The following is a 288,358-nucleotide window of genomic DNA, read 5'->3' as shown; positions in this document are numbered from 1 at the left end:
TATTAATTGTTAGCACTGCACAATATCCCCGGGTGTTTATTGTTAGTGTGCAATCCTGATGGGTATTTAGAGGTAGCATCATGCAGTTTTAATGGGTATTTATTCTCGAACATCGCACGCTGTCAATGGGGCTTCGTTGTTAGCATTGTACCAAATCCCCCAGTGTTTATTGTTAGCGCGTAGATTTAGCAGGTATTTATTGTAGGCGTTGTGCGGCATTGAAGGATGCTTAATTGCGCCGATACTTAATAATTCAGCGCTGCGCCGCGTTCCTGGGCGTTTATTGTCGGAATCCCTTCTCTGAATACATCAGGTGCCTTTGAGGTGGTCCTCGTTCGCTGGAGATCGTTAACTCGGTGTCAGCTGCTTTGACCGCCGGTGCTGAAGTGCTATTGAAATGTTAATCGATGCAGGAGTAATGACCGCGTTGTTGAACCTGGCGGCGCCCGTTGACGGACTAGCGCCACGATCTTCCGCGAGGGACGGCGGCTCACGTCAGAATTATGAGAACGCTTCCCAGGAGCTCCGTTGAAAAACGCTGGAGAAAAGATAATAAGCGAACGCGATCGCGGCGGAAGCGATCGCGGCGGAAAACGTTGGCGATATGAAACCTGGCAGCTCTCTGGTTATAGGTGCCCCCGCATTTCGTAATTGATACGGCCGCATCCGCACACGGAACTGCTGTCTCCCGCGGATCCGTCACAACTCTTTAAGCCGAGCCTTCATCCCCACGCTAATTTCCAATAAATCATATTTCACACTTCTCTGCTGCAATCATGGCTGCGCTCACACAGTCCTGCTGAAGACCGGCTGAACCCAATCTGAGTTAAACCTTTTTTCTTTCCCATCAAAATAGATTCTTTTTTTCTCGCCCTTGCTTGAGTACCTGAGATAAGTCTATATTGTCAGAGGCAGAAGGGGGGGGTGAAAAAAAAAGCGATATCTCGTTCGGGAAATGTCACGTTTGAAACCGAAGTGGGCAGACGGGGGGGGGGGGGGGGGGGGGGGCGGTCGCGGGTTAACCTCGCGTTCGGGGACGGGTCCCCTCCTTCTCGCCTCCTGTCTCCGTGTCACACGGGGGCTCGGTCTCCCCTCTCTCTCTCTCCCCGCGGTATTTCGCTTGTCATACGCCGCTCCCTTTTTCTTTTTCTTTTTTTTTTTGTCGATCTCATTACGGAATTAAATGGAGCGGTAACTTTATTTTTCCGCCGCGGCGTAGACGCATTCAATTCTCTTAACGAATGGCGGGGCCCCGCGCTGTCCGATTGATCACCGAAAGACAGCTGATTCGCCGATGTAGAACCGCCGCGCGCGTTATTGCTGTTTCATGTCGTTGGCCGTATCCAGAGGAGCACTAAAACGCGTATTTCAGGTTTATTTTCTATCGTCCCTGTCCATTGTGTTGTAATTATATCATCGGGGTGTATTTTTCTATTATTGAAATCGCGCGTAATGGCTAGCAGACAATGGTGGCATTCTTCGCTCTTTATTAGTTCTGTAGCCGTATTGAGCTCCGCCGACAGTAAAATAAAAGCCCTTTATCACTGCGGAGATGTGTTTCAAATTACAACCAGGAAATGAAAAAAATGACCATTAATAAGAGAGCGCTGCGGCGTGATCGAGTATCATCTGGGAAGTGTAAACTGCAAAATAAAATTACGAGCCTCGATGGGCCGAATGGCCTGTTCACATCAATAAACCCCCGTGTTCTTTTGTCCCTAAATGAGAAAACACAACCCCGGGCGATGTGTTTGGTGAAACCGCGCTTTGGCAAATGGCCGTTCTGTGGGCTTTTCGGTTGAGTACAGTTTGCCCGCTCCGGAAGCCTTTAGAAAGTCTTAGAGTTATGGGAAGTGACATCGGTGTAGTAAACTGTGGAAAACAGTTGTAGATTTTTTTTCCGGAAACAGGCCTGGGGGGGATGCTGGTATCTAATTGGGTCAGTGTTTCCGGAGTGTAACCTCACAGGTGTCTGGTCACTCGGAGGGGTGGATGGGGGAGGGGGGAGGGGGCGTGGGTGGAAGGGGAGAGGGTTAGTTGTCAGTTGTCAGGTGTCAGTAGACTCAAAATGAGGTCCCCTGGTGAGTGATGGACCCTGTGGATCCAGCAGCCGGTAATGACCCAGTGTAGACCCCAGAGCATTCTGGGAATTGGGAGGGGGGTGGGGGCGGTGGATGCTGAAGCCGCACCAGCAGGTGTCCCTGTGTAACGGATAACTGCTCTTTCCGACAGAGAGCAAGGACGTTGTTATTTTTCACTCAGCCACTGCAGCTACAGTGCAGCCATACGTGAAGCCAGGGTGGCCATACGCTTAGGATCTGCTGCTTCAAATGGGACCGCTATTAGCCACCAATAAATGCACATTGTGAATGGATGGGAAAGAGTTATAAATGAGATTTGGCTGCTGCCAGTGACACTGAAAGGACATAGAGCCTCACAGACAGGGGGCAGTGTGTTATTTTTCAAGGGTGATCTGGTTAAGAAACCGCAGGTAGTAGCCCATACAACTAAAATTACAGAAGTAAGCATATGTATGTGCATTAACATAAGCATGCTCCCAGATATTCATACTGGTGTTAAGAGATGTTTTTTTTTTCTTTTTTTTTTGTTGTTATACCATAAGTTGCATTTATTATGTTGAATTTTTTTTGTAGATGTTTATGCTATATTTATGATTGTGTCTTTATTACTGTTGTATTATTATTTACAGATGGTGCAGCTCACTTGAAAAGCACTCCGTGGTTATTGTGTTGTGGGCTGTGCGTTTGCGATCTCCAAGGATTCTAACAGGTCAGTGCTTCTTTTTTTCGGCGCAGGTGAACGGGAAGGATATCTCCAAGGCAACGCACGAGGAGGCGGTGGAGGCCTTTCGGAGCGCCAAGGACCCCATCGTGGTGCAGGTCCTGCGGCGGAACCCCGTCTCCAGGAGCCATGGCAACACTCAGGAAGCGCGGCTGGTGGACGTCTGCACGCAGACGGATATCACCTTCGAGCACATCATGGCCCTGGCCAAGCTGCGGCCGACCACCCCTCCTGTGCCAGACATCTGTCCCTTTCTGCTCTCCGACAGGTAACCCCCCCCCCCCCCCACCGTCCGTCTATCCCTGCTCCCCCCTCTAACAACCGCCACCCCCCCCCCACATCCCTCTGTCCCTGCTACCCCCTCCAACAACCGCCACCCCCCCTCCCTTCCCCCTTCTTTCCATACATGTCACCCAGCTGCAAACCTCTGTTCCATGCAGTGCAATCTCAGTGCGAGCTGGTCTGGAAAATTCCACTTTTTGTTGGTGAGAAAATTTGCAAGCAGGTCATTTCCGCAGTTATAGTACTGAAGGCACACTTGGACTTGACAAAACCAGACAACCAAAACTGTAGCAAGGTAGCATGGACCAGATGAAGCTTAGCGTTGCGAAGTATCTACGTTTCTATCTAGGGGACAAGACAATATGAACAGAGGATATATATATCTCTGTCACTCAAAGTTAATACGAGTGACAGAGAGTTTATAAAGGTTTATTAATGTGAGTGATGCGCCTCCAGTGGGTAATTGTTAGGTTTAAAATTCAGCGCTCACTGCAATTTACATTTTATTCCTGGACATGCGGGTTGAGTTCAGCATTTTCGTTTAACGACTCAATTTTTTTTTCTGTCAGCTCGCCCATTAAATGATAATGCCAACTTTTATTTCCAAACCCGCTTTGTTTTAATACAGCAAATTGCTGTATTTCAGTTCTCAGCTTCAGTTGTCTAACTATGGCACTGAATTATATGAACATTTGCCCTTGCAACCCTTTGCATTTATTTGTCAAAGTTAAGAACAAGTGTTGATTGAATCCTGGGAAATGTTGTCCATTAACGAGCTCGAAACCCCTGCTGACGTGGAGATGCCCTTCAGCAAACCACCCACTCTTTGTCATTAACATTTTACTTAACATAATAAGTTCCCATAACCCCCTCATGCAGACGCTCCGTGTAATAATTGGTAAAGCTTGGTGCATTCATTTAATTTAATGGTGACTTTACAAGGTGATTAAGAGCAAATGGACTAATAAAAACAAGTGGCATAGCGCAACATTTCTTCCCATCTTTTTTTATGACTAGCCGGCGAGTCCAACTGCAGTCACCTTATAAAACGCAAATGGTCCGTGCCTTTCTTTGGGATGAGCGTGCAGCCGGTTTTATAGACAACAAATGGCTCCGCACATGTTGTTTCTCCCCCGCTTTCTGCAAAGAACCGTAAAATGATACATTTGTGTCTCAATGCGTGCGCAAACTTGGACAAGGTGCAACACAAGATATTACGCTGGCAAAGGTAAAATGCTGTGACATTCACCACCATGGATTTGTCCTTGTAATGGGCTGTCTTTCTGGCAAACCAATGGTTGTGAAATGGCCAAGCTTTGTTTATTGGTCTACGGAGAAGCATTCGCTGAACCTTAAACACAGGAACCACTGATGCCGTCTTTATTTCTCCTTTTTAATTACCTGTGGCACTTTTTGACAGTGTTACTGTGTGCGTGCTGTAGTTGTTTAATGTGCTCTGTTTGCTGTTGCCTGGCCATATTGTGCTTTTTTATTGACGTGCTGAAATTCAGTCTGACAAATCATCTCAATTTTTATGACAAAGCTTTTGTTTATGACAAACTTGCTCTGGGAGCAAGGCCCTCGTTTGATAATGTATGACTCTTATTTAGAGATTTTTTTTTTACAGCTTGTAAGCTAATTTTCCCGCTGGTTTTCAAAGGCGTGTTGGGAGATGTGTAATTACCAGGCTGGCCCAGTAATGTTTAATGGGAAGAATCGCTATCGGCGGATGAGTGTGGTGTGATGCAGGCTCTCCCACACCAGGGTCTGCCGGGAGGGGCATTTCTACTCTCTCTCTCTCTTTCACTCTTTCTCTATCTCTCTCGCTCCCTCTCACTGTATCTCACTCTCCCTCTCTATCTCTCTTACCCTAACTTTCACTCTCTATCGCTTTCTCTCTCTATCTCTCTTACTCTCTCTCGCTATCTCTCAGTCTCTCTATATGTATATCCCTCGTACTCTATCTCTCTGAGTGCTTAATGTAAGGTCAAAGTTTTATTGTCTTTTGTCTTTTTTCAATGTGATTGTACAGGGTAAGGTGTCTTCTGTTTAATAAATTCATTTTACAATCAATCACTCTCCATTTCCTGCACTATCCCTGCCTCCTCTCCTCTCTCCCCCTCTCTCCTTTCATCGCTCTCTATCCCTTCCCCACTCCATTTCACTCTCTCCCTCCTCACTTTTTCTCCCCAACCCCTAACCTCTCTCTCTCTCTCTCTCCCCCCGCTCTGACAGCTGTCACTCACTCCAGACGATGGACCACGAGTTCTACGAGGGCACGGACTACCTCTCCCCCATCCCGGCCGACATCGAGCGCACGGACGAGTTCGAGTACGAGGTGGGGCCCGTCCCTGCTTCCTGTCGCCTTTATTAATAAACTTTCGACGTCCCCTTATTGAGTCCCTCCCCCTCGCGCGTAGCAGTCTGCACTAATGAATGGAAAGGCCCCCACGTGTTTGTAACTGACTCCAGCGAGCCGTCCCCAGGGGGCGCTGTGTGTGCGTGTGTGTGTGTGTGTGAGACAGATGACATTTCGCAAAGCCGGACTCTCTGCGCTTGTGAAATTAGCGAGGCGAGGCGAAGGCTCGGATCGGAGGCTCTGATGGCACCACTATCGCGTGCTGCTCATATGAAGAGCCGTTCGTCCGCTGCAGCTCCCTGTCTGTCTGTCATCTTTATTGATGGAGTGAATATTAACGCCGGAGAGGAGAGGAGAAGCCGCGGCTTTATTTATGGAGCGCTCGTTCGCGGCGTCTGCGCTGGCCACTTTATTTGGCGTTTTAGTCGTTTTTGACGCCCCCGATTACAAGCTTTTTATTTTGCTTCTAACAAATAATTCACACACATTTAATCCACACAAGGACACGCTATTGCACTTTATTATATATAAATCTGTTCTTCTTGTCTGGGTTCTTGTTCAGTTAACCAGCTTTCAAAGTCAAAAGTAACTCTCTGAAGTTTATTAACTTATTATTAACTTTATTAACAGGATTAACACCCTGAAGTGGTTCTTCCTGCTTGTATATTTGGTTATAGTTTGTTATATAGATTTCATGCCTTGCAACCTCACTAAAGACATTTTACTTTGGTCTGCTATAGTAGCAAACCATCACTGGAGTGTACAGATGTTTAGAAGAAGTTGCATAGACCAGGGCACTCATTAGTTTAACAGATATCATTGGCTTTCTGAGGATCCAGTTCCCAGATTCTGCCTTTTGATTGGACGGATAATAAAGTGGCCCTCACCAGCTGAGTCGTGGGACGCTAGCCTATGCTAATGTGCTTCTGTTTCCAAGCCACTGAGGAGCAGGCAAACTGTAGCATTGCAAGTGATTATATTCACCCCGGACCCCCCCCCCCCCCCAAAACCCCACCCCACCTCCACCGATGCACATTTTCCCAAACGTCAACCACACGTCAGCTTCTAATTCATGTCCTTCAGTAGAAGAAAAAAGTTTGCACGTTCACCACGCGCTGCATAAAATCAGTGAGAATATATTATATAAGAGCAATCTCTTTTACCTTCATTTCTATTAACAAATCCTATTAAGTCAGCTTGTGCGCTTGCCATCACTCTGCATCTTATTTCATGCCCAGAGGGTTGTTTTCCACGCTAACTAACTTCCGCTTGCTTCGTAGAATATTCTCCTGAGCGTTCGCGTTCGTACAGCTGAATGTCACAATTGAATATATTCTGTCGCTCCCCTGGGCGATCATTGATAGATAATTATGTGCCCAGATCAGGCATTAAGAGATAATGCTTCCCGCAGCATCGTCGCTGAAACAGCGCGGCGGCGCTACGTGTTAGCCTGGGAGACCGCTCGTTTATTCTCAAGATACGATCATATTTCAGGCTTTTTTATAAACAGGAAGCAGGCTAATTAGGAGCAGCTTAAGCAGGATATGTGGGGTTTTTTTTTAAACCTACAATCCATTCATGCAGCTGAGTATTTTTGCATGAGTCCTGTCAGGATGATGAATAACAAGCATGCTGCATCATGGGTAAACACCTTTAGTCCAGCGAGCAGAGGGGGTGTGTCATTAGCTCCCTAGGTTTCAGACAGGATGAACCACAAAGTTAGTACAGTGAGAATCTATCCCAGTTTTGCAATGTTCCTCTCCTTCCTTCTCTGAAATGCGGTCCATCTCAGGGACTCATAGAGTCTGGTCCTGGTGTAGCCCACTTTGGCCCAGTCTGACCTGGTACACTGAGAGCTTACCCTCAGATAGCCTGGTCTGGCCCTGATCTGGCCCATTTTATCCCAATCTGACCTGGTACACTAAGAACTTGCCCTCAGATAGCCTGTCCTTGTCCTGGTCTGGCCCACTTTAGCCCTGTCTGACCCGGTACACTGAGAACTTGCCCTCAGATAGCCTGGTCTGGCCCACTTTGGCCCGTTTTTGCCCACTTTAGGATCTAGTGTCTGAAGGGCAGGCTACTGGTGTTTATCTTGAGAGCATCAGCTTACAGCTTACAGAGTCTGAAGTGAAAATTTTGACAAGATGCAAATTATCTTTGGAATGTTATTAAATGGAGCTGGAGCAGAGAATTATGGGTAATAACTTAGACACAAAAGAATGAATTGTGTTATAATTAATGAAGCAGTTTATCATACCTCACTCCCACCATCCCGCTTTCCTGATGCGATATGGAAATGAAGCGCGAGTGGGAGGTTTCTCAGGTGGACAATTTCCGCTTTTATTATGCTTTATTTGCTCGGGGTGTTTCCGGTGTTTTATCGCACTTTCATCCGGAGTCAGAGACAGGGTTCTCTGCCCGGTGTGTGACCATCTCGCGCACTTTTGACCCCAGCAACCAAAAGGCACAAGTATAACGACAGCATCTCAACACGCGCTGACAGCACGTGGTAATTTCTTAACCGCGGTCATTAATTTACTGCCAATCCCGCGAACCCTCGAGCTGCGGCAGTCTTCTCTCTGAAACTCGGAGAGCTGGTGAGGAAGATGAAATGGCGGAGGGCAGCTAAGGTCACTGGAGTTTCTGAGACGTTTTCTTAAGTATTCACATCTTCTCATACTGTGTAGCTCACCTCATACTGAGTTCTTCAGCAGAATCTCCTGGTTGCCAGATTTAAAAAAAAAAAAAAGAAGAAAGAAAACGTCCACACAAGCCAAACCTTTTTCACATACTATTTACTGTATAAAACAGTATATGAGCAACACGTATGGTGCATGTGTGTAAGCCACATAAAGTCGATGGCTTCTAAAAATATGCACACTGTATGTAATGACTTATTTTTCTGTCGGTAGTGAGAGATGCTGTATGCTGTGTGCCACTGTACAGGGGCATTCTGTATCTTTTAAGGCATCTGAGTAACACCTCTTCTTTCTTCTTGGCTGTCAAAGGGCCCGGAGTGTTGTCTGTGGCATTCCGCATCTGGCAGCCGAGCTGCCAATTGAATAGGCTTCATGCAGGGACTTCATGTGAATTGTGTCATTGTGTTCAGCGCAATGGCCTATTTTTGGAAGCCTTTTTATTTTATTTATTTATTTATTTATTTACCTTGTCTACTCTCATCACTTCTACTGTATCTGTGTGTGTGTGTGCGTGTGTGTGCGTATATATATACTGTATGCGTGTGTGTGTGTGTATATATATACATATATATATTTATGTATATATATAATGTATATGTATGTGTGTGTGTGTGTGTGTGTGTGTGTGACTGTGTGTGTGTGTGTTCTTGCATCCTTTATTTATCAGCTCAACTGCAGGTGTCCTCTTCCACAGCATGCAGGAATAATTTCAGCTGAATCTCTGTAAAAATGAAAGGTGATACACAGACTCAGGAGCTGAAAAAATGAGACATGTTTTCTTTTTTTTCTCCTCATAGTGGAACACTTCAGTTGATCTTTTTGATTTGTTCTGTATTCTCTCTGAATCTAATACCTCTCTTACTTATGCCTGGACACTTTGCATTTATTTGACTATACCGTACGTCCTCGTTACTGCAGATAATTATTAAAATGAGGTGTTGTTTTACCGTGGCAGGCTTTGAGGCTCATGAGTCCTGATGGCTGTTCATGTCCAATTAGCAAACTGACAAAAATGCATAATCGTGTCGGAGGTGCACTTGCCAGCCCCATAGCAACACAGAAAATTGACTTTTAAGGTTGTGCCCTAAACTCGTAATGTCTGGGAGTTACGATTCACACTTAACTATATCAGACTAGTGGCTGGTGATACTCAGCTGAGAACTGTGATGAATACGGGCTCACCTTCCACTGTGGGACTTCGGCTGGCGCAAGCAACGACGGTCTCCTATGGCGACCAGCCGTCGTTGTTGACGACTGTCAGTTCACGCAGGTTTACAGGGAGAAAATTAAGCAAATAAAGCAAAAATAACAAATGAAGCCAAAAATAATTCGGAAGTCCGCATCTTTCTATATCCAGTTCGTCAGACGTCAACAGATGCTGCCTTAACAATTGTTTGTCCAAACTGCCGAACCGCAAAAGGGAAAAATTTCACTATGGTAAAGGACATTTCAATATATTTTTTGAACTGATACCATTCTGACGCCATTTTGTGAACTATGCAACATTCATCCACGGTCATTTTCACAATTGAAGATTGGGCTGTATCAGTGATGGTGTAAATGATGGATACATTTGTTAACATTGGACTAGGATCCAGTCAACATTTGTTCACAGTCTCGTGTCAGTAATTTTTCCCAACTGTGTTTGTTCAGGGGGGAAAATAGTACTTTCATACCCAGAACGCAAAGCATGCTGGAGTTTCCTGGATCGACTTGGAAACATGCAATTAGAGATCTTAGGAGGCACCAGAACTGCTGTGTTTGGAGAAAGAGTGGAGGGGGTGTTGAGAGAGACAGAGAAAGAGAAAGGGGTAGAGAGACACAGTGAGAGGGAGGGAGGGAGTGATTGGAGAGGAAGTGAGGTGGAGAAGGGGAGTGAGAGGGAGAAAGGGGGAAAGAGATGGTGAAAGAGACAGTGATTAAAGCTACTGAGCGGGAGGGAAGGAGAAAAAGAGAGATAAAGGAATGCGACAGACTTCCTTTCCTGCCTGTGCCGTTTGGGTACAGTAGAGACTGGGTGTAATTAGTGGCACAGGAATCGGTCCGACGACCCCCTGACGATCTGTCACCGTGGCGATGGGGAGGAGGAACGGGGGTCCCGACGGGGGGGAGGAGGAGGAGGAGGGGGGGCAAGGGGCTCAGCAGGAGGGGAGACATCAGGTGTCTCACTGCTACCACCCCACCCCCACCCCACCCCCACTACTACCCCCATCTGCGATTCTTTCATCCAAAGTGCTGACAAGCTTGGCACTTGTAGCCGGCAAACCTCCAGCTGTCAGGGGAAATGAATTTCTCAACGTGCCAAACCCCATTTTTCCCCCCACATTGTCCCGCCCCACCCCACCACACCTTACACACTATGTAAACCCTCACCTGCTCTTCCCCTGAGCTGAACTTTCCGATTCCTTCACTTGAGGCCTGCTGGCTTCAGTCAGGACTGGAAGGTTGGACTGCATTGTGTTATTCTCCAAAGCTACAAACCATAATGGGCAGGGCTTAAGATCGGTGTGGTGAAATATCAATTTTCCAACTCTTCTATTATCATCCCACCCCCATACTGTCTGCCATTTTGTTTCTGAAACAAAGATTTTTATTTTTCTGGGATGTTAATATGGTACAATGTGCACTGTTTAATCTAGTGCAAATGACTGCTCGGTGGTAATGAATGAGACGCGTACAGCATCAATCCAGCCTGTATTCTTTAAGTTAATCACTAGTACAGTTCTGGTGATCTTCTTTGCACAGGAAAATCATGACAAATATGTCACTTGAAGGCAGTCACATTATCTCTGTGAATGCAGACTTTATTAGACCCAAATATGGCCGTGAATTAATCTGTTAGAATGGGCAGCCTAGATTAAAAAACAACAAAAAAAAGCATTACCACAGTAATGGTGGCTCATTTTCTGGCGTAATGATATTCCGATTTTGCTTGTGTTTTTTGGAGCTCATGAAATTAGTCCACGGAGCGATTTAGAAGCAGAATTATCAAGCTATTCCTCCGGGTGTTTTGTGTTGGAAGGGGGCTCGGAAAGTTGGAGGACAACCGAGCGATAAAAAATTTGAATTCCTACCAAAGCTCGGAGGGACTCGAGCCCTCTGAGGAGAGAGCGATGAATATTTCATTTCCGTAGCAACTTTTCTTTGTGCCGGCAAGTACAACAAGCGTATACCATAGAGCAGAATAAATGAGAGAAGATTAGCATAAATAAGGGCTTATTTTGAAAATAAACATTGATGCTGAGGCAGTTGCTCTGGTGTGCTAAATAACAATCATCGGGTTCTGCACTGGAGAACCTGTAATGGGTTTCTAAGCGGGACCTCAGGTGTGTGATTGCTGCCCAAATGCTTCTGGTCCAAAAATGCTCACCTATTTTGGGCTCCCAACTGGCTCAAATGGGCTCAAAGAGAATAATACTCAAAGTGGTTTGTATCCACAATTAAGAAGCAATTTACAGTGAAGCAGGGCCGGGAGAAGGGGTGTGGGATTTCTGCTTAGCCAGCACCAATATGTAGCCCCCACCTGGGTGGTGCACGGCAGCCATTTTGCGCCAGAGGTCTCAGTGCATATCAGCTGAGGTGGAGTGGGAGGGGTTTTTAACTGTTGGCGGTGTTGGCTATGCAGCTGACTGTGACCAGGAGTCCAGAGATACACAATGCAGTTGCAGTTTTACCGTCAGGGATAAGGTGGGTTTATGCTAGCCACGTTTCCTCAGGTTAATACTATGTGAGTTCCTTCTAGTGACACATTCGGTGGTCATGGCAACCCACTAATATCAGCGAGAGATTCACCTCTTCATTGACTCACTCAAACACTCTTCTTGTAGTTGTGTGTGTGGCCTCTAGGGTGTAGAATAGTCACTGGCTCTCCTGTAGTACTGCATAGCGAAATGTTCAGTGTTAAATCAACTCTTACAGACTACATTTGGTCCCTATTGGGTATAAATTGACACTGGACATTTTAACGTGTATGCGTGGCCTGCAGGGTATAAAATAGTCCCTGTTCTTCTAAAGTACTGTGTGTGGCCCGTTGGGTGTGAAATAGTGGCTCTCCAGTAGTGCTTTGTGGCCTAAAATAGTCACTGGCTTTCCTGTACTACTGTGTGGCCATTTGAAAAAATGGAAGGAAAGAAAACATTGTATTGAAAAGGTAAACCTCTCCTACAAAGAAAATTAAAATCAAATGGTATTTTCAGTTTCATTCAGAACAATTCGCTGTTATCAGCACCGGCCAATAGCATGTGTCTGATTCCCAGCCAGTATCAGATTTCAGCTTCGGTTGAGTCCAGCGTGGCATTAAACGCATCCCTGTGGTTTTGCAGGAAGTGGAACTATGCCGACTCAGCAGCCAGGAGAAGCTGGGCCTGACTCTCTGCTATCGGACCGACGATGAGGAGGACATCGCCATCTACGTCAGCAAGGTGAGAACCGCTCAGGGAATGGGGAACATTCCGGAAATCTGAAATCCGTCTAGTTTGCATCAGGAATACAAAAATTCTGCCCACTGTCCTGTCTAACTGTCAATCAGCAATTATATTTATATTTTTAAAAATATACTAAATAATATATTAGCCTTCAGGCATTCTTCCTCAACTTTGGCCTGTATTCATCTACGCTATTGTCCTTCAACCTGAATTTGATCAACATTTTTCCTAATTAATGCGTTTGTTAGTTTTCCTTTTTATTCAGCAACAGAAAGAAACTTGCTTTTGTATTTAACTGTGAGTCCGAGTTTAATTATGGCGATTAAGTCCAGGCCAAAGCGTTGAAATATGCTACAGACGCGGCATAATATTTAATACACAACGCATTACGTGATCATACATAATGAACACTGTGTAAAGCTTTAGTATCGGCAAACCTTTCACTAGCCAAGCAAGCAAATAAAAATCAATGCCAAAATCAATCTAAAAGCCGGTAACGAATTTCCACAGCGCCGTAATAACATCGCTCTTGAAAATTAACATTTATTGTTCCCGTTGTCCTTTGTAATGAATGCCTTTTCATAGGAGAGGCTTAGCCATCCACAGCGGCACAATCTCAGGCTGGAAGGGATTTGGGCCTTTCCGTGTAAACAGCTTTTTGGAACGAGCCAAACTCAGAGAGGGGGAAGCGGAGACTGTAAATCCGTCCCTCCCCTTTTTACATTTTAATTGTCCTTTTTTAATTAGGTCAGACTGACACCCTCCTCGCCTCCTACGGAGTGTAAAATGGCACGTTTTCCCATTTCCTCAGCCGTACGCCAAAGACTATCAAAGTTTCGCAAGAGTGGGTTTCTCATGGAAACCCTGTCATGCCAAAGTTTTAACTCCATGACATACCCAGTGTGACAGACCAGTATCAGCCAGACAGTGTGTTAGTTTCTCAAAGTGCTCATTCATATTGGTTTTTTTTTGTGCATATTACACTTGACAGGTACTGTGTAAAATTTAGTTTGCAATATGAACATGCATAGAACTTGGAAACTAAAATGGCTTAAACTAATATCAAATTTCCCCAAATTTCACTCTTATGTATTACCTTTGTGGCAACTCCAATTATTGGCGGATTAAGTGATTTAAGGTCGGGACATCTGTTCATACCAGTGTCAAATGTAACACATGTAAGGAAGTGTGTACATTTCAGACAAGAAAACAAAAAACAATGTAAAAGCAAGACTTCTCAGACTCTATCCTGGGGTCCTCCTTATGTGGGGTTCTCAGACTCTATCCTGGGGTCTCCATTATGTGAGTTTCTCAGACGCTGTGCTGGGGTCCACTCTACTGGTTTTTTTGTTGCAACCAGTCTCTTGATGAATAATGGTTGTTGAAAATGTTAAAAGTTTCATCATTTCTTCCTTAATCTTATTAGCACAGCGGGTGTCTGACTCTTTGCCACGAACACTTGATTTTCCACACATGGCTTAGTTTCAGTGACTAGGTGTCCAGACTTTAAGCAATTATACTCCCAATGATTTCATCTGTCAGTCTATAATTTAATTAACTAAGAACGTAACCCTTTTCTAAGGGAAACATTCAGCGTATTGGAAGTTATAAGTTTTAGTTTGATATGACTTCTTAAAAAAGGATGTCAGCATGGGCTCGTTATTCTTCGTGGCATGTGAAGCTATTTCTGACATAATGGCCTTAAGAGGGTAACTCCTTCATTTGACAGTATCTAATTAATTAAGAACAATTAACAGCTCATTATAATTCAGAGGTCGCAAATGTGGTTGGAAAACCAGCGTGCACTGCCTTTACCCGAGACCACATTTGAAAACCCCTCACTGAAGAGAGCCATCGAGACAAATGATTTCCAACTACATCCTAACAACAATTCTCCGATTCATATCAAGCTTCTGAAACAAACAATGCACTGGGTGCTACTTGGTTGATGAAACAAAATTGCTGATAAAAACAAATGCAAATTTTTCTCATTAAAAATGTATGTGTGTTTACAATTTAATTTTATTTATTTTCTTTTTTTATACCAGCTTGGAATTTATATTTGTATTGTTGCTTTTTGAGGTTGTTTTGAAAATGAATTTTTCTCTTGATCCTGAGCTTGAAGTAGAACAAGCAATCATTCCTTATGAGTGGAATAATATTGGATCCGACAGAGAATTACTGAAGCTTATTGTATATACACACCACACTGGGGATTCCAGAAAAATGAAATGTTTATCTTTTTATATACATTATTAATGGGGAACACATTTCTCTTATCACTTGTGACATTTAATGCATTTCCATTGTGTTTTCTGTTGCGCTGTTGCGGCTTATATCTGTATGAGGAGATATCTGTCTGATTTTTATGAGGAAAACATTTTGCAACGGCAAAAGTGGAATACACGGGATAAGAATGATATGTTTACGAATCCATAAATACAGAAATGAACACAATAAATACGTTGTGCGTGAGACTGTGTAGCGATCATTTTCTCCCGCGGCAACATAATGAAAAAATCTGTAGTTCCTTTTACGGCAGATTGGAATTTGCGAACGCGCCTCAGTTTTTTCTTTTTCTTTTTCAGAACAAAGCTTCTGTCGTTTTCAGCACGCTGGACCATCTAGTTTAGGCCTTAGAGAATGCCGTCTGGCCACTTGTTGTCCACGTGCTGAAATTCTCGTTAGCAATTCCGCCCAACTTTGAAGTGCATTTTATGTTAATTAAAACCCACAAGCTATTCCCCACAGAATGCGAAAGGAATACCAATGATGTAAACGCACTAGATATTATGTGTTTTGTATGGAATTCACTTTTTGACATGCAGCACAACAAGCCCACACATACTTTTGCATCCCAGGGTTCTTTGCAACAATAACAAAATTCAAATTAAAATCAAATTCTGCTAAAAGGCCAAACTAAGACGAACAGGAACATGGAAACCGGTACTTCTTAAAGACCTGGTTTACAGTGGCCATTTACGGCTGTATCTCTGACAAAGCTTGGAATTACATTCTAAAGAAGAGGCGCAGAACAGTGCTATGTCATTTGTCGTAAGCTGCAATATGCTGTCATGAACGGTTATAAAATAAGTTATGTCAGGTTTATTACAGTGTTATGGCATGCTTATAATAGTGATATGGCTTACTACAGTGTAATAGCATGCTTATGACAGTGTTATTGAATGCTTATAACAATGTTATATAGCCATTATATAAAGTGTAGTGCTCTAAGAATAGGAATAAGAGGGCTATGTGCAGTACCGGGGAGGCTTCTGCATTAAATGGGCATACACCAGCATTTCAGCACGTTTTTTGGACAAGGTTGCAAATTATTTCATGCCTGGCTTTTTAGATCTCGTTCATGAATATCAATGAGAGCGGATACATTTTCACAGAATTTAAAGGGAAAAGATGCATCAGCGAGCACGCTCAAACGCCAATCCCCATAATCAATCGCCGGCCCCACAGATAGAACGTCCAAACGCCCGATTCCCAAAGCCTTCAGCCTCGCCTGCAGCGCGTGTCCCGTCGCTGCGTTCAGCGCCGTCAGTTAACGGGCGATAAAGTTCCCTTCAGAGAGCGCTGACTGTGGGTGAGGGAGTGACGGCGTTCACAGGCAGCTCCTGTGATCTGATCCGGCACGCTGGCAGTGTATCACGTTTTAATGAGAGCGGGGGAGACGCGCTAACCGCGCTGAGCAGAGGAGGAAGAAGCGCAGAGCTGCGGGAAAATCTCCTGAGGTGCCGGCAACTCGGGGGCAGTCTGAGAGAGGGAAACCGATGGCCGGGGACAACGATCGAACGCCGGCCGCAGGGCGGGACCGCCCCTTCGTTCCGTCTTGTTAAGCCGGAGAGAGGGGCTACGGCGGCCATTTTTATATGTCGAGCCGGTCCGGAGATGTGTAATCATCTCAGAGAGCGTCCGGTCCCCTCGCCGCTTAAAGTCATTAACTGGCTGAGTGGAAGTAAACGTCTCAATCGTGCCATTATTTTCATGTGATACACTGCGAGCGCTTTTGAAGATCATTTTTAAAAAATCAGTTCATCTGATTGGGCCCCTAGTCATTATGTAGGTTGGCAGTATCTAAATTACCCCCCTGCTGAGGCAAAAACTTGTGGAAGCTGACATGAGTTATGTGCCATTACTGTTTGGAGGATTGTTTGCGAAAAACATCGCAGAAGCTTGGAGAAAATTCTTTGTGCAGGAAAACAGAAATTAACAAAAGCCAGTGTGACTTCTGGATGTGTGTACTACAGGCCTCAATCAGACAATCTGTCAAGAAGAGCTTGAATCTGCCATGGGCTGTGTGAAATCACATCACAGTCAGGATGATTATTTATGAATGATGTTGTACTAGAAAGAAGCTCAGCAGACCTATGACTCATGAAACTTTTCAAAAGTTAACACAAGCACTGGTCAAAATATTGGTTCTTGTGGTACCAGTGATTTTACCGTGGGAGCATTAAGCTGCATGAGGAATATGAGCTTATTTTGTGTGGAACTAAATTGTTACCCAGAAAGCACCAGTGCTGACTTTTGGACGTGTGCGTCCATATGTGTCCGGTGTGCTGTCATTTTTCCCAGCGGCAGTCAGACATTTTTCCCTCTCGCTCCCCAGGTTGGGCCGAACAGCATCGCGGCCAGAGATGGGCGGATCCGAGAAGGGGACCGTATACTACAGGTACCCTTTCCACACCGGGTGTTCAGGGCCGCACAGGAAGCCTGAAACCCACAGGCGTTCATCCGCATTGCCCCCCAGCTGCTGAACGGCATACATTTTTAATGGCCACTTACTGAATAAGGAGAAAGAAGAAGAAAAAAAACCTTGGTTTGAGAGCTGGCAGAGAAAAAAAGAAAAAACACCCCTCTTCCCAGTCTTCCTCCCCCTTTCGCTCTTTCTCTATCCCCCTCCCCATCTCTCTCCTTTTCTTTCTCCTCTCTTTCTTTACTTCTCTCCTCATTCTCTCTCTCCCTCCTAAGCTCACTCTCTCTCATTCTCTATCTCTCTCTCTCTCACCTTCTCTCTCTCCCTACCTTTTTTCTCAATCCCTCTCACCCTCCCCACTCTCCTTCATTTTCTTTTTTCTTATCTCTCTCTTTCTCTCTCTCCCTCTCTCTATCTTTCCCTCCATCTCTCTCCCCTTTCTCTCTCTCCCTCCCCCTCCCAAGCTCACTCTACTCTCATTTTCTCTCTCTCTGTTTTCCTCTCTACCTCTCTCTCTCCCTCCTGCCCCGCACCCCCCCCTCCAGGTATTTTACTCACAGCATCAGCATTATGCTGCTCTTGGGAAGTGAGGAGGGGGGGGACAGTTGGGGCGGTCTGCTCTTACCGGTGTATTTTTGGTATCATTGTGCATGGAGCTCCCCTTGGGGCAAAGGATATGTCTCCAAGCACTGTAACCTGTGCACAGCTCCTTATGGCAGACACCTCCCCCGCCAGCCCACCCCCCAAGGGGATCAGAATGCCATTTTTCTGTGTAAAAGATTCAGGGTTGTGGTTGGGGGGTGGCGAGGGAGGGGAGGTAACCCCCGAAATTAGCCTGAGGTAGCTGAAAGGAAAGGGGGCGTGGGGCTCTGGCCTGTAAGCTCTTCTTGATGAGAGATAATCCAGGGTCTTTGCTCTAATTGTCTGGTGGGGGGGTGATGGTGGGGTGATGGGTGTAAGGGGGCGGGGGGGGGGGGGGGGGGCGCGGCGTCTCGCTGAGTCCGGAGCTAGAAGGTTCCCCAGCGCCGGCTCTCCAGCAGAAGCTATTATCTGCTCCTGACAGTTCCATTACTCTCCACACGGAAAGATGAACGCCAGCTGTCAGCGGCCAGTTAATTGTGTCGCCAGATGTATGTTGCGAGGATGCTTTTATGAACACGGACCCTGCCCGCCCGCCCGCCGGCGCCGCAGTCCGCGGGTCCCCCTCAGCCAATCAGCTTCCCCCGCCACCCCCCACCCCTTCCCCCCCCAGCCAACCAACCAACCCCCCCGTTCCCATGAGAACGGCCCGTTCGGCCCGTCTACGCTTGTCTGTTTACCTGCCAGCCCTGGTCCTGGAGAACTGCGGGATTTGCTGAAACCCGCTGTTAATTAGCTCTTAATTGATCAATTAAAGGTGTTAATTATACAGTTAACTCACCTGGTTTCCTGGGTCTAAATTAGTTGCCGATTTACAGGGTAATGCAAAAACGAGCAGACGTCCGATACCATAGTTCGCCTTCAGAATGTTGAAGGCTGCTCCTGACATTCAGAGCGCTCTGTGTAAAACATACACTTCCTGTTATCAGTGTGTAATTCACATAGGAGCTGAAAGTGTGATCGAGCATCGTGCCGGTCTATGAAGGAGGTTCATATCACACCACACATCTCTCTGTTTGGCTGCTGACTCGTGAAAAAAAGATTCATTCATTTATTTGAGCGGGAATTCTCAATGAGATGGAAATCTTGCCTAGTGAGGCTGTCCTTGCTGGTGGTTGTGTTCAGAGAGGGGAGAAGCGATGGTCCACAGAAGACCTAACCCCCCTCCTCTCCTCCTCTCTCCTCCTCTCCCCTCCTCTCTCCTCCATTTCACACCCGTCCTCCTGTGTTTGTGTGTCAGATTAACGGGCAGGACGTGCAGGATCGAGAGGAGGCCGTGACCATGCTGTCGAGCGAAGTCTGCGGGAACGTGGTGCTCCTGGTCGCCAGGCCCGAGATGCAGGTGAGGAGGCTGGCCGGAGCAACATTGTGTACCCAGCATCCATGACTAGCTTACCCAACACTTCTCACCAACTTACTCAACACCCTCACCGGCTTCCTTTACTCAACACCCCTCACCAGCTTCCTTTACTCAACACCCCTCACCAGCTTACCCAGCACTCCTCACCCCACACCTCCTTACCCAACACCCTACACCAGTTTACCCAACACTCCTCACTATCTTATCCGCCATTACTCACCAGCTTACACAGATTCCTGTACATTCTTTTACTTTAACCCCGTGGCTGCCACACCAAGAAAAGTTATTTTCACTGTTGTCTTGTTTCAATAGTAACAACGAATGATGTCTGTGTTTTTGACTGACTACGCATGTAAAAGTTTGTGAAGCATAAGTATGGTCTGCCACTCAGCTGAAATAGTTCATTTGCTTCTTTGTACTTGGGTCAATAATGACCTCAAATGATGTTTTGTTTTGTTTGCCTGACCACAAATTCATAAAATGTCTGAAATTAGTGTAGATCTGACAGAATCAGACAGATCTAAGTTTAGTGCCATAAAGTTTTTCAGCAAGAAGTTTTTAGTAAAAATGTGGTCTGACGCTTGGGTGAGAAGATGGTGGAAAGGTTCAGAGTCCTTAGCTGTAAAAAGAAAAACCTGTGATTATGTCACTGGCACACAATGTGCTCTCCTGCCCGGGCCTGTATTTGGGGTTGAGACCACCGTGGTATATCTGGCCCAGGCCTGACACCGTGTTGGGCCTGGATTTGTCTCAGAGCAGGAGTGCTGATCAAGCAGCTGGTGTTCTTCCTTAAAATCCTAACCTGAGACGGTTGACAAATACAAGCCCTGAATACTATCTATGTAAATCTTAAGCCTAGATGGGCTAAATGGCCTATTCTCCTCATGAAGTATTCTTATGTTCTTATGTTCCGCATGAGCTGAATGGCCTGTTCTCATCATTATGTATTCTTATGTTCTTATGTTCTAGATGGGCTAATGGCATGTTCTCCTCATTATGTATTCTTATGTTCTTATGTTCTTATGTTCTAGATGCTCTAATGGCATGTTCTCCTCATTATGTATTCTTATGTTCTTATGTTCCAGGTGGGCCGAATGGCCTGCTTCGTCATTATGCATTCTTATGTTCTTACGCTCGCTCTCCTCTCTGTTTTTTTAAGACATCACAGCACTAATAATCCATTTCATGTCTGAAAATTGAAAAGGCTCACTGTACGCAATAAGCGAGAGGGGATTTTCTCCTAAGAGTAAATGTTGCTCGGCTAAACGCGCGCTCTCCACAGCGGTAATGAGGGCCAGCGCATTAGCTCTGCTTCATGTTTTTTTATTATTTTTTTATGTAGCACAAGTGTAATTGGCTTCTGATAGTAAACTATAAAAGCTAATGGCACAGTAATGCAGAATGAGCCCGAGGCTCGGGGGAGACTAGCTGCGGAGTCCAGATATATACGGAGAGCAATAACTGATCCTCCGCCACCCCTCTTCTAATTATAACACATCTGCGTGTTAATAAAACTTAAATATGGAGGTATTGATTGCCTCTGGTCAAGGGATTCGGGATGTGCAATAATTGAAAGGAGTTCAAAAGGTCAGCCGAGGAGGGGGGAGATAAGTTCCTTTTGTCGGTTTTACTTGCGAGGATTGGAACAGCCACCCCTTATTTAAGTTTAGTCAACATTTGGGTTTTTAATTTGTTTAAGTTTAAAGTCTTATGTTTTTTTTTTTTTTTTAAACAAAATCTAATTAACAGGAACTGTTGAACTGAACTGATTTCTCTGGAGGAAGGAAAGCAACACTGTGTTTTTAAGTTAAGGGCAAGCGTCCTGATCTCGACAATATGGATATCCTTATGTAAATACTGAAGGTGTGTGTGTGTGTGCATGTGTGTGTGACAGCAGTGTGAGCACAGTCTGTCCTGTCTGGGCAGACAGGTCTGCCTGTGTATGCCTTTGTCTGTAAATTGCCAAGGTTTTTCTCTGTTTGCTATCAGTCACCATGCTCAGGTAATTATACACGGTGTACCGTCTGTTTATGGCCAAATAGCAGTAACGTTTGCTTTAGGTTTTCATTTCTTTCCAATAGGTCAAATATTTTTCTTTTTGTTTCATTATAATTGTGTTTGGTAAAATTCTCTGAACTATAACTATGCCACTGTCCTGTGGCTGGCTATTATTAGCTGTGTTAGTATTTACTTCTTTGAGTGCCAGGGCCAGTTGACTGAGGGGATCCGAATGCCAATTGGACTTTCTGTTTGAATTAACCTCTTAATGCCATAGAGAGCCCTTTTTGCTTGCTCTTTCAATTCATGGTTTTGGTTTTTCTCTTGGAAGATTTCAGGTCGGACATTGATGCCAAATTATCAAAGATATTATTTTGATTATTCACTCCCAGGTTTACACCTGCTGGGTAGTTTCTGCCCTTTTGAGATATGCAGCAATTTGGCAGTGATCTGAGAGCAGCGTCAGACTGTTAATGCTCTGGAAGTTGATCGGCTCTCTCTCTCTCCGGCAGCTGGACGAGGGCTGGCTGGACGATGAGCAGAACGAGCTGCTGGAGGAGCTGAAGATGGAGATTTTGGAGGAGCAGCGGAAGGAGGAGGCGCAGCTGGTCGCCAGCACGTCCAAGCAGGTGAGAGAGGCAGGAGAGGCGACATCTTCACCCGACTTACGTCGCTCGATGATTACACCATCATCTGGTTACGGCCCAGAGAGATGACATCATGACGTAATCTTGTTGCCACCCAAAGACATGACCTCATTATCTAGGTACCGTCCCTTGGTGATGATGTCATCACCTTGTTACAATCCAGAGAGATGATTTCATCACCCGTTACAGCGTTTAGTGATGACGCCATTGCGTTATTGCCATCGAGGATGACATCATCACCTGTTACAACCCTCAGAGATGATGTCGTATAGTCACAAGAGATGACATCATTGCCTGTTACAGCCTTCTCTTATGGGAGGAGCAGGGCAGTAACTCTGTCCCACAGAGCAGAGGAATGCCTAATGGTGATAAACGGGCATCTCTTTTTATCTGGAGTTGGAAAGACAAACAAACGCTGCAAGACACAATGAGGAAAGCCACAATGGTCTTATTTATTGGAAAAGATTTTTTGTGTATTGTTTTGTACTTTGGATTTTAATTAGATGCCTAGGTGCATTTCATTTGAATAAAAACAATGCACATCACCCTGAAAGGAAGCCAAAGGAGCAATATGCATAAAAATCAAATGAAACCAGCTTTATTGGATGAGCATTTCTCATTGAAGAAAGTTGGCTCTCTATATTCAGCCTGTCATCAGGAACCTGTCTGCTCCCATCGTGTCTCTGTCTGGTGCAGTTTCTTTTTTGCCAGCCGTCTCTGATGTATTCAAATGTCTTCATCCTTCCAGCCCAGGCGGCCGGAGGAGGATGACATCACAACCGACACGGCCACCTGCTCCTCCAACAACCAGGACAAGGACAGCGGCGTTTGCCGGACCGATGACAGCGGTCGCCACGACGACACCTCGGAGCAGGAGGTCCTGGCGCGGGTCCAGAGGCGGCTGTCGCAGTGCCTGCGGGAACGGAGGGGGAGGGGAAGGGGGGTGGGGACGCCCGCGAACTCCCGCGAGGGGCGGGGCAACCGGCCTCCCTTAAAGGAGGAAGATGAGGAGGAGGAGGCGGAGGAGGAGGGGGAGAGGGAAGGCGGGGAGGGGGAGGAGGGACGTTTCCGGCAGCTGCTGGAGCTGAAGTGCCAGATTCGGAACAGCGGGGAGTACGACCTGTTCTACAGTCGGCGGAGCACCATCGAGTGCAGCCTGGCCCAGCAGGAGGAGGGCGTGCAGGAGGGGGTCCAGCGGGAGCTGCGCCTCCTCAACGAGGAGCTGAGGAGCATCGAGCAGGAGTGCCAGAACATCATGCAGGCCCACCAGCTGCGCCTGGCCCAGGACCAGAGCCCCGACCGCCGGCCCGGCGGCGGCAAGGACCGGCGCGCCGCCGGGCCCAAGCTGGCCGACATCACGGAGCACCCGGAGCGGTCAGACAAGGACAGCTCCAGCGCCTACAACACGGCGGAGAGCAGCCGGAGCACGCCGCTCGCCATCGAGCGCTCGCCCGACCACTCCCTGCAGAGGATCGTCCGCCTCACCAACCAGAAGAACCTGCGAAGCTCCGCCCTGGCCAAGACCGCCACCGCCACCGCCCCCCAGGACGAGAGGGACCCCGCCGGCTCGGACCCCCCGTCCACCCCGCCGACGGGCGAGGACGATCGCCTCCACTGCTCCAAGCTGGCCCCGTACCCGTCGCCCTACCACGGCGCCCCGTACCGCCACCCCAGCATCCCCGCCCACGCCCGCCACTACCAGAGCTACATGCAGCTGATCCAGCAGAGCTCGGCCGTGGAGTACGGCCAGAGCCAGCTGAGCCTGCTGAGCGTGTGCAAGGACCTGCAGCCGCACCGGCCCGCCGAGCCCAAGGCCGAGTGGAAGGTGAAGGTCCGCAGCGACGGCACCCGCTACATCACCAAGCGGCCCGTGCGGGACCGGCTCCTGCGCGAGCGCGCCCTCAAGATCCGCGAGGAGCGCAGCGGCGGCACCACCACGGACGACGATGCCGCCAGCGAGCTGAAGATGGGCCGCTACTGGAGCAAGGAGGAGCGCAAGCAGCACCTCCTGCGGGCCAAGGAGCAGCGGCGGAGGAGGGAGTTCATGATGCGGAGCCGGCTGGAGAGCCTGAGGGAGAGCCCGCAGAGCGGGGGCGAGGGCGGGAGCGGGGGCCGCAAGGAGGTCTCCATCCTGGAGCTCAGCCACAGGAAGATGATGAAGAAGCGCAACCGGAAGATTCTGGATAACTGGATGACCATCCAGGAGCTGATGACCCACGGGGCCCGGGCTCCGGAGGACCCGCAGGTGCACAACGCTTTTCTCTCCGTCACCACCGTGTAAAAAAAAAAAAAAAAAAAAAGGAGAAGAAGAGCGACGCGAACTCAGACACACGGACTCACTCTGCTACCCCGCGTGGTACGATTTTAATTGCCTCGTTCAATGTGGCATTTTTACGAGAAAAAAAAAAAAAAGACGAAGAAGTAGACGAAAGAGGAAAAAAAATGATATTTTTCACACTTTATAAACCTGAGCTACATTTTGTAAACTATTTTCTTCAACGGTTTGTTTTTTTTCATTGAGATTTCTTCAGTAGCTTCTTCGTTGTTTAATTTATTGAAATTTTTATTGTTTGTTTTTTTGTTTTTTTTTGGTTATACGGTAAAAACTCAAGTACTTCTTTTGAGTTGCCTTGCTATTGAAATGCCTAATGGGAGAGTTCCTGGGCTGTTCGTTTTGAGCCTAAAGCACACGGTTTATGGCTTTTACGCTGCACGATCTGGCTCCTCCTGTGTCCTTTGCCTTGATGCTATGTATGCCGGTATCTTTTCTGCTCCCTCCTTCCGTGTCCATAAAAAATCTCTCTGGTTTTTTGTAGATCCACAGCAAACAGCTTGCTCGCAGCTGCGAGGGCATTACTTTGCCGAACGGTCGTTTTCATTGGCTACCGACCGCACTTCTCGTTAAGGTTGGCCAGCGGAAAACCCCAACACCTGGCGCGGCGCGGCTCTGCCAGCGAGTGTTTTCCATTTCCCTTCTTTCCATGTGGCTACGAGAGCAATTACTGCAGCTCTCGCGCTCCCGACAACCCTCCAAGATCTGCTTTGGGTCGAGCCAGTGTCCGTTTTGGCTTCCGGACTCTCCAACGGCAGTTCTGCTCTCGCGGCCAACTCTCGACGGTTATTTTCCGAGGCCAGATTGGCGCTAACGGTGTAGCGTGTGCTCCAGGCTTCAATCGGGCATCTCGGTCTCGGCCTCCGCTCTAGTCTCAGAGCCGTTTAGCCGCTGACGCAGGGATGGTGGGTTGTGCTAGCCCAGCAGAGGAGGCCGCACTCAAAATGTGGTCACCTTCCTCCCCTCTCAGTGTCTCGCGTCCATTCAAGGAATCAATCCGGGATCATTCTGGACCCAGCAACAGACCGCGAGCAGTATTCTCATTGATCTCCATATTCAGTATTCAAAAATGGTCATTTATATAATTATGCATTCTCAGTTATGTCTGCCCTTATCATATTCAAAGTTTTCAAATCTCAGTGTTCCATGTGTGGTTCATCAAATTTACCTGTCAAAACCCCTCAAAACCCAACTGGAACATTTTGCTTTCAAAAGTTGCGTCCCACGTTCCAAGCTCTTGTTGTTTTTCTACCGAAAGGAAATGGCTCATTTATTTTGCATGCACACTTGCATACCAAGAACATAATGAATCATTTACGGAATAATTAAAATAATTTCATTCTCACATAAATGTGGATCAAAGAATGTTGCGATAACAATGGCACTGACCCAGTTACAAATGAATAAGTCAAACTTATCCAAACATTTCTGTGGAACCTTGTCTCCATGGCTACAATATCCCTGTCTCTCAGTATGAGAATGATTTACCATAAGGTGATATAATTTTTCAGAGCATTTTAAAGCTTGTCTACAATATTGCAAATTCTTCTGTATACATTCGTTATTTACATTTTACTCTATAGCCAGCCTTAAGTTTTTTTTTTCTTTTTTTACTTTTATAAAATGGCCAAAATGATATTGTACAACATTGCCTATATTTCAATCGAGCAATGAAATGCTACTGGAAATAACCATCTGCTCTGTTATGGAGCACAAACACTTTCATACACTATTCACAATTGTTTTTTGTTTTTTGTTTTTTTATGCTACATATTGTAAATTCTACCTGTAAATTAATCCTGTATTTGTTCCAAGTCAATGTTGATGGTCTTATTTTTAGGTGACATGTAGTAGACATAGATGTTGACAGGTCATTGTGTGGTAATTGTGATAACTGGAAAAATGATAATGATAATAAATTATTGTTTATCTTTATGAAAACCATTGAAACTGTTTCATTGCCCATTTTCTAGTAATCAGATTTGACCTGCACTGTATATGGATTTGGAGAGCATGAGCATGAGCGTTCTGTTTTGCTTGTACAACTCATTTATACCAGTGTGTGAATACGTAAGAATTTATTCACAGACTGTCATGCATGAGTTGTAACCCCTTTTCCACAGTAAAAGAAATATGAATGTAAAAACGCATGACATGAATCATTTCAGGACTACGTTCTATTACTGAAGCCAGACAATGAAGTGGTCTGATCATTGTAAATTCAATCCCTGTTGGACTCATATGAAGTCTGTTAGAGTTGAATTAATAACGAACATTGTACTATACAGTTCCCTTATGAGTGAAATAGTTGTCCACAAAGATATATAATCGATGAGGTCCATCTGATAGCACACAATGGTGTTAGTAATACTAACGTGTTTACATTCATTGTGTGGGACTGAAAGCTAAACCAGAGACTCCAGTTAATAGGTATATAAAGGTAAAGCATCTGGAAAACAGGTCATTTTATTTTATTTTTTTTTCTTCTTTTTTATTTTGCAAGATATCTTAGTTTTATTGGTAAGATCTGGGCTGGTTGATTGGGACTCAATCAGCAGCAACTGTTTGTTAGAAGGCATATGCAATTAGAACAGCATGTCATTCTGTGCTTTTAATTTACCACTCTTAATTCTTACAGGGAAATGCATCCCTTTTCTTCATTTCAAATTGACTTGCTAAATGAGTATTAATCATGCAGAGGCAGAAGGAGATTTAAATTAAAACCGCCTTACACTCGAGTGGATTTGCTTCATTAAAGCAAATCTCTCTAAATCATTTTAGTAGCTTTACTGTCTCACGTGTGGAAAGGAAGTGGATAAATGTTCCACACTGTTTCCATTAGATATTCAAATGCATGTTTAAATCATAAATTCGTTTAAACCATAAAGTCCTGGGAAAGAAATGGGCTAGGTGTACTGCAGGTATTACGCTCATTAAAACGACTCCTCTATTTGAAAATGTCAGGACCGTTCCTCGCTCTGGCAGAAATGATTTCTCGAAGATTAATGCCTGAGTGTCTTGTAAATGTTACAGTGAAGAAGGGTTTTTAATCCGCCTCTCAAAGTGGATTCCTGCCCTAAAATCAATGGTTCAGTCTGGTCTTCTACAGTCGCAGATTGTGTGGGTATTTCCGGCAGTTGGGTAAATAGATAAGCAAACACGTATATGGAGAATATGAGCCAAGGAAATGGGATATTGATTGCCAATCCTTGACTAGATGAATAAAGACTTGTGTGAATTGATTGTGGACGATACATAAAAAAGAGGTGTCTAGACTCAAGAATACTGATCCTACGATTCCTTAACACATAAACTTTAAGCCGGTCCATAAAAATATCTTTCAATTCTGTTTTGCTACAAAGCATTTATAAATCACTGGTGCGCTGTGCGTGTTTTTGCTATGTATTGATTCTGGTGAAGTGTGCAGTGAGTTGCCTTCTGAAGTGTCAGGACAGGAACTCCTTTCATCTTAGTTTCCTGTTGTATTTACCACAGGAAATCAAGACTGAAGTACTGGAAACTGTTTCATAGGCCTGCATTCAATCAATTTGTCAGAAACTTTGGCTCACAAAGTGAATGAACAAATGATACTTTTTTCCTTCAGAGAGAAGGTCTGGCAAGTTCAAATTGTGTTTGCGGAACTTGCCAAACTGGGAAAACAATTCAGAACCATGGATTCAGCATTTGATTCATAATTAAATGTTGTTCTTTAAATTTCAATGAAGGTTTCTTCACACAGTTGGCAAGGTGATTTTTGTACATGCCACTGCCAAACTAATTGTGAAGAAGATAATCGAACGCTGCCATTTGATTGTGAGTCAAATTTAAGAACAAATGTGGGTTGAATACAGAACACTGTTTTCATTTGAGTCCAGAAAAAAAGTTGACTACAGTCCATAGTGTTCCACAGAATTTCAGGAAGTGAAGATTATTCTGAAGTGACGCTAGGCTAAGGATGGAGGCATTGCAACAAGATGTAGGGGGAGCATTCAAAGCAAATGTCAGCCCGGCATACATACATACCACACCGTGTTCTCTAGCGCTGGTATACGTCACTGAACCGATTCGTCTGTTTCGGGGAAGGGAGGGCGCGGGTCTTCTAGGCAAACACAAAAGCACGACATCGCCTGATCTGCCGCGACGGCCAGACGATCCGTTTTCAGATGTCTCCCGAGTTGTTTTGCGGAGTCGAAGCCGCCGCCTGACGAACGAACGAACGAACGAACGGACGAATTCCTTCCGTCTGCGTACCGCGGGCCAGGCGCGCGCTGATTTCCATCAGCACAATAGCTTCGCATTAAGAGCCACGCGCGGGAAAAACGGCGGGGGGACGGGGTCCGCCTCGCTGTCAGCCCGGGCGAGCGCATTCCCCCCCGACTCATTTGTTAATTCTCATTGTCTATGCCGAGACCATTAAAATACCATCAGAACACCGCGGAGCCTTCCGCGGCCGTTCCAACCGGCGACGCCCATGAGTGGCAGTCTTTCTGCGCGAGCTAATTAAGTTCGGCTCGCAGGCCCTGAAAGACCCAGTCAGGTATAATTAAAACCGCACCAATGACAGCGCTGGCATTTGTCAGATTCATCCATTGGTTCAAATAGCGGTCGTGACAGAAATGTCAAGCTGATAGCGTTCCCATTCCTCCCCTGTTCTGTTTTCGCGGGCTCCGACGCGGTCCGGGCGCCCGCGGACGTTATAAATGTTTGCCGATAACCTTTAAGGATTCCCTAAACAGCCGAAACGACAAATTCCTTTTCATTAGCCCGGAAAAAGAAAAGGGATGAAATTTACGGATGCGCGGATGCCGTAAATGCATGGAGGAGAGTTCTGCGTCTCCATAGCATCGTAATTCTGTTTTCACCGTGGTATCGATCGAAAAGGAGGGGATGACAAACCCGTAATTACCGACGACAATGCTGCCTTTAGACGAACTGAATATTTTTCACAGCTCTGGTCTTCCATAGCATTTCACAGATTTAATCTAAATCTGCCCTAATATACTGGAAGGAGTGCATTCTATATATACCGAGAGTGGATTGTTGATCATCCATATCCGCTATGGTATCCGCCCATAACATTCATCTTAACCAAGCGAAACAGAAAATGTACTGTTCAGCAATTCATCTCTGAAGGGTTTTAAGTGCGTACAAGGCCTTGCATTTTTACACAAATGTAATCAGCCAACATTGATTTGCTTGACATTAAGTAATATTTGCTCCTGGTATCAATACAAGTGGTTAGCTGGTGTTTTTTTCTTGACTGCGGTTGTATAGATCTGTTCGCTAAGCCAAGATGTGGGACCACAGATTCTGTAGGCAAACAAGATCACCTTTTGCATTCTTTCCTTCCTCTATTTTTTAACCACAAGAGGTTCTGGTTGATTACATAAGTTTCCTGGAGTGTATTGCATTACATAACATCTATTACCACAATGTTGTCCTTGGTCATGCCTTTGATGAATACTCAAGAGGCATCTGATTGGACAGATTATTTGGCCCCAATGGGAGTGAGCAGTATTGAAAAATAGAAGCTGTGGTATCTGGTGCATCTGAAAAATCTATGGTGGTGCTACAGTATATCACCTATTCACCTGTAACATAGCAACAATCACAACACCCATGGATGTGGGGTCAAAGGTCACGGAACTTTGGTCCTACACTGTGGAGGTCTGCAGTCCAACAAAGGCGGTTTCACTGCTATCTTTGAAAAAGGATACTATGATCTTAATTTTTCAATATATTTTGCCTCGTGATTTTGCTACTAAGCCACCGGTGTGGCACTAGCCAATCACGGGACCTGAACAGTCTTTACGGTCATGATTCATTTCCGTTTACTGCAGTCGTTATCAATTCGGTCCTGTTTCAGAGGCTTGTTTCCCGCTGACCTTCTGCTTGTTTGTTGTCTCTGTTTAATCCCAGCCAAGTGCATTGGAGCCCAATTAACCACACAAAGCTGTGAATATTTGCAACAATCAAACGGCTAATTACAATTCATTTTTCATCAAATAACTGGTTCTCATCTTTTTTTCATTGAAAGAGCAGTAAAGAGGGGCCAATTTGCCGTATGTTACATAAAGGGTTGTAATGAAAGGGCTTTTTTCTTTTTTTATGAGAAAGGCCAAAGCAAAGTTTTATTAAAATGTACCAACATGGCTTCACTTATGTGAATTTGAATGGCAGAAACCGAAGATTTTAATATTTGTCATTAAAAGAAAGGTCAAATGCATGTCTCTTTACATCTCCTGAATGAGGTTTCCACGTTGGTTGCTAGTGTATCGTGTTTCATCAGGAAGTGAATCCATTTTATTGGACTATTATGGCGGCATCAAAAGTTGGTGAATCAACTCAAATCAAGACGCTCAAGAGTACGCAAGAAAACAGCGTTTTTCATGTAATTTCACACTCTACGACAGCAAGACTAATTACCCATTTACTGTAGTACCTGCTTATTTCTGGATTGCTGTCTGTGTTAGATGCTTAATTAAGTCACACTTAATGAACAGGTAGCTATTCATTTATCGGCTGTGTTCTCGGAGCATTAACAGACCCATCCAATAACGTGTGACCCAGTTGTGTCTTGGCAGCGACCCAGAACAGCAGATGAAATTCCCTTTTTCCGTGGAGTGGGATTAAGATTCGCGGCGCTGAAGACCGATTCTAATCAAGCGCGGGGAGTTCGCTGCCAAGCTCTCTCTCTCTCCGCCGCTGCCCGAAATCGGCAGCCGCCCGGCGCCCGAGGATTTCCCGCCGAAGAACAAAGCGAGTTGTGAAAAAGGGAGGACTAGCCTTCCCCCTTGGCTCGGCGGTCGCGTTCGTAGCGACCGCGGCGGTTAACCTGGTCGGAAAAAAAGTGGCGGTCATGTCGCCTTGCTTGCCTCGTTCGGGAGGTGACGGTGAGACCGTGTCTCGTAATCGCAAATGAGAATAATCCCCTATGTGCTCTCATAATACCAGTGCACACCTCACTGAGCACTGAAATGAATAACCACCGGGTGACCTCAATTTTACATTTACTATGCAAGGTAAACACCAGACAATGCTCTCGCATATTCCTCTCGTTACATCCTGCAGACACACTACAGCAATGGCGGCACTGTTGGGCTGGATATAACCCAATGAATCTTAGCATGCCAAAAAGATAATTGATTTTTTAAATAAATTCTACTGTACCCCTATCACAGTGCAATTTCACACTAGACTAGGATTAGCTCGGTGCCAGTTGCCAACCCCTCATTATTTTGCTAATTTAGTATTTGCTGTCAGTGAGGACGTTTTCTGTAATGAATCTCTGGGCATTTCTGGTTCATTTCTGGTTGCACACGGGCATTGTGTATTGAAGATTGCGTACTCTTTGTTTTATCTGTTTTTTGCCGTCCATAACCTGGCAGCCTACAGTACCTGCCTGAATTCTGTATGGACTGTTATACTCATAATCAGCTAGATGTAAAAAAAGCAAGGGTAACATACATGTACCAAACAAATATCAGGGTATAGAGAGTCAGAGACACACTAACAGTGAAAAGCTTCCATCATTCCAATTGATCAGCTGATGGACTAAAGGAACCTACACTATTTAACCAGAGTATTTATCCTGTATCTGCCTTACCTTCTCATTGTATCTACTAATCCAATGTATTTACCATATATTTACTCACGCCTAGTATCCAAATATACTTACTCTGTATCTACTCTATCCTATCCCAATGTATTTACTGTAACCTATATCTACTCTAGCCTAATGCATTTACTTTATTCTATATCTGCTCAGGCCTGATGTATTTCTACAATAGCCTGCGATCCCAATGTATTTACCCTATATCTACTCTAGTATATTTAATCCAATATATTTTCCCTATATCTACTCTAGTATACTATCCCAATGTATTTGTCCTACATCTATTTTTTAGTCCGGCCTGCTTACCCAGAGCATTTATCCTACACCATTCGGATATTTTAATTTGAAGACATCGAGCGAACCTGAAATCCTTCCGGCCTCCCTGTAAATAACAGCTATGCTGTTGGGGGAGACCGGGCGAACCGGCGCAAGGAAGGACCATTCCGAAACGTTCCCCCCTGGTTCCCCCGGAGCGCTGCTTGCACGATTCGAGGCGGGGAGCGGGACGGGAGCCGGCGCTTGATTAACAACCGGGCCGCGCAGCTGACCTTGGGACTTTATGAAGGCGTGTCATCGCTAGGAGCCGCGAGGCGGTTTGGAGATTCACGACCTCCCCGTTTTACAGACCACTGCAGTCCATTTGAAGTGACAGGCTGCGAAACAGGGGTCCATTACAGCAAAGTGCTTACATTGGTCGGCCATAAAAATAATGTTAGGTGTAATGTGGGGCCTGATTAGCATAGTGCAGGGAGTGCGTTTCGCATTTATGTCACCGGAAGATGAAAAAAAAAAAGATGAATATGAATCAATGCGGTTCCACCCATGTGATGATATTGTTTTCGGTGGAAAAGAAATCTGTCATATACATTTATATGTACTATATACTCACGACACAAGCATATAGTACATATAAATGTATGTGACAGATTTAGTTTTCGCAGCAAATAATATTGTCACAGGACAGTGAAAAAAAAAAAAATTATGTGAATCAATGCAGATTCACCCATGTGACAATATTGTTTTCAGTGGAAAAGAAATCTGTCATGTACATTTATATGTACTATATGCTGATAACATTTTTAAAATATAGCATTGAGCCACCACTGTTATCCAGATGAACCCATAAAGCTTACTTTATTTATATACAGTACAATTCATTTACGCGGCACAATATATTGCTGATGCTATTCAGGTGAAGTACCTTGTTTATGGGTACATCAACCATACTTCGCCTTGGAGTTGAACCCACAACCTCAGAGTTAAAAGCTCATTTTCCTACACTTTAAGCCATACTGCTGTCTCCGATATTCCTCTGCGAAAGTTTGTTTGTAAGAAAGTTCAGTTCGTAAAGTTTATACTGCAGTTGAGTGCAGGTCTTGCCTCATATGGACAATGTGCTCAAGCAGAATAGTACTGATGCCTGTAAACAGGTAATATCTGCACATACTGATATCTGCATACAGATATTACTTGTACACAGCTAGCATATATATTTATTTTATTTCTTCTTTATCTAATCAGGGTGATGTTGACATCTCTTTTTGCAAGTAAGCCCTGGAGAACATGCGACAGGGAATGTTCCGGAAGGTGTTCCAGCCGGAACTTAAACCCAGGACCACCTTTTCGTGAGGCAATAGTGCTAACCACTTCACCACCGTGCCGTCAGAATACATCTAATACCTGTACAGAACTGATACCTGACCTGTGCACCGCTAATATTTAAATGCCTAATACCTGGACACAGGTAATGTATTTACATACCAAATACCTTTGCGCAGTTAATATTGTCAGTCATTTTCATTATACTTGCTTCTGTGTGAGCATCCGTCTTGCATGTTAATGCAGCTCGAGGGGAAATAGGATTTATCTCCAGTGGACTGTGCACTGTGAATATTGGCAGGGGGTTTTCCATCAGCACAACCAGGAAGACGTGACTTTGACTTTTCCGTGTCTCTGAGTTTTTTTCTGTATTTATTTCTTTATTATTCAAAGTAGGTTATGGACATGAAAGTCATCCTGTTAACTTCCACCATTGATTTTTGTGCGTTCCGTAGAGGATGGTCTCTCTCTAGGTTTAAAATGGTAAAGCACTACAGCGGTAATATTCTTCAACAACAGCTGTGCAGTCAGCAGAGTGATATTTCATTGATTGTGTTGACTGGAGCTTGTGACTTAATAATCATTTGTTCCTGCTCATTTCCTTATTGCAGAGTGCTTACAAATAAACATTCAAACTACAAAGGGCTGTTTAATATGTGGGAGAACACTGTTTGGATGTAATGTTTTCATAATGAGTGATTGATTCCAAGGAGCTCCAGAAAGAACATCCATAGTTTGTAAAATATAGGTTTCACTTAAGCCCAGATAAAATGTAGAATAATATTCAGAATCTACAAACAAAAAAAATATATATATTTTCAAACCCAGAATGCTGATCTGTTGGATTTGTCTGTTGATTTTAAGCAAAAATGCTAGCCTCGTTGTTTGATGAGTGTTGTATTCTCACATTGTGGAGTGTACAGGCAGAAAGGGGTTGATAAGATCTTTTATTACTGAAAACCACTAGCATAAACAGTATTCCCTAAATAAAATAAAATATAAATATATAATTACGTTACTCTGTTGTCCTAACAGCAAGGCCAAGAGGACACTGATGTTATTTTCCCACTGTTTCTTCCATTATGAATGGAGACAATTAACACACGAGTTTCGGTTCGGTCAATCGTTTTGTTTTAAACGACTTACAACCTTGTGTGGAGAACTGAGGCTGGGTTTTATTGCAGGGGCAAAGGTGTGGAGCAGCGGTATTAATTCATCCCTTTGGAAATGATCTGCCAGCTGTCCACACCAAACTCCAGCAGAGAGCTTTGGCTGAACTGACACAAATAAAGTCCATGGGATTGATTAAATATGACCCCGGGCAAGGGCAGACTTTCCTCATTAGCCATGTAAATTAGCCAGAGTTTAAGGTCATGTTTAAACGAGGAAACGCGCGGCTGTCTTTGGATTCTGAAGTTAACTAACTCAACTCACCCCTGTGCTTTTGAAATGTAAGCAAAAGCAGATGCTGTATTTGATGTTTTGTTGTTGTTGTTGTTATGGTCAGTATGAGTGGAGTGATAAAATCTCCTTACAAATGATAGTTGTGTGAAGCCAAACACAAGGTTCCTGACCACAAAACACAGCTAATTTCTGTCATGTTTTATATATTTTTTGTCAAGATGGCAAATCATTCCTCACTTTTTCTGATAACGTATCAAGATAGTTGGCGCATTCAGATCCATTCAACAATCCATATTCCATATTATTACATGATAATAAGCAAGTAGAGACACCTGCAGTTCAGCACTTACTGTAGATGACTCCAAACTGGGATCTGGGGACCCCCTTGGAAAAAAAAACAATACTTTGTTGATATTTCCATATGATATATGACTTGTTTATATTATAAATGGGTACTACAAATAGTATTTGTAAACACTAGTTTAAAAGTTAAGAGATTTCTCTGACTTTCTGGATTGATTTTGACAAGTACCTGAACATGTATATATGATTGATTTGTAAGTGCAAAGATAATGCCCACCAGTAAAGTCACCAATGATATGACCGGCACTGTACATTCACTTTTCATTTTGAACAGGATGGAATGAGTTCTAACCTACTATGCCATCTGGAGTCATTTGTCTAACTTTTAGGAGCACTATCTTATATTACACACATGCTCTGGTTGATTGTATTGTATTGTTTGTGGATAGTAATAATAAAATTGTGAATTGTGATTTTTTTCCCTTAAAGTGCAGTTTCAGTTAGAGACTGCCTAGGGCACATTAAAAGGCTCATCATTTATTCCTTGTAAAACCTATAAACTGAAAAATGAAAAAAATATATTTTCAAATTATGGAACCTGGGAGCTAAAGCTGAGGCATCTGTTTGAATAACTTATTCATGTTGTATCAATTTTTAAAATTATGAACATATTCACACCCACATTATTTGAATACTGCGCATTTATTGGGCATCGTTTGACATGCCAAGCAAATATTAAAATTAAAATCCCTCTTTGGCTTCGCAGAGAGCGGCAGCATGAAGTATTCACAATGCAGTTCACAATGCCCTACTTTTTAAATTTCATTTATTATATAATTTACAATGCCAGGCTGATAGCAGTATCAAGATAAGAGGTAATACAAAGGAAATTAAAATGTATAATACTGAAATATTGCATATGCAATACCTGATAAAGGTTATTGCTCTTTTTTATCTCCAAAACAGGTTGTATTTTATAATGCATACAGCTTTGTGTTTGCTGGCATTTATTATCATGTAAAATGCTTCTGAACCTTTTGAAAGACCCTGCGCAATCAAGGTCATCATTTTTTAAATAGCTAAATGACACAAGATATTAAGTCTATTTCTTATTGAGATTTTGGATACATTTTTGGTTATTTATGTTTATATTGTAGCTTAATGGACACTTTCAAGCCACGAAAAAAGTTAGAACAGGGTGTTATTGTGTGCAAGTGCACATGACCCAACCATATCACTCTGGACCCTTATGTTAAACAGCTGAAGCTAAGCTGGTGTGAGGTTGGTTAGTACTTGGATGGGAAAGCTGTTGATTGGCTGGTAGGGGACACGCTTCCCTCTGGTCATCACCTGTTTTTGTAGAACACATACTTGTGTGCTCTCCCCAAAATTGATATTGGATGTTGTGGCATTGAAGGCGACCAGTGAATGCGACTGAGCATTCAAAGCTGTGGGAGAAAGGGGGGAGAAGGTACTGAAAATATCCCATTATTTCCTCTCATAATAACTCATGATCCAAACTGAGATACATTGAGTGGCAACGATGCCCTCATTAGTCAGTAAAGATAACAGATCAAATCACATTAACGTTGACGCACAATCACTGACTTATTAATGAGTTTCTAAGGAGTCGCTCGGGATCTGTTAGTAAAATAATTTCTGCTAAATGTGTTCCACCTTCATATTGATAAGACATCAATTGTATTAGTATTGCATATTGTCCCTTCATGTGATTATGTTCTAAGATGGGACTGAATTCCTGCCACTCCAGTTTATCACTCAGTTTCTGGAGGACGGCTGACAGGTGTGGACTGATGCCATAGCCCTTACTCTATAGTGTCTCATAGTGCAGAGACAGAGATTAGCAGTGAGTAGCGTGGCATAAGTCCCATGTTTGTCCAGCTTGCTGGAAATATACTTTAGGTCACAGGGTTTTTTTTTTTTTGGTGTTTGATTAACCTTCGTAATATCCTCTGCTGGGAAGAGATCCTGACTGAATTTCTCTTCTGACCAGTTGCCCCCAATGTATCAAGACTAATATGGAATGAGCATCAGATTCCCACTGCTCTCCCGTGGATGCAACTTCAAGGGTCTGTGTGTGTGTGTGTGTGTGTGAGAGAGAGAGAGAGAGAGAGAGAGAGAGAAAGAGAGTGTGTGTGTGCACATGTGTGTGTGATGATTTTGCCACTTACTCAATACAGTACAGTTATACACTTTACAGAAGGAGCTTATCTGTTATCTATAATTACAGCATGCCATTTAAATTAAAATGTGGAAATCCCCAGTGATATTTACACCATATTGTTAACCTCAGCGAACTCATTCTGTATTAACTTGATGTCTCAATAATTATTAATGATGTCTTTATACTGGGCGCCAAATTCAAAGCATGAAATCGAAAAAGAAAATGATAACGAAAAAAACCTGCCTATCCACAAAATAAATAAGAATAATGATGTATATTCAATGCGCTGAGGAGAAAAAAAAGTTATTTTTCTATGCGAAGGATGCAAGGTAATGTGATAGCTTTCAGTGCATATCACTCACATTATTCTGTTTAACAAAACAAAACTGCGGAAGTCATCGTCAGTAGGCTACCTACAGGGCACAAATAATAATGTTTTTGTCTATGTTTTTTTTTTTTTTTTTTTTTGAGGCCAGATTAAATCATTCTGCACCAGAAATAGAGGTCGGGTAAAGCAGCCAACAAAAATTGGTTAAACATTTGTCCTCAACTTTACATATAACCTACAGTTAAATTATAGTGCTATGTTTTCCTTCACGTGCACAGTTGGGCAAGTTCGTTGATCCATAATGAACTCTTCAAATTGTGTTCACAAAGGAACAAAGGTCGAACTCACAAAGGTCAGGCGTGAAAATACGTTCAGTACTGTTCCACTAATTTCTTCGTCGTGAGAAACGGCTTGATCTCGCAGATTGCGCGCCGAACGCCAGGCAAGGCAAAGACCTGAAAATAGAGCGTCCTAATGTAACAGAATCGCCCGTCTGCCTAGCTCATTTTGTAGGTAAAACCAGATGCGACACTCGCTCATAAGGAAAAAAAATCTTATTTTATTATTAAAAGACCATCGTGTTTTTCCCGCATGTCTATCACCTCTTTATGGTATTGGTCAACCCTCGTGAAAGCGGAAAGAATGCACTCCCGCGTGGGACTGATGAAAGGCCGGATGTTGCGACACAGCCACACGTTGCTCCGCTGCTCTCCCTAAGCAGCTCTCCATTATCTGAGAAAATAAGTGCCGGGCTCTCAGCGCCGAAACCTCGAACCTCTTCAGCATTTCGCTCACACTCACATGAAAAGAGTCTGGCGCCCGGGAGGTAAATTAGATTCCATTCAATAATGGAACCAGAAGGGCCAGCATAATATTTCATCTTTTAATAAGAAATGTTTGGTAATCAGATATTCATCGCTTTTGTGGAGCGACGAACCTTGCAATGGAAAATATTTTGAAGGAGACCTACATGCAGTCCCCTCTACACAGAGATATTACTGTATAAAGACCTCACTGAGTACAGATCTAATTAAACGCAGTATATATTATATGTGTATTATACAAAAGAATGTATAGTTTGAATGGAAATGTGTGTGTGTACGTGTGTGCTGTGACTTATTCTTGTTCTTCCAACATTATTGTTTCATTTAACAACAGATTTAAGGACAAATGTTAGTTTGAATACATTTGCCTCGATTTACTAACAAGCTATTATAATTTCATGCTCGGAATGCGGCTTTGGCCTCCTCCAGTCTTTTTACAGCTGGAAGTGCTTCAGCACCGTGGACAGCGCACAATTCACCAGCACCACGGACAGCATCAGCAATCACGCAGTAGAAGTACCTCTGCCCGAGCATCGCATTCATTTTACTTATCCAGAGCGACTCACACGACTTACATTTATATATACAATCCATTTATACAGCTGAATTTTTAATGAAGCAATTCAGGTTATACGCCCCGCTCAAGGGTACAGCGGATGACACTGTAGGATAATGGGTAGGGAACTTAACTTAAGACTCAGAGGCAACGGCATTGCACCCTTGAGCAAAGGTAATTAACCAGAATTGCTTCAATAAATATCCAGCCGTATAATTGGATTGTATGTAAAAAGAAAATAAGCTGTGTAAGTTGCTCTAGATAAGATTGTCTGCTAAATGCCTAAAAAAATAAATATAAAACATATGTACAATGGCCCCATTCCACCAGGGAATCAAGCCAGGAGCTTCTAAGCTACAAGCCCAGTCCCTGACCCATTATTCTATTCTAGCACCCACCTGCAGGTTTTGAGGCAACAGGAGCGGGTGATAAATAATCTGTTTGAAACACTTGCCCTTCAGATTCTTTTTCCTATGGCTGTTTGTTTTGGTTGGTACCACGTTTTGTTAAACATTCTCAGGGCTTTTTAGAAATGTTTTCACATTTTTACCGTCATCCTAAAGGTTAAAATATTTCCAACACATTTTTGACCCAGGTCGGACAGGGATGCTGTTTACCATCAGTTGTCTGTTTATCTACTCACAGAACCTAGAGCTGTTTACTCTTTGATACCCTCCTGTTGAGAGCTGGGTCCTTATCAGTCTGTTGGCACTGGTAACTAGGTGGTTATTTTTGTTGACCTGCTATAAATTTGAAACATTGTTATCTGGTCACACAGGCTAAACGGGGCTGGCTACAAGATGGCGTATTCGGATTTTTGTTTATGGGGGAGGAGGAGTCCTTGGTATTTTAGGAGAGAAAATAATTTTTCAGGGAGTGTGTGGCTGCCAGGGATCTAGAAGGTACATGCGCATAACATCTGCATATCTGACTTTGTCAACATGTTTGGTGTAATAAATTGTTCGTAAAAAAAAAAAAAAAAAAAACTATCAACCAATCAATCAATTGATCTAATCAATCAAAATATTTTAAAATCCATTTAAAAACAGGTTACCATATACAGTTTCCCAATAGGAATTTTCTCTAGGGAATATAAAACTGGAATAACCCCCATTGGGCCAATTTGTAAGAAGAATGGAAAATTATTCCACTACCCCTTTAAAGTCATTCAAGCTGGACTCCAGGAAAATGTTGGGATGCATGAAACAACTCAATAAAACCAAAAATTTCTTATAAGAAATAGGTCATCACTTCCACTTAAAGCAATAATTCAAGATGTGGCGCATAACATTTCCACCCTACCAATACCTAATCCTTACAGATCTGCACCAGGGAAGCTAATAGCTGCTCGTGAGAGCAATTGCATTCACATGCAGCTTTAAACTGAGAGATGTATAATGCGACCAAAAATTCCTACCTTTATTTTTACCAGAATAACTGAGCTGTTACTTTAACTAAATGTGGCAACTGGCTGAATCCCTTTCATAAAACACAGTTGGGAGCCAGTCTAAAAAGAATTCATAAAATTAAAATGTTAACATGATATTTGACCCATTTTAGAATTTCAATTATATTTTTTGATTCCTTAAATTCATATCTAGTCATCGTTATATCGTATCTCCTCCTGGGATTTATATTGTTTTGTAAAAGAAAGAATTAAGCGAGTGAGTGAGTGAGTGAGTAGGATTGATCCATAGCGAGCTAATTGCCAACACCTGGTTTGCGTTCAAAGGCTCGATTGAAGGTCCCTGCCATTTGACAATATTGGACTTGATTTTTGGAGAGACAGGGAGATGAACAAATCATAATTTGATTTGGGGCAGTTTTATTTATTCTTTTGATATTTTTAACATTTAATTTAATTATTCCGATGAAGATTGGAGGCCTACCGATTAAATTCTTGGCAAACGTCATTGTTGGATTACCTAATTTGGAATTGTCTTCGTATGTTTTCCACGATCTGGCTGTGACAATGGCGCATATTATCGCATTTTCAAGGCTACAGTTTTGACGATTCGATATTTGTGCAGAGGGAACTGCCAGCAGCGGAATTGTGGCAACATTGCAAGAGTTTTGGCATTTACGAGAAAGCTGTTTTGAATGGTATCCATGGGGCAGGGTACTAAGAGACTGGGACTGTCTGCTCTTCAACAGCGTGGTAAGTAATTTGCACGACAAAGCGGTATTTTAACCAGAACTTGTTTTTAACGTAAACAATTTTGGATCATCACTTAAATTAACCATGAACTGATATGCTAAAGATACGACGGCAGGCTGACGTTACAAGCCAACTTTAGTCGCAGCTCGATGATTACGTGAACAAGGTGTTGTTTCTGGCACTCTGGATTTCACTCCATTAGTTCTGAACTTGGATAAAAGTAGTAAAAATGGAAACTACTGAATGATGGCGGGCCACCTAACAAGCGTTAGCTGTAACTTTTAATAGCTATCTAAGGTGCATTCGCGTAATTCTTTACTCTGTAAACTAGTGTAGTGTAGTTTACTTTGTAAATGGGCTTGAAGCTTGGCTTGTAATAGTACCGCTGTACCCTTGAGCAGGTACTAAACAGCATTTGGCTCCAGCTGTATGGAGACTATGTACAATGCTAAAGCTCTTCGGGATAAGAATGACCGCTAAAATGCCTTTAATGCGAATGAACTGGCTTTACACGTGCGTTTTACTATTTCTGGCATTGGTAAGAGCATCAATCATCTCCCCATTTGTAGATTTTTCAGTATGAAGTAATGGTGCAAAATTTAGCACTATGGCATTGAGGTGGGAGCCTATGTTTTGGAGAGTTTAGTTTTAATTTGAGTAGTCTGTCAAGTATTCTGTAATGAGGTGGCTTGTTCAACTTAACTAGACTACATTTGTGGCCGGCATCAGATCAAAGAATCCCCGTTCGCCGTAAAGCTGACAATGTTTAGCTTTTTCATCAGATTTTTTTTTACGTGATCACATTGAAAAGGAGAAGCATGCAACTTGAAACCAGCTTGTCAATCGCTGTTGCTGTGGGTGGATGTAAATGCCACATGCGCATGTTGTATATATTGTGGATAAGATAATGCCTGCCACGTCAATTCTCTCATCTGATTATGCACTGATTCTATTACAGTACATACCTGCTCAGGTCCTGAAGATTTTTGGGCCCAACTGTAGGCCTATAACCAATATAGTTTCCCACTGAAAACACATACATTGGTACTTTCACATTAACTAAAGACTCAGTAGGTAATATGAACAGGATGGAACACCCCGTGTCTTAAACACATCTTGGTACAACCATTCATAAGACTAATCTATTTGGATAATACTTGAATACTTGTGAAGAGGACCTACGTGTGCAGGTTGAACTGGATCAAAATTCTATCAACGCTGTGCAAATGCACCATTAATATCTACTTGACCTTTGGGCATGATAAGCTTTCAGATGGGGAATCTATGCCAACATATGAAGGGTTTACCAGCCACACAGGCACATACAGACATGCGCATATACACATGCAAACCACGCACGTGCATATGCACACACACACAAATGCACGCACACACACACACTGAACCACATGCATGCACACACATACACACACGCGCACACAAATGCCTGCAGACACACCAAAGCATGCACACATACACACACACTCTCACACACACTGAACCACACGTATGCACATACGCACACAGACCAAAGCATGCACACACACACACACACACACACACAGAACCACACACATGCACACACACACACAAACACACGCACACAGACCAAAGCACACACACACACTGAACCACAAGCATGCACACACACACAAACGCACGCACACAGACCAAACCATGCACACACACACAGAGCATTTTATTGTGATTTCCAGTGTGCTGCTGATGATCAGTGCAGATGAAAGCTCTCCAGTCTCTCCAGGGGCATTGCAATCATCCTCCGTGAGTCTGTGTGAATGTGCTGCATCTCCTGTTTTCCCTCTCTCTCTCTTCCTTTTTCTATGTCTTTCTTGCTGTCTGTCTCTCTTTCTCTTTCTCTCATTCTCTCTTGATGCCCATCAATCTGTTCCATTTCTTTATCTCTCCTTTACCCACCTCCCCCTTCCTTCAAACAGACCTCGGGCAAATCATCTGATACTGTGTACACGCATAATGGCCACTCCTATTGACTCTGATATTTATTTTGAGATCAAAGCACCATGCTTCTTTTCTAATCTGAAGAACAGGATGTTTGAACTCAAGTAAAATATACCAAGGTAATTTTTTTGTGTTTGTGTTGAGTACCTCTGCTAATAAGCTTGAGAATGATATTGCAAGCCTTCTTCACTAGCAGCAAGATCTGTCCGTTAGAGTGAATGGAGAAATGCAAAACTAAGTCAAAAACCAACAAATTTCCTCAGCACAGCTTTGTAATGATTTAAAGTACGCTGAGATTCCTGTATAAAATCAGTGTCTGTGTTTGTTTTATGTGTGGTGAGGTATTCATTTATGAGCGAAAAGCAAGGCTTGCCCTTATTGCAAGTTATCATTCATTGGATGGAGAGAGTCATATCTTGTGTTTTTGTTTCAATTTTATTGCAGTCGCCTGGAAATATATGCAAAGCTTTACTATGCAGAGCAAGAAGAAAAATATTTGAATATTGTGTTTAAGCCACTTATAAGACCGGCGCTTATGAAAACCAGATTTAATCACAGAAGTGTCAGAACGTGTTAGATTTGCTACCCCTCAGTTACAGGTGTCAAGATTCATTTAGTATGCCTGAGTATGGGCCACATTTCTCAGGCTGAGTGACAGAAATGGCAGAAAAAGCATTCGAATGACAAACATCTGTTTTGCCACAGCCATATTTTAGAATAACATTAACTCCAGATAAGATATGTGATCTGTCAAATATATCACAAAATTGGAATGGCGGACTGAATATATTCATGTATGATTAACCCAAGTAAATAATCATAGGGTTGGAAGAATGCACAGACTGGATCCTGTCAATAACTCAGTGTGTGTATATATATATATATATATATATATATATATATATATATATATATATATAATACACACACACACACACACACACACACACAGACGAGTGACAAATTGAAGGAAAATACCAACATAAGGCCAGGACTGCTTCAGTGCACCTTGGCATATATTATACAAGTCTCTGGAACTCTACTGGAGGAATGGAACACCATTCCTCCAAAAGATATTCCCCTATTTGGTGTTTTTAGGATGGTGATGTCTAACACATAGGTCCAAATAGGTCTCCCATAGGTGTTCAATTGAGTTGAGATCTGGTGTCTGCAAAGGCCACAGCATATTACTCGCGTCATTTTAACTCATCAAACCATTCAGTGACCCTTCGTTCCCTGTGGATTGGGGCATTGTCATCCTGGATCTCCCATCAGGATAGAAATAGTTAATCATAGGATAAAGGTGATCGCTCAGAATAACTTTGTTATTGATTTGTGGCCGTTCCCTCTGAGGGGACAAGTGGACCCAAACCATGCCAGGAAAATGGCCCTCACAGCATAACAGCCACCGGACCCCCTTAATTTGTCACTGATCTGTTTATATATTAAAGATTAGAAACCACAGTGATGCCCGTTAGTCTTGTTTCTTCAACGTATTTAAAGGTCATGCTAGTATGTGTAAAGGAAACCTTACAATCATGTGCGTTCTTAAAAATTCCACGTTCAGCAATATACATAGAATATTTCACTGAAGGTGTTTATTTGTGCATGGCAATATTTTGATGAGATGTGTAAAACACTGTGAATGTAGGCTGGCAAGATTGTCAGTTTGAGAATACTGGGGGTGAGGAAAGGAAAACAAACAAACAAAGGAAAAACATACAGTAGCTGTATCTTCAGTATCCACACTGGATTCTTTTATTGAAGATTTTGTTGTTTTTTTTCTCATGAACTACCCTGTTTTAGGACGGACGACACAGACAGAAAAAAACTAATTAGCATTTATAAAATTGCAATAATGAGGGAAATGTTAAGTATCTTTTTTGTTAGATATTTTTGCACATCATGCGCAACCCTTTCAAACTGATCACGATGGTATTTTTCTTTCACATTTTCCTGTGTGGTCTGTGCATTCAGTTCTAAGAATGGTCTTTCTCCCCCTTTGCACGAGAAGCCAATTATTAAGCGGTGAATTCAGTGAGACTGATACTGTGCTGTTGGGGAAACAATAGGGCTGTTAAATGCATTTAATCTAAGGCAAGAGGAGGAGAAAGGCTTTCACCGGAACCAGATTCCCTTTGAGCAGGATCCTGCTGCCTTTTAGAACAATGTATAATTCAGAAACCACGGAGGCTAGCTCAGTAAGGCATACCTCCAATTTTTTTTTCTTCACAAATTCCGAGTCAGTTGGAGTTCAACGGAAGCTTTAAGAGAATCGTTAATGTGAAGAGTTAAACAGATGCTTAATACGCCACATTAAACATTAACAGTCGCCGTGCGGCTCAGTGAAGCTCCGTACAGTCAGGAGAGGGAATGATTGAATGTTTTGCGATTTCACGCTGGTCGCCGAATTAGAATGGCAGCCACAGCTAGCTTGGCGATAACCGGACCAAAAAAAAAAAAAATGCAATTTTTAAAAACATTTTTACCCCAACGCGGGCCTCACAGAGGGCCTACAGTACCCCATGGTCAGAGCAGATCTGTATTTTATTTTAAACAACGCCTGGTACAAATCCAGTTTTTCTCAGTGGGAATGGCGTTGGAAAAGGCTTTTTCTTTTGGAAAGTGAAGATGGCGTGACAGAAACATTAGCTCTGATGGAGCCGCGCCGATGGGGTGGATCTGCAGCCTGCGCGCACCTGCCGCTTCCCGTTTGACCTTCTGTCGCGCGGAGACGCGGGTCGGGTCCATGCATCATCTGGATACGCCCGATCCATTTCGCATGCAGATCTCGGGGGTGGAGGGGAGGGGAGGGGAGGAGCGACGCGGGGGCGGCACAGTCCGTACGCACTGACCCGCCTTCCGTTTTCATCCCGCTATCGCGGGGGTCTGCCTCCCCTTCACCAAAACTTATTTCCCAGCAGCCTCTGGGGCGGTGGGGGTTTATCGTGTGTAAGTCACACGTAGTGTAGAGACGCGAGGGAGAATACACACAGCAGACGGATTCAGCAGGTGTTCCTCGCCGAAGACGCTTCTTCTGGAATTCTTAAAAGCGAGCAGTAAAGCCGGTAAATTACGTATCGGAGATTTAAAGGGCAGCGTGACAGACCGGAAAGCGGTGTTTTACAGCTCCCTGGTTAGTCTAAAGAGCCGGGGTGATGTTTTTTAATATCGGAGAGGAGCTCACTTTGTGCTTTGAAGATAAGCTGTATGTTCACTGTGTGCTTTTTAATCCTTTGCCTGTTGTTCCATTTAACGGACCTTGCTACAGATTTTTAGCAGCAATTCAGCAACTGAACTTTTCTGTTTTCGATTTATTTTAGTTATCCTGTCTCCAAAGTTTTTACACTTGTATTTTACACCATACATGCCAGACAGTGCTACAGGAGAAAGCCCCCACCCACCCCCACCCCCGCCAAAGCAAAGCTTCCGGAAACTAGTGCAGAGATCTTGTGTTCATTATGGATATGTTGTATGAATCAAACGGTTCTGAGTGAATTCAGTAAAGCTCCAGAGTGCCTGTTCTCTACTCGTGCAGTCTCAGTTAGCCAGGTAAACACTCACAGCCTCAATTTAATCTTCTAATGATCTCCTCTGTTTACGTTATAGCACATGTTACTTTCCTGTCTGGCAAATGGAACCCAAAAAAAATGAAGTGTCTTTTCAGGTAAACTTGGAAGAAATGGAAGCTTGGCTCAGGCATAACCTGTCAAAAGGGGCTGTTTGGGGGGGTGGGGGGGTGGGGGGGGGGGGTGGGTAGAGAATGTAGATCAGGTAAAATAGGTCACGAGATCTTGCGTCTGTAGTCTTTCTTCCAGTGCTTCTCTTACGACGGTTGTCATAACATCGCTCGTTAAAACGTCTTGTGGATTGCGGAGCGTGTCCTGACGCCCATGTTTTAGCATTGTCTACATAAACTCAAACATGTACCGAAAAGATCATGCATACCGCTCGCCTGTTTTTTTTTTTTTTTTGGGGGGGGGGGGGGGGTTGAGGATTCTTTTGATGGAGGCCATGAAATATTAATTTTGCCGCAGCTGCCTGAGGTTCGGCATTGGTTGACACCTGCCACCTTTCTTTTAATAACCTTCCCCGACTTGTCTCATTTGTGTGTCCCTTTTGAGATTCTCATAATCCCCTTTATTATTGATCTAGCGGAGTAGAAATGTCACGTCTGTGCTCTTCAGAGTAACCCAGCTTAATTTATTTCTTGTTTACCACTGCTCCCCCCCCCCCCCCCCCCCCCCCCCCCCCCCACCATCCCACCCTTTCCCCCCTCAGTTAACACACCTCAGGTTCCCCAAAGATTTATGTTTTCATTTTTCCTGTCACGGAAATTCGCAACAGGATCCCGAGTCTTTCCGCTGCTTGATACGGTACCCACCCAACCCCCCCACCCTCGACCCCCCACCCCGTTCATCCGTTCAGATCAAAGACGCTGTTGTTGTTCTGCGTGTGGCATCGTTTGAGTGGTGGTGGAGGAGGAGGAAGGGGGGGAGGAGGAGGAGGAGGAGGAGGAGGAGGAGGCGGCCTTCGTCGGGAGTCCTGCCGCGATGTCTGTGGGCCTCTCGCACAGCCTTGATATTTTCGGCAGGCCGCCGTGGCGTTCATCTGCCTGTCTGTGGGGGGGCATTTCAGAGAGGAACAGCACAGCGTAACTCCTCTCAGCGCAAATTTGAAAAGCGAGCGAGAGAATTTTCCCACCAATTTGCCGTCTCCCTGTCAATCATTCACATCTGGCTTTGTCTTTTTTTTTTCTGCGCATTGACGTTGTGACAAACCTTTGCCAGGGCAATCAATGCATTCATAACTTTACTGGAGGTCCTTAGCATGCCATGCGCAAAGCAATCTGGGAAAGGTCAGAGGTCAGCAGTAAAGTTGTGCATGAGGTAGCATTGTGATGGACCTGGTCACTGATCTGAGATCAGGGGAACATAAATCCATTGCCTGGATCACTGAGCAGCCCCACTGATGGTTAAGATTCAGTCAACATTGATCCTTAGTTTTGATTAGGAACTTTCTATGCACAATGACAAGCTGATTTTCCCCTGTACTTTTTAAAACTGAAATGCTTTAGACAATGTAAATAACATTAAAAAAAATATTTTGCATTTCTTTCATTAAATTAATATTACAGCTGTTTTTCATAAATCGAAAAATCTAGTATTTTTAGAGAACTACTAGGTTTTAGGGTTCAAATTAGGGTTCAGATATGGTTAGGGTTAGGACAAGAAAATCGAGAATAGGTAAAGCAGCAGGGTGTGGGAAAACTTTCGAGTTAGCGGTCACTCGAAAAGAACTTTCGAGTGACCACAAGCTAACGGGCTAACAAGCCTGTGTCCTTAGCACACATTTCTGTGCCAGTGAAACCTGGATGACATACACCAAAAGCTCAACACTTCCCACCTGCATTGACTCTGATGCATCTTGGGCCTCTCCAGGCAAGGAAAGGTCTCAGACACCAAAGTCCAAAAAGATCAGACCTTCTCAGTGTGAATGACACTCTCAGCCAAAGGCGTCTTCGCTGGATTGGCCATGTTGGAAGAACGTATGGATGACTCTTGCATCCCAACATCACTGCTATTAGGGGGAATTTGACGTCTCATTGGCCATCCTCATCCTCAGTTCAGAGACGAAAGCAAAAGTGATCTCATTTCCACGGAGATTCCAATTACGTCTTGGGAGTCCCTTTCGCAAACGGCTGGCCGTGTTCGCGACACGGCGCTCAAAGGTGTTCTTTGTGCTGAAAATAAAAGAGCAATCCTCCGCGCGGAGAAAAGATGGAGAAGAAAGGGCAGCCATCGACGGCAGCATCGTCAAACCAGCTCGGTCTGTGGCCAAGTGTCACAAAGACTGCCACTCAGGAGCTGGTCTATTCAGTCGCCACAGACGCTGCTCTGCCTCAGTCTGCACATTGATCCCCAGAACACCATCAGTGAGCGCGCCGGCCATTGTTGTCCCTGACAGGCGGAGGCCATGCAATGATCTGTAATGAAAAAAGAGCTCACTGCTGGGCCAGTGAAAATGTTCGAGGGGCAATCAGAGCACTAATTGACTGGACCAGTCGGACTAGGAGGAAAAATCCTTGATGTAGGTGTGTGAGGTGCGTGTGTGTGTGTGTGTGTGTGTATGTGTAAAAGCTCTATGTGCATGTAAGTGGTGTGTGTGCATGTGTGTAAATGGTGTGTGTGTGCATGTAAGAGGTGTGTGTGTAAGAGGTGTGGGTGCATGTGCATGTAAGAGGTGTGTGTGTGTGTGTAAGAGCTGTGTGTGGGATGGCCCTTCCTCTTATCCCTTCTCTTTACTGTAGCTGTTGGTTGTTCTCCTTGCCAGCCTTCAGCCCTGAGCTGTTCTGTAGTAAAATATAGATTCACTCATGACAGGATTCAGCTGCATTGTACCAGATCTCTCCAACTGACACACCACACTCATGTGTCCGGATTTCAAAAAATCAAAACCCACAGGTAGCCAATTTCTGTATTCTCTGGCTGCCCAACTTCCTGCTCTCTTATGGTAGCATTCTACAGATGAAAACTGTACAATTTTGCCCTGTGAATCTTAAATAGTTCACAATCTTAACATGCTCCTCTCCTTGAATTTGAATGTAGGGTAATAATTATCTGTAAGGAGTCATATTGACTATGTAAAGATAATAATAGAACTCACATTAATTCCTTGGGTGATTATGCAAATGTGGAGAGGAGGATTGTGGGTAAAATGAGCATCTGAAGTATGGCTCTAAATGTGTGCGTTAGTCTCCTGAGAGATGCACAGAAAACAGCAGGTTATAGCTGTAGTGGAAAGTCCTAATTAGCATTAGCATGCAGTATATACATTAACATCAGCTCGTGAATGATTTGATATGTTCACAGCTTGTCTCTCCATAAAACGGAAAAAGAACCAGTGCTGCATGCAGTCCTGCTACCCTTTTAAAATCTGACTGAACTGGGAAGCCTCATGCATTTGCACTGTTTTGTTTGTAGTGAGCGCTTGTGGATGTTAGCATGCTTGCATGTGTGTGTGAGCCTCCCTTGAAGATAAGAGGCTTAGCCTCCTTCAAAAATGTGTTTTTTAAGTTATTTTTCTTCTTGTTAATTTCATCAACAAAGTCTAGATGCTGGCTCATAGCTGGATATTGAGTGGGGCTTGACTGTTAGTGAGTGGTACATGATGCATATGTATGCATCTGAGGGTGTGTGTGTCTGTGTGTGTGTGTGTGTGTGTGTGTTGCATGTGGCAACACCTGATAAACAAAATCTGTGCAATATATAATTCCGACAATTTACGGTTATTCCATCAATAACCATTCTTATCATCTTTTGGGCTTCCCAGTTACGTAAGGAAATATTTGTGCAATGACGGATGCACGCCGTTCCTTAAACTGACAGCTTGACATCCGGAAAAAAAGGAGCCTTTTAATGTAAAATAAGAGCGGGAGAGAGACGGAACGCGATGGAGAATGAAGGCATTGAAGTTCCCAACAATGGGAAAATGACGGCTTATTGAGCGTCTTCGGGGTTTTCCTCGGCGAAGAAACGCCGCGCGCAGATACCATCAGCTCCGTTTGTGTTCCTCCCGCACGTTTCGGGGGGGGGGGGGGGGTGGGGGGGGGGGGGTGGCGCTCGAGTTCACATCTTCCCCGGTTTCACCCCTCAACTCTAATTTCCCCGCCTTGAAAAAAATCAAATTAAGCTTGTATCTCTGGTGAATGCGGTGAATCTCGGCCCGCGCGCGAGCCCGCAGATCTGATTCACGATGCCGCCGGGGGCCCTGGTCTGCGGGCGCGCGCCGCGCATCTTCAGAGCGCGCTTAACGGCCGTTTGGCAAATTAAAGCCGAGATGTTGATACGCCAAACTTATATTGGATCACTTCAAAGGACCGTAGAATTTGATAACGGAAATCAAATCTTATGAGTTGCAATCTTGTTTTTCTTTTATATTCTGGGTGTTGTACAGCAGTGAAGAATCCGTATTTTTTGTGAAGATGGTGAGCAATGGCAGGGTTATTATAATAATATTATTATTATTATTAACAACAATAATAATCATCATCACCACCATCATCATCAGTATTTAAAGGCTGAAGGCCTGTGTGCTGTGTGGCTGTTCAGATTTATATGCGTTTTATCATAAAGAATAATGAACCATAAAATAAACGTTTACGCCTAAAAGGTGGCTTTATCTGTGCGTAGGTGTTTATTTTGGGCGCGAAACGCATTAATGTGCGCAGTAGATCTAAGTAAGCAGTATTTCTGTTTGTCTTAAGTGCCGCGCTCTGCCGTAAAGCTCGCTCGCAGGAGCAGATGGTGAATGCGGCCATCTGCTGCTGTAAACTTCAGGAGGCTTTATACCAAGTTTCAGCGATGCCCATATTTCCACTCACTTACCCAGTGCTGTTCGTACAATGGGGCCTTTGAAAGCAACATTTCACACATCTCTCGTTGTCTAATCATTAATATGTAACTGGTGAGGCATTTGTGTGTGTGTGTGTTTAAACCCATGAGTGTGTGCATCTGTGTGTGTGTGTGTGCAGACGTGTGTGCGTGCACATGCATGCATGTGCATGTGTCTTTGCATGTGTGTGCATGTATGCATCTTTGCATTTTGTGCATGCGCGCATGTGCATGAGTGTGTGTGTGTCTGTGTCTGTGTGCATGTGCATGAAATTGAGCTGAATCTCAGCGCTGCTCAGCCTGGTAGCTGCACGAATGCAGCATCCTCTTCTGAATCCTGGGAGCCGAAGAAGCGGAGCGGTAAAACAAACAGTCGGACCACTTGTCCTGATCGATCTCTCTTTTTTCTCATCGATGGCTGTAATAGAGGAGTCGACTGATGGAATGACCACATTAGACCGTTGGGATTTAATATCTGAACGGATCCTCGAGTCCTCCAGAGGTGTCTGAACGCATTTGCGCAGTGCCACTCTTAGGCCATCTGCAGAGCTCTGCGGAGTAATTTTTACTGTCAGGCCTTCCAGATAACTTTACTTCAGGGGACTAAGCTAACGTTAACCCTGTAGCCTCTTTCCGTGATATCAACACGAGCATTGATCCCTTGCAACAGAAACATTGCACGCCTTAGTATCTTTTAAAGGGTCCAAACTCCTTGTGTATGTGTGATTTAATCCACTGGTAATGACGTTCTACACTGGTCCCTGATGACAGGGACCACCACCCCCCCCACGTTCGTAATTGCTATCTCCCGTTCCGGTCTTCCCCCAAATTTCTTTGGTACCCTCATGATTAAAACTCTGGCACCAGAACTAATTAAATCTGCAGTGAAATACATCAATTGTGTGTTTGAATGGATAATAAAGAAATTGTAGAATCACGTAATGCCTGTTGAAGATAGCTTCTTTCTCTTTGCGAGTAGCTTCCCTGTCTTTTCTCTCTGATCCTGCCGAGATTTTCTTTAAAAAAAAAAAAAAAAACTGCTCGGACTGACGTTCCAGCTAAACACACAAACCATGATCCAGTCGCTGATGAAACAGTGAGTCATTTACTTCAAAACATCAAGCCGATCGATAAGAGATTTATCGGGTGTTAGTACACGAGTCAGAGGGCTGAGTACAAGTTGAAAAGTCTCTTCTGAGCACGGGCAGAGCATCCGCAATGCAGACGCAGAGCTCTACAACCGAGGCACGTGGGTCCGTCCACGACTCGAGAATCTGCTGAGATATCCAGGGTTTGCGTTTGCGGAAGAAAACTCGGTGTTCATTTTTTTTTTTTGGTTGACCCGTTGAATAATTCGGCTGGCAAGTGTGCTAGTACGGGGGAGTTGAATCGCGCCCGTGGTGCACAAGCTAAAGACTAGCGGTCCCCAGCTAGGGGAACTACTCAAATTCATATTGTTTCTCCTGGGGTGACATCACATTCCACGGAGGATGTTCACGTGCTAACTAGCGTGAGTTACGCTTCACCAAATTCCGTGCTAAGTGCTGCAGCCTGTCGGACGGCGCAACCGTAGACCAAGTTCGGGCTATGTCATTAGCTGACTCTTCAGTACGATATCGCTTTAACCATGTCCCTAAGGGGCAGACGTCCACAACAGCCAGCCGCCTTTGGTTCTGTCCCGCCAGGGCGTAGAGAGGACTTAACTCAACCAGGGTTCCCCGCCTGTGTGATTAATGATATTTTTCCAAAGATAAACAGCGCGTTGGATAACAAACGATTTCTAATTTTGAAGGTGGACTGTGTGGAGTGATTAATGGCCGAACTTCTGTTGTGTCGTCAGGTAATCGACTCCCCTTCCCTCAGGGATCAATCATTCAATTGCATCGGTGCAGTTGTGGATTCACAGTACAAAGATGATATATTTGTATGGACAGAGCGCTATGCTGTCATGACCTTACAAAGGTGCATGCTTGATTGTTATAGGGACATGGTTCGAAAGGAACTCTGATTCATTCTTGTTTTCTGTATGCAAGTATCATAACAAAGCCTTCACCTCTAACAGTTATGCAGAAAACAGTCACAAAACAGACAACGGACAGATGGCACATGTGAGACCGTGTAAGTCCACCATCTAAGTACCTTCGTTTTTAAACAAGGCAGAGAGAGTGAGGTGCACCTTCCTCGTTGAGTGGCGTCTCTCTCAAGCTCACAGCCAATCAGAAACTCACTAACCAGGTTCCTTTCCCTAATGGAACTCGTTGCCGTGACAGCATTCCGCTTTCATTCCGGCTGTAAGCGTTCAGTCGGTGGCTGCCAGGGGTGCACTGTGCGAGCACTTGGTCGTTTGGAGAGCGCAAAACACATCTCATTCCTAGACTCGGGTTGTAGGTACGCCATTGTTTCAAGAACATCAGGACTTGTGTGGACGTGAGGAACCACGAACGCGATCGGTTTTACTGATTGTAAGTTTGAAACGCTCAATTTCAATCCAGTCAAAAATAGAGGCGGGACTCCGTGTGACCCATGCTGACTGAAGGGTAAGCTGAAAAGGGCAGTGAGGTCAGAGATCAGGCCTGGGTTTATCGAAAGGGTTTATCTAAAAGTACAACACAATACGATAAAGTGTGTAAGTGACAGATCAATGGTCTGTGTGCATTTGCTGTAGATTTGTTGTTGTAAGGCACACAGTAACTGTTGAAAGAGTACGTTCATTTATACTAATGTACCTGACAGGTGTGGAAATGATGCGCGATCCGCCTTCCCGAATGTGCGTTAATAAACTCATTTGTCATTTATTACACCGGCGCTATCTGTGCCTCGTTCATTCTCACTTCCTGTCTGGTCCTTTGAGGCTTTATATTACATTAAAAAAACAAAAACACATTTGGATCGTTTGCCTTTTGGCTCTAAAATGTGTTGCTCTGGACCTCCCCTTACTGTCAGGGTGACAAACAGGCGTCGAGCCAATAACGGCAGATACTCATCGGCGAGAACGCGCCAAACGCGCGGCTGCCCGCGTCCCCCGCCCGCGTCCGCCCGGGGAAGATTGCGGCGGGATTAAAACGAATGGGCGAGTTCCGGGGAAATTCAAGATGCTGTCTGTCAGCCGGAGCGGGGAAGAGCGATGGACGCGCGCCGCCCCGCAGAAAAGGCCCGCCACAAATCACAGACCCGCGCTAAATTGGCCCGGCTACTGTGCTATAAATAACCGGGGGAGAGGAGGAAAAAATATTACGTCATATCAATTTCAGCTCGGAATGTTGTACACACCCCCCCCACCCCCCACCTCCTTTGTGACATCACGGCGCCCAGGCAACGGATGGTTCCGGCACGCTGTTCCGTTGTCCGTTTACGCTGTGGCTTTGCGGCAGTTCTGCGAAACGTCGCGGTCCTGCGCGTAGACATTCAAAAGAAAAATCGATCGCGTGGGGAGGAGAGAAAGAAAAAAAACCTCAGACAATGTAAAGCACTTAGAAAAACATTAGCTGTGTTGCTACAATGGAAGACCAATTTCAGAGGGACTTTAATTACAGACTTCATGGAAACCAAAATTACAAATAAAGAGTGACACCAGAGAAAGGAGAGGGAAGCGTTAGGATGGCAAGGATCACCTGGGGAGTGTGAGAGAAAAGAGAAGCGCTGTCTGCACTTCGCTCAGCTTTTTCTGTGGTCTGAACCTGACGAGGGCCCCGGATTCAGAAACACACCTGAGCCGGATGGCTGTGTACACTGGAGCATTATCTCCCCAGGTCAGCACCATCCTGGGGGGTAAGGGGGGGGGGGGGGGGGGTGGAGGACCACTGCAGATAAGCAGCAGTGGAAATGAGGAATGGTGACCGAGAGAAGAGGCGTGGGGAGAGATAAGGCGCAGAGTGCGGCACGGTACGGGACGGGAGCGGGGCTTTTTGTGGCCGGGTCAAGCTGGGACAGGGAGGTGTGCAGGAGGAAAGCTGTGGACTCAGCAGACAGGACCAGGGTAGCGAACGGGGGACACATATATCCTGGAAATAAACACTTGAGTTTGAGCACGGTGACGTCACCCCAGCCTGGCACCAAATCCTGGCCATGTAAACAACAAAATAACACGGGGTGTTGAAGAACAGAATCGTGATTTACGGTACCTTTTAACATGAAAGAGCTCTTTGAAATAAATCCATAAATAAGAGGAGGAGAGGCAGGGGTTTCCGACTGACCGAGATCACATTTTCATAGCAGCATTTGCATATCGTCAGGGAGCTCGTTGAGTAAAGCATCTTTTAATTGATTTTTTTTTTTTTTGTTCCTGTTTTTATTTTATTACTGGCAAATCCTGATTATTCATAGGACATTAACCACGAGGATGAGAGCCTTTTATTGATTTTTTTATTTTTTATTTGCTGCACGGGCAAGACCACTTGAAAAGGCATCAAATCCTATTACACATCTTAAGTGCCTGTGAATAATGTTTAATTTGCGTATCCTAGAAGATTTTCTTTGAAGCAACTTTTGATTTCGGCACCACTTCTTTTTTAAGACACTTGAGTATTCCTGGGTTTGAAGTCTTTAAATCTGTGACTCTAATCACTTTGTTTTTGATATTTTGCGGGGGCAATATTTTTTCAACCAAGTTTAAGTGCTTGCTTTTCTTTTGTGAATCTTTGATGGATAGGTTCTGGTGCCAATGTAGACCTTCCCACAAGGGTATGTAGCTTGTACAACACTGCGATACAGGTACACAGGAATTATTGGGATGCTCCTCTTAGTTGAAAAGATAAGATGGTTTGGTTTTACTAGGTGGTCACAAGAAGACTTGGCTCAAGGGATTATATTAATACTCTAACCCTTTAAACACCAGCAAAATTCCTCCAAGTTCCTGACTGTTTTAAAAGAAATGTCTGTTTTTACCAACATTTATGAGCAGAACAAAATGTTCCTTTCAAATGACATTCTGTACGTTTTGGTTAGTATCACGTTTTCTTAAAAAGGATTTGGAATCTGGTCTCAAGAATGACACATTTCCTATAGATTAGAAGAGGACAACAGTGGAAGGTAGGAATCAATTAGTTTATTGACTACAGATATTCCCCTTTACCTATTTAGTTTGATGTTTCCATATATCGCAGAATGGCGCTTTCACGCAGGTTACTTTCCAATAACTGCTCTTTTGACTCCTTTTACACATTGCTTGAGTTTTTCAGCTTCCTGAGCAAAACGCTCAAAGACCCGAGCTGTCAGTCGAGCTCGGTGTTTTAGATTCCCGCTCGGTCCGTGCCGTCGAATTAAAGGCTTTGAAGTGGCGACTTCATTCCTCTCCTTGAGTGCGAGGCTTTGCCCTGAAAGACTCTTTAAGAGTTGGCTGCCACCGCAGCCTTCAGCCCACGCACACCTGTCTGTGGCAGCTCGGTACAACAGTGACGTGATTTCTGACTATTTTTTCGTTTTTAATGGGGCCAGTTACAGCTATTTCTGTAAAAGTTCAAAGAAACAAACTGTCAGTGCTTTTTATATACCTTGTTTTGTTACTTTTGCTTGTGGTGTGTGATAAAACTGTCATTCTGAATGGCACCGCAGGGTTAGACGTACTTACTGTATGGTTTCAATACAGCATCGTATAGGAGCTGGTCTGCAGAACATGTCAGTGCAGTTGTCCACATAATCAATTTTGAATCGAGACAGCTGAAAAGCGTCAGACATTTTTACCTTGTAAGACAGGTAAGACAGTTTTTGGGTATGATTTGAGATCTGCTTCCTTTTTTTTTTTTTTTTTTTTTTTTTTTTTTACAGAGTAAAATGTTCAGAGCTAATTCGACTCTAAACCTTGATTATCATATGAGTCCAACAGGAGATCAACTGTACTCTTATCAGAGTTGATCTTAGGCTCAATGTTTCACTGGGAATTGTGTCTTCAGGTTGAAGCATTGTAGATGTATGTGGAAGACCAAAAAGCCCTTGCGGATTCATATTGATTGTTAGCAGCCCTGTATGCTATAATTAAGCTAAAGCTGAATTAAAGTGATTTGCAGCCACGTGTGTCGCTGTTAATCAGCCTCATTGAGAGAAATCGATGTGTTTGTTTGGGGGTCTGGGAAGAAGCCCCGCGGGGGCTCAGGATGTGGAACCCCCAGTCGATACCGGACGGGACAAATTTGATCAGAACCAGCCGGATAAAGAGACCAGCCGTTTATTTTTGTTCGCGGGGGAGTGTAATCCGTGCCGGGGCGTCTGTCAGAGCCGTTAAGCGCTCTGCGGTGATCGCAGCTAGGCGCGCCGCTGCGCGGCAGCCGGGACGTCTCATCGACAGCGACAGCCTGCCGCCTCCTCCGCGCTGGGAAGCGGGCCTGCTGCTCGCCCGCGACTTTGGACGCCAGCTCCCCCTGCACCCCCCAGCCCCCCCCCCGTCCCCTCCCACCCACCCCATCCCGACGGAAGAGAGAATTCATTTATTAAACGGCGAATGCGCGCCCTGTCGAGCGGCTGCTCTCTAGGAGGGGGGAGGGACGCCGTCGCTAACGCCGCTCCACGGGGAGGGGAGGGGGAGGGGACGGGAGGGAGGGGGCGGGGTCTAGCCGATGAGGCGTGAAGCGGAGGGGCTCTGCGTTTCCGCGGCTTCGAAGATCCCGAACAGCGGGGCTCCCCGCTTCCCGGCGCTGCCGGATTAATGCCGGAGAAATCCTGATCCCCCCCCCGCCTGCTGACGCCGCTCCTGCGGCTGTCTGCTCGCCGGCCGCGCCCGGTCCTCAGCGCCACACCGCTCCGAGCGTCTCCTGACCGGGGGGCGGGGCTCCACGTCAGGCGAGCATCACTGTGAAATACGGAAGGGCCTTCTGCTTCCAAACTGCAAGACAAACACCGAATAGATTGCAGAATGGGGTCCTGATTACATGGCATTTTTTTGATCCTCAGCAAAATCACGGGGAAGATCTGGATTTAAGTGTAAATGGTGTCTGATCTGGTTCACTGGCATCGTTTATAAAACGGGCTGACCCCCCCTAGTGACCCCCCCAAGAGCTTTGCTGTGCATTTTTTGGCATTAAAGGAGTGGGTTTAAGAACTTCATCTCCTGAGGGAATGAAGTGTTTGTGTCCTTTTCAATCAAACTTCAGTTATTTCTTTTTTGGGATCAATTAAACTGAATTCAGAGTGAAATGGGACTACCGTTTCCAGTATATATTTTTTTAAACTAAAGATGAGGAAGGGAATCCTTTCATGTTGAGTGTAGAAGAAAGCAAGCAAAAAAAAAAAGCTTTTCAGTTGTGTAAAGGAAAAAAAATACAATTCTCTTGACCTACTTAATTGTATATTCATGAGCAAGAGAAAGGACTTTCAACTGCTGTGTGTTTTCATGGTTATTCTAGACTCAAGAGTCTCTGAACTGAAATATTCTGCCTAAAATCTCAAAGATAAAACTGTAAACGCCTTGAGTGTTGTTTTATAGATTTTTACCACAGGGCACGGGAATCACACGGTTTGCTTTATTGCACTCGCCTGTCTCCTGTGCTGTAACCTGCTGCTTCCTGTTCTTGTCCTTCTCTCCGCTGTTTGGTAACATACGAGAGAGGCCAGATTTCCCCCCCAGCGCAGTTCCCCAGAGAAAGCAAAAATTTTCCAACAGTTGAAGATTTCATGCTCCCGGGCTTTTTTTTATGAATAACTTGTTCCTCTTACTTTTGTCATTATATCTTTAAAAAAAATCTGTTTCTGAGGTTTGTGGGAAATCTTCTTGAGGATAATGTCTAAAGCATATGGTTGTTGCCTTTAGTGCCATGATGCTTCAGGCTATAGATAGCTACGGATAAAAAAAGCAACCAGATCCCACAGATGGGAACTTGGACGTTCTTAAGTTCAAACTGACGTGCTTATAAATAGTGTGTCTGTTCACAGGAGCCCCAGCATAAATGGTTGGAAATGCTTTCTTTACGATGCTACTCCATTTCACTGTAAACATATTATGAATGTCGGTATTCAGCACTAATCATGAGTGCGGTCGGTCTGCAGTTTTAGGACATTTTCACATCACGTCTGACGGGGAGGTTTTATGAAGCCAAATGAGAATGAGTGACGGAAGCAGTGAGTCAATGTAGACCACTATAGACCGTACTGACCGGGACACTGATGGAGCTGTTTAGAGAGGTGAGACTGAAGAAGTGGAGTCACTGGTTCCCACGGTGATGCGGCATGGTGGGTTTGATTAAGAGATGGGGTTAGCTGACCCCAGGGAGGTGCGTCCAGGTGAGATTGATGAAGAGGTGGGGTTAGTGGTTCTCAGGGAGATGTTGCCAGGTGATAATGATAAAGAGATGGGGTTAGTGGTTTCCAGGGAGATGTTGCGAGGTGATGATCATAAAGAGGTGGGGTTAGTGGTACCCAGGGAGTTGTTTCCAGGTGATAATGATAAACAGGTGGAGTTAATGGTCCTCGGGGAGATGTTGCCAGGTGAGATTGATAAAGAGATCGGGTTAGTGGTTTCCAGGGAGATGATGTCAGGTGATATTGAGAAAGAAGTGGGGTCAGCGAGATTGAAGAGTCTTGCTTGTGGTTTCCGTGAATGGGAATGATGGAGGAGGGCTGTCAGTGGTTACATTTACATTAGGTTTGGTCATATGGCAGGCTCCAAATGTGCAATAATCTGTGTCACAGCTGAAAGTCATTTCATCAACCCACAACATAATGTTAAATACTATATTAGTATAGGTTTAAAGATACAGTTTAAGGAGATGGTGAATTTGAGGATATGGTTAAAGGTAGCATAAGTAAGGGGTATTCAACCCAGAATAAATGGTCACAGTTCAGGGTTTGTTGAACCAAGATGCAGTTTTGGTTCCCATGGTGACAGAGCTGGATGGGAGTGATGGAGAGGTGCTGTCAGTGGTTCCCATGGTGATGGATCATAAGGCTCACTGCAGACGGGTGGGTGGGTGGGTGTGGGGGGGGGCACTGCCTCAGATTCTACCGCTCACCCTGCACTCACAATCTAAGGCCTTCTCCTGATCCTGTCCTCATCATTGACTAATCTCTGGCCCACACACTGAAAAGGACACAGCACTACCCAAGGATCTTAACTCCAGTCCTGGAGAGCTGCAAATTCTGCAGGTATTTGTGGTTTTTGTTCAATAAGCAGTTGGGGGAAAAAGATATGTGAGTTCTTCACCCAATCAAAAGACTTGAATGAAATACTGTGCACTGACATAAAGATTTTAATTAAATACTTAATTGCTAAAACGCAAAAATCAGCAACCACTCGAAGACATAAGTTTGAAATCTTATTTGTAGACTATTGCTTTTTCACAAAAGTGAACCAACAACTATATCACATTTTATAATATAGGAAATGTGAAGAGTTTATGGAGGGAAATAGCTTCACAGAGTGTTTGAACCACATTTTCCATGTATGAAATGCCTAATATCAGTTTACATTGCATTATTTCAGTTTATTTTCAGTGTGGAAATGGTCACAGTCTCTATTTAGATTATTCTTCAGTTATCCCAGCTGCACTTGGTTGAAAACAATGCAAAAACCGGCACACTGATCAGGCTGGCTCCAATGAGCAAGGGGGATGGATTTCATGGTGTGTGTGTGTGTGTGTGTGTGTGTGTGTGTGAATGCGTGAGTTTGCGTGTGAGTGTGCACGTGTGAGCTAATGTGTGTGCGTGTGAGTTTGTGTGTACGTGAGTGTGTGTGTGTATGTGTGAATGAGTGGGTGTGTGCATAAGTGTGTGTGTGTGTGTGTGTGTGTTGGGGCTCTGAACCCCACACGGTAGAAGGACAAAGTACCGTTATTCCCTGGGACGAGATGATTCCGTCTTATTTGAGCAGACAGCCAATGAGGTGGTAAAACCCCTTTGCCCGCTCATCTTGACCTTTTTGTCCCAACGCGCCCATCGGAGAGCGCTCACCCCCGTCACTCCCGGGGCCCCTGACCCCGCCCACGCCACTCTCCCCGCCGCCGTGGAACTTCATTTCTTATTTACTCCGATAAAGTCTCCCCCAGGGGGAGCCCATCACATCCGCCCCAAAACCCGCCGCACTTGTAAACCGCCGGGGATGAGGGCTGGTATTCCTGCGTTGGGCTTTAATGGGGGGGGGGGGCTGGGACCGGAGCGCCAAGCCGAGTGGGAATTCTCAGGGGGGGAGGAATCGGCGGGAGAATGTTTGCGAATGCGGGACGTGTGCGTAATGGGAGTCGTGCAGTGAGAATGCATTCGGAACGCTGAAACGGAACCTGGCTTCAGCGGTGGGGGCTGGCTGGGGGGGGGGGGAGGGGGCAGGCTGAGTGTAATGTCACGGCAAAAAAAAAGAAAAAACACAATATGGAGTGTAGTGGAGAGGAACACTGGGAGATTTCTCCAGGGAGGCCTCTGAGAGGGTTTGTGTGCACGTGCGTGCGTGTGTGTGTGTGTGTGTGTGTGTGTGTGTGTGAGATTCTGCGTGTTTGTGTATGTCGGCGTGTGTTTGTGTGCATGTGTGAAGTACGTTTGCGTGTTGCATATGTTTGGTGTGCATGTTCATATGCGGGTGCATGCACATCCGTGTGTGCGTGTGTGTTTATGTGAAGTGAATAATTGTGTGTGCATGTGTATGTGTGTGATGGAATGTGTTTGTTTGTATGTGTACAGTACATGTTTGTGTGCGCATATGTGTGTGTGTGTGAGAGAGAGAGAGTGTTTGTGTGTGTAAAGTACATGTTTGTGTGCGCATGTGTATGTATGCGTGTGTGTGTGTGTGTGTGTGTCGGGTGGTGGTGGGGATCTGTGGATTGAGATGCACGTTCCGGTAGAAGATTCTGGAATCGTTTCATGTACATTCTCCACACTGCCTTTTCATCCCTCCCAGTATTCAGAGGTCTGAAGACAGAGCTCACGCCTTGAGGCTGGTTTCTGTGCCAGTTTTCATTCCACCCTTTCATACAGGAGAAAAATATTACGCTCCCCAAGGCAGCTGCTACATCTCTAATTCTGGCTACACATCTTAACATTATCCATTTAGTGGAGATAACACAATAATCACACTGGGTTTTACACCAATGGAGGAGAATTGCACTCTCTATCTTTCTGTCTCTGTCTCAGATGGTGTCTCAAACCTCTATACCCATCCTTGTCTTGGAGAATAGAGGGGAGAGATAATTTTTGATCTTTTTTTTTTTTTACCATTTCTGATCAGAGTTGTCAAAGAATGAACGATGGGTTTTTGAATTGTCAAACATAATTATTGAACTACCATTATGTTTTGTTCCAGACAGAAAAGTGAAAATGCTTTGGAACCAGTCGACAGTCTTTGAATTGTGAACACAAGTCAGTGTGTAAGTAGTGTTTGACGTTTTGCAGTAAAAAAAAAAAAAGGGAAGGGAAGCCAAGAACCAGTCACAAATACATGGTGGAAAAGCAAGGAAATTGCCGGAACCGAGGCTTTAGATCACTGAAATGAGGGATGCAAATTGAGGTGAGCTCAGAAGCTGTAAACGTGGTGAACAGTTCCTTATTATGCTGTACTCCTGTACACATCACATATCATAGATATTTAAAGAGCAGCGCTGTCAAATCTGTATTCCCAAATGCTGCTGGGCAGTCACTCAAGGACAAACGCATTAGCCGCGTATTCCAAAACAGATGCTTTTGAAGGACAGCCCCAGGTGACAGGCGTCAAACTGAACAAACAGTCGTCACCGCGAATCATAAATATTTAATTTGTACGTGGTTGTACGCTCGTTGGGAATAAACCCCCCATCCCGACGGTGGAGCCAGTTCGTGGATATCAGCGGGTTGGGGAAACCGTTGCCGTTTTAGCCGGTTTGCGTTGCGCACCCTCGCGCTCTGTGACCCAAATCTGCATGGCTATTTTTAACGACATTATTGATTAGCGCTGCTAGTTGTATTAGCGCGCGCAGAACTAGCGCTCTGTCATCAGTGCTGTTGCGCACCCGCATGCTAACACGTTAGACCGGTCTGCAACCCTGCTCCTGGAGAGCTGCAAGGTCTGCTTGGTCGTCTCTGCCACTTGGCACTTAACTGACCGATTACAATGTTTTATTCCCCCCACTTAACCTGCGTCCAACTGGTTGCTGGTGGAGACTGCAGCTCTCCAGGACCCGAATGCTAAAGAGAAATCTGGTACACTGTGGTTGCATGCAAGACATTGTAAAGCCATGCAGCGTGTGCTTTTATGAGTTTTAATACTACATAGATGATTAATTAGGATTCATTAAAGACTAATCTCACATTTCACAACTAACAGGTACATTCCCAAGCTAACGGGAAACCACATACCTACCGTGGTCCCTCCAAACTCTTGTTACTAGGGAAAAGACGATTTTCCCGGCCAGTGTTTACATTTAACGGGAGTGCTCAGTGTCATTTTCTTAAATTCCCTAAATTTTGTCAGTTCTAAATGACCATGGATAAAATGTAGATGAATATTTAACCAAACAGATGTTTAAATTATTTATTATTTATTTCTCTTATTTTTCCTTGATACTCATCACAACCACCCACATCATGCTGTGTTTCCTCACAACCAAATGGTTATGAGATAAAAACATGTTTTGGGCTCGTGCCTCATTAAGGAGAAAGAACGCTCTAGAGGAGAGGAATTTGAGGCTTTTGATTAGAAGGCCCTCCACAGAATGTACTGCTTAGCTGAACTGGGAAAGTAGTAGTCACGGCAACAACTGCAGGGGAAAACAGATTCTCTTGCCTGCAGTTTTACTTTGATACAGCTTTCCAACAAATTGGCTCTGTGAACAATATCTTCATAAACATCAAACTTTCTCTTTTTCTCTGACCTTCAACTTATCGTCTATCTGTTCTCTGGGGTTATTACTTTATATTTTTTTGTCTCAATCTTGGCTACGACTAGTTGGCCGAATGGCTGATTTAGCTGTTATCAGCTGTAGGAGAAAGCGGTTCCAGACTTCAGTTCCTTTCATACGAGAGGTGTCTAAAATATTACCGTAAACAGTGCATGGCTTAACAACCTGAAGCAAATCCCTGAAAAAAACTGTTAACATAAAATTCAGTTACATATTTTACCTATACTCGATAACTTTCTATTGTTACACATTTCAAAATGTAATTTCCCACATTTATCCCCAATAGTAATAAATCTCATCTCCCACAGTTGTAATCCGTCTTTGGGTGTGATGTTGCACTGTCTCCACTGGGAACAAAGTTTGTGCAATTATTATGAGTTATTGTGAGGCACAATTAGGAGACATAATTAGTCTCAGCGTAATAAATCAGGAATAATCCATTTCTGTCGACCGCAAAGCCGCAGACAAGGTGAAGGAGAATGTGCTCGAACAGAGAAGAGGGGTCGACAACAGGTCGCATCGATGCACCGACTCCTGATGTGAGCTTGAAGCGCACTTACTTGACTAATATTTGTTTGGTCCCGCGATTCACAGTTAGGTCACTGTTAGCTCGATTAAATTAATACACTGTGCAGTAAAGCCGTTCGGATAGAACTGATGATGAAAAATATCTTCTTTTGGCGTAGGAATGTTGTGACTATTGTGCAGTCCGTCATTTTAAAGTGAAAGCTTAATTACCGCGGGCGATATTACGATTTCAGCGAAAGTGTAGCGACCAGCACACGGGGGCTATACGTACAGTAGTAACCCGTTTTCTATTACAGCGATAAATCAAAAATAAATTAACTACTTTGCACACACAGCAGTCCTTCAGCGATCTCACAATAAATATGAATAGTCATTATTTAATAAACCCCATTTCATTTAAACTTTATCGCACTCTCGTGACCTTGAAAGTGCAACGTTTTGTGAGTGGGGGGTGGGGGGTGGGGGGCGGGGACATTCTTGCAGTCACAGGTCTTCCTTTTTCCATCAATTACATCAGCTTTCCCTCTGGAAATGAATGTTTTTTTTTCCCCTATTGTTTCTCTTTTATGGTACTTCACTCAGTGCCATATCTATCCATATTTCATACCAGATGTGGTATTTAAGATACAAGTGGGGCTTTTTCCCTTCAATGCTAATTAACTTACACAGTTAATTGATGAAGTCTTGAATAGCCCAGGCCATTTCTGAGATTGGTATTCCTAAACCCCAATGGGTACAACAAGGAGGCTTCATTTTGAGCTGGTTTCCCCAGAACATTAAGGAAATATCTCTGGTGAGTTGTTTAAATCCTCTACAATACATTTTTACAGCACAATTCCACTTCAGTCACCAGCTGGATGAGCACTATGGCAATAATATTTTAAAACTAGAATATAATATCGTAAAATCTTAAATGGCTGTTCCCAAATCTGATCTCTCCTTCAGTTTCATTTTTATTTTGTGTTTTCAACTGCCCAACTCCCACAACCCCACCCCCATGGTTGTCATGTGACCTTGGAAGACTTTCCAGAAACACTTGCCTGTTGTTCCTAGGCTTTGGCCTGGTTCAATCAACGGTTGTCCTTAACTTTGACTGACAGTCAAACACGCCTTTTAGCTCGCTTCTTCACAGCAGTCACCACATTGTGTTTGCCAAGCTTGCGTGTGAGGGGAAACATAAAAACATGTATTTAGTCCAAAGACAAAGACCATTGTTGGTGGACTCCAGGCCTTTGAATGGCTTGTGGTACGTATCTTCCCTGTGATCAGTTGTGTGCATTTTTATTGATGAAATTAGTGAAGTACGGAGCCTGGGTTTTCTACAGGGGGTCTACAAACCCCTGGGGGTCCTTGAAGATACTGACCTTAAGTGACTTTGAAGGCACTGTAGGGGGTCCCATGGCCAGACAGTGATATGCAGTGACTATATGCAAGCTTCTTTTTTAATCCCCTTTTGTAACTTATGATGGGGGTCACCCTGGATGTCCGGGTTGGGTCCCTGGATCAGAAAATATGTAAAATCCCTGTTATGGAGCGTTCTATCTGCAGCACTGATGAATGCTATTTGTCGATGCATGTTATTTGTATGCAGGTACTAGTCGGGGTGAGCAGAACCATCTGTTTTACAGAGATTTTGTCTCTCTGGTAACACCGGTGTAATTTCTCTCTCAGTGCTGGCTCACCCTCCTGCCTTGAGATATTGAAATGAAAATCAAAATCAATTTGACACCTCTGAAGATTCAAAATAAATTTTAAAAACCCCTTGGGTGTCCTCATCTAATCTAGAAGATTCAGACTCCCTTTTGAATGCATTAATTGCCACTCCTGCTGGGAAATTGCCACTCCTCCAAGGCCAAATCAGAGGGCAGTAAGGCCAAAGTCAAATTCAACATTTTGACATGCGATGTATGAAAAGCAATAGAGCAGGAGTGGCCAACCGTAGGGTCTGCTGGCTTTTGTTCTTACCTTAAATACGGCGACCACTTTACACCCAGTAAACCAAGTGAGGTGAGTTGACTCTGTAATTGACTGCCTTACTTGATCAAGTATGTGCCAGGTAACAACAAAAACCAGCAGGCCTTGTGAGGTCGAGTGACAGTGAGTGTGGGAGAGAGCGGTGTTCGGTGGGCGGGGGTTGAGTGAAAAGTGAGAGCGGGAGAGAGGGGCGTTGGGTATGTATATGGAGGTTGAGTGGGAGAGAAGGGTGTTGGGTATATGGGGGTTGAGTGGGAGAGAGGGGTGTTGGGTATATGGGGGTTTAGTGGGAGAGAGGGGTGTTGGGTATATGGGGGTTGAGTGGGAGAGAGGAGTGTTGGGAATATGGGAGTTGAGTGGGAGAGAGGGGTGTTGGGTATATGAGGGTTGAGTGGGAGAGAGGGGTGTTGGGTATATGGGGGTTGAGTGAGAGAGAGGGGTGCTGGGTATGTGGGGGTTGAGTGGGAGAGAGGGGTGTTGGGTATGTGGGGGCTGAGAGGGAGAGAGGCATGATGTGCATGAATTTGGTTTTTTCCTGCTTGCGAGTCGAGTAGATTTTTGAGACTTTGGGGGCGGGAATGGCTTAGAGAGTGGCTGATGTCTCCACTCCTTTGATTGGTCACATTTTCCACCTTAAAGCCCCTAACTGTCTTTGTGTCAGTTGTACAGTACACCTGCTGTTAAATGAGCACAGGTTAAAAGCAGGTGTGTGAGGGGACGGGGGCCATTTTGTAAGATGCAGGGATGGGTTCCAGTTGGACTGAAGCTGGGTTTGCTCTAAAGTGCTTTTTTTGAATAGACTCCAATTCTCCCCCCCAAAATGGCAGAGCCACAGGAAGCTTTCTCTTAGTGTTCAAGTTGTTTGAGTTAGAAAGCTTCAAATCGTAAGTGGACTGAGAATGCAGGACCTGGAGGATGAGCTGTAAAATGGTAAAATAACCCGTTTTTAAAAAACCCTGAATACCGTTGGGAAACTTTATTTACTGGCAAATTCATATTCATCTAAAAAGCCAGTAAATACACTGGGAACACCAGGAAGTCTATTTCCATATTAATGCTGTTTTGGAATCACTACGGCATACAGATAGGAATATGTATTGTATTTGTACACTTTTGACGAAACTCCTTGTCCTCCTTACAATGTAGTTAGCGTGCCACAGAGTCCTCAGTCTGACACTGATAAATGGTTTCCTCAGACACTGGACCCACCCCCCCTTCCCCCACACCCCCCTCCCCAAATAAAAAAAAGGTTTGCTGTGTGACAGCCTTGATTTCATGTATAATTCAGCAATGTGGAAATTAGCCGCTTTGTATACACACACCAGCCGGGTCAACACGAAGGTCTGGTTCGTGGGCGCCTTCAGTTTGGCGGCTGCGCTAACGAGCGTAGCGTGCGGTGCGGCGAGTGACGGAGCCCTCGTGCTGCAAGCTGGCGTACTCGCTAACGCGGACGGCGAGTTCGTCTGGCTGCCGCTCCTTTTCTAGACGACGCACCAGACCGTAGAAGGAAATGAGCTAAATCTCTTCATCTGAGTGACTGAGAAGAAGGGAAGCTCCCTTATTTTTGTCTGTGTCTGTTAATTGGTTTGGGGGGTCTTCCACCCTGGTCCTGGGGAGCCACAGGGACTGCAGGGGTGCCCAACCCTGGCCCCAGAGAGACACAGGATTCCATGGGTTCCCCAACCTTGCTACTGGGGAGCCACAGGGGCCACTGGGGTCCCAAACCCTGGTCCTGGGGAGGGTGTACAGAATTATTGATATTATTCCGGGGTGCTTAGATGTGGGTGGGGTTTTATGGCTAGGGGTGGGTGCACAAGAATTTTTGCCACTGATTTATTATTTAATTATTATTAAAATATGCAGTTTTGTCATTCTCTGCTGTCTGCTGCCAGTCGTTACTTTTTAAAAAAGATATTCAATAACCAATAATAATAAACTCTGCTGTAGTGAGCAATCATATAAATACAAAGCACGCCTAATTAATGAGCTATGGCTGAAAAAAATCTGCGGGTTAGGAACTGCCCATCATGGTCAAAGAGCGACCAGGTTTTCAATTAACGGAGAGGAGATTCATCAGCAGGGGGAGGATAACACGGCTGCTGGTTCTCCCTGCCGGAGGCCCGCTCTGTGCATTATATTTCAATCAAGTTCCTTTAACACGCCTTGATTTTTGCCCCAGGTGCCCCCCTCGGCCATTTGCATTCGATTCGATCAATTCCATACCCTTACTAGAGTGTTTGAGGGAGGGGGGGAGAAAATCAATATGGCACAATAAAGTAGATGCGAGCGTAAATTGACACACCGGGGGAGCGCGATGTTTGCCCTGGTTTCTCTAAGTTCTGCAAATGGATTGCTTCCTTCGGGCTAACGCAGATTCAATGGCTTAATCTGCAGAGTCCAGGAGGCTGCAGCTGGTGTGAAATTTAAAATAAATAAATAAAAATGTGTGGTTTGTTCGTTTTTTTGTTTTTTTTTAAACTGCAGCTGGTTCTACATTGTTACAACTGATTTATTTTTTGTCATTTCCATTTTCTCGCCGTGAATCCAATGTGCATCTTCCACAAATTTGTGCAAATGTATTTTTGCGAATTTTTATAGTCGTTTGCTCATGTGGAGATGAGGGAGATTTTTAAAACCGCAGTTGGTAGCTGCATTGTTATACATTAGCAACCAATTTCTTCATTCATTTCAGTTCTGTCTCCGCGTCCAGCATGCACTTGCGTAAATGTGCTGTTGTGCCTGTAAATAGACAGGCTGAATAGAAGGAAAATAGCCCTAAATGGCATTGCATATATCTGAATGGGGCCCACTGTCAATAAAGAGAAGGGATGCAATCAGTATAAACTGAGACCTTATGAATAGTTTTTACACAAAATGAGAAAAATAAATGTTTACATGCACAGCAATAAATTCAGCACAAATATAATATACGGCGCATGGATTATGATGAACATTGCATCCATATTTCATTTGCACACAGCTGTCAGATATTTTATATTATAACGGCGGCATTTTGTCCCTGTTTTTAGGAGTCATCGGCGAGGCTGTGCAAGGACCACTGTGGCTTACTTGGACCTCCTGGACCGCAGGTAACGGTCCTGTTCAGAGGACAGGTTCTGGACGGGATTTCCGACCGCGCTCCTGGACCGCAGGTAATGGTTCTGTTCAGGGGACTGGTTCTGGACGGGATTTCCGACCACGCTCCTGGACCGCAGGTAATGGTTCTGTTCAGGGGACTGGTTCTGGACGCCATTCCCGACCGAGCGTCTGGACCGCAGTTAATGGTTTTGTTAAGAGGACAGGTTCTGGAGGTTGTTGCCTAATTGAAAGGGCCCCCGGGGAGGGGTAGCCTGAGGGTGTTCCTCTGTCCTTACAAACCCTCCGTTTAATCAGGCCAGGGGCTGATACTGCTCATCCTACTGGGGAATGGGCAATGGAGGGGAAGAGCAAAATATATGGTGAAGTGCTAAAGACCAAAACCAATGCTAGGACAATGCAAAGCCTATGACCAAAATGAATGTTAGAACAATGCATATAATATAAAACCAATGGTAAAATAACACAGAACTGGGGAGTCTATAGGGAAATGATGCAACACCTATGAACAACAAATCTACTGTAATACAATAGAAAACATGGACCAAAACCTCTGGTAAAAGATGTAAAATAGGGCTGAAGGAGAGGGGGATGATGGTAAAGGACTATCATGATAGATAGAATAACACGCTAAAGGGATAAAGATCAGGCAATCACTGATGCCTCAGCTTTCCGCTGCTCTCTGATGTGTGATGCTGGCAAACTCCGAAAGCAGAAATATCTTTCAGCGTAACTCCAGGGTCTAGCGCACAGTAGATATTTACTCCGTGTAATTACGCTCCTGAAATGCTCCTCGTAATGTAAACTGCATAGCTTTCAAATTATTTTGTTCAAATGGGCGCATTTATGCGAGGCGTTCATTAAAATAAAGAGATATATGTTGAAGTTATCAAGTGCATCTTGGTAACTTGATTGCGGCATTTTGGTTACCCATTGGCGAGATGTCTGTTAATTCAGTCTATTGTCATAAATGTATGATTTAAGCTCTTAAGGAGCCGCATTTAAAAGTGCAGTTCATCAAATATTTAAATTGTGCATGCAGTTTGTAGTCTGCCTGATATAGCAATAATATTATTGGCATCAGGCCAGCACGGTGGTGGGTAGTGAGTAGCACTGTGACCTCACAGCAAGAAAGTCTGGGGTTTGAATCCGGCCTGAGCCTTTCTGTGTGGAGCTTGCATGTTCTCCCCGGGTCCGCGTGGGTTTCCTCCCACAGTTAGGCTAATCAGAGACTCTAAATGGCCCATAGGTATGAGTGTGTGAGTGAATGGTGTGTGTGCCCTGCGATTGGCGGCCTGTCCAGGGTGTATTCCTGCCTCTCGGCCAACGCATGCTGGGATAGGCTCCGGCACCCCCTGTGACCCAGCCCAGGGTAAGCGGGGTAGATGGATCGATTATTGGCGTCAATTCTTTTGTGGAAATATCTATGTTACATTTAAGAAAGGCCATAGATCTTCTTGCATGGATGTATGGTACTGATTCACTCACCAGGCAGTGAGCTGCTACCCTTAAGGAGCTGCACCCTTAAGGAGGCATGCTACGCTGCACCGCAGGTAAAGTTACCCAAGTTTTACAGTGTCCTTGGATGACATTAAGTTCCGATTCAGGTGAAGTTTAGAAGTCCTGTCGGCTCTCCATTACAGATGCTGGATAGTGGATGGGAGGCTCGCAATGTTGTAGAGAAAAGGCTGAAATCTCTCCTCCGGCGAGCATTGATAATGGAATAAGCAAGAGGCTTCTTTTTAAAGTCTGAGCCAAGAACTGTTTTTTTTTTTTTCTTTCTTAACATTTTCACACACATTTGAAAAGTCTTCAGAAGTCTGCCTGGGTTTTCATCTGAAAGGCTCAGGTCTGGCATCCTCTTTAACGCCAAAAAAAAGGAAAAGCCTGGCGCTTCATGAACACAGAATTGTTTTATGAAGTCATGCACAACAAGGGAGTCTGATGTAGTAGTACTAGAGTCATGAAATGGGAAATGGGGGCAGGTTAAAAAATTATTTTCCATTAATGGAGTTGATTTGTAAACCGTTTCCTCAATAGTCGACACATCACATGCTACGAATGCGAAACATATTGACTTTTTTTCGAAGCTTCAAGCTTCAAAGGATGTTTGGTTGCATTTTGACTAGAAAATGGGAGGCTGAATATTTTGAGTCTCTGTCACGTAATTATGAATCTCAGTCTGGATGAGGAGAACATCGCACTCCCTAATGTTCCATCATCATCGTTGCTCTAACTGCCTCTTCATGTGTGTTAAATCAAAGCCAAGACAGGAGTGTTTTCGGTCTGTAACCCGGGAAACATGGATACTGCTGGACTCAATGGCTCGGCCCATGCCAAATTGGCCAGAATGTTTGTGGAACTGGATTGGGCAGAGTCAGCCCTGTAGCTAATGTGATTGGCCGGGATGGTTGAAGAGCTGATAGGATTGGCTGGGGTCATAGGGAGTTTAGGGAGTTTTGTTTTGCTCTGGGTGAGAGCTGTGTATTGCTGAGAAGGTACTGACAAACAAACATTCTACTGTGTATTGAGTACTATTCTGCTGCACCTGCTATACCTGTATTCTACTGCACCTGTTATAATTGTATTATGTATACTCTATGCCATACAATCTTCCAAAAAAGTTAAATGTATAGCACAGTTTGTACTCTGAAAGTATGTGCCATTCATTACTGTAGCTTATAATATAAAATAATGTGGCATTCATTGTCACATATAGCACAGTTCATACTCTAAAAGTGTGCGCTGTTCATTATCACATATACCAGTATACCAGTTACTCTAAAAGAGTGCATCATTCAGCATATTATTACATATGCCAGGTTATACTCTAAAAGAGTATGCTATTCAGTATCACATATAGCACAGTTTATACCCTGAAAGTTCACCTGTCCCTGTACTTTATACCCGTGTCCAAAGGTGCCTGTTATACCAACGTTGTACTGAGCCCATTATATCTATATTCTACCCTGGAAATTATTCCAGTATTTGAGATAATGTGGAGAGGGGTCAGCAGCAGAGAGCAGTGAGGCCATTTTCAACGAAACCATGATGATACCTCTTTGCCTCGGCCATAAAAATAGCAACAGGACTGTCTTTGGAGAGGCATTCGAAATAATGACGAGTTTCCATCCCTTTGAAACCCAAGAAGACACAGCGTGGCTATACATACCATCCCCAGACAAAGATTGTTCAATTTGTCGTCCGTCTGAACCAGCGAGCGTCGAGAGCGCATGCATCGTTTGGAAATGCCGGTGTAGTGCTTCCTGTAATCCGCACCATCTCGCAAACGAGGATGCATTCCCCGCCCCTGCAGGCATGCATAGACGATGAGGCATGCATAAACGATGATCATGATGAGGATGCAAACAGAGGGGCCTAGTTAAGCCTGCTATTTTCCTGGCGCTCTAATTGGGTCTGTCTCCGTAATGTATGAGTGTTTAAGCTATCGCACTCTTTAAAAAAAATAAAAATAAATAAATAAATAAAAATAGGCTCGATTCAAACCAAGACAGTGATGTGCTCTACTGCTTTAGGTTTTAATTAGTATGGATCGCATTTTTGGTCCACGCCTCCTGAACTCACACCGGAGAATAAGATTCAGCGACTCCGAGGATTACAAATAATGCATATTTACGTTTCCTTTCAAACGCGAGTGCAGTTTTGCGTAGCGGCAGCCGAAAGTCGTGATTTGACCGTGAATATTCGTCAAGGTGTTTGGACGCCGTCCTCCGCGTGTGTCAGACTCCCCTTCAGAACCATTCATCATGAGCGGGACAGCTGTCAGATTTCGCCGAAAAACAATTAAAGGTTGCGTGCGCAGGTCAAGCAAAACTGACAGTTAGTCGTCCGGCCCTGCCGTGTGAAATCCTGAGAGGCCGTTTTTTTAATTAGACGTGTGGGTCCAGAGGCCTCCTGTGTATTTGTTTGCCTGCAGTGATATTTACTGTTGTGTTGACATGGATTGGGGAAAAAAAGTCTTGTATCCAAGGAAAGCCCTGGTATTGAATTGGGGGGGGGGGACATCAGTTTAATATCCAAGACGATGTGGACTACACACTTCTTTTATGACAAGGGTTTTTTTGTTCTTTTTAAAAATTTGTTTTATGCGCCTGAGAGACTTGGCATATAGTTTATTATTAGCCGGACTTGTGTGGTTCTCTAGTGAGTCGGTGCTGGTTTTTACCTGTGAGCTCTCTTCATTGTTCACATGCCTCATAAATCTCATGACGCATTAGTGTCTGTAGTGTCCTCATAGGTCACACCATTATTATGATATGAAGTGCTTTAATACGATCCAGTTAATGTGCCAAACAAGAGCCAGTATGCTAGTATTTTGGGAGGACAATGTGTGACACTATAGCTGGTTTCAGAGCTCAGTTTTCACCGGCACTTAAAATAAGAGAGATTGCGGTCTGAATAATGTTGACTGATAAAGATAAGAATGTGATCCCAAGCTGTTCACACACCTTTTCAGCGATGCAACTTAGACCTGAGCTATCAATGGCCTGTGAACCAGAAGGAGGCAACAGCGCCATCTAGTGAAAGGCCAGTCCTCAGTGGAGCGCACGCTCAACCGGGAACCTGAAGTACTCTGAAGTACATGCTGTACACTAAAATATATTTCCGGAAGATTCTTCCCAGATGGATCACACGAGATGGCACACCACAGATTCTGCACACGCACCAGATGCCCAGCTCTATTTTAAACACCGAAGGCTCCGTCTTGAAGGCAGAACAAGCCAATTCAATGCATCTTCTCAAAAGTTATGAAGGGACGTAATCGGGTAGAACACTGTGGGGACGGACATTCCGTACCGGACCAGAAGGTCCGGATACCAACCGGTACCTGTGCGTGAAACGCAGAGAGGAAGGAAGGAACGCAGGAGGTGAGTATCTGGAGAGACTCTAGAGTCTGTGGCCACACTAAAGCCGTTCGGGCGAACGAAAACGGCTCTGCGTTGCTCTTAATGACAACCTGCCTGACACGATCGGCTGACAAGAGACGGGCAGTCTCTCCCCGGGGCTTAATTTCCGTGCGACCGAACGCGTGCGAGCGCTCGGAACCCGGAGTCAGTCCATAATTATTAGCGTGTTATTACCTGGAGTGATTAAAAGCCGCTCTTGTACTGGTGACATAATGAGCCTTGGGGTGCTGATGGATTAGAAGTGTCATAAAACGCGGTGGATCTCTGATGAGTAAGCAGATTATAATGACACGTTTGGCGCTCGTAGTCGCCGGCGCTGGGTCTCGCCCCGTCCCCGGCGGTGTCCGCTGGGGACCCATAGCGGTGACACAGTTTGGTTATATCGGGACCCCCGGTGGCCGACGCAGAGCAAAGGTACGATTGGTCATTAGCACCTTCGCCATAATTCCACTTTATCACCTGCCCCCTTTTTTTTTTCCAACAGTTGCTCTTCTAAAGGACATTTTAATTTGTGTAATGACTCTGCAGACAATGAACAGGGGAAAAGAGGCTGAAGGAAAAGGAAGATGGAGAAACTTGCACCCTGTGGTTAAATTCTGGGGATAAATAAAAATCGGCAGAAACGGTAGCATGGGGACCCCGTGGTCCTGACAGCGTGTGGCCAGCTGACGGGAAGCTCTTGCAGGCTGGGTGGTACCTGGAAGCAAGGATGTCATTGTCCTGTCAGGCCTAGGTGCTGTGTGGTTTAAAGGGACATCGTAGGCCCCTGTCGTCAGGAGATAAACCAAAGTCACCAGCTGTGGAGTATAGCTGTAAAGCCAGGCTCAGATAAACAGCTCACACTCTCACACAGATGCACAGAGGCAGATACACGCTCGCACACACACATGCACTCGCAATCTGTGCACACATGTCACTGGCATGCGTATACACACACATGTACACACACACACACATTTTAATACTTTTATTCATGTCCACATACCAAAGTAACATCAAAGGACATAAACAGTAGATCCACACGGTACATAATAATGATATGGAAACTTGCAGGCTCATTAAAGGTGTAGGTACCAGTGCTCCCTCCAGATATGGTGACTCCCTATTATTGCTGACATGGAACACACACACACACACACACACACGCACGCAAGCACAGAAGCATGCACTGATGCATCTTGGCAAGACATTTCTCCTCCCTTTGGCTGAAGGCTTTGGGTGTTGGTTATTTCTGAGGAATCCTATTATGGACCACATTCGTAAAGCGCAATAAATCACCGGTGTTATTTATCGGTATATTAACGGTGTTTGGGTGAAATACAATTAAGATGGGAGCCAATATTGAATTTCAGATTGCATTGTGCTCTATCGCCACTTGGGCAAGCCATTGATTCAAGCCAATAGCCCTTTAGCCCCTGGGTGTTTTGGTGGTGCATCGGGGTGGTATTTAATAAGTGGTGGGGGAAAAAAAAAAGGTCAATTGAAATGATTGATAACATCTTTTATGTACGGTAATAGACAGTGTGTTACTTGCACATTTTGTATGATGAATCAGGCTGACATTTGGAACAATTGAGCCATAAAACTCAATGTGAGACTTGTCTGAGTAATGTTCCCTTCCACTTATTTTTTTTCGTTTGAATTTTTTCACGTGCGTAAAGTATCCGGCCCGTCCACTGTCATCCGTGAAATGGCAGGGAAGGCGTAAAACCCCGCGGGGCGATGTTAGCTCTCTCCCTCAGCTGCGGTTTACGACCGGTCAGGCTCAGTGAAGAGATACCAGCACCCTCGGGTTGTCCATTTATGGATTATTTGCTGTAACATCGATCCTCAGAAAGCCGGCTTGGACCCGTGTCATAAATCCGTCTCTCCTCGGGTCTTCGTGGAATAAATTAAAGGAACTTTCGTACCGGGATGACGCTTGTGGAAAAAAATTAACTGTCGCGTAAAAGACAAATGGACTCTCATTTTCAGAAATCGATGTGTGAACGTTGAGCAGGTTCAAAAACCAAAAATGCCCTGATCCTCTCGAGCAAACTGGAAGGAGGAACTGAGATGTTGGATGTCAGCATACTTTTGGCCATGTAGTGTACTTAACCTGAATTTACCCAGTATATATCCAGTTGTATTCTGTGTAAAAATGCAAAAAGTAGTGTAAATTGCTCTAGATTGAAGCATCTGTTATAAATGCCTGTAACGTAATGTATGTACAATACACCATACACAGCTAATGTTTTCAAGAGGAAATGTATCCGCTGTGCAAAACGAGCATGAGCCGGTGTTGTCCTCCATCTTTGATTCAATTTGATTTAATTATTTGCCGCAGCAGGCTCCTGTTACTGCTGTGGGTTCAGTGCTCAATGTGCCGCTGAGTGAGTTCACAGGAAGCTGGCGCTACACTGTATGAATTACTTTAATTGTTCAGTCTAGACATTTCAGCACACCTACACCTGTTTCAGTGCGAGGAACAAATGTATTATTGATCACAGCACTCCTGTGAAGCTCTCTTCAAACACAACTCCTTTAGCCAATGTTGGGTGGGGGTGGGGGGGGGCAGACTGTCGCAGGGTGCGTACTCCCACATGCAGTCTCTCCATGGCACCCTTCCTCTTCTCCCTTGTTTTTTGGGGTTATTCCCCTCAACCGATGATAAATGAGTGTGGCACATGCCAAAGAAGAGCCATTATGTGTATGTGTATATTTGTGTGATCATCATAACATCAATTTATTTACTATCACTTCATCTTAAAAATTATTATATATACGCTTTGAATAAGGCTAATAGAGCTTACTTTGCATTTGGGTGATCTTTTTCCCCCGTTCACATCACTTTTAAATGTATTATTTTCAATTACCACCTCTTTGTTACGGCCAAAGGCCATGGTGAGCCAAGTATGGGTTTCTCTGGTCTCTGTGGACGTTAGGCCCATAAGTACGAGCAGCAGTCTAGTTTGTGGTAATCCACAACAGCATTAAGAGCCTGTCTGGACTGGTGGCGCTGTGGCTAGGATCTGCTGTTGATTGGCTGGGTGATCAGACCACAGTTCTCTTTTCACTTACTGTGAACTCAAACCCTAACTGCGTGTCATTGAGCGAAACAAAAAGCAAATCCGTAGGGCTTCTGGAGGTCTGTTTGATCCCCTTCGTGTGATCTGTGATGTGTCATCATGACTGCACAACTGGCCCTGGAGTAAAGTATCTGTCTGAAAATGTCCAGCTCTTTGAAGACATACATCCTACATCCAACATCCAAGCCACTGCCCCGTGTGTAAGCCCACAGCCCAGTTGGGATGTACATGACTCGGGTGGCGTAAGGCCAATCGGCCGGTTCATGGCTGGTTCAGGTCAGAAAGGCATCAACCCAGCAGAAAGAAATTTTGGTCAGTGTTAGCAACTAATTTGTACAATGTCTGTCGACAGCTGCTGCAGTTGAATGTGTGAATCTAGAGAATGCCGGATCTTGAGTCAAAGACGAGATGGTTCTACTCAGTTTGTATTGTGACCTGTTACAGAAAGAGTCCTTTAATTTGACGAGCATTATTTTAATTTGGATGGTGTTGAGCATTCCAAGATGCTTAGTGTGAAAACTTTCCATTCTTATTTTGTCTGCTGTGGCAGGTTTGTTCTGAGCTTGGTTAATTGCTATTAACAACATCAGTCACTTCTGAGAAGGCTTCGCCCTGCTCCATGGTGTCACTTTGCTGTAGACTTATCTACATGCTCTTCCTGATTTCCAAGAATTCCGAAGTTCCAGCATCCTCCTGGAAGAACATCCAAGAAGCTGCACTGGAAACGTTCTGGAAGCCTTTGTTTTCCATTCCAGTGGTTCTCTCAGCCGAACTCTGTGTTACCTCTGCTTGCAGGCATGTAGAAGCCATCATCCAGAGTCTCTTTCCATTTAGATATTTCCCCCCGTTTCATGGTTTACTACAAGTTGCCACCTGAAGGCCCTCTTTAGTGTGACGCACCTATCCATTACTTAATAACCTCCACGGCTGTCAGCCCTGCACCATTTACCACCCATTGCCTTAATTCATGTCTCCTCTTTCCAATGATACTGAACACGGATGGAAGCGAGCAATAACATTAATAACCCATGGGCAGTTCTGCACGGAGCGGAGGAGAGATTCGCCAACCCCCTCCCCCCCACCCCCCCTTCAGCCCCCCACCACAACCCTGAACCCCAACGCTGAAGGGAAGACTACCAGCCAAAACATTATTTCTCCGCGAAATTAAATAGGTTTTATGCACAAACCGGGTGGGGGGGGGGGAATGGCATCTATCTTGCTAAGTCTTTTTTATTTCTTCAAGGTATTCGGATGACTCTAATTTAGCCCTCCTCTGCCGGGGTGTAATCGCCACGGAAACGGAGACGGATGGAACCTGCGGCCCGGCCCTCGTCCGTAATGGAGCCCGCGATTCGCTCCCGCCCGTTTCCCCCCCGCCCCCCTCCCCCCCTCAGAGGCTTTTAGGATTGCACCGCGAGAAAAAGGAAAAAAAAAAAAAAAAACAGTAATTACACTGTGGCTTCGCTATAATGGAGGTTCTCTAATAAAACTGGGCAACGCGTGCAATTTATAAGCCCATATGTATTACAGCTTCTCCCAGACAGAACCGAGGAGTGCAGTTTCATCTATTTATTTATTATTTTTTTAAACAGCTGTGGAAGCTCGGCACCCACCGGCTGAAGGAAATAGACCACTTTGGCTGGATGGAATGCTTTTACCCCTACATGTCCCTACAACCTTTTAAGATTATTTTTTACTTATTGATAGAAGATATGGGCCAGGGCGGCACGGTGGTGCAGTGGGTAGCACTGTCGCCTCACAGCAAGAAGGTCGTGGCTTCGAATCTCGGCTTGGGGCCTTTGTGGAGTTTGCATGTTCTTCCCGTGTCCGTGTGGGTTTCCTCCGGGTACTCCGGTTTCCTCCCACAGTCCAAACACATGCAGGTAGGCCGATTGGAGACTCCAAATTGCCCATAGGTATGAGTGTGTGAGTGAATGGTGTGTGTGCCCTGCGATAGGTTGGCGGCCTGTCCAGGGTGTATTCCTGCCTCTCGCCCAATGCACGCTGGGATAGGCTCCAGCACCCCCCGCGACCCTGCTCAGGATAAGCAGGTATAGATAATGGATGGATGGATGGATGGATATGGGCCAGGACATACCCTGATGGCACTGCACTGAGCATTGAGGTGTATCGCTCAAAGGTGTATTTAGCGCTGCACAGGTAACTTCTGCAGTTTGTATTTGACAGAGGGAAGAGCCAATGGGATGTGATGACCCCCAGACTAACAACCAATCAACCAACACATGCACATGTATGCACACACATTCATGCACACACACGCAATGCTCACAAATGCACTCACACATGGATATACACACACGCAGCATGCACAAACACACTCATACACACATGCATGCACACACACACACACCTCTGGGCTTTTAAAACTCATCGTACTGATGGGACTTTCCTTTTGACAACCAACATCTCATATGCTGCCTCCATTTCATGTACCTGTCACATTTTGCTTGAGTGTTTTACTGGCTTTGCTCTTTGTTGGGGGGACAGGGAGGGGGATGGGGGTGGGGGGGGGTGTATTATTCAAATGCATTGTAAATCATTCCTATGTCCTATGCCTGCAGTGTCCCACTAGTGATAGAATAATAAGCAAAGTCTTGTTTTTATGAGCAATTTTTTCTTGCCGTTTATCACGCGGCCAAAAAAGCAATTCTCGTTTCAGATAGAAAGCCTTCATCTGAGCATTTTTCCTTGACTCCTTAATCTGAGCATTAACTCTGTTGCTAGGAAAATAAATGCAACATTCTACAACAAAACAAAACAAAAACCAGGACAACTTTATGGGAGAAAAACAACAAGTCTTGTGTGAACAAGTGTTTCAGGTTCAAGGGATTGTGATGTATTGGTACAAAAGTTCAACAGGATGCTGGGATATATTGAGTATAAATCCAAGGAAGTTATCTTATACCTTTGTCAAACCACACTTAATGTATCGTGTGCAGTTCTGGGGACCGTACTACACGAAAGATATTGAGGCTCTGGAAAACGTTCAATGAAGGGCAACTAAATTGGGTACTGGTATGAAAGATAAAAGCTATGACTGAAGACTTAAGATACTTAATCTCTTCAAGCTTAGTAAAAGGAGACTTAGGGGTGATGTGATTGTTAATCCCTTTTATGAATTTAAAAGCCTCAAAGTTAACTACAAGAGATTCTTCTAGTTCGGTTCTGTGAGTAGAACGAGGGGGCATAAATGGAAATTAGCAAAAGGTAAATTCTGCACAGGCATCAGGAAGTATCTCTTCACATAGCGTAGTCAGTGTGGAATAGCCTGCCAGGTCATTTAGTAGAGGCAGAAACTGGGGGTTTTCAAGAACAGGCTAGATATAGTGCTGGATACCATCTACTTGTAGGTAAACGGTGAGCAATATGTACCCTTTAGCAGTACGAAATGGTGAGCATTGCCGGGCTAAATAGCCATTACGTTACGTTATGTTAATTAACAGGAAGCACCCAGCTCATTCACAAGAAGCCCATCTGGAAATTGTTGGCCTGTTTGCACGATTATTTCTATATTTTTTAAAAATGGCCTGCACCATTATAAGTCATTATAGACCTTTCCCCCAGGAAGCTGTAGCTGCAGAAACCATGCATCACAGGATTGATGAGCACGACACTCCTTTTAATCGGCTTTACAGACTTCAGTGAATCCGTAAGTCATTTTTATTCATTTCATATATTTCGAGACCCTCAAGCATACAATCCACAAAAGTCTCAAAGTATAAACATGAAAAAATTCTCTCTAAAATGTGACTTTACACTTCATTATAAAAATATTTTTTTTCATAAGACATTTCCAACTTAAATTTTTTATGTAACTAACGTAAATAATTATAGAACATCTGTACATCGAGGTATAACAATCGCAACACTACAGATTAGTTATCCGTTGCTGGTAATGAGATGGTTAGTTAACAGTGATTGGATTTTTTTTTTTTTTCCAAGGCCACCGTGGTCATTGGCCCTGTGTGTACAACTGACAGTGCAAAACACGTTTTTTGGCTTTAGCTATTCAAACACATCATCCCACAAAGACAAAAGAAAATTACATTTTCCTTTCCTGACCGCATATAAATTTCCATAAACACAATGCACATATGGACACTCCAGCTGTACAAAACACCAGAGTGACATCATTCACATTTCTGTAGACGAAAAGGTTAATTGCATTCACTCGACATAGTGGAGTTCCCCCCCTTCCAATCAAAAACTCCAAATCTGAAATGTTATCAAACGATATTTCAAACAATACACCGAACAATTTCTAATCAGTACGGTTATCGTATATAAACTTATTTTCATTTTTTTGTTTAGTGCAAAACAGACCAATGTCCTACTGTTAGTGTTAACATCCATCACCCTGTAGGTAAACATTTTAAATAAACTAACTTGACTAACTGAAATCTGACATGGCTCAAATGGTGCCAGTATATAGCCGAGAAGATTAAAAATTAGATCAACCCATCCCAAAAGAGGAGCTGAACGCTTTTCTCTCATTGTTAAAATTAACTGAATGTCATTTTTTATAAATACAATCATGGTTTAGGTTCAGGTGATTAATTCTAAAAAAATCACATATGAAGGTATATAAATACGGATATTTAATTCTCTCATTCAAACATTATGGATCACCTAAAACCTATCAATACTCATCAAGTCACTGGAAGTGGTGATATTTATGAGACTTATGAAATGATTTAATTCACACTTCTCTCTCTAACACGAATAACCCACGTTCTCTATTCAGGGCTGATACTTACGAGATTGACAAACAACAAAAAGGCCTTCACAGGCTGGTAAGACACACACACGTACACTCATTATGAATATTCAATTTCTCAATTGCTAAATACTGTATTTGTTTATTGCCTTTATTTTTATCTGTTAGGTCGACTAAGATTCAGTGATCTTCTGAAGTGATGACCTGGTGAAATCAAAGTGGTCATCACTGCAGAGGGATTACGTAGCCAATCGGAGGCTTGCACTGACCCACGTGCACATACCAAGCTCTTTAGCTGGAACACACACACGCACACACACAAAGGAGGGATTACAAATCCGTAGGAGTCCAGTTTTTTCCGGATTTTCTGTTTTTACTTCCCTGTAGTGTAACCCGACGATTGTCTGGCATTTTAGTCCAAGGTTTAAGGCATGGAACGGATGATTGTCACATCTCCACACAGAAACCACAGACCAGGTCCGTGAGCTGCACAGTGATTTCCGTACATCTGCCTGCTGAACTTAGCCCGTCAGTGCCTGTAGCTGTAAGGAGCGGTTCTATTCATTGGTCTCTGGAAAGTCTCTGTAGGTCTGACTCAGTGTCTGTAACTCTGAGGCTGAGTCAGTCAATGTCTGTAGTGATAAGGCTCAGCCAGGCAGTGTCTGTAGCTCTAAGGCTCAGTCAGTGTCTGTAGTTCTATGACTCAGTCAGTCTGTCTGTAGCTCTAAGCTTTAGTCAGCGTCTAAGTCTGTCAGACAGTCTATCAGTGCCTGTTCCAAGTCTTCTGTCCGTAACTGTCAGACTGTCAGTCCGTTTGTGGAGCTGAGTCAGTTTGTGTCTGTAGCTGTGAGATTTATACCCAGCGTAGGATTGACTCAGAGTCTGTAGATCTCGCTGGGTGTCTGTAGCTTGGAGGTTGAGACTTGGTGTCTGTAGCCCCGAGGCTGAGACTTGGTGTCTGTAGCTCTGGCTGGGTGTCTGTAGCTTGGAGCCTCAGACTCAGCGTCTGTAGCTCTGGCTGGCTGTCTGCAGCTCGGGGACACTGGGCGGACGGAAGCAGAGATCAGCTCCCTCTGGCCGTGCCGGTGCTGACGCTGCTCATGCTGGAGACGCTGAGCCGCAGTCTCTTGGTGAAGAGGTGTCTGACTCTCCCGCAGTACGTGTGGGTGGTGCTCAGGAGCTGCTGCTCCAGGGGCAACAGCAGGGTGTGCAGGGGGTCCGCTCCAAACGAGTACTGAGAACACACACACATACACACGGGTCAGTCATTACACACACACACACACACACAGAGGTCAGCTATTACACACACACACACGGGTCAGTCATTACACACACACACACACACACACGGGTCAGTCATTACACACACAGGTCAGCTATTACCACACACACACACACACACTGGTCAGTCATTACACACACACACACACACACACACACACACACACAGACAGGTCAGCCATTACACACACACACACACACACACACGGGTCAGCCATTACACACACACACACACACACACAGGTCAGCTATTACCACACACACACACACACGGGTCAGCCTTTACACACACACACACACACATACACACGGGTCAGTCATTACACATGCTCACACACAGGTCAGCTATTACCACACACACACACTGGTCAGTCATTACACACACACACACACACACACACACACACATACAGACAGGTCAGCCATTACACACACACACACACACACACACAGAGGTCAGCTATTACACACACACACACAGGTCAGCCATTACACACACACACAGGTCAGCCTTTACACACACACACACACACACAGACAAACACACTGGTCAACAGTCACATGCACACACACACAGGACAGCCATTACACATGCTCACACACATACACACATTCACATACATACACACACAAAGACACGGAAGACGCACAGGTATATGCCTGCGTGCCCAACTGCACGCACACGCCCGTATTAACCGGTATACGGTTTTAAAAAACCCTTCTAAGCCCTGCTTATTAACAGAGCTGACTTTCATCTGCAGCACGCATTGATTTCGTTAGAAGCGCAATTTAAAATTTTATTTTCCACATTTCATCATGCATTTTTCATTAAATCGCACGAACGCAGCGACTCATCAGGGAGCGCAGGATCCTTCTTCGGGGCGACGGGAAGCTTCGCGGACGCTTTTCCGTAACGGCGCGGGGAAAACGTTTTCTGAGAAGCGTTTGCCGGACGAAACCCTGACGGAGCGACGTGATTTGTTTTTTTACGCTGCACCAACCACTTCCGGCTCTCCTCTGGGAGGAGCTCTCTCTCCCGACTGCCAAAAAGCCATCGGGGCGCGGGCGCGGGCCCGGAGCGAACGCCGAGCGGCCGGCGGCATTAAATCACCGCCAAAAGAGCCGGCCCTCCGCGCTCGCGCTCATGAATAAAGGATCAGCGGCGGCGCTGCTCCCCTCCGCCCGCAGTGGAAGTCCTTTTACGGCGCTCACAGGAAATGCCCAGAAATTACGTTTTTACGAGCGCTCGTTCGCTGCGCTTTCTGTTGTCTGGCGTTGGGCGGCCGAGAGAACCGGCGGGTTTTAATTTTTTTTTTTTGCGCGGTGGCGAGGACGCGGGCATGTCCCCCCTCCCCCCCCCCCCCCCCCACGTTTATCGGACGGTATCGATTTTGGGCGTCCTTCCCGTAGCATCCGCCCGGCTAAATGCACCGGCGGCCGTAAAGTTTTTACGGCCTCCCCGCGACGCTCGGCGCGGCGTAATGGCCAAGGGCTTTACTGCGGCGAGGCCGGTCCGGGCCAGCCCGGGCCCCCCGGCGCCTGGGGAGGGACACCCCCCCCGGTCCCGTCCTTCCGGGGGCCGCAAATTAGGAGGTTCCCGGCAGCCTCGCTGCGGGCTGCCCCCCCCCCGCCCCAGAGGATGGGGCGATGGAGGGATGAGGGAAGACTGGAAGAGGAGAGGCCATTAGCCTGCAGACAGCGGGGTTCGCGGTGGAGGGCGTCGGCCCGTTTTTGCGATTCCGCGCCGACTTCTGCGCTCGATTAGCTCATTAGCTCGTTAGCTCAGCCGTTTTAAACATCGCCACGGAAACCAAAAAATAAATCATTCATTTGATCACTCTCATCATTTAAAAAGGAGGGAAAAAAGAAGAAATGAGTGGTCGTATAGTTACAGGAAGCGGTAGTGAAAATATTTTCTGCGGTAGGACAGAAGACAGGACAGGCCCAGTAGTGCACACCCCTCTGTAGGAAAAAACAGCTCAAATAATTGGCTGGAACTCCAACCAGCATAGAGGAATGGAGCCGTGTGCCCCTGTGTTAGAGACCAAGCTACACCGTCCGGCACGAAAGCAAGTGCTCATGTGAGCACATGCGAGCACACACACACACTCACTCAACCGATACACTTGCCGAGCATGAACGCTTCGATAAGTATGCTGTGGAATTAGAGTCCGTAGCCAGGGTGATGTGTGTTATAGCGCATGCCGGTAAACAGTGCAGCTGCATTGTGTAATGGCTAAAGAGCTGGTCTTGTAACTCTGAGGCTGCAGGTTCAAATCCCAAGAGAGGCACTGCCAGCCGACACTTAACCTTAAATTACTTCTGCTGAACAGAGTTCGCTGAGCCAGAACACTTACTGTTGAAATTTTTGTTGAGGTTTGTAGCCGTGGCACACAAACTCAGGGTTGTTGAGGTGTCGATGCTTTTATCTGTCTGTCTGTCTGTCGGTCAGACAGACAGGGGTGCCTGTCCTTGTGTAATTTAGCCAGCCTGTTTGCTTAATGGCAGAGAGCTCAGGCCAGGCTGATGCTAATTGGCCTGGAGTGGCTGTAATGGACGACGGGCCATTAATGAAACATCCACACCTGATAAAATCAGCAGGAGAAGAGGCTGTCTGCACAGACACAAGCAGGGCAAGGCATTATGAGAGATGAGGCTGTCCGCACAGACACAAGCAGGGCAGGGCATTATGGGAGATGAGGCTGTCCGCACAGACGCAAGCAGGGAAAAGCATTCTGGGAGATGAGGCTGTCTGCACAGACACATGCAGGGCAAGGCATTCTGGGAGATGAGGCTGTCTGCACAGACACATGCAGGGCAAGGCATTCTTGGAGATGAGGCTGTCTGCACAGACACAAGTAGGGCAGAGAATTCTGGGAGATGAGGCCGTCTACAGAAACCCAACCACAGGCAGGGCAGGGTAACGGGGCCGTTTACACAAAAGTAAATGTGAGATGGGCGGCGACGGCGGCTGATTGGTGCGCTGCTTTGTGCTGGGAGGGGATTAGGCCGGCTTCAGCCACACTGATGGAGGGCTGGCAGCGAGCTTAAAGCAGCTATTGATTTAGCCTTTCCTCCCGGATAGATGGACTGGTTTAATAGAAAAGCAACGATCCAGCACAGATGCGCGGAGGACGCGATTACACAAATGTTCCTCCTACAGGTGGTTTCATTAAAACAGCGGCAATTAGAAAACAAACAAGCCAATATGCGGAAGTCTCCAGAGAGCGGGGAGTTTGTGAAGGTCAGGCAAATTAGTCTGCTGAATTCACAAAGCTCTACCCCCTCCATGTTTTTCCACCGGTGAAACGGTGTTACACAACCGATAACAAATCTTTTTACCCCGGCCTTAAATGTCAGGCTCGTAACCTTAACGATACTATGAGGCCGTCAGACAAATATATTCTTGCATCAGACGAATGACGAATCACGATTTAGCTTCAGGCTGGGGTCCAATTGGAGGAGACAATCCAAACCGACTCAGCCAATCATCGCCAATAACACAACGCTGGCTAAAAAGTGGCCAGTCGGATTGCAGAAAACACAAGTATGGCAAGGCAGGCTAGTACAGAGTAAACTATGCTACATTTACCTTTAGCAGATTGACTTGTCCAGCATAACTGACATACAGTCCATTTACACGGCTGGATATATACTGAAGCAGTGCAGGTTAAGCACCTTTAAGTACCTTTCAAGGGAACAATGGCGGTGCCCCACCAGGGAGTCAAACCTGCAAACCCTGGGTATGAAGCCCGGTTCCCTAACCACTGCACCACACAGGCGGTAAAGGGAGTGGTAGAGGAGTTAGGCGTACCTTGTTGATGGCGTCGTACATGGCCCTGAACGCCGGCTGCTTCTCGTCGTGGTAGACGCCGCGGTTTCCGTGGAGAACGAAGACGCCCTCCTCCTCGGCCGGGACGCAGTTGCTCCCGTAGATGCAGTGGTCCGGCCGGAAGTTCCACTGGCAGGGGAACACGAACAGGCTCTCTGCCGAGAGGAGAGAGGGAGAGGGGTGCCCCCTGACTGAGCGTCCCCCTACAACCGCCCTATTCCACACTGGGACACCCACACATATCCACAGCCCTCAAACGACAGCTCCTTCGGATTTCTACTGCGCCCTCCACCAAAAGAACGTTCGGTATTCTGAACAACCTTCAGTGGTGACCGACATTAATCGGCCGTTTGTTGTTTGTTGTTGTCGCTGTTCTTAATACCATTTTATCTCCGAACAGGCGATATAAATCCGCGTTGTTACCGAGGTAATTACACAAATTGGAGCAGATGCGGAAACGTAGCGGGCAGACAGGTGACCTTGCGGGAACTTCTGTTCTTTTCTCTGTGACAGACTGTACAACAGAAAAAAAACACACACAGGTGGCGGGTTTCACGCAGTAACGTTCGGCTCCGCGTTTCAGTAGCGGGTTCCTACGCTTAGCTATGTTTAGAAGTTTAGCTTCGCGTTGCAGTAGCGGGTTCCTGCTGTGAAGTTTAGCGTTGTGCTACAGTAGCGGGATTGTGCAGCAAAGTTTGTGCAGCGAAGTGGTATTGTGTCTGAGTTGGCTCTCCTGTGTTTGCATGGGAGCCGACTGGCTGAGGCTCTAAAGAAGGGTGTACATTACGGGGAGGCGTACCCGTGCAGTGCATATGGGTGGAGCTGTACCTGGGTTGTGGATATGGGTGGAGGCGTATCTGTGCTGTGGATAAGGGTGGAGCTGTACCTGGGTTGTGGATATGGGTGGAGGCATACCCGTGCAGTGCATACGGGTGGAGCTGTACCTGGGTTGTGGATATGGGTGGAGGCGTATCTGTGTTGCGGATAGGGGTGGAGAGGTATCTGTGCAGTGCATACGGGTGGAGCTGTACCTGGGTTGTGGTGGAAGATGATGTTCAGCAGATCCTGGTCCCCCCAGGTAATATTCAGCTTATACTTCTGGAGAAGGGGCATCAGCAAATCTTCCCATGACAACTCCACAGAGGTCATATCATTCTGCGCACACACACACACACACAACGCACAATAACACACACAACAACACACACAAAATACAGCACCGTCAATCACAGCACTGCCTTCTGTGGTCTACACTAATAGTGGGGACCCTCTATCAGTGTAAAGCTGCTACTAAACAATGTCACTGATATTCTGAACAATCTGTTACTGACGTTCTTCTCAACCAGAGACCATTTGCATCCCATTATTTTTGATGGTTTTTATAGCCATCTGGAATAAACTTTGGGTTTTTAATTCAAGAGACCAACCAGTGACCCAAGCACGCTCTTCACGAATCAGAACAGGAAACGTGCATCTGCCATAGAACAGAATGACATATGTGCCCTCTACTGGCCGATGAGGATATTGCAACAGGCTTGCTGAAAACAGCCTTTAGCATCACTGCAAGCTATATAACTTTGTATTCTACTGTAACCCTAAAATGCACAGATAATTGCATTCTTGAGATACATTAAAGCGAGGTTATTCAACTGTTGGCCTGGGGGCCAAATGTGCCCATAATCTTGGCCCTTTGATCGTTGAGAAGGAAAAAATTATTATTCAGATGAAGCAAAAAATTATGAGGTCGTCATCTGCTGTGTCGGCATACCTCCCACAAGCAAAGAATAATAAGTAATAGCTATGCATATTTTAACAGGGTTTCTACTTGTGTACACAGCTTACATCCATCGTCTAAGAACACATCTTATTCCTACACGGTTTCGTAGAAAGTATATGTTAAACGCTTGCCCCACGTAACCAGATGTTAGGGTGGCAGTGCAGCATAACATTTGGGGAAATAGGCTTGTAATCAAGAGGTTGCAGGTTCAATTCCCAAGCAGATACCCTGTTAAAATATGGTTTGTAACCATTGGTATAAATGGATCGTACGGGGGATGAAACCCAGACGTCTCGTCTCCTGAGGGAGGAGGAGGAGGGCGTACCTTGAAGAGCTTGCCCCTGATGCGGGTCATGTTCATGAGCATGACGCCCGAGTTGATGCCCGTCTTGCCGTGGTAGGGGTGGCGGGCGAAGCGGCTGTACCAGGCGATGCGCGGGTCCTCGTGCTCGGGCGCCATGGCGGCCGCCTGGGTGGAGTTGAAGCGCGCCAGGAAGGCCCACACGTCCTCCACCGGCCGCAGGAACAGGATGTCCGTGTCCACGTACAGCAGGGAGTCCACTTCCTTCAGGATGATCTGGAAGACGGCAGCGCACCGAAATCGGAACGTGATTCTCCAGGTTCGATCTAAAAACGACGCTAGTCTTCTGCCTCCTTCAGAATGATCTGGAGGGCAGGAGCCTGCTGGATCTGAATGCGATTCTCACACTCGTCTAAGCTGTACAGCAGACTCCACCTGCTTCAGAATGATCTGGCAACGATGAACACACTGTGAAAAATGACATTCTCACTCTGTGGAATCATCCGGAGGACTCCAAACACAGTCCGCTTCATTCAGAATATTCCGGAAGGCATGAAACCACCAGGCTCTGAGTGTGCCTGCATGTCTGTTTGTGTGTGTGTTTCTGTATGTGTGCCTGCATGTCTGTGTGTGTACGTGTGTATACAGGGTAGTCACGGGATCTCACCGGTAGAAAGAGTCTCTGGGAGGCGCAGGGCTTGAACAGCCTCTTCCACTCTGCGGCGTTCTCCGGGGGGAAGGTGATTGGGTAGATCGTGTAGTTGAACCTGGAGCGGAACGGCTCGGGCCACACCTCCAGCTGCAAAACCACGCCCCCATACAGGGCCATGCATTTAGCACTGCGTTCACATTACAGTTATGCAAAACCCTGGAACATGCATTACAATAACCAAATCTAAGCTGGAGCCACTTTTCTCACTATACCATCACTCGGCTCACTTAAAGTCCTGGTGCAGCCGGTTTAGAGAGAGCGGCGAGCCACACCCTACGGCCGGGTCAGAACGTATGGTACGCGACTCACGGCCTCTTTGAAGCCCCGGTGCAGCTGGTCTTCGGCGAAGACGTGGAAGTGGAGGGGGCGTCGGCCGAAGAGGACGGCGGACTTCAGCATGGTGAGCGTCTCGTCCAGCCTCTGTCCGCACGAGACCACGGCCAGGTGCATGCGCTCCTCCCGCGCCGCGGCCACAGCCCCGCCCTCCGGCGGGTCCCGCCTCCTCATGATGTACCTGAAAGCGCCAGGGGGACGCGCAAGGTGAGGAACGCCACCCCCTGGCCCAGTCCGCCGAATTTCAGCACCTTCCGCGATACGCTACAGACCGAGAAGGCGTGGAACACTATAGGAAGTCGATTCCAGTGATGTCACTTCTCCCGATTAATCAGGACATTTTGACTTTCAGACCTCCGTTCTGTCAACCGTAGGCAGAGAGCTTTTACACTCCGATTGTGCAGGAGAGAATTTTCCAGAACAAAGCCAATTATTCAGGCCCAGGGTGGGAAATTCACTGCATGAGGGCAAAAATGTCTGTCTCACTGGGCGATTATTAATTTACACGGTTCTTACTCAGTTCTTAGTGTGTCTGGGCCAAGCTCTAAAATCTGAGGGGACTCAGAGAGTTTGTAGCTCGCAGGCAGAAAGAGAAAGACATTCAGATCAGACAAGTTATTGGAAAAAGTATTTGAAACAAACTTCAAGTGGACATGGAGTGTTTGAGGCAAGCACATACAAATAATGAAAAGACAGACATACAAGCAAGATGGCACTTCCAGACAAGCTCCCTGGGTTGTGTTTTGGTATGGTATAAACACTCAGTACTTTTGAAATATCCCTGTAATACATGTCATATTTATTTACGCCCAAAACCTTCTGTGTGAAAGGGGCTTGTCAAATTAGGTATGTGATTCAGAAGCGAGCTAAAGCAAGTCCCCAGGTTTCCCTAGCAACATGGCATTATGGGAAATCGCTAAATAAGCCGTAACTATAGTGAGTATTCCTTCTCTTGAATGCAGTCCTTGCCCTCCAACCTATTCCACTTTCCTGAAAAAAGAACAACTACAACAAAAACTTATTTGAAAAGGTTTTAACATAACAAAGGGTTTTTTTCCTTGCGAATTCTGCTCGACTGTACTGTCAGCCTATTGAAATTTATCTTTTCTGCTTTTGAGGCCAAGTTCTCGCAAATCACTTCGGTGCTAACTACCCTACAGTTCCACCCTGCTCCCATTGTGTGTATCAGTTCAGCCAAGCCTACCTAAAAGCCGAATCCATAAAGCAGTTCAATCCACAAACACCAGGGGGCAGTCTCCAATAGGGATTCCAGTAAGTCACTGACAAATTCTTACACCTGACAGAACGAGAAAAACATGCTCTAAGAAAAAAAAGGCACTTCATTTAAAAAAAATCTGCCTCAGCTAATGAAACCAACTCATTTTTGTTCACAATATAAAAATGTCTGGCAAGTGTGTGCTCATCTTTGAAAGTCTTTTAAATTTACCATGCAAAAACTGTGTACACACCTGAATAGTTGCTTCAGCAATCCAGTAAATTACCTTGAGGACAAAACGGCACTGGCAAGCATGGAAGTAGTATATTTGGCCTTTCAGTCGAAAATTCCTTAGCAAATGGCGGTGGGCTTGGCACTCCGCAGATCTCTTCTAGGAAGATTTTATTCGGAGGTGCCAAACCAGCAAATACATTAATACTCAAGACGAATCAAAAATGATCGGGCCCGCCGGTTAAACTCGAATAACAGGGAGGGTGCAAATAGTGATTATTCTCCCTGTAGTGCCAAAAGGGAGAATGCGTTTAAATTTAAGGTTCATTTTACTGCAGTCAGAACAGACAAGTAAAATAACAAGGACAGTTGTGATCCGCAGATAAAATTTCAATGAGAAAAAGATTCAGCTTTTAAAGCACACAAGTTACGCATTTGTTACGCATATGTTGACATTCCTAGGCAAAATATATTAATTTCAGCAATACAGCGCTATACTTCCTTTTCCATGAAGACGATAGGCCAGGATTTAAGATTTTTAACTGTGATTGGTGCATAGTAGCCTAATCGGCTTTATGATTTAGAACGGGTTGAGGATTTCTTAGCCGAGTGAACTGGCCCACATGCTGTTACCAAATGCGCTCTGAGCCAGTGATCTGCAAATACATCACCTGTTCCACAACAAACCTACAAATCCCCCGGAGCCACACAGCAGGGATTTCCTGCTAGATTTCCGTTTAGACTGTTTGGTTTTCTCTGGTCTCCAATAAACGGAAATTTTAATTTAAAACACGGAATCAGGTACGCATTTGTTTCATTTAAATTACAAAAAAATGTATTTTTAAATGGTAAGCTAAAACCACCCAGAGGAGAAAGACGATTTTTAACATTTCCAATGAAATTACGTTTAAATGTCAAAACTGACAACTATGTAACACTATTGAGTGGGAGTAATCTAATTAGCTGTCTGGCGAGTTGATTAACTGCGCAGTCGAAGCGAATGTGAAAGCAACCTAGATAGCATTAGGTTAGGCTAATAAATATCACAAGCCTGACTGAATTTAGCCAACGCAGCCCAACTAGTAAAATGTTTATAGATATAGCCATCCCTTGTTCATCTCCACAATTTAAAGTAGCGTTATAGGCTAGCTGTTTCACTTTTAGGAAACTTTATACCAATAACTACAATTTGTAGGATCCAAGCAAACTACACCGTTCTGAAGAATTAGTTGATCATATAGTTGTAGATTACGCAGAAAACTGATAAAACCTAGATTAGTCTAAACAGGCAACAAAATTGAAAGCAGGTGACGTCATTCAAATTCCACTTGTAGTACAATCCCTCAGTCATGGGCCGTGCAGATAACTAGCTGGCTAACGCTAGCTAGTAGCTACAAAATAAAATGAATTGCATTTCAAGATCTACATCCGTATCATGCACGCAGACTCGTTATATTGCGAGCCATGATGGAAAAACTGCACTTCATTTAAAGATGAAGTGCGGGGGCATGTTCCGCTATAGCAGATATAACGTTAGCTAGCTGGTAAACTATACCTTACATAGCGAGCAAACGAAAGCTAATATATTATTAGCCTGCTGCATCAACCCTGCTTTACAATGGGGCCCTTCTGCGTCACAGTCGCTTCAACTTTATCCATTTGCTTTTAGGTGTGAGTGTGGCCAACAGACTAGTCGACTCGTATGCACGTCTTACCTGTTGTACCAATGTTGATTCTCCGGGCCTTCATTTCCCGGCTCTTTCCTGGCTCTGTGTCCCAGGTCCCTCGGCTGAAAGACGGCTTTCGGCCGAGCGGCACTCCCAGCCCCTATGCTTGACGTTTCCAGGGACGAGGCAAGTTGGCTGAACACGTACAATACCGAAAAGAACGCAAAAATCATACACACGAGAAGTACGCGAAGGTAGCGCCTCATTTTAAATATATATATAAAAAAATAAAACTAGCCAAACTAGTTGGCTATCTAATACACTATTTTGTGGGAATAAAATTTAAGTCATGACTAGCTAAGTCGCTCGTTTCCCCACATACGCCGATCTCGTAGGAGGACGTGCGACAGACATCGCAACTATTTGCTAATACCGAGTGCTAACCCCCCTCCTCCACCGCTGCCAAGACGGTCAAAGGCTTATGGGAGGAAATAAACCACAGTATTCTCACCTAGCTAACGTCGCAATTTACATGCAGCGTATAAACACCCAAACCGTCCGAGTCTGTTTCATCAGAATTTGTTTTTTCACCCCCAGGGATCTCGTATTACAGCGAAGACTGACAAGGGCCATTTAAGATCACTGCGTTAAAATGAAAAAGCATGCTCATACAATAAATTAAAATGCAGGCTTATGCAGAATAACCTTTTAAAGCTTTATCTTTAATTGATAAATGGGGAGGCAAAATATTTATCAATCAACACCACTACTACTATATCATAATGTTCAGCAGAAACATAAAGGATAAGTAGAGCTAAGACTAGATATTTTTTGGAGGGTGTGGGTGGAGGGGTTAACAGGCTACTGTTATGTTATTAATAAGATGCATGGAAGTTATTTTAGATAAAGCCTACAAGTACATTCCACTGACCAATTTGGTAAAAGTAATTAGCACTAAGTCAACAGAACTGGATTTGATTCTGTTTTTTTTTATTATTATTTTTTTGAACAGGACACCAGCACTTAGCCTACATACTGAACCACCAGCGCCATTACTCTTACATTATGCTCTATGATGCTGCAATGTATTTCTGAAGATAAAGTGGATAAATAGCTAGGGAAACTTAAATCGGCTTACTCTGTGGTAAATTCCAGTGAAATCCCCTTTGCGTTCTGGTCCTTTGCTGCAGCCTCAGGAGGAGCCAAGCTCTGCAATTCCACAATGCTGCATTTATTGGGCCTGATTCGCAAAATTTTTTTCTTGATGTTCTTAAAAATATTCCTCCCAAAAACCAATATGTGATTTATGAAACATGTGCACGTTTGTTTTTGTGCATATCCCAGGTGTATCTGATTATGAATGCTGACTAAATTTTCAGCACTCCTACTCAGACACTTCATGAGAACGGACCCAGAGGTCAAGGTAATGCCAAATATTGGTTAGGGAACAGGACTCGTAACTTGAAGGTTGCAGGTTCCTTACCAGGCAGTACAATGTCATTGTACTGTTGTTGAGAAAGGTATACCAGAAATTCTTCAGGCTGTATCCATGTGTATAAATGGGGTACCATGTAAAATTGTGCATTTCACTCTGGGTAAGTGCGTAGCCTACACACGCAAGCATTTGGTAATATGTACTGCAGTGACTTGTATAATGGGGAGTACATACAACCAAGTATGCAAATTAACTAAAAAAAACTACTTCTTACATTTGGAACATGCCTGCATGTTGCCTGGTTACGAGCCTTGGCCTATATGTTACGGGAGTACATTTTGACGCTTTTCAAGATGCTCTTGCTCTCGGTACCTCTCGTTTGTTTTTCTTGTCAAGAATGTGGAGGAAGCAGAATACTTGACTTGTAACATAACAAAAAAACACCTCCATTGCAGCTTTTCTATTCTATGGAATTTTCATAAGTAGTACCGCATTGCTATGACTTTAGAGAATTACAAGTATGAAGGAGGCAACCATGTACACTACGATCTTGTTTCCTTCCAAGTGTGCAGGAATACTGCCTGAGTTATATACATACTCAGGATTGCATTATTCAATTTTGGAGTAGCAATTTATTCCTCAGCGATAGTTTCAATGCGTTCTAGGTAGTATGATGCATGTTGGAACACAGCCCTGATATTTTGTGTAGAAGGTAGATCAGGCAGAACGGAATGCCTTGCCTCTCCAAGTTTTAAAGAATGTCGTTTCCGTCCTATGTACCATGGCTGAATTTAAAATAAACAATTGCACTTTTGTGCGATCTGTGTAAATCTACTACCGAAAATGTAATGTTAATAACTTCACATAAGATGCATTTTATGAAGGAGTCTATAACTTTAATTTTATTTTGTGATCATTTTCTATATTATAAACCACTGTTAATGATAAGCTAGCATCTATAAAATGAATGAAGAGCAGGTCTGACCTCTTAACAACAATTTCATAATTTCATTCTTTTACTAATAAACTTTTTCTGACAGTAAAACAATGTAATTAACGTAGATGCTCATACACATATAACAGCACTGCTTGGTATATCCAGAAACATAACAGTGATATGATCTATAATAACGTGCTGTAAACCGTTGGCAAAAAAAAGAAAAAAAAAACATAATACAAACTTTTTTCCATTAAAGAATATTTTCTCATGAAACCACACCAAGTACCAGCAGGTGCAATAAGTCATCGAGAAAAGCTCTGTTGCTATCACAGTTAGATTCATCAATGCCAATGTACACATAAGAGAGATAGCCGCTTCACATGTTCTCCTGCAATGCATATTTCAACTTAAACACTTGTTTAAAACTCTGGTCCATTTCATGCCACAATATAGTTCATATTTGAAAGGGATAGAAATGCATGGAGTTGTGTTTATTGACAATATAACACTGATTTAATGTCAAATACTACCACATTCAAATGGTGCTATAAAGTACAGTCGGTACCATTTGGGGGAATAAAGTACAATATGTTTTTTCTCTTTTTTGTGTATGGTATCAAGGATGGAGAAAAGGGAAAAAAAACATTTTACAATATTGACTTTAAAAAATGATTTTCATGGCTAACAATTCTCACTGGGAGGGGGGGGTGGGGGGAAACAACTGACCAGGTACAGAGAACATTCTGGAAGACCTCCAAAATGCCAACCACAAGGCCTGTGTGTGATGAGAATAAATGTGATGGTAACCTCACCCCCCAAAACGGGACCTGTGGTATAACTTGGCATAAGTTTCTACGACTTGTGCATGTTCAGCAATGACAAATTTTGACCAGGGGTGCGGAAGGGGGAGGGGCTTGGGGAAGGGAAGGGGCGGGGTCTTTTAGTGGGATTCTCCGTTGACCGACGAGCCCTCCCCTCGGGGAGAGGACGACCGGGAGATCCCCCGCTCGGTGTTGTCGGAGCTGGATCCGCTTTGGCTGTGCTGGTCCGCGGAGGCGGCGCTGGATGTGGGCGTGGCCTTCGCCTTCTCTTTAAAGTCCGTGATAATAACGGTCAGGTCTCCGACCGTCACCTCCAGGTGCTGCGCGCTGCTCCTGTCCACGTTTTTTAACCGCGGCCTGCGGGGGGCGAGAGAGAGCGGGCAAGGAATCGATTAGACTCTCACCAGCACTTATGCTCTGTAGGATAGCCCGGTCCTGGAGGGCCGGTCTACGTGCTGGTTTTTGTTCCAACCGATTACCTTCGTTTCAGTTTTCTGAAAACTCTAGAAACTACACTAGTTCCTGTACTTGAGCACAGTAAAGTCTATAGGGTGCGCTTTTAGGCCTGCATTGGTAGCTGGTGCTTATACAAATGTCAAATCAGGATATGATTGAGCTAATTAAATAAGAAGAGCAGAAGTTGGCACAAAATCCTGAAACAGATTGACCCTTGTTCTACAACCCTGTTGTAGAACAACCAGAAAGGGAAGATACAGGATTCTGAGGAAAAATAGCCAGAGGAAATTTCCAGGAGCCAGTTTGCCCACGTAGCAGGATTTAGGTCTGCTGTGGGATTTCAAACTGCAGCCCACGCTGTTTATTCATGGACACGGTTAGCCTGCTGAGCTAAAAACTGAATGTCCCCAGCCGAAGGAGCCAATCACACTCCAGGGGGCGATGTTCCATTCTGCTGCAGACTTTCAAAGGGCTCACTGCCGCCTCAGAACTCCGCACTCTCAGTGCTCTGAGAACACAGAGCTCTCGCAAACACAAGTGAGGCATGACGCACAGCCATTGGTTTACTGCCACCTTGTATTCTTTTACCGAAACACGGAAAGCGTACGCGAACTAGACAAGACACAGGCACAGAACAGCAAAAGTCTCATCTGGTGTAAAAGATAACACGTGGTTTCTGTATGGCTTGTACTCCCTGAGCTCACCTCATCTTTTTGTGGCTGTTCTTTTTGATTGCGGGCTCCTTTTCGTTCTTGTCTTTATCCGTTTTGTCTTTTTTTTCTTTCTTTGGTTGTGTGGGGGAGGCAAACTGCTGGGTTACTTGCTGTGCGACCAACTGGGAAACTGGACGCGGTTTCCTGTAAGAGAGAAGCAAAGACATGAGAACAAAGCCTGCAAAAAAAAGATCACTGTGCCCACAGCTAATTAGGCCAGGGTAGCAGAGACCGGCATTCGATCGAAACCCAAGCTAACATTTAAAGACCATTTGAAGTGTTCATTAAGCTACAAGATAATTATGTGCACTTTCCTTTTTTGAAACTTACAAAACAGGAAAATATTACCATTTCCTTTTGACGTACAGTGCTTTATTTCTGAATTCAAGCTTCGGAGGTTTGACGTGGGTGTCTGCATCTGTTCGGATATTCACTTCATGTTCAGTTCCAATTGGCTGCACACTAAACGGTCACGCCACCGATTGGTTAAAATGTAGCTATATGCTATAGTAAACAAGCAATAAACGTGGTGGGCAGTATCCTGCTGCTTTCTAGAAAAAAGGCTTAATATCACACTTAATATCATTATTTCCACTGGGAAACACTGAGAAGAGCAACATTTCCTACTTCAACGCTGGTATGCGTTTTGAAGACCCTCACAGTCAGAAAGGTTGTGGGTCAGAGGTTATTTTTTCTTCGCCTCAGGCCCTAATGGCGTGGACAAAGGATGCGGTTTTAGGTGCAGCCATTCATCACTCACTCAACTCATCTACACAGACAGGAAGGAGGAAACCGAGGGCAGGAAGTGTGACCTCCGAGTCCACAGACCGCAGCTGCCCTGAAGTGTGTAAAACGGATGACACGTGCTCCAACGTGCATTCGCTGGAGGTTCCTGCATGAGTCCATTCAGTACATTTGAAACTTTCCTTCAAAATGTACCCTAATCGTCCAGGAGGAAAGACTTTAACTGTAGTCATGCCAAATTGTAAGGACCAAATTTCCTCCGGGTGGACTTTTTTTTTTCATGTGGGTTATTGGCGTTTTTGTTCCACCATACAGAGTTTGTGGATGAATGACCAAACACGGGCAGAGCGTGCCTGCACAAAACAGTACAAAAAGACAGATGTATCCTTGTAGGCCACGTGTAGGCCTATGTACAATGATACTGACATCACACAGCCATTGATGAAGTACACTGATGGAATACTCCCACTGTAAAACAGCTTAAGCAGCACATAGCTATTTTCTAAACACGTAAAAGTTTCTGCATGCTTAACAAGCACCGGAAACCAATCGGGGACGATCTGTGAACGAGGGACGCAGACGCCGCTCCGAAGCGCGTCCGGGAGCCTCCCGAAAGCCGCCAGACGAAGCGGCTCGCCGGCCCGCTAATCCGCGTCGCGGTAGTCTGCGCACGGCGGCTCCGTTCCTCTCCTTCGACGCAGCCGCCCGCGCTTTCGCGCCGCAGCTTCTTTATCTCCGGCGTTCATGCGGAACCGCAGGCGCGCGGCCGCGCTCACGACTACCGCAATTACTGCGTCGCTACAAAAACCCTGCTCCTTTTCGAAATCCCCGTCCTCCTCCTCTCCAGACCGCAATCGACGACGGCACAATATTTTTATGCCGCTGCCATGATACCTGCAGGTTAAGAGGAGCTGGGAGGATAAGCCCCCCTCCAGTACACTCGCCCGCAGGCAGCTGCCCATTTTAACACTGCAGGCAAGGCCGAATACTGAGTAAGAACCGATCGGGTGGCAACTGGATGCCTGTAGGCTGGGGTGGCAACCGAGAGACAGAGGTTACACACGGAGGTTACCCGTAGACACCTCCGGTGTAGCAAAGAGGTGTTCATGCAGTGGTTGTATGAGAAGCCCTCATGGACCGTTGGGGGGGGGGGGGGGGGGGGGGGGGGGGGGGGGGGGGGGGGGGTCATCTGAATTTCATTTTCAGTCAAACAGTCTGCATGTACAACTGTACATTTGGGCTATGCTTGTTCCACTTTCTTATGCTTTGCAAGCATGGCATACTGTTTTACGATCCAATTGTTCTAGAGGCTGCGTCTGTAAGCTTCAAACACAATTCCCTGCGTTTTGTGGTAAAAATTCATAAGGGTGCGACAGATTGTTGGGGGGGAGGGGGTGTTGTTAGATCCATCTGTTCTGCAGTAACAGCAGAGGCTTCCTGAGAGTAATCTTTCGATCACTTGCAGACAGACACACACACTGCCCCGTCATCAACCTGACAGGGAGGTGAGCGCTACGTGCCCTCAACCCACGGCGAGCTGCGAATGAATTTCACCGTCAGAAAACCCAGGAACGGAATCTTTATTATCTCCCAACGAACAGGAGACCCGGCACGGGGCAGGCCCCATTTCTAACCTTTTCGTACAAGCAGCGTGTAAGAAACATTTTCCAAGAAGCGTTAACTAGAACGACTTGGGCTACGTTTGCTAGCTTTCCGCTACACCGTGCTATGCGCAGTGCGCTTGAGAGACACGGTTTCAATTTCAGGAAAAAGTTCCGCTCGACTTCCCTGGGAACCTTCTGGCGGCTCATTTATGGATCAAGGCCACAACATAAAAATACATGGCCTACATACGAGGCAGAAAGGAGCACTTCGGAGGCGTCTGCCTAACAGCACAGAAACTGACGACAGCTTCGGCTCGCACAAATGTGCATCAACCGATGTTTTCTCATTCTTAGGAAACAAAAAAAAAAAGAAACCCATAATACATTATGCAGATTGCATGTTCCACGAGGGACCACTGAGGCGAGAATCAAAAAAACTGGAGGGAAGGGGGTTTGTTTAGATTTTCACGTGGAAAACCCGAAAATGTGATACTGCCAGTAAACACAATCGAGAGGGCATTACAGGTACCCAATTACTGCATGAGGACGGCCTCCATTTGCACTCGCCGACAACATAAAAGCATCGATTTCGGCGAGGATCTCTCAGGGTTCGATGCAGCCGACATTAATATTCCGCGTTGAAAATACTTGGCCTGCCGATCAATAGGCCCGCTCGCGCGATCTATTTTGGAAAGCACATTTTCCCCCTCTAATGGAGTCGGTCACAATGAAATTAGGATATTAAAAGGCCCTGAGTAAATGAACAGAAAACAGCTGTCGTATAATTCCTCGTACTCAGCACAACAATAATTACATTAACTCCTCGTCTCATCTTGCTCTTAAGGCTCTTTACTCCATCTAGCCCTTCCTGGCCAGCTCTCTGTCTCGCTGCTACAAAGCAGCACAGCTAATTGCCTTTTTTCCGTCCCCGGTTTCACTCGTCCCATTAGCGTTCCCTGCGCTTCACACTTCTGCCTCCCCTTGTTTTGACAACAGTCGAGCTCCCCCCCCCCCCGTGCAGGAACTCTCCGGAAACTGCTCAAGACTTTTTCCTCCAGCCTCGTTCACCAGGTCCCCTGGCTTCATCATGTCCCCTTACAGTTCCCCAGGGCTTAGTCCTCGGACCTCCTCCACTCCAATCCTCACGCACCCATTTTCCTATCATCTCCTGTTGCCGAGGCGCCACCATTTTGAGATGCGCCTTTCCGACATTTTCCCTTCCAGATACTCGGAAGTTCACAGTCATGCTTTGCTCCACGGAATACTGCATGTTCTCCTGGATGCATTCCAGCTATCCTTTACAAAAACCAAAACCTTTATCCTCCTCTTTCTGGCTTCCTCTTCCTCCCACCTTGAACAGGAAATATACAGGATGCTCTGCTTAAGAGGACAAAAGGATGTCACACATGAATGCAGTAATTATAGCTCTGTTTTTTTTTTTCCAAATGGGTTGCCAGCCTCTTCTCTGTCACAATAATTATATCATATATAAGCACTGTAGAGAGATTTCTGCAACCATTGCCCCAGGCAGCGTTTCTTTCTGACAAATATTCTTAAAGGGCATATCCATATAAAAATTCTAATCCTTAAAAACAAGAAAATCTGTCAAAGACCAGAAGATATTTCATAATCTCTCTTTTCCATCTTAAGCACTTGGATTATTCATTAAATATTTTAAAGAGTATCATCTAAATTGGCCTTTTTAGAATCCATCCATCTGATCAGCTATGCTATGGGTCTGCTATGCTATCAGCGGAGCTATGTCCAGGCTTTTTTTTGTACAATTTCTCTTGAAAATATTTCTGACCCACAGAAATTTTACCTACTAGTGCTTCACTCGTTTTTTCAACCCAAATATTCCCTCTCGGGATCCTGTATGGCCAGATCTTTGGCAAAGCTCTCGGGAATTGCCTGATAATTTCACTTGTCCAGTCACCCCTCATTACACATTTAAGTGTTTTTATTGGTTTCTGTTTCTTCTGAGGACATGACGGACATTTCTAAAAATACAGCCATACGCCAGCATGACCCGCAGTACTGAAACTGTGGCGTTACTCTGGCAGGAAGGAAAACAAAGCGTCTACAAAACAACATAGCTCGCATTTAATCTACCGAGGGTCGTTTTTAACCCGGCTATGAAGGAACGGTAATGTTTTTTTATACGACAGGCAACGAGCTGCTGGTGCATTTTCATCTCAATTCCGAGGCCCCTAAATAGGTTCCCAGGCAGGGAAAGCACAACGTTAGCGAAGGGAATCCATCTGCTCGGTGCTGCTCAAGCACAGTGTGAGTGCGCAACATTAGGGACTTAATCTTTAGAGAAACGCACGCAAACATTTGCAACCCCTTTTAACGACCGCAAAGCAACAGCCTTTTTAGGCGGCGGCGGCCTTGTTTCGATGCCTCAATTACGGGTCGGTCGCCGTGGTGAAAGAGACGAGAGCGAAGACGCAGAGCATAATTAGCGTCCGCAGCCGCCCACGCAGACAAAACACGCCGCACACGCCCTCCCTCTCTCTCTCACTCTCTTTTTTTCCTTCCCCCCCTCTCATGCCTAGTCTCCCTCATTCCCTCCATTTCTCTCTCCCTCTCAGACCATCTCTCTCTCTGCCTTCCTCCCCCATCTCTCTTACTCCCTCCCTCTCTCAGACCGTCTCTCTGCCATCCTCCCCCATCTCTCACACCCTCTGCTCTCCATCTCTCTCCCCCTCACTCCCCTCTGCTCTCCATCTCTCCCTCCCTCACCCCCCCCGCCTCTGCTCTCCCTCTCTCCCTCCCTCACCCCCCCCGCCTCTGCTCTCCATCTCTCCCTCCCTCACCCCCCCCCCGCCTCTGCTCTCCATCTCTCCGTACTTAACAGATGGCTCCCAGCCTCCCACAGTCTGAAACGGTTCCGCGGCCTCGCCCCCTGCTCCTGCGAGACTTCGTTTACAAAATGTACACATAATCCCTTTCCTGTTTGCCGAAAAATAAAATCAACAACCAATTAGTCTCCCCTCATACGCAGGCCCAGGTTTTTCCCTCTTTTGTTCAGCGGGTCATCCTTTTTTTTTGTTATTCGACGACAAGAAAAATGAGACGTGCGCTCACGCTCCTGGGGAACCTTGGCGTGTTATCTGAAGACGCCGGAATAATCACGCCTGTAATTTTAAGTGGCCCACATTCGCGGCTGGCCCTTTAATTTACATAACATTAGTTTCACTGCAGTACGCTTGGCGCACGGGGGCGAAATTAAAAACGCATCCATGCATTAAATGCAAACTCATTAAATCATGACATCTCAGTCGGTAGCAGGCAGTGCAGACTGCCGCCGATGATCATAGAAAACATTTCTTTTGTAGTATAATGATTACAAAAGGGCACTACATCAACACGCTGGATACACAGAGCTACCAGCAATGGAGTTTTGCACCTAAGTGGCATACAAGACAAACATAGAGAGCCATGCTCAAGTTGTTGGGGGTTTTGGGCAGGAAAATTCAAAAACAACAACGGACCTTGAGCTGTGAATACTACTGAAAAAGAAAACAACTAGATTTATATTGATTTTAATTTTTCAACAGCCATTTGATCAAATAATGGATTGGTGATCCCGCGACCATTAAAATGACCGAATTTGGCCTCATCCCTTCTGGCTGTACAATGGCGTCTGGTAATTTGATTTTCCCTGCTGACCGGCCAAACGCTGAGCCTCGCAAATGCCTTCAGCAGCCGTGCAGACATCTTTAACCTCGGCAGGGCTCTGTGCCGATCGGCAAACATCCAAATGTCATTTCTGCCCAACTCACCGACTGCTTCACAGGACAAAGGAAGCGGGATTGTGAGTACACGGCACAAAGAAAGCAAAAACATCCCGTTTCAGAACTTTCAGTTCCTCATTCGGCTGAACGCAGTCTGCAGCTGCAACCGCTGGCGTGACTTCAGATACCGGTGAAATTAGGAGTGAAAGAGCATTGAGCAGAGAAACCACATTCTCTCGCTAAGAAAGAAGCCACACACTCTTATCAGGGATTCCTGAAAATAAGCAAGTGAACTGCAGATGAACCCAAAACACACACACAGTAGATACACAAGGGCTCAACCGGCTGACCTGGAGCAGAAATGTTACGGCCCTCTAGAACCCACAAGTGTGTCAACCTGTCAAGACCTACACATGTGCTACAGGTGACTCATATTATCAGCACAGGACTGCAGAACCGGGGGAGCAATGATTCTTTCATTCGTACGCCATCACCTAACCAGTCGTTCAAGCTGCACTAGGAGGTCATAAAGAATTTACCATCGATTCTAAGATCAAACGTCACGCAGTTCTGTCTCTCAAGCTGCCTGGTAATCTTTTACTTGAACTGTCCTTCCATTGTTTAAATTCCCAGCTGTTTGCAGATGGACCAAATAAACCCCGATGCTCTTAAAACAGCTTAGTAAATTTCTTCATCTTGTACATCTGCCTAGCGTGTGTGTGTTGCAGTTGGCGCTTGCTTTCATTAGCACCGTGCCCTTTGTATCGCATGTCTTGTCCTGCTTTTCATTGTGGCTCTACAGGACACGCTAGCAGCCCGTGGAAAACATCTACTTTGTGTTGCCACGTCACGTTAGCATTTGCTTGTTCGTGAGACCCCATTGCACAAGAACGGGTAAATGGCTAAAAGCTGGTTTGCATCCATTTAAAGCTCGTTCTGAGGACCTGACACATTACACAAATTGAGATATTTTGAGCAGAGGTGGGATTTCAGCACACATACACTGGGATTTACCAAGAATCCAGGTGCTGAAGGTGCGAAACGAGGCTTGAGGAATTCATCTGTATTCATATTGGCTAAATGCTCATTCATACGCTTCCAAATTGACTCAATGCTAATTAATCTTCTTTCATATATTGGCTAATTGCTATTTCTTTGCTCCTCTTGTGACTCCATTACATCAAGCTAATTTACAGACACTTGATGGACTGGCATTTTATCAATTTTCAATTAGCACTTTTGCTACATCTAGCACAGACCAGTTGCACGGTCAGTACTGTCTTAATGACTGCTTCCACTTTTTCCAGTTTTTGTGAGAGGAATGACCACGGCTATAAGGTTTGTTTTTAATGAGTTTGCGGTTCCTTACTTTCATTTTTGAATAGGCAAATGAACATTATTTGCCACTAATGAGACATTCTTCAATTTCTGCCAATGCTTTGAACATTAAGCCATTTTCTTTAGTTTGCTGTTACTGTGTATGACAAATGGTTTTCAATCAGGTCCACAAGCTTCTCCTTTACTATCTGTCCAAATGTTTGTTCATTAAGGATGCAGTAACGAAAAATTCTGTACAGCAGTGTTCTATATGCTTTTACTTCCTGATATGGAACATGAACACCACACCACCCCAAAACATGCATACGGCAATTGGAACTCAACTTTTCCCTTCTGACTGATTGGCTCATGCACTCTTGACAACTGATGAGGACCAATGGGTTTAAAAGGGCCAAAGATGCAGGCGCAACTGAAGCACGAGCAAAGGTGGGTGACTGTGTAAATGCGTGAAGCTCTGACACGCAGTAGCTTGCACACCATTACCGCAGTGCAATATCGAAACTGAGAACTCACTGTGAAACATCTCCAGCCCACAACTGCATCAATGTGCTTTCAATAACATAGTTTCACTCTGTTCGTCATCTCATAACACAGAGATATGCACAGAACGTGCTTCATAAAACATGAATCTTCGTTATAAAATCCCTGCACCGCACGCAACGTTCTCCCAAGTGCACAGAGTATCAGTGTGCATTTGCCCATCCTCAAGTTAGGCCTACTTGATTAAAAATCCTTTCGATTCGAAAGTGATTCTGCTGCAAGAATCTAAAACAATGCAGATAAGGCACAACAACGTCTAATATTTACACACTTGAAACAGAAAACTGCCACATGCTTCCATTATTCGGGACCGATTTCTGGTTAGACGGAATAGATGCAATTTCCCACTGATCCATGAATATCTTCAGGTCTGTGGTCATGTGGACAAACTCTCCAGAAACACAGACTGGTGGAGCACACTATGAGTTTAGACGACATGAACAGTGCAATCCGACCTGTGAGCATGTCACCAATTACCCGGCTGTTTTATTTTTCCCTGTCACCATTTCACCAAATTTAGGTTGCATTAACAATCCTAGAACTGTGTCGTTTAGCCTATTATGTCACCTTCTTCATTAAGTCCACCTCATGTTCACCAGCAAGCATTAGTGTACTCCATACTGTGACCATGTCACAACGCAGCCGAACCCAAGTCTAGCTCGCATTAGCCATACCACAGTTCTGTGATCTGACCTGCAACCATGTCACCTTCATCACAGTAAGAATCCAGCTGCTCAGAGCATAAAGCAGATTGGAGGAGACATTACCCCCTCTCTCTCATCCGATTGGTGCAACCCCAGTTATGATGAAACGTCCCTGTGAAACCAGGCGATGCCCGATGATGGCACAATGATTAAGCCTTGGAATACTAATGAACACGGGAGCATATCGTGCCTGACAGCTGCTGTTGAAGGCCGCTACTTTTAGCAGGTCTGTCAGCTCCAGGAGGATGACCCCCACCCCCCACACACAAGCCCAATGTCGCGGTTTCCTTTAGGAAATACAGACATTTCGGTAGTGTGCATACTGTGACATCGCCACTTAATGAAATCAAAGAAAGAAAGAAAAAAGTATATATAAATAACGCACACATCACGACTGAAACATTAGACTGCAAGCTACATTCGGACAACTCTGGTCTGCATTAGAAGATGGGGTCGTTTGCGACAACCATTGGGTTTCTTTTAGGTGGCTTTTAAATAACACTTTTTACCCTGAAAATGACGAATGTCGGTAAACTGTAACTGGGGGTTGGTAATGTCAGCTGGCGTCGCTGTAGCCTCTCCCAGAACCAAAGATTCTGGCGTGATTGATGGCGTGTGAGCTGCAGTGATCGAATGTCTCCCCGCCCCTCCCTCCGGGTCATCATCCCCTGCAGCCCTGTCACCGCGCGAAGACTAATGCAAACTAGATCATCTGTAATTTAGATTGCGTCTCAGGATTATTTGAAGCCGAGTACTAAACCGTTCCTTTTATTTCCAATGGAGGTAACTCACAGCCTGTTCGTGATGGGATATCTAAGAGGGTTTTCCGTTTCCCATTTCCCATTTGTCACGTACAAAATCGGATAGGGTCTGCTCAGATTAAACGAACAATTAATGACACTGTGTCACGGAAAAAGAAACATCTTCAAGTGCATTGAACTATGTCAGCCGTACCAAAGAGAAACTAGAGGCTCTCTTATTAACCTTGAAAGTTAATTCTTCAACCAGGGTTAATTTCCCGTCAAACAAATTCCACACTCAATCGGTTTCTCAACGAATATTTACTTAACTTGGGTGTTGTCTTGGCTGTGAAAAATTACTTATGGACTGATGAACTGCTGGAGTAAAGCCGTGCATGTGGTCATCTGCCAAATCTTTATTCAACTTGATATGACGTACAATCTCATTTAAACGCCCTCTTCCTCCTCCGAGGCGATTTGCAGGGTAGTTATTAAAAGCTCTGTTTGGACCACTGCCCTTTCCGAAGAGTTTTGGTTCACGGAAGTGTTTTACAACCACAGCGTGACTTATAAACGGTAATTGGTTAAGTTGGCTGTGTGACGGACTTAATTTGACCAACGCTGAAACATTCCGCATTTAATCGAAAACCGTGAATGAGGTCACATATTTGATGATAGATTATAATGAAAAATGTTTTGCGGTTATCCATAGCTCGCTAACCAGTGAGCCAGAATGGAGCACACGATTTATGATTTAATTCGCGCCAGTTGCAAGATGTTCATATGAAAACGAAGTTTCAGGCAGTATTTCACTGCGAGGTTGTCTTCCCTTGAAAAGGCTAGCTAGCTTACTACGTTAGTTTTTTTGGGGGGAAATGCATACCTAAACATCAACGCATATCCTTAAAAGAGGATAAAACAAGATATGCTGTTGAAACATCATGTAGGTTTTTATTACTACCCCACAACATTGACAGCTAACAAAATTGCTAACGTTACCTAGTTAGGTAATATCTTACGATGTAAGTTAGCCTAGCCAGCTAAGAGCTAGCAAACGTTAGCATTAAGATTTCCGAACTAGCTATTCGTTGATTAAATGCATTGTTTATTAGTTGGTGTACAAACATATGACCCACATTGCGGCATTAACGCTTGGATGTACACCGCCAGTTACAATGGAAGGAAAATGGCAGTTATGTTATCGAGGATCACTAATTCACTTACCGTGTTGACGTTCCCTTTCTGACATCGCACATCATGCACTTGAATGCCTCGGCGCTGTTCCTAAATGTGCAAACGCTACAGTCCCAGTATCCTTCGTCAGAAGAGGGCTTGGGTTGCCGCTTCGGCCTTCAAACAAAACCAGACAAAAACACACCTTTAAAACTCGCGATCTCGGGTGCTCGGTATGCTGGCGTGCTCAGTTGTTTGTAAACATCTGATGAAAACCCCCTTTGAACCGAAACTGGTGCGTTTTACGGGGTACATGATCTGACATTGTAATAAAACAGCCAGTCCGCCATGGTTGCTGCGCTGAAGCAGCTGCCTTATTCACACACTCACACACACACACAGCACTCGCTCAACGTTTCGATTCCTTCACCGCATCTTCATCACGTCCATGTCTCGGTGTCACGAATGGAAATTATGCATTACCTTGTCGGACTCTTTTTGTCTCCCATCCTTCCGAAACTCTGTTTCAATTGAAATATGAACACAATTTTGATTTTTTTAAAACGAGCGAAGCGCCGAGATCTCACAGCTTCCAGCTGTCGTGGAAACTCCAGTCGGTTGGTCACATGGTGCAATCCATCCAATCAATCTGGAGACCAATTTTATGAAAGAAAAACAGTCGGGCTGCGGATTTGTGTTAAACGGAGAAATTGCATAAAATGACGAATTCTTCATTTACTTAGCAGCTCACCAAAGCACATCCCAGGCGCAGAAGCCACGGTGCTTGTTCAGTTCACGGTTGTTGAAAGAGCTGCATCACGTAACATCTCGTGGTCCCTTTAAGCGGACCAGGCAGTTTTGTTTTCTGTTTCCTACAAGCAATGGGAATACAGATTTACACAAGGTAACGGGGAAGAACATCACAACACTTTTCTCAAGTCTCAACTTTTCTCACTTTTCTTGATATTTCTGTGGTGGGGAAGTGAAGGTTCTCGGCCGATATATTTTAAATTGTGTCAGCTGGCGTCTTATGATTTTTGAATTTTGCTTTAAATTTTTTCAGGACACTTTCAGGTCTATGTCATTTATTAAGCTTACTTGAATTACCCCCCCCCCCCCCCCCCCTTTGAATTCAGTTATAAAATTTCAAACAAAATTCAAACATTAAATATTGGTAATGTCAGTAGTAACCCAAAAAATCCCCTACAGGGCGTTTCAGTAACTATCGTAAAATAAATGCGAAACCACCATTATGTGGCTTGCTTGCGGTTGCAAGCTTATACAGTCTATGGTTGCGAGTAGCAGTATCCTGTGTAGCAGGACGTCACTCATATAAAATCTCGGGAAATTAATTCCTCAGCCGTTGTCAGTGTAATTCACGTCAATGAATGAGCACTGGGGTCCTGGGGAACATTACTCACGGGCCCTGTGGTCTAATGGTCGTATATATTCGAGTCGATGTGCTCTCGAGCCTGTGTTAGCGACACGGCTTCTCCATCACTGAGTAAAAGTATGTAAGTATGCATGACTGAGGAAAACCTGCTGTGTACCCCGTTTCCTACGCGTGCAGGAATCAATACGGCGCTCACTGGCTCAGATCCACGTGCTTCCCAGCTCATTTCTCTGAGGTGAGCTCTTTGAAGACTTTCTACTTAGCCGTAAGTCTGGCTTTGCGTTATAAATCAGGGCCTGGCTGCCGGGCCCTGCTCCAGCATTGCATCTGGCTTTCTGTCAGGGTAGTCTATCATCTTAAGCTCTTTTCTCTGATAGAAGGCAGGCGATGCAAGTGCTGGGCATGCTGGATCTGGTGTTTCGGCACAATGCTCAGCATGCATCTCTGCTCTACAGCTTCCTGCAGGAATGACAGGACAGCGCCTGGGATCCACATAATGTGGCAAAGAGATCAGAGATTGCAAACAAAATGTTCAGTAACTCAGTTGCCAAAGGTGGCACAGAGCAAGGCTGATTTATTCAAAGCGTTTTTTCTTGTTTTGTTTTTAGGTGGAGTTCACGTTTGAGGTACTGTGCAAATGTGTGTGTGCGTGCTCGTGTGTGAGTCTGTGTGTGTGTGAGAGAGATGTCCTAATGAAGAAAATAAACATACAACTATATTGTTAATACATTGGTGTGACAAAAAATCCCTTAGACACACTTTTCATACATAAATGTGCCTGTCTCAGTCACCAAGCTAGTCCTCATTACTGAAGAAAGTGTTCTTAAATGTGTGGCTTCCTTGAGTCCTGTAATTTAGAAGTATAACTTCCTTCTGCTGTTGGCGTTTTTTGCCTGTTTCTTTGTTTTGTGTCTGCTAGATGGCCATTGACCATTACATTGACGAAGGAGGGAGGGTTTTAGTAAACCGGTATTGGTAACCTCTGGTGAATATAGCCTGCCTGCACCAACAATTTGAAAGAATTATGAAAAAATAATTGAAAATATTTAAATTCTTTACTATGAAAAATAGTAAAGAATTCAAAGACCTTAGTATTGTTTTACAACATTTTATCAGTCCTTTACTTTCAGGAAAAGTCAGGAAAGTAAAGACTGCCTTTACAGTGAAGGCAATTTCTGTACTCAATTTTAAAAAATCTACTAATCCCTTTACTACTATGTTTTTAGCCATGTGAATTTTTAATGCATGCTACCCTTTGTTTTTTTCCCGATTTTTTTTATTGTCTTGTTTTATCAATGTTGTGGAAATGTATCACATTGTTGTTTTTGAAGGGTACAAGCGGATGCTTTTCAAGAGGAGCTTGTAGCATACATCAGGCTTCGAATAGTCCTGAATGAATTTCCTCTAGATCGCAATGTGCACAGCTACAGTAACTTCATGAAAATATCTACATGGCACCGAGACGGGAAAAACGAAATTGCAGCACATTTGAGCGATGGACGTACTGATCCATACTCCATAATCCAAAATCGACCAACACAGAAACCAGCCTCAGTGGACACCACACAAGAAAAGATTAATAACTAATGTGAATTCCACTAGTGTCCTTCAATGAGTTAAACGGATATCACACAGCGGAAATGACGACCCAAAAGGGAAACCATCGAAAGTAGAGGATATCACGTGTGTGCTAAAGATGGATGAATAGCTATAACCAGCTAGCTGGAAAACGTCAAATGTATATTTGAATCGAAGACTTTTCCCTTACTATTTATGTGAATAATATAAATGTTGTAGACTGGATAGGTCTAACGGTCTATTGCAGTTAACGACTCTGGTATGTTTGTTTCGTGCACAGAATTGTTGCTAGCCTGTTTGCTTGAGCATGTAATGTTATCTAGCTACGGAATCTTGGTGCAGTTTTTTTTACAGGCCCTTCCACTATCTCCGGTAATGCTAATGCAGTTTACACGTTTGTTGTGGAACAGTGGCCTACAACCTGTCTGCACTTTATAAATCGCAAAACAGTAGCTTTTGGCAGAATAGCTGGTACAAATAATCTTTGTAGCAGGATTAGTTAACATTAGCTAGCAAAGCTAAATTGTCCGTACAGTATTTGTGAAACTTTCTGATTTTTAAGTGCGTTTTCCGACTACGCTACGTATGTCTACGCTACATAAGTAGTACTATGTAAGTCTGCGCGTACTGGAATCAAACAGGTGGCGACAAGGAAACTGATCTAGCCCATTGAAGTGAATGTCCTGTGAATTTGCAACATTCCATTTGCGCAGGTTTGAGATTTCCAGCCACCAGTACTTCCTGAAGACATTAAAGGAGTAAGTTGTAATAATTTACTGTTATTTTGTAAATAAATTGTAAAAATATTTTGGTTCCAGCGCGTGTTTGACGAAAACAACGTTATGTCCTTTTGAAATAGCTGTCAACCTTATTCCCCAACGTTCCTTGTGCGCGAATAGCATGACCCGTAGGAAGTTCCGTTGTTTTTAACGTACGTCTAAAACGTACACAAGGGACGTTACTATTTGGAACAGGTGAACGTATTTGATGGCGCATTCAGAATCTTTTCCTGGGGGACAAATAGTCACCACTTTTAATTCAAATTATTGCCACATTTTGTTGGAAACATGTAAGTTACTTATTGGGAAAAAAACATGCACACTTGTTACCCGTAAATCTTGTCGGAGCATACAACAGTTCAGAAGACACTGTTTGTGCAATCTGCGTTGCTCAAACCGGTCTGGCAGTGTGCATGTGAGCCTACGGATGTAGACCGTCAAAACTGCACTGCTGGCTCCGCATCTTGTACCAAACACTGGGGACTGGTTTTTCTTGGAGCCTGTGGTAGCTATAAGTGTTTTGTGGTTTGATTCCCTTGAGGGGACTACGCACGCCTCTAGTGACCCTCCGGGGAGTGAACAGTGTGTTAGACAGCCCCCTGTGGGCGTCATTAACAACGTAGCCACATTTTAGCCAGGTAAAAAGTACCAATTTATCACTTTGGGGAAAAAAAACCACTGGGGCCTATTCAGAGAGTAATTGTAGGGTATAGTGAGCTTTCCTTGCTGCTGTTATTAAAAGCGGTAATTTGATATCTGTAATCATCGTTTAGCTGCGAACTAACACACAGTGTTCCACTAAAGCGTAATTGGCAGAAGGCACAGGTTTCTGTCCAGTGGGTTCTGTGTTTGGAGCGTTAATGAATATCCGTCTCTAAGTTTCACGTTCCCTTTGATCTTTTTTTAGTGGCGTACAGAAGAGACAGGAGCACTATCCGAGCAGCTTACGATGAGCATTTCCATCCAGAAAGGGAGGTGAGCGTCAGACGTACAAAATCATTTTATTTTGCGTCAGAAGAACTCGCACGTATCAGTAGCGTAGATTTAGGAAATGCTTTTAAATTTCTGTAAGTGTATGATTTGGGGCCTAATTTCGAAGGCCCCCTGCGTATGGGTTTTTTGTGATGAATGGAAAGTATTCACAGCAAGTGTTGTCTCAGTGAAGCGATGAGTCTGCGCTAATTACCTGAAATGATAAATGATTTCTGTCATGCTTTTAATTCCTCATCTTTTCCATTAATGCGTTCTTAAGTTATGTTTACACTTAATGTAAAAAGTCCCATAAGCACGTTTTGTACTGTCAGTCCCTAATTGGTAACGGAGCTGCAAAATGTGTATTGAAAAGGCATTGGCAGTTTTCTACGAAGGATTCCTTGAAAATTTTCTCATTTTCACTTACTCTCTCAAGATGAGCTGTCTGTCACTGTGAAAGCCACTCCCTTCAGTGCAAGCTCCACCCATATATATGAGAGTTAAACGATGGTTAATTAAAACAGTTCAGTGTCATGAAAGCAGACATTCCATTTCTTGCTCCTGGTGTAAAATTGTGTGACTCACCCCTGTGATCTTTTTTTAAAATGGTGAACCAGCGAGTGGATATATTAGGAGAGCAGGGTTTTGAGATGGTTTTTGCATTAAGTTTGGGGATGACTCTCTTTGCGTGTCTTTTTTTTCTCCAGATGCCCTACAACAGAGTGGTGAATATGGCTGAGAGGAGGGGAGACTTCAACAGACCCGAGGAAGCCTACCACAGAGATTTTGACTACGACGGCCCGCGGTACTACCCAAACGGAGGCCCCCGCAATTACCACGGAGACGACCACAGAGGGTACCACGAGAACGCTCACTTTGGGAACGTGCGCAGGAACGCCCCCCCCTCCCGAAGGGTGAGCCGTACCCCTCGCGCACCGAAGCAACAACTTGGATAAAACCTGTGTTCACCGACTGTGTGAATGGGTTAACCCGCATTGTACACAGGGTTTCGGTCATTTTAAAAGAATTAAAAACTCCGTTGAACATTATTCTCAGTTTTGAGTAAATTTTCTGAACAGGAAATGTGGGGTTATGCTTAAATGCAGCACTTTTTGGAAGACTTTTTTTTGTTGTTGCCATTTTCATGATTTATAATTCTACCTCTCTACTTGGCCTGAATAGAAACAAGCCAAGCTTGTTTCTGTTATGATGTGTAATATTACAGTCTGTCTTGTGGATCTGAAATATGAACCCGGCTTCATCCATATAATTATCTGCCCTGCCAGGTAGGCAGGGAGTCAGGTTACGCTTATTAAACGTGTGCACGTTTGAGGGAGTGGGTATCATATCACTACTGACAGCTTACAGTCGCCCCCTTGTGGAATACTGAGTTTTACAAGCTGCTTATCCTCGCTCTAATGCCACCTGGTGCTTGTACACAAGACATGCGGGCATAGCTCCAAATCACCATCTTCGAATGAACTGTACAGCCAGAATTTTGTAATGGTTCAGTGTACATTGCATCTAGTTCAAAGAAAAAGTTTGTTTTGTGTGGGGCTTTTAATCCAGTCAGTCATGCTAAGTTCCTCCGAGGACTAGAGGAGATATGTATGCGAAACACTTATTATATAGGCAAGTTGTCGATCACAAGCAGGCTTTTGCATTGTTGTGGTCAGATGCTTATCGCCCATGTCCAGTGAGTGCTGCGGAGATCTGCTGACATGAATATTAAACCCAGAAATGTCCGTTATGAAGAGCTGTGCTACAACATATTTAGAAATGGCTGTATAGAAAAATGGTCTGTCTTTCTGACTGACTGACTGACTGATTGGTTTGTTGGTCAAACTGCCTGTTTTTTGATTGGTTAATTGATCGAGTGGTTGTGGTTTTCTCACAGGAGGAGGGGTACCACTATTACAGGGGATCCAGGGACGATTCCCAGGGGGGGCGACAGATGGAGTTCAGGTAAGGCCGAACTCCTGCCTCTCAAATGGGGGGGAGGGGTGCGCTTGTCTGTCTCATGTCTGTTTGAAGCATCGGAACCCGTTGCCGTAACTCCCAGTCCTTCTCATCAGAGCTTTGGGCTCGTATTCATAAAGCATCTGAGCAGCATCTTGCCCTGGATCAGTCTTCCCCTGTTCATCTCTTAACCATTATGAGCGGGCATGGCAGAACTGATCCTGGATCAGCACTCTTACTCAGAGATGCTTTGTGAATACTGGGCCTGGCTTCACCTCCTCGGTTCGCTGTGATGGGTGGAATATAACCCAGTGTCTGTGTACAGCCCATTCGTGTCTGTGAACAGTTCACATCAATGATTTTCCCTCCTGAAATCATTAGTTAAAATGTAGGGTCAGTAAAGAGGTGACATCACTTTTACAGTCATCAGCACAAGTACAATACGATGACTTCCTTATGTGCTGTGAGCGTGTCTAGGACAGAATCTATGGCCCAGTCTAAAACGTGTTAGTGTGCTTGCTGTAATTCTGTAGACTTATCATAAATTGTTCTGCTAGGTTTGCCATGAGGTGTTGCACAATCAAAGGACAGAAAAGCAGTATTTAAAAAAGAAAAAAAAAGATAGCGAGTTTTGAAATGGTCGTCGTTGGCGCATTGAGCGACCTCGGGATTCGGTCACAGGGTTTGTGGGAAAGGGAGCTGGAGTCTCGGGCTCTCCGGGGGTCTCTCTTCCGGAGCAGGTTTTGGGAGAGCGCTCGGGTCCCGCGCTCGGCCGCGGATCTTGGCAGGTCGCGGCGCGAGCCGAAACCACGGCCTCTTTCAAAGGCGCGCGAGGAACCGGGCCGGAACCCAAGGCAAACAAAGCCCCGGCTGTCGGGGAGGGCGTTTTCCGCGACACGGAAAGTTTGTTCCGCCGCATTTGTGCAATTACAGGAAAAAACCCCTCGGAAACGCGAGCCAGGGCCTCCGAACGGAGAGCTCTGAGCGGCGAGGGGGAAGGCTAACCTGCGCAGAATTTACGCTCAAATTGGGCTACATCTGCTGGCAGGAAGACTGGAAACCAAATACAGGAGAGTGTGTCCGTGAAATTAAGAGAAACGTCTGCGTGCTTATTACTTTCATAAAAACTTCCATGTGGTTAAACCCAAAACATTGAGTTTTGTTGTGCGTGTGAATGTCATAACTGTATTCAGATTGTTAAACTCCTGATTAAGCTTCACTGAAATTAATGCGTATATTGTTATTATTTGGTGTTTATTGTAAAAGCTTAACTTGATGTAGTTGATGAATTGTCCATAGAATCCCATTAATGAACTCGTCTACAGATGCAGCAAAAATGATATGTATATTTTAGGGCTTTATATGACAGTGTGTGCATGGTGAACCAATGGGAGGCCAAAAAAAAAAAAAAACCACTTGATTCCAGTTATGGGCTGCAGGGGGAGATAGTACTCTTTTTTTCAGTCTGAAAGAATGGGCCACTGTCTTAGTGAGGCAGGAATATTTACTCAGTTCTGTGGGTTTCTGGGTTATGAGTTTCCCCCACAGAGCTGCATCTGAGATGGTCATAAGTGTCTTTTTATGTGTAGTTCTCACAAACGCAGCTGTTGAGTGCAGTGTGCGGTTAATGCACAGTAACTGGATTTCATTTGGCTGGAGTGTCCTCCAAAGTTTTTTTTATTTTTATTACATATCTTGATATCTTTCAAATGGATAAGATTCAAGTTGCTTGAAGCTTTCCTGCCTGCTTGCATTCCTCTTTAGGAGCTTCATCGTGTTAGGCTAACTGTAAAAACCTTTACTTCAATTCCCGGTTAGCACACTTCAGTTTTCAGGAGTTAAAAGCTCCTAAAATGGCAGTGCCGTAGAGCCGCGCTGGGCCCAGTTTTGGGCCGTTTGTGTGGTCTGGAGGTTGATGGTCTGTCCCCAGTGGGCTGTTGGGCTGTGTCCAGCTCACGTGGGGGAGTGGGGATTTGTGGGGGTGGGGGGGGGGGATAGTGTCCAGACTCCAGACTCCAGATGAACTTCCCAGACTCCTGGGCGACGCTGAGGGGCCTGGGGGTCCACAGCAGGGGCCCCTGAGGGCCACAGCGACCCTCGCGGTCAGAGCGGACAGGCGACGGGATTACCCAGGGCACACTGCTCTTTTGTGTGGCCTCTGACCTCCCCCGACGGGTTTGGGATAACGAGCTAAACGAGGACTGGTTGATTGCCAGGGAGCCCGTCCCCTCCCCCCTTCCCTTGAACCCTCAAAGTCACCTCTTTAACCTTTCCCCTTGGCTTTAATGGCCCCCAAAGCTGTTTCACAGAGTCCTAATTATTAAACCGTAATTATTTAGGTGTGTGTAATTTATTTTTGCAGGTTTGAGTTTAATTTTTGTCATTTTTTTTTTTTTTAGGACGCGATTGAAGATAAAACTAGAGACATGGTTGTTCAGACAAAGGCACAGGAACCAATGTATATCTTGAATTGTTTAAAAAAAATTTTTTTTTAAAAGATATTTATACCCATGGAAAATGTAATGTACTCTTGAAAACAATCATATTTCTTTAGAAAAGGGAAGGTTCCTCCCCCTGTGGTGATAAAAATGTCCTCGCTGTGCGTTGATATCCAGGTGTCTGGGTGCCTACTTTCCCTCTGGTGTTGTGTCAGCAGGCTTTTATCCTCTCCTGGAAAGGGGTGGAGAGTTTGAGAACTACATCTCCCCTGCTCAGGTCTGGGAGGGTTTTGGATTAATCACCTTTATCTTACTTTATTTAACCGGGTAGGTCACCCGAGTCCACCTCTCTAGTGATTGGCGGGGCATGCACACGTTGGTTAGCCAATCAGATTTTGGTGTAGTATCATTAGGTCTGTAGATGGACAGTAGCCAGGGCCAAAGTGGTTAACCACGCCCACTCTTTGGTGGCCACAGTGAGTCGGGACTTACATGGCTCAGCCAACGGACAGAGTGCGTGTCACGGTGTCCCCCAGCCTTACCTGCGTGTGGTCACCTGTCTGCGGCATTGAGGCCCCCACCTGTGTTGTCTGGGTCCAATGCAACGGAAGTTGTGAGATTGTTGAGGTTTAATGTAGGAGGGTTTCTGATTGTTGGTTTAATTTAGGCTTATTGGTTTCATTCTTTGGTCCTGATGTAAGTACTCTTCCATGCATGCCGGAGAACAGAGGTCAGTTTGATCCTGTACCGTTTTCCGTAACTGAGCCAACGCTCCTTTGAATGGAGTTAATAATGTTGAACTATTGAATTAATTCACTGTGGCTTAGATCTTTTCTGACTGCAGGCAACGGAGGAAGAAAACATCTGCTGGGGAGTAGCTGTTCCGTTAGCCGTTTTAGTTGCGTTAGAGTGGCATTTGTCCTCCTGTCACCCCCTCCGCTAGTGAAACGGCACTGGTTAGTAGCAGTACGTCATACGGGCGCCTGCTCTCTCATGTAACTCCGAGTGTCACGTTTCACCCTTTTACAACGGAGAAAGAATTCGGAGAGATCTGAGGGTAAAAAGAGGCTAAACAAATGTACATTTGCTCCTTGTGACCGACAGAGTTAGCGTACCCTTGATGACTTGATGACAATTTTGAAAGGTGAGCCTCTTTTTTTTTCAGATGTCTTTTTTTCTTTTTCTTTTTTTTTTAAACGTGAAATGGTTTTATAGGATTAGGAAAGGGGGGGGGGGGGCGTAAGGCTAAGGTGGGGGGAGTGGGAGGTGCGGCGGTTTTGGCGGAAAGGCCCCCGCGGTAATTCACTCCCGGAGCAAATGGCCGACCAGGTTTCGGGAGGCACTTCAAACGGGGCCCCGGGGCCGTAAAAAAAAAAAATCCGGCGGGGGGGGGGGGGGGGGCCGTTTGAGCGTCTGCCCTTTGTTAGGGGAGCAGCCCGGGGGGGTTCGGCGTAAGGTCAGGGAGAGAACCAGGTGCCCCCCGATTCGGGCCCCGCCCCCCCGGCTCGACGCTACGGCCCGTCGTATAGCGCCGCGTCGCGCGGTCGCGGAAAGCCGGCGACGGACGGATCGGGAGTCTGAAACAAAGGGGGGGGGGGGGGTGGAGGGGGGAGCAAACGTTTGGACTTTTACTGCAGTTTGTACAGATGTGCGTTTAAAAAATAAAAAAAGAGAGAGAGAGAAGACAACGGGAGGAAGAAAACGACTTCCTCACTAGCGGCCGATGCCGGAGGTGCTTCAGAGTGCGCGTCGCGTTTAAGGCTAATTTAGCGTCCCCGTAGCATATCTGGCGCACACTGATTTATGGGGCATTGTGAGCGAATGTAAACTTACTGGGCCTATCTGATGGTGCGCAGGCTGTGCTGGAATGCGGGCCAAGGAGAGTGTGGATGTAGGGAACTGGATACCTGGAGCGTTTTTATAGGGACGGGCGGGTTTTATGGGCTGTGGGTGGTATCGCGTTGCGGCTGGAAATAAGTTAATCAACTCTGCCTTCTTCCCTCCTTTTTTCACCCTTTCCTTCAGCCTGCCGTTGAGTCCTTTCACCAGAAACAGACGTCTGTGTCGTTCGGTCTTCAGGAACGGGGACAGATTGACCCGGTGTTTAAGTGCTTTGTTTGTTTGTGCTGTCACTTTGTTGCAGTTTTATTAGGTTTGTGTGCTGTTGAGCCGTATTCTCTACCCTGTTGAGGGGTAATCCTGGTATCTGTACGAGGCGGAAGGTGTGTACAAGTAATGACTCAGCGCAGGTAGCCACACCTGTACCCCTCCGTGTGTATTTAAATACTCAGGGGAGAGGACCCCAAAAGCGTGTCGAACAGGTGTGGACATCGGGTCAGATCGCCCCGGCAACAGACCGGAGGCTGCACATCTGCATCCTATCGGCCACGCCGGGGGGAGGTCGGTCCGTCCGGGGGCGTCGTCCGCACCCCGACAGTCACCGGGTCGCCGGGGTCGTTCCCAGACTCCTCCGGTTTCGGGCTTCCACGGCAACGGCTCAGCCGTGAACTTAAAAGGAAGAGTCGGGTTAGGAAAATAAACGGCAAAGTCGCAGTGAACGGGTAGATGGGCTTCTCTCCCGTCCTTTTTACCGCCCCTTTAAAAGCCGGCGGTGTCTGCGGACCACCAGCGGACACGGCTCGCACCGGCCGCCGTGCTCCCCCTCTTCCTCTTCAGTTCACGGCCTCGTAAAAATACCCCAGAGTTTGCCCTGGAGTTTTTCGGGCCTAGCTAGCCGATGTGTTTTAGCCGCGCGCCCAAGCAAAGGGGTTTCCTGCCCCGGTTAGCAGGAGCATGAGTTTGAGGGGAGTATGTGGGTTTGTTACTGGGAGTGTGAGATTGAGGGGAGTATGTGGGTTTGTTACTGGGAGTGTGAGATTGAGGGGAGTATGTGGGTTTGTTACTGGGAGTGTGAGTTTGAGGGGAGTATGTGGGTTTGTTACTGGGAGTGTGAGATTGAGGGGAGTATGTGGGTTTGTTACTGGGAGTGTGAGTTTGAGGGCAGTATGTGGGTTTGTTACTGGGAGTGTGAGTTTGAGGGCAGTATGTGGGTTTGTTACTGGGAGTGTGAGTTTGAGGGGAGTATGTGGGTTTGTTACTGGGAGTGTGAGTTTGAGGGGAGTATGTGGGTTTGTTACTGGGAGTGTGAGTTTGAGGGGAGTATGTGGGTTTGTTACTGGGAGTGTGAGTTTGAGGGGAGTATGTGGGTTTGTTACTAGGAGTGTGAGTTTGAGGGGAGTATGTGGGTTTGTTACTGGGAGTGTGAGTTTGAGGGGAGTATGTGGGTTTGTTACTGGGAGTGTGAGTTTGAGGGGAGTATGTGGGTTTGTTCCTGGGAGTGTGAGTTTGAGGGGAGTATGTGGGTTTGTTACTGGGAGTGTGAGTTTGAGGGGAGTATGTGGGTTTGTTACTGGGAGTGTGAGTTTGAGGGGAGTATGTGGGTTTGTTACTGGGAGTCTGAGTTTGAGGGGAGTATGTGGGTTTGTTACTGGGAGTGTGAGTTTGAGGGGAGTATGTGGGTTTGTTACTGGGAGTCTGAGTTTGAGGGGAGTATGTGGGTTTGTTACTGGGAGTGTGAGTTTGAGGGGAGTACACAGGTTTGTTAGCGAGAGTGAATTTGAGGGGAGTATGTGGGTTTGTTACTGGGAGTGTGAGTTTGAGGGGAGTATGTGGGTTTGTTACTGGGAGTGTGAGTTTGAGGGGAGTATGTGGGTTTGTTACTGGGAGTGTGAGTTTGAGGGGAGTATGTGGGTTTGTTACTGGGAGTGTGAGTTTGAGGGGAGTATGTGGGTTTGTTACTGGGAGTGTGAGTTTGAGGGGAGTACACAGGTTTGTTAGCGAGAGTGTGAATTTGAGGACAGTATGCAGGTGTGTAAGTGTGCCGTTGCCTAAGGCAGCGGCATCTTGGTTCCGGAATCCTCCGTGCTGCGCTCATCTTTACCTGACTCTGTGCTGTCACAGCACAAGAGGGGCTCTCCAGAGGAAACAAATGGGCTGCTTTCCCTACTGAAGGAAAAAAATGTGGAGCATTGTCACTTCCTCCTTAAACCTTTCGAGCTTACATTTAAAGTTACGGGACCTTCACATGCATTATGAAACCGCATATATGCCTTGTCTGGTTGTTGCAGTAGTGTAGCGTCTGACATTGCAATTCTGCTTTGATATTTCGATGTCTTATTTGTCTTTTTCTTTTTTTTTTCTTTTTCTTTTTTTTTTTTTTAGAGAGAGCCGTTTGAAAGCTGAAACTTTCGCAGGAGAGCCCCGATCATAACTGAGAGATATGCTAGACCCAGATCAGTGTGAACAGTCCCCGTAACGGCAGTCTTTATGGCCGTGCGCCTGTAACTGTACCTGTGATACCACGAAAAGCCTGATCAACGGAGCTTAGGGCTCCACTCGATACGGCTGGATTGGTGGAGAATTACACTGTATCCAGGCGGATTAGCAGTTTCCCTTTACAGTCCAGGCACTTTCTGTCAGATTAACTTAAAAAGCTTTGCGCATAACTGCCACCATATCCTGGCTTGAAGATAAGTTAGAATTTTTTTTTATTTATTTTTTTGTTAAGTGTTGAATTTGAGCTGTGCTAGCTGATAGCACTCCCTGCTCCGGTGCTGCTAATCGGTGTGTTGAGTGCAGAAGAAGGGCAGTTCCTTCCAATTTCCTAATATTTTCAGAGTTTCTAACTTCTTTTTTCTTTTCTTTCCTTTTTCCTTTCTTTCTTTGTTGGTTTTTCTTTTCTTTTCAAATAAAACATCAAAATCAAATATCCGTCACCTGTGGGAAGTGTAACCACACAGGCACACATTCACACACACATACACATTGCGCGCGCACACACACACACACATACATATACAAACATATACATGCAGGCACAAATTTAGTTTTAATTGCTGTGTGAGAATTTGTGGTGAGACTAGTTACACACTTGACAAACCTTATCCCAAAATCTACCAACTGAATTTTTACAGTAAATGGTAAATATATTTTTAATTGGAAACTGAATAATGGATGCAAAATGAACTTGACGCACTCCTTTAGTAACACTACAACATTTTGGAAATAGAATCTTAGAACCGGTTGCGATTTGGTGAATGTGATGTGATATTTGATGTTTGGTTTTTTATTCATTTTTCTGTGATTTTTTTTTTTTTGCCTCTCAGAGCCAACAGCAGAGCGGGCCCCCCACCCAACGTTAGAGCTCAGGGCTTCTGTCCCGCCCCCAGGAGCTTGTCCAACGTAGTCCCCGAAGTCGCTGATGACACGCTAATGCAGGCCATTCTGAACTTGGAGCGAGGGTACGCCCACCTGTCTGGTGCATTGTGGGAGTGAGGGTTATTTGGTGTGCGGCAAGCAAGGGGGAGGCCAGGAGTGAAAGGTAGACGAGCTCATTAGTTCCATTACCCAGCAGGCAGTTCTGCCGCACCTCCCCCCCCCCCTTTCCACCCCTCCCGTCTTTAGACTCAGTAGGGTTTTCTCTTTCTTTTTTTTTTTTGTGTGTGTCCTGGGAATGGTTTTGATCAAAGTCCAATAAAGGGTTAACCTCTGATTTTGCTTTGATTGTTATGCCATTGGCTGCTCTTTATGCGAGGAGTGACATGGTTTGGAAGCCCAATCAGAACCAGGGCATCCAAACGGCCCTGGTCCCCTTTCCCATAATTTCACTTTAAATTCAGTCGAACAAATGGAACGTCAGGGCGTTCCCCAAGACCTTGACTTTACGTCCTTCTTCGTCCCACGAGATGGCTGATCTGATTTCCCCTCCTCTTGTTTAATCTGGGGTAAAGAAAAATGTTCCGTCTGTGAGTGTCTCCTCGTATAAGACGCACCTCATCTCATTTGGAGGGAGAAGATAATAAAATGTGTGAATCGGGGGTGATTTGTTTTCTTTTTTTTTAGGAATCCGCATGTGCGTGAGTGTGTTTGTGTTTGTCTGTGTGTGTGTGCGCGCGCGCATGTGTGTGTGTACATGCGCATGAGTGTGTTTGTCTGTGTGTGTGTGTGTGTGTGCGCGCATGCGTGTGTGTACATGCGCGTGTGTGTGTGCGCTCTCTACCTCAGTGTGCACTCGGTGGTGGTGGTGTTGTGATCGCAGCTCTGTCCCTGTACCGCTGATGCTCTGTTTTTTCACCGTCTCTTCCCTCCCCACAGGGAGGACCGGGATCACTTCCGGAGGAAGAGCTCCTTCCCCCCGCAGCGGGACAGGTCCCCCCCCAAGCGGGACGTCCCGCACTCGCCGCACAGCCGCTCCGGGTCCAGCGTGAGCAGTCGCAGCTACTCTCCCGAAAAGAGCAAGAGCTACTCCTTCCAGAAGCTGCAGAAGAGCAGTACGTGTCCCCCCCCAGCCCCTCCCTACCCTGTCCCACGAACCACCTGTTAATCTAACTTATACATTTAATTGCTCAGAAACACAAAATAATAATAATAATAATACACATGTTGATTTCAATTGTGGCGCAGTGATTAATCACAGTAATAATTTCCATTTTGAATCATTTCTCCAAAGCGTCCGGCGGTGAACGAGCTCGGTGGACCGCTTTAGGGAAATAACTGCAACATGGCGGTCGTTGCAGACAAATGGGTTCCTTTCCCCCAGCATAATTACTTGTGAGAATGATTTGTGGGTCGGCTGCATATAGCGGAATTTACTTCATAATGAAATGCATTCTTAGAAATCGTTTGCGAGACTGGAATTGTTTCCGGAATATTGTTTAGATCCCTCATCGTGTCAATTTTTTTTCTGCGTTTCAATGGAAAACATTTTCAGATGATTTTTAAGAAAGGTGATTGGTTAGAATAATCAATGACAAAATAATTCATAGCACCAGCCATACAAATCAGGCAGGGATGGGATTTTTCTCTAATTATTTTAGATATAAACCATTTGAGTGGTGGTACTAACCTGGAATCAGTTGTCCCCCGTCTGTGTTTCAGACTTACCCATTACGAGATTACAGTAAGAGCTGATCCTAGATTAGGGACTGTATTCATGAATCATCTTGTGGTGGTTTCCCTTCTCCATATCCAAAATGTGATTGTCCTCATATACCTCCCCAGTCTTTGCCCTACTTGGATAAGTGGTGCTTATTGTGCGAAACGTAACGTTTGGCCTGTTGGGTCTTTCCCTCTTCCAGCAGGGAGTCTTGACCCTGGTGCTGGGGATTTAACAGACCAGTCCATTTTATTTTAATTTTTATCTCCCACTGAAGAGGATGCACCCCCCCCACCGCCCCCCAGACCCCACACCGTGTCCTCTTTGATATCTTCAAGGCGGAGTTCAATGCCGAACGCACTTTCATGCCGAAGGAGAGCCAGAGCGCTCCGCTCCTAATTTTATCAGGGCTCCCCATCTAAATCCACGATTGAAGCCTGCAGTCTCTCTCGAACCTGAGCCAGATGATAATTTGAAACACCGTTTGGTCACCAGTTAAAATTCCTGCGGATTGCAGCCACTTTAAAAAGTATTTGTTTTCACAAATAGCCAGAGTATATCTCCTGGGTGGATCTCCAGGATCATATTTTATCATGGTCCAAAGAGCAGATGTGATTTTGTCCTAAGTTTGGCCCGGTTGGATAGTCAGACGAACCAGGCCAATTCCAGGGGCCCCTGTGCTGTGACTGTCAGTTTGTGATGTCACTGATATCTCCAGGTGTGGATTGCGCAGGGCAGGGCGTCTTCGGAGGGGCGTGTCCCTCCCACAGAACCCTGGGAAAGTCGTTGAGGGTGGGTCAGTGCTGACGCTGGCGTTTAGTGGAGACCTGGCTTCGTTCACTGCCGCTTTAGCGTTAGCCGCGCGGATTCGCCTAGCCTCTCACCGGCAGCCGTGCACGACGGGCGTGGCCTTTATTCACATCGTCCTGTCATGCATACTCTGAATTGCTTCTGAAAGTGGCTGTTAGTAGATATGGATTATATGTAAAAGAACGTAAGCTGTGTAAGTCACTTTGGATAAGAATGTCTGCTAAATGTCTGAAATGTAAATTTAGATGTGATTTATAGAGTACAGGACCAAAGGAGAAGTCTAGAATAGTGGGGAAACATGAAAGCGAATAGACGTTATGCATTTTAAAATAAATGCATGTGCGCAGGTGTGTGCTCCTTCAGCCGTGGCTGGTTTCAGTTCGGTGGAGTGGTTTCTGTTAGGCCGCAGTCATGAGATCATTTGATGAATTGAGTGTTTGACTCCGTATTCTGTTTTCAACTATTATTTCAGAAAAACCTATTTCCCTCTTCTGTTTTGAACCATCTGTCCGAACGTGAAGCCGCACGTCGTGTGCAGAATGATGTCACGCGTTTCCCGTTCTTCCGAGCTCTCAGATTGGTCCGAGCTGCAGTAACCCGTTGTTAACGGGACGGGGGGCAGTGGGCGCGGTCTGCACTTAATACACAGCTGGGGTGCACGGCGAGGCTGGAACACGTTCGGGATTTTATGCCAAACCCCACTCTTGAATTTTTAATTGGCTTTTTATTCTCTGATATTTTTAGTTTCAGATCATAGAGGTGACTTTGCATAAAAGACTGACTTTCCTTGCCATTTGCTGTCAGTCTACCCCTTCTTTTTCCTGAATACTATTACAGACTGACAATTTACCTCATCAGCATATTGAAGACACACAGAACATAAAGCACAGTGCACTACAGTGCAGGATAAGCGGAGAATTGTTCATGGTCAATAGGTATATACGGTAGACAGGCAAACCTTGGTAAGCCTTTTTGATTTATTTTCTGTTTTAAGTATTAACACAGTGCCCTTCACTGTCTCAGCCGGAACCTTCCAGGTGATTGTGGATGTACCGCGAGTGATATGGAACACCGCTAAGAGATTTATGCGTTTAAGGAGTCCGCGGAGTGTTGGGTTATCCGACAGCTCTGTTTTTCGGGCACAAGGGGGGGGGGGGGTGCAGGTGGCATGGCGGATGTGGTGCGTGGGAGTGGGGGGGGGGGGGGGGGGGTTTCGGTTCGCCGGTTTGATTGGACACGGCTGCCACGGAACGCTGGCGCACGAGGGTGTCCAGACCCCGTGGAAGCTCGCTTTCATTTAGGCAAGGTCAAAGGTCGGAGGTCACAGGTTTCGGCTCTGGGTTCGGCCCTGCATTTGAGCCGCGGCTCCCAGTTCCTTTTGAAACTGTAATAAAAGTGCGAGCCAGCAGCGAGCTGTCTGGCTTTCTAATTAAGGCTTCAAAGTGAAAATAAAAAAGCGTAATTTTATGCTGTAAGGGACATGGGTGTGTATGGATGCAGGGGTCTGCTGGATGCTTCTTAAACACACAAAAGGAGAGTTCTTTTTAACCCAGTTTTAATGTATTAATCCTTAAAATAATGCTTTTTTTATTTGCTCTTTTTATTTACATTTGTGGAGCTTGCTTTTCAAATTCACAAGACAGACAACTGAGTTGCCTAGGAAATAAAAAATTGAAAACTTGTGAACCGGTTATAGCTCTGATGTCATTTATTTTTTTTGGTTGATAACATCGGCTTGTGTGAGGAGACCCGCCTCGCCACAGCGGTCTCTGTTCCGGAGAGTTCTGATAAGCCCGAGCTCGAGCGCTCTGATCTCTGAAAACCACGGGTTTCTGCTCAGCCGTTCCTTCTCACTTTCTTTAGATTAGTAAAAACTTTCTCAAAAGTTAGTCGCACTTTTTAGAGCTGTGCCTCTTCGCCCCCCGCTGTCTGTAATTGCGTGATCGTTATGAAGCAGAACTACGCCGAAGCGTGCCTGTCTTTATCCTTATTTGCTGTTCCAGATGCTTCAGGTCTGAGTTTGAAATCCCTGCTTTGTTCCCGTATTCTCGTTTCTTTGTCTGCCTTCAGTTGAAGACTATTGATATAAAACCGTACTTTTCCCTCCAAAGAGTGAGTTTGTGCTTCCAGTTCCTTCCAGAGGAATCGTAACGGCGTCTTGTGTTTGGTCTCGCGTGCGTACAGAAGAGTTTCTTTCAGAAGCTTCGCCGCTCTTCCACGAATCGCACGTCTTCAGGTCTGTTAGCGATTTTTACCCCTGGCTGCGTCCCCCCCTCCCCCCCCCCCAACCGGAGATCCGCGAAATGATGGCAAACATCTCCGCGATGGCGACGGCGGCTTGTCACGGACATGTCGGAGGCGGCGGAGCGCTCTGGGGAACCTCAGCCGTGGTTACGCACGCATCGTCCGGGTAGACGGGACAGATCAAACATCCGCCCGTCTCCGGCGTCTGACAGACTCCTCACTGGCGGCCCTCTCTGTTATTACCCGCCTCTTTGAGCGATTGCTCCGCGACTCCGAGTTTTTAAAACGGGAGGAAATCCCTGGTGTCCAGCTGAGGCCTTCCAGAGAACCTCAGCTGTTTGAAATCAAACGGATTCGCATCGTTACCAGAGTTGTGTTTCTTTTATTTATTGTTATTTTCATGTGATTTGGTGTGTATAGATGTTTTCATTACTCATTTTTTTCACTCTGTTCCCCTCCCTCTCTCCCTCTTTTTCTCTTCTCTCTGCCCTTTCCTCCTTCCCCTCTCTCTCTGCCCCCCTTATCTCCTTTCTCCCTCTTTTCCCTTTCTCCCCCTCTTCTCACCTTCTCTCCTTTTTTCCACCTCAAATTTTTCCCTCTCTCCCTCTTCTCTCCTTCAGATAAAGAAAGGGCCCCCAGTCAGCCTGTGACTGCCTCCAGGGATGGGTCTCCTCAGAGCTCTGTCTCCACCTCAAAGGTGGGTTTCACTCTGTGCGTGCGCCCGTGTGTGTGTGCGTCCGTGTGCGTGTGTGTGTTTACTGTCCATGTCCTGTGAGAATCACAACTGTGTGATGATTGGTGCTTCCTCTGGGGAGATGCTAGCAAACGATTGATATTTTATGCTTGTAGTTGTCTATATTGTTTCCTGTGAAAATGGACCTTAAATCGGGTTGTCCTGAAGTGTGGTTTTGTGTCTCTGTGCAGGCGAGCGTGGACAAGGCCAGCAGGCCTCTGGAGCCCCCCCTGCCGGACCCTCTGAGGGAGAAGGTCGAGGAGACGCAGGAGAGACCCAGCGACGTGCCCGAGACGCTCGCGCAGTTTGTAAGAGCCTGCCCCCCCCCACCCCAATACCCGCTCCCTCCAACGCAGTTCAGTCACAGATTCTCTATACACAGCAGATGCTCAGCTCCCACGTTCAGTATCCTCTCTGCTACTTGACTGCAGGAGCCTCTGTTTGGTAACAGGAGGTCTCAGTACTGTATTACAGTATAGAGCTTTTGTTGCTATGGCAATGTACTTGGCCACACCCCTTAATGAATATTCAGCATTGGAATGTTCCACCTACAGCAGACAGAACTTTCCTTACATGGAGCCGTGTTCCTGTCTGATTTGTAGAATCTGTGGTGACACTAAAATCAGGACTACACCTCTTATGTAATCTCTTCCTTCCAGAAGATTCTCCCAGGTCCTTCCCCACCCCACACACAAACTTCTCCTGTGGTACAACGCTGGCTAATGGCAACCATCGCGACCTTTTAGGGTCACGCCATTTCATCGCGTGCACTTGGACCGCTAAGCTAGCCTTTTCACATAGCTTCCAACTCGCCGAGACTTCCGTGTGTTTCTTTGAAAGAAAAAAACCGCAGCCTTCTCAGGAATACGGTGAAATTCCTGTGCAATTATATAGTCGGTAATCTATGCCTTCCCAACAAGATGGCTTCTGGCTTTGTGCGTGGAAGCACTTAAGCTTGGGGTCTCTTTTGAGGTTTCGCGAGCGTGTTTCTGATTTGTTTTCTCAGCGTATTGGCCGCTGTGGCTTTCTTAAGCCCCATCCCACATCAATCTCTGTGTGACCGAAAATGCCATTTTGAGGAATGTTCGGAGAAACCTCAAGGAATGAGATGACCCCGTGCTCAAACAAGACTATTTCAACATGATCGCAGTTTCACTTAAGAGCTTTAAATCCGCTACTTCCTGGAAACGGAATGCATGTTGCTTATGTGGGTTTTCTCTGCATGACCCCATTGCTTTTTATGTGTGTGTACATACTAAAAGCCCACTGCCCACTGCCCACTGCCCACTTGTTTATGTTGGGGAACTTCACGAAATTTGACAGCATACCAAATGCCCGTTTATTGTTCTGGAAAAATCTCCCCGCATCGCCCCAATGGGCCTCCTGCTGACCCCTGTTTCTTTGCTGCCCTCCCCTCCCCCAGGAGGAGATCTCGGGCTTGGATGCGGAGCAGGAGGACCTCCTGCCTGTCAAAGACGAGGCCGCCAAGGCCAAGGAGAACCTCCAGGAGCGGCGGTCCAAGGCCATCGCCGCCAAGGCCCGGGAGATCGAGCAGGTACGGAGTCCCGCTTTTACCGGGGGCGGGGCTTACCGGACAGGACAGGAAAGTCCCTGTAATGAGTCTGCAACGGGCTTCAAAACAGGCAGTAGTTCTGCCTTGGGAAAGGTTAAAGAGGGGAGAGCTCAACGTAGCCGAGAAACCAGGATCCATATTCATTTATTAAAAGCGCTAATCCAGCCTTCCCCCGGTTATGAATACGAGCCCCAGGCACCAATCAGAAGCTCTATATTCAGACTCATCGGAAAGTACAGACTTTCAGACCTCAGGGGTCAGTTGCACGAGTTTAAAGCCCTTGACCGCAGAACTGCATTGCAGCTGGAACGGCTATCCTAATCTGCGCACGCAGTTCTGTGGTCAAGGTGCTATTGACCCTAGGGGTCTGAAAGTCTCTGCTTTCTGATGAGTCGTAAAATGGCTTCTGATTGGAGCCCAAGGCTCGTATTCATAACAGGGGGAAGCCTGGATTAGCGTTTTTAATAAATGAATATGGATCCTGGTCTCTCAGTTTATCGGCTACATTGAGCTGTCCTCTCTCTCTTTAACCTTTCCCAAGGTAGAACTAGTGCCTGTTTTGAGCCAGTTTCAGGCTTGATTACAAAGACTTGTTTTCCCTTAAGGATCTTCACGTGTGGGAGGGGTGTAATATAAAAAATGAATGTTGAATATTGCGCTGTGCAGCAGCAGGGCTGGTTAAAATCCCTCTGAGTTCATTCAGTGAACGGCTTACATAAGACACACACACAGCATCCGAGGGCCGGGCCGATTACGAAACCGGGCTGGTTTGCACGCACGCCTCGCGCGTTCGGGAAGCCTCATCGATTTGAGCGGCGAACGGCTCTCCGGGTTTCGTAAGACCGGCGTCGCGGCCCGCATCCCACGGACCAGAGCGGTTGCCTCCCACGCGGGTCCAGAACAGGCAGAGCTGCGGGCGTCCAATAGGAGCGCGCGCTACGCTTTTCGGCTTTTCCGACCGTGACACGTCCGCGGCCCGAAAGTGTCACAACCGAGCGTTCGCGTTAACCACGGCCGGAGGAGCGGCGGTCAGAACGGCGGGGGTCGGGGCGAGGTCAACCGCCCCCCATCTCCAGCTCGGCATCACCGCCTATTACTCACGCTGCGGTTGCCAGGCAACCGGAAAGCTGACCTTGTTGTCCCACACAGCAGCTGATTCCCTCGCGGTTAAGTTAGTTTGTCATACGGGATCTGGTTTTCCACCCCTGAAGCTTCACTTCACCCAGTTTGGGATCTCTGTGGGGGGTGGGGAGGGGGGGAATGAGGTGGAATTTGTCCGCTGCCTTGAATATTGACTGTATTTCCAGTGAAAGTCTGGCTACCTGGATGGCCAATCAGAAACCAGCATTTGCTTGGTTTCCTGTGAGACGGTGTGTGCTGAGTCTGTACTGATTGGCTACTGCTCATTAACTCCTGCCTGGTTCAGGGTAGACTGAACTATAATATGGCTGTCGACACACAGTAGAGTTCTGTCCCCTCAGGCGTAGACCTGTCCCCTCTGAAATCCATCAGAAGAAGGTGCGAAGTGCCGCTGCTTGTCGCCGCTGCGTTTTCTGAATGTCAGTCGTGATTTAAGGCCGTGTCCGTGTACAGTCAGCGAAAGGTTATCCGGTTTCTCCCTACTGTCCCGCTTCCTCTTGTTGCTTCCTTTTCATTGGTTACATAAGCCAGCCTTACTTTAAATAATGGCCATCGGAGTGGAACAGGAAACGCACTGCCTAACCAATGAAAAACACCGGTTTATTTTTAGTCATTTGTATGGAAATGCACTGTAATATAATTTTGCTACATTTGTTTGTAAAATGACAAAAAATGAAGTATCTACAGTTAAGAATACCTGAGTGTAATTTTTAAAGATAAATGGAATCGTCCATATGTATATATGTTTAAAACATTCCGTTTATTTAAAGTGTATTGTAACCACTCATTTACGGTAATGCCCATTTAAAAGGTTCTCCATTGCTGGATATGGACGAGTCCTTAGTGAGAAAACCACATTGTAACTCCACTATTGTAAAATGTAAATCGCACATTTAACTGGCACATCTGAATAAAACCCCAAAACTTCTGGACTTTAAAGCTTTTTACAGACATGGAAAAGCTCACCAGTACATTTGTACATTTGGTAAAGGGCATACCTTAATGGATTTCGGCAGTGTGAGAGAGTGTCAGTTTGACTTACGGCAAATAACGGTCATTCCCTCCCGACATTAGCATCCGCCGCGCGCTTTGGCCGCTCGTAACGAGGCTCGGTAACGACGCGCGGCGCGGCAGTTTGTTTAGCCCGCGTAATTAAGCCGAGAGATCGGATCTCAAGCTGTTTGAGTTTCTGCGGACGCCGCGTTCGTCGCCGCTAACGAAGGCTCTGATCAGGCGCGGGTTTAATTCGCCGTTGCTGCCGGCGGGATTTCTCCCGTTTGTTTTAAACAGTCGCTTCGCTCAAACAGACGGTTCGCTGTGCTACGTAGGCTGTTAGCTCCGCGTCCGCGCCGAGCTCCTGTTTCACATTGAGGGAGCCGGTCTGGCTTCGTTTTTGGCTCCTTCCCGACCGGACGGTTTTGCGATCACGGACGGGCGCTCGCCGTAGTCCCGTACCGTAAGCGTGCTGGGAAGCAGAGGTGCTTGTATGATTTTAAGACCATTTAATTTCATTTATGCTCTTTTTTTTGGTGCTTTTTTGTTTTGCAGGGATTCGTTATACGAATTAGCGGAGTTTTCTGGTTTAATTGGGAAAGCGGAACAAAAAGGCTTTTGTGCGATCGCTAATGAGTTTATTTTTTCATTTCGGTCGGGTCTGAACCCAGACGTCCCCTCAGCCGGCCGGCCTCTGCATTGAAAGGCAAGGCTTTCTGCTCCAGCGCTTAAGCACTTAACGGATCCTTTTCATTTGGCCTCATTTACACCAGAGCTCTTCAAATAATTATGCCTAGCTTTCCCTTCCATACAGAATCACCCGCTGTCTCTAAGGATTACTTTAGCGCTAGCCTGTGAAGAGAGACTGTTCATTTATACAGCAGTCTGTGGTATGGGTCAGTGGTACAGCAGTCTGTGGTGTGGTCAGTGGTACAGCAGTCTGTGGTGCGGGTCAGTGGTACAGCAGTCTGTGGTGTGGTCAGTGGTAGAGCAGTCTGTGGTGTGGTCAGTGGTAGAGCAATCTGTGTTGTGGGTCAGTGATACAGCAGTCTGTGGTGTGGGTCGGTGGTAGAGCAGTCTGTGGTGTGGTCAGTGGTACAGCAGTCTGTGGTGCGGGTCAGTGGTACAGCAGTCTGTGGTGTGGTCAGTGGTAGAGCAGTCTGTGGTGTGGGTCAGTGGTACAGCAGTCTGTGGTGTGGGTCAGTGGTACAGCAGTCTGTGGTGTGGGTCAGTGGTAGAGCAGTCTGGTGTGGGTCAGTGGTGGAGCAGTCTGTGGTGTGGGTCAGTGGTGGAGCAGTCTGTGGTGTGGGTCAGTTGTACTGCAGTCTGCTGTGGGTCAGTGGTACAGCAGTCTGTGTTGTGGGTCAGTGGTACAGCAGTCTGTGGTGCGGGTCAGTGGTGGAGCAGTCTGTGGTGTAGGTCAGTTGTACTGCAGTCTGTGCTGTGGGTCAGTGGTACAGCAGTCTGTGGTGTGGGTCAGTTGTACTGCAGTCTGTGGTGTGGGTCAGTGGTGGAGCAGCCTGTGGTGTGGGTCAGTGGTAGAGCAGTCTGTGGTCTGGGTTGGTTCCCCATTAGTCTGTGGGAAGGCGGGGGGTGTTGGCGAGCTCTCATTTTTAGCAGACTCTTCGGCTCCTTGCTGTTAAATCGGCCCCTAATCTGTGCCACCCCGCGCCCGGGTCCCCTGCCAGCCCCTCCCTGTGTGGTCTCCTCTGTATCGGGTCTGGAGATTAGGCTCTCACTCCTGCTTTGGGAACAAACCCAGCGCAGAAACAAACAGCCCTGAGCAGAACCGAGGAGCGCGGAGGCCGGACCCACCCTTCCTGTTTTCCTCAGTAGCCCGGGTTTGAGTTCTGGAAGTACAGTGCGCCGTAGGAAGCGTCTCCTGGGTTCTCTGAACAGGGCTGTGAGCCCCCGCCCCTCTGGGCCATGCATTTCCTCTTGCTCCAGGACCTCCCTCCACGACCCGCCTCTGTGTGTCTGTGTGTGTGTGTGTGTGTGTGTGTGTGTGTGTGTGCGTATGTCTGTCTGTGTTTGTGTGTCTTTGTGTCTGTGTGTGTGTGTGTGTGTGTGTGTGTCTGTCTGTCTATCTATCTGTGTCTGTGTGTGCATATGTCTGTCTGTGTTTGTATGTCTTTGTGTGTGTGTACATTTGTGTGCATGTAAGTGTCCAGCAATGTTATGGGAAGACATGGCTTTCGATGTGTAACACTCAAAGCTGTCAAAGCTGGCTACGCGGTTGTGTGTGTGTGATGGGTGTGTGTGTGTGTGTGTGTGTGTGTGTGTGTGTGTGATGGGTGAAAATGAAACCTCCGCAGGTTTTATGAGAGGCCGGTGTGGAAAGGTTTCTTGTTGACACACCGCCAACGCAGTCAGATTTAGGCGTGATGTGTATCTGCCTCGAGCACTGTTCTTTCGGTTCGCTTTCCAAAAACCTGCAACCAATTACACCTCACCCTAACCGCCCCTCCCCCCCTCCCCCGAACCCCTGCGCCCCCCACACATGTACAGTACAACAAAATAACCCCATTATGAAAAGGAAGGACAATATTTGTTTAAAGAAATCCTAATACAGTCCCTCAATTGAGCCCTGACCTTCAAAATAGAAACTGTTTACATTCTGGGTTCGGTTGGAGGGGGGGGCGGTTAATTTCCGGAAAGGAGACGCACCTTATCCGCCTTTATCTCGTAGCAGAGGGAGGGGGGCGACATAGAGGGGTTAGGAGGTTTCGGGGGGTGGGCTCTTCCGCCCTCCCCCCCCTCGCTGTTTCTGTGTGCGAGGGGGGAGGCGGTCTGAGGCCCACACATCCAGCGCGGTCTCTCGGCCTCCGGGTCAGCGGTAACAAGCTGCTATTATGTGGGACAGTCGGTTTTTGGTGGAAGCGGTCTGCAATTACACAGTGACGCGGGACACGGTCGACCTTTCCCACATCTTACGCTCCTCCTCCCCCCCCACCCCCGCCAGGTTTTTCTTCTCAGCCTCCCTGACAGTCTTCCCTTACCGACTCTGTAATTTCTGCCTCCGTCAGAACCGCGAACGTCAGGAAACCAGTGTCTTCCTTTCACTGATGTGTCTGCTGGGCAGTGCATCCATGATCATTGCGATGTAGCGATAGCTTTTTTAGAAGCTGCTCTTTTGAGGTCACCCCCCCTGGCAGGTTCCTCACCAGCTTCTCGTAAGTGTCCTGGAAGCTTTATTTAAATGTAAAAATTTCAAAAGGAAAATGCTATTCTCAGACATTTAGCAGCAAAGTGATTTTTCCCTGATTTATCAGGAAGTACTGATTTGAAGGCAGTCCTGAAACTGCTGTGAATTTAGGAGGAGGCCCTTTGGGATTGATTTCAGCAGGCCTGTAAAAGATGTGTTGGGTAATTGTAACTGAGTTTGAGTGTCATCTCAGAAAAAGAAGGTGCTCTAAGCCAGGGGTCTCAAACTCAAAGTCCTGGAGGGCAGCAGTGTGGTTTCCTTTCGATCAGCACCCAGTTTAAGCCTTGGAGTGAAGGTGTGCAGACTCAGTTACTTAAAGCACAGCAAGCACAGCACCAAGGGCATTCTTCCGTGCGGAATGGCGGCTCCAGCACTAAAGCGCCTAGCGTTCCCGCGCTGTTTTTCCCAGCAGCGCGTCTGTAACTGCGCCCGGGAGCCCCAGCGCGTTCACTTCCTGTATCTGTCGGGGGTTTTCATTACCCCCCGGCCTGTGTGGCTGTGTTTAACGCTGCCTCCCGGCGGTTAGCGTAATGGCGGTTATTAGCGGTTCTGCATGCGCTGCGCGACTGCTGAGCCGCTGCTGTCCCGGGGGCCCGTGAGTCACCGCGGGTACGGGGCCCCGGGGAGGGTTCAGCCGGGGAGCGAGGTCCCGGTCGAGGAGGGGGGGACCCTTCTCGACCCTGCATCATTGCTCCACTTTTAAATGAGAATGCTTGAGACTGGAGTGGGAGTGTCTTTAATCATTAGTTGAAGGATTTTACATATTTCACTTATTACTTGTTGAGTACCGTCCACGTACAATTTGTTTTTGGATACGGCTGCTTTTATGTGAGGCCCTACAGGCCCCCACGACTGTGATATTCCCAGGATTGTCGGTGGTGTCCCGGGGCAGTGGCTTTAGTGTACAGCAGGTGTGGGGGGATGCAGGTAATGGGCGGGGGAGGTTGAGTTTCTGGGAAGAAGTGTGCGGAGCCTCCCCCCTCAGTGTACAGGAACTGGTCAGGCGCTTTGACTGGGTGGACCTGCTGACATCTGGCTGCGCTAATTTTGGTTTAATCACCAGGTTCAGGAGGAGGAGGAAGAGGAGGGGGGAGGAAGGGGACGACCCCCCCCCCCCCCCTCCAAGTTATTTCTTCTGTTGAAGTCTGTTTTTCCATTAGACTGGATCTCTGCTCTTTACCCCTGTATAAACATCTGTGCATTTTGTGAAAAGTTTATGCTGTTGGTAGAAATGTAGACCAAATATTGCTGGATCTGTTTTTTTTAAGCTTTAAAAGGAGCTTTTTTTAATATTCTATCAGCCGATCTGATTTCATTTGCCGTTGGAATACCGTTCCACACAGGGTTTTTACTAACAGCTCATGGACTTATTTAAATTTTTAAAAAACTTTTTGTTTGTCTCTGCCCTCGATGTCGCCGAGATCAGGGAGATCGCCACTTCCTCTCTTTAACTCTCGAGTCTCCTGTCGTCTGTGTTTGTCCTCCTTTGTGTAAAAGGAGTGTTGAAATGCTCTCCCTGGCACCAAGGACGTGCTGCTTTGTCTTCTGATGTCATTGAGTGCGTTCATTGCGCTAACGGGCTCTGCGTTCTTTGACACGGCGAACATCCCGTTTCGAAGGATGCAAACCGCGTGGAAAACGTTAGCACGGTCGTCTCAGGTCAGTGAAAACGCAAGCGTAATTAAATTTTGGAGAGCAACAAGCTGGCTTATGAGCCGAGTTCGACTTATTCGTCCAGTTTTGGAAATGGCTTTGTACTGAAATTATTTATTTTTGTTCCATCTTTCATCCGAAAGTGAGTTCAGGACCTCCGAATTCTCACCACACCCTGCTGCTCTCCCAGACCTGAGTCACATATGAAACGCTTTAACTCATCGCAGGCCCTGCTGATCCCTGAGTTATGAATATTAGGTGAAAAGGGACGTTTCTTTTAAAATTGTACATAAGCTGCAGCAATCTGCCTGGGATAAAGTACTTGACCCAGGACTGCTGCTCAGTGAAGCTTTTAAACTGCGTCCTGCTGACCTCGGACACGCACCCCATGTGATCACATGACCACATTCCCCGCTATTGCAACACGTCGATAAAAAAAACAATAAGAAACGATGAACGCTGTCCAAGCCGTAGCCGTCCAGTTTGATTTGCTATCGAGATCTGAAACGGGTTGCATTTCCCTGGCCTTCACGTTTCTCCAGGTACCCGTAAGAAAACATGCGAGTACTGTCTGAGAAACGGGCACCGGGCCACGGTGCGATTTATTTACACAGCTGAGAGAGCCGCATGACGTCGACAGAATGACCACGTTGGAGAAGCCAGGTCGGATCTTTTATAAACTGCTTTTTTTTTGTTTTCGGTGAACCAGAACATTTCGCTTACGTTTGACGTTTTCGGCCTCTGAGGTGTTATTCCCGTTTTTCCTCTGAAGTCTCCTGTCAGAGAACATTCATTTTCTGGAGTGTTGTACGGCTGTACAATATGAAATACTCTCCTTCCCCTCTGGAAGAAAATGCGAACAGAGTAATAAAGATCACATGTGCCTGCCTGCCCTGTGTGTAATATTTATTGTATCTGATAAGTGAAATCCGCTCAGATGCATATCTCTTGCTGTCTTAGTATTTAGGACATAGATGAACAGATAAGATTTGATTTAGCGGCTCCTTTTTTTTTTACCCTCTTGTGAAAAGAGAGGTTGATCTGATCCTCTGAATTTAACTGGATGTAAATCTTGAGCTGTTCTGGGCTATGTTTGAACTCGAAATTTAGAATTTACTGCTTAATGCAGCAAATATGACTTGCCTGAGCACAGACACACACGGACACACACACAGCTCTTATCTGAGATTTCTGAACAGATAATAAGTATTTGTGTAGCCATTCTATTGAATTTGAGTGCACAAGCTGGGGGTTGGGCTGGATCTAGTTTTTTATTGTTATTTCTTGGGAAAACAGGCACACACACACACACACACAGATGCACGCAGGATTGTTCATGAAATTTCCTGGACTATTTCTTGGAATGTGTTGATTAGCTTTTAGCCTACATGTTTGAAGAACTAAGTGATGTAGACCACTCAATGAAAAAAATCCATTCTTATCCTTCACTGCCTATATTCAGGGCATTGAAAAGCCAGACTATTACAGTGTTCTGGTCCACAATTTTAGGAAAGTTTCTACAACCAATCTGTGGGTCCTTGAAGTTGGGTCATCATTTTTGTGTCTTAGTCGGTTTGCTGTCCAGCCAGTACATAGTGCAGCATTAAAACATTCTTCATATGGACGTAAGAAGACCTGGTCTAGTGCGAAAGCACTTCTATCTGCAGTGTGATGTACCCAGAGGAGATTTCACATTGCATCTTGCATGTCTGGCCTAATGAGAAAGCACTTCATACTGCATTGTGTAAAACCTGGCTGAAGGTGGATGCAGTGTGAAATCTGTGCCTCACAGCGCTTCGTGTGTAATCGGCCTTGAGTGAATGTGCTTTATAGCGCAGCGTGAATGCTGGGAAGACACCGCCCTTCAGCGGTGATGTCACAGGCCGTTACCCACAGGGCCTTGCACCTGGGACCGTCAGCCCCTTTAATAAAGGCTTTAACGGCCATTCCGTGTGGCTGCAAACCTGCAGCCCTGCATCGTAAAGCTCTGGTGTGAAATAACTTGGCGCTCTGCTAACAGGTTATAGCACCTCCTCTCTCCTTTGTCTCCTCACACCTGCTGAATGGGGGCGTTCCTTTCAAAGGGACCCAGGGCAGAAAGCTCCTTTAATAAACCCCGAACAAGCCCTGAATGGCAACACCCCTCCCCCCCCCCACTCACACACAAACACACACGCTGTTCTGTCCACTAAAAGAGCTAGCTGTGTTTGTCTGTAGTTACAATGTTTCCTAGACATTCTAGAACTGGAATGTTGCCACAGTCATTGTCGTCCCCATTTTAACATTTTATTCCCTCACAGGCTGTTATGTGTTTTTTAGCCTGGGAGAACATAAAATTGTGTCATAAATACTGTTCCCAGTGGAGAATATTCTGATAGAGTTTCGCAGAGCCTGTGTGTGTGTGTGTGTGTGTGTGTGTGTGTGTGTGACAGCGAGCGAGCGAGGAGCAGTTTACCCAGAGAGTTAATGGCAGTAGGCATCTGGAGACGCTCCAGTCACATGCTGGAGTCTCACTAGACGTGAGTTCATAGCTTCAGAAAAGCTCCTCAGATCGTGGGCCATGCTATGGCAACAGAGAAAATGTCATGTTTGGAAAAACAGTCGGCATGTTTGAGGTGCCGTCACTGTAACCCAAACAAAGTGGACTGAAGGTGCCGTCGGTTTAAAGACGCCCTGCCGAGAGCTGCTCTTTAAGGCTCCCGTGTTCCAGACGGCGTGTTAAAATAGCCTGCATGTCCTCGCTACGAAAAACAGACGCGTCTCGGTCTGTTTCAGCGCCTCGCGTCACAAAGGGGGGATTCCGATACCGCGGTCTGTGCGTTACTGATAGCCGCTTCAATTATTGAGTCAATTAGCAGCTTTTCAAATACAAAAGAGCTTCAAAAGGAAATTTCAACAGTGGGCCCAGCAGGTTATGAAGCACAACACTCAGCCCTGCTTTCTGTAAATCTTCCTTTGAACGTGAGCCTGTGACAGGAAGAGGGCGAAGTGGGCTGCTGTCAGTTTAAAACCTTAAACTGCTTATTTTTCTGCCTTTTTTATCAATTTACCGCAACTGTTTTTTCTTTTTCTTTCTTTCTTTCTGTTTTGAGCATGAACATGCAATACAGGATGTCCGACTCCCAATCAACCACTTCAAAGTGAAGGATGTTTGCTGGTCTAATTGCACGACCATCCCACGCCATGAAATGCTACTCTGTGATGTTTGAAACCCTATCAAGTGAACTGTCATTACTGTAGTGTTCTGTTGTGTCATGTATATTCCATACGCTCAGGACTGGAAGCGCAAACCATGCTGGGATGGGTTTCTCTTCATTATCAAAAATTCAGTTTATGAAAATGGACAAATGGGAACCTGCTTGCATTAGGGTGGGGCACTCCCTGGGGCACTCCCTGGGGCTCTGCGGGACCAGGGTTGAGGACCCCAGCAGACCGTGCGGCTCTCCAGGACCAGGATTTGGGGAGCCCTGTTTTGGGCATGCCTTCCTTCCCTTACTGACACTAAAGATCCTCTGCCTGTTCTCTCCCGCAGGTGTTCAGGCAGGACTGCGAGACGTTCGGGATGGTGGTGAAGATGCTGGTGGCCAAGGACCCCAGCCTGGAGAGCCAGCTGCAGACCCCGCTGAGGGAGAACCTGGGGGAGATCCAGCAGCGCTGCCTGGAGGACCTGCGCCACTTCATCTCCGAGCTGGACGAGGTCCTCCAACCGGAGGCCTCCGGATGAGCCTCGGCGCGGGGCCCCCGGAGGTCCGGCTGCACCTCCACACCGGCATCAGGGAACTGCTTCACCCTCATCCTAACGTCGGGCTGGTGGAGAGGAAGTGAGGTCACCCAATCTACATCCTCTCTCTACAGGAAAAAAAACTCGCTTTTATTTTGTCTCTCCTGTACATTCCAGCACTAACTCTGGACTCCATGTTGCTCGTGTGTCTCCTGCACAACACGAAAACATCCGACTACAAACTGCTCCGGAAACAACAGTGTGAAATGGAAGGAGAGATTCGGGACTTGGTTCCAGAGAGAACCAGCTTAAGATAAATCAACATGCTCGTCAGTTGCTTATGGCAGGGGGGGGTCCTCAACCATGGACCTAGAGATCCCCTAGGGTCTGCTTGGGAATTCAGCCATGGACATGTAGATCCACTGGATGTGCTAGGGTACTCAGCCCTGGACCCAGAGATCCAATGGGTCTGCAAAGGTACTGAACCCTGGATCTCGAGATCCATTGGGTCTAACTGCATTTTGTTTTCACCTTGATATCAGCAACTGCTTCACACGCAGGAAATTATGCATTCAACTGCCTAAATTTGTCAATAAATGCAACAAATTGTTTTAATTGATCAATTTAGTGCGGGGTTGTGGGTAAAATCAGCGGACCCTGTGGCTCCCCAGGGCTACAGTTGAGGCCCAGAAGCCTTGTGCGTTTTCTGTACCAGAAGTATGACGGGGAGGGGGTGGGGGAATGAAAGGAAGAAAAAAAAAGTGTTACGCTGTTTTATTCTTTCACGTATTGTAATCCAATCCTCATTTTTTCAGTTTCACACAACATTTTTAAATGTATGTATCTTTTGTGGAATATTTGGAATGAACTTTCCTCAGAAACTGGCCTGCCAGTTTTCTCTGGCAGGTTGGTCAGTAGGTGGACAGCCTATGCAGGGCTCGCCTCATTTTTACCTTCTATTTTCAAGTTTTTTTTTTTTAGAAAGTTCAGTGTATGTAAATAATAAAAGTATTAATTGTACCAGTCTGCATTGTTTTGCTTGCATTCTCTCAGTGCACTTGTCAGGAAATTAAATAGTTCCTTTTCCAAAAGTTAATTTAATTTAGAAGACAGTTCATTATTATTTGTTCCTTATTTCCTGTTTCTCATGGAGGTAAGTTTTCACATGACACTGATGTGGCCATTTTCTTTTTTAGGTAGGAATTCAAACTGTCATCTTCGAACAGAATGAATGTCTTATTTCCCGATATTTGGCATTTTAAAAAAATGGAATCTCAAGTACCACAATATTTTTTTATTTTCATCCATAGCCATACGTTCCAGTTTTTATTATTCTTTACATTTATACAGATTACAACGATCTGTTTACAATATAAGTGTGACCCCATAAATAAAGTCTGGCAACCAAAAACCAAGCCGTGCTTACTGCAGAGAGGGGGATCCTGGTGCCCCACTGATACACACGATCCATGTTGGATTTAATAGCAATAAAAGTACATAAATGGAGATATGGAGGGTCAGAGTACACCATACTCGTAAAATCCCCCAAAAGCATGTCACCTTTTTTTATTTTTAAAACCCTGATTAACAAAAGTAGGTCTTTCTAAACTGGAGTGGGCGGAGCCTCTCGATGCAATTCATATTACATCAAACACATCTTTAAAAAAAAAAAAAAAGCCTTTTGAAACTCAGGGATATAAAAATATCAAGTTTTTTTATAATCTGAACTTTACAATATATACATTTAATATTTGCACTGTTAAATAACTGTTTTCCATTAGTCTCTAAATGCTACTTTTATAAATAGGTTTTTTTTTTTCTTCTTTCTGGAAATAAAGCAGTTGCTATTAAATGCACACAACACAGCTGATAATATCGTTACTAGAATATTGTATTGGGTGTACGAAATTGCATAAACCGGTACACATTTAATAGGCAAATTGTCAGGCTGTTTAGATGAGACTGTTTGTCTGTCCGTCCATGGCAACAGCGGCCTGCGAACTGCGGTACGGATCCACGTCCAAAGAGAAGCGGCTGTAAACGCGAACGCGCGTCGCATGCGGGGGAACAGGGCCTCTCCGGCGATTAAACACGCGTGTTGGATCTCAGGGTCGACAAGTGTTTTTCACAAAAGGAAAAAAGGCTAAAAGCGTACGAGTTCCGTTCAGTCTAGCCAACTTGAAATGTGGCAAAAGGAAGTTAATACGGGGGTGCAGAGGAGAGGGGGGGGGGCAAATCTAATTGGCTGTCCTAGGAAATGATGCAGTTCTTGCCCTTGTGTCCCTTCTTCTTTTTGGATTTAGTCCGTGGGCCGTAGGGGGGAGGCAAGGGCAGGGCAGAGACGGGGGTGGGGAGGTCATCCGCGTAGTAGTGGAACCTCTGCTGCGGGCGGGGCTGGGGGATGGGCTGTCCCAGGAAGAAGCCGTCTTCCTCGTCCTCCGAGGAAGAGGACGACGAAGAGCAGGTGGAACACCAGTCGTCGTCGTAGATCCCCGGGAAGCGGTCGGCCGCCGGGTTCTGGAGGGCGTAGTCCGAGGTGGCGTGGGAGTGGTAACGAGGCCCGTACAGCTCCTGATTGGCCAGGAAGGCGGGGGGTCGAAGGTCGTGGGGGCGGGGTCTGGAGGAGGCCTGCCTGTCGTACTCCTCCCGGAAGTACGAGTGAGCGCGCTCCTTGGGGGCCAGGTGGAGGGCGTTGTCCGAGCGGGACTTCCTGCTCCTCCGTCGGCGGTGGTGGTGGTGGCGGCCGTGGTGGGCGTGGCTCGGGCGCAGGTTCAGCCTCGGGTCCGGCTCCTCGAACTGGTACACCCGCCGCCGGGTGCGCTCGCTCATGGGCGGCTGCCGCACCTCCAGCTCCTCGTAGCGGCTGTTGTCCACCACGTCGTCCGAGAACTTGACCTGCTGGGGCCGGGACTGCGACCGGGTCCTCCGCAGGACGGGGGCGTGCGGCAGGCAGGGCTTCTCCTCCGGGAGACGCTCCACCTCCTCCTCCTCCTCCTCCACCTCCTCCTCTTCCTCCTCCTCCAGCTCTGCCTCTTCCTCTTGCTCCAGCTCGGAGGTCAGGCTCTTGAGGGAGTTGGTGCTCCTGTGCAGCATGGAGGAGTTGAGGGTCCCCATGTTGCTGATCTTCTCCATGTCCTCTGGCTCCAGCTCGGTGAGGTTCTGTAAGTAGAGCAGCGGCCTGTCTTTACTGTCTCCATCCACCGATGCTCCTGTGGGGAAAAGCAGATAGAATATTAGCGCACATTGAACACTGGGAAATGTAGGTTTAATTGTGAGTGTTCCTTTAAAAAATGTCCCTTCTATAAAATTTATTCTGGAAAAAAATGCATATTTTACACTTGGAAATGGAAGGTTAATCTGCTTCAGGGATCTCAAACTCCGGTCCTGGAGCGCCAAAGTGTCTGCAGGTTTTTTGTGGTTTACTTTCAAACATCAGCCAGTTGGAAGCGAGCTGTGTGACTGTTTTACCAATCAGAGACTTAAATTAAGCTCTTTGGAGATGAAACCGCAAAACTCAGCAGAAATTGCTGCAGGCAGGAGGATTTCAGTTAGAGATCCCTTATTTAAAGAATTTCAAATGCATATTTGACCCAGGTGACAATAATGCATATGCTTACAGCTGGTCAGAAACTACAATGAACCACAGTAGGCACATAACAGGAGCAAGTGAAAACAGTATACAGTAAAAAATTTCATGGTGCTCTACTTAAAATAATGAGTAAACCGGCTGCCTTGAAATCTTGAGTTAGGTGAACAACAGATCTTCATACTTCTTCATACAGTTCATACAAAAGAAGTATGAAGAACAAAAGATCCGTTGCCCTCCTAACACAAGATCTTAAGTCCAAGATTATAAATTTTTAACAGTGTGCTTCCTTGACCTGCTGCTGTTATGTTATGGGGTGTGTGTAGGATGATGGCACATTTTGCTGAGTGCGGTGGGTTATCTCACCGGTGATGTTGGAGAGGGCCAGCGAGTCCATGGAGTCTCGGATGCTCTGCTCGGGCTGCTTCAGCTCGTCGGTGATGCACTCCAGTGAGTCGTCGTACCACTGCTTCTGCTCCCGCTCGAACCCGGCCGCCCCGTGCTCCAGGTCCAGCTCCTGCATCTTCCGGCTGCTGGCGGGGCCCGGGTGGCTGCCGTAGGCGGAGTCTCCCAGCCCGTCCTGCGATTGGGCCCAGTACATGTCCGTCTGGTACCGCTTGCTGGCCAGGCCCTGCTGGCCGCGGTGACCGCCCACGTTTGGCCCCGCCTTGGCCTTGACCTCGCCCTCCGGTGATGTCATCCAGAGCTCGGCCGGCCCCACCTCCTCCAGGTCCTCCGCCTTCCGGAAGGCGCCGCGGTCGCCGAATTTGAGCAGCAGCTGCGTCATGTAGTCCTCGTGCTCGGCCCACTCCTCCTCGTGGTCCTCCTCCGGCGGCGCCTCTTCCTCCTGCTCCTCGTCCTCCTCCCGCTCCTTCCAGTAGCGGCGGTCTTCCTCGTCGGCGGCGAAACTCAGGTGCGCCATCTTGCGGGAGAGCGTGTCGTCGGCCCCGTCTCCAGCGCCGTTGCCGCCGCCGCCGATGCCGCCGGAAAAGACGGGGAACTTGTAGTTGGCGGCCGGGGAGAAGAGCAGCGACTGGCGGCACTGGTCGGCGGAGCGGCTGCTCTTGCCCACGCGGACGCTGCGGCGGGACTCGCGGGAGCGGGCGGACTGGAAGGCGGAGTCGGAGGAGTCGGAGGCGTGCACGTCCTCGCCCAGGCTGCAGGCCTTGGAGCAGTAGATGCGCCCCTGCCGTGGCAGGAAGGGGCAGCCCAGCAGGGAGCTGTGGCACTGGGCGCAGCTGAAGCAGGACTCCGTGGCGTGCCAGTGCAGACCGTCGTACGTCATCTGGGCGTGGTCTACGCCTGCAGGGGAAAGGGGTGGGGCCGTTAGACTTTAAAGTTGACATGACTTTAAAAAATGACATGATGGGGAAGAGATAATAATATACTGAATTTTATTCTGAGCACCATTCATCAATAGGACAAGTGCTGGCTTAGTTAGTTGGCAGTAAAACGGATCAGATGATTGGCTCAAGGAGGCACCACAGTGCATGTGCTCACGTTACTCTCATATAGTAAGCTGTTAAGATTTGATGAAAGAGGATGAGCCCTTTAAATCTAAGCTCTGGATCGGCTGGTTGGCAGTAAAAGGGATCAGATGTTTGGCTCACTGAGGCACCACAGTTCATGTGCTCACGTGACTCTCATACAGTAAGTTGTTACGATTTGATGAGTGTGTGGAAAAGAGGATCGGATCAGTCAACTGGACACAGAACCCTTTAAATCTAAGGTCTGGATTGGCCGGTTGGCGGCGCGAGGCGTGTGGCGATTGGCTCACCGATGTGCTCCCCGCAGGCCTCGCAGTACTCGGCGTACAGGGACTCGAAGCAGCCGCAGCAAAATGGCCGCCCGTCCTTCATGATGTAGCGCTGGCCCCCCAGGACCGTCTCGCACTCGAAGCAGGCGAAGTGCTTCATGTGCCAGTGCCTCCCCTCCGCCTCCGTGCACTCATCCGCAAAGATGATCTGCAAAGGTACGAGGAACTTTCGTGAGTACATGATAAGCCATTCAGCTGCTTCAGGAAAATATAGGTCTCTAGGAATAATATATAATGTATCTATAACCTGTTATAAAGTTGTAATATGGATAATATAAAAGGTGTCTATAACATGTTATAAAGATGTAATATGGATAATATATAAGGTGTCTATAACAGCTCATAAAGTTGTAATAGGGCTAGTATATAAGGTATTTATAACATGTTATAAAGCTGTAATAGAGACACTGAAATGTAGCTGACCTCATCGCAGGCGGAGCAGCGGGGTTTCAGAAGCTCGGCGTGGTGTCGGCCGCAGTGGATCTTGCCGTCCTGGTAGAAGTAGATGAGGTCCACCAGGAGCTCGCCGCACGTGGAGCACGCAAAGCATGCTGGGTGCCAGCACAACGCCGGCCCCGCCCGGGAGGCGAATACCGCCATCTCGCCGCCGGCGATGTTCTCCCCGCACTGGAGACAAAACGAGAAGGGGAGAACGCGAGTCAGCAAACGGAGTGAGAAATGGAATGACCTCAGCAGGTGGGAGAAGGGTGAACGTCTTTGTTTTCAAGAGTTTTCATTTAGGAAGACGTCACTGCACCGTGTGTTGGTTTCTGGGTTGCCTACCATATATTATTCTCAAATCCACTTTATTAGCTTTATTAACGAGTCCCGACAGATTAACCAATGGGGCGGCTTAACAGGCCGTGACCGAACGCTCGTGGCCACGCCTTAATTTAGCCGCTGATGTCCTCTCTGAGATTCGGCTCACAGCTGCTCTCTATTAATCCGGCCCTTGGCCTTGGGCTTGGAAAACCGGGAAAGCCACGCGGGACTGAACATTCTGCTCGGAATCATGTGTGTGCGTGCGTGCGTGCGTGCGTGAGGGAGGGAGGGAAGGGGTAAAGCTGGAGTGTTCCGCTCCTCCACGGTGAAATCAGACGTTTGGAGGAGTTACGACTGCGGGACGGCCTACGCCTCACTCCTCCTCCTCCTCACCCTCTGTCTGTGCTCGTAGAAGGTGTGCATCAGAGGGGGTTCAGGAGGGGTTTTGCGGGGACATATATGCTCACATACGAGATTTTGGAGGGGTTTTGGGGGACGTACATGCTCACAGACAGTGTGTATCAGAGGGGGTTTTGGAGGAGTTTTGCGGGGACGTACGTGCTCACAGACGGTGTGTATCAGAGGGGGTTTTGGAGGAGTTTTGCGGGGACGTACGTGCTCACAGACGGTGTGCATCAGCGCTCGGGGCAGCAGTTTGATGCTTCCTCTTCCCAGCGCCTCCTTCTTCCTCTGAATACTGAACATCTGCAGCTCCTTCTGCTCCTCCTCACTGAGAGACTGGCAGTACCGCACCTGCGGAGGAGTGCCGGGAGAGATCATCATTTTACCTTTCATCGCTTGCAAGTTTGAAGTAAATGTCAGTGCATCTCATGTCATTGATTCTGCAGTTTTTGTTGATAGAGGCCTTGGTAATATCACACCAATGCAGCACATTTGAATTTGACTTTAAAGAGCGAGAGAAGGAAAGCGTGAGGGCGAGAGAGAGAGGAATATGGAAAGAAAGACAGTGAGAGAAAATGGAGATAGAAATAGAAATGTAGAGCGAGCACAGCCTCTCAGTTTGTATCTAACGCGTTCTGGATTGGTTCCCTGAAGACAACCCACATCAAACCTGATCCACTTTCACTGAGGAGCCATTTCTTAGTGCTTATTCTGTGGACAGTGCTGGCTTTTTTGTAAAAATCTTTTACAAAACCAAAGCAGCAGCCGCTTAAACAAAGAGGCAGGTTGTTTAGAGAGAAATCAAAAAGACATGAAGGAGACACACTAGCAGAGGCCGCTGGACCGTGTCACAAAGAGATCTCTCTCTCCCTCTCTCTCTCTCTCTCTCTCTCTCTCTCCGGCCCACCAGGCCGTGCCTGTGAACCACAGCTATGCCAGGAATCCCTCCGCCTCACGGTCAGGCCGTGGCAGCAAACATCGTAAAAAATCACTCCGTCAAGAGTGCCATTGTGCCGACTGCGCCCCCACCTCCGGGGGAAAGAAAGTGGAGAGGGCCATCTTCGCGGAGCGCTGGAACGCCGAGCGAAATTCGCACGGGCGCGGGCGGGAATCTGCGTAGGCCGATCGAGCCCCTCGTCACTCGAGTTTTATTAACTGCGCGTACAAAATGGGGCTGAAAGGGAGTTCGGTGGACTGCGGTTTCAAAGGAGGGAAAACCTGACAGTGCCCTACCACTCATCTTGAGGAGAGAACTCGGCGCAGCGCGCCCCCTGTTTCACCGCCCTGACACCCCCCCTTACCTCGTTATCGTGGGGCGGCAGCTGGTACAGGAGCTGTTTTATTCGGAATTTCTCCCCGGGACTGTTAATGTAGGGAACCTTATCCTCGGGGAGAGAAGAGAAGTACAGCTGAACCTGGGAGAGGGAGAGAAAGACAGAGAGAGATGGGGAGGAAGAGAGAGAGGGAGCGAGGGAGGGAGAGAGAGGAATGGGAAGATGAAAACATTTGATTACTATGAAGCCCATTGTAATGTTTCACATTCCTTTGCCAAGTCAGGGTTTAAAATAAGCAGCAGCTTGCATGCAGTTATCATCAGTGGCATGAGGCATATTGTTGTCACTTGGACAATGGTAATTGTCAGCAACTACAATATGGGCATGCTAGCCAGAGACTTTGAGGCTCTGGTCATTACACACACACCCCAGATAAAGACTTGTACTGGAATGAGATTCATTACACACACACACACACACACACACACACACTGGTGTGACTGGAATAAACTACGCACACACACACACCAGGCGTGGGCTGGAATGAACTATGCACACACACACACACACACACACACACACACACACACCAGATAAAGGCCAGTGCTGGAATGAGCTTGTCTCCATTGTGAGTGGCATCCTGCTGTTGAAACCAGTTGTGTGGAATGCAATTTAGACAGACATTCGGGAGGGGGGGGGGGCTTTTTGGAAGGTGGGGGGTACCATAAATTATGCACATTTAATGTTCCTATTATCTCCATCCTCCTCCTCTTCAGGCCTGACAACGAGTTCCCTGCAGGGTCAGCCCTTCTCTAAAGTAATGACCAGCCATCGTGTGTAGGGTCAATCCAGCCAATGGCTGTCATAAAGAGATTACATTTGCCCCTTGTGTTTTACGCACACGCACACACACACACACACACACACAGTTTGCAGAGGGGGTTGAAGGGGGCGGGGTGTATGTGGTTTCAGGGGTTCTCCTGTTGATTCTGCCCTTCCCTTTCCTTCATTGCTTCCATGTGTCACCCCCCACCCCCTCACCCCGCCCACCAACCCCCCACCCAAAACTAGGCCGGCCCTGTTTCTGGACTGTAAAAAGAGCCCCATTGGTTCACGCTCCTCGGGACCAGGGCATACCCCCACAGATGGCTCAGGCTAGCCATGCCACTCGCTAATAATTATTAGCAGACTTTCTACATGAAAAAAAGGTTTGTAAATAAAATAAGAGGATACACATCCTGTAGCTAATTGGCTGCGCCTCTGGACATAGAGGAGGAGGAGGATTTTTTTCCCGTTTTTTTTTTTAATCGACCCCCGCCCCACTTCCCCCGCCCTGTCCCAAATGCACAGAGATGATTCTGAGATTTCCCCCACATTGAAGCCTCAGACCTCAAAAGATTACTGAACTCGAAAAAACTATACGTTCTCCCGACGTGCGTCCTTTTCCACGGAAATGACTCGCCGACGCTCATCGTGGCGATGAGCGTCTCGGCGCAATGCTGATGAACCGCGGCCCCATTAAAGCACTGCGCTTCCTGTTATCGCTGGAGTGAGTTCCCAGCGCTGTGGACGCGTCGCTACGCTACGCGTGACTGTATAAACACCGCGCGCCGCACTGCGCTGACGTTACTCTGAGTATGAGCCGGAATCTGCTCTCGCGCAGCTGGAGGGCAGGGCTCGTCATCAGATTCCGTATTTTTAGACGCGACCGTTAAAAGCCGCGAACCCCGCCCCGGTTCGCGTGACGGATTTAACACGGGTAGCGCTCCGCGTTCCGTCCGGTGGCCACCTTCCCGAAAAAAAGGCGACAACCGCGAGTGGTTACGAGATGGAGGGGACGTGGAAACGCCCGCGCGCGAAAACCAAGATGGCTAACATGAGTCATGAGCAGCAGTAAAAGTCTCTCTTTACAGCTGCTGATGTCTTCAGAGCGCGAGACTCCGGAGCTAAACTAGCCTATTAACCGCTCTCAGTCACAGAAAGCCGACACAGTTCTCATATTCTCATTATCATGCGCTCACAGCGCTGAAAATAAAAATGGGATTAGCCTAGTAAGCGCCGCATTAGCTTAGCTTAAGGCGCATTTAAACGGTGTACTGCTTTCCCCCCGAGGCGGCCAGATGGATTTGAGTGCGGCCAGTGCCCAGAAATGCGCTGGACTTTCACATAGTTTTACTCAAATCATGTTTGCATTTTTGTCCTTCAGATCTAATAAGACTGCAGGGCTATCAGTTTCTCCACCTCCTTTCTCCCCAATTTGTTCTTACCCACCAAAACTTTTCTGTTTCCCCAATGATCTTTTCTCAGATTTGACCACCGATCAGGGGCACAGCACAGCCAATCAGGGGCACATAAATCAGAGGTCAAAAGTCATAACTTTATACACTGTAAGACTCGAAATCTGCCTGAGTAACAGCATGTCTGTGATTTAGGTGGTCTGATTTGTGTTAGCATCATTTATGTTTGCATATTTTCAGTCGGGGTGGGGGTGGGGGTGGGGGAGGTGACCTCACCTGCTCGGGCCGCAGCCCCGGCGGGACCCAGGCGTACTCCTCCAGGGCGCACCCCGAGTCGTCGTCGGACGTGGAGCTGCGCTGGAACCCCAGGGTGAGCTTGCTGGCCTTCTGCTCCATGTCGCCCCCTAGAGCGCCGGGGTGGTAGCGCGCTGCGTTCTCCAGGTTCATTGGGGCGAGGTTCTGCTCACACAGAGAGAGAGAGAGAGAGAGAGACAGAGAGAGAGAGAAAGATGAGTGTGTCGCTCTTTGTCGCAGGAAACAGAGATAAACTTCTTGCACCTAGTTTGTACCCCGTCTCTGTTTTTGGGGCGTCTGTCCCGTTGCCCTGCTATTACCTACCTCCAGCTGAAATCTGCTGGTTCAGGGAGGCGAGCGAAGAGCTGTCTCATGACTGCATCGCCAGCTCTCTCCTGTGCGGAGCTGGAGCGAGAGAATCGAGGGGTATCTAGGCAACCACCTGCTCTTATGTTGATAATTTGCCTATAAAAAGATTTGTTGCTGGTTTACGCTTTGACTGCCGCTGTAGAAAAAAAACTCACATTTTCCATTTCTTTTTCCTTCACTGTTAAGAAATGCTCAAATCCTGCAAGAGTTTGAGAATCTTTTTAAGGACTGCGGAGAGTTATACACATTCACACATATATAAATGGAGCGCAGAGAGCACCGCTATTTGGCGAAAACCATCACGGGTTTAGGCTGCGTTTGTGAACCCGTCGAACCCGCGATGCGTGAGTGACGGAGAGGCGTGGCCTGCTGCGTTACCCCTGGAGATCTGAGCGTGGGGGGGGGGGGGAACAGGTGAGAGGCAGACGAGCGCAAACAGACAGTCAGCTGGGCTGAAGACTACAAAGCTGGCACATCAAAGACCCTGGCCCTGACCTTTTTGGACAGGTCACACGGCACACCGTGCAGGACCCCTGCACGCCCGTCCCTCACACAAAGAAAACACGTCGCCCTGTTGACAAACATGCAACTGAATACACTTCAGGATCTCCATATATGGGAAAATATATTTTTGTTGCATCAAGGGATGGCTCTGTGTAGAACATGCAGGAAAGCCATACGCCTCCCTCTGCTTCTTTGATTGACATCATTACAACCCACGGATCTCTGATCCATAAGGAAATGGAGTTGGAAATATTACTTGACTAAAAAAAAGTGAAGCAGGATATTCTGTCCACACCCAGGTTAATTTTTTTTTTTTTGTGTTTACTTACTTGCTAAATTAGCATATTTTTTTCTATTGTATATTCATAGTGTATATTTAGCTATTTGCTAAGTGGGCACCTCTACACTTGGCTATTTATTTATTGTCTGTCTTCAAAAAGGAACCTCAAACAGGAAATGTGACTTCACATTGCACTGTGCTGTCTTCGCTAAGCTTAATTAATCGCAGCCTGGCGTAGGCTGCATGCTAGAGACCACGGCAGCTTTCCGTACGTCATCACATTTCTCCTTTTAAGGAACAGTTGTGCGACAGGCACCTTGGAACTAGGTGCTTTTGCAGTTGTGTCCGTTTCTCAAACGCTCCACTTCCACTCCTGACTGAGGGACTTCAATGGGATAGCCCCCACCCCACCCTGCCCCCCACCCTCCAAAAAGTCACACAAGCCAGAAAAGAGCAGCTGGGAAGGCCTGCCACGCCCAAACTCTGGCTTTGAAGAACCAGAGCCGTGGCAGAGTGCGGTGAGATCTCCCTCCAGGAATTCCACACATGCAGCGTGCAGAAATACACACTCAAGAATGTGTTAGACATGCATGCACTCACACACACACACACACACACACACACAGTCTCTCTCACACACTTTCTTCCACATACACACAAACAGTCTATTTCTCACACACTCTCTGACACCCACTTTCTCACTTATACACACAAACACACACACATACTCACACATACACAAACACACACATGCGCACACACAAACACACACCCTCTCTCTAACACAAACACACACACACTCTCTCTCTCACACACACAGATGGGCACACACACACTCTCTATCTCTAACACGCTCTCTCACACACACACACACGCACAGACACACACAGATGGGCACAGACACACACACACTCTCTCACACACACACAGATGGGCACACACACACTCTCTATCTCTAACACGCTCTCTCTCACACACACACACACGCACAGACACACACACACTCTCTCACACACACACACACACAGTTATGGTATCAGTTCAGCTGAGGTACGCAGCTGGTCTCCAGCAGCCCTCGTGTTAGCGATGATGATGCTCGTGCTACTTTTACCGCGTTCCTCTGAGTCCCTGGCAATGATTAACTGCCTCGTCGTCCGCGGCTACCGGCTAACGCAGGCATGCGAGGGCACACATCAGGACCAAGGCTACATCTGACACCAGCCAACCGCGAGGCCTCGCGCCTGGCCGAGTGGCAGCTCACGTTCAAACACAAGTATGTGTTTATCTGGGGAGGCCAGTTTAAGAGGGTTCAGCGTTTGCTTTTTTTAATGAAATGTCGCCTTTTATTGCTGACACTTAAAACACGCTACACCCACTTGAATTCATCTCTTTGACCTTGCGTCCTAAGAAAATGAGTCCTCTTATCTCAGCATTTATACACTTTAATGCCCCCTAAAAGTCAGATAATGAGTCTTCAGTCAAGGAGTTGGAAAAAGCACTTTGTGTTGCGTTTGAGTCTGTTGGCCTGCAAATGAACTGAAGTTGCCTTAGCTGAGAAAACAAGATTTTTTTTACAGACTTTCCAAACCAGGGTGAAAACTCCTCCTAAAAAGACACGGTTAATCAAAAGGAAAGAATCTGGACTTAATCAACAATAATTAGCATCAGCTTTAATGTTGCAAGTTTATGTCTCAACCTATTTAGCCCACAATGTCACGATTAAAACATCGACTGAAAGAGAGGGCGGTGGGGAAGAAGGACGTAAAGTCATGGAAAACGATTTGGAGTACTCTTTCTCAAGACGGGCTTTAGAAGCTAATTAAAGCAATTTCCTTTGGCTTGTAAACCGTGTCCTGTAGTATAGACAGCGTGTATAAGAGGCACTGAGGACAGAGTCGGTAATTAAAAGAGTTCAGGCTCAAATAAATCCCCTCCCTCCCTCCCTCCCTCACTCCCTCCCACTCCCGTTTCCTGAAGCCAGCGCCCAGCCAGTGTCCGTGTCCCACATGCGTTAAGGCCGGGGCCAGGCCACCGGATCAGAACCATTTCCTTAACTTCCCTCCCTCCACTCAATCAATTCCTAGAGAGACTGGGGGGGGGGGGGGGGGCATAATAAAAGGGCATCTTATTAGAAAACCTCTAAACACACCCCCATACCCCCCCGGTTGGTGAATTTCACCTGTGTCTCAAATTTTTTTTTGGGGGGAGGGGGGGTGGTGGACTGTAGGGTCAGTTCCTGTATGCACCCCTGCCAAAATTGCTCCGCCCCCCATCCCCAGGCCCCTGTGGCACAAATTGTTTAACAGCCCCTCTTTTGTGAAGGCACTTGTTAACAAGGCTTTTGTGGGGGGGGGGGGGGGGAGATGCATATCACAGATACACCCCCAGTGTTTTAGTTGAGGCCCCCGGGGGTGGGTAGCGGGGGGTGGGGGGGGAGCATGATCAAGCAGTAATGCTGGGGGGGGGGGGGGGGGGGGGGTAGGAGGATTCACTGCCAACCGAATCATATGATAAAGCCCCCCCCCCCCCCTTGAAACAATGGAGAGTGTCCCTTAACCTCAGGAGCCCTGTGAAGATGACAGGGATCTCCTCCACCCTGCGTTTGCATACAGAGAACGGGGCTGGGGGGGCGCTGGCAAGCTGATCACAACACAGACAGTGCCCCCCCCCGCATACACCTTCACAACCTCCACCCGCTCTCTCAGTTTGTCGCTCCCTTCTTCCTATTCACTTTTGCAGAAACACAGACAAGCCAACGCACAGTAAAACCCACAAGCGTTTAGCGTTAGCTCAAAAGTAAAAGTGTTCGCATCATGCATAATGAACACTGTCAGTGTGAAACGCACTCCATCACAGATGATTGAATGCCGAACCATTTTGCCGCCTACGTTAGCGCCAAAGGAACAATTGTACGCTGGTAGGGTTAAAAGAAAGGCTGCAGCTATGGCAGTGTAAGTGTCAACACGCATTTCTCACCGACAAGAAAAGTACACACTGTCTTCCTGTCTGAGTGCAGTTTCCTTTAACAAAGCGGCTTAGACGTAGCTCGCGGCTAGCGCCTTCCTCAGAGGCGAAGCCGGACACCATAAAGGGAAATTCTCCAAAAACGATTTCTCCTTCAGCCCTTTTTGCTTTTCTCACTCAGGGAGGGGGGGGGGGATTTGACGGGGGATTTTTTTTTTGGGGGTGGGGGCAGGGGGGGTGGCTGAGGGTTAAAGGCCCTGGTTTGTTTTGTGGGGGGGGGGAGAAATTAGATAAGGTCAAGACGCGCCCGAGACAAAGTGAGCGGCCCCCAGTCAGCCGGCGGACCCCGGAGGATTAATGACGCAATTACAGCACAATGAGCCGCGACTGTCGGGCCCGTCAGCCGCGGCTCTGAGCGGAGCGCTCTCGGGCGAACGCGGACGCGCCGCATAAATGATGTTCTGCGCTTTGACCCCAGTGAAAGATGGGGGTCAAACCAGGCCCCCGGGGACCATCCACTCATCTCAGCGCTTGATAAATAAGATACGCTCTCAATGCCCAAAAAGATTTTTTTTTGTTTTGTTTTGCGGTTGTTGTGGCCTTGGTGTGATTAAGGTTTTGGCGCTCGGTTTGTGAATTAACAAACCTGTTTTAAAAGAGGTGAGTGGGAAAAGACGTACGCAACAGTGTATCTTGACCGAAGGTTAGAATGTCCAGTTTTTAAAGTACAAAGCTTTTGTTGCTAAGCAGTACTGCACACATTTATAAACTTGTAAAATGGACAAACACGTCCAAAATCTATACAGGTTGTAAAATGGACATAAGTCCCCCGGACCTCCTTGACGTGTCAGTTCCCTGTCGTCCGTCTGTCTGTCTGACACATTGCTTTCATTGTCAACATCGCCGTCTCCATGGTGATAAATGGGTTTTTATATCCTGAAACATATTGCGCTCATGGTCTAAAAGTTATACGTTTCATTTGGCAGCGTGAAACACTCTGTCAGTGTGTCAGTAGCGAGATATAAAACACAGAAGAGCCTTTCTTATATAAAAACAATCAATATTTCCTGTCAAAGGTCTCTGGGCTTTAAAATTCACACTGATAGCCTGTTTTCTCTTACATTCTACTCTGTTTCTCCGCTCTGAGAAACAGCCACAGTAGACCTTCATTCCAGCGAGCAAGACACTAATGTTACACCGTGTCACCTGTTGGCACTTAAACCAGACGTGTCGATGTTTCTTTTTATAATGCCGCGACCTCCTCTCAAACCGAGAAGGTGAGGAAAAAACTCATTCGGAGAAACGCAGGTTTGAAAGTCGCAACACCAGGGCAGTGTAAACCGATTCCAAATGCAGCCCACATGCTGGTGAGTCAAGGCACAAAACTGCCTGCTACTTTGCACAAAGAAATGCATTTTGCACACGCATTTCAGCTGTTTGCAATGTGAGAAACATGAATTTGTCCATCATTGGAAAATTACCTCTGCGAGTATGAAACACTCATTTACAGAAGTCAGAAGAAGACTATTTTGAAATGGCACTGATATTTATCGCAAGATCCCAAATGATTCAAGTTGTACATACATATCCATTTTACTCTGTATCGCATACAGTGAGAAACCCTGAAGGAGCATTCAAGAACTTTTTTGAAATTCTTGTCAGGTTGGCCCTCTCCTACACTATTCAACAAGAAGCCCAAGAAGGATTTTTTCCAGGAAGTTCATTTTTTGGTAATTGGTACATCTGAGTTTGGCCCCAATTAAACCCCCATTTGGGAAAGAGCTCCATTCATAAGTTTAACTCAATTAGCAGGGAAGATGGATGGTGGTGCCGGGCGCTGGTGGGGATTTCAGAGTTCAGGACATTGTGTTCAGCAGCCCTTTAAGAGTCACAGCTGAGGAGCAACACAGGGTTCTTCAGTGGGGATTTATACCAGACCCAAACGGGGTGACGAGGCCCGTCTATGGAGACCGCTAAGGTTTGAGGGGAGACCTCCAGCGTGTCGGCATGGAAACGCACGTACTGCAGGCGGACAGCTGGGGACATCTCGAGCGAACAGGCACACACACACGCGCACACACACCAGTTACGTCTGCGCAACACGCAGTCACCTTTCACACTTTCATGCTGTTAAAATGAGTCACAGCTCTCCCACACCAGCCCTGCACTGCCACCGCTGCGTTCTCCCGCTAACAGGCAAGGCCACTGCGTTCTCCCACTAAGACACAGCAACCGCGTTCTTCCAGTAACAGACATAGCCAATGCATTCTCCCGCTAACAGGCACGGCTACTGCGTTATCCCGCTTGCAGACACGGCCACTGCACTCTTCCACTAACAGACACTACCACTGCGTTCTCCTGCTAACAGCAACAGCCACTGCGTTCTCTCGCTAACGGACTCAACCATTGCAGTATGACTTCAATCAACGCACACTTACTGCACAAAGAGGACTCTTGTACTAACATGGAGGACGGAGTGTGGCACAGTGGGTAAGGAACTGCGCTCGTAACCGAAAGGTGGCAGGTTCGAATCCCGGGTAAGGACACTGCCGTTGTACCCTTGAGCAAGGTACTTAACCTGCGTTGCTTCAGTATATATCCAGCTGTATAAATGGATACAATGTAAAGTGCTATGTAAAAAGTTGTGTAAGTCGCTCTGGATAAGAGCGTCTGCTAAATGCCTATAATGTAATGTAATGTAATGTAACATTGCACACACGTGCACCCTCCACATATTTCTGATGTTATATCATCCTAATTGTGGAGGGGAAGCAATTGCCCAGTTGAAATTTCACCCCATTCTGAATTGTAACTGCGACCCATTCCAGCCCATAATTCCATCCAGTCTGTTACATAAAGCTGACATAACGCAACTCTTTTCCATGTGTTGTCACTGGATGCACAGCAAGCCTGCCCATCATACTTAAAGAGTCCCTCTTAAGTTTTTGAGGAAAAGTTCCCAAACAAACTAGCGTACCTCGTCAAATCCCGCATTAGCTCCAGCATGCAGCTGGTCCCCCGGATGGGTACCCCACAGAAAGGGACCCACAGAAAGGCAGGGATCTGCAGTTTCCTCCGTGCTCTGGATGGGAGGCAGAGGCACTCTCCATACGCTCACTCACCTCCCACACTGCCCGGTCCCCGCAGGCCAGCGCTCTCCAAACACGCGATCCCAGGTCCGCCCGCTACGCTCCGCGCCGCATGTGTCCTCCAACGATAAAGATCTGCTGCTCTCTTTCTCTCTCCCTTCCACCTTCTTTCTCTCTCCCTCCCTCTCCTTCTATTTCCCTCTCTCTCTCTCTCCTTCTACCTCTATCTCCCTCTCTCGCCCTCTATCTCCCCCTCCCACTATCTCCCTCTCTCTATCCCACCTTCTCTCTCTCTCTCTCTCTCTCTCTCCCTCTCCTGTATCCAGGGATGTTTGTTCCTCTCTTTCAGCTCAAAGTCCTCAGATCCGTTTGGGAGCTGGTCCGTTCAGCCACAGCCCATATCAAACAGGGGCTGTAAAAACACTGGTCTTTGGAGAGGAGACGCTTTCTCACTCTGTCTATGTCTCTTTCTCTCTCTCTCTCTCTCTCCCCCCAGATGCCCCCCGCTGTGGCCCCACCCCCTCAGGCCTGCCCTCTTCTCTTTGGTCCCTCCCACGACACTTCAAACGCACTTCAAATAGTGTTGGGGGAGGCAGTCAGATCAGCTTGCAGACCCCAATCTGAAGGACAGTTCCTCAGCACTACCTGGATCTCTCTCTCTCTCTCTCTTCAGTTCTCTGTCTCACTCTCTTTCTGCCTGTCTTTCTTCTCCTTCTGTAGCTCTCTGTCTCACTCCCTCTCTGTCTCTCTCTCTCCAATGACATCATAGTTGTTAAAGCTGCCTCCCCCCACCCCCCAGTAACCGTGTGAGAGCTGCTTATTGGAAATCCTGACATGGCAAAGGAACGCAATAATTCAAAATGGCCCACTGCTTACTCACACATTCATCAGATATTTATCTCCTCCTTCCTCTCTCACACCCTCTCTCTCTCTTTCTCTCAAGTGGACTGCACACATCACCCCCTCAGTTTTCCCTAAACTCTCTTCTGAAGTGTTTGCATTGTACCTCTGCCATCAAATAGGGCCTTCTGCAAAACACATTTTATATTGCAAAAGACAAGATTTAATTCTGAGTAAGCGCCAGACTCAAGGATGGACGGGGCTCACCATCAACTTCCAGAGATATCCATTTATTTTTGTTTCAACTTGAAAAGCCAAAATGTTCGAAATGATAACGACAACGTGAGAAGTTATTTGCTGAATACGAATTTGCTATGATCAAACGACGCCGTGGCTGCAAGGCATGTTCAGCTTGGATGGGGTTACTTTTTTTTTTTAAGGCATGTTCCAACTTCACGGTAATGAGATCCAGACGCAAAACACTAAACAGTTCTGGGAAAGCTCTCGCCTCCCATTCCGAGTCCTGTTTTCCTTCAAGCTCGCCCTCCTGATAGTTTCGGGCGGAAAAGCAGGAGTCGCAGCAAGTCGGCGGGACGTTACTGCCACAGAAACGAAAACTGTTAACCGTTCCTCTCTCCCCGCTCCCCCTCCACAGCGGCCTGAATGGTGGGTACGGGGCGGACCCCCCACTAAAATTCATCTCTCTCTCTTCCTAACTTAACAATGATGTCAGCAGGTCTATGCCGGGGTGGCGGAATAATTCGGCTCTCCAGAACACTCCAGAGAGCTCATTAGCATATGAATCAGAGAAGTCACTTTTCAAATGGGCACGTTCTGCAAAGGGAGGTACATTCGCGAATTGGAAAAGAAAAATTAGTCAAAAATAAGTTTCAGAAAATAAGTGTGTGTGTGTGTGTGTGTGTGAGAGAGAGAGAGAGGGAAAACGAGACAGAGAGAGACAAACAATAAACGCACGAAGGAAAGCGCGTGTGTAAAAGTTGCGGGTGATTTATATGGAATCGGACAGTGCCATTTTTCATTATGAAGGTCTCACAAGCAAAGGCTGGCATCATTTAAAACCCGAGTTGACAAATGTGTTTGAATCATTGTGTAGCCGACAAAAGGGCAGCCTCTTATGCCCAGCGCCGAACAAAACCTGCTGTTTGTCACTTTCCAGATTACCTGGTACAAAGGGAGAATAAGCGAGGCTTCCCTCTCCCCCATTGGCAGGCGAAATGTATTAAACCCAACGTGACCCCCAGCCTGTTGTTCCGGATTGAGAACGCCAGTTTAGCAACGTCAAGCCTGCGCTAAAGATGAATGCTTCCCTCAAAGGAACTGTGACTTTGCTTTAGAATGGAATCACGGGACGATCAACAAACAAACAAACAAATAAACAGACAAAACTTTTCTGAACCGTCTTTGGGAAGCTACCGGGTGGGGAACTGAGATGTGGGAACTGTCAAAATTAATTCTGACGCAAAGTTGGAACCCGACGCTGCCTCCGGTGTCCGGGTGTCATACGTGTGGATGAACGAAAGTCCTTCTGCAGACCATAATCCCGCCTGCTGAGACAATAGGGAGGTATGGGTGATTTAGACGCTCTTGGCTCATGGCCAGTGTCCGTGCAGCCACTCCAAGAAATTCCTTGAATGCGGTGGGTGGCTGGGCGGGGTCCCACAAAATCTGACCACGACGTCCCCGCTGTTTCCACCAGGGATAAGAAAAGGTGCAGCGTTTCCTGTCCTTTCACAAAACGAGCCCCTCGGAGTCTGCGTGCGGGGCGCCTGCGTTTCCTCCCTACCCAGGAACTGGACGTTCTGGCCTCGTCGCCGCGGGCAACGCCTTCCCTCTCTTCCCCTCTTCGAGAGTGCGGCCTTCCTTCCTTCCCCGGGGAAGATGGTCGTACGTGTTTCATATTTTTACAAGTTAAATATAGACGTTTAAATGATATTTTTGTCCAGAGAAACTGACTCTGCTTCCAGTTTTCACATACAGTCAATTTATACATCTGAGTATTTGAGCTGAAGGATCTGAGGTAAAGCAGCCTTCTCGAGGGTACAAAGGCAATGCCTCCACCTGGGAATCAAACCTGCAACCTCAGAGTTTCGAGTCTAATCATGATACAACCAAATGGGATCCACTCTCTCGTAACCAAACCTTGGTCTTGAATGAGGGGCGTCCTGTTTTTCATTCAGATGTCCGTCAGCTTGGGGGGGCGGGGGTCATGTAACTAATGAAGGATTTATTTGGTAACCTCTGGCAACCTCTGACACAAACAGCCCCCCCCCCCCCTCCCCCTCCCCACCCATCCTGCACTTCCAAAGAGGTTCTCCACTCTCAGTCTCCATGTATAAAAGCCTTCACAGGAAGAAGCCTTGTTTGTGGTCCCAGTGGGGAAGATCTTTTATAGTGCAGAGCGCAGGGATGGGCATAAATACACAAACATGTATCCTGTTCCTAATTACACAATACCTCCCAAATGAAAGCATCTGTAGTGAGTTAGTGCACACAAAAAAAGAGGTGAGCCACCCGTAGTCCATATGAAATCCTTAACATGCAATTGCATGCATACATACTGCCTGTCACTGATGACGCTCATTACAAGAAAGTTTTCAGGTTCGGTATAATAGTTATGATGATAGTACACACTTTGGCTAAAAGTACCTGCAGAATGACCGAATCACATATATTGTGTAATAATAATGACTTTAATCATTCAGTGTTTTTCTTTAAGGTGCGCATATCTATACAGAACTGGGTGAAATAATATGACTGAAAAAGAGTGGGTGCTTGGGGCAATAAGGGTGCGTGTACCCAGCAGGCAGAGGGGTTTTTGGGCAGCGATGGGGACCCACTGTGGGTTTTGTGTGGGACGCCCTGTATCCTGTGAAAGCCATTGTTTCAGCCAAGGCCGGTTAGGCACTGTCTGCACACAGCAGGTGGGGTCAGGCGTGAGCCGGTTCCCCTTTGTGCTGGGAAAGGGGGGTGGGGGGATTCGCACCCCATTACATTAGCAACTCTGTGACAGGGGGACAATTCCACATCCTGCTGTGACCGAACTCCCTCTCTCTCCAGTTTACGGGAGCGAACGGGAACGGAAATAAAAATTTAAAAACCCTGGGCCCTGGTTATTAGCATCTGGAGTTCATCAAAAAAAAACCAGCCAATCAACCGCATGCTCATTGAATGCACTTCCAAAAACCTATTTATGTTCTGGCCTTCTTTGACAAAGATAAATTTAAACTGAGTGTAAACTTGCAGTCGAATAATGACTAAATATGATTCATCATCATCATCATCAGCATCATCATAATCATAATCATAGATTTATTTGCCAGGTACTATATTATATATTATACAGAACAACATACAAGGAGCAATATCATAAGTGTGTTTGTTATTTACCAAAAAATGAAGTGGTAACAGCCTAAGAAAGTGCAAAACAGCCATTCAATCCTGTGCTAACAAAATGAAAGCACTGGCTAACAAATGATTATGCGTTCTTCATGTGTGTAACTTCAAAGAGCAGGACTAGATAGCAGGCTGTTGTTTTTATGCAAAGGTGAAGTCACAGGTATCGTTGTCTCTGGAACGCTCGGCTGACTGCTGGCACTTAAGTAAACACGCAGGGATAAGCACAATGCCTCGTTCCGCCAAGGCGTTGCGCCGATGGCAGAGTTAACCACCTGTCTGTCGGTCTGTCTGACAGCTTCTGAGGGGAAGAAGGCTTCTGGTGGCGAATGAAGTCAAAACAAATCCATCAGCCTTTGTAATGTGCCACGGCTTGCACAGCCAAACATAAACAGAAAAGGAAAACCGTTTATGTGCTTTGGAAGTATTTTTTGTTCTGTGTAATATATTATTCATTGCAGTATAGGTTATCAGTTGTCCACATGGGTTTTTGAACAACAATTCTTCCATTTGTGGCAGTTCAGTGGACCTGAAGAAAGGTCAAATTCTGTCACAGATTAAATCTAAAACTCGATTCCAAAAAGGCCCAAAAACACATCTGTCAACTCTTAACTGCCTATCATACAAAGTGACAGCCATTTTAGAACTGTCAATGCGTGATGTCACTCTGCAAACTCAACCAGTGTATTACCAACTTTACATTTTGAAAAGATGAAGGATTATTTTAATGGTCATCTCTTAATGAAAGCTAACAGACTGTGTTTCACACAGCATCATCTTTCTTTCTTTGCCGCAGGTGACCTGCAGCGTATGGCATAGACATAATTAAAAAAATAAACACATGTATATTAACAACTAACAACTAAGAGGACACATATGCCATATGCCCTGTTAGTACACCTAGAGAGGACTGAGACAAGTTTTCAGGTAACTGCACCAGCTATCACATCTAACTTTTTAAGATTATATTTTCTACTACCACTGTCGGTTGACAACTTGATGACTTGGCATCAGGGCTGTTCATCGCCTCTACCGGCATGTAAGCACATAATGATGCTGCGCCGGGTGATAGCGTCTGCTAAATGCCTGAATGTAAATGTAAATGTAAATAGCACCAATAATGATCAATGCTAATCTTATAGCCCATTCATACTCACAATAAGGGCCGTGAACGCTCTGCTAGCCCACAGAAGCCTAGGGTAAGTAAGAAAGCTGAAGCGATTAGCATACGGTTCATCACGGGTCCTTTCAGGACAAATGGGACACATTATCTCTATCGGGCCGCAAGCGGTAGGTCTACAGACATGATCAGACTTGTGTCACTTGCTGGGTCAGGTTGTTATGTGTTTATTTCCTTATCTGGGAGAAGTAATCAGGCATTCTTAATCTTCATTACAGCTGGTAGCACGTTGGCTGCTGACTTGGCAGGTTTTTTTTTTTTTTTTTACTTTCCAGGTTATTGAATGTCTGCATGTCTGCTTCACACATCACATGATCAGTGTAACTCAACTCTGATGGAGTGCTCTGAAGGAAAACATACTGTAGCTACTGGACTCATATAATTGCTGTTTGAGTTGATTTGTGTATTGTGCTTAAAATGGTGCAGAGGAGTTGTTCAGTTGTCCGTTGTGAATCCCTGTCTGTAGTGGCTTTCGGTGGGATAACGAGTGTTCTCAAGCCACCTCGTACGGAAGACTAAGGTGGAATAAAGAGAGAGAGCATGCTTAAAGGGTTGTCCTTTTACTCAAACGCCACGTTATACAGGCTGAACAAATATAAACACGAGGACACTTATACATCCCTGACCTCTGACCTTTATGAGGGACACATAACTCATAAACGCCCCCCCCCCGAGTTTACGGCGCCCTTTCCAGTCACAGACGGAATGACCCCAACACTACTTCACACCTGGATCTCACCTCCTGACGCTATAAAACGCTGGTGTCCAGAACCGACATGCCCTGACAACCCCGCAGCCTCTGTACCCAGCATACCCTGAGGACTTTTTCGGAAAAGTTCCCCTACTTGCATAACCTTGTGACAGGTTACAATACCAAAAAAATGGGTCAGCGGCACTCAGTTGCAGTTGTTAGTTAAAAGATAATGGAGGGCCTTTTTTAGAATTGTAACCTTACGCAAAGTTATGCAAGTAGGGGAACTTTCCCCCCCCAAAATTCAAAAATTGTATTGATGTCCAGTGCATTCTGAAGGGCACCTGCAGAGTTTTACAACCCCGGATATTGCACTAAGCATTCCCACCCTATCTATCATTATACCCTGAGGACTGCTGGAGAAACACCCTACTGTAAAGACAAATTCTTCAGCTCCCTCAGGTTCTGATACCCTGTCCGCAAGTCCTGTTTCACCCCCCACGGAACTCCCGAAAAGCAGCCCCACACTAAAGATGGGAGTATACTTGCTGCTTAAAACAAACCTCTGGCTAGTTTGTACGAACAAAATGATGTAAAATGACATGATTGTGGAGAAAATGAAACACCGTACTGACTTTGGCCACTGCAGTGTGCATGCTCCTGCAGAGATTGTCTGCAATTGGTGTAAAATTTCACATTGCTGGCTGCGTTCTGCCTCGCGTTCAATACAGCGAATAAACACACCAACTCCTCTTTCTTCTTTTCCTTTCTGCAGCACTAAATTAATTAAAGTGACCTCACTGACTGAAATTAACTGACATCTGTCTGTAAAAATTTCTTATCCACCACAGCCACTGTTGTTTTCTGTGCTCGGTGCAGCAGACGTCACTTCCGTGTTTCAAGTATACTTGATAAGAAGGTGAACATAGCCAAACTCGAACTGCAGGCAAACAGCCATCCCTGTCCCCTCTATTGAAATAGAAAGGTTTGAATGCTTCCCGTTCTCAGAGAATGTCTGTTCTTGCAACTGAGGTTGCAGGTTTGATTACCAGGTGGGGCACTGCCATAGAACTCTTGAGTAAGGCACTTGACCTGGACTGCTTCAGCAAATATCCAGTTTTATAAATGCTTTGCACATGAAGAACGTACGCTGTGTAAATCACTCTGGACAAGCGCATTCTCTAAATGCTGAAAGTTTAAATGTAAATTGGGGTTTTCTTTGTCCGTTCCAATTCCTCTCACTGGAACCCACTGTATCACTGATGTGGGCATTATGCAAAAACGTTTGAATGTTCAACCTCATCTTAACATGAGTGCTGTTCTTTCATGGATGCTGATCTTCTCCTCCCCCATGCAACCCACACAATCTCTTGAACCGCATCGGAATTTTGCTTCTGGTAACCACTCCCTTTCGGTCCAAACTGACCCTAAGTGCGGCAATGAAGGGCGCTATAAAGCAAACGATGGCGAGGGGGCTAGCCTCGGCTTTACTGCCGTTAGGAGTTTATCGCTGCCGCGGAGCTATTGGCTAGCGACGCATTCACTGGAGTGTGAGGTCTCACCATAAAGGCCGGGCTATCTCAGACTTAAATGACTCGCCAATGGGTGTTATCAAGACAAGCGCAACAAAAGAGCGGGCAGTAAAACTCAATAAAAGCCGACATTCTACTGTCGCGATTATCCTGTGACCCTTTGACAGAGGAAAGGTCAACAGATCTTGAGGGTCCTAGTCTTTAACCGATGTAAAGATTTGCCCCTGACAAGCTCCATACAGTCAGCTTGTTAGGTTTATAACCTTTAGATAACCCCATTTACAACTGTCACCCTGTCAAAACGGGAAAATGCCACAGGAGAAAAAGCCTGGAAATAATAAACATTTTACTTTTAGTCTGTCGTTTTTTTTTTTTTTTGTTTTTTTTCTCGGAAAGACTGAAAGGCTTGAATTCTTTTTTTTACAAACTGAAAAAAAGATACATTAGACTTGACCTTCCATTCATCTTGTTCTGAGTTTGCTGCAGACGTTGCACCGTCAGAGCAAAATATCACAAAGCAAAGCTCAGTTTTACAAGTATGTGAAATAGAAACACTTTCTGACCCCAACCTCACATTTAATCAGCAAATTATTATGGGGAAGGTGATCCGGCCATCAGCACACTTAAGCCTCATTGTGATTCATGGCACCCTGTATTCAAACTAAAGTGTCTCTTTATGAAACAGCCCGGCTGGCTTTCACAGGAGTGCGCTTAGCGGTGGTTTTAAGTCACTTGAAAGCCGTATGATTACAGATAGCACCGCCGTGCGAAGGGGGAACGAAGCAAATTCTCACTGCGATTTAACACCGCAAAGCCGCCGCAGTGAAGCGAATCCTGCAGGAATAAAGCGGAGGATCGCAGAATAATGAGATTGACTTACAGAAACGGGCCACGCTGATAACACGGTACCGTTTACATTTTACGCGCCGTGCATTTAGCAGACACTGTTATCCAGAGTGACTTACACAGCTTAGGTTTTTTTTATGTACAATCCGTTTATACAGCCGGATATTTACCGAAGCGATTCGGGTTAAGTCCCTTTCTCAAGGGTATGACAGAAGTGCCCCACCTGGGAATCGAGCCCAGAACCTCAGAGGGAGGATTATAGTGTTGAGACTATCAGACTAAACTCGCAGAAATGGTTGGAAAAGTTATTTAAACGCGCAAAGCTTATATGTGCTCTGAAGTTTTGGCAAAGACCAGCAGAAGACCCTGTCAGGAACTGCGATCTTAGTAAATAGACCAGAAGTCCACTTCTGTGGCACCTCGGCTATCTCTCTCTCTCTCTTTCTCTCTCTCTCTCCATGGCCTGCCACAGACTCGCGATAGGATGACATTTTATTTTCCAACCGCTCTTGCCCGCCGACACCTTCTCACCTAGCTGTAAAATCCGGACCTCGACACCGGAGACAATCGGAGCGTGGGCAACGGCCGGACTCCCAGGGCAGTTAAACAGAGGAAACGGTTTTATTTGTGGACGCCATAACCCAACAAAGAACGAGATGCGCACCAGTCCGAGGACGAGACAGGGAAAGACAGTCCCAGAATTCCTTCTGAGGAGCCCCACAGTTGGGCTCAGAAGGCTCCTGTATTTTAAAAATGTTTCTCCTGCTGTTGCCTGTAGCCCCTGGAAATTATTCTTTAAAAAACTGCACTTAAGCAGACATTAAAAATGCTTACGAAATACAAATTTTAAATGTCTGGGACGGTTGAGTCACAAAAGTTGTTTTTTCAAATGAAAGGATTTTCTTCCCGCAAATAATTAGATCCAAATGTGCACAGATGCTCAAACGTGGCTTTGGAGGACAGCTACATTGCTGGTTTTCATTCTTCCCCCCCTCTAATCAGGGACTGGTTTTACACCTGGTTACCAGGTGAGTGGGGTCCTCTGGCCAATGAGTAACATTAATCAATCAATGAACTTTCAGGAATAAAAGAAAATCAGCAGCCCTGCTGAATTAAAGGGACAAAGCTGAGTATCTTGGATGTAGGGTTAGTGTCAGCAGCATCGCCATGGCAATAATATAGTGTATAGTATCACTTAGTATACAGTATATAGGATCCAATCATATAGTACATATTACAGTTTGCAGCTAGTATATGGTGTATGGTATTGTAGCCCTATTTTTGTAATCTCCAAACGGAGAGGGGACCTGCATGTCAGCACAGTGTCTGAACCCCACTGCTGCCCTTCACACCCCAGAACAAAGTTGGGGGTCCACACGGGGTCCAGGGCCTGCCGCTGGCAGGACCAGTCAGGGGGCAGTAAACCGGCAGTTTCCCACACATGGAAATGTTTCCAACCTTCCCGTCTTCAAAAGGAACCCAAGCGCATTCAACAACCCCCCCCCCCCCCCCCCCAAAAAAAGAGTTAAAGACTTCACAGTCAGGACCTTGCTAATCATTAGAACGCCTTCCTTAAGGAACAGAGCTCCATACAGTCAGAGTTGCAGAGGGAGATAATTAAACACTCTGCTGTTTTACTGTGGGGGGGGGGGGGGTGAGTTTACCACTCAATGTGGGCGAGAAGTGGTGGTGGGGGGGGGAGGGTTCATGGTTTTTTTTTTGGGTTCCAGCTTTAATTGGACACAATTTAAGTCATTAGGGAAGGCAGTAAAAAGAGACTGCCAAATACCCCTATGCCACCCCGTGACCCCCCACCCCACCCCTTCCCACCCCATTACAACCCCCGCCCACACCCCCCCCTCCCCCCCCCAAAAGTTAAATAAAAAAAGAGTGTGTACTTCAGCTGAGGCCTTTGATCACTGGCATCTGACATCCCCTTAGACCGACTCAGTAGGCCTGTTGCTGGACTTGCCTCAATACTCTGGGTGGGGGGGGGGAGGGTGTGTGTGACCTCACTTTTCTTCCGGCAGTTTCCAGAGACATGAGCTTCAGCTACACTGTGTGGCCATACGAGCCCTGTTTGATCACAGCTCAGTTGCCCATCCCCTGGTTTAACCCCCCCCCCCCCAACTCCCATGCTATCATGCTAACGTGATAAAGTAACTGATATGCTTCCATTTTTCAAGAGAAACCGAGGTCAAAGCCTTCCTTTCACCCCATTAAAACGATGAACTTTCGTTTTAATGTTGTTAAAAAAAGGGAGGAGAACCTTCTGTCGTTACAGTGGGCCGTTACTATGGAGACACCCCCCTGCACAAACTTGAACGATTAACGTTACACTGTACACCTTCTGTGGGTCATGGCTCTGACCCCAGCCCCCACCTCACAATCACCCTGGTAACAGAGCATTTGACTTACAGCAGGGGCAGTGGATGAATGCGGGCGAGTGCCACTGTGTGTGTGTGTGTGTGTGTGTGTGTGTGCGTGCGCAAGTGTGTGTGTGTTTGTGTGTGTGCTGTGTGCTCACGTTTGTGTGTGTGTGTGGTGTGCGGGGGGAGGGCATGTATTTCCTCAGGGGATTTTGGGTGGTTCAGGTGTAGGGCGCCCCCTGCAGAGCAGCCATGGGTAATGCGGTCTGAGCTGAAGCCACATCATCCATTAGCTCAGAGTACTGCAGGGAGACATTATGGGATATTTAGCACAAATAGACCAACTCACCCCAGCGCAGCTCACGCAGGCCTTTCTCCTCATAATGGCACCTAAGACTCCAGCTCCAGCTCCGGATAACTGGACCGGCACCAGGAGTGGACGGAAAAATAAATCCGACCGCACAGAAAAATAATTTCATGATGTTATGACTTTCTTCCCAGCCAGCGAGCACGCAGCCTCCCGCCTGTGAAATATCTGCCAGTCGTTGGCACCACCGTCGGCTGCCAGCGCTTTTTACGAAGTGGCGCTACAGTGGGCCGCTAATGGACCGCTGGCAAACCAAACAGCTGTGCCGGCGCTGGGCCGACGGTCGCTTATTTGGCGGGTCATCGTACCTTTAACAGAGCTATCAGCGAACGTGCGCAAAAAAAAAAGAGGACACCGTGGGCTATTCCGTGAAAACATCATCAATAATTCACATTCAGATGAGCAGGTATCATGTATTTTTAAAACGGGGGCTTAAAAAAGGAAAACGTTGGGAGGAAATAAGTGAATAAATATTTTAGCGTGAGTCCTGGGGCGTGTTTTTATGGTAGCAGTTCTGCGTCCACAAAATTGATGGTAATTATCAGAATTCCAAGAGATCAACAGTGACAGAAAATAACTGACACTAAGCCAAGCTAGACAGGCAGTCAGAGAGCAGAGCTTAGCGATTGATTACAGCTCTATGTGTGTGTATGTGTGTGTACATATGCATATATATATATATATATATATATATATATATATATCTCAATGTCTGGAATATTTATATATATAATGAAGATCTGCAATATTTTGATATTTTTATTTCAGTATGTTTTCAGTATATTACATTTCTGTAGTGAGATATACCTGTACATGGGACCACCTCCACCCCTGGTACCACACAGATGACTGCACCAGGCTTGGCCCAAAGTGCGTGGGGGTTGAAGGGGGGATTGGGTGGTTATTAGAAACAGGAAATCCTGAAGCAGTCTGCCTCCACGCTGTAATTCCAGTTTAGATGCAAAGGGGAAATATGTCCTTAGACGAGAGGGTGGGTGGGGAGGGCGTGGACCACCCATCCGTACCTTCCCAGAATGCACCACACGGGCGATCAGCGTACAGGCTGTAAGAGCCTGCGTTCAACATCTGCTCAGTTACACAGCCGTTTTAACTCTGTCAAAAAAACGAATGGCAAACAGCTGCTTCGTTTGGATACCAACGCCGATGCCTGTAATTATTTGAGTAAAATGCCGCCCTGTCAGCACAAAACAAAATAAAGTTTTAAAAAAAAGTTCAAGGCAGAAGAACAGACAGAGACGAGGCATATGTCGAGAATGAGTAAACATTCTCCGGTCCGTTTGTCTGGAAATGATGCTGCGGTCTTTTCAGTATCTGCGAGTCTGCACACACTCATAGTATATACTTGGCATTGTCAATCGGTTTTCAGAGTCCTGGTAAACCGATTGTGCAGTGCAACAAGATCATACTCGGCTGTTTATATTCCACTGGCATGGTTCAGTTATTTTGAATATCCCGTAGATGCGAGAACTTCCATTGCACATTTTTTCCTCATTAATGCAGGTCATAACGTAATGGTTTTCCCCAGCTCCAGCCACTTAAATAGCTACAGGTTAGGGGACTATTCCTCTACAGCTTAAGTTCATTTACAGTGTATGGGGTAAAGACACCTGAAACCCAAGTACGTCCTGCAGAATGGACTGCTACCTCATCCCAATTTGTAATTTGTAACCTAATTACAGGACGGGTCTTCTCCCTTCCAGGAAGATGATACAGGTCAGGAATGAAGCTGTATACCATAGCCCCCCCCCCTCTCCTATATGGTTTATAGCCCTATTCACTCTGGGTCATTGGCACACTGAACAATGACATGCCATTACACCTCACCTTGTTTTGCTTCTGATTACATTATTCACCAGTGTCCTCAAAGTCCCTGCCTTGCCATTAAAGTCCCCACAGTGGCATTAAAATCCCTGCAGTACCATTACAGTCCCCACAGTGGCATTAAATGGATATACAGTCCCTGCAGCCGCACTAAAGTTCCCACAGTACCACTGAAGTCCCCACAGTGTACTCAAAGTCCCTGCATTGCCATCAAAGTCCCTACAGTGTCCTTAAAATCTCCTCAGTGCCAGTAAAATCCCTGCAGTATCATTAAAGTCCCTGCATTGTCATTAAAGTCCCCATAGTGGCATTAAAATCCCTGCAATACCATTAAAGTCCCCGGATTGCCATTAAAGTCCTCCCAGTTGCATTAAAATCCCTGCAATACCATTAAAGTCCCTGCATTGCCATTAAAGTCCCCATAGTGGCATTAAAATCCCTGCAATACCATTGAAGTCCCTGCATTGCCTTTAAAATCCCTGCAATACCAAGAAAGTCCCTGCAATGCCATTAAAATCCCTGCAATACCATTAAAGTCCCTGCAATGCCATTAAAGTCCCTGCAGTGCGTGTGGGCCTTTTCAGAGCTGGGTTGTCACCTCGCTGTTTTCTTTACCTCCAGGCACTGACAGGAAGACCGCTTGCACATCCCAAACAGTCCCCCCCCCCCTCCGCTCTTTGAAGCCCCCTCCCGAGTGCCGCCATGTGGGTCCGTGGGCAAACAAACTGCCTTTGTCAGCTTTTGTTAAAGGGTCATTGTAAGCCGCCCGATTGTAAATGAGAGGCATGTCTGCTCTTGGCTTTGGTCAATATTGACCCACCTGCAGGACAGGCCCAAAGCCCATCTTCACCGAGGAAGATACACTTTCGACTCAGTCCTACACATGTAAAAAAAAAAGAAAGAAAATTATCCCCAAAATCAGAACTGGGAAAAAATAAGCAAAAAAATGTCTTAATTTTTTCTCTCTTACAAGATGATCTTACCGAGGGACACTTTAATTTGTCAGTTTAAACAATTTATATAGCTGGGTCATTTATTATTCATATATAATATTCATATTCATATATCATATGTAGAGCTATTCAGGTTAATTACATGTCTCCATGAAGTAATAGTGAAATGAAGGATTTGAACTTGCTACCCCTCTGGGTACAAGTCTGTTAAAGTTTTATATAGCATGCATGGAGGATGTGAACCGGGAACATGCTGGGTACAAAGTTGTTCACTTTACCCCTTTTTTCCCCCTACAAAATGGTCACACAGTTTTCCAGAGAGTAACTACTGTTCTGCTGAAAGGTAGGCTCTGGGTCTCAGTCCAGATGTTAATGATGCTCCCCTGGGGTTAAATTCCACACAGACCCCCTTGAGTGGAGAATTTACACAGAGCTATCGCGCAGGCCTTTACTTGTCTGGTTACAGCTGGCTTACCCGAAACTGCAAGGCTAGCACTGAGTCGTGAATATCGTCAAAAAAAAAAAGAGTATGAAAAAAATGTAGGATATGAGAGTGGACTGAGGTCATTCAATTAGCATTAAATCACGATGCTTTAAACTTCCTTAATTATCTCAATGGTGATGAACTAATGTAATGAAAAGCTTTTCTAGCTAGGTGAGCAGTTAGGTATTTTTAGAGGGAGTTGGTTATAGCATGTTGTTTCATCATGTCAGTCCACCTTGGAGAAGATCAAGGTGTTGCAACCAACCCATATTTCAACTGTAATATTGCCCGGACTTGCTTTCAGTGAACAATGAGAAACTCTCACCAAGCATTATTTTGTGTGAATATGTGACAATCATGACCGAGTGTAAAGAACTCATCTGAAAAAGATTCATAAAATGTTACATCTTATTTGTCCAGCTGCGCTCATTATATCTCTGTTAAAGCTTAACCGAATATTTCAACAGGTGTTATGAAGCATTATAACTGACACTCAAAAGCAAAGTCAACTGGTTCTACTTGGCGTAACTACTTTGTAGCAAGAATTATGTTTCCATGTACAAGGATATAGACACCAGGCTCTTATGGGACAAAGTATTTTATAGTACATTGTACTATTATGTTGCATAAAAATAATTGCATTTAAGTTATTCGCCAGATTCGCTTATCTGGAGAGACTTCTGGAGGACACAGAAAAAGGTCAGGCGAGGGTAATAATGATGCTGAGTTATTCGTGTCAGGGTGATAAGCCAAGAGGGGATGAGTGGCCTCTTCTTGTCATAAGACATTCTCGTGTCCTTGGGTGTCATTTCACACCTGACCACTACAAACCACATTCCCTGCTTGAGCTGTGCTTTTCTTAAACGGCCTTGTACAGCCTGACAACTGCTTTAGTCACCCGGTGCTGCGTGACAACTAGGTGTAAACAAGAACTTATGAAATGAATGATTGTGTTCTTGTTCATTATCACCATTTTATTTTACACTTTTAAATTAATTTTCCTGTGTTATTTATGAGAATGTAGTCTGCTAGATCTATCTAAAGATGTACAGTAAAGGTTGTTAAGTTAAGGTCACTCTGAAGTGTAAATTAGTATGTGCTGTAGCTACATTTGAGTCATGTAAGCATGTATCATAATGTTGGCATATATTTTATTAAATAAAAAAATCCTCCAGGCCAATATCTGCTCTAAGCAAATAGCAAGTGCATTTTGTCCTTTTATCAGGCTAACTGCAAATATTATGTGATTTATCATTAGCTTCAACATTTTTTGTCATGTTGGAGCATAGTCAGCTGGATGTACCCCCCCCCCCCCCCCCCCCCCGATGAACACATTTCATCGCAGCTGTGCAAAAGAATGCTTTTTTTTTCACTGATACATAAAATTGTCATAATATCCCTGTCTGCCTTAAACCACAGCGGAGGAATAGGCATACGTTGTCATTTTGTCATTTAAGTGCCTTATGCAAATACAAACATAAATCTGTGCAGTTCCCATGGTTATGCAGGTCATCACAGTAATTCCAAAAGAAGAAAAAATGCCCCAGTTTACAAATCCAAAAAGAACTCTTCAACAGGAGAGTAGCACCATCACCATGGAAACGCTGACAGTAGCTTTTATGAATAGCCCCAAATACGGTTTCAAAAAAGCACTTAGGGAAGACTGGCCTGCATCAGGACAGCAGCTGATTGAAGCGTAGCAGGGCAGATGCTCTGCAATGCTGGCTAAGCTAACATGCTAATTCCAAGTTTGTGTTGGGTTGGCTGTATCTGACCCAGGCCACCACAGTAAACAGAACTGGAAAAATAAATAAATAAATGATCGTCAGGGTCACGTAAATTACCTCTCTCCACAGATGTGGAACGGATGAATAAACATCTCATCCCACAACGTATGCACATCCCAACTTCTAAAAATATCCACCCTACTGTATGTTCTTCTGAAAGTGGGTCACAGAAACCATCTGCAAATTATATAAATCTGAATGAAAATAGTGCTTATAAAACATATTGAATGACGTGTAGTCAAACACCCACAGAATAACAGTAAAAAAAAACTTTATTACTGCAGCCAAGTAATAACATTATTTTACATAACATTAATTCTATTTCACAGAGGTACCAGTTACTAAAGAATATCAACACCGTTAAAGCCAGTCAAGAAATTCCAGAATCAAGTACATTGTTAGCATAACTGTGAATGACAGCAGTTAATCATAACCACTGTTGATTCTAACGCAGTCATTCTAAGGGAAATATAGAAAAACCTCAAGCTAATGACAAGTAATGTGCCCCCACCCTGAGTACCCACAAATCCCACAAGTCTGGGGGTTTTCAACCTTTTCTAATCCAGGGACCCTCACCCAGGCTCAAAGGCGTCAAATGGAGCACAATCATAAATTGTAAAAGGATTATATTTTAAAAATGGTTTTATATTTTAAAATGTTTTCCCATGAATAATTATTTTTTAAGAAATTGATAGATACGGTCTTTCAGACATAACGAAAATGCCACTTCAAAGAGGCCTCTAAAAGAGGGGCGCGCTGGCGAGACGGAATATAGATCTGTACGTGGTGATGAAGGGATGTCATGGATCAGTCCTGGATGTAAAACGATGTCCGCAATAGTATCGCTGAGTGTAGTATGTTTAATTGCCCCAGTTGTGCGTTTCATCTGCGCGCACTACGTTTTGCCACCTCACTCAAATTCCCTCTCTCCCGCGGCTTACGTAAACGATGGTTGTGCCTTAATAATTAAAGAAGACTTTCTTGCGCACTGGCTCTAACCACGGCTCCGGTTACATCACAGAAACGGCACTTGACCAAATAGATTTCACAGATTCGCACGCGCCAATATAATGCGCGAATGACGGCGTTTGCGAAAGAGGGTCGCATTATGTTCCATTATGGAGGCGGCAGCCTGTTGGATGGAGCATTGCATTTTTTAAAAATCCCACCAGGCCACGAGACCTTTTCGTGTCTAGTGCAAAAATAACTCAGAAGCTACGGGTAATGTGCGCGAGAACAAATTGATCGAGGGAGAAAAGGCTGTGTTAAAATAACTTCTCACATTTTTCTGACCGAGCTGAATTGTGTGCCCAGAACTGACGTTCATTCAACTGAACACATGGGATTTGATTTCCTAAACTGATCATCGCTCTATTAAAAATAAAAAATAAAAAAGATAATCTGCATCTTTAATAAAAATGTATTATTTACTGTCTAATATTTAATTTTAATGTTTGTTGACTGTCTGATAAATCGTTCATTAAACCCAACAGTGTCATTCATGCATTTAATGGATGGTTTGCATCTTCTCCCCTATGACATGCATGTAGGCTCAATGGAGACTCTAAATTGCCCACAGGTGTGTTGTGCCCTGTGATAGATTGGCGACATGTCCTGGTGTATTCCTGCTTTCCCAATGCACAATGGGATAAGCTCCAGCACCACCCGTGACCCTGACCAGGATAAGCGGGTATAGATACTGTATGGATGGATACAATTGTGTGGATAATGCTTCCTGGATCAGTGAAGTCATGCACAACTAAATTTTTACATGAGCCTCAATGGCTTAATGTAGTTATGATGTTGAAATAGCTACCGTGAGTGAGTTTGTGCATGCATGTCAAATGCTGAACTCGTTCCGGTCTTTGGACATTATGTCAGTAACCTTCTGAGCTTAGGGTAGGGTCTCTAAGTTCCTGACAAGCTGTCAGCTGACAGGAAGTTAGTTCAGTTGTTATATGAATGTCCATGAGTAATCTGCATGATAGAAGCCCTCATAAAACTGGGACATACATCAGGGTACTTTGTAACTGGACACATTTCTAAAGCTGTTAGTTAACAATAAAACAACAAACTGCACAACACTGTGCCTCTTGCTGTGCTTGCAACTTTATGTTGACTGAAACAATGACTTACGTTTCGGATGTCTCTGTCCTTTGTCAGAGTCAACAGGGATGTTTGAAAGGAAAGTCATGGCTTTTGTGCTTCTCCAGAACCTGTGGTCTACATAGTCAGGTGTGCACACCTTTATTCTTACACCTTGAAAAAATGTGTCAGTCAACCATTTTTCTTTCTCTTATCATTGTTCTCTAGTGATGCCAGAGCAAGCCTTCATAAACTTTACAATGGGTGGAGCTGATATGAGCTGCCAATCACTGATTTGGCCGACCAATGCAAGGAGTTTTCCATACCCAGCAAAAATACATTGATTGGTCCACATTAGTGAGCATGTGATAGCCACGCCCATTTTAGGAACATGGACTATTCCTCTCATCACTGTTATTTTCATCTCTGCATGATTTGGCTATTAAATTAGCCTAGCCTGTACCAACCACGCAGTCTAACATGGCGAGAGAGGATCTCAGGCATTTATTATAATCCCAGCCAGGAGGTCCAAAACGCTATAAATGATTAGCTTTCTTTGGGCCAGTGCAATCAACTGTGCCCTCTGCTAACAACCTTAAGCTAATGTTTCTCTTGTTCCCTAAGATACTACAGTCTGCCTGTACACCTTATCCATTTAAGGATGTAAGATTACAGTGCAGACCGTAAGTATTTGGTGACATAATTTTTGTAGTTTTGGCTCTGTACTCGACCACATAGGATTTGACATGAAACAATGAATAACGGTTAACGTTGTCAGCTTTAATAGGAGGATATCACCATATCAGGTGATCCATTTAGGAAAAACAGACCTTTTTATACATTATATAAAGTGTACATTATTACATACACATAATAATATAATAAGCACAGGTCATTCTGCACATCTAAGCCCCTCATTTATCCTAGTCTAGAGTGTAACCTGCACTGTACCTGGACACAAACACTTTAGGGGCCTCTGTCCACTATACAACCTGGAAAGCTTTTATACTCACTGACAACTCTTTAAAAAATAGCCAATACACCCTGATATCAGTGTGGAAATTACCTTTAAATTAATTTCTTCCCTTGACTCTGAAACTACACTTGTGAAAACCATAAATCTTCTACTATCACAGACTACAAATAAACCACCATCCTAATTATGGAATATTTACAGGCTTTTCCATAGCAACAGTATCCTATTTAGCTTAAATTTAGGCATTCAGAGAGTGTGCATGAGGATGTTGTCATTCACTGTAACAGCAAGCAATGAGTAAATAAATAAAATACTCCACAATTCACCTCAAAACTATCCCGCTGGGTTAAAACTTCTATAAATCAGCTAATGTATTTCTGGTACTGTATATAGGGTGCACACAACACCCCCGCAGGCTGAAAATAGCGCGGCACCCAAAGACGTAACTGAATACGCTCTCTGACTGCCTCACCAGCCCGGCCACATTCATCCTCAGCTGAACCGCAAAGTGTGAACGACAGTTTTGTGAATGTATGTGCTGTTATCTCTCTGGTAGGCTCTCAAGCGAGCCTTGGATTAGCAAGCCTTCAGAAATAAGGGATTGCAGGGATTCACGCCAATACTAGAGTGAATCCCTGCAAGAGTAATACAAACCGATGGCACCATTTTATCACCTTTAATTCATTTATTTCTATATTCTACATAAATGGTTATGTATGACCATTATGTAAAAACATTTTTATATCAGGGCTGTCCAGCCCTGTTCCTGGAGATTTATCATCCTGTAGGCTTTCATTTCAACCCTAATTTGGGACACCTGATTCTACCAATTAGCAGCACAATGCGATCTCAAGCTGTTGAAGGAGATGTGCTTTTTTAGGGCTGGAGTGAAAACCTACAGGACGGTAGATCTCCAGGAACAGGGTTGGGCAGGAAAGGCAATATAAAATATGAAACAGACATTTGGCATGATAAATGATTTTAATAATAGTTTTCTGTGTGCCTCTACCCATTTATAAACACGACCTTTGCCTCTTTGTGCTGCCTAACAGTGGTTTTAAGAATAGATTTTAAGATACTATCGACAACTTTTATGGTTTAAATGGTTGTGCCCCCAAATGCCTTTACTGAGCTACTGAACCCATGAGCTACACAATGGGTGCTAAGGTCATCTGATAATGGCCTTGCTCTCTGTATACGCAACCTGTTTAGACAAAAGGTGAGTTTGTTTTCTCTCAGCAGGGCCCTATGCGATGGAATGCATGGCCAGAGAGCACCAGAGCAGTGCAGACGGTTTTCACTTCTACAGAAATATTTTAGAAATATTTAGCTGCTTTTAGTTTTTGTGTGCTTGTGCCAGATGAACTGTAGCGTCCGTAGCATGTTTGCCTGTAGTAGATAAATGCTTCGAGCTGCATGCGCGGTTGAACACTCACTGGCTAGAGAACCGTAACAAGGAGTCCATTCTTTGTGACAAGAATAGCTCCCTGCGTGCATTGTTGCAATTGTAGACCGCCTGAGATAAAGATCACATTAGCTGCTATTTGCAAGAAAAATGTTAAAGCAGTTAGCACGCTACCTACATTGCTGAATTGAAAAATGAGACACCCGTATATGTACGGTAGTTCTGTACTGTGGAAGAGGGCACCATCTTGTTCACACCATTACACTGAAATAGCAGCTTACTGAAGATAATGAAAAGAAATTAGGACAAAAATAAATGACAGAAAACAACCAGCCCTCAAGGCAAAACCTGTTTTTATGGTCCAGCTTAGCAATGATATTTATATGACTGACAAAATACCTGAGATATTTAACTTGCTAAAAAAAAGCTATTTGCCGTGTACAATTACAAAATGTTTTTAAAAATACTTTTACTCCTTTCACCCACGATTAAAGAAAGGAAAGACCTGGTAGAGAATTAAACCACAGCACGCACACCCAAGCCAGTTTTCCCCCAGATTTATCTCTTTCAGGGCTAATCAGCTCGGCACTCACAGCTACCAATGGTGTCTGGTAGCAATATATCACTGACTATCTCAATCAGCTTCAAATAATGCATCGCACGTGCATGCAGCCTGGAGCCAGACCAAATGCGCTTGTGCAAAAACCAGACGCACGCATCAGCTGCAAACGCAGACCAGGGTCCTACAGCAGCGTTTTACTGGGTGCCAGGTTCTTTTTTTAAAACCTGGTATGCGTGGACCGAACAACAGTATGGAAAAGACTTATAATACTTATCTTTCTGTCACTAGAGGGAGGTATGCTGACCCTGTGCAGATGCACGACTGGACTCGGTCACTTTTTTTTAATTATTCATCAGAATAATTCTTTTCATTTTTTGTTCTTCTCAGTGATAAATGGCCCTAAGTAAGAGTGTGGACTACGTGTGGTCCCCTGGCTGCCGGTCGAGAGGCCCTGGCGCAGATGCCGGAGTAAACCTGCGCTGTAAACCCAAAACAGGACGGAGATCTCAAGCTCCAATCCTGGTGGGCCGCCGCGTCTGCTGGTTTTTGATGTGTCCCGGCACTTAAGTGCTTAAATTAGGCCGCTGATTGGCTAAAGGGTTTGCACGCCTAGTCCCCAAGGCCTAAATTGGCTGCTGATTGAAAGGAAATCACAAAAGCCAGAAAACCCCGTGGCCCTCCAGGACTGTAGTTTGAGACCCTGCCCTGACGCTGGAGATTTAAGAATGTACTTCTCAAGAACTTGGCTCCCACCAAGTTTTATTCCCATTTTTCAATAACCGGACCATAATTGGTTCTTGTTCAGAGCAAAACTGACACGAGGCAGTTTACAGGCACTCTGTGACTAGGAATATGCAGACCACCATAGTTTAAACAGGCCCAAATATCTCTGAGCCCCCACCCACCCCCCGACCCTACCCAAAGCTCGAGCCAAACGTGCTTTATAGGTGGAGGCCCTGTGCCGAGGCCTGTTTCGACGCCCCCCCTCCGCCTCCCCTTCCCCACCCCACACTCACACAGCCCCCTTGCTTGGACATAAATGACAGTGTTATCCAGCTGGCCCCATAACCTGGAGGCCGTCTGCTTCTCTTTTGCCACTTGGCACGGTTCGCCACTTCTCCAAGGGATAAAAGGCTGCCAAAGTGTTTGGGTTTAGTGCGATCTACCCAGGCTTGTGTGTGTGATTAATTCAGCCTGAGTACAAACACTGCTTTGTGTACATTTGCTGGTTTGGGGGTATTAAATCAACAGAGCTACATATACACACTGGCACCGAGCTTACATACTGCTCAATGCTACTCTTGGAGCTGTAGACTCTGGAAGTGCACTCTGTCTCTCACTTTCTCTCTGACTCTCATTCACTCTCTCTCCCTGTCTCTCTCTCTCTGTTTCTGACTCTATCTCTCTCACACTCTGTCTCTGACTCTCTACTCTCCTCTCTCCCCCACTCTCATTCACTCTTTCTGCCGCTCTCTCTCTTTCTGCCTGACTGTATCTCTCTCACACTATCTGTCTCTGACACTCATTCTCACACACATTCTCTCTCATGCATGCACACTCACACAGTTGTCCACACACACCCACGCACACACACACACACCATGCATGCCACAGTTTAGGATTCATTCATTCTGGATTCATTAATTTCATCTTCTGCCCCACCTTTGCACCTCAGCAGATATGATCTTCCGGACAAAATGGTTTATCTGAGCACACAAGAAAAGTGCAAATGTAAATTTTAGGGTAGGATTTTTTTTTTTTTAGTAAAATGTGACCACTAACCTCGTGGAGTGGCCTCCATAGACCAATAGACCTCGAAACATTGGATTTGGTTGGTTGCAGCTGTTTTTTTTTTTTAAACTGTGTTTAATCATAGTGCCCTGAGGGCAAAACAGACTCAGCAAAAAGGTCTACGTCACTGTTACAGGATGGTCTGTGATAAAATGTCGCTCCTCTCTAACAGTTAATTGAATAATTACCATAGAGTCTGTAGTGAATCATATCCAAACTATTTCTGCGGGAAGTGAAAAACACCTAATATATAACATAGAATGACATGATAATTTCGGCAGAAACAAAGCTCTATTAAACAGGACTGTGAAGGTTTCTAAACGTGCCTTACACGTTATTAACATACATACATACGTTATCATCCAGAATACTGCGTTTTCGTCGGAATTTAACAAATACAGACAAATTCCTTTCTTCTGAGATACGGCTAAATATAGGCCTAATGGGTAATGTATTACCCTGCAGAAATTGTGTTTACATTACTTTGTAATTTATACAGTCAGTCAGCCCAATATGGCTTCGTTCCATGCACTTCGTGATGAAGGAAAACACGTCACCTGACACCCGCTACGTTTGCGCTTAGTGGTTTACCATTTACTCACAGTGGAAATCTCGCTGAGTGAAAAGAATAAACTTAGAATTACAGCTTTGAGTGAACAATTCTGCGACGACACAAGGAAATAAACGCTTCACCGGACGAAACCGGGAGTGAGAACACACTGACCTGTGATAAATGTATCAACAGAAAGGCACATAGTGGTTTGGATAATTTTTCTAAGAATGTAAAAACAAAACGTATTTCTGTGTCTCTCTTCTCAGACGAAGAACTGGTAGGCCTATAGAGCTGTATTTCTTATAGAGGCAAGTCCTGCCACTAGGTGACACCACCACCTTGATTAACTGCAATAAAAACTCTGTCCAACTTTCGCTTGCAAATGAAAAATCCATTATCGTCCCCTCCCAGTGTTCCATGCAAGCAACTCGATGCATTGCTAGCATGTTTTCGGCATATAAAATAAGACACCGGATGGTCATAAAAAGGAGGTCTCGTAATAAGATACACTTCCTTTAAAGCTGACTCCGTCACGTCTGCGAAACGAAAAAAGGCATCACTGACAGCAAGCGATATTATCGACTGAATATATCACGTGTGTTTCATTAATGCAATTTAATGAATAACCGACCCCCCCCCCCCCCGCCTTCTCGACTGATGGCCTTTAAACCTAGATGCTGGGTCCAGCGAAACACGCTGTTTTCACCCCCTCCCCCCCCCCCCCAGCTGTGGACGCAGTGAAAGATTTGCCCCCCTTTGCCTTTGCCCCCCTCCCTGCCCCCTGACCAGACTACAGGCATGCCGATCAACCCCCCAGGGAACACGGGAGCTCAACGCCTCGCGTAAAAGTTTAGCCCATAGTCCCGTACTGGGAACAAGTAGCCTAACGTTTAATAAGTGGAACTTCGTATTTAAGCATCCAGACGTAACCCCCACCTCCTCCAAATCATGGCCACATCATATTTAACATTGAGCAAGGGTTATTGCAGTAAATGTATAATCCCTCGAGCAATTTAAAATCTTTGCACTTAATAAAAAATCAAAAAACGATTAGAAAATAATGAGAAGTATGTATGATATATACGTATTGCCTAAAGAAGCTAAAAAAAATAATTCTCAACCCTCTTTCGTGGGAACAGTCACCGAAAGCACTGGAGGTAATAAACTCGGGGATCTCCTGGTTGCGGATAGCGGAGAGGCAGCAACATTCACCGCAGCGACCAGTTGTCAGCTAAGTGACAGACAACAGCTGAACCCATAGGCTACATCTGGAGCTCTACACCACACACCCGAAATCTAACACCATACCACCTCACGTACTGCAGTGAGTAGCTTACCCAATTAAGAGAAGGGGTCTGTTTTGTTTAACCTTAGAATTTATTGTTGAGGATTAAGTTGTTTACTTAATAGCATAACCACTATAAAGCAAACGCCATATGTGCTGTTTAGCCCTGAGAAAAAACAATACTTTTCATTGGTAACATCAGGTCATCGGTGTTATAAGTAAAACGAAAACATTGTTTTTGTATGCATGATTGAAAAAAGGTTCAATAAAATCTCTTATATAAAGTGAACGCACGCAAACTTTTTTTCTTTGACCTAAGAGAAGCGAATAGCTCTACACACTTTAAATACAACACACTACTAAGGTTGGAGAGTATGAAGTTGGTTTGTTGTGACAAACCACTTCGAATGAAACATAATGTAAATGTTATTAAAATGCTATTTCCAAATGTCATCAACTTATTGTCTTAATAACGAAATTCGACAGTACATTTACACATGACAACTATTTCTGGGGCTGGGTCAAGGCAACGCAAAATTACACCTTTAACGATTATCTTACGGCCAAATACTCAATTTGTATGTCCTAAAGTCGATGAAATAATGAAATTGTGACAATTAATTTAGCAAACCAAAAGGAGTCTTCATTTGCCTTTACCCAGAGTCTTAGAAATAATAATATAAATTTTAAATGCATTACAATAATTCATACTCACCAAAAAGTGATCAACTCAGTAATACAAGATGTCCCTGGTCAGCTACTCCTTTATTTGTGAGCTAGAATCACATTTGGTGTCATTTGCGTCCGTTGAGATGTCCAGAGTGTAGCCTAACCAATGCGCTGCCGAGTCCCACACAGCTGAATACCTTCAGAATCAGTCGAACACAAGCGCTCGCATTTTCGAGCGAAGACTGGGTAGGAAAAGCGATCTAGGCAAAGCTCGACTGCTGAAGCCCGTTGAATTGAAATAACCAGTCCCGTGCTGCTGCTGCCTCACCAGCTAATGGGCTAGGGGGCTTCATGCTCGCTGAAATGACATTAACATTACTCCCTGCCTATTGGCTTAAACAAGCAACCCCCCCCCAACCCTCGAGACACCGACATTCTTGGTAGTCTGGAAAACATGGAAGGTTTGCCTGTCCCTTTTCTCTGCAATTTTTTAACCAAGTAGTTAATTATGAGAAAACGAAGCACTGTCATAGGGTTCTGATTGGAATTAAACGTTTATATTGCCCCCTTTTCATTTTTAAAGCATTCGTGCCATATAATTACATTATCATAAAAGTGCCGTCGGATCCAACGTTTATTTTACATTCCATTGCTTAGCGATTATTGCTTTGTTGTTGCAATCAAAAGTAAAAGTAAAAATTGAAGCGTAATTGTTTTTATTCCTGTACTATATGGCAGATGTATGTGTTTATAATCCATTCATATTCAGTGCTTTCCGTTTTTAGACACAAAAGCTATAAACCAACTTCATAAAGACTTCTTGAGAGGTATTTTAACACAGAGAGACAGTTTACAAAGACAGTGATATATATCAAGACTATCAAGTCAGAAGCATTTAAAGGAATAACTCCATACAAAGTACAGTATGCTGCCCATAATACAGTGTCTTTCTGTAATGTCCTCATCCTTTATTTGATCAAATATGAGTGATACAGCTACAATTTGCTGTCAGTCATGACTGGCCTCTCCACAGCAAAAGACAATGATTGGTTCATATGAATATGAAAATGATAGCTCCTCCCATTTGAGGGTTCTATGAAGCTTAAGTAATACAAAGATGTTGCATTGGACTGAATTTAGGCCTGAGAGAAAACATTTGTTTCAAACAGAACCTGGTCCAGTAGAGGCAACCCCCCCCCCCCCCCCCCCCCATGTTTGGGCCTACGATCCCATGATATCACATTACATTTATTAAGCAGATGCTCTTATTTGCTTAGAGTGGCACTAGACAGTGTAGGGAAACCATCTTTCCATTCAGCAGGCTGAAATAGTGCCAGACCTGGCTAACAGAAGTCCCAGGCCAGCGAGTACAGATTCAACATCAGTCAAGCACTAGTGCTATTTAACTATGCAAACTAAGACTCAAAGCAAAGATGCATATTGGGAAACAAAGACATTTACATTGTAAGCTTTCAGCAGAGTGACTTACACAGTTTACGACTTGTTTGATTCTTTGACGAATGGCCGCGTTCACGGATGATGGCCGTGAACATGACCTATGACCTGTGATCCATAGCCTGTGAATGCTCTCATAATGTAATCCACGTGAGCCCTTTACAATGACTGTACGTCATTTTCCCCATTCCCTGACCTACAATCCACAATCTTCACAATCCACAAGCCCCTCTCTCTCGGAAATGCAACATCTCGGATGACAGCGGTTATCACAGTTGATACCACATGTTTTTTTTCTTCCTTCTTATTCTTTTCACTCCTTCTTCATGACCCCCACAGAATAGGCTTTTTAAACGAAATCGCTAGCTCCAATATAATTTATCTCTTTGTGACTAAGCATCCCCTGTGACATTAATCCTATTTACATTGCAGGATAAAAGGTAAGCTTATATGCACACCTTGGAAAAAGGAAGCATTGAACAGGGCTTTCTTACATCAGACAATGACCCTGGATCTAACGTCATTCTTTAAGGTGTACGGAAATCATTGTCAAGGAAGCACTGTCAGTGCTGACAATGCGTGGAGGATATCAAGCTTGAACCCATCTTAACTTTTTTCCCTCAGCTATTATGAAGGACAATGGGAACTACTTTGAAAACGATCTCTTCTGCCACTGCCAGATTGATGCGGAATTGCTTGTTTTGTTCCCTTGACTGAAAAGGACGGCCATTTCACGTCCTGGAAATACACACCTTCAATGAGATTAACATACAATCGCTAGAATGGATTTGAAGGCATGTGTATTTTTTTAAGGACCGAATGAAATGCGTATCATAAATGTGACAAATGCCCTAATCCGTTTGCGTGACACTTGACCTTTAGGCCTCTGTTCTGTTGGCGCTGGCTCTCTGACTCGGTCTGACCCGGGTCACAACCCCCTGTCCATCACATTTTTACCAGACCGAAGTCCTGATAAGTGAGACCAGGTTTTGTAACCTGAAACCTGTCCGTCATCGACACACGTCTGTGGCGGCGTGATTCAACAGTGGAGTTGATTCAACTGAAGGATTTCATAAACAACAGATGGATGCAGTCAGTGGTGCTTTTTTATGGAGGTAAGTCAGTTCTCTGCTGTACTTCTCACTAAGGTGAGGCAGCCATTGTTCTATATCAGGGAAGTATGAACACTTGTGCTGTAGGCATCTGTTTATCACATCATATTCTGCTTAAGTTTGTGTTTTATCACTAATTATGTTTTTTTTAATATTCTGCAGTTTGTCGAGGACCTAAGTGAGTGGAACAGTACAAATGGGAGGAGTCGTGTTCGGAATTGGGTTTAATGACCTGTTTAATTATGTTGTGAAGTGACAGTCAATTGTCCAATTAAAAGAGAATAAAGTTATGCATATAGCTTTACCAAAAGGTACATTAGATACCAGGTGTTGCATGACTTCATTGCATTCAACTACAACTAGTGCTTAATGTGAAAATCGCAAGGTATCAAAACTGTAAGGTTACAGAAGAGGTGGAATTCACCCTCCAATGTGACACCATACACATTCTACCGAACTTTCTGGTTCATTGTGATTGCAGGCCTGGCCTTTATTAGGATACATATTTTATTGTTTTTCTGTAAAACATCTTTGTGTATAGTGTCACTCTAAAAAGCACTATATACAAATAAACCTGAACTGAGTCATAATGGGCGATAATGTGTTTTGCTTTTTGAAACCACTGTTATAAATAACAGGATAAGTTTAGCAAACTAATGCTGAGCACAAATTGTGTGAACGAGCCAAAGTTGAGTCAATGCTGTGAAACCAAGTGGGGCAAATGTATTATTGTTTTTTTTTTTTTTTTTTTTTTTTGCAGTGAAGTTGCAGCTTTTGCACAAAATAAAAATATTCATGTGGAGACAGGTTGCCAGTCCTGAGCTGGAGGGTTCCGGAATGCTGAAAACCGAAATTGCAGAGGTGCCGGGACGGCTCTTTGTCTCGCACTGGCACAAATTAAGGGCTGCGCGTGGCCCATTGTTTCACCCTGCAGCTCCAGAAGCGAGCTATTCTGGGGCATTTCTCGCGCGCTTCGAACGAACGTGCCGAAAATTGGACGCGGGACCATTTTGTGCAGCCCTTCCCGGCTGAAGTGAAATTGATGCGTATATCATATCTGTCAAGGGGCCGATTTAAGTCTCGCCAAACTGGTAGGACCAGCATCTGTAGGCAAACTGTCCACCTCTGTGCACCGTTCTTATCTGCCTTAATATTTATGGATCTGTCAGTTGTAAAGACTCTCCCAGCAATTCCACTGAACCGTAAAAATGCACACAGCGCTTTTAATGCAGTGTGCATTGTAAAGTTTCATTTTTAGCCCGTAACAGTTGTTCAGATTGAATCATACACTTCACAGGAAATGTAAGTGTTACTTTTGTGTGTATTATGGGTAGATAGTCATATCAATGCTTTAATCTTTCAGTGTATCAAACTTTCAATTTGGTATGCTATCTTATTTATAATTTGATTGAATAATTGCTGAATCATGGTTAGACGGAATTCATTTCGAATGCACTGAGATGTATTTTTCAGTGACTTGCTTTTTAATTTTACAGAAGGATTGGCCTAATTCTGCACAGCTGTAACACAGCAAGACCCATTTAAGCGCTATAATAAAAACGGGATACTTGTTGAATTCTAAAATTAAATTATGTCACAGAACGCTGCTTCTTCTCTGCTGGATTGCCAGAAGCTGGGTCAAAGTTAAAAGCCGGAGATTCCTTTCCCTCAGGAGGAAGTTAATGTGCCGGCGGTGCTAGTTAGGACCGCTGCAGGACCGAACGCTTACCGAAGTTAAGTCTCTTAATCCCTATAACGAGATTCATCACTTAAGGCCACTCCTGCGGTGCGTGCTCTCTAGCAACCCTTCACTAATTAGGGGGAAACCTGCCATGTTCCCCAATACTTCCTGAATTTCCGCTCTGCTCCAAATCTGCTCTGAGAATGCCTATTAATTCTGTTATTAATCCTGAGTGAAGCTTCTTGTGCGGATGTGAGCATTCTTAGAATGACCGCAGCAAAGCTTGTCCCCAAAAGACAGGCCTAGGACAACAACATACCTGCTCTCCAGTTATTAAAAGGAGACATTGTTCCCAGCTGCATGGGAAGTTTAAGTGCACACATACTTTTAAAAGACTTGGTGAACAGGAATCCATTATCTTACACTAACAGCCATCTTAAATCCATCATTCCCATTAACATAAAGTGGCACGCACAGACAGGAGTCGTTCTTCACCTCAAAAAATTGCTGATGGAAAAAAAAGAAAAAGCATTATTTGAGAAAAAATATCTTCCAGTAGGGTAAGAATATTTTACTGCATAACTTCATAAGATTTCTTAAAACAAGGAATATTATATTACATTTAGCAATATAAGCAATTACATTAAACAATAATCTTGCTTGGTATGAATAGTTATATTGAATCTAAAAAAAAAACAAATGTTATTGTTTGTGTGTGTGTGTGTGTGTTTGGGTATATATATGCACACACACACACACACACACACACACACAAACACAGTAATGTATACAGTAATCCTATGCCATGGAAAGTTGGCTTGAACTGGAACTTGAGCCCATTGGCATGACCCTGAATGTCTGTTTGTCAATAGCAACAAAGTCCTTGAAGACTGCCAAACTGGGTCATTGAAGTATTGAAAGCTTGGAAGATGCGGTACGGATAAATCGGGTGATTTGGGGAAGACCTTAATCATGGGAATGTCATTATGAGCCTAAGGAGAGGAGATGAGGTTAGCGTGGTGGAGTTGTGGGACAGAAAGAGAGAGAGAGTGAGAGAGAGAGAGAGAGAGAGGGCAGGGGGGGAGGGAGGGAGGGAGAGAGAGAGAGAGGAACGCACAATCCCCTTGCTTGTGCTTGGGAGTTTGCCCAAGGAAATCTTTAGTGTAAACAAGAGCAGCAGAGCACACAGAGCAGAAACCAGAGCTGAGTTGTGTCCACCAGCTCCCTGTGCCTGCTACACATGTCACCTGGCTTTTCTCTGCGCTCAGACGCTAGCCAATTAGGACGGAGCCCCTGAAATCCCCCGAAAAAGGCCCACTGTCCCAGCCAGGGTGCTGTATTTGCCTTCCGAGACGTTGGTGGGGAATGGCGCATTTGCTATTACAGGGAGAACTCAGGATGACTTTGGAGCTTTTGCAAGACTCTGCGAAGCAGTCAACCCTGGTTTGTTTGTTGAAAGAGAGTTGCCATAATTTTTTTTCATTCATTAAACCTTTCATGTGAACTGAAATTTCATGTCACAATTGATTAGAACTGCACATGACATGTTCAGGACATTGGCCTGAGTTCAATCAACATTTTCATCTTAATTTCGAGCTGAGTTAAGTTTTTCCCCGCATAAACAGTTTGGAGAGTGTAGCAATCACTGGAATTAACAATGTGGAAATAATATATTTATATAAATAATACATTTAATGATACATTTAAGATATAGATACATATTGCCATTATTAAGGACAAATACATTTTGATTAAATCTAGCCAAAAATCCTTTGCAGATGTAACAAATATTCAGAATTATCAGTCTCCTCACATATTACTGCATTTGTCATTTTATGCCTCAGTGCAATAATAACCAGAATAAGAATACTATTACTACAACAACAGAAATTACCATTATTATTATTATTATTATTATTATTATTATTATTATTATTATATAGCCCTACAATTTTATTGTCTTCTATTTCAATTCAGAGCATTAATTAAAATTCCATTGAAGAATTTGATAATCTTTATAGTACCTCAGGGAATTTTTTTTCAATGCATGGAAGTTTGTCTGTGCTCAAGAAAAATAAGGAAAAAAGAAAAGATGATTTCACAAAAATTAATTTAAGATTTAGCTCAAAGGTTTTCTGCGCTGACTGAATTGTAAAGGAATTCACCCCCAACCCTGATTCTAGATTAAAGCAGAACCCCCCACCCCCAACCCCCCACTCCAGATCACATGAAGCAGCAGTGACTGAGTGGCAGCCTCCGGTGTTGTGGGGGGCGGGGGGTGGGGGTGGGGGTCGGCTCTGGCAGGACGTCTGTCAGTGGGATCCCGCTGCGTATGAGCTGTTTTAGACGTCGGCAGAGCTCTCGAATCAGGCTACGGAATGTCGCAGATCCCCCATCCCATCAACAGCCAGCCTGGCCATAAGGAAATAATATACGCAGCAATATACTGTAAATATGTGGAATGTTTGGAAAATATATTTGACAACATATATTTCACAGCGGCCTCATTTTAAGAAAACTATACTGCAGCAATGCAGAAAGGGGAAATAGTCACGACACACATTTGCACACTGCACATTTACAATAAATGAGTATACCGATAATAATTAATTGAAATATTTTGAGGTATGTTCTGTCTTCGGAGCAAAGGTCTTGAAGACTGAGAGCAAAGTGCTCTGACAGGACATCGGAGGCGAACAGCCGTCCCCTGCCAGTTTAGCGCTGCTGTTTGCTGGAAGGTCGCAGTGTATTCCCTGGAATGCACGTGACAGGCACCCCTGGAAGTTTAAGGCTAAAATATGTTCCACTGGTAATGTTTAACTCCGCTCTTCTGCAGGGGGTAAGAAGGAACCACACTCAGTTAGGAAATGATCTCACATGGGTTTATGTTTATGTTTTACACACACACACACACACACACACACACACACACACACACACACACACACACGAAAACAGACGCACACACACACACACACACACACACATATATATAGTTTTTAATGGTTAAAATACAGCATGTAAGGTGTTAGTAAAATAGAGGCACTCACAGATGCAATAGCTGAAATTGGCTTCTGTTTTCAGTCTTCAATGAGCTGTCATATGTCATACTCGGATGGCTGGATTAAACTGGATTCAAAGACACAGACACCCACACACACAAGCATAAACACACAGGCACAGAACCGTATGGAAACAAACATGTGCTGAACTAAAGCACACGCACATATTTGCCCACACATACAAGCACTTAAACATTCATACACAAGTACATATGCATACAAGTATAAAATACACACACACACACATGCATGCACACACACTTCAAACAAAGAGGACTTCAGTCAGGGGATGGCACAGTAAAACCTGCATGCACACATTAAACTGGAACCTTTAGCTGGACCTCACAATGAATAATTGACAAGGTGTGGACAGGGAGCATTTTAAATGCAAACACTGTAAAAAAAAAAAAAAAAAAAAAAAAAAAAGTTAAAAAGCTGTGGTGTCGACAGTCGCTTTAACAATCCCGGCTCGGCTGTGATCCGCTTCTTGCTGCCAGCTTGCACTTCTCCCTCCGCGGATTTCTCCCGGCCCTGCCGGGGGTACGGAAAAGAATTCGTGCGAGTCAGGTGTCGGCCTCCCGGGCCAGACAACGCACCCACTGTGCCAGACAGATCGCATCGGGAACCTTCCGGAAGCCTTGCGGCCGGTGTCCAGGGGAGCTCAGAGGAGCACAGACACGCCATGGTAGCTGCTCTACCCCCTCCGACAGAGAAATGGGCCCAGATCAGCATATGAGAGTTAAAAAAAAAAAAAGGAGAGTTCGTTAGAAGACTGCTGACACGTACAGGGAGCTGAACTAAGGCCCCAGGCCTGCATTCACAAAGCATCTGAGAACAGAAGTGCTGTCCTACAATGAGGTTTCCTCCTCTATTCATATTCTCACCTTAGCCATTATGAGCTAAAATGCAAGTCCCTCACTCAAATGGTTTGCCTACTTTCGCTTTTAAATTTGCTGAAAATCCAAACCTAGCACACTCAATCGATCTGTCTTGGGGGAAGGGAGTCTTCAGAATCCACCAGTGTTATAATACCCACTCAGAAGTATTCCCTGTTCTAACTCCTCATTTGTTTTCCTTTTAAATTATCTGGCTAGATGCTGTGGAGAATCTTTTATTAATCCAGAAAGGATGACCTACACTCCACCCAGTCCGTGATGCGTTATCCAGGCATGCCCTCTATAGCCTGACAGATAGGGCAGCAGAGACCAGATTCTTTCTGCAGAGCAGATAAGACCAGTTAAAAAGAACTGGCCGTGGAAAGTGAGTTTAAGTTTGTTTAAAAAATAATCTTTGTGTGGGTAACCTCAGAAAGAGGCTAAGCCAAATAAAGAGAAGAGCTGTAACACATAGATATTCGTTGGTATTGGCACATTTACGGAACAGGATGAGAACAAACTTATTTTTTCAACTTCTTCGATGGCCTCATTGGTGATTTGAAATGCTTCTTTTTGTTATAAAGTTCTTTTGTTGTGAACTGTTTCAAAAATCAGTTACTGGCATTATTTGAACTATTTTTCAGTTCCTGAAGCCCCATCTACTTCCCAGTACTTTTTGCCTTGTGTATCTTGGATGTATCTTCTGTAGTGTGGCCTACAGCTGTCTGAGAGGTGTTGGCTGTGCTTACGATAATGTGGTTGAGAGTATCCACAGTGCAATAATACTTTGAATCTGATGCATATTCATACACTGCATTTATACACTTCATTCATGCACTGCTGCCTCTACTACTACTACTGAGAATAATAATCCGTCCATCCATCCATTATCTATAACTGCTTATCCTGGGCAGGGTCGCGGCGGTGCCAGAGCCTATCCCAGCATGCATTGGGAGAGAGGCAGGAAAAAAAAATAAAATAAAAATAATAATAATAATAATAATTATTATTATTATGATTATATTATTATTGTTATTATTAGTATTAATAATAATAATTATTAATACAAGTATTATTATTATTATTATTACAATGCATAACATTAAGTCAGCTTTTTTGTGGCTGTAGCAGACAGTAGTTGCTAGCTCACAGACAGTTTGGTGAAACCACAGGAGGCAAGTTATGGGATTTCACACAAGCAGCACTATTTAGCTTCCCTATAAAATATGTAAATCTGCTGGTTAAATTATACAGTGTGGGTTGCACTGCTTTGGAAAATACCATCAACCAGCTTTGTTTCGCCACCAAAAACAGTTGCCTGCGGATGGAACTCGTAGTTCTCTATAATAACAGCACTTTATGCTGTCTGGACTATTTCTGCAGTCTTGTTACGGTCAAAGAATTAAATAAATGGATTTCCTGTGCAGTATTAACTTTCTAATGTATCACGCTTCATAAATATATTATTCTGAAGCTCGATGAGACTGCATGGCTCCATTCCTAGAGGGCCGGGGTGTTTACTGCTTTTGGTTCCAAGTAATTATTCTGCCTTACTTTAAAGCTGCTTCTCTACATCACTCACTGTATAAGATCACAGATAACATTTCCCCAAAGAGAGGTGCAACTGTTGATGATTGATCTGCAGCTGCAGCACATCAATTTATTTGATCAAAAATGTCAAATCAAATAATTGACGGGTTACTGAAATAACTGAGAGAAGAAGCTGTTGAGAAATATCTAAATGGGTTGAGTGTGGTTGTGCACGTTTGAGTTAGATCCATGAATATTTATATATTTGATCTAAAAAAGGTCATCAGTTCAATCTTTTGGGGTGTGTGTGAATGTGGGTCTGTTTTGTGTCTTAGAAAGGTACAAGCTAAAGTACTTTGTAAGTACATTTTGGAAGAAAAATGACTTCAAACATTTCCTTGTTCAAAAGTACTTATATTTTGTACATAATGTACTATTGCGTTATTGTGTGCTGTTTTAATTCATCATATTTATATTATTAAATGATTATACACACAGTGAAATGGCAATGGTAATGGTAAAGTTCTTTAAGTTTTGGGGTCGGAGAAACTTCCGTAGCAGTTTTTTCATTCCAGTTTTCTCTTCTTTCCCAATTTGGAATGCCTGAATTGAATTTATTTGACTGTCTCCTCACTGACATCCAGGCAGACTTGCACACTGACTCCACTCTTTCGGCGCGATGGGTAATGGTAATGGTAAAAGTAAGTGCAGGAACAGCAGTTGATAGCAGGGAAACTGTTGTCACTCTCTGAATCCCTTGTGAGATGAACGTCATTCTGGTGATGAAGTGTGTATTACAGACATGAAAGGTCCAACCCCTGTATGCCTGTTCGGCTGTAGGGCAGAATTACGCCTTTTAGGTTAATGACAGTAATGAAGCCTTGCTGGTCTCCGGGGAGATGGGAATCCCAGCTCCATACCTGCAGAGCCAGGTTACCTCTTTCCCAAGGTGAACATAGCTCAGGGAAGGCATTTAACCAATTCCATTGGCTAACCCTTCCCTTCTAGCCCACTCCGTTCTCCTACCCTCCACCCTGCCCACTGTTTGACGTGACCTTCAGAATGGGTAGCGAGCATGTGCAGGAGGGGGGCTCCAGGCGCACCTACCCCTTGTGCCCCTTTGATTTGATAATACAAATTAATGTTTGTATTATTACTGTTGCTGTCAAGTTCATTTTTGTGATTTCTGCACTTGCCAGAACTGTATAGGTGAGGTTAAAAAACAGTTGAAATCAACTGAGCCACAGTTAAAGGCACTGAATGAATCCCAGTCAAACAGGTGGAAGAAAATGGAAATTAACATCCTTTGAACTGCACTCACTGTACTGTTTGCGTCACGGCCATTTAATATTCCTGTTCTTGGAAAACGAGCCCATTTTAATACTGAGTTATCTCTAATTGGTGAGTGAGCCGAAGCCCAAGTCCATTATGTCCGGCTGGCGGTGAACTGAAACGGTGTCGACGCCATATTGCTAGCAGGGTGCTAATGACCAGACGTGCTCGGCTGAACAGAACGAAGCAGCTGGTGATGGGTGGCGCGCGGCGGGACGTATCCCATGATACATCTCACCCCAGCTGCGCAAACTGGCAGCGCCGTGGTGTCTGTACCAAGGGCACACGGCATGCACTGTGTTAGCATGCTGCATGCAGCATGTAACATGTAGTGTGTCGTGCAGTCCTAGTTGCCTGTAGTCCAATCAGACACCAAACTCTCCTTCCTCTCCCTTACCTTTGATGAAATTCATTTTTTTGAATTTGGTCTCTGATTGTATTTAATTTTTTTGTTTGGCAGCACTTAATTGAGCAACTAAAACAGCTCATTGTGCAGTTAACTTGCCTTGTGTTCATTTCTAGGTTCTGAACTGGATGCTGATTTGAAAAACATGCACAACCCACGTCTTTCCAGGACCTGGGTTGAAGACCAGTGCTATTATGCAACATTTCATTTGCTCACAGCACTGTCTCCATGTTTTTCTGAATTTATTTAAATCAGCAGCCAATTTCGGCCTTAGAAACAAGTACTCACACTATAGAGCTATCAGTAAATCAAATGAATCTCTTGAGTGCTGAAACACACTAAATCAGACAATCTGTCCCTCCGGGACTGAAGGTTGACACCTTTAACCTGGATGAAAATAAGGATTGCGCTCATTGAATGTGGTCCCATTTCGAAAAGCACAAGTAATGCTCCCTCTGGACAGACCGCAAAGGACCCCAGTGGGTCCCCAGGAGCCTGTACTGTATTTAGATGCAAATGCATCCACTTGTCCTGCTACAGCTGAGTCACTTCATTGTCCAGATCTTACATGCAGGCCCAACGCTTCCTCTCGCTCCGCCGATCTCATTATCATATTTATGAATCATTCAGAAGGAGCCCACACAATGAATATGTATTGCGCTCTCTCCGAGATGGGTTTGAGGAGAAACTAAACAAAACAAAACAAAACGAAAAAAAACTTACAAGGGAGCTCTGTTGTTCCTGCTGTTTACCCTACGAGCCAATCGGTCGCGGCGGCTAGGTGTGGGCGTGTCCAGCCTGCCTGAATTTAAAAGCCAGGGTCCGATCCAGGCCTGTGATCTTGAACAGCGTGATGTAATATTCATGGGGAATCAAAGACTTCCGGCCCTTCCTGTGTTTTCAGCGCCGCTGCCAGATAGGCGGCTCCCAGGCAGTTTTCACTTTGAAACCGTTTCCGCGGAGACCGTGAGCCGAAGGGACCAGGCCGACGTCACTCTGATGGTGTAATGCAACGCCCATGCGCACGTCTGCCATTGGCTGTCTTTTCCTAGGACACTTTTCTGCCTATATGTATGTACAATTTTTTCTTCCAAAAAAGTGCTCATATTTGCAGTATATTCAATGTATTTGTTTTCTCGTGAGAGCAGATCCCTTGCACAAAGGGAATATATTATTAAAATATTTTTCATAAATGTATTACCAAATGTATTACTGTACTGCAGCAATTCACAATGTATTGTAAAATATACAAATTAAAAATCTTTCAGCACACAGCTGTGAAACACACACACACACACACACACACACACATATATATAATATAATGATATGATATTTTCCACATATTGCAATAGTCCACATATTTACACTATATTGCAGTATATTGCATTTCAGTAAGGGCAGGTGGCAGGGGAAGAGGTGAAATGGCTTCTCCCGCACGGGAGGCGCTTAGCTTTCTTTTTTCACTCTGGCGACAGTTTGAGCCCTTTTCGCACGGACAGAGCGGGCGTCATCCATCACCGTGGTTACACACTGTCACCACTACAATGGAAAAGCCGTTTAGAACCTCGCCTGTGAATATGACCTACAAAACCTGCCGGGGAAAAAAAAAAAGAAGAAAACCCTGGAAACAAAATATGTCGTCCCTTGCTTACAATTTTCTGGACGTCCGTTTCTTTTTAATACTTTTCTCTCCTTACGGTCGAGGGTCCCGTGCCGAAATAAACAGATGAGACCTTATAAGGCTTCGCCACCGGGAAGATGTGGTATGCGAACGTGTATTTCAGTCGTAGACCACACTCATTGTTCTGGCTTTATATTTAGAACGCTTTTTTTTTCAAGTACGGAATCCCACAGCAGCTTAAGGACCAGCGGGCTTTTAACTCAAGCCACTTAAAACCAGTACAAGGAATGGTGGTCAGTCAGAAGTGGCCTTCAGCACAGAACAGTCTGGTTACATTACCAGGTTATAGACACAATAGTGATCCTTCACATCTCTCAAATCCAAATAAACGTGTCTCAGAAATAGCCTTCTGAAGCACTCGCAGTGCTGCTCTATCAACAAGAAGTCTCCTTAAGAGAATTTCGAAGAAGTTTGGGGTGAATTGAGGGCCTCCATTAAGGGCAAAAAGGCACACCAGTTTGAACCAGTTTGGTACGAGTCACCAAACTGGTTTAAACATGCTTACTGGGATCAGGCCTGGGTCAAAGACTGTCTGAAATGCCCTTTTGAAATGGCATTTTAAAGCATTTAGATACAAACACCCCTGCATGTAAAACACTCTCCACAGATCCATCCATGAGAACTGAAACAGGATTAAAACACACCTGAGAGTCTGAGTGAGACGGTGTGTGTGTGTGTGGGGGCGTGGGGGGGGGGGGTTGGTTGGTTGGCTCTGATGTGGCTTGGATCAGAGATTCAGTCCGTTCTTAAGAACATGTGAGTCAGATGATGTGCAAGAGCACGGAGCAAAAACACATGGAGACGTGTGAGAGACTGACGGGCCTTGACGTGTTCCTCTGGAGCCCCTCCTCCTGCTCTGTTCTGATCCTGGAGCCCCTCCTCCCGTTCTGCTCTGATGCTGGAGTTGCAGGTTTAACTCCAGTCCTGGAGGGCCACAGTGTCTGCAGGTTTAACTCCAGTCCTGGAGGACCACAGCCTCTGTAGGTTTAACTTCAGGCCTGGAGGGCCACAGTGTCTGCAGGTCTGACTCCAGTCCTGGAGGGCCATGGTGTCTGCAGGTTTAACTCCAGTCCCAGAGGGCCTGATAAAGTGACTGCTCATTGAAAAGAAGCAGAGGCCCATAGCACCGAAAGAGAGGAGGCAGTGTGCAAGTCTGCATGACAAAGGACGTCAGTGAGGAGACAGTCAAATGAATTCAATTCAGGCATTCCAAACTGGGAGAGTAGAGAAAACTGGGATGAAAAACTGCTTTGGAAGTTTCTCCAACTTCGAAACTTAAAGAAAAAAAAAATTCCCAACAACATCATAAAATTTCAAAGTGCATGCACACTTTATTTAAATTTCCAATCCCATCTTTATGTTCCCCAGAGATGTTAAGAAGGAGTTCTGTGCGTCGCAGCAACAGAAGGCACACATCTCATAAAACCCTGATGTACCAGTTCACATTTGCTACTGTTTCTCCCTCACCTGCTCCTGTGTACCAGGACTTTCAGTCTCTCTCACATTTGGCTGTTTACTCACATAATCGCTGTTTCCATGGCAACAATGGAACTAAAATTCTGGTCTTGTCTTCCAACACGGATTTAGTCCAATTGGTGTTTCAGGTAAAGGTGAGTAACCAGCTCAAAACGATGGCCCTTTTCCCCAAATGAATCTTTCCACGGTTTTATCTCTAAATTGATGTATGTTTGATAATATTGTGATTCAAACACAACCCCTTGTATCATCTGAACATAAATCTGGGTAAGAGAGCACGGAAACGGTAGGAACGTATTCTTCAAAAATGGTACATCAAAAAATAAATATATATTTTACATATATTTACGTCAAAGAACAGTCAGACACGTTGGCTGCGCAGGCAGCCGTGCAGGACCATGACCACTGGAGCACATAACGCATGCTGGCTCTTCAGATTTCCACATCGTTCAACATCTGCGCAAATATGTAAACACAACCGCTGCCAAGTTCTACGCCAAAAAGGCACCGGGAAGCCAGTCCCTCTCCTCGCCTCCCGGTCAGGGATTATGCCGTTAAAATATAAAACACAAATGAAGGTGCGGTCCGTTTCATTTTAAAACGCTAGAAACTGAAGAGCACCCACTACATCTGGAGGAGATCCTTTTTTTAAAAAAATCACTGCAAGATTCATTCCGTTACTGTGGAAAACATCAGTGCGAAGCTGTTTCGTATGGTTTCAGTTAGGGATATATTTTATGCACGTGCTTCTTAAAAACTCCCTCCTCACTCACTATAGTTGCACATGGAGATTTCATTGTAACACACTACTGGACAAGGTCTAAGCAGGTCGTTCCCTGTCATAAAAATAGCTCTTTTCATCAGGGTGGAGGCTGAAATGGTGCATGTCCAGTTTTATTCCAACTACAAACTAAGTCCTGAATTAAGTCTCCAAAGTGTAGGGGTTCCCAACCCTGGTCCTGGAGACCCACAGGGTCTACTGGTTTTAGCCTTCATCGTGAAAGCAGAAAACAATTCAGACTCAAGAATCCAGGTGTTGACTGTGCAATTGACTGTCGTAATTGATCAATTACGGGCAGAAAAGCAACAAAAAGCAAAGTTTGCTCATTTAAATGCAATTTTAATTAAAAATAATAATTTAACATTGACACCCTAATTTTCCTACAATGGCTTACCTTATACTATACAAATCATTGAATGGGATGTGTTATCTTTGAGCTGATGCATTAAGTAGCCTGCATGGCCTTTTGATTGTGATGGTTTAAGGTTTAATTGTGACTGATGAAACTGGAGTACATGGAAAACTGAAAGAAGGGCAAACCTTAACATTTTTTAACCTTTATTTTAGCATGGTAGGTCCAGTGAGAACTCCATTTTTATTACCAGTGACAACGTGGTGTAATGAAAGAAGGAAGATAATGTAAGGGATTGTTAACCGATCAGATCAAAACTCTGAGGTGTTTAATCGTTTAGCAGTGCCTTTCTAATGAGAGATCCTTGTGTTGATGAGGACTGACAATCCCAGCTCAGCATGGCCTTCATAAAAGAGAGCCAAAGAGACTGTGGCAGTTTCATACAGCGCTCTGTGTCAGAAGGGTAATGTCTGGCTTGGATTGGTGTTTTGATGACTTCAGAGTGGCGGTGGTGGCGGTGTGTGTGTGTGTGTGTCTGTGGTGTGGTTGGGGGAGGGAGGGGGCATGGTTGCATCACATGTTCCTGCTACAAATGAGTCAGCATTGAAGCAGATCGTGTGCACCCTGAACAGGGCCACATGCGGTACCAGCCTTTCAAATGAAAACGCCAAACAGTCTGAATATGAATTTTAAAAATAAAAGAGATGTCCAAAGCTTACGGGGCAGCCTGCACATTCCAGAAGTGTAATTTCAAAAACATTTAAAGAGCTTCAAACATTGAAACACATACAAATGCGAGGGCAGGAAAATGAGCCCATCTAGGCTGATTATTCCACCTTAAAAAAAGGAATCATGAGTGCATCCTTTGAGATCTTTAAATCCTGATGTGGAAGAAAACATACAAACAATGCAATATTTATTCAAATTTAGTCGGAAAGAAAATGGCACTAAAACGACATATACATAATTACATGGAAAAGCATCAAATATCATACCCAGAGCTAGGTAATCAAACTGCCAGCTGACTAGAAAAATCATAAAGCGGAACAATATAAAAAGGCACATTAAAATAATGTAAAAACACATTTCTGATGTGCTGATCTTTTCCCAGCCATTTGTGCTTAAAGTTTGAAAGTGAATGCAGGATTTGCTTGGTTTGCCAGCAACATGCAAATGAAGTTGAGGAGCAGAGTTCCATCAGCATTTGTCCTTAACGATGACTCACAGTCAAATACAGTTGCTAGTTCTGTTTTTTTGTCACAAGCTTGGTTTGGCACAATCAACAGAAACAACATGTGAATTTTCTTTTTGTCATAAACGCAAAAAAAAAGGAGTGCTTGCATTTATTTAGCGAATCAAAATGGGGCATGAATGTTGATTGAATCCAGGCCAAACTTTGTTCAGAGATGTCCTCAAGAGAGAGGCTGGCAAAGCCACATTTTACAAAGGCTTACGAGGCCAGGAATTGTTAATAAAATGAAACATAAATAAAGTTTTAGATTAATTGGATCACACAGGATACCATGGGAATGACCCCATTGTAAATCTGGATCTTCAACATAAAACATGGAAGCAGCTTCATGCGCCAGATGTTTCTTGCAACATCATCCATCACTGAGCAACTCACATGCAATACAACTGCAGTATATCTAATATACGCTGAACACGCGATCTACTCCTCATCCAAAAATCGGACTTTTCAACCTCAGTTTGCTCTTTTTCAGAATTGTTTCTCATTTCCCCTTTTTTTGGCACGCTCTCTAGATGGCAGTTTTCTTCACTTTTATTCCGTCTCTGGATTAATCTGGAATTTTGAGTTCTGGATCAATCAGGGCCCCTGGGGATGGTGTGCATTTCAGTTTGTTTTCATTTCTTTCTTCAGCAGATCAGCAAATATGTGTTTTGTTTATTTCTTCAAAGCGAGAACATTCTTGCAGTCTTGCACACATCCACCAGGAGTGAAGCCGTCAGACTGTAAACATTTGATTGGAAGAAATGATACAAAACAATATGCTTGTGACGGAAAGAAGTTGAACAGCTGAATGAAGGGAAAAAGTTCAATTTATATTAACATCAAACTAAAATCAGGATAAATCTTTTGCCTTTAACACTTATCTTCCTCACATTATTGGCGTAGTCATATTGTGGCGTACTGGCTTGTGTAAACTAGAACATCATTAAGGCCATTTCTATGCATGCTCTGCCTGCTTCAGATTCAGTCTCCAGTTTTCTTTCTCTCTCTTTGAACCAGTAAGTCATCAGCCTCTTTGTGACTCACATCCTTGGCATTTTAATGAGAAACACTCAGTGCCCTGACAGGAAATGCGAAGTAATATTAATTTAAATAATAAAATACATCCCCTGATTGAAAACATCTCCACGCTGTAATCGTCTGTGATTTCATCCTATGCCGAATCTTCATGGTTCCTCAAAGAAGGACCGTGAATCATGACTTTAGTTATGCCGGGTTGACTGCCTGTTCATCACTGAACAAAACGTCAGAACAATTGGTTTTGGAATAAAACCTTCTTGGAGCGTGCTGCAGCATCACGGTCATCAATCTGAACACAATACACTTTGTCCTTGACTTTCAGAAAGATATTTAAATGCGTCTTATTTTTTTTTCCGACAAATTATTTTAAAGATTCCCCTGAAAGGAATCAAGCTATGCGTGAGTCACGAAGGGCCCCGAAACATTTGCTTTTATTTATCAGAAAGAGGGGGAGGAGAAGGTCCACCATCCCTCGATGCGATCTGGCCCTCAATCCGAATGAAGAGATGAAAACGCTGACAGTTCACTGGCTCGATTATCACTGTAAATAAATAATTCCAACCGCAGTCTGCTTCTCAGAACAATTTCTGAAAATTCAAGTTCAATACAAGGGCACTTGTCATATTATAAATGTCATTTTCTGTAGGAATACTGGGGTCAGCTAATCTGATGGGATTTTGAAACCGGTGAGTCATTGTGTGTGTGTTTGTGTTTGCGTGTGTGTTTGCTGGCGTGTGCATGTGTGTGTATGCATGCTTGTTTTGTTTGCACGCGTGTGTGTGGGTGTGGGTGTGTGTATCTATGCTTGTTTTGTTTGCATGTGTGTGTGTGTGTGTGTGTGTGCGCGAGTGTATTCATGCATGTGTGTATCACCACCTCAGGATGTAGCTTTGATTTCTGAATTGGAATGGTGTGGCTAAATAAAAGCAGATTAAATATCTCTGTTGTCTCAACACCATGAGGTCACCACCCTTTCTGCATCTTGCATCCCTCTTGAAGAAATCAGATGCACCTCCCCCAACAGACAACACAGTGCCAATGATCAGAATCAAGGTTAAAGCATAATCAATATGTGCTATATTTAAACCTAGCGCATTTAACAAATGCTCTTTTCCAGTGAGACTAACAATATGCATACTCAAAAGGTTAGGCATGGGGCTGAATGGATACAAAATTATTTGTATCCCTAAGTTTAAATGAGCCTAAGAGGAATCAAATGCACTCTTATCAGCTTGATTAGAGTAAAAATCTACTCCATCAGAGTTGACGGAACACAGAAAACCTTGCAGTGCATTTTCTTAGCTAGATGGCTGTGTTTCTTGTTGCTGTGGTGTGACAGGACAGAACTATCTGGAAACAACTGCTGAAGAATCACAATTCTGAATCATTCGGCTGTTATTCTCCCTTTCAATTGGTTATTATCTGCCTTTCTCTTACATGCGGGACCTGGTTTTAATCAAAATTTTTCCAATAATTTCACTTGCAAAACAAATGCAGAATAATTGTTTATTTTCCCTCTACAAACACAGTTCAGTCTTGTTGCACAGTTAAGTCAAATTGTTCTCATTGCAAACTTTCCATGTCTGTAAAGGAAAACAGTAATGTTTGTGTTAAGGTATGGTGCCTGTGTTTCAGGTTTGTGATTAAGGTGTGCATGTGTTCAAGTAATGCTTGTATTTAAGGTATGGTTGTGTTTAAGTAATGCTTACACTCATATTAGATCTAATATTAGATCGAGGTGACACAGTCTGACACTTAACCTTTGTAGCAAGCAGAAAAAAACTTCTGTTGTGTTTTAGCAACGTTGTACACCTACCCCTCGATAACGTCTTCCCACAGATCATTAACCTTGTGCAAAAATTCACAAAGCATCTCATTGCATTCGTAAGTATTCATAAAACACCAGGGTTGCTGATCTAGGAACATTTGACCCTACCCATATTGCAGCCTTATCCATTTTGAGCGGAATGGCGAAACTGATCTTAGATACTCCGAAATGCTTTATAAATATAAGCTCAGGATTCAAAAGATAACATCTCCAACCCTACAGCAGGCATGAAGCATTTGTTCATTGCTAGGAAGCAACTGTATTGTTCAATAAGCGCCTAAACTCATATGTTAGCGTGCGCCATATTTCATCAAGATTGCGCTATTGTCATATTTGCCCCGGAGTTAATCTAACTTCTGAAATAGAAAAGGTTCTCTGTCTGCCTGTGACCCTAAGTTAATCATAATTTTTTTTTTTTGTATTTCAATTTTCTTATAAGGAAATTAGATGTCATCGTGTTTGAACTCAGGTGTTCCATTATCTGGGATATTGACTGGGTAAAGAGTGAAAAGTATGTGGAGTGTGGAATGGCATAATTTTAACTGGACCTCAACCAACATTTCAGACCTTATACAATAACTTAATAACCATTTACAAATTCTCGCCAAAAACAATGATGGATTAAAAACAAATGAATATATAATAGAAAATGAATAATGGTAACAACATAAGTAAAAGCACGAGAAATAAATAACAAAGAAAATAAATGCTGTTTGGTAGTTTTGAAGGAACATCATTTTGGCTCATCGCTAGAGGAGCATTCACAAGTCAAAACGTGTTAACCTAGCTTTGTTTAAGAGGGCTACCCGCATTTGCTGATGACATCACTGGCGTGAGAACGGGCTTGCGTACGTACCCGTATCCCTGCCTGCGGTACCTGGAGCGTGTGCCACGTGAAACCCGGCCTACAGGGGGAATAATCACAGAATCTGGGAGTCCAGCAAAACAGAAAGGGAAAGGAAACTGAAGGAGGATGATAATGAGAACCCAGACCCTGGCACCTCAAAGTCTACTCGCTCTTGTGCTGGTGTGTAAAACGGATTCAATCAGTGGCAGAGAAGTGGATCACCGCTGCCAGTGAATTGTATAGCCTAATAATTATTTGAATGTGGTAAGCTATGACAATGAATACAAAAACGAATGATAAAGTTTTATATGACTTTTAGGATGTGTAACTATACTCAGGAACGTTTGTGGCCTCCGGCTTCCTGACCACGGGACTGACCCTCATCTGAGTCACATTCACCATTAACTTTTTCTGGTGAACCAAGGCATAATGAAGTGCCTGTCCACCTTCCTCTTGTGACCCTGCAATAAACTCTTTGCTTGATCAATTAGGCATCAGCTTGGGGCAAGAAACATCCCATTTCTGAAGGAAAATAGGGAACCTGATTTAACAGACTTAATAAAACAGTAATCAGTGGTTAATCTTTCCATGTTTATTGACCGCTCCAATACCACGAGCCAATCAAAGGTTGTTGTGTCCAAAAATAATCCACCAACCAGGTTCCAGTAAACACACGTGGGGTTCCGTCAGTGAACTTAAAAACTCACCTAAAAGCTTAACTATGGGGTGCTCTGAGGGGGGCTCTGAGGGACGTCTACCAGACCAAACACTACTAAGGAAATCAACAGACTTTGCTGCGTGCCTCAAAGCCTCTTGCCTGACCAACAAGAAAGAGTTGATCTGCTACCGTTTGTGAAATAAACCAAGCTGGTTTATTTCCCTCCGACAGCTGTTTTGAAGAACAAGTATCTACATGCTTTCCCTCCATACTTCCCTTGCGGCCTGACCCAAATGGAAGATTTGTGCACGTCCAAAGTCGTCTTGACTGGAACCTGTTGCGACCCCTACTTTAACAAAGAAGCCTTCCAGGAGCCCACACACACACACACACACGTGTGCAGTTGTACCAGGCAAGATCAATAGAGCACAGAAAAGTTTTTGAATCCAAAACAAACATATTTGAGCCAGGTCCGCAATAGTGTATACCACAGGTTTGGGGCCAGTTCCATTTGAATTGAGTCAATTTGAAGAAATAAATTGAAATCTAATGAATGAATTTTAAAATTACAAATGTTTACTGAGGGTATTTCAAGTAAAGGCTTTAGTTTAAATTCATTGACTGAATCAAAGATGACCCCGTCCAGACAGCCTAATTAGTTTTCCAAGTCTTGATACTGTTTAAAACACATCAAACACCAGGACTGAGCCTCCTATTCGGTCCGGAAACTCATGCCACTTATCCCAGAGATGATCTTTCTTAACTACATACTCCCAAAGGTATGAGTGAAGTTTGGGAAGGGTTCTTCACAAAATGTGTCATAAATGGTGACCTCAACTTCCTGCCACACCCACTTCCCCTACCTCCATAGATGGAAATCAAAGAAATCTTTTCTTATCTGAAACACAGCCCATATTTTTGAGGAAGGATGAGTCAGTCAAGAAGGTATTTCAAAAAATAAAAAAATAAAAAAAAATTAATTAATTAATTAAAAAAAAATAAAATATATATATATATATCTATATACACACGCACACACACCCACACACACACACACACACATATATATAAATACATACATATTTATTTGCTATTTACCAAACAGAACAGAACACACAAACATCGTTCAGTATTCTGAATTCCGGAAAGCTCTACATCAAACACAGATACGTGTGTGTTTTGAGAAAAGACGGAAGACACACAAACCCAGAGCATAACAGGGGTATGCAGGCATGCCATCCTGGCAGCCATTTCTGCACTACAGTGAAATTCTGAACATCTGCATGAGATAAACGACAATAACGCACGGCTCTAATGACATCAATCTGAACAGACTGATTCCGCAGAGATAAAACGATTGTGTTGCGCGTTAACAGAATCGCAGTAAAACAAAGTCGTTTTTTTTTGGGACCTGGAAAGCTTTCCGGTGCTCTCGGATGTAAAAGCCAATTTAGCAGGAGGGGAAAAAGATTAAGGCTTCACAGACGTTGGTTACGAGGATCACCGTCGTTTAACGCCAAGAACAACAGTTGGGATGAGAAAGGGAATTTTGACGCAGGAAGAGTAGGAATTCTACATTCCGAATCTTCACCGTTTCTCGAGTCAAAGAACTTCATCAGGCTGCCAATTAAGTGCTGGAAAACTCTACGATTCTCATTCTCACGGGGCTAACTTGACACGTGATAGGCCAATCGTAAATCACTTCTTACTTATTACTATAATTAACAACGCCCTCCTGAACCCGGTATTCCACACACAACTGCATATAAAACAGGAAGCTGTAAGATTCTTTACATTGCTTTTTGGCTGTTTCTATCACAGGTTTTTGCCAAACAGAGCTACCCCTCTTATGTTGCCAACATTCCAACCCCATGACACAATTATAATTTATGGTTTAGGTATCTGGCAGATGCTTTTAGCCAAAGCGATTTATGTATTTAGCAAACACCGCTAGAGCTAGACAGGCAAATAAAATAAGTGCAACCGTTAATATTTCTGCCTCAAGACCTATTAGATAAGGATTCCTTTAAGAAGATTACTTGTATTTGAAAAGCATTATATACATTGCAAGCAGCTGGATTTCTCCTGTAATGTCATGGCAAATTTACATTGGATCATTAAAACAATCATTTGCCTTTGCACAAAGAACACAGAAGCTGTTCACAAATGTATTTCTGTCAGGAAAAGTGATGTCATGTCATTTTCTGTCAATAAAATGCTGTAAAGCCTGACATTAAGCAGTTAATAACACCTTTTTGAATCATTAAAATTTGATAACGCTTTGAGTTTGAGTGAAACTGAGGAAAGCTTTATGCAAATTCCAGCAACTTCCATTCTTTTCCTGATTAAGGATCATTTTTATTCACACAATGTTTATCCAGCTGAATATTTATACAGCTTTTCTGACCCACACATTTTTTCCTATTAAGTAAGCAGCACTACAGTATGACATTTACACTGAAGTCACACAAAATTTACACTAATGGACACCTAACTATTGATTCACATGTGCTCCCACCCTCAACTGCCCCACGCCCCAAGCACACACACACACAAACACACACATGCACGCACACACACACACACACACATACACACACCAGTAAAGGATCTCAACCGGCACGGAGAGGTCAGTTATTTGCATAAGTCCTGAGATGCTATGCATGGAGTGATGGTCCAGTGGTAATGGTTGATTGTGTGTTTATGTGTCTCTGGCTGTCTGAAGGTCCGCCCTGTGGCAGCCAGTAGCTGCCCCCCACGGACGTGAGGTCCGGGAAGGGTGATCTCTGTGGCTGGGCGGGGGGGTGGGGTGGGGGGGGCTTGGAGGCTGGGGGGTGCTGAGGTCAGCATTGCCTTGGGGGGGTGAGGGGGCAAGACCGAATCCATTGAGCAGTTTCAGGAAGCAAAGCGCAGAATTCCAGACCGGCTGCATCATTTAAGAAGTCCTGACAGCGGAAAACATAACCAAACTGGCTGTTTTCTTTTTGGAAAGAAGTACTGAACCCTGTTCGCTGAAATATGGCTCCATACTTCTTACGAGCTGTGTCCTTACAAAGTCAGTTGTGAGACATCACAAAGCCTTTCCAGGAAGCAAAACACAAAAATGCAAACCAACTCCACTTTACGAAATTCCATGAGATGATAAGGAGTCTGTTTTTTCTTCTTCTTAAAGCAGGGAAAGGGACACCAAGTAACTGGCATAATGATGGCAGAATTGCAAAGCGTTTCCTGGAATCTAAGAAGGGAAGACTGAGTCAGTGGTTTAAAAAGCTTCTACAGACTGATAATAAATCTGGGGCACATTTTTTTCATTTTTTTATGGAATTCTGGAAAAGTGGACATGTACCTGGGAACTGCAGGTTCAAGTTGGGGCACCACTGAAAAAATATCTTACATTATAAAATAGACTTACATTACTCAAAGGAAAAAGAAATTCCAAAAAATACAGCTGCATATGATAAGTAAAAGCCAAGTTTCCCTGGATACAGGTGTGATAATAATAATAATAATAATAATAATAATAATAACAATAACACAATAATAATACCTGGATTGTTAGCATGTCATACCAAGCTCATTCCCCCAGGGTAAAGTTGCGACAGACACACTCTTAATATCTCATGTCTGACAATAGTATGCCTTTTAAAGGCCAATAACAGGTCACACAGGCCCACTGCTCCGGCAGGCAGTAAAACGTATAAATTCCAGGTCTAAAAGGGCGAACGGTAAAAGGGTCATTAGGTTTTTAAGAGCGACAACAAATACCAAGTGGGAGCAACAGGCTGCCTGTCTGAGTCTGAGTCTGAGAGCTCTCATACGGCACTGACCCCCCCCTCGCCTTCCCCCCCCAGGGCAGGGTAAACATGCCGTTTGCCCTCTCTGACTCACCCCGTAATTAGCCACTGACCCTGCGAGACCTGCCCTGCTCACATTTATTGGCTACAAGGAGGTGAACTTTCAGTTTATCTCAAAGTCCCAATCCCCCCCCGACTTTACCAGAGTTTCGATGTTCTCCGTGAGTGTTTACAGTTCGGCAGACTTCATGAAGCCAAAACGTACAGGTATTCTCCTGTGATGCTGACTTGAGGAAACTTTTTAATACCGTTTATAAAAAGTAGTATTTCAGCGCAACGTGAGGCCGAATTCCCAACCCTAACTTGGAATGTCCAATTAGCCATTTACAGCCGCGACCGTGTCCCCGCTGGCGATTTGGGAGACTGAAGACACTCGAGGTTCTCCTTCGAGACACATGGTGTCGTAAGCCTGCTTTCTTTCACACCGCAGCCCACGACGAGGCTTGCATAGAGTGGAGTCAAAGGAAGACCTTTCACATACAGCTCTGGCATGCAGACCGCACGTGCCCGATCGACCAGTGGGGGCTGCTAAAGAGCGAAGAAACTTGGACCCCTGATCGACAGAGCCCTCCCATACACTGGTCAACAGAATTGTACGCCACCCTATGGAGCTACAGGCCACAGTTGGCACTGGCACGGTACGAATTTCAACCGAGAGTATGGGGGTCATCCATGCAACACAATGTGCTGGCTTAACTGAAAGAGCCACCCAGCAGACCCCTACTTTTCCATATAAAAAGAGTTCAGCTTTCCCCCTCTGAGAGCAAAACAGCAAACGACTTATACTACTATTCTACATATATGCATTGGTGCAATCAGTCAGTCAATCAATAAGTTGCTGTCATGTTATCAATTGCCTGCCCATTCTCCTTTAATATTTTAATTCAGACAGTGGGAAAGCAGAGAGAGTTACTGATAGAGACGGGATCGCAGTGCAGAATGTGTCAATCAAATCTGATTTGAGAGTTAGCCATGCTTAGGGCTGTGCCACAGGCCTTGCCAGTCTCCAGCGCCAGTTATAACTACAGTTATAACTCAATCCGGCAGAGATTCAATGGAAAGAAGATCTGAACTGCCATTGCATGGTGACTCTGGCTTGTGTTCTCGCTTCATTTTTACTATGTTGTGCTAAAATAAGATACCCAAGCTCTTAACACGGCAAGCGAGTAAATAAATAAATAAAAACAGTGGAGAAGACCGAAATCAACAGTAAATACACAAAACAACCATTTTCAGTAAAACACGCACGCGCGCGACAGCCCGTCGATGTTTATCCCCGCTCCTGCAGGAGACAGGATGTGAATGCGAAGCATCCCTGCACTCCTCGCCTCCCCTCCTCAGCGATACAGTGTTTGCCGCGGGAGACGCCGTTAGTCATTTTAAGTGTGCGGCTCGAGCGGGAGGATCAGATTGTGAGCGGCCTGGCTCCAGCTCTCTATTAGCTCTGCTCAAACAGCTGTCTGCCCTTCGGACGCGCGCACACCCAACCTCCCCCCCCTCTCTCTCTCTCTCTCTCCCTCTCTCTCTCCCTCTCTCTCTCTCTCTCTCTCTCTCTCTCTCTCTCTCTCTCTCTCTCTCTCTCTCTCTCTCTCTCCCTCTCTCCCTCTCTCTCTCTCTCTCTCTCTCTCTCTCTCTCTCTCTCGGTAATCCGCTCAGATGACGCAGGCTTTAACGATCGGCCTCAGCTGGACGCAGACGCGCGCATTTAAACTCATCGCTCTTCCTGAAACAAGGGGAAGAGAAAACGAAGGCGCAGCACGCGCTAAATACCTGGAACCTGTACCGCGCGTTCACACGCGACAGAGTCCGTGCTGTTTTAATATAGACGTTCACACCAAAGTTTATTTGCTGTTGTTTTTTTTTATTTTGACAGGGGAAAAGTAGCTCACTAGCACATGTCAATGTTCTTTGAGGAACGGCGTTCATTTTCAGGAAATGCTTAGAAAAAAAGCGCACCTGAAAATGGAACGCAGGTTGTAGCAATGCCAGAGACGGAGGGATAGAGCGTCCCAGAAGACTCCGCTCTGTTTTATTGTAGTTCTTCGGTGACACTGCCTCTCCTCTCCTCTCCGCTCCTCGCGGGGGCCGATCGGGACGCGTATGACGTTCCTTTCATCCTGACTGACTGGATGACACTGAGTGCTTGTGAACCATCTGAGCTACTGAGGTAGCGCGGGGGAACATCAGCACAGGCGCGCAGTCTGATAAGCCAAGAAAAAAAACCACAAAGTCTGTCAAAGCTAAAGAGACAAACTTTCCACAACAACAAATGTCGTTATGGAACAAAAAGAAATGTCTAGGGCTGAAAATAACATCTGTATCAACAAGAGGGTTTGACTATGAGGCCTGATGATAATGCAGGATGAATATATCTGTTCTTGTCTGCATGTATTTTCTTTTTGGCTGAATTAGCACTTTCTTTAATGTTGATGATGTCAACAAAACTTGTCATGAAAATGTTCACATATGTGTATCATTTGGAAAAGAAGTTTAAAATGAAAAAAAAAAAACTTCAAGTTCATAATATGTTCAACTTCCCTTTAAAAATAATGTAGATAATGTAGGTAAAAAAAAAAGTAAATGTTTTGGGAATGTGAACAGTTTTAATGAGACATTTTTCCCCATCTGGTTTTAGAACTGCCTGTTTTAAGCCCGGCAGGATCGGCTGAGTTAATAAAATGAGTAAAGGACATGAAGTGTCACTAATTGTGCTTATGTGGACAATGGCACTGTTAGAAATGAGATTCTGTGCACAGAAAATTAAATAAAAGGTTTAAAAATCCCTAAATAGATCCCCTTTTCCATTTCTTTTACACCAGTCATCCGGTTTTAGACGTCCTTTGGTGTCAACCAATCAAATTAGGTCCTTTTTAAGAGTTTTGTCAAGGGCTAAATAGATGGCTTGTTCACTTGATGGATGTGTGTTTCCTGAAAACCTGCTCTCATTGAACATAAAACCATACATCATTTTTAATTGGCTCGGGCTAGACGGGAACACTAGAAAATCATGTAAAAACCCTAAATGCTCATGAATGAATTGCCTCAGAAGAACAGGACAGCAATTCAGGGCGAGCTTTAAAAGTTCCATTACGGATCTGCTCCATAAAATAATCATGTTAAAACGCGTTAATCGGGTTACATGTTTTAGTGACTAATTACTCTGCTTCCTACTCTTAAACTCTAAACTCTTAAACTCAATCGCTCATCAGCGATTGGCTGTGAGGATTTAGGTATGAGAGCGAAATGTTCAGTATTTTGAAAATAAATGAATGAAAATGAGATGAATGACTGTTGACTCACAAGACAGATTGTAAGCGATGGTACCTAGCATAAATCTGGAGCCAGTGACACAGCCAGGATGCGTGCATGCTGCGACACCGTCGAAATGTGTTGAATGTGGGCTGTGTGGAGAACAGGATGAAAGTACGATCCGAGGCACAAACTGCAGTCAGCGCAGCTCTCAAAGAGGCTTCTGTTCAGGAACTTTGGGCTAAATGTTGACTCAGGGGGTCATGTGATCAAAAATGAGGGGGGAAAAAAACAGGCAATTTCTCTCATTTTTCAACACTGATTAACGCCTCAGTGTAGTTTAGACCTGGTCTTCCAACTCATGGGCGCTCGCTGGTAAAATAAATGTACAAAAAATACAAATTAAAAATAGTTTGATTTGAAAGCGCTCTTTCATCCACAGATAAAGCCTGGACTCAGCAGTAAAGAGACTCTCTTCACTGTAGCGCATAACCAACCTTCTGCTCCTTCATTCTTACATGCTGATGTTGTCTGTGGGTCATACATTCTGCACATGCAAACCTAAAATAAAAGGACCTTGCAGGAATTAATGCTGTGATTCAAATACTGTATAAAGCAACAACCAATATTGACTTGCCTCCCAGTGCTGGTCCTTAAACCACGAGCCCACGAGTAACTGCATTACAACTTGAACAGCTGTTTCTTATCTCACAGATTACAAGAAGCTTTTCCAGTTCTAATGCACTTCTGTGATCTCCTACTTTAAACACGATGTTTAAATTCTCACTAAGAACACTGCAAATCAACTCAATATGTTTTATCGATGGATTAATAACAGTTATGGTAAAAAAGGCCACACTGAACACTTGAGTCTGATTTGGCACACGTTCCAAAACTTTGCACACCCAGTCTATGTGCGAATTAATTAAACTGCACACTCAACATTTTTCTGGTGAAAAATTGGTGACACACCGTATAGGCATTCAGGAGAAAACCTGGCTACATTTGCTTGAAAAGTAAAGGTTTTCTTGCCTACTAGGACATAGCTATAGGCTATATCCAGGTAAATGGGGATATAGGCTATATCCTGAGCTATTATGGGGTTATCCTAGTCTGTTCATGTCAAAACACCTCTCTACCTAGATTTCCACCCCTCTAGATGTCTAGATTTTGACTTCTGCTCCCTGGGTGGCTGCAAGCGAGAGATGCTTCTGTGACCTTCCCCCAATCTCTCCAAGCGCCTTCCAACATACACAACATCAGAAAACTAGTGACCATAAAACAACTGAATTTAGGGTGATGTTATTTCCCGCCTTTTTTTTTCTTTTTGCTCGGTTCTTTCATTCTGTCATTTTATCACATGGCCCAGAATAAATGAGACAGGTTCTTCCCATTTTGTTCATAATGTCCTTTTTCCAGGGTTTGAATACAGTTTTTCTTGTGCTGTTTTTTGCTAAGGTACAGATGAATGAACACACACACACACACACGCATGCACAAACACAGCCACACACCCACATACACTCTTAATTCCCTAGACGGGACATGAAAATTTCATGAAAAAAATAAATGCATCCAACTGATCCCTGAGAATCCACAGTCATATGAAATAGGTCATTTCTGCTCTTCTGATTCAAATTCCAATCAATTCACTCCAATTCAATTCACTGACTGGATTTCAGTTCAATTCCGGATTCACTGAACTGAAATAGAACTGGTCCCAACCTTGTTCTTATTATTAGACTTGTCTCTTTACCAGTGAAAACTGGTATTTCTTACTGTCAATCTTGTAAACATGAGGAATGTGTGTCTAAATGCCAAAAATGATTTACATGCAGTATTTGACCCAGGCATGACCAAGAACAGTAGATACAATTAACCTCATTTTGCTTGAGTGCCCATTAGTGTAACTGTAAGATGTTACGTATCAGAACACTTCTTTGGGACACAATCGTCTGATGTACTATTCCACGCTTCTGCAAACTCCTTTAAATAATTTACATTTTGGTGGGTTATTCTCCTAACCGAGCTAGAGTGACCTTTCCACTTCATATACTTGAAATAGCAAACCGTTCTGTTGAATCAACTCTGATAGAGCACATATTTCTCGGATGGTGCGCATTTGGTCCCTATTGGGTTCATATAAACTGTGAGAATGGAATTAATGTGAAGAATTTTTACTGTGGCAGCCATTCTCAGATTCTGGAGTAAGCTGTTTACTTTGTTGGGGGTGTATTAGTTTTTATTTATTTATTTATTTTAATTATGAGTTATATAATTTTTCCCATTTACAGAGGAAGTTTAAGAGTGCTGTGTTCTGTCACTTTGATCTGTAAGCACCGTTCTGTTGCCTTGAGAAAAGAGTGACATCATGTCCATGACGCAGAAAGCAAAAGTGCGAATGACTTGTTGTCAGTATAGTGGGCGTTTGGAAAAATAAAAACTTTCAGTGTGTTAACAAAAGTTCTGGCCTCCTTGCTGTTGTAAGAGTGTCACGATTGTTTAAGCTTATATCCAGTAGGCAGTTACATGCTGTTATATTTTTAAGGACGTTGCTGAAAAAAAGCTGTACCTAACCATAATTTAAGGGGAAGTATGAGTGTTTCAAAATAAAACAAACAAGCAAGAATTTGTTTGGTGTGCAAGTATATCAAGCAAACACTCTACATTAAGTTGCTATTAACCCTGGGAATATAGTATGCTAGAGACTCATTTCATTTGAACATTTGCTCTTTTAGTTTGAGCTAAAATATTGAACTAAAATATTTCGCTTGCCAGTTTACATTATATCTGTATGGGAAACAATGCACTGTCATTGTTTGGGATCTACAGACTTAAAAGCAAATTAAGCACGCCGGAGATCATCTATTGCTGATGTCAGATCAAATCAAGCCCAGCTGCCACTCCCAGAATGCTCTGTGTCTGGGAGAACATCTGGAGCAGGAAGAAGATCTCAGCAAGCCACCGACATGTTGACGATGAGTAACCGCGGTGAGACTGCTCATCCATCAGACGTTGAGTTCACTGCAGCTGACACACAGCAAACCACAGCTAGCCAGGCCTGGACACAGTTAATACCCACAAATAGAGCACACTCCACACACACACACACACACACACACACACACACAGACCCAAACGCATACACACACACACACACACAATATTAAAGCTCAGCTCGGTGTGAAGAATCGCACCATTAACAACAAGCCCCGCCCGGCCAACCATCAAACAACACTAACGCCAAACCCTCAGCCTCGGTTCACACCACAGCTGTATGAGACAGGCGTGGCAGACCACCTACCAACTTCAAAATACAGCCCCCCCCCGAGGATACACCCTCAGGCCTCCTCTTTCCGGTCACCCGCCGCACTCAAAGCAGGTGCGAGGCTGGGGTGACATAACACCCTGGCACCACGCCCGATTACCCATCTCCCTGCAAGCTGCACCGAATAAATGATTAATTAGCCTGTATGTGCCCTCCACCAATCCCAGGAGGTTTATCCCGTCTGATCCGATAATTAAAGGACGGATTCAGTTTGTCCTGCCGTGTTCCTTCACTCACGTCACTGTCATGCGGCACGTCTGTCATTGCCGCTCCATTAATACGATAGAGCCAATTAAAGACTTCTTTTCAAACTGCCCTGCTGAAACCGATTTCACGGGCTCTCATTCATATTTATGCCGGGAAAACGTTCAGCGCGCATATTTCTGCCGAGGCCAGAGAGGGCTGTCGACCGTAATCGCACAAGACATCTTAAAAAATCAAATAATAAAGAGGAGTCCAAGCGTGCAGGTGCTGAGGTGCGGATTCCTCCAGAATAAATCTGTCAAACATTCTGCGTGATAAACTCAATTTCCCAGGGGTCACCTGGGTGTTCGTTCTGCCTCTGTGAGCTCACTGTAAACCCTTCAGTCAAACACCTGTTTATGACCATGCTCTGGGAGACCAAAGGCATCTCTTCCAAGGACTCTCTGACCCACAACGTTTCACAGCATACTTTTCTTTTTACCAAAGTATTCAGCTCTGAGTTTGTAACCTACAGGTTGCATGTTTGATTCCCAGCTAAAACACTGCTTTATTCCCTAGAGTAAGGTACTTAAAATCGCTACAGTTTCTATTCAGCTGTATAAATGAACATGTAAAAAAAAAATTTCAAGTTGTGTAAGTCACTCTGGACAGGTTCTTGAATGGCTGTCCTTGTCCAAAGACCCCACAGGGAAGACAGTGGACAGCTGTAAGTTAACACTCCACTGACAAATGTTTTCTCTGAATTCACCGAGAACAGAGAAAGATCCTGGAAGGAACTCGGCAGAAATACACTCGCCATGGGCTTACTGTATGTGGGTGTACGTGGGAACTGCTCATGCACTTTCAAAGTCAGCGTGGCACACTTCAGAACGATTCTGGGTGCAGTTGAAAAACAGTGGAACATTTCAAAATGTGCATTATGCTGAAAATATGCTGCTGAAGCTAATTTTTGTGCTCTGTGGTGTGAGAGAATATGATGTCGACCTTGCTGAAATATCCCCGAGGCCTGTTAATGTTTGTGGGATGAAGTGAACAGGTCCGAGGAACTAATAATCTTAAAGGTTGTTTTCATTTTAAAATCTTAAGATGGAGCTTATTTCTGGCCCATGCATTTGGCATGACGTGGGGTGCGTTCGATCCCTTTCCATCAATGACATTAACAGTGACCTCACTGCTGACCTGCTTACGGTGTCAGTTCACGCTCGTCCGAGAGATATTTCAGTTTGCACTCGGATTGCCTGTGCTGTTACAACACTAGATCAATACGGTGGTTAAACCTCACAGCTGTAAATCAATAGGGTTGAATTGGGACAGCTAATTAGGCATTTGAATATTGCTCTAGTGGAATGTAAAATGCTGCTGATCCCTGCCAAGCTTCCTCATGTTGTACCAGCAGATGCGTTCAACCTTGAATCATCTATTGTATCCTATGGCAACAAGTCAGTTGGCCCTTTTAACTAAAAATGAAGGGGCTTGACAGCTATAAAAAGCAAAGAACAAGTAATTTCAACACGAGAAATGAATAAAAGGTGCTCTGGAATTGAATGAGGCTAAAAGTATTGCTTCTGAAATATATGCTTGAGTTTGAAGACTGTGTGGAACATTAGCAGAAATGAATCGCTTTATCAATGTAACATCACGGCAGAAATGTTTCGATTTTACATTAGAAAATAAGGACCTCTTGCGCTAAGCAAAAGCGGATGATGACACCTTGATGAATGATGTGTTGTTGTTTCAAGAAAGACAACAGCTGTGATGAATAGTTCTCAGAAATACTGATAGTATTTTCATTTATTTAAATGTCATATCTGGTCATGGGTATGTATGTGTTTGTCTAGCACGGTTATTTCATGAATTAATCAGTGAATGCACATGCATGTTGTATATGTGTGTATGAATGTATATACATTAAATTTATCGAGTTACATGAATGTATTTTTGTATGTATTCTGTACGTTTGCATGTATATATGAAAATATGTATGTATGTACACATGTATGTATAGTATGCCTGTATGTACATACAGTATGTATGCATGTATATATGAAAGTATGCGTATATGTATGTATGTATGTGCAGTATGTGTGTATGTATGTATGCATGTGCAGTGTGTACAGTATGTATGTATGTATGTATGTATATCCATTTCATTAATTGATTGTCTTATTCAGACTGACTGTTGGCTGCTCAGGGTCATTCGAGGAAACCAAGACGTCAGCTAGCACCGCAAGCATCACGTTAGCCTGCCAACCCCTCAAAGGGTCCAGTACGATAATTTAAACCTGAATAAGCCGCAGGGCAAGGTTCCTATTCCTTTATAATGGGGGCAGCTTTGCTGAAGGACCTTTAGGGTGAGCCGGGGGGTTTAAACTCTTAATCCTCTCCATCTCTCAGTGGCATTGGGATTAGGCACGACCGTGGTGGAGGGGCTTTTCCCTTAAAGTGCGCCGTGGCTGGGTTTCTTCAGCTCTGCTCTGCCGTGACGGTTTTTTTCTTCTTCTTCTTCCTCCTCGTCTGTTTGGGAAACACGAGGCTATTTCCTGATCCCCTCCGGGGTCACGGAGCGAGGCGCCGTCCTGGGCAGACCCTGCTCACCCCAGCGCGTTTACGGTTGGCGACGGTGACGGTCGGGCTGGCTTCACGTGCCATCTCTGGGCTGTATATAAATGCTTAATTGGCCTTTCCTCTCTGCTGGTGATAACCCCAGCCCGCCAATCACAGGCCAAATGGCAGTGCAACTGTATGTGTGTGGGGGGGTTTCAGTGATGAAAAGGGTGATGGCAATAAATAAAATGTTTGTGATGATGGTGATGTGGACAGCTATTATGATGTTTAGATAATAAATATGAGATTTTCAAATGAAATATGAGATTTCATTTTATTCTGCACCAAATATAAACCCAGTTTAACAAAAGTCCAGGCTGTACAATTGGAAAGTGCGGTAATTGTTGTAAGATAAATGTTTCATGTAAGGTCTGGGACACTGAGAAAGAGACTCACACACATTATGCCTTCCCTATGTCAGCAGTGAAAACACACATGACTGTATATCTGATATGATGACTTATGTCAGGAAACAGTGACCCCTAAAACTATCCACTTGACCTTTGAAATGATGTCATTGGGACCTCAGATGTTTTTGCAGAAACAGTAACTTTCATCCTGCCTTCTTCACATGGGGGAGGGGGGGGGGGGGGCAGGTCTGGGGGCACTTGGAGTGCAAACGTCTTTCCATTTATGATTAAAACTGACATTTTTAAAATATTTTTTTTCTGAGAGCAAAAGATTGAGATGTATTGCAACAACAAAAGTCAATAATCCTCTTCCAAATATAGTCTCCATTGAGAACACCCAAAAAAGAAAAAACAAAACAGACGAAAAAAAAGAAGAAAATGAAGAACCAGATCACTAGCCTCAGACCTTAGGATAATACCTTGTTTAAAAGACTTTAACCCCTTAGTCACCAGTACAATTCTTGCAGAATACTGATCATTATAAAAGAAGCATCTATTTGCACCAATGTTCAGTTTAATTTCACCTGCAAATATTTATATGTTTTGGTTGGTAAAAATGTTTAACTGAAAATTCTCAGGCATCTATAGCTTTGCCTTAATGCATATGAGAAGTTATAAATATTTCAAATGAACATTTTTACCCAGGTCTGACCAACATAACCCAGTTCTGATGGTACCTAGACCATCTGATTGGAATAAATCAATAGTTTATTCTGAGAATCTGTGATTAAACGAAGGTGTCAGGAAGCAGTGTTCTGTCCCTAATCAACTGTTAGTAAGGTTTCTGATACAGTATAACCTATGGCCACATTGGTAAAAAATAGAGTGTGGATATACATGTTCATCAGCTCTGGCTAGAGGTTCTCTGTAGGCTACCGTAAGTACACTTCCATAGAACTGAATATGAGGCCAGTGTGGGTTAGCGCATAGACGAAAAACAAGATAGCCATTTATAGATTCTAAAATGCTTAAAGTGGAGCATTATCAACATTCTTTCACTGGAAAAGGGGCACACTGATTGCTTGCCCTTTTTTACAATATTCTGAGCGGAGTTTATTGGCTTTAGTAAGTGGATTCTGGAATGTCGTTTAAGTAGAAGCAGGTGTCCGTATTGAGGGTGGTTTTTTTAAAGCACTTTAACGTATCTGTTCAGTGGGATCCAACACTGTGTCTTTCAGGATCGTGTTGTGAAGGCATGTTACATTTCCTGCAGTTAAAGTCAGGATGGTCTACCGTATGGTAAAGCGGGTTCCCCTAATATTGGCATATTTGAAATAAGAACGTTTGTTTTTGTGATTCTTCCTATGCGCTGTAACACACAGTCTAAATATTTCACTAAAATGGCCACTTTCAGAATCCACTGAATCTATTCCTTCATGGGCTGGTAAACTACTGTCATTCTAAAGCCTATACCCAACTACATAGGAGTTCTGTACATCTGTCTTACAGAAATGACAGGCTTGAATTTTAAACTATGGAAAATGAAGATGTAGCTTATATCTCAATGGACCCCGACAGCCACAACAGACAGACTAAACCATGAAATCCAAAACGGTGTCCCCTCTTTATAATGTTAACACTCAAGTTTTCAGATGTTCCGTGCTTCTGGTTCAGTAAAAAATACAAAACTACCTTTCTGGGTAAAACATTTCTGTCCGACACACAGCTCACTGCTTATTTATATATAGAGTTTGTAGGACAGCAGTAGCCTGCTGATTATTTAGACTGAAGCCTCGCGTCTCTGCCTCACTGTGTGAGCTTTCAGAACATGGCTAACGGCTGTGTGTAATGAGACAAAATAACGTCTCACATTAAAGCGAAATAATAAACAACGGCACAGTGCTATGCAAATTCGACCGTTTCTGTTTACTGAAGGCAAGTACGGTAACCTCTTTCTGTAACGTTTCATTTCTGAGCTGCGTGTCTGTGTCTTCAGGCTCGCAAGCAAACGGTGAGTGTTCACAGAGCATTAGCACTAATATATGTAAACACAAAGCGTGGCCTAGTTTTTCTGCTCTCATTGCGTGGACTGTATGTAGAGTCAGGAGTTACTGGCAAAAAGGAAAATAAACTATTTTGAGTAGGGCACATTTACTGTGCATAACGTTCATAAAATAATTACAGAAATTTACGCAATTTAAGTGTGCTAAGATGTTGCCAGTGTGTAATATTTTAAACCACATACATTTCAACTTGAGACAAACTGCTGGACCACAAAGTCTCACATAGTCAAACGTCAAGCCTCACAAATATACTAGCTAGTATAGGGACCAAATCATATGAAAACATTGCGGGAGACATGTCCCCTCTGAAACTGTATGGTTTAAATAAAACATTAAAACATTATAAGTTTTAATCTATTAAAACCACATGACAGTTGCAGTAAGTCATAGGGAAGATGTCTGGAACTCATAACTTTGTTTTAATATGTGACCGTCAGATTACTCTACTGTGGTCTAACAGAACAGTAATAACACATTTATTATCCTTTATTACTGTAGGGTAGCACACTGTTAATAAAGCATTTATAAAATAAATACTTGTTTAAGTGTCAAGTCTATCTATGAATTGTGGGGCTGCCTTCTAACAAAAAATAATTTTTTGGCTACGGTAGCTAAATAAAAAAAACATTGGTAAACAAGTAAACAAGGAGAAGAAACTCTTGTCAAAATGTACTTACACAGGCTCTTCGTATTTCAACATAATATTTGTTTGTTCTGCATATTTAGAGCAATTTGAAATGAGTAAATTAGCATATCATACAAATTATGTATTAGCACCATGCTACCCCTATCAGAACAGTAATTTCACAGTATAATTTTAGGTGCAACATTTTAAAGTGTGTCTGGCAAATTAGATGTTTTTCTTTTGACTATTTCTCAGGATAATGTCATCCTCATTTTTTTGCAGCTGTAACAGAGAGCAGGAAAAACTATTCAGACATGGATGTAGGAAACGTGCTTTTGCCCTTTTTAGCCGCCTTTTGCCCTTCATCACGCATCATCATCATCATTCATCAGCGTCATCATCATCCTCTTACGGCATGCTTGCCTCAGTATCACACTCCCACTTACTAAAATCAGAAAACTGTGCCAACAGAAATGAACTATTCCAGCTTAGCAAGATCCAAAACAGAAAAAAGAGTGTGATATTTTTTTAAAAATCAATGTGTTATGTTTTTTTTGCCTGCCTTAATATTTGGTTTTATTATATATAAAATTACCTCAAAAAAGTTTCATACAATTTAATTCTCATGGTAAATATATCAGTCTCTGTGCTATAGTGTGTGTGTGGCTGTTTCTAGGATGCTCATTTGGGATCCATTTTTTAATCTTCCTGTGAGCTTAAAACAATGGCTACAAACAGAATACAAGAGCAGTGGTAAATAAAAAGATAAGTAAAAACTAATAAAATGCTGTTTCCTTAGGTCTAGCATGCATGACCAAATTTTGAACTGAAGGAAGGGGGAAAGGTTGCTCTTGACATCAAAGACAAAATAAAGCTATCAATAAATAAAAACTGCCTTTTTATTAAAGGCAGGACATTTTTGAAGCTTAAAGGAAAGCAGTGAGCGAGTGAAGCCTGTCACTGAAGCTTGTTTACTGCTGGGGGAATTGGTGGGATTGAAGGGCTAAATCCCCACTTTGATCAGGGAAGGTACCTGCCGGAACACACAAGGCTGGAGCCTAATCTGTGCCAGCAGTTAAAACTGCGGTTATCGGCGAACTGACGAGGAGGGAGTGTGCGCTCTCGACTTCCTCCCTACCCCGCCCCCGTCATTCAGATAGCATCTCCCGACTGGGTGATCACAGAGCCCTACAGCACAGATCCAAGGGCATCCAATCAGCTGGGGTCACGTCACAGATTCTTCTGAGGAACCAGATGGCCAGCTCTGCATTCTTAACACTGAAGGTTCTGTGTCCCTACCCATTGTAGCTGAAGCATTCCAATTTAATGAGTCATATGAATACTAATGAGGAGGTTTGAAAGATGATAGCAATCTTTGGCAAGGGATGTTCTCTCTCTAGCCACACCTCTTCATTAATATTCACAAACTTCAACATAGTACTGCAATCCCCAGTTAACAGCCTAAGCCTTCTACAGTACAAAATGGAGGAGGTAGCAATCTGGTTCTCCAAAAGAGTCTTTGGTCACTTTCACAGTGTGGTTAGGAGACATTGACAAATTGTGGCTTAGGTGAAACAAGTCAGAGGGTGGGGCACATATGTAAAGATATGATCTACAAGATCTGTTTCAGATACTGTTTCAGATATAATTTAATCCAGGAGCAAGTGACTCATTCAATGATTCACAGATCATTTTCCTTTACAGAAATGTAATACATATTCCGTATACTGAAATGAAAGCCATTATCAAGATCTGCATAGATATTACATTCTTTTGCAATATATGGCATAATGCACAATTTATGTCTGCTTTCAGATATTGCAATATAATTGCATTTTTAAATGCATTTCTCTAAAATATTTATGTTTATGAATGTCCACATATTTACAATGTACTGCAGTATATACCATTTCTGACATTTTTGGGAAAGAGCATGGTTGAAACTGTTTCTCAGCACAATCTTGAGCAGCGCACAAGAAGGCATCAGCAGTGGCCATTTAAAAAATATAATTTCACTCACTGAAACTACATAAACAGCTCTCCTTAATCTCTTACAAATTATTCATAAATTACTATGTTTTCTTTCACAACAGACTCATAGAGTGATATCTGGGTGCCACAGTATGACTGCACAGTTTAAATTCAAGTTCATAGTGCCTTCACCCCTGTCCTACTGCACCCATGTTTTAAAATAACAACAAAAACACAACTTAGGGATCCTTGTGCCATGCAGGTAATGTCTATATTTTTCAAAGACACAGTGGGAATGAGCTAGGCAGATTGCTATCTAATGCAACTATGACTGTCTCAGTTTGTAAATCTACATGCTCCAGGCCAGACTCTTACATCCAGAGGACATTTGGACATCCTCTCATTGCCAATGTTAGAGGTCCAGTGCGTGCTGAATATTAAACCACAGGGGTATTTTGTTTCATAAACAGAAATATAAACAATATTTTTCACCTGACTTCACTATTGCTTAAGGTAAAATTAACAGGAAAATGTGAAATGAAGTACAATTTATAGTTTTAAGTAGTAAAACAAAGCAAGGTAAAAAAATAAATAAATAAAAAAAACATTTAAACTACCAACCTTGGAATTGGCCAAAAAAAAATTTAATTTTTTTTTTTAAATAAAGAAAGCACTAAGCACCACAAAAATACACAGTTTATGGAATTATGAAAAGGAATGGCAGGCTCTCAAAGAACTTTTCAAGCTTAAAATTCTGAAGGGTTTTTATGCCTTGAAAGCACTGAAATACACAGTGCCATGTGTAGAAAAATAAACCCTCACCCCCTCCTCCCCCAAGCCTGCTTGCCCACATGTGTTTTATTATCAGTGCTGTAAGACTGTACATTCCAGGACTCCGGGTTCGAGAGGAAGCGCAATCCCACATGGGAGTGGGGGGCGGGGGGGGAGGTAGACCTCAGACTGAGCGAGATTCAAAATAATCTTCCCCATCCCCATCCTCGCCCCCTTCACCCGTTCCCCCTGTTCATTTCTTTAATAAGGCACTGTTTCCACACAGAATCCCCGCGGATTATACCACAGGAGTCGCACGTTAAGTTAATTTGCTAAAGAAAACAAATTAAAAACGCGGGCCCACATGTTTTATAAATTGTCCGGAGATACGTTAAGCCCTGCTGAAAGAGCTGATGCTAATGGACTGGTTCAGCAGTTCTCTCTTTGGCGATGTTCTATTTTGTTAAGAAGGGAAATATTTTTCTGCAGAAACCATGGAACGCTGAATACCCAATTGTTCAGAATAAGCACTGTAGGCTTGATTCAGTACCTGCGAGGCTGAAATGTTGTAAGGTTGATGGCTTTTATTAATTTTATTATTAATTCAGGCTGGAATTTTAGGGATGTCCTTACATATTTATTTGTGATTAGCTGGCTTTATTAGCAATTAGCCAGAAGGCATATTACTGATGAAATTACTCTTACACAGTGAATAATTACTGATGGGCTGTTTGAATATTAGTAACACCCTGATCAGTACATTTCTGACCCATGTTTGACACCTAATGGTTACTCTTGACCTCACTGAAAGCTTTGGGGAGACAAATCGTTTTATCGCAGGTTAGTGGCAATTATTTTTCAATACAGATAAGAGAACATAAGTGAAATTAACCATTAATTTAATGGAAAGCATCCCATAACCATCAAGTCACGGTCAAATTCAATGTCACGCGAACTGTTCAGTTTGAATCAGTTGGGGTCAAGGTTAATTTGTCTTATACTTTGATGTATGTGAGGTAGAACGATATCTACAGCTATCTACATTGGCTATAATAAGGACCATTAACACTTAAAATATTAATCTTCTTCAACCTTCATATTCCTGCCTGTTTGACCTATCATTTCATACTAAAGACACTAAAAATTATATAAAAGAGAGACAAAGGGAAAAATAGACTTTAGATTAGAATAAACTTCATGGGTTAGGACAATTCCAAGGGACCAGGCTGACAGGGGGCTTCAAATATAAGAACATTGGATTTCCTGCAGTGGTGGGGCCCAGTGTGAGTCCTTTTCACGGGGCCCAAATCCCTGGCGGGACCCCAAAATTTGCCATTCGTCAAAGTATGCAATGGCAGGCCATATTTCTTATCACTCCACAGTCTCACTGCGTGAGTCAGGCTCACACAGACATGAGCTGGAGGAAGACATGTCCAGCTCAACAGGTGGACTGCAGGCACCAGATCAAACAACAGGGCTCACTAGAGGGAGATGGGATGATGTCATCCCAGGTGACTGAAACCCTCCCATCCCTGGGAAAGGCTGCAGCCTCTTTTGCGTTGCCCTGCAGGCCCACTGGTGTGGCCTGGTGCCAGACTGTGGGGGCCCATCCGTACACCGAAGCAATGCATTAACGAGATGAGCCACCAAGCAAGCCGCAGCACAGATGGCATTATCTGAGTTTATCCAAGTCTTTATCTGAGTCTTTGTGTTCAATCAAAGAAATAAGACAATTTTGGCAACCCGAGAATGTTTATTTGGAAACCAGGAATGAAGCAATTCAGTACAGCCTGTTGCTGGCCTTGCTAATCATTTCCACATCTGATCTCCTCACGACAATCAAAAATTAGAACGTTAAGTCGAAAGCCTTAACCTCGGGCCCTCCTCAAAGCCAGACGTCGCGGTAACCCTGAGCTTAGGCCAGGGTTGGGTTACAGACAAAATACTGCAGGGGGGTCGCGGCGAGGTTATTGCATCTATAAACAGGGAAGTAGCGCTGGCCCTAAAGTAAGCATCTGCTGATAGCGAGGGTATGTTTAGATTTGGGAAAGGGTGAGGGTCAGGTAAGGTCCGTGTCATGCCCCGGTATCAGGGACAAAGCTTGTGTTCCTCGGGAGGATATTGGAAAGGAAAGGAAGCCACCTCCTGGTTGCCTGTGCCGACCTGTGTCCTCGGGAGAGAACCAATCATAGATCAGCACTCCTACTCGGAGACATTTTATGAACACAGGCCCTGATGTCCTGCTTTCATTTTGCGCAAAAATAAACCAGTCATATGGGTGGTGTCTCTTTTTCTCTGTGCCCTGCTTTGTATTCGGTTACTCCATAGAGTCTATTTTTCCCTCGAAGAAGAAGGGTTAGTGCTTTCAGCTGTGGCCTTGTATCCTATTCTTATATTTCTGAATGAATGTTTCTGTTTGTGGAAAGGAACTTATTGTGTATCCCTCAGGCGGATGTCAACAAATGCCATGTTCCGCAACATCAGCATTTTCAATGTCTTTCAGACTTGAGCTAAGGAGACAGAAGAATATTATCCCCCCCCCACCCCAGCCCAGCCCAGCCCCCCACTGTGACATTATAATTGCTGACAGCACAATGACACAGGAAATAAACTGAGAGGCCCCCACTCTTTCACTAACATCCTGTCATTCATCAAGTGACGGCCTTCAAGACACTTAGCAGGGAAAAGGCCAAAGAGACGTATCTTTAATCAGCCTATCTTAAATTCTCATCTGCATGCAATATTTCTAATTTGTCAATAAAATGGGCTGTCCTCAATACATCTGGCCTTGTTTCACCAGAAGCATGGTGGGTTTAAATCCACCAGGATTCATCTGTTTACTATTAAACTACAGCAGTTCCTCCAATCCTTGCAGCACTAATGTTCAGTTTAGATGTTGCATTCTGTGACAGACATGCCCCACTCCTAATTGGCTCCAGGTCTATCATTTACACCCCTTGAGTCCTTAAGGGTGTAATAGAGTCACTGGTTCTCCTGTAGTACTGTGTATGGCCTGTAGGGTGTAAAATAGTCACTGGCCCTCCTATAGTACCTTATGGCCAGTAGGAAGTAAAATAGTCACCGGCTCTCCTGTAGTACTGGCCCACAGTGTGTATTGTAGGCAGTAAGCAGTAAGAGATACAACTCTCCTCCAATCAGCACTTGTCCCAACGCAATTTGGAACCAAATGCCTTTGGTGGCTGTCTGCAGTTATTTGTGATTCTCAAGGGTAAATGTGTTGCAGAATCCTAACATGGATGTAGCTTAGCGAGACACGTTTGAAGCAGTTAGTGGCAAATAGCAGATATTAAACTGGACAGGATGGAGATCAAATGAAAGAACTCACAGTAACTCGAGAGGAGCCGGGTGAAGATGAAGCAGTTTACGCCTGAGAGAATTAATTCGTGAGCGGAGAGAGAGAGAAAGCCTATGTCATCGCTCTGAAAACAGATGCCTTCAAACTGACGAATGGAGAATGAGACAAAAAGATGTTTGTGCACAGAAAACTGCGTTCACTTTCTATAAACAACCACCACAGTTACCTCATATTTACAGCCTAGGCATTTAGCAGATGCTTTAATCCCAAGCGATTTACAAACTGCCGACATATTTCTTTTTTTTTTTTAACACACAATCCATTTATACAGCTGGATGTTTACTGAAGCAATGCAGGTTAAGTAGTTTGCTCAAGGGTACAACTGCTGTGTCTGATTTACAATAAGCACAGTTCCCTAAACATTATATTACACTGCAACCAAAGGAACAAAGGCAGACAATGTACTGTTTGAAGGAATTAAAAGGAAAAAAGTCATTATTTTGTTGAAAGAAGGCCATTGAAATGTACTCGAGTCTTGAAGAAGAAAGAGGGAGGATTGCACACTGGCTATTCTCAGACACCCACAAATATATGGCACATTATCAGGGGGGCTTATTTGCAAAGAATATGGGCTACTTTGTGAAGGCTTTATGACTGTTTTTATAAACACTGTAGTCAGTCTATGGATTTGTACAAAAGCACAGGGAACCTAAGGCCTTGGCTGTCATGGATTATCCCCGACCTTTAGTTGACCTTCAGCCTCAGGATTGTTTAGATCATCTGAGAAAAATGTAGAGAAAGGCCATATGTCACATATTTGAGACCTACATGTTGTCATTATTTCATATTTCACAGACACATAGAGTTTATTTATTGTGTTTTGGTATATTAGCATTTGAAATTTTAAAACAAGCAATCTCATATTTCAAATCATATTTGCACAAAAAATTTCAGACACAAAAAAAGTGTCATTGGTTCAAATTTATGATCACCTTTTGTCTTTTCAAAAAAACTGCCTAATCTAACTGGTAAGTCACTTCGTCTTAACTTTGAGTTCATTTTAAACAAGAATAGAGAATAATACTAACAAAATACACAAGCACAGTGGCTGGTAGCCTTAAATTGTCTTTAATTTGCTGAACAAGTTTGAGCCTAGTTCATTATAACTTCAATAACCTTAGCAGTTGACTCAGCATTAAGTAAAATGATCAACAATGGCAAACTGTCCAAACATTATAATGATTCATTTATTTTAAAAAGCAAGACTTGGTCCAGTCGGTATACACAATATTGAATTATAATTTTTTTTTTTTAGCTCACAAATGCCTGTGAGAAATGAGGCTTGTGCATTAGTGTGGCTCTCTGGGAAAGAGCTAGGACCTAACCATGGCCACTGGCCAGGCATTCAGTATACACAAACAATTCTTTAATCTATCCCAGAGATATGCGATTACCAAAGCTATAACAGGAATTTAACTTAAACTTAGAGGCACTTAAATTTTTCTACAAAGGAACGCAAAGACAAATGCTGAGGGAATCCAGTCCTGTAGCTTATACATTGTTATGAAGAGACTCTTTCATGTAACCATATGCTCGCTCACTTTATTTATTATCAAATAAATAAATAAAAAGGGGAATCGGGATATGTAATGGTGGTACATCATTATCAAAGCTGTGAAAAATCCTCCAAATGGATAATGCAAAACGAGCACTCAAGTCCATAAACATGTGGAGACGCTCTACGGATTTCTGTGGATTAATACAAGCTCCACAATCTCCGGCAATCTTTTAATGGAACGACATTAACTGGGCGCAGTTCACATTGTTGTCAAAGCCAGAGCCACAATGTGCCACTCACTGGAGCGATGCATCATGGGTATGCGCCTGGACAAAGGAATTCCGCCTGGAGTCTGTCTGCAGTCATCTGTCCCGTTAACTGCTGAGTAGCCCCAAAACCAAAGGTCACTGTTTGACCTTAAAGTTCGGCATTGTGGCCCTCAGTGTTCCATAATATACTACTATCTATTGTAAGGCGATGTGTGTAAAAATTAATAGGTTAATATTTTGAAATTAGACAAACAAATGATCTTGTACAAGCCTTTTATTTAAATTGTAAAATATCTCCCTGAAAAAGCAAACCTCAAGTTTGTTTTTTTTTTCCAACAAACTAGAAACTTAATTACAAACTGGTGCACAAATACACACACACACACACACACACACACACACTTTCATGGAAACATAAAACAACAGAACTAAAAACAGTACAGGTGAGCCCATGAGAACTCAGAGGAAACTACACATTGTTTTCCAGATTTAGCAATGCTTCCCTACTATTATAGGCTAATAATAACTGGTATGGATGGAAACCGTATATCGTGGGTTAAATTCCAGACCGTGAAAAACTCAAACAGATGGCAGCAAAAATGAGTACTGTAGCAAAGTCACAATTTCAGGGCTTTTTACCACAGATCCTTTACATTCACCTCAACGTAACTTATGTCTCCTTACCTATGAAGCCAACACATTTACATTTGAGAAGGTGCCACAATCAAGTAAAACTCTGTGGCAATGGAGAGACTGCATAGTCTTTGTCTTTGCTCAGCACTCAGCAATGCTGGGAGGGGAGGAGAGGGGAATCACAGACAGAGTTGTGACTTCATCAGTCCTTATCAGCTAGAGGTGGGGGGGCGGGGGTTTGGGGAAAGAGAACAGATGTTATCCACGCCCGGGTCACCACTCCAGAACAGACACCTATATCATCTTCGCCGTCACGGGGTTAACCCGAAGACTGGAGATAGATTCGGACCCTAATCCTCCACCTGTTTGCAATAAAGACACTCAACGGGAAGCACGGGCCTACAGGAAGATTCAAAATTTACAAGAGCCAGGTTTTTGCAATTAAAAAAAAAGAAATATCTGCAAAAAACAAATATAGTAACTCAACTCCACGGTAGTAACTCAAAGAGTCCTTGTGGGGCAGGTGAGGCTGTTTGTCAATGGAGACGCCAGGTGAGGGGTGGGGGAGCGGGGTGGGAAGAGAATCTAAATTTTCTGTTCACATTAGAGGGGGGGGGGGGGGGGTTTGGATAATGCAGTCAGGACCTTCAAGCGTTGTGTGAGAAGGCCACTGAAGGACATCTATCATCAAGAAAGAACACTCAGAGGGGCCAATCAGCAGGGATCCCCCAAGCAGCCAAGCGGGAGATAACGAGGAGCGATGTCATGCAATTATAAAACTAAAGAGATAAAAAATAAATACAATATGTAGAATAAGAAAGTGGTTGTTGTAGAGGTTTTTTCTCATTATTATTCTGGTTGGAGACGACATTGATTCTTACATTCACACTGTCAAATGCCTTCTATTTGATAAGGGGAAACAAACAGCCATCTGAAAAAATTCAAACAATCTTTTTTTTTTTTAAACAATGCAGATTCATTATAGGAAATGAGAAACAGAGGAGGGCTTTCCAAAGTAGATAAAAAATAAAATAAGAAACCAGGACATTTTACAAAAGAATGGGGTTATTATTTAAATTATTATGCTGCAAATGGTCTTATGCTGTTTCATACAGGGAATGTCTCCACCATGTCTTTCCAGCATTTCATTTCATTACAGGCATTTAGCAGACGCTCTTATCCAGAGCGACTTACACAACTTTTACATAGCATTTTTTTACATTTTATCCATTTATACAGCTGGATATATACTGAAGCAATTTTGGTTAAGTACCTTGCTCAAGGGTACAACGGCAGTGTCCTACCCGGGAATCGAACCTGCGACCTTTCGGTTACAAGCCCAGTTCCTTACCCACTGTGCTACACTCCGTCCTATTTCAGTCCGGATCACGTGAACCCCTCCTCCCTCCGCACCTCACCATCCCCCAACTTCTTAAAAATTGTTCCACTGAAGTCAGGCACTGCAGCAGAGGAGAAAAGCTTTAGCGAACCTCCTCCCAGAGACACACTGGTGCTCCGACATCCGTGGGTTTCGGGAGAAAAAAAGCGTGACACGCACTCTTCTCTCTCTCTTCACCCCATTTCCCTCCTTCTTCTAAATTTGAGAGTCTGCGATGATAATAGAGAGTTTTTATTACTTTAACGATATTAATCTTCCGCTCACTGAAAAATGCACCCTCATTTGTCTGCTTGTAAAGAATTGAAGAGCGTCGTAAATCTTACCTACGGATTTTAAACGTTTCGGAATGTGCTGCTGATTTTAAAACTGAGGTCCCCCCCAAAAAAAAAAAAGAAAAAAGAAAAAAATGTGGTTAGTGCTGCTCAGTACAGGTAATTCTTTTAACCCAATTTTCACCAGCTACCAGACTAGACTACACTGCGCCCTCTCTCTGAGTTGCCAGGCAACACCTTGGCTCATGTAGGATTATGTTCCTTTATTCATTTATAACTCTCTGCAATGTTTCAAGTGGTGTAATTGCTCAAAGATGCTGACTCAGTTCCGTCAAATGAAATGGGGCTTAACGTGAATTTTCTCACCGGTTTACTTAGTGGGAATAATTTGTTTATACGGCAGAATCTGGACTTGGGAGATGTTTGTACAATTTATGGCACCTCATCGGTAACGGTCTCTTTTAAAATGGGAAATTAAAATGTTATTTGCGTGTCTTTCGTTCTCTCGCTCACACACACAGTCACTATGGAACACACACGCACACGTGTATATGTACACACATGTATATGTACATACAGTCACACACATGCACACGCACGCATGCACACACATGCATGCAAACACACACGCACGCACACACACACACACACACACACACAATGTAATGCTCTTAGATGTTGACAGTGGGCTGTCACCTTTACTGTCACCTCCAGGAATGGCTCCTGCTCCACAACCAGCTCCTGGAATCACTGCAAGGCCCTCCCTTTCTCTACTGCCACCTCCAGGAATGACTGCAAGGCCCTCCCTTTCTCTACTGCCACCTCCAGGAATGACTGCAAGGCCCTCCCTTTCTCTACTGCCACCTCCAGGAATGACTGCAAGGCCTGTGCTCCGACTCGCCCTTGAGCTCCACAGACCCCCGGCGCCTGCTCCTCGGGCCCAGCCTCCTGACTCCCCTCCCGGGGCAGACCTCCGGACCGGCATGCCTGGAATTCCGACCGGAGCTGGACGCCACCGACGCCGCGCTTCGGCCTGGCGATTTACGGTCCCAGGACAGCCGTATTACGGACCTCGCTGTGGTTTAGCATTACTGAACAGACCCTCACCCACTCCCCCGACAACCCCCCCACCACCTCCCTGGCCCCCCCCCACACTGTTCCTCAGGGCATTTTAACCCTGGGGGGTTCCAGAAAAACCACACACCGACAGTACAGAGCCACTCACATGCGCTACAGCTTTGCCAGGTCGTGTGGTAGGGGCAGAGACCCTGTTCAAGTCCAGGGGTCATGCAGTGCTGGATACTCTCTCATTCTGTAGGTAACTGAGGAGTCTAGATGGACCAAATGGTCTGTTCTTCTCATTATATATTTTTATGTTTCTTCTTCTTCTTCTTATTTTTTAACCACTCTGTTGCTCTGGATCCCCTTTTCAGTGAAACGGATAGCCACCATTAGCCAGCACCAACGAAAAGCAGAGAGGCAGCAGTTTTAGCACATGGAACTACACACACACAAACACACACACAGCTATGTACCAGTACACACACAGCTATGTACCAATTCACTTCTATATAAATGTTTAGTAATTACAAGGACGACACAATGAATATTCAAAATAATGTGTAAAGTATTACTAATTTGAAGCCTGAAATAAGTCATTAGTGAAGCATGGAAATATAAACAAGGCATTCCTAAATGCGGAAAATATTTTTCCACTTTTGAAAACTCCCAGGACTATTTTATGGACTCCCCCCCCCCCCCCACAGGTCCCAGGAGCCCAGTTTGGGAGAACCCCTGCCTTAACTAACCAGCGTACCATAGCAACAAGGCAGAGAAAACGCAGATACAAATACAAGGCACCCCCCCCACCCCCAAACACCCACACCTCAACCCCCATTTCCGACAGCTACATCCAAAAAAAAAACTGTGAAAAGGGAGTTTGGGCACACAGGAGCGACACCCCTGTACAGGCCAGATAAGCCCAGCCTTACAGAGGGCGGCAGCATTCTCTTTAAGGGTACACAGATAGCATCGCAGTGAAATATGGCGTGGAAATTTATTCCCTGGTCCAAATAGAATTTTGCCAACTTTGATGAAAATGTGAGGCTGTCAGATAAATGTTTTTTTGTTTTTTTTTTTGGAGCTGGTGTCAAGCGCTCCTCTGAGCTTTCCAGGAGGGTACGAGGGGCAGGGGGGTGTGAGGGGGTGCCGGGGGACTGGGGCGGGGAGAGGGGGGGCGGGGGGGGCTGGGGGCAGTGACCGGGTTCTGTCATTCTCCGGATGAATTACACAGACAAGGAGGGGGGACTGTAGCTGCTGAAGACAGATAAATGTACAGGAAGGAGAAAGATAACATAATGAAGGATCCACTTATTTTGCATTTTTATGATTCATTTAATAAGATGTATTCGATAAATGTTGAATTAATTTGCGATAATATTCAAATTTAAAAGTCCATTCAATTTTTTTTGTAAATTTCATTTTTATTACAAATTTAATTGAGCATAACAAGTATGCACATTTAATTACAGATATTTAATTTGATAATAGAATCTAATAATCATTCTAATAATCAATAACCGCTGTTTTTTAAACTGAAGCACTTTTAAAAGATTTCAGAGGCTCATTGGTCATTGACAGCTTATCAGTATAATCCTGTCAGCTATGCAAGAGCATAGTACTGTATTTGCTTTGGAACCAGTCCCTTGGAATGAGCCATTTCTTTTTGCTTAATGTAAATTCAAGGTAAGTTGAATATGGGATGGAATTCATTCCCTAGGGATGACAATATCAAAGTTCACAATACGTGCGGGAAACAGAAAATGTGCCTGGTTTATTGCAGATTTATTGTTTTTTTGATGGATCATATCTTTAATTAAATAAGCCAATGATTTAAGTGAAAGGTTACAATATAATCCACGATGCGTTAACTGAGCTCTTGGCTGAATTTATTGGGACTCCAGGGTAGTGCAGACACTGTGGGAACCTTTAAGATGATGGATACTATTTCCTTTACATGAGGTCTGTTCCACCTTTAAAATTTAAATCAGAGGCCAAACAGGAAACCACAAAATGCATATTTCACGGGACGGACTGGGACAGACACATTTTTGAAAAGCAATTTATAGAGTAGCATGGAACATTAGCACAGATGTGAAAAGGACTGAACAACTTTGTTTGCATTTTAAAACACCCATCACCTAGGTAACAAAATTTGATTCTCGGCATGCACCTTTATCTTGACAGAAATCCTTGAAAATCCTTGGTGATTTTCTCTTGGAAAAGTAACTGGAAATCCTGTGAGAATTTTTGTGTTTTGCATGAAATACCATTCTTGTTTAAAACAACAACATCAACAACAAAAACTTTACAAAGGTAACAAAGTCTTAGCCTAACCTTGGCATATCTTGGTTTTGATTATTGCACAAACCAAAGCTCTTATAAAGGGGAAAAGGGAAACTTTAAAAGAGAGATCTGCTGATACCATTTTGAACTGCAGTTGTAAAAAGATCCCTTGTGCTGGAATCTGGGTTGGCATCCCGCCAGGTAGAAGCACAATTGCGTGTGCAGATTTTCTTTCTCACTCCCCCTCTTTTAAAGGAAAAAAACTTTTAAAGAGATTGCAGATTGTCATTGGAAGCATAGGTATGCTTTGATCCACCTCAACACCTCTGTCTTGCCTGCAGTTTATTTGAATAAAGAAAGGGAGCAGTGGGAGGGACTAAAGCGGATATTGTGGAGACACAGAACAATGAAGAGTAAGAACCACCAGAGCTCCAGATGTACATTTTCTGCAGTTCTTCCACGAGCTACGTTTGCATTCACATTTTGCAGCAAACTCACAAAATAAATGTTGGTTTTCCTTCATTCCGGGCTACGAAAATTATACATTTTAGCTCTACCCAGTAAATGCCATTAAACGCTAACCTTACTTACCTTGCTGCTAACCTTCGCTACCTAGCCAAAGAAAACTCATAAAGGCCATCCCTCCACCAGCAGTCCCAGCGGGGGTAGACCCCATGTTTTTGAGGGGTGTAAATCTTTACGAGGGGCTTCAACACTGGTAGCCCATGTATTGGGGTCACACAGAGGTACAGCACATATACATAAGTGCAAAAAGAGCGGGCACCTATTATAGGGTTACAATCGATAGTAGCCGTTAATACATAGCTTATTTAAAAGTAGCAAGTACATAGATCAATTTTAAGTTACGTGGTGGTGCTAAGAGGAGAAAGACAGAGAATGTAGTGCTTCAAGCAGCAAATGGACTTGAGGATATGGTTTTAGATGTAGCATAAATGCTAGCGTAGAAGCCATGGAAAACCTTCAGCATTAAATGAGCCACGATGACAAATGAAGATATTTAGGAGACCAGAGGGCAGCACCACTCATTTTAAATAATTTCACTTGGGGTTTTATGGTTTATTATTTATGGTTAAGATTTATTTCCCTCCACATCAGATCTGATGGACAGACTAAGGTCTGGATTTAATCAATGTGTTTTCCTTAACTTTCCTTAACCTTTTTGACTTTGACTTTTCTTTTTATTCACAAATGCAGTTTGTGTGAGTTAATTCTGGGTGACATACAAAACTGTGTTTGTGAAGAAAATAACAAAGCAAAACAAAAAACTTTACGCTATGATTTAATTGTGAGTTGTGGACAAATCGATCGATTGAATTCCGACCAAACAGATCTATGAGAGTGTCATTGCTCCCTGTGTACTGTAGAGCATGATTCTTTGGGCCCTGCTTTCGCATTGGATGTTTCCTTTGGCGTCCATGTTGTTAATGCAGACAACTTTATATGGATCATTTTATTGGACTCTCCAGCATTATCACTGGAACATAAAGACATGGCGGCATGGGGGGGGGGGGGGGGGGGGGGTCCAGCTGGGACTGAATCAAACCAGCGAATCCTGAACGAATTTGAGAACCAAAACAGCGTTCGATTCATCCACGCTCGAATGCTGCTTCCCCCAGTCGTAAAATATTTTCGGCTGTAAAAATTTCAAATCAAGCTTGAACAGCTTTGCTTCTGCCCACAGAACGTTTGACCCACTTTATTTATGAATATTCAACAAAAATATATTCATTATCCCGAAATACTGTACACGTTGCCCCATGTCTTTCCCGGACACTCGAGTAAGTTTACAATCGGTCATCCGCATCTTATAATTCCCCCGGGACGGAGGGGATTTGAGCTGTTTTACAGTTTCAAACACACACGAGTTCATAAATCTGCAGGCATCTCGGGCACTGTCCACAGTCTCAGCGTTATGGAAATATTTATCCAGTTCTTTTCATATTTTACTGTACTCAGGAGATCCCTTCCCCTTCGCAGACTCCAAGAATACGCTGTAAAAAGAAATTCCCACTGTCTTTTGAAAGTAAACCCAGTTAGATAAATATCCGCTGAGAGAAGCCTCGCTCTCTCCAGTAAGTCTCTCTCTCTCTCTCTCTCTCCCTCTCTCTCTCTCTCTCTCTCTCTCTCTCTTCGCCCATAGAGCTCTGTAATTTAAAAACTCAACCCATGCCTTATATAAAAGCGAGAGACTATGCTTCTTTCAAACTGGCATTCCCTGGGAATTGAAATTGTTTGCAGAGTTTCCATTAGAGTGCTTTTATGCCGTTTTAGAAAGCCAATTTGCAACTTTGTTTGTCTGTGCAAATGGATACCGTCATTAACACTGCGGCAGCAGCTGACACGAAACTTTCCTACACCTTGTGTTCAGAAGCCTCCCGTTCTCATAAATATATTAAAATTGTTCATATATAATTATCATCACACGACTCTTTTGCTGAGAAAGCTGTATTGTTGGAGGTTGGACCCAGGGTTTACAGGGAATTATCTTTTTTAACATCCTTTGTAATGCAGGATAATTGCTTACCTAAAGCCTGTAGGTTACTAGTTGTCCCCTCCAATCACTTGCATCGTTTCCACAGTATACTTTGTTGCTTGTAGTTGTGCAGTAAAGTCAGAAACTATGAGTACGTTTTCATTGTCACCAAATGTCAAAGCAAACATCCCTGGAGTCCTTAAATAAAAAGTGATTTAGAGACAAAAACACACCAAGGCCAGATATTTTGCTTTCACAAATTGCATTATCAGGGAAACATGGAGTCGCGTGTAATTCAGACTGCACTGCTTTGCAATATGCTTCCAAAACGACCTCCAGTCACACACAGGGCGTTGATAAGCATTTCAGGATTCTAGGGGCCAAGCTGGAATGGTGAAATAATGATATGACATTTTTCCTTCTGGTAAACTGGCTAATTCCTCGTCACACCTTCAGGCCAGCTGGGAACATTCCGGAAGCATGACCCAAAAATGCACACGTGCCATTTCAGAGGTTCACAGGAGAATTCCACCATGGAGTCTCTGTGTCTGTCTGTCTGTCTGTCTGACTGTCCATCAGTCTGTTGGTGCAGAGCCACCTCAGAATGTGATGGAGGGAGAGAGGTCGGGGGTGGGGAGGAAGGGGGGGGCTGGGAACTGCTCCAAAGACTACCAGGGCGAACGGAGAGAAGGAGGGAACACAGAAGAGATATGATCCATTGCAGACATCTTATCGACTGGGGATGACACGCGTCCAAAGAAAGCTGGCGATAACACCCGCTGCTTTATTTCTGCGGCCCCAGTTGAGAAAGATCTGGCTTAGGAACAAATAGAAAGAAAGAAAGGTAGGAAGAAAGAAAGAAAGAAATGAAAGAAGGAAGGAAGGAAAGTAGGAAGGAAGAAAGAAAGAAAGAAAGAAAGAAAGAAAGAACATGGTTCAGCTTTTAACAAATGTCTAAACTAAGTGGCCCCTTGGTCCTGGCTGCTGAGTAGGTGCATGCCAGCGATTCCAAGGGTAATGTTCTCCTCCACTAAGGTGGGACATCGGCAGACAAAAAAGAAATGTCATGGCAGCCATTTCAACAGACCACTTTTCATGAAAGGAGAGATCTTCATTTATTCATTAAGAGTACAGAAGAAATATCTTTCTCTTGGCAAGTAAACTACCCTGTTTATAAAAGGAGTCTGCATGATCAAGGGTTCATGCACCAGGAATGGAAGCTGATTTTATTGGACAACAGGAGCTTTTCCAGAGCTCTGGGATAGGGGGTTTCATATATCTGTTCTGTGTGGGGAAAGAAGTGAGGGCAGAATAAACTTAAAATTTATTATTTAAGGTGAAAGATCACAAATATGTGATTAGGATGTTCTTACCTGAACATTCCAATGCTGATGTAACAATCACTGCTGGTAATAGCAATCAATGGAGTTTTAGAACACTGACTTAGAATTTTGAAAAAAAAAGAAACATTCCAAAAGCCAACTCTTAAAAGGGCTAAAACAATGAAAAACGTTAACATGCAGGCATTGGACAAACACCAGAGCAACTATAAGCCATTTACACAACAGGACCTTTTAACAATGTAATTCAGACATGCCCTTAAGCACTGTGCCCTGCATGGGAATCAAACTTGCAACCTCTGGGATACAAGCCCAGTTCCCAAAACATTGGCCATCAAAAGCAACAGAGTGTTTAGCAAGAATGGTCCAAGATGTTTCAGAACAACCACAGTGTAACTTCAATATATGTTTAACTGATTACATTCTTGTTAAAAAAAAAAAAAACTGGATGCACATTGATCTTGATGACCATTTTACAACATTTAGCAAATGCGTTTAAACCAAACTTATACAGAAAATGCATGTAAAATGACTAGAAAACCATTATCAGAGCGAGAGATAGTTCAAGCCAAGTCAAATGAGTCCTACTGAAATGACATTCGCACCTCAAGACATGCAAGACATTTTTTTTCTCTAACGTATCCCAATAGAAAAAAAGATGAATAAAATTTGGTTGAAGACGGTTTCACAAGTCTGAATATGTTGCAGCAGCTGATGAAAACACCAGCACATACCTAAGGGTTCATTTACATCTCAGCAATACCATACATTCCACCAGAGAAAATGGATTTCTCCAACACACGCCATGCTAACTAATCTGGCTCCCTTAGCATACTTTAAAACCAAAACAAAGCAGGCTCCAAGTTCCAGTTCTAATGTCTCCCTCGGTTTCCTTTGTTTTTGAAAAAAAAGAAAGAAAGAAAGAAAGAAAAAAACGTCCCACAGCGAACGGGACAGACCTTCTCGTGTTTTGGAATGCAGTGAGGTGAATTCCACAGCTAGGACCCGAGTAATGTGGGGTCTGTCAACATCGGGCCCCTCTCTCTCTCTCTCTCTCTCTCTCCGCTGGAAACGCGATTTCCGAGCTTGCCCTAGCCTGGCTCAAACGCTTAGTTCGCGATCACGATCTGAACACCCCCCCCTCCCCCCCTCCCCAACCCCGCCATTCGTCCGTGATGGGAATCTTAGTGGTTTAGCATTGTTGTTGCATTGCAGCTTTGACACCTCTCCTGTCTTTTGGATTATACTTTAAACCAAGGCCAGTGAAAGGTCATGAGATCATTTAGAAAGATCAGTTCCTCAAGTCTAACAAGTACAATTCATATGCTTTAAACCAGCAACGGTGCTCTAATTCAAATTAATTTCAGTCCTTAAGTTAGACTCATGATTGTGACATTTTTCTTCACAAATGCCTTTGATGAGCTCAGCAATTGCGAAAATTGAACTGCTAAACTGTGATTACGATGTTGAAAAAAAGGACTACTTTCATTTAAGTCAAAGTTAAGAACATAATGTCGGCTGAATCTGTGCCAGCAGTTTTTTTTTCATGTCCTGTCATTGGGAGCATATTGTCGCAATGATAAATCTGTGCATTTATCATACCGATGTCTTCCATAAGCAAACATTTCTCACCTACCGCAGTCTAATGATTCATTCAGCCACACCCAGGGCGCAGAGCAAGGCACTGTACAGACTGAAGACTCAAACTTGCCCGGCTAATCCTGCAGGCTACCATCTCATCATCGTACCACATCTCCCACTTAACAGTTTCTTGTTCCCAGAACATTCCCAGAAAGGTAGGGCAAATGTTCCCAGCCAGCAAATTTGTCCGCTTTCCTGGATCTCCCTTCAACACTTTTTATTTAATTTGGTTCTGAGTTAAGTGTCGGTTCTGAGAATGCTGTCAAGTTTTTTATTTATTTCTTTTTTGGTTCCATTTTTTTATTTTTTGGATTTGGAAGTTGGAAATTGGATATTTTGTTTTGATTTTATTGGCGAAGTTAGCAATATTCAACAAATCTGGCATTTCAATACTTCCATTCTCTATGATGGTTTACAGGACTAAATGGCAACCATCATTGTATTTTGCCATTAAGTTTGTACACAACATTCCTGGAACATTTTCCAGTGACTTTGACAGCTTTAGTTTTCAACAATAAATGCGCTGTAAGATGTTTTGAGGAATGCTGGCATCACAAAGCTACCCCACAACAAAATGAACATAATCTAAGTATAAATATAATCAAAATGTTTCCCAGGGCCCTTGAAACGTTTGTGTTAGCTAGGATTCTTCCTTATCTTTCACAACAAAAGTCCTGTTCTTTCTGTTTCCACCTCTTTCTCCTGGTTGTGTTCCCCCTTGTAAAAAAGGCCAAAGGTCAACCGAAAAAAAATAAATATTTTTAGTGAATTGGAATTGATGCACAACAATGCAAATTAATTGTAAGAGAACTTTGTCAGTGTAACAGATCGCAGAGTCCTGAGAAAAAGACTAACTTAAATGCTGTATTTGCTTAAGTGTTGAATTATCGCCAGAAAAGACACCGCAGCAATTAAAAAAAGCGCAATGAGTCAGAACTAAAGTAATGGCGACGGAACAATAGTCGTCTTTGTAACGCGTCCCTCTGACGGCTCCTCGAGAAAAACAAGTGAATGGAGGGAGAGACTTCAGCATCATCATCATCTGCTGAAGATTAAAGAGCCGTTATAAGCACAAAGGCCCAGCCATATGATAGCCCTCAGGCAGCAGGACTACACTGCATGACATAATTATTCCCGGAGACTCCAATAGGCCTACACTGTATGACATAATTAATACTGGAGACTCCACATTGGGAATTTGCTCATTCTCATCAGCAGAGAAAAATTAAGGGCTTTCAACTGATTATTATAATTATTATAATAACTTAAACTTACAAAATGTATAAGATTACTATAAGTTTTTAAAAAATATATATAAATTGTACAATGCGTACTTTCACTTAAACAATCCACCATTTCCCCCAAAAAAAATTTTTGGAAAAAAAAAAAAAAAAAACATTCTTCAAGAGAAGGTTACAGGAGAGTTGTATATGGCTCCCTGTGGGAATGGCAGAGGAAGCTGTCGTTACACCGCAGGCCGAAGCCTGTTGAAGGAAAACGTCTGTCTGGGGCGAGAGGGAGAGGCGAAACATCCTTTTCTTAGCCTCGCAAAAGAGAAAGAGAAGATGAACAGATGGCCTCTTGGCATCCATTGCGAAGTTGGGTGGAAAAAAAAAAAACGGGCCCGCTCGTGTTTGTCTAAACTTTAATTCGAGCCGCCCGGTGAGAGATAAAGTTTGCGTTGGCCGGCCAAAACAATCTCCCTCGTATAGCACCTCAGCGGGCGTGACGATCAAAGGCTTTGTGGAATCAGCGGATAGACTGGCCAGCGTGGCGAAGCAGAGGTAACTGGGTAATGGAGGAATGCAGATACGTACACACAGGCTTTGGGATCTGCAGCCGGGACCTAACTCAGACCACAGCCATGAGAGAGAGAGAGAGAGAGAGAGAGAGAGAGAATCCCTGGCCTGGGCTAAAGCCAAGGACGGGGAACACGATCCCTCTGCTCACAGATCCAGAATGAAAAACAGACACCCCCCCCCCCCATCCTGCGTCCCCTCCCCTCCCTTCTCCTCCACCCACGCACCCCTAAACTGATTTTACTTGTTCCCTTTCATTGGTTTTTTTTTTGATTGTTTTTTTGAGGGAGACCTCTTTTAATTTGGCCCAAAGCTTCGCACACGCATGTGTACCCGAGCTCACCCCTAACAGCAGATCCTTACTGGGCTCTGTACCGGGCTTCCATTTCTTTAAGATTAACAAACCCCCCCCCCCAAAAAAAAGTTTGAAATGCGACAGAACCACGCAATAAGCAGAAGTGAGTGAGAGAGAGAAAGCAAGAGAGAGGCAGTGAGAAAGAGAGCAAGAGAGAGAAAAAGAGAGAACAGTTTCCTGCGGCGTGTGTGAGTTTTGGAAACGGTCCACCGTGAGTGCGTGGGATGAAGTGATCAGTCATAAGTGCCCCTTCCTCCTCCTCCTCCTCCTCCTCCTCCTCCTCGTCCTCCTCGTCCTCCTCCAGCTTGGCGCTCCACCCCCGCTCTTCGCAGAACGAGTGGCGCGCTTGGCGCGTTAATCCCTCCGACACTCGCCGCACTTCCCCGTCCCGGCGTAGGGGCGGGGGGGGGGGTAGGAGAGCAGGCCATCACTCCGCACCTCCGAAGCACAGCGACAGGAAGGAGGGACTCGCCGAAAGCGCGCCGCCGCCGCTCGACATTCCACCCCTTATCGGGCCCGTCGCGGCCTACTTCACACCGAGGGGCCTCTCGGCCTCCTCCTCCGCCAGCTAGCGGCCTGCCAGCGCCACGGCTGAACACTCCACACCAGAACCCAGTGCTGCCCCAGTAACTCACAACAGAGCTTATTTCAGTTCACATTTAGTCGATCGGAGTTGACTTAACACAGAACATTTTGCTGTGTGCATACATAACAATACAATATACAATATCCAGAAATATACGTGAATTAAATATCCTTTATATATCCACATGGTAAATACAGTAAGACAGCACACTGGGTCTTTGGTCCCTGAGGGTGCTGATGCAAGACCATGGAATAGATTCTAGCCCTGAGTTAAACATGGAGTTCATCTTTTAACTCTCTCCAAGAGTTGAAACTAAACCCTTGTGGGAGTTAAAATATAACTTCCACACAAACCTCACGCACTCATACCTACGGACAATTTAAAGTCTCCAGTTAGCCTATCCTCCATGTCTTTGGACTATGCCAGGAAACTCACATGGACACAAGGACAACGTGCAAACAAAGAAAGCCGCCACCAAACCGCCACACCTGTCATTTCCTTGACTTGTCGTCAATATCTTAAAAAAATAACACAAGGTACAATTATGGCTGGCTCTGTGTTTTCTCGAGGAAGGACCATGAGAAGCCAAGGGAATTGAGTTCAAATCTGACAACCTGACACATCAAAAACCTTCCAGAATCTTCACAGCTCACTAATCCCATGATTTGTGGGGATTGCTGGTGGCAAACGCCTCTCTTCAGAAGCTCCCACCTGAGGAGTTTGATCAATATCAATGAAAAATGGATGATCCTCGGGGTCCACGACGGATTTGTGCCCGACTCTTTAACCGACGTACTGTCACACTGATCTGCACAAGAAATAATTTAATCCTACGGGTACTATTAAACAGAAGGTGCATGGATATTTCAATGATTATCAAACTCATAAAACATGAAGGTGAGGGGAATCCAACAGGTTGTCTATGTGATATGGTTTAATAGGCCAACACAAAATACTACCCTAGATCCTCCCAAATAAACTGTGTATTGGAACGATGCTTTCTTAAAGACAGCTCTCTCTCCAAATTCTCCCAGACACATGCCTTCTCACATACATATGTGCTTTTGAGCAGAGGCTTTTATCCATGTATATTTTTATTATTTATTGATGACGATATACATTTTTCCGTATATGCAATTTCTGTGAATGTAGAGCCCACCCAAGCTATTATGTGAGCTATTATTTTTTTCAATGGGACCACAACATTATTGCATCATCCAAGAATTGAACCTGCAACCCCAAGACACCAGTTCACATTTCCAGCATTTAAAAAAGAAATATAATTAGATTCTAGAGCTTTTTAAATGATTATTCATTCTTTTGTAATTACTGTAATGAACAACGGTTGTGTTGCTTTTGGGGTACCAGACAGGGAAAAGCATCTGTCCCATAGCTCTCGAACAAAGTCATTTAATTTCCCACTTTAACATGTCTCTCTAAATCACGTCAATATTGATGGAGCCTTGAACCCACTCTTAAAGGTTCCGCTCACCTCTAATCCACAAACTAAAAAAAGAATGGAAATTGAATCAAAGGACTCATGTATAATTCATAACTCGCTTCATGGTGGTAATAAGGCCAGCAGTGTGCACTTGAAGAGAGGCTAAAAAGATCTTCAACCACAAATGACATTGATTTTTGTCCCCCTGCCATCAAAACCGCTCCCCAGCTATGATATCAAGCTGCCAATGAGAAGCCCAGAACCGCTCGGATCAAAAGGTCCCCGGACCAGATTATCTCCCATGAGCAATCAGTCTTATCCTCCCCGTGTGCGATTTAGAGGTCTACAGGGGACGAGCATGCAGGCAGTCCTCCGCAAATCCTTCTGCCGAAAGGTCAAGGTTTGCATGTTTAAGTAAACGAGCACAAGGCCCTGTCTCTCAAGGCTGGGTCTTTCCAAGTTTTCTTCCATTCACTCAGAAAATGGCTCCCCTCAAAAACACATACGCTCGACGCCCCAGTCAAACGTCTGTGAGAGAGCACCTGAGGTCATGTTTTCATTCTTGTGTTTCTCGACACCTGGGTTGTGTTTCAAAAGATCCATTTGAAAGCCCCCATTTTTTTTGGGGGGGGGGGGCTGAACTCTGTGTACTAAATTTGATAAAATTTAATCAAATTTAAAATGTTGTGAGAAAATGGATGAAAGAGAAAGTTGGCCGCTCCCCAGCTGAGAGAATCACAGAGCTGGAATCGCGTCAGAAGCCAAACTCAGTTAAGAAAGAGAACTGTATGGTTTGGATTCCAGAGACAACGACATTGTTGAAGACTACACAGCCAAACAGCTCACTCTCTCACTGGTCATGAAAGACGTCTCAAACCACTGGTGAACCCATTGGGGGTCCACAGGGTTCACATGAACGCCCCTCAAACTGAGGTCAAGATTCAAAATGGGCACCTATAATAGAAATAAGCCAATCCACCTTTATGTGATGAATGAGGGCTCGCATTCATGAAGGGTCCCAGAATAACAGGACTGATCTAAGGTCAGGTTTCCACTTTATATCCTAAACTAGTCCACAATGAGCGAAAAAGGAGCAAAACTGATCCTACACAGTAAGTCACATGAGTCCAATAGAGATGTACTCTGTATGAGTATTGCCTAGATCAGAACTCCTACTCAGAGACTTGATCAGTATTGGTCCTTTATCAGTTCTGTTTATTACAGACTACAAAATGGCACCCTATGTCGAATAAGGGAAAATGATTGGCAGTTTGGGGTGCAATAATAGAAAATATTATTACAATCATTAAAAATAATTCTAGGTTTGGTTAAGGTCTCATTTTAAGCTTTTAGACTCTACACTATGTTGCAAGGTTAACGGGCTCAGACGTCACCACAGATTAAGAAGTATTATGGAAATTAATATTTCAAAGAGATTACTGAGAAAAGCACTGCGATAATAATGTGTAATAGTTTTACGTTTGCATGAGGATTTGCACTTGTTTAACGGGCTTAATTGGCTGTTGACCTAAAGCTCATCTTTCATTTTTGGCTTATGAAGAGCCACAGAGCCCTCCTCCTCAATAAAGACCTATCCTGAGTCTGATACAGGAAGTGCATCATTTGGATTACGCCCAATCCATTCTCTTCCAATGGTTTTTACTTAATTCTCACGCTCGCTGACTCTGAACTTTACGTATGTCTGCAGCTCCTGAGAAGAAGGGAGAATGGGGTGTGGGGCTGTGAACAGTCGGGTATTAGCCAGGACAGCCCCCATTTCAGATAAAAATGGGACTCCCTTTGTTCAATTTGTAAAAAGCCTCCCAAATCCAAGTTCCTCCACAAACGTCATCAATTAACTAAATAACCAGAACTAATTAAGTGGTCATAGTATAATACCCCCCACCACAGATTTATCAGAACTCCCCCCCCCCTCTCAGATTTCTCTGTGTTGTGTGTTGTGTTTGGGAAAGAGAACGTTGGCAGCTTTAAAGAGGGCCAAATGCAGACACAACACAGGGACAGAGAGGGGGTGGGTGCATGGGGGAGAGTGCCATTCCATGCTTCAGTTAGCTTGGCTGAGAGCATCTCACCCTCTCCGTGGGTCCAGCATGCCCGGATGACATCACCCAAGCAATCAGGAGTGACAGGAGCAACCCGAGGTGGGCTAATGTTTTTGGTGCAGGGGTGGGGGGTAAACTGTTCCATCTGGGAGGACAAATTTAATGTTATGCCACAAAATGAAATCACCCCCCCCCCCCCCCCCCCCAAAAAAAGCGCCATCATCTGAAGTCTCTTCAGTCCTCTGGGGGTAAGGGGTTGGGGGGTGGGGAATCATTTGAAGAACTGGGGATACCATTCTAAGAGTATTTTCTTACAAAATACAAAATTACCCCCAAATAAATGTAGCAACCTAAAACTAAAAACAGTCAAAATGTGGTGGTATAGACAGAGGTATACTGAGACAACGCAGAGGTATAAATAGCATATATAAATACAGTGGTGAGCAGCCTGTTTTTTATCCAAAATTCCCCCAGTTAAACTCCCTATGGCAAACGTACTACTGCCTGGATGGATCTTGGTCAAGAACAACGCAAGTTAACTACAGTTTTCGTGTGAACAATAAATCCCAGAGACACCCAGTGAGAGCGATAGAGAGAGAGAGAGAGAGAGAGAGAGAGATCAGACTTTTTCATATCTTTATTTAGACATTGCAATAGTTTTTGTATTACAGACAGAAAGAAAGAATGAACAAGAGAGAGAGAGAGAGCTGAAATGACAGAAATGAAGCTATGCCTTGTTTCACCTTGATGTGAAAATTTCTTAAAATTACTCCCTTGAACATGAGTGACAAAACACATTGAAACGATGCCCTCTTTGACTATTATATTCTGACCTCAGAAAGTAAATTGCTTCAGTTTCTCTTGGCTAACGTATTATCATAAGCACAACAAAGTATAATTGTGCTTTCCCCTCTCCGTATCAGAAAAGAAACACACTGATACTATTATTACCTGACTGTCTCTTCAACACCAAATGGTGCTAACAATTGAAACCTTATAAGCATGGAATAGGCACGTACTGATGTAATTATAGGTAAACAGACACTGAAATTGTCAACAACAAGAAAGTTTATTTATTTATTTATTTTGCTAATTTATTGGATAATTTTTATATGGAGGAACAATCTCCAATTTGTTCTCCTTCTGATGAGAGACTGAAGAAGAAAAGTATCTGTGAATAATGCCCAATTATAATTGGTATCAGCTCTAGGACTAGGACTTTATCCTAGTACACACTGTAAAAAATATAGCACAATAAAACTATTATATATGACTATAAAGCCATTATATACTACTATTCATGTGCTGATATAGAACAGCAGAGTCTGTTTCCAACTACTTTGTTCAGTCATATCTTTTTTGTAAGCCAAGGAGAGAATTTCCGAGTCTTTAACTGCGACAGAACAGATTATAGGCTCGGTTACAGCAATTTAGAAAGAGTGACTCTTTGTGACATAAACGCGGGCCCGGCTCATCCTCCAGCCTGCGCTGGCACACCCCGGGGCGAGGGTGTTTCTGGGCTGAACTGTGTGCGGAAAGTGCGGCCCGGGCACCAGACTGTTAGACTGCCAGGGCTGTTTCCGGGCCTTTCCGCGGAGCGCAATGAAAAAAGGGGGGCACGTGTGGCCTGTTTACCCATCTGTCCCTGGGGTTAATGAATGGGGTCTGTGGAGACTTGCTCAGTTCCCCCCAAGCTGAGCCTTTTAAAAAAAAAAGCCAGCGGGGATTTAGCCAGCAGACCACAGAGCTTTGAGTTTTGTGCATGTGCGTGTGTGTGTGTGTGTGAGTGTGTTTGTGCATGTGTGCGGTTTGTGTATGTGTGCATGTATGTGCATGTGTGCGTGCATGCTTATGTGCATGTGTGCGCGCTTGTCAAAGGCCAGGTCAAACACTAAACACTTGCATTTATTTGCAAGTTAAGGACAAATGTTGATTAAATTCGGGTCTTCGTGTGGATTTTTGAAAATCGTTTGCTCAAAATCGTTACCCGTAAATTAATGGCATCGTGCCATGGTGGTTGATTCCCACCTATAATATTTTCAGTGCCTTTAATATGCATTCACTTCACAGAGATCTTAAATTCCTGCTCTTTAAATTGTTAACATTATGTGCTGGTGTCTTGGGCCCTGCGGGCATAAAATATGTGGGGATATCCAAGGAAAACAGGTGTTCGACACTGAGTCTTTATCTGTCCTGAAGGGTATGCTACGACATTGCATCGATGCTAATTGTATAAAATTATACAAGACTACATAATTAAATTCACTGCACAGCTTTGCATTAGCTTGCATAGATTATCACGCAGTAATTCTGTGCCTTTGAAGCCTTCTGCGTGTGGCTTGATCAAGGCATTTCTGCACGACACATGAAAACACCTCCTGTAGCGTTTAGCATAATTTTTATTTAGGCTTGCTGAACATTCATGAGACATTAGGAGTTGTGCTTGGATGACAAAATGGTTAAAGGTCACAACTGCAGTACATCTTTGAAAACGCCATCATGCCTGGCGTGAGCTAAAGAGCTAGCAGGAAAAAACTGGCCTGGATTTAATCATGATTTTCAACTCTTAGTGAAAAATAAATGGAGAAAAACTGTTCGTTATGTTTTCTTAACAAACACAGCTTTTGGCAGGTTAATTTTGGCGATCGCCGAGCGGGCCAGCGCTAGTTAATTTCGGTTAATTTGCGAGTCGAAGTCGAGAGTTGACGTTGCGTAAATACAGTACACGTCGTCGTGAAAGCGGTGCGTGGCCACGGAAACCCAACCTGGAAGGATACGTGTCGATTCCCCGACCGCTCGGAATACTTGGCACCTGCCGCTCCCCCTAACTGGCACCGAGCACCACGGAGACGGGTCGGGGTAATGGCCTTGCGGTCGGTGTGGGGATTTCTCGACCCATATGAGTCATGTTTCAAGTCAGGAAAGTGCGATTTATTGCCTTGATGTGAGGATGAAATACTCTGTATTTAAACAGTTGGCACTGTCTCTTCGGGCTTTTCCCTGTGCGCATAATTTTATGAGATCACCAGTTATTACAGTCATATATTAGAGAACCGGGGGCAGGGCAATGGCACCATAAATAACTGCATATACAAAAGCAAATCTAACCCAACCCAAACTAAGTAAAGGAGACAGTGGATAGTGCTGGATTCATGCTAATAACTGAAAGCCAGGACACATTCACAGTCTTGTTTTGCGATGTTGAATCAATAATGATATGCATATTTCTGAAGTAATAGAGTTTAATAATGAATAACAAAATAACGTTTAAGGAACTAGTGATCCTTTTTGTTTTTATAAAATTAAGCTGCTGAAGCCCATTAATATTATTCCTAACAAAACTTAAATGTTACTCATCACTTGAGCCCACACAAAAACTGACCAAATATCAAGAGCTATGTGAGAGCGTGTAAAAGAAATATATATATTTACACTGGCATTTGAAAGGTTTAATAATTAGAAAAAATTATTATTTCACCCAGATCTGGACTCTGCTCATTCTGTTTTCTTAACAAACACAGTTTTTGGCAGGCTGGACTCTGTACAACAGCAAGAGATAGCGAAAGAGAAATAATACTCTACTGAAACCCATTTAACATGACAGATCTTATGTTAAATGGCTTTCAGTGGAGTATTTATGTTCTTTCAGATAGAATGAACAACTGAAACAAAACTAAAAGGCAGTGCGATGAGCTCTCAGGTATTAAGCTTGAAATAAAATATGAAGATGACTCCACTTTGACAGATGGAGCAAACGGTAAACAGGATTGACGGTGTCATGAAAAATAAGTTCCCACCTTATAAGTTTCTTAGCGAGAACAATCTCTACCAATTCCATCTAGTCTGCTGTCAATATTCTGCTTTATTATACACTGCATCAATGACAGTATCTCAACTGTATTTTTGAAATACGGGACGATATTCAGTTTATAGAAGATTTTTGTTTTTGGATTATTTAATATAATAAATATAGTAGAAGTTAACTAAAATACATTTTTACAGAATGAGAGCAGAGGCATGGTAAGATGTCTGAGAATGCAATTGTTATTACATTGTTAATAAGAAGGTTCTTTTATATAGACGCAAACCTAAATTTAGTTCACATGACTGTGTTTAAGCAAAGTTCCTTTATTTTCTAAAAGTGGTCTTTATCTTTAAAAAAAGAAAGAAAAGAAAAACCCCACTCTCCCCTCTTTTTAGAGAAATCCAGTACTTTTGCAGCAGAGATCTGATAAATGAGTGAGCTGCGTTCGCAGTTGGAACTTGCCGGGCCCAGATGATGACAGACTGATTGTGCTGGTCAGATGACAGCCACCAGAGGCATGAGAGAGGGCAGCACAGTCTCAGGCCTTTTTGCGCGTCAGAAAAACGCCTCGCCGTTTCACAAAAGCCTGTCCATTTAGCACATTTCAGGAGTTTTTTTTTTTCCCCCTCGCGTACTTAAGTCACCCCACAATCCTTTCGCTAAGAATATATTTTACGCCACTTTGAGACCGATTGGCCAGGAAGGGTGAGAGGCGATTCAAAATATATAAATATTCTGCCTTTTAAAGAAAAGTACCGGAGCTTTTTTAAAAAAAAAAAAAAAAATCTTATCAGGGAGATAAACTGAGAACCTTTGCAGTGATAAGCTGTGGAATTAAAGTGGGCGGAGAATGCAAGATTTTGGGTAGCCAATCAGATGTAGACAGGGCGATTTGGCAGAGAGATGCCAATGAGCCAATGAAAGTATGTCTGTTCCGCTCATTTGTCAAGTTTTCCGTGTAATGAAGATGCCTATCTGGGAAAGGCACCCGTCCCCCCAAATTCCCATTAAGAGAATATATCACACACCACCTGGAGAAATTTGGTCATGACACAGCAGGAGCTTTATGGCTATATGGTGAAAAATTGTAGTTGTAGTTTGCACAATGTAGTTGAGACGTGCATGAAATAATCAGTTATGTATTTGGTAAAATTGCACACAAAGGTGTATTACTAGAGAGGCAGTGCTCTCCAGGATACATTGTGCCAAGTTGGATATTGACTTCATCAGTGACTCAAATATCTTCACATTTTTATGATGGCTCATTGCATATGGAAAAAAACAACCTTATTCTGCAGGTTTTCTGGCATGAAAACACCACAATGAAAATAATGGTGCGAATCAGAACAAAGAAAATCCCAATCCCTCGGTTCCATCTGTATCACACTTAAACAGTTAAATTTGTTAAATATTTTAGAGAGGCTACAAACAGTATGTGGGTGGCCCATCCATATTTCATGGTCCAAAATTCTTTTGAAACAATGGATGGGAAAGGAATGAAAATTTATGACTGAAGTCAGATCACCCAAAACGTTTTATTTCATGATTAATGTGCTTTTATTATTATTATTTATCTTGTCAGATCCTTCAAAGTGAAAAGGTTAAAGTTCAAACGTCAGAACGATGAAGGCAACGCCAAGGTTAGCCTGGTTAATAATGAGACAGAAGAGAAATGTGTCCGTGTGACCCAAAGATCATCACTAGGGTATTCCTAACCCCCACCACACACACACGCACACACACACACACACACACACACACCGAGTGTTGCTATTGTAGCAGTCTGCTGGACTGTAACAAACTACTTGTTTGGAGATCGGCAGATAACGCCTATGAGAGCAGAATATAATGGAATATAACATGTTTTATTGATCCCAGGAGGCAGGTTCATCTTACCACCAGCGGCAGACATTAAAAATTATTCGAAAAAGTTCATTGAAGGCCAAATGTCAGGGAAGGCTATATCTCATATTGAAACATGGTGTGTATTTTTCCATAAAAAATGCTAACTCGAAAGAAACCTGAGCTTTTCTTCAAGCAACCATGCAGTAATAATGTTATGAATATAAATATTAATTAGTAATACACCCGTAAAATAATGCTTGATGAGCAGAACACACAATATCTGTTCCGAGATTTTATTACAGCTACTCTTAGTTATTGCATTGCAATCTTTCATTGCCATTTTATCAAGAGTGTACTTCTTGATCAGCTCATGAATGACAGCTGAAGACAGTTCTTGTGATCCTACATGAAACAATTCACTTGGCTTAATCTATGGTCAAATCAGGGCTGGTATATTCATCTAATGAGCTACTGTAACTGAGCCATCGAACCTGGTGGCAACATTATTCTCCACACGTGAGTGTGGCATATTTCAATTTATAAAATGATATAAAAACGGACGTACATGATTCCAATCAATCAAGGCTTCACATTCTTGAAAGTGTGAAATTTTCAAAATTCACACTTAAGGATCTTCTTTCCTACAGGGTCAGTACCTCTGAGGTTCTGCTACAGGTCCAAAAGAAAGTTCTGAATAAGTAGAAAACAAGATCTGTCTGTATTTTTAGTGGGGAAACAAGGGATGTCACCCTACTAACAAGAAATCAGACAATGTTAATTTTTTTATGTTTTAACTTAGATGAAATTTTTCCATCTTTCAGAGACTTCAATGCAACCCTACCCCCCACCCCCCCACATTCTACATCCACACAAAATTCTGCCAAGTGAAAGTTCACATCAAGTATTTGTCCTTAGTTACACTTAGTAATTTGCTTAATTAGTAAAGACAAGCTTTAAAGGAAACTTATCAAAGCCAGACATAAGTAATTTGTACTCCAGGTTTGAAACTTGTAGTCTTGGTAGAGAACTCAAGAGAGGAAACAGATTTTTGCCTTTCTGCTGAACCACTCAAGCAGATGGCAGCTTAGAAACTTAATGCCTTGTTACTCTCCTGGTATGCTCCCATAGTCCTGCACATAATAAGAGACTCATGATTTCCAAAACAATTTGAAGTCCAGAGGTTAGTTCCGAAAATATGAGACTGGTACCTAAATGCCAGAGGAAAATAAAAAAAAGCAAACACAGAAATATTTTAATGGAAGAAAGAAAAGAACATTGAATGCGAAGCTTAACAGGATTTAAAATAACCCTGCTACAGTTCAACATTCAGAAACTTTTAAAAATAAATTTCAAACAGAAACAAGGCAATGTGACTCACTGGTCAAACTTCAACATTGTTTTATGCTACGAAAGAATGATGACTTGCCAGGATTATGGCCTTCAATCTTTGGGAAGCTCAGCAGTGTGTAGAATTCTTAGGGCCTGATTTTCTAAGACCTTTAGCATGTGCAAAAACTTTTTAGCCCATGCAAAACCAATAACATGACCAATGACTGGTCATTAGATTTGTTTTGCACCAATCATCCAATTATTCAACCATCCATCTAGGGTCAGGGGGTGGTGGAGCTTATGTCAGCATGCATTGGACAGGAATACACCCCAGACAGGTTGCCGATCCATTGCAGGATCTGAGAGTACCCAGAGGAAACCCACGTGGACATGGAGAGAACATGCAAACTCCACACTGAAAGGCCCAGGCAGGGATTCCTACCTGGGACCTACTTGCTGTGAAGCAACAGTGATATGTCTACTGGCCTGAGTGGCCTCCTAGTAGTGGAGTGAACTTCCCACAGCATTGTTCACCTTCTAATACAGACCAAAGACCCACCCCTTCAGAGTCCACCTGGGCTCCATCAAACCCAAACTTATTTCCGAGAACTTCCCCAAATTCAAACACTTCATTTAAAACCAAACGCATAAATGGTCTGCCACGTGGAATACTTTTTGCAGGAGAGCAGAGCAGAGCTGAGCTCTTTCTGCTGCACTGCTACAGGCCCTAAGAGCACTATAATTATCCTTGCCTGTAATACTGCTGCTCTGATTAACCTACTTTGAGTGCACTTATAGACTTCATTTTGTCAAATCTCTCTCTCTGGATGAGCAGATCAGCTAAATGGATGCAACATAATGGTTCACAACCTAAAATAACTTATGATGAACGCTCAAAATCCAGAAATCTTTACATCCTAAAAACATATATTAACATATAATGTTACAGTTGGTGATTTACTGTAGTTATTGAAACCCGTGGTGAGTTCCTGTTGCCGGGGGTGGTTGCGGTTTTCACTGCGCATCAGTTATCGGATGTACTTCCCACCACACACTTAGGGAGGCTCAGGCCCACTGGTGATAGAGGACGAGGATGAGGACCCTTCAAAACCTTTTGTGATGTCACTGATTCCCTGTGGGCTGGCAATTTCTCTGCCTGCACAGAAATCATTGCTAATAATCCTGTGCAACGTGAACGTAAGGTCATTCTTCAGGCAGGCTCAGAGATTGCCCTACACTCAAAAAAATTCAAAAAAATTAAATTTTTAAAAATTATGGAGAGAATAATGAACAGTACTTCCGAGCACTTGATCAGTTGAAATCACATATAATTAATAATATTGCGTACATTATTTTATAAATAAATTCATCAATTAATTTTTCTGAGTGCAGGATTATCCAGTTTAGCAATCTGCATCAAAATGTACCTTAAAAAACCCTGTGCATTCATTTTTCAAGTGTTAATTGAGCCATAAGAGGAAGTTGTATGTGTAGTTTTTCAAAATTTCTAAACATTTCTAAAAAACTTTTCTTTTTGATGTTAAGTATCTCCTTGGTAAACCAGAGAACTGGAGCCCTGAGAGGGCATGCCTGTTTCTGCATAGATATTTACTTCAAGTTCACCCCTGATTGGTTGCCCGCTGAATGAATGCTCTGTTGATTGGTTAAATTGTGAATGCAAGCAACAAAAGCCCCATAATAGACTTTGCATCACATCATTGTTTCCTTTGCTCATTTATATATATAATTAAAACGTGTTGTGTGTGCATGTGTGTGATATGAGAAAAGGGAGGCTGGTGAGATGTGAATCTAAGTAAACATATAAACATATATTCTGTTGGTGAGGAAAGAGAGAACGCAGATGGCAACAGGAACATAATAGTTTTGGCTTCGTTCATCTGTGAATATTTTGTTATTTTCATGTGCTATAGCTGTTAGAAACACACAGTATTTCCCCAAAGGGTAGCCGCACATTAAAACAGATTCACAGAAAGCCCCCAAGAAGAAGGCAATGACCTCTAACGAACTACCGAAGAGAGAACCGAAAGAGTAAAGTGATAATAATTACTAATTCGAGATGACACACACTGATTGACTTCCCATCTTTGACACTGTAGGCAGGTTGACTTCCTGTGCGCATGAAGTGGATGTGTGGGTGCATCTCTGACATTAACACCAGAGCCTAGAAAGCCTTTCAAACCAATAATGGCTGTAATAATACTGAAGGATTCCCACACAGTTAAATGCATCTCCACTCCTAGGTAAGCAATACAGCAATGGCATAGGACTTGTGGTTAATTAGTTTATTGACTGTGAAGCTTTATGAGTCACTGAAAGGTACACTGGCCGGATACAAGCAGTCAGCATTTTGTTCTCAAACTCAGGAGATGCTCCTATTCAGAGATTGCATTTCTTTATATGCAATATATTTATACAGCTGGAAATGTATTGAAGCAATTCAGGTGAAATGCCTTGCTCAACAATACAACAGCTGTGCCCCAACTGGGAATAAAACCAGCAACCTCTTGAATTACAAATGTCTCCTAAACATTATGCTGCATTGCAACCCGATTAGCTGTGCTCTTGATTGATGCTGTCACCTGTAACATAAATCCTGCCACAACCAGTCATCACATCACATTACAGTTTACAATACATGTCAAAACACTCACAATATTTGCAGTGAATTTTACAAAACTGATTTTAAATGATCATTGAATATGCCATGACAGTATTATGTAGGTTTCAGCACATAAAGATCAAGTTACTAAGAGTCTACAGGTGTGCTAGAAGGGCTGCTTACTGGGTCTGAACGACATTAGGAAAAAACAAACATGCTATGATTTTAAAGTCTTGAATATTAATTGTGTTTCTTCTGCTTTGCCACTCATTCAAAATAAATAAATAAAATAAATTGGCCTACTAATCCCACAATTCAATGTGCTGACCCAGCAGAACGGATCACAGAGGAAAGCCCACCGGGGGCCCTTCAGTGAAGATATTAGCTTCTTCTTATCATTGGCGCGCAGCTTATTCATAATTATTATGCGCTGTAGTCGTTTATTTCGCCGCTGTGTTCTAGAACAAAATTAAGCGCCAGACTCAAGTTCCTGCGTAGGCTGAGATTCAGCAACCGGCATTCTTTCCACGTTAAAACCAGACCTGATCATTTCCCCGGAAGGCTGAGTGCGGTGTTTGTGTGTCTGATGTAATCGACCTAGGACCGTGTCGTACACTACGGCCGGGGCATGGAACAAATCAACATCGACTGAGTCATTAATGCTTAATGATGTCCCTGTGCGTTCTCTTCGAGACATTTAATTACTTTAAGATGGACATAAATTCCACAGTTCATCAGATGTAATATTAATGGGAATCAAGTAGACCTACTCTAGATGCTACCTCTCTCGACTAGAATAAAGGTTTTGTTGTTTTGGAAAAAGCTGATTTTTATTTTGAAAATTAGAAAAATAATAGGTCTACATGAACAAGATATTCAGTCTCTCCAGCTGTGTACTGTAGCAATTAAACATATTCAAAAGTATATATTTGTGATTATATCAGCATTTAGAAAAAAATGCATTAAGCTGATTATTCTTGTTAAAACCCATTGTGTCCCCTTGTTGGACGTCAGCATTCTTGCCGTCGTTAAAATTTGCTTACTTGCATAAAGTAATTAAAAGGAAAAAATCAATAGGGAGAATGGATTAGCGAAAGCGACGATCTATTATCTGCGATGAGCAAAAGCTAATCCACACATGAAAGTGCCTGGTGTCTCCGCTAACGTGCTGTGACAGCCGTATAATGGATTCCCCTGGGCGTCATCGCCCAAAACTCTCCAGCCAATGTCATCTATTGTCAAATCCCGCTCCGCTTGGATTCGCCGTGCGCGGCTAAAATTTCAGAGCCGTCTACGGGGGATTTTCGAGAGTGAAAAAGCCAGTATCTGGCTCTGGAAGAAAGCCATCTGTTTGCCTTGAAAGAGCAAAGAATCGCCTTGGCGACCAGCCAGTCCGCAAGCACGGGGTCCTCGCTGTGGGCTTAACATGGCTGTCTCCTGCGTCAGGGCTGGTGCTCAAAAGTGTGTCAAAGAAGCAGAGGTCCGTTCTTTAAAATGCGTACAATAAGAGCGGTTTTGACCTTACAGAAGATACAGCGGTTGCTTTTGTACCTTGAGGAAACATTCACAGCAAACAAGGTAGGATTTAACACGGTGGGATTTTTGAAAGACTATATCCCAGAAGGGTCCAATCATAATTGAGAAGTGCGATGGGTCAATATAGGCCTTTTGTTCTAGCCTAGCACTAAAAGACCTGATTCAACTAGTCACGTCTTCAAATCGAGATGTCGATTTACGTCTCAGAATCATGTGTTTTAATGCTGGAATGAGGGAGAAGCCTGCGCCCGTACCAGCCTTAGGGTTAGATATCAGACATGTTCTATAGCATGCATTTGCCAGTTTTGTTTACCCGTAATTAAATAAACAAAGACTTTCCTTTGTGCGCACTCTAATTCTTCATTTTCAGTCTCATTGAATAATATACTGTATGGTTGGTTTAAAATGAAAATGTGGTGTACTTTTGGAAGCAGTGTCCATCATTGCGTCTTTGACCATGTTCTCAAAAATTGAAAAGACATTTCTAAAGAAATTGTTCCTTCAGGGCAAACTAAACCATGAGCCATTATTTTAAAAACCACACCATCCAATAATATGCATGTAGGGATTTATTTTCTCTCTGGGCTGGGAAATCTTTATAAACTCTTTTTGTGTGTAAACACAATGAGGGACTATTTCTTGGGTCTTTCTTGCTTTAACTTGCTGTGTAAAAGTGGGTCAGATCCGACAAAAGAACTGTCCTTCTCCAAGCTAGAATTCTCAAAACTCAAAATAGGTTTGCGCACCCTACTTTACATAAAATGACCCAATTTGTACTTGCAGCGAAATAGCACCACGGCTACAACTTCTCTCTGCCTCCAAGGATTCAGTAACAGTTCTCTGTTTGACCAAAACATTAACTCTGCCATACTGTACATTTCATTACACCCCAGGCTATAATTATGTAAGCTACTTCCTTCATTACAAAAACTTTACTTGTTGTTTGGCGCGTACTTATGATGGGCGTCACATTTTCTGAACTCCGAAAACAGAAGAGTTTTTTGTGAAGAAATGACTGGGGCCTGCAAAACCTGGCCTTTACACAAGATACACTCTGCATGTAGGGCCCCACCTCTGACGACAGGACCCCACCTCCTGCAAAATGGCCTCATCTCCCGTGAAAGGGCCCCACCTCCTACAAAATGGCCCCACCTCCCATGAAAGGGCACACCTCCTGCAAAAAGGGCCCCATCTTGGCGTACAACCACTGTTTGAAATATGCCCCCCCCGCCAAAGAAAAGAGGAGGGGGGAGGTCTACTGTAAATACGTTTTTTCTTAGGGCCTCCAAAAGCTCAGGGGCAGCTCTGGGTATGCCTAAAAGCTCACAAGTCTCACAACTGCAGCTAGTTCCTGTTTTCTCTAATCACTCAAAGGCACAAACTAGGAATGCGAATACATTGCAAAAAAAAAAAAAAAAAAAAAGGCCTCAGCATGCATCGTGTCCACAATATCAATCTACAAAGAAGATGCCCTTCTCCCCTGCTAAGGCAAGGCCTGCTAAGCACATGCAAACAGACTGAATTACATCTTTTAGATTGTTTTTTCCTCTCAGTTCTGTTCATCAGCCTGCAATAACAGTGTGTAGAGAAGCCCTGCCGAGATTCAATCCAATTTAATATACATGGAAATAATGTTCTGTATGACTACGGTGAGGGGCTAGATGGAGTTTGTAATTCATAAGACTTTTGCTAACCAGAGACATGCCTCCATGCCTGCAGGTTACCGGAGGCTGAACGGCAGGAATCATCTATTGATTAAAAAATATCCCCCGACTGTGATTGGCAGCCTTCCTGTGCACTATTAAAGGTCAAGCAAGTAAGAACTGTCCAAAATGTAACTGGAGGGTAAACCAAGAGCAGCATTTCATATTAACACTGTCATGGTATCGGCCGGTGCGAGGGCCAAAGAGCAAATCTGCATGATTGGCTTGTCTCTCTCGCAGTCCGTGAGCTCGCCTTTCACCTCATATTTGCATATTTGCATTTGCAGCGCACGCTCTGAGACTTTTTTGGGATACGAGCCGATTGCGCATTTTTTTATTCCTCGGTCCTCTTTACCACCGCTACATCAACAATGCTAATGTTTCTAGAGCGGAGGAGAAAATGAAAGCACAATAGACCCTTTTTGAGATGCCTGCTGCCAGCCGGGCTCTTCCCTGTGTGATAAAGTCAGCGATTTCACACGAATGCCAAAAGGCCGCGAGTCAGGGCTGGAGCTACACAGCTAACCATACAGAGCTTTGATCACGACGGTTCGAGTCTTCCGTTTGCGGAAGAAAAGCCGGCAGCCAGGTTTGAACCGAGCCAAGCGCTGCAGGGGGGTAGTAAACGCACGCGTACATCACCTGGATGCATCATCTTGTGTCAGGGAAATTAAAATTACAGGTTACGGCAGGAGAGAGAAAAAAAAGCAAACAAAAGGACGGACGGAATCAATGCTCCGACCGCAGCGGTCGTGCGCGGAACAAACGTTTGATTGGTCGGACGGCGATGGCACAGCTGTTGCGGACGGCTGGAGACTTGGCCTCTGAATAGAGGCGAGCTGGAATCTGAAATTTAAAAAAATAAATGAAAACAATGCCGTTCTTTGTGTACCGGAGATGAAGAACTTGGCCTTGCGATTTGAAACAAGAGCGAGAATCCTTTGAAGCACGGAACAAATCAATCCACTTCTGTGAGGTGCGAGGATAAAGCTCTCTGAACAATCTTCCGAGCATCTGTACAGTTTCATTGTCGTATCCAAGACTATTAAGAGATGTGTGGCTCTAAAGACAGATATTGTTTTCATGATTTATAAAATTCATCTTCATGCCAGCTGCTTTACATCAGAAAAACGTGTATAAAAATTGCCACTTGAGTCTTTAGTCCCATCTTTACTGAACCACTTTGAGTGCAGATTTTCTCCGTGGGGAACGGTCCTTTTGATCTGTGCATCTGTTGCATCATTTAAACGCATGGAGATGTAAGTTCCAAATGAACTTCAACAAAAATGCTGCTGCATTCACCATTATGTCAAGAAACCACATTTGCTATCACAGATTACATTGCATGTGATAGGCTATTAATTGTGAATTGATGGCATTCTTTTGTGTCAAAGGTTAACTTCAATTGCTTCATTAGGCATAAAAACTCAATCGAATCAATTTATGTTTCAGTGCATAATTCAGCATCTGTTGCATTTGCTGTTCCCACACAACCGTGGGTTCAGCAGAATGCCAGTCAATCCATTCTCTGCCCTGCTATAGAGATAGACACCTCAGCCAATCACAAAGCAGAAAGCTCTGCCCAGAAGCCATCACTGTAACTCAAGGCCGGTGAGATTAACCAATGGCAATCGAAGAGTTATGATCCCTCTCCCGCAGTGAGAGAACAAGCAGTACATCCTTCTCCCTACCCAGATACTGCATATTATGGTAAGATGACCTTCTTCTCAAGACCTGCAAATTGTCAGAGCGGCACACAACACAGACCTGTGTGTTTTGGCTTGAAGCAGGCGGCTTAGAAACACTTAGACACGCCACTTGTTCCAAAACGGCAAAGCTGCGTTTATTGGCAGCGTGACGTTTCGCAGCTTCCTCGCGACTATTTATGGAACAAACCGCTTCTCTTCTTCCTTTCTCCTGTTTGTTTTTGTTTGAACGATTTTTTGTACGTTATTCGGCCTCCACTCTTTCTGACCTCTCCGCCTCTCCGTTCTCCTCCGCTACTCTTCTTGTGTACGGTCATGCTTCGACACAGACCCCCGTCCTGACCGCACCGCGCTGGCTGACTCGAACAAGAGGTTATCTGTGCATTCTCCGATTCCCGTCTCGGTTCTGAATGAATAATTCTCCTTCAACCTCAACTGGAGGCTGTGGCCGAACGTCTCTTCGGCAAACAGTGGCCTGGATTCAATCAACGTTCGTCCTCAACTTTGCACTCAGGATGAAAATGCAAGTGTTTGTTATTTTTTCTTGGCAAACATAGACCTAGTTTCAATAACCATGTTTCCCTAACTTTGCAGTTCAATAAATGCAAGATTTAGTTTTTTCTTCAAAAGTTTCTCAAGTTCGTTGATCACAAAAATGAGCAAGTGTTCCTGAATGAATGTATAAAGTGTGAAAGGGAGACATAGATTTTCAGAAGCCAAAGTCTGAAGGTCTGAATGGATGTCGTGAGTGGTGTGGTTGTCACAGGTAGCCAACTGTTTCAGCATTTCTGAAAGCAAAACGGATCCTAAGATATTGACAGAGTACAATGATCCTTCAATCTGCACTCATGCTCAAAGTGGCTTTATGAATACAGCCGTGATCTAGGATCATCATTTCCGGTCAAAATCCTAACCCTATCCATTACGAGCTAAAAGGCAAAACTGATCCTAGATCAGCGTTTCTACCCCTGAGGCTCTTCATGAATATGGATCCTGATCTCCCCTTGCCTCCTAAGTTACAGTACGCCTGACCTCAAAGAGCATTCCTTTGAGTTCTGTGATCGCCTTCCAGGAGAACATCTGCAGCCATTTTAATTTGGGCTTTTGTGCCCAGTTCCAGGTGAAAATGCCTTTCTGGGGCAAAAGCCTACATAAACATTCACCGGCGTGACAGTTTGCATGGTGAGAAAGGCAGGTTTCAGCGAACAAATAACCAGAGCTGTTATTTTCAGCACATTCATACTCTTTAATAAAGAGCCACAGCCCGTGAGTTACCTATTTATATCCTCTGTACCTGATATGAATCGGGTGCGGAAAAGAATTACAGCTCAGGCAATAATGACTATCTCAGTCATCTGCAGAAGGGCGACACACACACATCAAACATTTGGCCTACATTCTTTTAATATCTGCGTGCGTGCCAACACGAAATTAAATATTTCACACGGCTAAAAACATCCCACCCCGTCTTTAACTCACAATGGCATTTTATTTATGACAAGCACCTTGTTTTGACATTAGAACAAAAAAAGAAAAGAAAAAAGCATCGAAGATAATTTCCCGGACAGATAGCAGGGCCCTTTGTCGTAAGTGAAGAACGAGATAATTTGGTTAGTTTAAGGGGCTATTTGAAAGTCAAAGGCCCATCTCCGTCAAGCGAAGAATCCCCAGAGTTCATTGTGCGTGTGCGCTGAGCGTGGAATCGCAGGGCATCGCCGATAACGCGCTTCACAATAGACCTAGATGAGAGCGGGACAAGGGTGCAGGTGAATTGGAATCATCAGCCCCGTTGCTATGGCTACACGCGACCGCTATCTCTAAATTCGTGGAGTGTGGGAATGGGTGCCTCTTGAAATGTGTGGGCCCGGTCTTTTCTGTCAGTCACTAAAGTTAATGACACCTCTGCCTTAAATTTAATGAGGGTTATCGGTCTGGAGAATTACCATAATAACTGTTTATAGATTATTTTAAAATATATTCTCTTCAGGTAGAACGAATTTCAGTCTATAATTATAATAATAATAATAATAATAATAATAATAATAATAATCAATATATTGTTTATTTATTCACTTGGGTTTAAATGAATTGGTCCATAATTAAGTTATTACCAGTAAAGTTAGACGGTCAAAAAAAATGCTTTATATTTTCACAAACTGTGTTGTCCTGTAATTTACTTGACGCATGTGCTTAAATTTGTGCAAAGTCATACAAATAACGACAACCAAAGCCAAAGGCTTTGAAATGAACATCACAGAGCATAACTTTAAACAGATATGAGGCACTTTGCTCTGAGCCAAAATGCAGCTTAAACGTAATGCACTCTAAACAGCAGTCTGCTTGCTTCCGTTTTAATTAGATTACAGAGAGCTCATCTCCTGCCCCCCTGGTGGTTAGATGGCAGACACCCCCATGTCAATGTTTGTTCACTGCTAATGAACCAAATCATCAAATCATTCCATTCAGGTGCTTGAGCTAAATACCCACAGTGACAAAGATCTTTGTGACAGACTTACGTTCACAAAAATGCAGTTCTATGTTGCCTCTATGTGGCGTTAGAGGGGCAGAGGCTAAGGAACGTGAGGTTCGATTTACTAAAGGTTTTCGCATAAAAATGGTTTTGACCAATGGAATATGTAAAAAATATCATGCTATCACATTAGCATGTGCTATTTTAAAAAGTGCTTGATATATTAATATGACTTTTTCACAAGCCGTGGTTTAAAATAAAAATCCCCATAAGTAAGTGGGTCTGTCCTTACATGTGTTCTTATCCTTCCCCTGACACCATTACGAAGAGCATCAGTCAGTTTTTTTGGACACAACTTCTAAATGCAGGAAAGCTTCGGGAAGAAGTCTTGCTGAGGATGACGAGTGTTGGACGGCCTCCATTTTGAAGAACACATTTATAATATTTGGTGCCAAAGGCAAACAGATGGCATGTTTCTCAACCTTCTCCTCGCTATTTTATTTTTATTTTATTTATTTTTTGACAGGTTCATGAACATGTGATGTGACGGCTGAGCGGGGGCCTGTTTCTTTCAGGCTTTTGTTGGGCGCATCACTTCTTTTTTTTTTGCATTCAGATTCGGGTTGAAGACAGCTCTGCATAAATATGAACTCTGTTCCGGGGGAGAAGGGAAGAATCATCTTTGTCAGCAGGATTCCGGAACCCCTGGAACAATGGGTGCCTCCCTCTCACCCCGCACACCAGGGAGATACATGTGGATGCTGCTCTCTTCGTTTGGGCATGGAAAGGGAACTGACAGCAAGAACACGGCTGAATAAAAACAAGATTACTTTTTAATTATTTGTCATCCTTCAAACTTGATATTCAGTTCTTAAAACATGTATCAACAACTATTCTTTCACAAACAGTGGTTGATCATTAATATTAGTACTTTAAATAGAGTACATTAGGTCCCTTTTGGACTCATAGAAACTCTGTTAGAGCTGATTTATCACTGAGAATTATTCTTTATAGTGCATTGTTACCGAGCACATCTAAATGAAATGAATGAGCTTAGCTCAATTGAAAACCGAGGCCATCCATAGCAGTTGTAGCGGTAGTGTTCTGTAATTATGACGCTAATTTAAATGGTTGGGTTTATGATCTGAGTGAAGGGAAGCATGCCTGCAGTAATGTCGGTCTGACTGCATTATTTATATAACTGCCAATATATTTATTTTAATGTTCTGTTTATTTTGTGATAATTTAAAGAGCTATTTGTGATATACACAGTGATGATTACACTTTGCATTGTGTGTTTACAGAGTGGCATTATTTTTATTTTGTAAATCTATTTTGTAAATTATTTTGTAAATTTAAATAGTCTCCAATCATATTTGAGGCTTTTGATGGTGGGGGTTTGTTTCAGAGTGCAGAGGGGAATTATTGCAGGCTTTTTGATGGGAGGGGCACTTTTGGGAGGTATGTCTGCATTAGAGACCTCTGCCCATCAATCACGGCGTGAAACTGAAACGGACAGCGTTGAGTCGGACAGGGGGGACTCTCTCCCCGCCCCGCTCAGGTCGTGTGATTGATGACGGTGCTCTCTGTCAGAGTGGGGGTTAAGGACTGGCGTTCGGGGAGAGAAATTATTTCCCCATGTCCTGAAGAAAGAAAATAAAAGAAAAAAAGAAGAAGAGGAAAAAGGAGAGGAAAAAAAAACGAAGTAGCTTTCAGATGTGACGGATACAACTGGTTGTATTTTTTCCTTTCTTTTTGTAATTTTGTAGTTTCCTGGTTATACGGGCATACCACCCCCCACCCCCCACCCCCCTCCATATCAAAGGCAGCAGTAAGACCAAAAATAATCACAGTCCTTACCTTATTTCTGGCTTTTTCATTGAATATATAATTACAGGCTTTAAAAATAAATTGTGCCAAACTATTGTACAGAGCTCCATAGGATTCTTGTTGATGCTAAAACAAATGTATAATTATCTAGTTGTTTTTTCCCAAGCACCACTAACGTCAGACTTGTTTTCTGGTCCAAAATGAATCACTGCAAAACGCTTTTCGGGACTGTTTGCGTTGATTGCGCTGCTCCACGCTGGGTCTCTGGTACAGACCAAAGGAGGATTCGGCCCCTCTGGTCAGGGGCCCCACCAGGGATTCTGGGCCCCATGAAAAGAGCTCACATTGGGCCCCCTCCACCCCAGAAAAATCCTATGTTCTAATATTTTCTGTGGGTCCCTCTCAGTCAGGGCCCTTGGAATCATCCTAACCACCCCCCCCCCCCCCTTAAGGCGCCCCTGCCTCTGGTCAGTGACAGCTCTGCCTGTGATTGAACTGAAAGCTGGGGAGGGGGAGCTGGGGGGGGGGGGGCTGTGCCAGCAAGCATGCACCTGGGCATGAATCACTAGGTGCGTTTTCATCCTGTATAAAATAATTTCATGTCACAGAAATTGAGCGATGCTTTAGTTTTTGTTTCAAAGAAAATAAAAATCTATATGACGGTTCTGTTTGTTTCATGAAACCTTCTGATAAAGTAAGATGAACAAGGTTGTCATATTTTCCATTTGCAAAGCTGTGTACTCCATACACTGTTTGCTGTGTGTGCTCTCACTTGTTGGGCCAAGTATGTGTGTGTGTGTGTGTGCATGTGTGTGCGTGTGTGTACGTGCGTGCGTGTGTGTTTGTGTGTGCATGTGTGTATGCGTGCGTGTGTGCATGCATGGGCGTGTGTGTAATCTTCTGCAGGGAACCAGTTGTTCATATCCTTCATAAGTCAGTGTTTGTCTGACTGAATGCACTGCGCAGAGTGACTACAGTCTACTTTACCATCTCAGCTGGTAATTGGCTCTTTCATCATCACTGAGAAAAAAGCGCTTTGATCGAGGGGGAAAGAGATACTTACACACCGCTCTGAGGTGGCTTTCCTGCGTATTTGAGTAGTGTTGACAGGAACTGCTTTTTGTCATGTTTCCTGAAACACTATTGCGCTCTTCGTGAGCACTTAAAAGAAAGCCCAATGGCCATAAAACATCCCAAAGAATGCAAATACGCTTTCATCTGGATTCCTCGGCAATACAACAGCACTCAACACAATCCTGCAGTGGAGATTAAAAGTGTGTGTTGCCATCTTGAATCAGCATTAAAAATATAGCCAAATGAGCCTCTCCAGAACAGTGTATACACTCAGAACTACATTTGCTTTCCAAGGAACAGAAAAACAGAATATGACACCAGCAAAGTTAGCGTTTTCTTTTTTTTTTGCTTTTTTTAACGTCAATAAAGCTGAATGTTTCGTAAGTTTTATTTGACATTTCATTTTTTTTTTGTCATTATAAGATTGTCTACGGTCTGCGGCTACTCTAGGGAGAGCAAGACGACCGGTCTGCTTGTTAGCCGCCGCAGAGCTTGTGGAACAAAGTCAGTCAATGTGCCTCCGGGGTCTGATACAGCCGACCGGGAGGTGACGTAAAACAGCGCACCGTTAAAATAATATAAATTTAAAAAAGCTCCGATGCGGCGTACACCTTTAAGAAAGCAGCGTCATTAAAAATAATGAGCTTCCTTCGCTGTAACCCACCCTCGCTCCTCAGTTATATCACCCCTCCCTGTATGTAGGCCACGCATTCTGCTTCAGTGACACTGGGAAGCTGTCGATGCAAGTGTCCAAGCCCTGCACTACCTGCTCTTACTGCTCCGAGGGACTTCGACAAGCCATTATAGTCCCAGTTCGTTTTATTATCATATTCATTTTGGACTGATTTAAGTTATATTGCGCGAGAGCATTTCCCTGCCAGCCAATCGCCTTGACTCCCACATACAGACAGTCTTCATATTAGTTTTTTTATTTATTTTTTTTTTTTTTTAATCTTTGCAATGTTAGATGCCAAAAATGTCGAGTTTGAATCCTTTCATTTGTTAGCATTATCATGGGAGGGCAGTGTGACTAAAATAAGTCCTGTTATGAATGTTTGATCCTGAAAGACCTTTTAGATCTACATGACGGAAGAAGGGAGGGAGGGAGAGAGCGAGAACGAGAGAGAGAGAGGGAGAGAGGGAGAGAGGGAGAGAGAGAGAGAACATAACACTTGCTTTAATTTGTGACTCAGAGTTCAGGACAAATCACACAGGGATTAGACTGAATCTGGGCCAAAGTATGACTCCAACCCCACTGCTTCACACTAGCTGGGTTTCCATTCTAATCTTGTTCTCTGCAATTTAGCCAGTTCATTTGGGCAGTCATCTGACCTCACCAAGCTGTGAAAACGAGCTCCTATATTTAACCGAAAGTCAAAGGTACAGCAAGGACACAATCCAATTAAATTTAGGCCTTAAACATCCACACAAACAAATAAAAATAGCTGTAAGCAGTAAGATTTCTGGTTCCTTTTAGCTTAATGTGTTCTTAGACAAATCATTTAGTGTCTTCCCAAAATGGTGATGTAGGAAGAATGACGTTCAATATGACATTCTATCTCAAATAGCTTTACTTGATATTAGGGATGTTTGACACATATTTGAAAGTTAAATCATTTGAAAGTTCCTGTAGCTGTTGATAAACTTAAATGATGACACTAGTTTCCAGTCTCTCATCATTACCTACACCAAACCTCCTGCTATTATCTTTTTTTTAAAAATTCTTATCATTTTTGGCTAACACCATATCATGGAACCATATGAACTTCTGGCAGGATTTCCGGGGAACTGATTTGAGTGAAGGACAGTCCACACATTATCACATGCAGCTGTTAATTTTTAGACAGATGTTTCTGTCCCGTACTATTATGTCACCTCATACAGGCTCACACAGACACATCTGTGTGGTAGACAAGTATGTTACGGTGTTCCACTGCAGGTTTCTGTGTGAAACACTGGAGGACAAACTTCTAACAAACCTGAAAAAATTCAAACATTTTAGAATGACTTGCAGACTGATTCATGCACAGATTACTTCTGGTCATCTATGGTCTAAATTAACCAAGACTTTGTAATGCTGTGACTAAGTGGACCTCAAAGCAGATTCAAATACCAAGAAATAAGTATCATACATCCTGGAACTGATGTTATAACCGCCATCACAGGGAGACTGCTGTTTCCAGATAACTGATTTTAATCTCCAAAAACATTCCCCAAAATCTTTTTTTACTCCCATATAGTTTTACTCAGAAACTATCCTCCATGATTATTTTTAAATCCCTACATTTGGGGGATTAACTATATGTCTGGCAACCTTGGCAGGCTCTTGGTCTGTAATTATCAGCTTGGGGGGTGATTATGAATGTACAACATTTTTTTTGTTTGCTTGTGTGTTTTTAGAAGGCAAAATAAATAAATAAATAAATAAATATTTGTGACCTTCAAGTCCAATGTGGAATAAAATTAATTATTATTGACATATTTCTGCCAGATATTGTTGATAATGGTGGTTTCTGTCTTTTTTTTGAATGCCTGAGCTATTGCTGTTGGAAATATGTCAATCTCTTTTTTGTGCGGCATATGTTTATGTCATCCAGCCATCTTAACATTTCCTCTAAATCCCCCCCCCCCCAACCCCACACTCAGCTCCCCCCTCAGAGAGACACAGTCCAGCTCTTCTCTTCCCGCTGGGTTTACATTGGCCAAGCAAACACCACCTTACCCCCGTTTTCTTTTTCTTTTTTTCTTTCAAATGCAGAGCTGCCTCTTCAGTCAGAACATGTACGTTTACATGCGTGATTTGGGGCTAACATGACATGTGTAAAGACTCTGGGGCGCATTCATGTGGAGAAGGACACTTTCTATGGGGCATACAGAACTGTTAGTCATCAGCTGACATTTATTTTTCAAGAGACTCTACAGTAGTGCATAGGTCCCACATGAACACACACCCAGGTCTTTCCTAAAAAAAAAAAAAAAAAAAAACCTAAAAGACTGGAAATTTGATAAGCTTATGTGAACAGCTGCATCTGGGACTTCACTTCTAGACATGGTGACTTTATTTCAAAAAACAAAGAAAAAATCTCCCAGTTTTGAAATGGCCAATGATAAGAGTGCATCCTAATTTGAAGTAACGCCGGACCAAAAAGGGTATTTAAAGGGTATTTAGACGATGGAATGGAAATTAGGGAGCAGAATGTAACTGGGTTGAAGTTAAAGGGTTTTTAGAGGATGGAATTGAGGTTAGAGAGCAGAACGTAACTGGGTTGAAGTTAAAGGGTTTTTAGAGGATGGAATGGAGGTTAGAGGGCGGAATGTTACTGGGTTGAAGTTAGAGGGAGTGTGGGGGATGGAATGGAGATTAGAGGGCGGAACATAACTGAGTGGAAGTTAGAGGATTTCAAGAGGATGGAATGGAAGTTAGAGGGTAGAATGTTATTGGGTTGAAGCTAGAAGGTTTCTAGAGGATGGAACGGAGGTTAGTGGGTGAAATGTTCTTAGGTTGCAGTTAGATGGGTTTTAGAGAATGGATCAGAGATTCGAGGGTGGAATGTACTGTAACTGGGTTGAGCCTTGGGTAGGATTTTCTCAATAGGTTTTGAGATAAATAGACAAGTCCAGCTTCGCTTCATTACGGGCCCTGCAGTATAAATTAATAAAACAGAAAATGTAGGCTACGTGAGTGCCCTGGATCTGCAGGAGAGCCCCACAGAGGAACTGAGTTACAGCATGATATTTAATGTAAAGCCTTCAGTTTACAAGTATGAGAAATACAAAAATAGATATGTAGGTGACAAATTAAAGATTACATAAGTGCACTTTTATGTGTTTCTGTTTGACTTTTTCTTTTTTTCCTCAGTTGATTACATTGCCCTCCTTAGCTTGTATAGGACTGAACAGAGTGGGCTTGGGCTAGCTCAAATGACAGCATCATCCTCAGGGCATGAATATCAACTATAATGACAAATTAGGCCTTTATTTTCTGTGTTCATTATATTCAATGCTGTTTAGCGTATATTTCTAATGAACTGATGTAGGAAAAAATATATTTGATTAATGCCATGGTGTCACAGTTAATTTATTTTTCAAAAAGGCTCCATACTAGCTACAAAATATATTTATTATGCGCAAAGCATGTGCAGTCTTAATCAATCATAACTGTGAGTTGTCATCATGGCACACCAAGAGATGCATACTAATCGATCACTAATGTTGAGCAATGAAGGGCCAAGATAATTGTACATTAATATTCAGATAACTATGCCACATAGTGTCAATTTTGTCTGGGTGTCGTTTGAAAAATACACAGCTCTGTACTTTTCCTGTGAGTTCTTCTCAATAGTAGCACATACTGGCTATGCAGAAATGCATGTCCTACACTGTGCTTATATGGTCATACCAGGTGCCACGTTGAGACACATGCATTTTACATAGTGACTATGGAGGTAAGCATGCTTCTTACACAATGACTGTAGGTCCCATAAAACATAGATTCCCACAATCAGAGAACCTGGTTGGTTGATTTCCGGGATCGACCTTTTAAAGGGAAAGTTTTGTGCTGGCAGTCTGTCAGTGACCGTGTTTCATTATAGTTTTCATGTCAGACATTTTCTGAGCATGGTCAGCTAAGCTGCATCCCCAGAAACTCTCAAATCTCACCACCAAATTTTATGCAATATATATTTCTGACCGGCACAGCCCCACCAAGTTTGAAGACAGTTGTGCAACTCATCCAATGAGCATTTAATGCTGCCAGCACAGGCTGGGAATTGGAGCTAGACGTCAGACACAAAGGCCTGATCTAATTTGTTTCCTGATGCATCGTCGCCACCTGGTGGTCACATTGGAATGGTGCCGTTCATTCACAATTAATTCTATAATGGAGCACTTTTGACTGGTTACTTTTAATACCGACGATTAAAGCAATACAGAAACGGAATGCATGCTGTTGTATATATAATAATGTCAAAAAATGTATCATCAATCAATGCAAATTGTTTGACTGAAAGTATTTTGATTGATTCTGCAATGTTTTAAACGTAATTGTGTCTATATTGCCCAAATTTCTCAGAAGAAAATGGTTCAGAGTAGATCTCCACCCTTACCCTTAAATAAGAAACACTGTAGTCATTCATAACCATTTCATATTTCTTATTTCAATTTTGGCCAGTAGAGGGCAGTGTTTACCATAGTCCCTACATTATTGTAAATCCCCACAAGCTTTACACAAACTATTTAGAACTTCTACAACAAGCCAAATGCGCATACAATAAAATATGAAGAAAGTTATTAAAAATGACAAACATATGAACCGCGACAAGAGAAAAATCTCAGAATGCCATTTTCAGTTTTTTTTGGATGGGTTCATTTAGGCTCCAATCTCTTATGCATCTCTTCCATAACCGTTTTGAAAATATGGGTTTCAATCTCGATTAAAGTCGTGTACATTTTAAAAATGACTAGTGATGGAACAGCACACAAACAGGCAGGCACACACACACACACACACACACACACAGATGTACTTTGTGGACTGGCACAAAAAAAAGAGTGGAATCTTGGAATGTACCCAGAATCTCAAAAATCCCAGAATCACATCCCACCATTATAAAAGCACCTGAGGGCCCGGGGGAAATGGCCGTAAACCAAGCCCCTCCTGCTTCCTCTCCGATCGCCCAAGCGCATCTCCGGGGAGCAACACGTACTGTAGCCTACACACGCAACGCGCGCGCTTCCCATACCACACACGAACGCTCAGCCCCGTTAAAAATAAATAAATAAATAAAATTGCGAGAAAAAGGTCCGCAGCACTTAGCGAAAAAGCAAAGCATCTGAGCAAATTCAAAGTTTTGACATCTCAATGAAATTGGCAGTTGACACTGGAGGGTAAGGTTTAAGGGCACGAATCACTCACATGTGCGCGCCAGATCTCCTTTCCCAACGGTACATGAAATCATGGCAAGCAAACTGAGAGCATTTATGAATAACCAACAGCCGTAACGTGCGATTACGATGTCACTGTTAACTTCAGCCAGCTCCGCTTTCGAGCCGCAAAAGCATTTGATTGGGTCCAGACGCTGGGAATACGCTTTAACCCGGAGGAATGCTGTGTCTGATTTTTGCCGATGATTTTAATTCTGGCAGAAATTCTCCCAACTACAGAAATTACAGTATATAACAACGTCCACATTCGACCGCATTTTGCATCCATGCGTCAATCTGACAAGTAAACACGATCTCAAATAGTTTGATTACCCGGGCCTTCAGTTTAATATTATTTAAAATAAATAATTAAGATTGCAGCGCCTGAAATATTATTAATGCATGGTATTTACCATAAGCAATACATATACATTCAACCGTAGCTGAAAAAAATAATAGAAATGTTTCTTTTTTTTCCAAAATGCGTAAAATCAGCTCGCACAATCTTTTCTCATCAAACAAAGTAAATTAACTATGATTGCTGCTAACGTTACAAGACCGCACGGATTTCAATCTCCAGTCCTGGAAGACCGTCGTGTCTCTAGGTTGAACTCCAATCTTGGAGGCCTGGACTTTCTGCAGGTTTTTGTGGTTTCCTTTTGCACGTCAGCCAGTATGGACACAAACTGCGTGAGTTATTTAGCTCATCAGTGATTTTAATTAATCACTTAAGAGCTGAAACACAGCAAAAAAAAAAAAAAAAAAAAAAAAAAAAAAAAAAAAAACCCCGCAGACACTACAGGCCTCCAGGACTAGATTTTGGCACCCCTGAACTACACTGAACAAAGAAAATTCATATCTAGGACAAGAGGAAAAGCAAACACAAACATTGCTGCAAACTCCTATGAAACCAGGATGCAGTGGAAGAATGCTTTGAGGGTCCGATCCCTGTCGATTGGTGTGCGCTTTCATGGTTAATATGAATCACTAGATGTTTTACACAATGATTGATGCTTGCACGAGGCTAGCTGTTCCATCACCTGCTTGTGTGAATCCTCTCTTCCTCTGAAGAGAAAGCTGCAGAGCTTGGAAGATTCAAAACATTTTGCTTTGGTATGTTGAATACTATGCTCACTCTAAATGGCTTTGCAACATTTTGAAACGTTTCCCAGCTGTGCTACAATGGAGAAACGTTGCAATCCAGCTTCACAAGCTGAAACCGCTTTATGCAATGTAAGGTGGCAGACTAATGTTACTAATGATTGATGATAGGGTGACCCTGTTGGCATTTCTTCAGAGAGACGGTATCATTTGCATATCATCTGAAGCACTTTGTAATTAGACCAACAGATCAAGTCAATACCTGTTAAAAAAAAAAATGACTGGCTTCATTAATGTTCACTGCGTCAAATCGAAAACACTTTTCCACAGAATTTACTTTCACAAAAAAGCTGTGGGTGCCACTTGAAATACATTTGAAATAATACACTCATCGAAATGTTTGCATATTCACACTCACTTCCTGTCCACTGCACCAGGAACCACAACTACTTCCTGCACCGAGATTCTAAACTTCCTGTATTAGGCTTTCAGATACTCTGTACTCCCAGAGGACATCTGGGGCCCCAAAGCTTGGCCCTGTGTCCCCATACCCAGTTATTTTGATTCTAGAAGGGGAAATTATAGGGGTAGAGGAAAACCAGTCCAAATTTAAAAATGATCATCTCAGTCACTACTGTGCTGCTTTATACACATTCGGCCTGCAGGGTATAAAATAGTCATCGGTTTTCATGTAGTATTGCATGTGGCCTGTAGGGTGTAAAATAGTCATTGACAAAGTCAAATTACTGGTGATAAACATTTTTATTCTTAAATTCTTACAATCACTGTTAGTATAGTAGTCATATCTATAATGTCATTGTCATTAAAAATTTCCTCACAGTAACTGTGATCACAGCACCATAAATCAAACATTTTTTGTTCTTCTTATACAATCTACATACATAAGGATATGTGACTCATTAAAAAAAATCTTTGGATAATACATCGCAAGCACCTTGATACCCAGCCAGAGTGCCTGCATATTTACCACACAGGGTACACATTTCAAGTATGAATTAATAATACATACAAATATTTTATAAGTTACAAAAACTTAACTGTTAATGAAAAAGGAAAAGATAGCAGGTATTCAAAGTTAAATCTTCTACAAAATTAATGGCACATAGTGCATCAAGTATTCTTTTCATTTCTGATACAGACCTCATAGTAGAATTGCCTATCAAACAATGATGATAGCCAAAGTTAATCTAGCTGCTCACTGAATTTAATCAGGGATGTTTTAACTCCATAATTAAAAGTAGCTGCATCGTCAAACAAAAAATGTTCTAACCTGCAACAACAAAACACCTTTGGTTAAAGCTAAAAAAAAATTAAAAAAAAAACAAACATGTACTTTAAAGGAGGGCATTACATGCATTGCAAGGTATTGTGGGTATTCTGCAATGCGTAATTACAAGACATGTAACGTCAAACCTCAAGTTAGTCTTGAGCTTCCGTAAAAGCAGAATCCGATTGTAATTATAGTAGTTTGCTTCTCATTAGAGGTAATTTCAGTAGTTAAAAGCACCATAGAAACCTACTCTGTCAGGTTAGTGATTCATGTCAATCCGCAAGACGTAACACTTTTTGAGCAATGTATAATAAAATAATGGCTTTCACAGCAGGCAGTTGTCAATATTGAATGTTTCTACATGAAAAACAAAATAAATAGGCAAACATAAATATTTTACACCGTACATATAAAATGCATCTCGTGTATATATATATGTTCGCGCGAGGTAGGGTTTTTACGCACCTGGACGAAAGTCATTTATCATAAGAAGTATTCTGGTGAAACGTGATAGGTCACACTTCCTCTAGTTTGTTTTAGTTGACTCATTTCGCAGGATAATCACCATCGTCAGTTCACATTCCATCATTGAACCGATGAAGCCAAAAACCGAAATGCAAGCCTCCCCCCCACACTCTGCAGGGTTAAAACAGGCTTTCTAAACAATGATTTCCCACAGTACAAAACCGTGAACTACAAAGTTATACAAAGGCTCCCATGAAATGATCAATAGTTTTGCTAGGCCATTAAATGCAGTCTACTAACAGTGGTCTACCCGATCATATCTTGTTGTCCAGTGAAGGGGTTCATCTTCAGTAGTTTATAACAGTAGTATCATTTGCTACAATAAAACTCTCAATAACAGTATTTGAAGAGCCTGGAAATTCTCACCTTTGAGCAAGACTATTACAGTAAGCAGTCAGTGAAAATGTAAACTCACTGGACAACGATAAAACTTTCTGATCACCCAATATTTCCTCCGCACATGACATTTTAAAGTAATTTCACCCTGCATCCACTTTTATAGAGGTCTGAACTGGTTACTATCATTTGAAGATGTATATATGGGACAAAAGCACATTTCCTGAACCCAAACAGGGATGATTCTGCACGCATACACAGGGAAATGTTCACGTTAAATCAACTCTTACAGAGTACATATGGTCCCAATTAGATTCATATGTACTCTGTTAGAGTTGAATCAACACTGGATATTTTACTGTGTACCCAGACCAAGCATGCCAATGCAAGCAAGCAAATACAATACCCAGAACACCAGGAAGGTTCTGGAAAGACCAGAAGTGGTGTCAGAAGAAGTTCCCTCTATGCGTATGATCAAATGGTTGGCTTTGCTAAAACAGCATCTGAATCCCTGACACATTAAGAGAACAGATTATGTGGAGCACTGTGGGTAGGGGGAGGGGGGTAGGTCAAGAAACCAAGAATTGTATAGAGGACAGTTAATGTCCACTTTCATTTTCTCTCATGTATGACCACTGGATGTATGACCATTGCATAACTTACTTACCATTTAACATAACATAAACCATCAATGTAAAAAAGTGGTCAAAACGTGATAGGATTGCTTCTGTCAGTTTAGTGGACGTAAATGTGCATGTGTCTCTACACCCTACATTCAGATTATTTTAATTGGAACCATGTTTGCTCTTCTAATCTAATGCACAAACACATTTGGTAATCATTAAAGTTTAAAAGAAAACCAAAACTGACAAATAAATTTGGCCCGTCTCCATAAGGTCATTACACTGAAAGACAACCTGCGTGTTAATGGACAGCTGCCAGGAGGAATGGTGGGATTTTATGAGCGATGGGCGTGGCCGAGTCTTTGTGTGCAAAGCCGATTGGCTCCCCAGCAGATTTTTTTCTTTTTTTTTTTTCTTTCCTTGCAGTCAGCGCTCACTGCACTTGGACCAGCAGGCCAGAATGGGACTGCGGACTGCACTTTCCACAAAAACCCCCGCAGCGCCCGTAGATCCTGGTGCCATCCTGCAGGGCGAAGAGCGAGAGAACGAGGGATGAAGACAAAGTGAACGAGTGGCTTTCCCTTTCCTTGTTTGCAAAATAAATCAGACAGAAATGACAAGACAAGCTCACAACTTATATGTGTGGTTTCCACCAAGCACTTATTGAATGGCAAAACTATTCAGATACACAGTGTACAAGCCCACAATGCAGAGCCGCATTTTCTCAAGAACTGCCAGTTGGACCATTAAAGAGTTCTCATAGGCATTCTGTTCAGGAATAATTTCTGATTGGTTTCTTTTGAAATGCTGGATGTTGTCATTTTTTTTTTTTTTACCCATGAGCCTTCATCCTTACCTTCTGATTGGTAGATTTAAAAAAGGGGTGAAGGGCACTGGGCATGCAGGAAGCGGCTTCCTTACCTCTGAGCGGTGCACTTTGACCGTGACGTAGTTGCCCTGGGAGACCCATTTCACAGATTCAGCCACTTTCAGCCCCGTTCCCGATAGGTTGATACTGAACTGGCCCTGTGGGGTTGAGCCTCGGGTTAAACCAGTACTGAAAAGGTCACACCTGAATCTTTCATCAAGATGCAACTGTACATACCTGGGTCCCAAAATCAAGAGAGTTTCCTTGAAGTGCTTTCTAGGTCCGGCCAAATTCAGCCACTCATGAATACTGTTCAGTTGGTTGTTTTGCAAAGCTTCAATATAGCAATATGGAAATGGATCCAAAATTCCTTAAAATGAACGCTGTTCCAGAATCACACCTTCGAACCCCAAACATTTTGAATAGAATATGGAAACTGATCCAGAATCAGTTTCTAAGGATATACTGTAGCTTATACTGTATATAACACTGGAATTAAGTTTTTAACGATCATTGGCAGTGTCTTTTAATAAAAACTGCAGTTTTTTCAAAGATTTTTCAAAGTACTTTGGTACTTTGTTATTTGTATTTTCCAGATCCTTTCCCACCCTTGATTTCCTTTTTACAAATTTGAGAACTTTCAAGCCTTTTCAAGCAGTGAGAGAACCAAAAGTGTCACTTGAGTAGACGATGAAGGTTTTATTAATTACGAGCGACCTTTTGAACACGTGTGAATGTGGGCAGCGTTCTGCAGTTCCTACCTGTGGACACTTGGCAGCGCTGTAGCAGTCCCCTGCTGTGGCAAAGGGCACGGCTCGACCCAGAGGAGTCTGGGTGAACAGTAGATCTGTGGCTGTGGGAGAACAGAGAAGGCTTACTGCACCCTGTTGGTTGCATGCGGTAGGTGCAGATGTCCTAGCCTAGCCGCTAATGAAACAGACCTCAGAGGCATGAATGAGCAGAACAAGTGGACATCCACTGCAATAGTGATATCTCCTTTCAATAAAAGTGAGATTCGTCGGTTGGTCTTTAGCTTGGTAAGCTAATTATATATTGAGCTTGGATAGATCCTACTGACTTTTAAGCAGCACTTAATGCATTCCTAGTGTTTCTAAATTACAGCATTGTTCCACATGTTATCTAGTACTAAAAATGTGCTTTGAATTTTCACGTATCAGTGTGCGTAGTTTATAACAGGATGAATACTTCAATATGGGCCTGGATTCAGTGTGACCGTAAAAAAGGGAATGGTCTGCAAAGGGTAAGCTGCATGCATGCACGCACGCACAGACACACACACCCTCTGCGACACACGCTTCCTCTTCTCTCCTTCACCTTTCACTCTGTGCCATTCTCTCAATCTCACTCTCAATCTCTCAGTCTGCCTCTCCTCCACACTCCTCCTCTCTCCCTCGCTCATAGCTCAAGTGAATTGGAACTCAGATATTTTCTTGGAACACCTCGGCCTCGAAGTCATCCAGTCATCTTGAAGCGATTATCGTTATTATTATTGTTATTATTATATATTTTTTACGCTGGGGTAGCAGGCAGTCCTGAAGTAGAACATGCGCTCCCTGACCCACAAACGCACACAGTCAGACTCTCCTCTGTCCTGGGGGAAAGGGAGGGACGCCCCAAATCCCTGAACAGGCACGAGTGCGTTAACCTGAGCGCAGCACCCCCGGGAAATGGAACGGGGCGGGGAGGGGGGGGGGGAGGGGAGGGGGGAGAGAGAGAGATCTGCCAAAAAAACTGAAGATCAGCTTTCCAAGTTTTTTTTTCTCTTTTATAGAATACATACAGGGCCCCTACATGGACGTGCTCCCACACACACACACGCACATGCACACACACACACACACACACTTACACACACAGTAACTGGTTTTTAGACACACTATCTATCAGAAGGCCGAGAGTGAGTTTGGGGCGTGGGAGTGGGTTTATGGGGGGAAAGTGGACTTGGCGGGGGGGTGGGTGGTCTCTTCAGCGTGTGGTCTGCTCACGGTTCAGCGCTGAGGGAGGCGGCAGTTCGATAGCTCCGTAACAAATGGGGTCACGCTAATGTTCGATAATTAACGAGGCCACGGTAACGACTCACTGATTATGCGCATGGCGCTGACGTCCAGACGGACCCTGTGGAACAGCGTGTACCCCGCCGCGGGGTAGTCGTTTCGGCACGCGCAGTCCTGCTTCCGGCTCCCGTTGAACGGGCACTCGAACGGGTTCTGCAACCTGCGGGACGGGACGTCCAGGGGTCACCCGAAAATGAGTCACTGGGCTAATGCTGGTACAGTACCTTGGATGCACTAGCGACCAGTTGACTTAATTTAATAAATAAAACGATTAATAAATAACCCACACACCTGTATCCATAAACCTCTGAAAAGTTGTCAGTGTGACCGCTACGTAAGGTAATGTACTCCTTAGGGAAACTGGTCTGCATTTCAGCACAGTATATCTGAAAGAAATAACAGCGCTGTGACAACTTAAAATCGTAAATTTTAAGAAAACAACGGATATTATCCACAATTTACTGGACATAGTAATTACAGATAAAGCCCCAGATGAATCTAAAGACATATTTTACTTTGAACTTCAAGAAGCCAGGGCATTTTGGCTTACAGATGAACATGAGTATATACACTTTTTTAAAAACATGTAAAACATTTATTTCTTTCCAAAAATGTATGCAGTTCTTTTTTCTTTTTTTAAAGAGCCTTGGTTCGGCTCCATCAGGAAATGATTTATTCTTCACAAAGCTTCCATTTGAGCCCATTCCCCGCCGGGGCTGACCCACCTGGAGGATTCGGGACTTGACCCGCAGGTAATGTTCCCCGTCCACTCTCACCCCGTCCTTCTCCTGGACCTCCCGGCAGGAGGCGAAGAGCTCGCCTGCGATCACAGAGACGAGCGCGTCACGTCACGGCACGCCGCCGCGCCGCGTCCTTCTCACCGCCGCAAACCGGCAACGTAACTACGACGTCTGTGCTGCAGATCGCCTTGTTCCAGGAAGGTACGAGGAACTAGTCCCTAATCATTAGTATTTAGATTCTGCTATTCTTTGTTTGCGGTTCCAGTAAAAAAAAAAATTAAAAAAAAAACTCAAAAGAACCACTGATCAGTTTTAATATTGGGCTGGAGCAAACCCTCCCTAATCTGCACACATCGTACGAATTTACAAACCGAGCGCATTAAATAAAATTGCAACAATCTGCACGCGATTCACGATCTGCAGAGAATTAAATGACGCGTCTAAACATTTGGACTCATCTGAAATATGCAAACCACAGACTGAAGGAGTCACGATCCAGGCCACAAGTCAAAGCCAGTTATCGAGCATAAATCTGAATATACCCATCACTGCTTTGAAAAAATATGAATTCTGACGGAATAATTATTCACTGAAGAAAATTGCAGAACAAATGTATTGGCCTTGCATAAGGGACAGATTTAGTCGACCTTGTCCAACTTTGTGTTAAAATAATAAATTAGCTTGCTTTTTATGATTAAGACAAAGCCACTATTAGACTGCTGTACACAGTGTACAAACAAATAGAACTTTGAATAATTTCCAAACAAATGGCATTAATGAACTGCAGCATTGTGCAATTAACTGAAGAACAGGCAAGAAAAAAAACCAATTTAATGTTCCTACCACACTAAGACGTCAAAGTTAAGACATCAGTGGCCGCGAGTAAAGCAAAAGGTCCTTTTTATTTTTAAAATATAAAAAAGTTAGTAGTTATAAGTTATAAATGTGGTGAACGGCCTTACAGTCCCTCTCCCGACAGGCGACCCTGGATTGCGGCCGGTCGATTGGACGGCAGCTCTTGGAGGGCAGGTCTTTAGGGGTGAGGCACTCCACCATTCGCTCCATAACGCCAGCACCGCAGGTCTGAGAACACTGCGGCAGAGCAGAGAGCAAGCACCACGTCACACACACCGTCAGAAACGTCATTCATACATCACACACACACTGTCAGAAACATCATTCATGCATCACACACACTGTCAGAAACATCATTCATACATCACACACACTGCCAGAGACGTCATTCATACATCACACACACTGCCAGAGACATCATTCATACATCACACACACTGTCAGAAACATCATTCATACATCACACACACTGTCAGAGACGTCATTCATACATCACACACACTGCCAGAGACATCATTCATACATCACACACACTGTCAGAAACATCATTCATACATCACACACACTGCCAGAGACGTCATTCATACATCACACACACTGCCAGAGACATCATTCATACATCACACACACTGCTAGAGACGTCATTCATACATCACGCTTACAGACATCACACACCGTCATGCGTCTTTAATACTTTCAAATGTACTAAGACACACCCTCACACATACACACGCACAGGCACACACGCATATGTATACACACACAAACACACATGCAAGTGTGCACACACACACATATACGCACATGCCTGTGTACGCACACACATATACACACACATATACACACAGACACACACACATACACACATGCGCACACACGCACACACGCACCTTGCTCCACGAGCCGACCTTCCAGACAGCGATGGGGGAGCAGGGCCTGAGCTGGCAGTGGCGGGTGGCAGGGGGGTGGGGTTTGGGGCAGTCTGCGTGGGGCGGGGCCTCGGGGGCGTAGGCCCGGGGGTCCTGAGAGGAGTGAACCTCGGAGCAGGAGATCATCCTCTGCTGGTACCCTGGACCACAGCTGGCCGAACACTGGGGACAATCCCATAGAGGGTCAATATTAATATTAAACTACAGCACACCTAACACTGGGGACAATCACACGGAGGGTTAATATTAATATTAATCTACTGCTCACCTAAAACTGGGGACAATCACACAGAGGGTTAATATTAATATTAAACTACAGCACACCTAACACTGGGGACAATCACACAGAGGGTCAATATTAATATTAAACTACAGCACACCTAACACTGGGGACAATCACACAGAGGGTTAATATTAATATTAAACTACAGCACACCTAACACTGGGGACAATCACACAGAGGGTTAATATTAATATTAAACTACAGCACACCTAAAACTAGGGACAAACCCACAATGGGTCAATATTTAATATTAATCTACTGCTCACCTAACACTGCGGACAATCCCATAGAGGGTTAATATTTAATATTAATCTACAGCACACTGAAAACTAGAGACCATTCAGCAGTGGGTTAATATTTTATATTAATCTACTGTTTGCCAAATACTAGAGACAACCCCACAGTGGGCTAATATTTGGTATTAATCTACAGCTCACCAAACACTGGAGATATTCCAACAGTAGCCTAATGATTTATATTAATCTACAGTTCACCGAACACTGGGGACAACCTCACAGCGGGCTAATAATATTAATCTACAACTCACTGACCTGTTTGAGGTTGTTAAAACTTTGAGAAACATGATCTCATAATTCTTTCCGGTGGTAAACACATATTTAAAATGTTTTCCAGAAAGAAAAAAAAGTCGCTGGGGGAGGCAATTGTAAAAAAAATATTCCAAATAAAGATGCTACAGCATTTTTTAAAATTCACTACAACCTCACTGGAACATTGCAACATTTTTTTGTAGTTCTGAGAAAACAACTGCGGATGAATTTACCATAGCAAAAGTCACAGTGCATTTACAGCATACAGAGAGAGAAACAATATATGAAGGCCAATGGCTACGGAGGGCAGAGTATAAGTTTGTCAAAATGAAGCCAAAGTTGTCTAAATTAAGGCACTGGGGGTCATGTCTTACCCCTCTGACCAGCCTACACATTGTTGGGATGACAGCAAAACAAACACCAGATAAACAGTATATAATATAGAAATATATACAGATGACATGCACACTGCTATAGGTGGGTAAAGTAAGAGTTTGTTAGAGTACGCATAAAGGTGAAAAGCTATAGGTGGCATACCTGTGACCAGTCACCAGTCATCCACACATGCTGACAGGGGGCACCCCTGCAGGGCTGGAACAGGGCGGGTCTGGAGGTGGGGTCACAGAGGGCATCATGGGCCGGGTTCGAGGCCCCATCCACACAAAGCACCCTCCTGGACCTTATCCCGTCCCCACAGGTCGCATTGCACTGTTGGTGGGCCAAAATGGGCATGGGGGGGTCGGAGAGAAATTGGCCAGAGGGGTAAACAAGAGACACATTGAGAACAGATACCCCGGTAAAATGATTTGGAAAACACCATCTATTTTCAGCACAATCAGAACAATCATAAGTTCTTTCATATGATGTTAATTTGTGGTTAATACGCTTTGTTGAAAGTTCTCATGGATCTGAAGGAGCAGAAACAAAAACAAAGTATTTAAAATATTAGGTCAAGTGCGTGCCTGCATGTGTGTGTGAGAGAGAGAGTGTGTGTGTGCGTGCGTTTGTGTGTCCTACCTGCATGGTTTATTACAAATTATATACATTTTAATGCTTTCAGCTCTGTGAGAACCATGCCAACTTTGGGAACTACAGAAGCATACTTCCCAGCATGCAGCTGGTTCCTCTGTGGGAACAGCCTTTGATAACACTCCCAATTGCACCGCTAACAAGATCATTAAAAAACGTCCGAAAGCCTCGCAAACAGCAGTAATTAAACCCTACACGGAAATCTGGCTCTGAGGGAACACAACAGCAATTCACAATCAAAACTTACAGAAATCTTTTTCATTGATTTCAAAGTCTGGAAGGGAGAGATACATGTTGACCTGCGGCAAAGTGAGTGTGTGAGAGAAGTAAAAAAAAAAGTGCAACTTAGCCCTTCTGCACTACAGGACATACACGCATCCCAGCATGCTTTGGGGTACAGCCCTAGGGGCAATATTGTATAAAACCTAAAGTGCATAAAATCTTGGCTTGGCCTCAAACGCCTGCAGAGGGGGTAAAATGAACGATGGGTTCTGCACTACTTGAGGCCTGTGGGATGAATCCTCTCCAAAATTTTTTTTTTTTTAAACAAACCACGAACGTAAATTTCAGGCGGTACTCACGTCTTGCCACTCATCTGCTGCCCAGGTGTAGTGGCGTCGGCAGTCTGGGAGGAGACAGGTCTGCGAGGTGGGGGGACGGGCGCGGGGGTTGCACTGCTCCTCTCCGACCCGCCCCGCCCCCTTCAGCCTGCAGTACACCACCCTTTGCTGTAGCCCCGCCCCACACGTCACAGAACACTGTGAGAAGCACAACATTCACAAAGGTGATCAGTGATTGGAGCAAACTGACGGAACACTGCAGTTCTGACTGGCTCAAATTCACTTCCCATGGAGATGCAAGATCCTAAATTGCATTAAAAATAATAAACTAAAATGACAGAATGTTGGCCTACAGACATCTCACCTCTTGATTTCCCAAATCTTTGGAATCAATTCATGGGTATGAATGAAAGCAAGACGGTCTATGAAATGACCATTAAGATCTCTGATCTGGACCTCCATGCATCAGAAGATCAGGTATCAGAGGAACTGCTCCAGCACAACACACACACACACACACACACTCTTTATATGCACAGGAAAATAAAGAAAGAACAACATGTACCAAACTGCAAAACTAAGTTCTTGTTTTTTTTCAGTATACGAGTCGGGTGCTTCTATGAACAGCTGTCATAACCTCACGCACACGTGCTCCTAAACGGTTAATGCGCTCGTCCTCAGATGTCCTCCACCGCACTGCACGTCAGACCGGCCTCAGCTGCGCTCATTTCTTATCAGCATGTGGTAACTAAGCCCCGAACGCAGGAACATTAAGGGCTTTCATGTCCTGAAACAATAGCCGGGGCGATAGCCCGTTTGAAGGCCTTAATTTGATCTCCTTTATGTAGCGTTCGCGCGGTCGGGGCGCATGTTTTAATCATGTCTCCCGTCTCTTTGAAGCCGGTTTTAATCTTAACCCCGCATGCCGAGTGGCCAAACCGCTAACTGATCAAACGGGGGGTTTTAGTGGGACGTCCCCCGCCTCTCCCGGGACTATTTTTTTATTGCCGCTGCGTGCTGCGTGCTGCGTGCGTTGACGTTGTCCCTATTCTGCTGTCTGTCTTCCTGCGATTTTACTCACCATTTCAGAGAGGAGGTCATATACGAGGGCCGCATGATGACGGAACTCTCTCTCTCTCTCTCTCTCTCTGCGCACAGTCACCAGATACTGTTATCATAAATCCACTACAGGATTATTTGACAGCTCTGACCCCCAGACAGATCCAAGCCACCCCCATCTCCCCCCCCCCCCAGCCCCCTCAAACAAAAAGCCCAAGGAGGGAGGGAGAGCCCTCTTAAAAGGTGCTGAAAGGCTAAAAATGGGGGTGGAAACATATCTGAAGTTTTCGGGGAGGCTAAGATATGCGTCGTGGCTGTACTGTACGCTCCGGTGATTGATTTCACGGTTTTTCCGGCGGAATGCGGCTGGGGGAGAGGGGTGATCATTCCCAGGCATGGGGGGCCCGGGTTCGAGGAGGGCTGCGGAGAGTCAGAGAGGCCTGCTCCGTCTGTGTCTGAGGGAACTCCACACACCTCTGTTTTGGTCTGGGTCTTAAGCCCGTGCTTAGAAGTATGCAAGCGTGTGGGTGCAATGTTACAAATGGACACAGACAAGTCGCTTTGTTACATGTCTCACCATTGTTCCAAAATCTGCAGGAACATTACTGTGGTTTTTTGGGCATGGTCAGAGTAATAAAAGCCATAATAATCATAACTGCCTGCTCCAAATGTGTTTCCACTCACTCAAAACCAAGCACACTGTCATGTTGCACTGTAATAATTCTTGCAAATGCATTTAGTATCTCACTGCAAAGCAAATGACACTGCTCTAAGTACACTCAGAGCATCTGACTACAGTGTAATAACCCTGCAGTAAGTGTACTGAATGTCTCTATAAAATGTCATAACCCTTTGGCAAGTGCCCTTGATTAGCCATCACATCAGGGGTACTCAAATCTGGCCCTGGAGGCTGGTAGTACTGCCGGTTTTCTGTTTTACCTGACAGTTAATTGATTAATGCCACTGATTTGTCGGATTGAACTCACCTGGTGTTCCTGGTTTAAATCTGTCCTGATTAGAGGGGAAGAATGAAAACCAGCAGTACTACTGGCCTCGAGGGCCAGATTTGAGTATCCCTGGTGCGCACTCATCATGCTAAGAGGATGCGAAATGCTAAAAACACCTCAGGCCCTCTGTGAGCCATTTGCAGTTTCCCTTGCCGAGCCGACGGGGATGGAGTTCATCCCAGGGTGACCGTGCTGTCCCCGCAGAGCGTCTGTCTGCGAGGAGAGCGTGAAAGCGTCTGTCTGGGCTCCATCGAGCCCGAACCCTCCTCCCCCCCTCTCCCCCCTCCGCCTTTGGGCCGTCGGGTGTCTGATTGTGCCTGTCTGTGCCGTTAGCCTGCCGTTGCTCTCCTGGTTCTTATCTGGACTGTGTGCCCAGTGTGCGTCCCTCCAACAGCTTTCACATGAAAGGGCAGACAAAGCGGTCTCTAAAGGGATGTTGAGCAGACGCCGAGGTTGAAAGGTCGACTAGCTTCTTGTCCCTGGTTTTGTCTTCCCCAAAGCCAAGGCATAGATAGGTTAGGCTATCTGCTTTACGTTTACATGAAAGTGTATTATCCTGTGTGAAAACATGCCTGGGTGCTGGTTTGCATTCACACTCACATTCAAGTTCATTAAATTAGTGTATTATGACATCATCACTTGCAGGGATCCAAACATTTCAGATTTCCAAACAACCTCCATTCGGGATACATCTGTATCATGCGAGTATCCCTACCAAGCTCTCTGAAGTCTCTCTCAAAGCCACACTATTTAGAGTAAGAGGTGATGGTGATGTTTGGGATATTGTGAGCAGTTGCTTGCAGCTGGACTTGGAAGCCACAGCATCCAGTACAAAGTGTAAACCTTTTTTTTTTACCCCCGCTTAGATAAACAGGACGGTGTACATTTTCCAAAATAGCCTAATGTACTATAAATCCGACACATGATATTAATTTACACAGGAGACCAAAGTGAACATTCAAGTGGTTTTTGGAGGTTGGGGTGTGTGTGCTGGCTGGTTGCTGTGTAAACGGTGTGCTTAGAAAAACCCCAGCTGTTAGTGAGGTCGAGTCTCTGGAGAAATTACCCCCCCCCCCCCCTTTATTTGTGCATACCTTGCTGTGTCTGCACATACCTTGTGGTGTCTGCGCATATCTTGCTGTGTCTGCGCATATCTTGCTGTGTCTGCGCGCACCTGACTTTGCTTATGCACACGTCGCTCCAAACCCTGCTCCACCTGTGCCCCGTACCTGGCTCCACCTGTTGGCCTTCCAGCCAGGGCAGCTCCTGGCCCTGCAGGGCTTCACCACGCGGGGCCTCTCCAGGTGACTGCAGCGCTCCTCCTCCACCGGGGTTCGGGACTCGTCCGCGCAGGTCACGTCCCGCTGCTTCGTCCCTCTTCCACAGCTCACCGAGCACTGCCGAACAGAACAGAGTCTGAGTTAGTTTCATACCCACGTCCTCACAATGCTTAGTACAGTTTCTGTTA

General features: G+C 44.4%; 6 protein-coding genes across 15 annotated transcripts in view; 2 read left to right on the top strand and 4 right to left on the bottom strand.

Moving 5' to 3' along the window:
* The window catches only part of LOC118231247 (PDZ domain-containing RING finger protein 4-like), a 135,906-nt gene extending 109,712 nt beyond the window's left edge, over nt 1–26,194 (top strand). For both annotated transcript variants that reach the window (XM_035424895.1, XM_035424896.1), the window contains 7 exons: nt 2,817–3,070; nt 5,320–5,422; nt 12,465–12,563; nt 17,188–17,250; nt 19,154–19,255; nt 21,784–21,900; nt 22,667–26,194. In XM_035424895.1, the coding sequence (XP_035280786.1) occupies nt 2,817–3,070; nt 5,320–5,422; nt 12,465–12,563; nt 17,188–17,250; nt 19,154–19,255; nt 21,784–21,900; nt 22,667–24,199 (2,271 nt within the window). In that variant the 3' untranslated portion in view covers nt 24,200–26,194. The remainder of the gene's footprint in view (nt 1–2,816; nt 3,071–5,319; nt 5,423–12,464; nt 12,564–17,187; nt 17,251–19,153; nt 19,256–21,783; nt 21,901–22,666) is intronic.
* Nucleotides 26,195–81,591: 55,397 nt separating this feature from the next.
* On the bottom strand, nt 81,592–94,671 carry LOC118232279 (glucoside xylosyltransferase 1-like). Of its 2 annotated transcripts, XM_035427141.1 has the most exons (8): nt 94,108–94,671; nt 92,150–92,242; nt 90,922–91,126; nt 90,568–90,699; nt 89,925–90,176; nt 88,854–88,977; nt 87,805–87,977; nt 81,592–83,940 (listed from the first exon to the last, which is right to left on the bottom strand). In XM_035427141.1, the coding sequence occupies exons 1-8, from the start codon at nt 94,323–94,325 to the stop codon at nt 83,770–83,772; spliced, it is 1,368 nt and encodes a 455-aa protein (XP_035283032.1). In that variant the 5' UTR covers nt 94,326–94,671; the 3' UTR covers nt 81,592–83,769. The 2 variants fall into 2 exon arrangements, with proteins under 2 accessions (XP_035283032.1, XP_035283033.1); XM_035427142.1 differs by lacking the exon at nt 92,150–92,242 and having other exon boundaries at nt 94,108–94,665.
* A 1,697-nt stretch (nt 94,672–96,368) lies between these two features.
* Nucleotides 96,369–109,826, bottom strand: LOC118230985 (YY1-associated factor 2). The gene is made up of 4 exons (XM_035424345.1): nt 109,491–109,826; nt 109,059–109,184; nt 98,416–98,568; nt 96,369–97,612 (listed from the first exon to the last, which is right to left on the bottom strand). The coding sequence occupies exons 1-4, from the start codon at nt 109,514–109,516 to the stop codon at nt 97,375–97,377; spliced, it is 543 nt and encodes a 180-aa protein (XP_035280236.1). The 5' UTR covers nt 109,517–109,826; the 3' UTR covers nt 96,369–97,374.
* Nucleotides 109,827–112,044: 2,218 nt separating this feature from the next.
* Nucleotides 112,045–142,158, top strand: LOC118232415 (periphilin-1-like). 5 transcript variants are annotated; one of them, XM_035427397.1, is made up of 11 exons: nt 112,045–112,237; nt 112,692–112,736; nt 113,665–113,732; nt 114,437–114,643; nt 115,627–115,694; nt 123,292–123,426; nt 124,280–124,455; nt 128,735–128,811; nt 129,039–129,155; nt 130,271–130,402; nt 140,944–142,158. In XM_035427397.1, coding segments are annotated over exons 2-11 (1,173 nt in total). In that variant the 5' UTR covers nt 112,045–112,237; nt 112,692–112,735; the 3' UTR covers nt 141,136–142,158. The 5 variants fall into 5 exon arrangements, with proteins under 5 accessions (XP_035283288.1, XP_035283290.1, XP_035283292.1 ...); XM_035427398.1 differs by lacking the exon at nt 112,045–112,237 and adding an exon at nt 112,265–112,590; XM_035427399.1 differs by lacking the exon at nt 113,665–113,732.
* A 253-nt stretch (nt 142,159–142,411) lies between these two features.
* LOC118231060 (prickle-like protein 1) lies at nt 142,412–184,694 on the bottom strand. Of its 3 annotated transcripts, none has more exons than XM_035424499.1 (8): nt 184,387–184,694; nt 151,486–151,668; nt 149,000–149,113; nt 147,912–148,049; nt 146,958–147,161; nt 146,496–146,682; nt 145,085–146,020; nt 142,412–144,341 (listed from the first exon to the last, which is right to left on the bottom strand). In XM_035424499.1, exons 2-8 carry the CDS (start codon nt 151,654–151,656, stop codon nt 143,383–143,385), a joined length of 2,709 nt encoding a protein of 902 aa, XP_035280390.1. In that variant the 5' UTR covers nt 151,657–151,668; nt 184,387–184,694; the 3' UTR covers nt 142,412–143,382. The 3 variants fall into 3 exon arrangements, with proteins under 3 accessions (XP_035280390.1, XP_035280391.1, XP_035280392.1); XM_035424500.1 differs by lacking the exon at nt 184,387–184,694 and adding an exon at nt 158,743–159,170; XM_035424501.1 differs by lacking the exon at nt 184,387–184,694 and adding an exon at nt 151,828–151,935.
* Nucleotides 184,695–277,339: 92,645 nt separating this feature from the next.
* The window catches only part of LOC118232304 (A disintegrin and metalloproteinase with thrombospondin motifs 20), a 92,825-nt gene continuing 81,806 nt past the window's right edge, over nt 277,340–288,358 (bottom strand). For both annotated transcript variants that reach the window (XM_035427190.1, XM_035427191.1), the window contains 11 exons: nt 288,120–288,287; nt 284,846–285,022; nt 283,773–283,943; nt 282,366–282,566; nt 281,583–281,712; nt 280,606–280,700; nt 280,172–280,266; nt 279,907–280,040; nt 278,567–278,658; nt 277,859–277,963; nt 277,340–277,460 (listed from right to left, as the gene is read on the bottom strand). In XM_035427190.1, coding sequence (XP_035283081.1) covers nt 277,371–277,460; nt 277,859–277,963; nt 278,567–278,658; nt 279,907–280,040; nt 280,172–280,266; nt 280,606–280,700; nt 281,583–281,712; nt 282,366–282,566; nt 283,773–283,943; nt 284,846–285,022; nt 288,120–288,287 — 1,458 coding nt within the window. In that variant the 3' untranslated portion in view covers nt 277,340–277,370. The remainder of the gene's footprint in view (nt 277,461–277,858; nt 277,964–278,566; nt 278,659–279,906; nt 280,041–280,171; nt 280,267–280,605; nt 280,701–281,582; nt 281,713–282,365; nt 282,567–283,772; nt 283,944–284,845; nt 285,023–288,119; nt 288,288–288,358) is intronic.

This window comes from Anguilla anguilla, chromosome 7 (assembly GCF_013347855.1).
Source record: "Anguilla anguilla isolate fAngAng1 chromosome 7, fAngAng1.pri, whole genome shotgun sequence".
NCBI classification, from domain to species: domain Eukaryota; kingdom Metazoa; phylum Chordata; class Actinopteri; order Anguilliformes; family Anguillidae; genus Anguilla; species Anguilla anguilla.
Note: the sequence above shows the minus strand (reverse complement) of the source record. Positions and strands in the feature narration are given on the sequence as shown.

Excerpts from the sequence above, each read along its gene's own strand:
- LOC118232279 (XM_035427141.1), bottom strand. The coding sequence starts at position 94,325 with ATGAGGCGCTACCTTCGCGTACTTCTCGTGTGTATGATTTTTGCGTTC. Across the intron at positions 91,127-92,149 it reads TTTATGGATTCGGCTTTTAG|GTACATCATGAGGAGGCGGG; the intron begins GTAGGCTTGGCT and ends TGGCGCTTTCAG. Across the intron at positions 88,978-89,924 it reads TCAGGGGCAAGCTCTTCAAG|AATGATATGACCTCTGTGGA; the intron begins GTACGCCCTCCT and ends GTGTGTGCGCAG.
- LOC118230985 (XM_035424345.1), bottom strand. The coding sequence starts at position 109,516 with ATGGGAGACAAAAAGAGTCCGACAAG. Across the intron at positions 109,185-109,490 it reads GACAAAAAGAGTCCGACAAG|GCCGAAGCGGCAACCCAAGC; the intron begins GTAATGCATAAT and ends TTTTGTTTGAAG. Across the intron at positions 97,613-98,415 it reads AACAGCCACAAAAAGATGAG|GCCGCGGTTAAAAAACGTGG; the intron begins GTGAGCTCAGGG and ends CGCCCCCCGCAG.
- LOC118232415 (XM_035427397.1), top strand. Across the intron at positions 115,695-123,291 it reads GGGCGACAGATGGAGTTCAG|AGCCAACAGCAGAGCGGGCC; the intron begins GTAAGGCCGAAC and ends TTTGCCTCTCAG. Across the intron at positions 130,403-140,943 it reads AGGCCCGGGAGATCGAGCAG|GTGTTCAGGCAGGACTGCGA; the intron begins GTACGGAGTCCC and ends TCTCTCCCGCAG.
- LOC118231060 (XM_035424499.1), bottom strand. The coding sequence starts at position 151,656 with ATGAACCTGGAGAACGCAGCGCGCTACCACCCCGGCGCTCTAGGGGGC. Across the intron at positions 147,162-147,911 it reads TGCACACCGTCTGTGAGCAC|TGCGGGGAGAACATCGCCGG; the intron begins GTACGTCCCCGC and ends TTTTGTCTCCAG. Across the intron at positions 144,342-145,084 it reads GGCCCTCTCCAACATCACCG|GAGCATCGGTGGATGGAGAC; the intron begins GTGAGATAACCC and ends TTTTCCCCACAG.